This window comes from Stenella coeruleoalba (assembly GCF_951394435.1).
Source record: "Stenella coeruleoalba genome assembly, chromosome: 16".
NCBI classification, from domain to species: Eukaryota; Metazoa; Chordata; class Mammalia; order Artiodactyla; family Delphinidae; genus Stenella; species Stenella coeruleoalba.
In genome coordinates, this window is record NC_137162.1 from 36,566,740 (window position 1) to 36,855,097 (window position 288,358).

General features: G+C 41.8%; 6 protein-coding genes and 1 pseudogene across 10 annotated transcripts; 4 read left to right on the forward strand and 3 right to left on the reverse strand.

Moving 5' to 3' along the window:
• Nucleotides 1–17,307: 17,307 nt before the first annotated feature.
• On the forward strand, nucleotides 17,308–107,020 carry SLC16A12 (solute carrier family 16 member 12). Of its 3 annotated transcripts, XM_079899281.1 has the most exons (8): nucleotides 17,308–17,593; nucleotides 25,772–25,891; nucleotides 82,601–82,849; nucleotides 93,462–93,565; nucleotides 96,150–96,293; nucleotides 97,953–98,532; nucleotides 100,736–100,995; nucleotides 103,995–107,020. In XM_079899281.1, the coding sequence occupies exons 3-8, from the start codon at nucleotides 82,740–82,742 to the stop codon at nucleotides 104,255–104,257; spliced, it is 1,461 nt and encodes a 486-aa protein (XP_079755407.1). In that variant the 5' UTR covers nucleotides 17,308–17,593; nucleotides 25,772–25,891; nucleotides 82,601–82,739; the 3' UTR covers nucleotides 104,258–107,020. The 3 variants fall into 3 exon arrangements, with proteins under 3 accessions (XP_079755407.1, XP_079755408.1, XP_079755409.1); XM_079899282.1 differs by lacking the exon at nucleotides 96,150–96,293; XM_079899283.1 differs by lacking the exons at nucleotides 17,308–17,593; nucleotides 25,772–25,891; nucleotides 82,601–82,849 and having other exon boundaries at nucleotides 93,493–93,565; nucleotides 94,721–96,293.
• Nucleotides 68,814–70,765, forward strand: LOC307175394 (SNW domain-containing protein 1-like; annotated as a pseudogene). The gene has a single exon. The product of its transcript is annotated as an SNW domain-containing protein 1-like (transcript).
• An 8,633-nt stretch (nucleotides 107,021–115,653) lies between the features above and the next one.
• IFIT5 (interferon induced protein with tetratricopeptide repeats 5) lies at nucleotides 115,654–127,739 on the reverse strand. The gene is made up of 2 exons (XM_079900363.1): nucleotides 127,598–127,739; nucleotides 115,654–119,927 (listed from the first exon to the last, which is right to left on the reverse strand). Exons 1-2 carry the CDS (start codon nucleotides 127,600–127,602, stop codon nucleotides 118,484–118,486), a joined length of 1,449 nt encoding a protein of 482 aa, XP_079756489.1. The 5' UTR covers nucleotides 127,603–127,739; the 3' UTR covers nucleotides 115,654–118,483.
• Nucleotides 127,740–127,780: 41 nt separating this feature from the next.
• LIPA (lipase A, lysosomal acid type) lies at nucleotides 127,781–231,954 on the forward strand (the record flags this gene model as incomplete). Of its 2 annotated transcripts, none has more annotated exons than XM_079900366.1 (10): nucleotides 127,781–127,911; nucleotides 196,788–196,899; nucleotides 198,958–199,075; nucleotides 215,341–215,539; nucleotides 216,660–216,769; nucleotides 218,325–218,461; nucleotides 221,190–221,336; nucleotides 222,222–222,293; nucleotides 228,737–228,808; nucleotides 229,683–229,916. In XM_079900366.1, exons 2-10 carry the CDS (start codon nucleotides 196,789–196,791, stop codon nucleotides 229,914–229,916), a joined length of 1,200 nt encoding a protein of 399 aa, XP_079756492.1. In that variant the 5' UTR covers nucleotides 127,781–127,911; nucleotide 196,788. The 2 variants fall into 2 exon arrangements, with proteins under 2 accessions (XP_079756492.1, XP_079756491.1); XM_079900365.1 differs by lacking the exon at nucleotides 127,781–127,911 and adding an exon at nucleotides 193,188–194,070 and having other exon boundaries at nucleotides 229,683–231,954.
• On the reverse strand, nucleotides 134,164–158,393 carry LOC307175344 (interferon-induced protein with tetratricopeptide repeats 1-like). The gene is made up of 2 exons (XM_079900364.1): nucleotides 158,299–158,393; nucleotides 134,164–136,144 (listed from the first exon to the last, which is right to left on the reverse strand). The coding sequence occupies exons 1-2, from the start codon at nucleotides 158,301–158,303 to the stop codon at nucleotides 134,707–134,709; spliced, it is 1,443 nt and encodes a 480-aa protein (XP_079756490.1). The 5' UTR covers nucleotides 158,304–158,393; the 3' UTR covers nucleotides 134,164–134,706.
• On the reverse strand, nucleotides 165,109–168,784 carry LOC307175459 (interferon-induced protein with tetratricopeptide repeats 2-like; the record flags this gene model as incomplete). The annotated part of the gene is given in 4 exon segments (XM_079900571.1): nucleotides 165,109–165,313; nucleotides 165,317–165,762; nucleotides 165,765–166,519; nucleotides 168,738–168,784. Coding segments are annotated over 4 exon segments (1,428 nt in total). The 3' UTR covers nucleotides 165,109–165,133.
• Nucleotides 231,955–236,104: 4,150 nt separating the features above from the next.
• On the forward strand, nucleotides 236,105–239,560 carry CH25H (cholesterol 25-hydroxylase). The gene is made up of 2 exons (XM_079900367.1): nucleotides 236,105–236,199; nucleotides 236,607–239,560. Exon 2 carries the CDS (start codon nucleotides 236,725–236,727, stop codon nucleotides 237,535–237,537), a length of 813 nt encoding a protein of 270 aa, XP_079756493.1. The 5' UTR covers nucleotides 236,105–236,199; nucleotides 236,607–236,724; the 3' UTR covers nucleotides 237,538–239,560.
• Nucleotides 239,561–288,358: the final 48,798 nt, after the last annotated feature.

Below are 288,358 nucleotides of genomic sequence, written 5' to 3' on the forward strand. Positions count from 1 at the left end.
CTCCCGGACCGGGGCACGAACCCGTGTCCCCTGCATCGGCGGGCGGACTCTCAACCACTGCGCCACCAGGGAAGCCCAAAAGTGCTATTTTTTTTTATTGTTCACTACACGTGGCTAATTCTTGTGCCAAACTGACATTCCAAGAGGACAGCCAAGTGCTGACTGATGTCACCACCTGGTGTTACCAAGTCGTGTTCACCTCTCACTGGACCGTCTCCAGATTCTGTTAGGGCAGAGTGGATGTCTATATCGTTCACGGTCATGCTCCCAGCTCAGTTCCTGGCACTCAGAAGGTCCTCAATAACTGTTTAGTTAGGCTGAATTGGCTCAGCTGGAATTGAAGAATCAGAAGCAATTGGAAGGGAGCTTAGAGCTAGTTCTCAGCATCCTCATCCATTCCACCCCTCCCAGCACGATACCAGCCCCTCCTCTTCCACGTTCCCCTCCGTCAGTGATGGGAAATACGATGTGCTGTTAGCAAGCAGTCACATCTACTTCAATAATCCTGCCTTAGACCCTCTCCAGATGGTGCTAACGCCAAACTAGACAGTCGTAATGTTCTTGGCCAAAAGCCTATACTTTTAAAATGAGATTACATGAGATTCATATGAGTTTTTGTTTGTTTGTTTTTTGCGGTAAGCGGGCCTCTCACCGCTGTGGCCTCTCCGTTGCGGAGCACAGGCTCCGGACGTGCAGGCTCAGCGGCCATGGCTCATGGGCCCAGCCGCTCCGCAGCATGTGGGATCCTCCCGGATCGGGGCACGAACCCGTGTCCCCCGCATTGGCAGGCAGACTCCCAACCACTGCGCCACCAGGGAAGCCCCCATATGAGTTTTAATATAACCATAACAAGTATTAATAATGCATGCTGTATAATCAATTGGCATTCTCCCCCAAAGAGCTCAAATTCTTATTGTGATAAATTTGTACTTACAGATAAACAGGAATACATCTCTCTTCATAAGGGGCAAAATAACCTTTTAGCTTCATAGAAGTTTCCCAACAATAATGTGAGGTAGTTCCGCTAGGCTGGAAGAGCATGGGCTTGAGAATTCCAGATCACCGGTCACCAGTATAACTCTGGAACGGAATTTAATTTCTAAACGCACACTCTCACCCAACCAAAATGTCTAACTTGTCTATCTCAGGGACTCCACACCTTGAAAACTTGGAATCCTTTTAACCATTCATTCATCCAATAACTGAGTTCCTGATATATGCCAAGCTCCATGCTAGGTACCAGGGCACAGTGGTGAACACGATGGGCATGGTTCCTATCCTCATTGAGCTTTTAGTTTAGGGCCAAACAAAATGAAAGCAAACAGCAACAAAAACTCAAGTTGAGATAAAAATTATGAAGGAGAAAGAAAGTGCTAAGATGGAGAATAATGGAGGAGAGAGATTGAGTTTAAATAGAACGGTCTTAGAAGACCTCTGGGGAGGTGATATTTAAGTTGAGGTCTTTGCAATTAAAAAAAAAAAAAAAAGATTAAGAGCTTTCCAGGCAGGAGGAAGAACAGATGTAAAGACTCTACGTCCTTGGCTTGATGCTAAGAAAAAAAATAGACATGGGGAATGTGGCACAAGATGATGCAGGGATAGGCAGGGGCATGACACACTTATGGGCCATGGTCAGAGGAGCCCAGATTGGTGCTTTGGGATTCATAGAAATGTTATGAGCTGTGAGGCAATGTGATCTAATTTAAGTTTTGAGAAAAAAATTCTTGGTGTTCTCATGAGAATGGACTGGCAGAGGCTTAGAGCAAAAACAAGTAGGTGGGTTAGGATGCTATGACAGGAGTAGGCAAGAGAAGGCGGCAAGCAGTATTAGGGTGTTGGCAATGCAGATGGAGAAAAGTGAGGCAGATTTTGAGCTAGACTTTGATGAGTTCATTGACAGGACTTGCAGATGGATTGATGTGGGAGGTAAGGGACGACTCTTAGATTTCTGGCTTGATGAATGGAATGGATTGGAAACCCAACACAATAAAGTCAGAGAGGAGAACTGCTCTGCTTAAAGAAAGAGAAAAGGAAAAGGGGAGGTCTGGGTCCTGTCCACTGGGGCACCTTCCCAACTATCCTTGGGTCTCCCTAGGATACCTAGGTCATGATTCTTAAATTTTAGGGTGCTGAGCCGTTTGGAAAGCATATTAACATACCGGTTCCTACATGTAGTGTTTCTGGAACAGAGCACTTGGAGCAGATATAGACCAGAAGGTTAACGTTGATGTGTCTGCTTACCAGATACACTGCTTTCAACTAACCTTCAGATTGGTTGGAAACACTTAAAGCAACTGGCAAGCCGTTTGCTGGCAGACTTACGGCCCCTTTTTATAAATGTATAAAAACCAAGGTAGCCTTTTTTTTTACTTCGTGTTTTTCCACTCTTCACATTCTACTGAAATAAAATAGAACCAATGGCTATTATTTATATTGCTAGAAACTCTTTGAGTGGTTCTTCCAGTGGTTGGGAGGAATTGTATTTTCTTCACTTAATGATGCTATCGTGTCATCGACTATAATCACGAGAACTAATTCATATGAATGTATAAATGTGTCTCTGCTGAAAAAGACTGATACAATGGTACCCAGTATGTGTGAATTTGTGTAACAATTAAGATATACTTTAGCACAGAAACTGAAAGGGCATTTGGCCATTGTTCTTTTACCTTGATGCCTTCTTTATTTGGATTGGCTTTATCCTCATCAAATACTTGCTTCAATTTGCACTTTCTGAATTTATCAAAAATGAATAAAGGTGAAGCAGAAACTTGCTAATTAATCCATTAACAAGATCAACACAGAGAGTCAAAGAGGGTAAGTCAGCCCCAAACAAAGCTGGCTGATTTTTTTTTTTGCAAATAAAGTCTAATCGGCCTTCCCTGTGTTTCTGATGTTAGCAGATGAGCCATCTAGCTGGAACCATGCATCCCTTCAAATGACTTACAGAAGCGTCTGGTCCTGCTGTGAGCAGGTCCTGCTCATTATCACTCATTCTTCTCTTGAAAGAGAATGTTTCAGCTCTGCTGGTGTACACCTCTCTCCTGCCTCTGAATGGTTATCACACTTAGGCGACTCATGAGGCACTCGCTCCATCCCGCTTAGCAGGCAGCTGCGCATCTTGCCCATCTCCCCCACTAGACATTGTGAGCATTCCCCGAGGTCCAGGCCTTGTCCTTCTGCTCTGGTTTCATCTCAGCTCTCTTGCTCTGAAGATTTTCGAGCCTTATCTCTAACTTTGACCTTTTCCCTTGGCCCCTGACCTAAATTTCCAACAGTCTGCTGGGTATTTCACTCCCATCTCAAGCCCCACGTGTCATATATTGAATAGTTCACCGACTGCTACCTCTTAACTCCTCTCTCTGTTAATGATCACCATCCTCCCGGCTGGAGACACACATGCTTCTCGTGTCTCTTTCACTCCCTATCTAATCAGTCACTTTGTCCTATTGATTTTCCCTGTTCTCATCAAAATGACTTATTTACTCACCACCAAATACACCTTGCGCTTTCCCACTGCTAATATTATTACCTGCAGTTTCACCTACCATGAGAGCCTTCTTATCTGCTTATTGACATGCTCCAAGGAGTTCCAGGCTCACCTGTAAAGTCAGCCTTTGCCTTAAGCAGCATCTGTCCCAAGCATTTAGCTTCTCCTCTGAATTCTAGCAGGTGTTGACTTCCTTTATCAAAATGATCATGCACCTTTTCTTTTTGAAATGTTAGATTGTGGTGACGGTGTTTTTGAAATCCTTTATTGTTATTCAACTTCTCTCATTTGCATGGTTATTTCAACTAGTTTGTAAATTCCTTGAAGACAGGAACGCTGTCTTAAATACTACTGTACTGCACACAGGCTAGACACTCAGAAATACTGGTTGATTTGTTTGAGTTGGATTTGTCTGATGATAGAGATGGAGAGACACGCACTGTAGTTCAGTTTGCAATTCAGTGGCTCATTAAGTTGGCCCATTAAACACAAATAAGTTATTTTCTCTTCTAATATATTGCTCACAACACTTTTTTTTCCCCCTTAAGTCATTGAAAAGCACAATAAAAACGGGGCAAAAAAGACTTCTGATAGATGTGTTTGCAAAAACTTTTCTCTTATACTCTTCTAAAGTAAATGCAAGATCTGCAGACACTGAATTTATAGTAGTCGTCTCCTGGCTAAATAACGCTGCATGACAAAGCACAACAACCCTGCAGTGGCTACAACAAGAAGCCTTTATTTTTGTGCATGAGCGTGTAGGTTGGCTGGGTAGTTCTGCTGATCTGAGCTAGTCTAGGTGGGCTCACTCATGCCCCTGAAGCCTGCCATGCGGGTAGCAGCCGGCTCTGCTAATGTTGGTCTGGCTCTCCTGGTGTCTGGGGCCTCGGCTGGGGTGACTGAGCTGACTGAGCTTGGCCCCATGTGTTCGCTCATCTTCCAGCAGGCTAGCTCAGGCTCATTCTCATGGTGATGCAGGGTACTGAGAGAGAGCCAGTGGAGCCAGTGGTGGCCTAATATCTAGACTCAGCACTGGCCCACCACTGTTCCTCTTCCCCACTGATTCAAGGGGTGGGGAAACAGGCCCCACTTCCTGATGGGCAGAGCTAATTCACATTGCAAAGGATATGGAAACAGGGATGGTGCACCCCAGTTGTTCTTGCCATCAACCTATCCCAGAGTAGACACACCTGATTTCATATACCAGCACAGTTTTCTAGTTGTATAATATTGGGCAATTTATTTAACCACTCTGAGCCACTTTCCCTCAATTGGAAAATAGGTCCTGTGAGACTCAAAGGAAATCTATACACAGGGCCTGGGACATTATAGGAACTCATTAAATTCCTCACAGCTCTCCCAACAGCTGTTTAGAGAAGGGAAAGAGGTATACATCATCTCTTAACATGATGAAAATTAGATAATTTTATTTAAATTTGATTTGGAGAAACCAAACGCTAAACCCAAATGCATAATTTCGGGAAAAAATGACATAAAAGTTTGAGCAGTCATTTGAAAGATTTTGAAGAAATTAACTGGGAAACAAAGTTCAATGTTATTAAAATCAGTAGGACTTTTGAGCTGATCCTATGGGAGCAAGAAAGGGCAGGTCACAAAGTCTGTGGGGCAGACCATGGGGACTTTCTCATCGCTTTTTGGGTCATACTCCACATCTGGTTGGGTGATAAAACCAGCAGTTTCTCTATCTTTCCCATTCTCCACGTAAACTTTCTTATCCCCGATGTGTTCTCGGAAGGAGTCCTAGCTGGGTCAGAGAACTCTCAAACTGCACAGCAGCCCTGAACTAGGAAGAAAGTCATAGTGTGGGGCTACCTTGGTCCTGCCCATGGTTGCTGACTTAGCTCAGAATAAATGTCATAAATCCTAATCAAATGAATCTATAAGAGGAAGAATCACAGAGGTGACAACAAAGGTGATGAGTAGCTAACATTCACTCATTCCACAAAGATTTATTGAAGTTCCTACTCTGTCAGCATTGGGGGAACAGTAAATGAGATTGAGAAGTTTTCTGCCATCAAATAGCTTATATTCTATGGGGTCAAGGGAAGAGTATTTGTATTTGCTGTATTTTCAGCTAACACTTATTTTATTTTTAATTTTCCCCTCAACTTTATTGAGGCATAAGTGACAAATAAAAATTCAACATACTTAAAGTGTACAGTGTGATGATTTGATATATGTATACATTGCGAAATGATTACCACAACCAAGCTAATTGAAACACCCATCACCTAATAGAGTTACCTTTTTTGTGTGTGTGGTGAGAACACTTAAGTCTACTTACTTTGAAAATTTCAGTATACAATACAGTATTATTAACTATAGTCACCATGCTGTACATTAGATCCCCAGAATTTATGCATCTTATAAGTAAAAGTTTATATCCTTTGACCCCATTTCCCACAACACCCAGGCCCTGGCAACAACTGTTCTATTCTCTGCTTCTGTGAATTTAAATTTTTTAGATTCCACATATAAGTGAGATCATACAGTATTTGTTTTTTTGTGTCTGGCTTATTCACATAGCATTATGTCCTCCAGGTTCATCCATGTTGTCACAAATGGCAGATTCTTCTTGTTTTATGACTGAATAATATTCCATTGTGTGTATATATATATATACATATACACACATATATATATGTATATATATAGATCACATCTTCTTTATCGATTCATCGGTCAACAGACACGTAGGTTGTTTCCATGTCTTGGCTATTGTGAATCATTCTGCTAACGCTCAGTAAGTACTTACTGTGCGTGAGCTACTGTGCTAGGCACTTCACACATATACGTCTCATTTAACCTTCACAATAGCCCTGGAAGGACGGTGTTGTTATTTTGCTTGTTTCATAAGTGAAGAAACTGAAGTTTTGAGTTGTTATGTAACTTATCCAAGGTCACCCAGCTAGCAAGTTCCTGATAGGTTAACATTCGAAGTGATGGGGTGGGAAGGATTTAAGTGACAATATCCGCTGGGGGTCTGGTGATAAATGGAGTTCAGAGAGAGGTCAGAATTGGAAATGCACTGCTTCTGACAGGCAGGTGTTAGCCACAGTCATGACAAGAGGGGGATCGGGATTTGGGCAAAGAAGGGAAAGCAGAGAAATAGGGGCTACATTCTAAGAAAACCTTCATAAGAAAAGAAGTGATGAAAGAGGGACCAAGGAAGACAATAAAGAAAGTGGAATCTGAAAGGTGCCCATAGGATGTGATCTTGTTAAAGAAGTCAGAAGAACAGGAATTTGAGAAAAGCTTATTCAGAAGTCTGTTTCTTGGTGTCCTGGGAAGAATCACAATTTCCCATTCCACGTATTGCCCTCATTTGTATAACTGACAGCATAATATACTTGCATTTTTTTTATGCTGTTTGTAGTTATCCTTAGAATCTTTATTAGCCATGGAAATAAACTTTCAAATTCTATTTAGGCAAAAGCTTCACATTTCCATCCCCTACCCCCAACCTTCTGGTAGCTTCCAGTCTGACGTGGACACCCCAAATATCACTTATCTGGAGCCAATGTTCTCGTTTCTCTGCTGAGTCCACACATCCTTGTTTGACCAAGTAACAGGAACAAACAATTCCTTCTATAATGGATGTACCCTAAGGTGTTATGCTTCCGAGAATCTCATCTGAAAATTGATTCCCCTGAACCATGGCGCAGTGTGATTTTAGTTCACACACTTGTTATTTATTGGTTACAAATGGTAGGGATTTGACTAGGTTTGCTGTGTCTCTAGGCCAGAACAGTACAGGTAGTGTCCAACTCAGAGAGGGAAGGAAGAAGCTAGGGGAGGGGGTTGGAGCACAGCCATAAATGGTAGTTGAGGTACCAGAGTAGCTGACCACATTAGCAAAAGGTTATTTAACTAATAATGATCCAACTGTAGTACCATGTCCCCCCCAACTTTTAAAAATGTAAAATTAGTATTAATACTAATACTGGTTAAGACTTCTTGCACATTTACTATGTGCAGGGCATGGCATCCAGCACATTCTATGGACTATCCCATTTTGACTCTCACAAAAGGACTCAACGGCTTAGGTTTAATCATCAATTCCTCCACTTCCCTTAGGACAGATGAGGTTCTGAGTAGAATTAGGAAAAGCTGAAATATCTGGGCTCACCTCCTCGCCCAAATCCTGGCCTTTAGCCACTGCTGTCCAATAGAACTTCCTGTGATGAAGGGAATGTTTTATATGCTGTCCAGTATGGCAGCTACGAGCTGCACATCTATGTAGACCACTTGAAATGTGATTACTGCAAGAGACTCGCACTAAGAAACAAACACACAAAAAACCTGAATTTTAATTAAAATTTAAATGTAAATAGCCACATTTCATAGTCGTTTTGGACTGTGCCAATATAGAACAACTCCAACATTGCAGAAAATTCTATTGGATAGCACTGTTTAGGAGAAATGCTGCATTTCCCCCTTCCTCCCTGGTTGGATTCCGAGGCAAGCAAAGGGGTTTCTTCTCCCGTTCCCAGCTCCTCCAACCCTCCAGGCTTAGAGAAAGGCGATTCCTCATTCCGCCTTCTCCTGCTTCACCTCCACGCTGCCCACCCCGTGGCACCAGCTTGTTCAACAGCCTTGGGTTGTGGGAGCCCCAAAGGGGGGAGCAGATGGGAGTGACCTTCTCTATCAGCAGCAGCATCAACGATCCACAGTTACTCAGCTCTCAAAAGATGAAAATTATTCTTCCAGAGATAGAATCAGCCGAGCTAAACCTGCACAAACACACACACACACACACACACACACACACACACACACACACACACACAGCATTTAATGACATAAACAAAAGAATTGCTCTGTGCTTTGCTAGAGTCTCTATAACTGGTGACTTAGATGGAAGAAAGCCTGTGAGGTTTTCTTTCTCTTCTTCAAAACTTTAAAAAATAACTGGTTGGAAGAGAGACCTTCAAGATGGCAGAGGAGTAAGATGTGGAGATCACCTTCCTCCTTACAAATACATCAGAAATACATCTACATGTGGAACAACTCCTACAGAACACCTACTGAACGCTGGCAGAAGACCTCAGACTTCCCAAAAGGCAAGAAACTCCGCACGTACCTGGGTAGGGCAAAAGAAAAAAGAAAAAACAGAGACAAAAGAATAGGGGTGGGACCTGCACCAGTGGGAGGGAGCTGTGAAGGAGGAAAGGTTTCCACACACTAGGAAGCCTCTTCACTGACGGGGACAGGGGGTGGCAGGGGGAGAAGCTTCAGAGCCACGGAGGAGAGCACAGCAACAAGGGTGCAGAGGGCAAAGCAGAGAGATTCCCACCCAGAGGATCGGTGCCGACCAGCACTCACCAGCCTGAGAGGCTTGTCTGCTCACCCACCGGGGCAGGCGGGGGCTGGGAGCTGAGGCTCGGGCTTCGGAAGTCAGACCCCAGTGAGAGGACTATGGTTGGCTGTGTGAACCCAGCCTGAACGGGGCTAGTGCGCCACAGCTAGATGGGAGCGAGTCCGGGAAAAAGTCTGGACCTGCCTAAGAGGCAAGAGACCATTGTTTCGGGGTGCACGAGGAGAGGGGATTCAGAGCACTGCCTAAACAAGCTCTAGAGACGGGCGCGAGCCGCGGCTATCAGCACGGACCCCAGAGACGGGCATGAGACGCCAAGGCTGCTGCTGCCGCCACCAAGAAGCCTGTGTGCGAGCACAGGTCACTATCCACACCTCCCCTCCGGGGAGTCTGTGCAGCCCGCCACTGCCAGTGTCCCGTGATCCAGGGACAATTTCCCCGGGAGAACACTCGGCAGGTCTCAGGCTGGTGCAACGTCACGCCGGCCTCTGCCGCTGCAAGCTCACCCCGCATCCATGCCCCTCCCTCCCCCCGGCCTGAGTGAGCCAGAGCCCCTGAATCAGCCGCCCCTTTAACCCCATCCTGTCTGAGCGAAGAACAGACGCCCTCAGGCGACCTACATGCAGAGGCGGGTTCAAATCCAAAGCTGAACCCCAGGAGCTGTGCGAACAAAGAAGAGAAAGGGAAATTTCTCCCAGCAGCCTCAGGAGCAGCGGATTAAGTCTCCACAATCAATTTGATGTACCCTGCATCTCTGGAATACCTGGACAACGAATCATCCCAAAATTGAGGCGGTGGACTATGGGAGCAACTGTAGACTTGGGGTTTGCTTTCTGCATCTAATTTGTTTCTGTTTATCTTAGTTTGGTATTTAAAGTTTATTATCATTGGTAGATTTGTTTATTGATTTGGTTGCTCTCTTCCCTTTTTTTTATATATATATAGATATATTTTTCCTTTTTCTCTTTTTTGTGAGTGTGTATGTGTATGATTCTTAGTGTGACTTTGTCTGTATAGCTTTGCTTCTACCATTTGTCCTAGGGTTCTATCTGTCCATTTTTTTTTGTTGTTGTTGTTGTTGTTCTTTTAGTATAGTTTTCAGCACTTGTTATCATTGGTGGATTTGTTTTTTGGTTTGGTTGCTCTCTTCTTTGTTTCTTTCTTTTTTTTTCCTTTTTCTTAATTACTTTTTAATTTTTTATATTTAATAATTTTTATTTTAATAACTTTTAATTTAATTTAATTAATTAACTTATTTTTTTCTCCCTTTTCTTCTGAGCCATGTGGCTGACAGGGTCTTGGTGCTCCAGCCAGGTGTCAGGCCTGTGCCTCTGAGGCGGGAGAGCCGAGTTCAGGACACTGGTCCAACAGAGACCTCCTAGCTCCACATAGTATCAAATGGCAAAAGCTCTCCCAGAGACCTCCATCTCAACACTAAGACCCAGCTCCACTCAACGACCATCAAGGTACAGTGCTGGACACCCTATGCCAAACAACTAGCAAGACAGGAACACAATCACACCCATTAGCAGAGAGGCTGCCTAAAATCATAAGGTCACAGACACCCCAAAACACACCACTGGACATGGTCCTGCTCACCAGAAAGACAAGATCCAGCCTCATCCACCAGACCACAGGCACCAGTCCCCTCCACCAGAAAGCCTACACAACCCACTGAACCAACCTTAGCTACTGGGGGCAGACACCAAAAACAATGGGAGCTACGAACCTGCAACCTGCGAAAAGGAGACCCCAAACACAGTAAGATAAGCAAAATGAGAAGACAGAAAAACACACAGCAGATGAAGGAGCAAGATAAAACCCACCAGACCTAACAAATGAAGAGGAAATAGGCAGTCTACCTGAAAAAGAATTCAGAGTAATGACAGTAAACATGATCCAAAATCTTGGAAATAGAATGGAGAAAATACAATAAATGTTTAACAAGAACCTAGAAGAACTAAAGAGCAAACAAACAATAATGAACAACACAATAAATGAAATTAAAAGTTCTCTAGAAGGAATCAAGCAGAATAACTGAGGCAGAAGAACGGATAAGTGACCTGGAAGATAAAATAATAGAAATAACTACCACAGAGCAGAATAAAGCAAAAAGAATGAAAAGAATTGAGGACAGTCTCAGAGACCTCTGGGACAACATTAAACGCACCAACATTTGAATTATAGGGTTCCTAGAGGAAAAAGAGAAAAAGAAAGGGACTGGGAAAATATTTGAAGACATTATAGTTGAAAACTTCCCTAATATGGGAAAGGAAAGAGTCAATCAAGTCCAGGAAGTGCAGAGTCCCATACAGGATAAATACAAGGAGAAACATGCCAAGAAACTATCAAAAATTAAATACAAGGAAAAAATATTAAAAGCAGCAAGGGAAAAGCAACAAATAACATTCAAAGGAATCCCGATACGGTTAACAGCTAATCTTTCAGCAGAAACTCTGCAAGCCAGAAGGGAGTGGCAGGACATATTTAAATGATGAAAGGGAAAAACCTACAACCAAGATTACTCTACTCAGGAAGGATCTCATTCAGATTCGACGGAGAAATTAAAACCTTTACAGACAAGCAGAAGCTAAGAGAATTCAGCACCACCAAACCAGCTTTGCAACAAATGCTAAAGGAACTTCTCTAGGCAGGAAACACAACAGAAAGAAAAGGACCACAATAACAAACCCAAAACAATTAAGAAAATGGTAATAGGAACATAAATATCCATAACTACCTTAAATGTAAATGGATTAAATGTTTCAACCAAAAGACATAGACTGGCTGAATGGATACAAAACCAAGACTCATATATTTGCTGTCTACAAGAGACCCACTTCAGATGTAGGGACACATACAGACTGAAAGTGAGGGGATGGAAAAAGATAATCCATGTAAATGGAAATCAAAAGGAAGCTTCAGTAGCAATTCTCTTATCAGAAAAAATAGACTTTAAAATAAAGACTATTACAAGAGACAAAGAAGGACACTACATAATGATCAAGGGGTCGATCCAAGAAGAAGATATAACAATTGTAAGTATTTATGCACCCAAGATAGGAGCACCTCAATACATAAGGCAAATGCTAACAGCCATAAAAGGGGAAATCGACGGTAACACAATCATAGTAGGGGACTTTAACACCCCACTTTCACCAATGGACAGATCATCCAAAATGAAAATAAATAAGAAAACACAAGCTTTAAATGATACATTAAACAAGATGGACTTAATTGATATTTATAGGACATTCCATCCAAAAACAACAGAATACACTTTCTTCTCAACTGCTCATGGGACATTCTCCAGGATAGATCAGATCTTGGGTCAAAATCAAGCCTTGGTAAATTTAAGAAAAGTGAAATCATGTCAAGTATCTTTTCCAACCACAATGCTATGAGACTAGATATCAATTACAGGAAAAAATCTGTAAAAAATTCAAACACATAGAGGCTAAACAATACACTACTTAATAACCAAGAGATCACTGAAGAAATCAAAGAGGAAATCAAAAAATACCTAGAAACAAATGACAATGAAAACATGATGACCCAAAACCCATGGGATGCAGCAAAAGCAGTTCTAAGAGGGAAATTTATAGCAATACAATCCTACCTCAAGAAACAAGAAACATCTCAAATAAACAACCTAACCTACACCTAAAGCAATTAGAGGAATAAGAAAAAAAAACCCCAAAGTTAGCAGAAGGAAAGAAATCATAAAGATCAGATCAGCAATAAATGAAAAAGAAATGAAGGAAACAATAGCAAAGATCAATAAATCTAAAAGCGGGTTCTTTGAAAAGATAAACAAAATTGATAAACATTTAGCCAGACTGATCAAGAAAAAAAGGGAAAAGACTCAAATCAATAGAATTAGAAATGAAAAAGGAGAAGTAACAACTGACACTGCAGAAATACAAAGGATCATGAGTGATTACTACAAGCAACTCTATGCCAATAAAATGGACAACCTGGAAGAAATGGACAAATTCTTAGAAAAGTACAACCTTCCAAGTCTGAACCAGGAAGAAATAGAAAATATAAACAGACCAATCACAAGCACTGAAATTGAGACTGTGATTAAAAATCTTCCAACAAACAAAAGCCCAGGACCAGATGGCTTCACATGTGAATTCTATCAAACATTTAGAGAAGAGCTAACATCTATCCTTCTCAGACTCTTCCAAAATATAGCAGAGGGGGGAACACTCCCAAACTCATTCTACAAGGCCCCCATCACCCTGATACCAAAACCAGAAAAAGATGTCACAAAGAAAGAAAACTACAGGCCAATATCACTGATGAACATAGATGCAAAACTCCTCAACAAAATACTAGCAAACAGAATCCAACAGCACATTAAAAGGATCATACACGATGATCAAGTGGGGTTTATCCCAGGAATGCAAGGATTCTTCAATATATGCAAATCAATCAATATGATAAACCATATTAACAAATCGAAGTAGAAAACCATATGATCATCTTAATAGATGCAGAAAAAGCTTTTGACAAAATTCAACATCCATTTATGATAAAAACCCTCCACAAAGTAGGCATAGAGGGAACTTACATCAACATAATAAAGGCCATCTATGACACACCCACAGCCAACATGATTCTCACTGGTGAAAAACTGAAACCATTTCCTCTAAGATCAGGAACGTGACAAGGTTGCTGTCTTCTTCACTCTCACCACTATTATTCAACATAGTTTTGGAAGTTTTTGCCACAGCAATCAGAGAAGAAAAAGAAATAAAAGGAATCCAAATCAGAAAAGAAGAAATAAAGCTGTCACTGTTTGCAGATGACAAGATACTATACATAGAGAATCCTAAAGATGCTACCAGAAAACTACTAGAGCTAATCAATGAATTTGGTAAAGTAGCAGGATACAAAATCAATGCGCAGAAATCTCTGGCATTCCTATACACTAATGATGAAAAATATGAAAGACAAATTAAGGAAACACTCCCATTTACCATTGCAACAAAAAGAATAAAATATCTAGCAATAAATCTACCTAAGGAGACAAATGACCTGTATGCAGAAAACTATAAGACACTGATGAAAGAAATTAAAGATGATATAAACAGATGGAGAGATATACCATGTTCTTGGATTGGAACAATCAACATTGTGAAAATGACTATACTACCCAAAGCAATGTACAGATTCAATGCAATCCCTATCAAACTACCACTGGCATTTTTTTTTTTTTTTTTGTGGTACTTGGGCCTCTCACTGTTGTGGACTCTCCCATGTGGAGCACAGGCTCTGGACGTGCAGGCTCAGTGGCCATGGCTCACAGGTCTAGCCACTCCGCGGCATGTGGGATCTTCCTGGACTGGGGCACAAACCCGTGTCCCCTGCATCGGCAGGTGGACTCTCAACCACTGCACCACTGGGGAAGCCCACCACTGGCATTTTTCATAGAAGTAGAACAAAAAATTTCACAATTTGTATGGAAACACAAAAGACCCCGAATAGCCAAAGCAATACTGAGAAAGAAAAACTGAGCTGGGGGAATCAGGCTTCCAGACTTCAGAGTATACTACAAAGCTATGGTAATCAAGACAGTATGGTACTGGCACAAAAACAGAAATATAGATCAATGGAACAAGATAGAAAGCCCAGAGATAAACCCATGCACATATGGTCACCTTATTTTTGATAAAGGAGGCAAGAATATACAATGGAGAAAAGACAGCCTCTTCAATAAGTGGTGCTGGGAAAACTGGACAGCTACATGTAAAAGAATGAAATTAGAACACTCCCTAACACCATACACAAAAATAAACTCAAAATGGATTAAAGACCTAAATGTAAAGCCAGACACGATAAAACTCTTAGAGGAAACATAGGCAGAATGCTCTATGACATAAATCACATCAAGATCCTTTTGACCCATCTCCTAGAGAAATGGAAATAAAAATAAACAAATGGGACCTAATGAAACTTAAAAGCTTTTGCACAGCAAAGGAAACCATAAACAAGACAAGAAGACAACCCTCAGAATGGGAGAAAATATTTGCAAATGAAGCAACTGACAAAGGATTAATCTCCAAAATTTACAAGCAGCTCATGAGCTCAATATCAAAAAAACAAACAACCCAATCCAAAAATGGGCAGAAGATCTAAATAGGCATTTCTTCAAAGAAGATATACAGATTACCAACCATCACATGAAATGATGCTCAACATCAGTAATCATTAGAGAAATGCAAATCAAAACTACAATGAGGTATCACCTCACACCAGTCAGAATGGCCATAATCAAAAATCCTACAAACAATAAATGCTGAAGAGGGTGTGGAGAAAAGGGAACCCTCTTGCACTGTTGGTGGGAATGTAAATCGATACAGCCACTATGGAGAACAGTATGGAGGTTCTTTAAAAAACTAAAAGTAGAATTACCATATGACCCAGCAATCCCACTACTGGGCATATTCCCTGAGAAAACCATAATTCAAACATTGTCATCTACCATAATGTTCATTGCAGCTCTATTTACAATAGCCAGGACATGGAAGCAATGTAAGTGTCCATCAACAGATGGATGGATAAAGAAGATGTGGCACATATATACAATGGAATATTACTCAGCCATAAAAAGAAACGAAATTGAGTCATTTGTAGTGAGGTGGATGGGCCTAGAGACTGTCATACAGAGTGAAGTAAGTCAGAAAGAGAAAAACAAATACTGTATTCTAACACATATATATGGAATCTAAAAAAAAAAAAAAAAGGATATGAAGAACCTAGGGGCAGGACAGGAGTAAACAGGCAGACATAGAGAATGGACTTGAGGACACGAGGAGTGGGAAGGGTAAGCTGGGACGAAGTAGAGATTGGCATGGACATATATACACTACCAAATGTAGAATAGCTAGCTAACGGGAAGCAGACGCATAGCACAGGGAGATCAGCTCTGTGCTTTGTGACCACCTAGAGGGGTGGGATAGGGAGGGTGGGAGGGAGATGCAAGAGGGAGGAGATATGGGGATGTATGTATATGTATAGCTGATTCACTTTGTCATAAAGCAGGGACTAACACACCATTGTAAAGCAATTATACTCCAATAAAGATGTAAAAGAAAAAAAAACGAAGAAAAAAGAAATAACTGGTTGTCCTACATTAAGGTGGAAATTGGGTCTTCTTGACCACCCAAAGCAATGTTTAACTAAGAGAAGTATTTTTCTGAACTGCAAAAGTATTCAAGTCTTTAACCTAAAGACCTTCACAGATGAAAGCTCAGGACTTACAGCTGCTTCAACATTTTAAGTACATTTTCAATGCTAATGAATTCTTTTACAATTCGTATTTGCTAATTCTTCTGTGTGTTTTAGAGGTAGCTTCACTAATCATTACTTAGATGTAACCCAGAGCTTTCTGCAGGTGAAAAGAGGAGCTCAATCCAGATTTTATAGTTAAAGAGCAGGAAACTGGGGAGGGGGTAAAGAGACAAAATAGCGGGAGGGTAAAATGAGGAAGGTCTTTAGCAGTCTATTTTTAAAATACCCTAAGGTATTGTGTGGCCACCGAGCCATAACTTTCTAGTCCCCTTCTCAAATTTTCTAAAAAGCCTTACTCACTTTGAAACTTTGAAGTACAACCGACTAAATCACCTAGGGATTCTTGTTAAACGGTTCTGGGGTTGGGCCTGAGATTTTACATCTCTAGCAACGTCCCAGATGACGATGCTGTTGAGTAGCAAGGATGTAGAACCCAAGAAATTGGAATCAGACCTAGTCAGTTCGGAGACTTTGCTTCTGACGGGGAGCATAATTTACAGGAAGGTCCCTCGGGCAGCTCACTGGCACCTTAGGCCAGTGAGACAGCCGACTTTAGGGCGACGTTTGGAGAGTCGGGCGAACCTTAGCACAAGGAGCAGCCGTAACTTTTACTGGGGGTGTGTTACGTACGTACCGGACTCCTGTGCCTCATTCATTTTGTCCTCTTCAGCAAGCACAGGAAGTGGACACTATTATTATCGTCGTTTTATATGTGAAGAAAGGCTCGGAGATTTAAGTAACTTGGCTAAGGTCATGAGGTTTTCAGGAGAGTTGAATCTAGGTCCATCTAACAATAAGAAACAGTGTTTTAAACACTTTGGGGCCTCAGTTCCCTGTGCTGTGAAATGGGACGGGTTGTATGGCAGAGTCCAGATCCCTGCCGGATACACCCAAGAGAGTCCTTGGATTCCTTTTCCAGAGCTTGCTCTTTGAGCCTGCAGGGGAAAGTTCTTTCTGAGAACACCCGGCCCCCTCTGCTTGCCTAGGTCAGGGGCACGCACTGCAGTTGCCGGGGAGGGTCTGGACGTCCCAGAGCGAGCTGGCTCGGGTCACGGAGGGCCGATCCATTACATAACCGCGAGGCGGCCCTCCTCCCGCGCGCCCCTCACCCCTCGCCAAGCCGCGGCTCGTAGAGCGGATCTCAGGGATAAATCCCATTCACCCGCCGGCCAGAGAGTGCACGGCAGAGCTCGGGACGCTGAACTTGCTGGTGCATTTCAGAGGCCGAGCGCGGGGATTTTCCCCGCCACGCTCTCCGCCTCCCGCGCTGCTCGCGCTGCCCGCGGGGTACCGGCCCCAGCACCGCCGGCGCCCCCTCCCAGTCAGCTCCCCGCGCCTCGGACGCGCTGACCGCGGCGCCTGGGGCCCCGGAAGGGGCCACCGCGCGGGGACGCGGCACGGTGGGCGCGCCCCGGGGGTATGTCCGCGCGCGCGGCCGTCCGGGCTGCAGAGGACCACGCGAGGTGAGCACGCAGCGGGGCCCGGCGGGGGCAGGCGGAGAGGGGGGTCTGGGCGGGCTGCGGAGGGCTGGAGGCTGGCCTGCCGGGCTGCCGGGGCGCAGTCTCCCGCCGGTCGCTCTGGCGCCGGGAAACCGAGCGCTCGGGCCCGGGAACCACCTGGCTCACCTTCTGTGCTATCTCCCGCTCGGCCGTGCTGAGGACGCGGTGGCTCAGGTGACCCGGGCATCCTTCGCGGCGCGGCGGCGGGCTCTAGGGCTGGGCTGGGCGGAGGTGGCGGAGGGCTCTCCCTTGGCTCCCCGCCGCCCCAGCGCCTGGTGAGACGCGCGCGGGGAGCCCGCCACCGTAACCCGGTCCCTCGGAGCGCCCGTTGGTTTAGAGGAGGGACACGTGCCCACTTGCCCCGACGGTGCTGGGCAGGCGCTCGGGCAGTTTCTGGGCAGGTGGCTGGAAAGGGAGCGGCTTTGATCCCTATCTCCTGTGTTTTCCAAATGCAGACTTCTCGTGCAAGAGAGACCGCCTTTCTTCTGGATTCTGTTTCCAGTGTATCTTATTTATTTCTTTATTTTGAATCTCCCCTCACCCTCAGGTAATAGTACTCACAACCTTCAATTGACTTAATTTCTTAGTTGCTTCTTGTCCTCACAGAAAATCAGTGATACCTGTAGTACAGATTCAGGGGAAGGTGTTTGAAGCAAAATTTAAAAGCACGATTCCAGTAAGTCCTGGGGCTCTTTGGTTAGCCTTCGGCTTTCACAACTCAGCATTCTGAATCTCTTGTAACTTTTTTTTTCTTTTTTTTTTTAGTGTTGAGTTGGATGGGACCTGCCAGGGCACTGGTTCAACCCTTACATTCTTTTTTTCTTAAACATCTTTATTGGAGTATAATTGCTTTACAATGGTGTGTTGGTTTCTGCTGTATAACAAGGTGAATCACAACCAGGACCACTGCCCTGGGGTCAGGCTCACCACGGGTGTCCCTTGATCACTAGGCCACCTTCTTTAGCTCAAACCTCAGGTGCTAGGCTTGCCCACCTGATCTCACAGGCCTGGCTTGTCTCATCACTTCCTACCTCACATATTTCCAGGCCTGACATCCATGACCCCCACTTCCAGAACACACACACACACACACACACACACACACGCAAACACACACATAGTCTTCTATTTATGTCTTTTATGCTCTTGTACGAAATAAATCTTCTCTGCATTTTGGGAAAAAAAAGAAAAAAAGCAAATCAGCTATACATATACATACATCCCCATATCTCCTCTCTCGTCTCCCTACCCAACGCCTCTAGGTGGACACAAAGCACGGAGCTGATCTCCCTGTGCTATGTGGCTGCTTCCCACTAGCTATCTGTTTTACCCTTGGTAGTGTATATATGTCCATGCCAATCTCTACTTCGTCCCAGCTTACCCTTCCCACTCCCTGTGTCCTCAAGTCCATTCTCTATGTCTGCATCTTTATTCCTGTCCTGCCCCTAGGTTCTTCAGGACTTTTTTTTTTTTTTTTTTAGATTCCATATATATGTGTTAGCATACGGTATTTGTTTTTCTCTTTCTGACTTACTTCACTCTGTATGACAGTCTGTAGGTCCGTCCACCTCACTACAAATAACTCAATTTTGTTTCTTTTTACGGCTGAGTAATATTCCATTGTATATAAGTGCCACATCTTCTTTATCCATTCATCTGTCAATGGACACTTAGGTTGCTTCCATGTCCTGGCTATTGTACATAGTGCTGCAATGAACATTGTGGTACATGACTCTTTGAATTATGGTTTTCTCGGTATATGCCCAGTAGTGCAACCCTTCCATTCTTGAAGGGACTCTAATTAGTTTATCTTACCTTTTCTTTGCTGAGAGCTGGGCACTCTGGTGGCCCAGTCAGATTAACCCTGGAGGAAAGTCTTCAGAGCCTCCAAATTTAGAAACACACTATGTCCAAGGGTATCGAAGATCACTAGCTTTTTTTTTTGGCCGTGTTGGGTCTTCATTGCTGGCTGGTGTGAGCGGGGGCTACTCTTTGCAGTGTGTGGGCTTCTTGCAGTGGCTTCTCTTGTTGCGGAGCATGGGCTCTAGGCGCTTGGTCTTCAGTGGTTGTGGCACACAGGCTCAGTAGTTGTGGTGCACGGGCTTTGTTGCTCTGCAGCATGTGGGATCTTACTGGACCAGGGCTTGAACCCATGTCCCCTGCATTGGCAGGTGGATTCTTAACCACTGTGCCACCAGGGAAGTCCCCCGAGATCACTAGCTTTTAAAATCAACTGCCCCTGCATAGTTTGCTCCCCTCTCCCCCTATAAATGTCATGTCAAACTAAGCCAATGGTGTCTGACCCTCCCAGGGAGTAGTAATTAAGTGACTGAATTTGGTCACTTATAATCACAGGATCTTGGAAATTGTACAGGTTTTTAGAGGTCATCTTGTCAAACTCTTCACCTTACAGCCTGGGAAGCTCAGTTTCCTGTTAGCAGGGATTGGTTAAACTCTTTGGTGATGGAGCCAACACCAGAATCCAGGCCCTCTGCTTCCAACTCCATTCAATTTTCAAAGCATATTGCTTCCAGGCATTTTGAGCAAAAATGATGACTAGAATCACCTAATCATGTCATTTTCCTGTTCTTCTTATTTATTTATTTATTTAAACTGGTGGGATTCTGAAATAGATGAGAGGTTGATTTAGTCAAACCACCTTTGTAGTATAATTTTAAAAAATACAAACCCTTAATTTTTTTTTTTTTTTTTTTTTTTGCGGCCACAAAAAAAAGGCCACGTGGGCCTCTCACTGTTGTGGCCTCTCCCGTTGCGGAGCACAGGCTCCAGACGCGCAGGCTCAGCGGCCACAGCTCACGGGCCTAGCTGCTCCGCGGCATGTGGGATCTTCCTGGACCGGGGCATGAACCCATGTCCCCTGCATCGGCAGGCGGACTCTCAACCACTGCGCCACCAGGGAAGTCCCCAAACCCTTAATTTTAAATAACACATTCTTAAATACATGTCTTTAAATAATAATACAAAGATGAATATGCATATACATCCCAGATGAACTTCCAGGAGAAGAAAAGTAATCAAAATCAAAACATATGGATGAAGTTTACCCTCATCTCTCTTTGAAGTCTTTTCTGATTCTTACCTCCCTGTGGTGGTGATTGGTTAGAGTTAAAAGTGTGATTTGTGACTTTGGAGCCGGCTTGAGAAAAGTGGCTTATATGAGGACAATTTGTGTGTTATGATTAACACCATAACCTACACCAGAGCTGAGAAAGGAATTTTAAACAGACTTATTTAGCATTTTAGCATTACATCGCACATTTTTTATGTCTTTCAGTTTACTTTCATTTAATAGGTATTTATTGAGTGCCTACTATGTGCCCAGTGCTGTTCTGGGCACTTGAGGTATGTCAGTGAACAAAACAGAGAACTTTGATCCTGTGGACCTCAAGTTACAATTAATTCATTAGAATTCCAGGATTTTGTTTGGCAGATAGAAGAGAATTTCAGTTTTGCCTAAAGTAGGGAAATGGATGTAAATATTCCAAATTATCTTCCTTCCAATACTGTGATTCTGCTGATTTTATAATCAGTGAAAAACAAATTCAGTTAAAGTGACTTTAACTTTTATGAACTGACATACGTGAACTCTGTGTGAATAGAAATTCCCACACTTGGTTATTTTATGTATATTCATTCGGAGTCCCTGACATTACACTTCCTTTAATGCAAGGACATCATTGTGGTGACATTGAACTTAATGAAGCATGGGAGGATTAGTTTTCTCAATCGTGTTGGTGCCCCTGTGTCAGTGTTGCGGACTGTAATTGTATTAGTTTTAAGATGTAGCTTCTTATTTATTTATGAAGATGGTGTTCTGCTTTTATTTTGTCTCACTTTACATTTTGTCCCCTGCTCCGTATTAATAGGAGACACAGTGTTGTGACTTATTGGTAAATCCGTTACCACAGAGGTTTTCCTTTTTAATCAGACATCGCAGTTTTAAGCATTTTCTAATTTTCTCAATTGCCTTTTCTTCAGAACGGCATGGTTTGCAAGCTCAGGCATGTTTATTGTTTTTAACAAAGGCTTATCAAAATGAACTTGGCAGTTTTTCAGTCATATACGGCCAAAAAAAAGTATTCAGTGCCGCTTTGGGGGTTGTTTATGCATTCCTTACCTAACCCATGGCTTTGCTTTTAAAAATCGCCAATTTGGAAGCTATGTTCTTATGAGTAGTTTCTAGGATATCTAAAAACCCATTCAAGTGGTATAATAATTTAATTGAGAAAAACCAAATCCACACTTGAAGACAATGGGATGTTTTGAGTACAAAGATTTTTCTCTCTGTTTTTAATTTGTTCTACATCAGAGGACATCAGGAAGTGTCATTATCTAACAATGTCCTATTTGAAAGTGATCTCTGTTAGACACGTGGAGGAGAGTCATGATTTCTGATAGCTGCTAGGCACCCAGAGGAGTTGATTTTCTTCCTTTGCCTACCACTCTGCCCCATCAGATTCTCATCCCCCTTCCTTACTGCACGTTGAAGAAAGAGGTGCGTTGCTCTGTAGCCAGGTAGGAAGTTACACACCTTTACTTAATTATTTAATCAATGTGCTCATTCATTATTTACTTAATAAATATTTCTTGAACTTCTTATTACAGTTTGTGCAAAGATTGTGTCCCGTGCCCCTCTTTTCCTGTGCTGGTGGCTGTAGGAGATATAAAAACACAAGCAGCCTACAGCCTCATATGGAAGAAAATACATTGTGTAACTAGCTATGTAATACCAGTTATAAGCACTGTAAGAGATAGATAAGTATGTTGGAAATTGAAGGAGAGAGAGCACGTAGGCAGTCTGGGGAGTCAAGGTTTAGGGAAGAATTTATAGAGCAGGACACGTTTGAGCTGATTCTCGAAAGATGAGTAGGATGGTAAAGCTTTTATAAAGGCAGGAGGGTATACCTATCTTTATGGGAACACATCCTTGCCTCTTTTGAAGAAGTAGACATATGGAAGACTTCCTTTTGGGGACAGTTGAGGTTGTGTTGGGTTGTCTAATAGACACATCACCTCTACACCCTCTGCATGCATACCGCTCCGTCCTAGGTAATGGAGTATCCACCAACACTAAAACAGCTCATGGGCTTAACCGGTGCTCTCCTTTCCCTCTGAAACACGAACCCGTTGTTGCTCAGAGCTCAGAGACCACTGTGGCAAATAACTGTCATCATAATAAAGGGGTGTACTTTGCTTTTATCAGCTCAGGTGCACGCTTACCGTGGTGTTTGGTCACAGTCTTGTTTATTTTATTAATACTTGCTCTTGTAATTTTGCAATTTAATTAAATATTACATAAACTGATATAATGGGAGTGCCAAAAAGGAATGCTATTTCTATGAAAACAAAGTTGATTGCCATATAGACTCATAAAAATAAGCCATATTAAAAAACAATGTCAACAGCTACAACCTGGATGAACCATGAACACATGTTAAGTGAAAGAAACCAGACACAAAAACCACACACTGTGATTCCATTTATATGAAATATCCACAATAGGCGAACACAGAGACAAAACGTAGATTTGTGGTTGCCAGGGTATGGGGTGGGGGAATTGAGAGTGAATGGCAGTAGGTACAGCGTTTCTTTTTGAGGTGATGGCTGGGTTCTGGACTTAGACAGTAGTCTTGGTTTTACAACATTGTGACGGTACTAAAAACCACTGAATTATATACTTTAAAAGGCTAAATTTAAAAAAAAAATCAACAAACTACTGCTCCCCAGGTATGGAATACAGAGCTACCAAAGATTGGAAACTATAGTAAAAAAATCTACGGAGATTTTGCCCTCAGGTTTTTTCACAAGTGCCTTTGAGGTACCAGTGCATTTAAGAAATGGAAGGAGGAAATCTGGGGGAGGTTTAACCAACAAAGGCAACACAGAACTGCAGTCATGACCTGGCACCCAAAGATTAGTGAATGATTTTACTTTTATTTATGTGACTAAGATTGAAATAAAATGTTTGAAACATGATGTATCAACTTTTTGACTCTCTGCTTTTACTGACTTGGATTGCTTCAGTTAAGAGAGCTTTTAATGTTTCAACTTCTTAGGGTACCCTAGCAGATCTTGAAAATAGCTCATTTCTCTGGCTCTGGAGAGAAATTCCATGTTTATGAGCCTCTCTTATGGATGTAATGTTAGTCCCTTTTGATTATAGAGGAGGCCGGAACCTAGTTTTCAGTCTTCTAACTCACCATAAAAATCACAACCCATTTTTCCCCAAACTGTCTTATGGCTCCCTGGTTCATATATGTAAACAAAGTAGCAACATAAAATCTTAACTCTACCAATATGTCGTCACTTGTAGACTTTATAAATTTCAAAATATTTCTGAGCACATTTCACCATTTTCTGGTTTACTTAACATATTACAGATGAAGGCCACAATTACCTATTTTGTAATTCTACTTTTTTTTGATGAAATACTTTCCATGGAAGTAAGGTCATATTTATCTACCAAAACCAGTTGTATTTCTTGAAATAGCAATATCAGTTCTCTAAACCTGTATCAAAACAACGACATTCACAGCCCATGAAGGAACGACCAAAAAAAGAAAAAACCCCACACTCACAACAAAGTTAGATCTGCTTTAAAGGAGAAGGGAATGCAGCCTCTTCGGTCATATACGGGTCAACCAGACAACTAGCGGAAAGCAGCCTTACCCATCTTTATTAACTAGTCATGAGCCAGGGGAGCCCAGCTCACAGGCGTCACTGCTACCAAAAAGGAATGGTTTGTTCGTGTTGGTGTTTGACAACTGAGTTGATCAGTTGATGCAAGACTATATCAATGGCTCTCAAGCCTGGTGACACATTAGAATAAGCTGGGGAAGGAAAAGAAACTATTGGTGCCAAAAGCCACCCTCAGAAATTCTGATTCAGTAGCTCTGGGACAGATCCGGGGCATCAGGAATTTTTAAAGCTCCCCTGGTGAATCTCATGTGCAGCCAGGGTTGAGAGCCACCAATCTATATAATACTTAATCATGTTATGCTTTTTCAGAATAAATGTTATTGAAACAAATCGCTGTTATAGTGTCTTTTTATGATGAAAAAATTAAACATGATATTGGATTTTTGTAATTTCTCTATACAGTGTCCACTAAGTAAATGGGAAGATTTTCTAACGGTTAAGTGAATTTCCACTGATTTTTCGCCCCGTGAGATTCACTGAGCTTATGTGTGTACAGTGTCAAAGTAACCAAAGCAACCAAATTTGGTATCATGACAGTCAACCAACCCATCGGTTGCCCACCTTGTTGCATGTTTTTGGTGATTGTGGTGTCATATAGGTCTGTTACTCGAGGACAGTAAGTTGGGGTTTTCCTGTACAACAATGTGTTTCCTCTATAATAACTTACAGATATGTCCTTATTTATTATGTGTTTCCTTAAGTTGACTGACTTGTTAATCCTAATGCTCAAATTTGCCTCTTAAATCCTTAATTAAAAGGATACTTTTCCTTTTAATTGTACCAAATTGATTTCGAAAATATAGGAGTTTAGATAAGAAAGCTAGTATAAGAAAGATAGCAATTTAAACTTGGCCTTGTGTGACTTAAACAAAATATGACTAATTTTAGGGTTTTCCTTGTCATTGGGATTTACTGTCTTTGAGAAAATGTGGTGAAGTGGTTGACATAGGGCCTGAAAAAGACTGATCTAGCTCTTGCTACTCAGAACCAACTTTATTTTTAGTGACATTTGTTCTTTTATTTATTTATGTATTCATTTATTTATTATTGAAGTATAGTTAATTTACAATGTTGTGTTGTTGAATCAGCAAAGTGATTCAGTTATATATATATATATATATATATATATATACATACATACATACACACACACACACACACACACACACACACACACATTCTTTTTCAGATTCTTTTCCCTTATAGGTTATTACAAAATAGTGAGTATAGTTCCCTGTGCTGTACTGTAGGTCCTTGTTGGTTATCTCTTTTATATATAGTGTGCATCTGTTAATACTCATGGAAATTCTCATGCCTGGTTACCAGTTAGCTTTCCCAAACTGTGCTTACGCTGTTAATTTTTGTATTGAAAATAGCACCTTCATGGATCTTGACCAGTAGTTTTTGAACTATGTTTTGCAGATTTCTGAGAGTTTCAAGGAGCCTCGGGGGCTGTTCCAGGGCATGGGGACAATGTGGGCAGGAAGAGTCCAGCGTCCAGCTTAGGGTTCCTTTCGGTGGTTTTTTCTGCAACCCGAGCAGGTGGGCTATTCTTGATTTCACATTTTGGGTTTCCAAGCAAGATTTTATTTGAACAAAGGATTTCTTGGCAAAAACAAGTTTGTAAATACCTAGGTCACATGTTTCTAAGTTTCTGCTTTTCCTTCCCTGCCAAATTTGGTTTATGTGGTTCTGGTCGCTCCTAATTATTTCTAGCTGCTACTGTGCATCTGTGTTGAAAAAAGCATGGGAAGACTTGGGGTCTTATTAACTTTATATCCTTCATGCTTGTGGGGAGAGAGAGCCAAATGAGCAGTTAGATATTCTGGGCAAGAAATATAGATTGGGAGTCATCAGCATAGAGACTCAGTTTAAGTTGTGTGTGTGTGTGTGTGTGTGTGTGTGTGTGTGTGTGTGTAAGTGTAATTACCCATGGGGAGTGTTTATAGAGAGTGTAACAGGTCAAAGATAAAATGCCGAGGAGTAGCTGTGCTAGGTCAGGTACACTCTTCTGTACTCACGTTAACCCAATACATATTGGTCAGTGATGTTTCCTTTTTCTATTTTAATTTGCTGTTTCCCCACATATGCTCGTGCATAACTGTTGGAAGAGTTGGAACACGAGTGTATGTGTGGGTGGGGGAGGTAGCCTGGTAGGGTCAGAGCACAGGCTGTGGGAACCAGCCAAGGAAGTTCTCCCACTCTTCAAAAATCCTATATCCTGCTCAGAACTATAGGGCTTCTTCCATACACGTATTGAGGTGCAGAATGAGAAGATAAACTTGAGTGGTTAGCTAGTGGATTTGGCAGTGTAGACAGCCATTGTGGTATTTTTGGCATAAAATGATTTAAGAAGTATTGTGGTTTCTTGACTTTTAAAAGCCAGATATCTCCCCCATGTCTCTGTTCTCTCTTTTGTAATCAGAGCAGTGACTGCCAGGTTCTGGTTGTAATCCCAATGAACCCAGGGGTAAGGTCCATTCCACCTGGGTCCAAGCTTCATTTCGTTTCAGTGACACAGACCCTGCCCTCCATGCTTGCTAGCTGTTTGGCAACTTCAGTTACAAGGCTCACCAGGCAACAGTGAAGACTTAATTAAAAAATTCATAAACATTCTTAGAAAAAGTCAAAGTACGTGGGTAAAGAATACATAAATGGATATAAATAAGATACTGTCAAAAATATTTTACTTAATAGTAAGGGTGTTCCAATGATAAAGGGACTGGTCATTGTATCAAAAATTAAGCCCCACACATTTTCCTCTTCTTTTTAAAATTTTTTTCTTGAAATATAGTTGATTTACAATTTTGTATTAGTTTCAGATGTACAGCAAAGTGATTCAGTTATACATATTCATATAAATGTATATATTCTTTTTACATTATCTTCTACTATGGGTTATTCCTTTTTACTTCTTTAGGTTGACTTCTTTGATTATCTTCCACATTCAAATAAAATAAAATGTAGCCAACCGTATATTCTAATTTTTAAAAAAATATTTATTTGGCTGCACCACATCTTAGTTGTGGCACATGGGATCTTCGTTGCAGCATGCGAGATCTTTAGTTGTGGCATGAGGGATCTTTAGTTGCGGCATGTGGGATCTAGTTCCCTGACCAGGGATCGAACCCAGGCCCCCTGCATTGGGAGCACAGAGTCTTAACCACTAGACCACCAGGGAAGTCCCATATATTCTAATTTTATTAGAAATGAAGGTCTAACTAAAATTTCAAATGACATTGAGTCATTTGATCCCCCAAATTGACATCTCAGAAGTGTCCTGGAACATTCTGCTTTCTTTATAAATTCTCGCATAATAGTATACCTAATTGGTTCCAAAGACAGGTTACTGTATATTAAGGTAAAATTTCAGTTTAGCCTTTTATAGTTTTAATAATCTTAAATAGTCTCTTCTGGGGAAGAGACATTTGATGAAAGAGAATTAATTACCTTTAAAGTCCCTAATTAAAAGATACTGTGATTAAACAATGTTAAAATAACTCAGTGAGTTTACCTCTTCACCAGGCTGAGTACCCAGCACGTGCTAGCTGCTGCCCCGGATGCTGAAGGCCCACAGAGAAGAGGCAGGGTCCTTACTCAAAGGCTTACGCTATCCTAGGGGAGACAGGTGTATCAACAAAGAATCACTGCACTGTGATAAGTCCCACTAGTGACTGCTTTCTATGGGAGTTTAGAGCCAGAGGTACTTACCTCTGCCTAGATGGGTCAAGCAATTAAATGTAGAAATTCATGAGGTGAACAACCAGAGGAAGGGCGTTCTAGGCGGCAGGAACAATAGGTACAAAGGGAATGAGGTGGGAAAGGACACTGTGGATTGAAGGAACCACATGGTTTTTCAGGGTAGTTTGGGGTGGCTGACGTGCAGGGTACGTATGTGGCTGTGTAGATGACAGAAGAGCAGGCAGGAGCTAGATCATTTAGGGTCTTGTGTATCACACTAAGGTAGAAGGAGTTTCAATTTTGCTTTGGCCACTGAGAGTAATCCTTGAAAGCTTTTACACAGGGGATTTAGGTAGGACTGGGGGTTTGGTGATAAAATTAACTTGTGTTTCAAACAGCTAACTCTTAATGGGGCTTGAAGAAAAGTCCAAGAGGGTGATAAACCAGGGGGTCTGCTGAAGTGGTACAGATGGGAAATGATTAATGCCTCATGGTAAGACTTGTGCTTTATTTATATTTTTGGTGCCTTGGTGCCCTCTAGGGCGTGTGGTAGAGACGTTTGGTTGGCAATATGATATTCTGTGCAAATAATACAAGATTTGGGCATCATCGGCTACTAGGTTCAGTTAAAATCACATGATGGGATGTAATTACCTGGGGAGTGTGTGAAGAGTGAAGTGTGAAATGGATCAAAAAATTGTGGAGCGTAACTAGGGTGTGTTCACATTCTACCGCGGTCACTGTACCTTTCTTTTTGTCCTCTGATTGTCTAGTTACATGTTCTTTTTCACTATACCAAGTGTGAGGGCAGGGCCCGAGTCGTGTCACTGCCACACACGACTTCAGAAAAGACCACTCAGGTGTCTGAGTCGTTGTGTCTCACCATGAGTAGTAATGACCTCTGGAGTTGTGTTTCAGCTGCCCCTGCTTAGCTGGTTCCAGCAGCTGTCATGGTACCTGCCCTTCGGTAAGTGTTCAGTACATGTGTTGAATGAATGAATAAATGATGCAATATCTAATGAGTGGTCCGAGGAAGAAGGATCTAGCCAAAGAAGTAAGAAGCACAGGTCTCAGGGGAGGAAGGCTCAACAGGAGAGACTCCTGTCATGGAAATTCAGGGGAGAAATAGTTCAGGAATGAGAGAGAAGTCAGCAGTGCCAGATGCTACAGAGAGGTCAGTTAATTAAGGATGCAGAGCTACCACTGGCAATTAGGAGCCATTGGTGATAATGTCAAAAATAGCTTGCGTGGTGTGTATGGGGGGCAGGTGGCAAATTCCATTCCATGGTGGTGGGAATGAGGACGGGGTGAGGAGACAGGTTCTTAAGAGGCTGGGAGTGTAAAGGGAAGAAAGTAATTGGTGGTAGTTGGAAAGGGTGGCAAGGCTGAAGGGTAGTTTTTGCCCCTTCTCTCCCTTATGTCCCCTTCTTTCCTTTCTCCTGTTCTTTCCTTTCATCTGCTTCAAGATGAGAGACACTTGAGTAAATTTATAGGCTAAAGCAGACCCAGTGTAAATGTCTAGGTTCAAAATATAGAAAAGAGGAGGGGGATATTAACTAGAAAAATTAAATATAAATGGACACATCTTTCTTTGAGAAAGGCAGAAAAGAAATAAGGATGCACATGGATGTGAATAAACTGGAAGAATAACTGAAGGAACGGAAATAGAGAGAAATCCTATCCAGCGGCCCCAATTCTCTCTAAAATAGTAACTGGCACCAATAGTTTTGGACACTTTTTATGTTCTAAGCATTGTTAAAATTACATATATTTACTCACTAATTTCTTGCAACAACTCTGTAAAGATGGAATTATTATCCTAACTTTACAAATGAGACAACTAAAACACAGAGGGTTAAGCAACTTGCCTGAGGTTGTACAGCTACTAAGAGGCAGAACCAGGAACCAACGTGTGTATGGAATTGGTACAACACATTGATGCTGAGTCACTCCATGCACTTAGCCTGTGTTAGAAATCGTGATTGTGTCGCGCCATTAATCTGCAAGGTTGAAAGGTTTGCTCTAGCAGAACTTGCCTTACCGTTTATAGGAGTGGAAACGTTCGGATATTTGGATTGATGTGGAATTGGGGACTGGTGGCTTGGAAGGATTGGGGATGCCAGAAAGAGAGCAATTGATGTGATGGATCATGAGCTCTAGCCTTGAAGGAGAAGGATACGAGAGCAGGACAGGCTGATGGAATGGGAGAAAATGGAGGAACCAGGGGCCTGAGGGTTCAAGGAGGTTGAAAACCAGGTGCAGGGAGATCAGCTCGGTGCTTTGTGACCGTCTGGAGGGGTGGGATAGGGAGGGTGGGAGGGAGGGAGATGCAAGAGGGAAGAGATATGGGAACATATGTATATGTATAACTGATTCACTTTGTTATAAAGCAGAAACTAACACACCATTGTAAAGCAATTAGACCCCAATAAAGATGTTAAAAAAAAAAAGAAGTTGAGGAGCTGGAGACTTGGGGAGGTTGGAAAGTTGGGGTTAGAGAGGGATACTTAATTATCACAACAACGCTGCATTTCAGAAGTGAGGGTAGGCACAGGTGATGGTAGGTTGATGGTGTGGCTTTGGGAGGACATGACTCAAGTGGACTGGAGGTAAATCTCACGAGGTCAAGGTCAAGGCTGAGATCCGCAGAGATGTTGGGTAGATGATGTTGGCTAGACCCTGCTTCTCCTGGGAGGATGGTTCCAAGAAGCCCCACGGTCTGGTCTAGACTTTAGAAAGCTGCAACTCAACTGTGTTATGGTTTTAGGGAAAGATACAGAAGGTTAGCTGATACCTGGCATGCAATAAAAATCACTCAGTGGTCTCAGTAGCACATTGTCAAAGAACAGTTGAATAGCTTCTATTCTGCACTGTAATTTTTGAAAAAAGGATTTGAAGTGTTAATTGACAAGACAGTACATTTCACAAGCAATTTTGGGTGTTTTCGAAAATTGCCATTATCACCCTGGAAAGAAAAGACTACTTGCTCTGATGACATCTCCTCTTCCCCTTCCTTCTCCCTCCTCTTTTTTTCTCCTGGTCGTGTGCAGTACAACAGTCTCTGGGCAGAGAGAGGCAGCTGAAGATCATCGGGCTTCCAGATGTCGAGCTTTGTTGTGATATATGGGGGTGGGGGTCATGGGAGAGGGGCCATAAGCCTCAGTGAGACTCTTCAGTGGGACTCACTGTGGTGGTTTCTGCTTCTATAGTTAGCCGTGTGATGGGAACCAGCCGTATGTGTTCCCTTTGTACAGCTGTGCATACCTCTGTCTCCCTTTTTCTTCTGCCCATTTAGGATTTCAGGAAATCAAAAGTACATCTGATGGAAGCTTAGAAATCCCCACATGTGAAGTTGTGGAGCTACCGCATAGGGCAAAATAATTTGTGAGCTGGGTCTGATACAGAAGTGGCACATGTATCAGGTAGGATGTTTTGGGGTGTAAGGAACAGAAACTCTAACCTGGGCTGACTTTACTAGTAAGGAAAAGAATTCCTTTGTGTAGTAGAAAGTCCAGGAACAGAATGTCTGGCTCTGAGTTTGTTTCTTTGTGATTCTTTTGGTTTCGATCCTGCCCTGTGTTGGTTTCGTTCTCAGCCTGACTCCCCTCATGGTCCCAAGATGGGTAATAGTTTGAAGGGTCATATCGAGGTAGGAGACATCCAGTGGAAGGGGAGAAGCTGTGTCTTCGTATCTCCTCAGTAATGAGGAAACCTTTCCCAGGATCTCCCTAAAGACTTTTCCTCAAGTCATTGGCAAGGGTCGGGTCACTGCCCTTTCCTCGGGCTTTGTGACTGAGTAGTGGCAGCTGGCGGTGAGGCCCCTGACAATTTCTCTGTTATCTGCCACTGATTGTCTTTAGCTCACTAGTTCAGGGCACGGTCTGGAGATGTGCAAAACACTTGTGTGTATGTGTCCTTTTAGAACACGTGATGCTTTTCTTTCCACCGTTCCTTTCTTTCTCCAGATATAAGCTTTTTGCATATTTATGCTTTTGAAATAGTAAAGGGATTTACAAATGTTTCTCAGGTTCTTGTATATTTGTGCCATCTGAGCCTCATGAAGAGGTCAAGGCTGAATTTGTGTTGTATTGAGGCTTTGCGGTCCAGAGACCTATCAGGAAATGAAGTCAGTAAGTGTGGGGCATCATTTTTTTGATGTCGCACGTTGCCCTGCTTTGAACATCATTGTGGAGTGAACTTTTTCTGTATTTTGGTTTATATCGTTATGGTAGTTTCTTTGAAGGAGAAGAGCTGGGTGAGAGTTTGAAATTTTTGTATGAGTTGCCTGATCAGTTCATGGAAGGCTTTTGAGTGGTGAAGGTGCCACACTTGTAATGTTTTTGGGGATTATGTGTCTTTTCATTCTGCTGCTTTATATGCCTGGGATCATAAAATATTTCCGGAAAATCAGAACTGTTCTGCCTGATACCACATAACTTACTTTTTCCCAGGCCCCCTTTGCAATTATGATACAAATAGTGTTTGAATTGCTTAACCTATACTGGATTTTGAGGAAATCCAGCCTACGTCAATTCTTCCCCATTAGTTGTCAAGTCCAGGGGAGAAACTCAACTTGTGCATCTTGCTTCATTCTCCCCTTAGTGTGAGTTACGGCTCAGGAGGCCTCTTGATCTACTTGCAGATCGACTCCCTGAAGGCCTGTTTTTCAGACACATCTGCTTTTTATTCATGGTTCTGGCCCTCATGCTGGGCCCTCTGCTATACTCTTAGACATTCTGTGAGTAAATTGATGGGAAAGATGAAGTGAGAGATACTGTTTTTTTGTTGATGCAATATGAACGTGGAGTATTCGTTATCGGTTTTGAGGAGGAAGTAGAGAGACTCCTTCATATGACCCAGTGTAATTCTTTCAACAATTCCTAAAATACTTCTCCCCAGGTCTTGCCACCGCCCGCAAGATACGTTGATGAATGAAGCTACGTAGCAACAGAAAGTCAGAGGAAGGAACTGCCACTATTCTTAAACAGATTTTTAAAAGTCATAGTTGCGAGTAGAGCGTATATGATATAAATCGTGTTCTCTGCCTATATGTTTCCCCAGGTAATTTTAAACACTAATGTGTCATGTATGATATTAGGAAAAAGCAAAGAGTGGGACCACCCCTGCCCTGGAAGAACCCATTAACAGACTGACTACACAGTGTGACCAGGACTGTGGATGTGGGGACGGGGAGAGAGTCCAGTGGCAGCAACTAAATCGTTTGGAACAACGCTGTGAAGTGGGTAGACAGGGGAGACATGGTTACACAGCAAGTCAATGGGAGAGCCTGGATTTCAACCCAAACCTTTGTATGTCCAAATTGCACACTTTAGATTTGCTTTTCTTGGTTTCTTTTTCCAGATCTGCATTTTCAAAATCACCTCTGAAATAGTTTAGACTTTACAGTAGGAAATAAAGGGCATAGTGCTTCCCCACTGCACCCCCTCTTCTCCCACGCTCCAGGTTTACACTGCGAACAGTTTGGTGTGTGTGCTCCCTGGCCACCTTCTCTGCGTGTACAAATCACCTAAAGGAGCCAGGCATGCCTGTCTCCAGACAGACAGAACTGCTGAGAGGGCAGACGTGGGGCTCAGAAACGCATTGTCCTCTCCGGGACCTACCTGGGTGAGGCTGCTGGAGGGCTGGGCTCTGGGAACCAAGATACTCCCAGGTTTAGCAGCACTGGAGTGTCCTGGCAGCCAACTCTTCTGAGAAAGGAGAGCTATCTGTGCTGCTCTGTCCTGCCTTGCCCAAGCAGGGAGCAGAGCCCCTGACAGTAAGAGGTGGGGAGGACGGCCCGGGCTGCCTCTGCTCATCTCTGTTTTTCCAGCACTTGCATGTATTGGTGCTCAGCTACTGTTGCATGAAAGAAATGAAGATGCCCTAGCCCTGGTCCTGTAGGCAAATCATCGAGTGACTTTGGGCAAGTCACTGGAAGATCAGAAGATTCTAGTCTCAGTTTCCCCGAGTCTAAGGTACACTATTTTTCCTTCTCATTTTAATGTTTCTGAAATAACATGTGATCGGCAGTAGATGCAAATATTTAATCCTGGAGTTTCTTAATTTTTCCTTTTTCCTGAAAAGTTGTTTTTAAGTCCATGAGGTAACTTACAATTTCTGTTATTTTAGGGTTGTGGGAATGTGGTAATCAATCCCTTGAGGAGTGGTTTGGGGAATGCGTAATGCCTAATAACTTACTTTGTGAATGGTAGAGTTCTGTATAAATATGAAAGATCAGAAAACTGCCCAACTACCTCTGCAGGGTTATTTCTTAGAGACGCTCAGACAGGGACGTGAGAGTCTTCTGTTCAATAAAGTTGGTGTTCTAGGTTATGAGAATGTACATTTCTAATCTCCCCATTCTCCCAATAGAACTCAATAAGCTATTTTCATTTTGAATTAGAAAAAAAAAGAACATGGCTCTTAAACATTGGAATTTTTCTTGAATTAGGCCTCAGCAAGAACTGTTGGCCTGTCATGGATTTAGTGGATTCCTGGCCATTATTGGAAGTATCACATTGGCCACAGAACTGTTGAAACTTGAACAGAATGTTAATCCAAAAAAGTGCTGTGTTTCAAATGGGAAATTACAATGCCACTTAGTTCCTATGATATGCCGGGTAATGAGGGGATTAAAAACAATTACCCACACTGTTGACCTAAAACAAATAGACTGCCAGATATTTCTCTAGCAAAGATGGGTTTATCCAGGATCAGCAGAGAATTGCAGTTTGGGGTCTGCAACCATGGTGAGCCACGTGCAAGTCCCTTCACAGCCAGGGAAGGAGAACTCTTTTATAGAGGGGAAAAGGAAGTTGGCAGGGTTCTAGTAAACAGAGTCCATGGCCTTTCACTGGCTGAGCTGTTGCTAGGAAAGGAGTCTTCCTTCTTGCTGTTGAGCTCTGTTACCATCACAGGGCATAAGTGCTCCCCTTTCTGGTCTCCTGACTCTTTAATTGAGGTTTCTGTTTATCAGTTTTTTACAAGACTCTATTCCTCTCCAGGTGGAATTCAGTTTGGAGAGCCTTCAAATGGTGAAGGTTAGGCACTGAGCTAAAATTTCCCTTGCCAGCTCAATTCAACCAATTTGCCTCAATAACTAGTGTGAAGGAGTTTACGATCTGGTAGGAAACAAGGTGGACATTTGTTTTGGTAAAAACAAGGTGCTAAGCAAATAACCAGTGGAAACAAGATCACAGAGGGAATATTTTTATTCATACAAGAAATTGTATCAGTTGCTTAGAATATCCATTTACAAGCCAATGGCCTGTCATAGCACTTAAACCAGGGGTTGCAAAATCAAAGGTCTTTGGGGCTCAAGTGTGAAGTAGCTGAGTTGTGACATAATAGGGTGGGTCTGGGCTGTAAAATTGAGGAGAACATGTAAAGGTTCATTCTCTCACCATCCATCAGATACTTGAGTTCTGTTCTTGGTGTCAGGGATATATCAGTGAGCAAAACAGACAAAAATCCCTGCCCTGGAGTTTACATTCTAATTTGTTGCTGCCTTGAAAAACAAATAATTAGGCCAGTTAGAATTATCTCTAGAGTATAAATAAATGAATCAGATGCATGGATGTGTTCCTGTGAATAAATTGCACAGATTTCAATTTTGTTAGCTTTTAGCCCTTTGTCACATAGCTAGCTAATATGTCTGGATAAGCGAGATCGTTGTAATTATAAGTCAAGGTAGCTTCTTTTTGGCATTCTGCTTGGTCTTTTGCCTTAATTTGCCAAATAACCACAATTATAAAAAATTTTTGGCTCTACAAGGCAGCACCTGGTTTATTTAATTTTAATTTTAAGTGAAAGTAAAGCATTGTGGAAAATCCCATCTCTCATCGTATTGATTGTGATGACTTTCCGAGGTTAACTAATGATGGCTGAGTGCAGTTTATGACCGCCCTAGTCGGTGGATCCCATGGCCGGGGCCAGAGAGCTGTGAGCTGAGCTGGGAACTCCCCCAGGAAGCCATTCTATGGGGAGCAGGGCTCTTGCAGGCCTGGTTTTCTGCAGGGCTTTCTGCAGAGTGACTGATGAGGTCACTAGAATAACAAGCCTGGGAGCTTGGACCTGGGAAACCATGTGCCTTTTCTTTGAGCTTCTTGTGGGAATATGGGGATAAGAAGCATTTGTGACTGCACTTATTTTCAATTTCCACAAATAGAACTTCTGCTGGGCCTGTAAAGTAAAGCAAAATTGATAGTTTCAGAGAGAGAAAATGCAGGCTGCCGGCAGGGATTCGAGCCTTCTGACTCTGACTGTTCTGTTAAGTCTGTAGTGCCCAGGGGGACTGTTTTTAGCAAATTAATAGTTATTAGAGATGTGAACGTTTGTGGCCTAGACTCCTGTTTCAGGAGCTTCCTGGCACGTGCACCCAGGAGCTCCAGCCTTCTCCTCTATGTCGAGGGTGCTGCACTGAGCCGGGACACAGCAATTCTGCCAAGCCAGGGGCTCAGCGTTCTCAACCTGGGGGAGCCTGAGAGTGCTGACAGGTCATGAGTATTACAGCAGTGGTCTTGGGTTGTCATAATGAATCTGTGCCCTCCGTAATCACATCATCCAATGAGGTTGCTGCCAAACACCTACTGGGTATCTTTACATTTACACAAAGTCCAGGGGGCACTTTTTTTGTTGTTGTTTTGTTTTTTAGCGGTACGCGGGCCTCTCACTGTTGTGGCCTCTCCCATTGCGGAGCACAGGCTCCAGATGCGCAGGCTCAGCGGCCATGGCTCACAGGCCCAGCCACTCCACGGCATGTGGGATCTTCCCAGACCAAGGCATGAACCCGTGTCCCCTGCATTGGCAGGAGGACTCTCAACCACTGCGCCACCAGGGAGGCCCCAGTGGGCACTTTTAGGGATGCAATGTTTGTGTGCCCCCCCAATTCATATGTTGAAGCCCTAACCCCCAATGTGATAGTATTAGAAGGTAGGGCCGGGACTTCCCTGGTGGCACAGTTGTTAAGAATCCGCCTGCCAATGCAGGGGACACAGGTTCGAGCCCTGGTCCGGGAAGATCCCACACACTGTGGAGCAACTAAGCCCGCGAGCCACAACTACTGAGCCCACATGCCACAACTACTGAAGCCCGCACGCCTAGAGCTCATGCTCTGCAACAAGAGAAACCACAACAATGAGAAGCCGCGCACCACAACAAAGAGTTGCCCCCGCTCGCTGCAACTAGAGAAAGCCCGCTCACGGCAACGAAGACCCAACGCAGCCAAAAATAAATAAATAAATTAATTAATTAAAAAAAAAATAGAAGGTAGGGCCTTTGGGAGGTATTAGGTTTAGATGAGGTCATGAGGGTGGAACCCCGTGACAGGATTAGTTTCCTTTTAAGAAGAAGAAGAGAGAGAAATACCTCTCTCTCCATATACACACCAAGGAGAGGCCATGTGAGCGCATAGCAAGAAGGCAGCTCTCTGCAAGCCAGGCAGAGAGCTCTCACCAGAAACCGAGCAGGCTGGCACCCTGATCTTGGACTTCCAGACTCCAGAACTGTGGGAGAATAAATGTTTGCTGTTTCAGCCACCCAGTCTGTGGTATTTTGTTGTGACAACCCGAGTGGACTACGACAGGCTCAGTACCTCTTCAGCAGGGCTGCAGTATTTTTCCTTTCTTCTTTGACCTCAGTGACCCCAGGCTCTCTTGGACTTCTTTTTACCTTTCTCAATTTCGTTGCAGCCTCCTCTCCTAGAGATCAGGGTTCTTCGAAGTCCCCCTCTCTCTCCTTTTCTACCCACCCTCAGGACACCTTGTTTCTCATTTCGTAGTCTGGGGACCAGCATAGGCCTCACTCAGCAGCTTATCAGAAATGCGAATCTCCAGACGTGCTGAATTGACTCTGCCATTAACAGGGGACACCCACAGAGTCTGAAAGTCCTGCTTTTAAAGGTCTTTGTGATCAACTGTGTGCTCTGACCTCCAAGTGTATATTTGATCTGCACACCAGATCTCTCTCCTAGGCTCTAGACCAGTTTATCCGACAGAACCTCTGGGTCCACTTCCAGGTCCCATAGGGGTTTTGAACTTTACCAATCCAGAGTCTGGCTCCTCTTTTCCCAATTATGCTCTTTCTCCTTTGGGTGACCAACAAAAGATAGGGTCTGTTCAGAAACTTTTGCTTTAGAACTCCCGTATTACTCCATACTCCTGGTTAAATGGTTTCTTTGGGGTTAATCAGGGTTAACTGGTCTGGCTGACCGATTGTTCAGCTGGCCTCTCCTCTGAGTGATTGGCACCTTTATCCACCTCTTGTTAAGTATTTTGAATCTTGCCCATGGTGTCATGTTCAGTTAGTAACATTTCTAACTTTTGTCCTCCGTAGTAAGTTTGAAAGTGTACAAGTACTGGGACTTCCCTGGCGGTCCAGTGGTTAGGACTCCGCATTTCCACTGCAGGGGCCATGGGTTCAATCCCTGGTCAGGGAACTAAGATCCTGCGTGCCGTGCGATGCGGCCAAAAAAAAAAAAAAGTGTACAAGTACTGAATAAATATTTAAAATTAAGTATTAATCATTATCTTTGTTATTAATTATTAATATATTACAGGGTCAAGTAGTTAATAAATATTTTTTAATGATGTGGAAATTTTGCTGACTGAAGTGCAAGATTTTCAGAATATTTGTGAATGAGCTTAATGAGTCCAAAAGAAAGATCATCAGGAATGTAGTGTGACCTGATATGTCACATGATTGAATCATACAGCGTCTTTTGGGGAGAGAAAAATCAGAGGCAGCCTAACTGTCCAACAGTAGAGGATTGGTGAACTCAATTATGATACATTCATACAGTAAAATACTTTGCAATCATGTCTAAATGATCAGACAGAGTACCTTTATTAACAGCCATGGTATCAAATGAAGCGAAAACAGCAAATTACAGATAGGATCATCATGGTGTTTTTTTTTTAATTTTGGTAAAAAATACAAAATGTAAAATTTACCATTTTAGCCATTTTTAAGAGTATAGTTCTAAAGACTCTGAGAAAGAATATATATATGTATATATGTGTGTGTGTGTGTGTAAAACTGAATCACTTTGCTGTACACCCAAAACTAGCACAACTTTGTAAATCGACTATACTTCAGTAAACAAAGAAGAGTATAGTTCTGTGACATTAAAGTACATTCACACTGTTGTGCATCTATCATCACCATCTATCTCCAGGACATTTTTTTTATTAATTAATTAATTTATTTTTGGCTGCATCGGGTCTTCGTTGCGGTGCGTGGGCTTCTCGCCGCCGTGGCTTCTCTTATTGCAGAGCACGGGCTCTAGGCATGCGGGCTTCCATAGTTGTGGCATGCGTGCTCAGTAGTTGTGGCACACGGGCTTAGTTGCTCCATGGCATGTGGGATCTGCCCGGACCAGGGCTCGAACCTGTGTGCCCTGCATTGACAGGTGGACTCTTAACCACTGCGCCACCAGGGAAGTCCCTCCAGAACGTTTTTTATCATCTCAAACTGAAACTCCATACCCATTAAACAATAACTCCCCATTCTCCCTCCGCCAGCCCTTGGCAACCACTATTCTCATTTTGTCTCTATGAATTTGACCACTCTAGGTACCTCACATAAGTGGAATCACACAGTATTTGTACCTCTGTAACTGGCTTATCTCACTTCATATAATGTCTTCAAGGTTCATCTGACATGTACCATGGGTCAGAATTTCCTCTTTAAGGCTGAATAGTATTTCACTGTGTACATATGCCACATTTTGTTTATCCATTCATCTGGACACTTGGGTTGCTTCTATCTTTTGGCTATTGTGAATAATACTGCTATGAACGTGGATGTACAAATATCTGTTCAAGTCCCTGTTTTCATTTATTTTGGGTATATACCCAGAAGTGGAATTGCTGGATCATATGGTAATTCTATATATTTTTAATTTTTTGAGGAACCATCATCCTGTTTTCCATAGTTGCTGCGCTCTTGTACATTCCCACCAGCAATATACAAGGATTCCAGTTTCTCCACATCCTTACTAACACTTGCTAACTTTTTTGGTTTTGTTTTCAATAATAGCCGTGGTAATGGGTGTGAATTCTCAGTCTTGTTTTTTCAAAATGTATTTACATACATATATAATATAAAAAAACTCAAAGGATTTATTCCAAATAAAAACAGTGCCTATTAGTTGGCAGGATGTAGCTGATTTTTATTATTGTCTCTTGCTCTATTCTCTCCTTTTTCCACATTAAGCATGTATAATATGTGTAATTAAAAATGCTTGAGAGCTTCCCTGGTGGCGCAGTGGTTGAGAGTCTGCCTGCCGATGCAGGGGACATGGGTTCGTGCCCCGGTCCGGGAAGATCCCACATGCCGCGGAGCGGCTGGGCCCGTGAGCCATGGCCGCTGAGCCTGCGCGTCCGGAGCCTGTGCTCCGCAACGGGAGAGGCCACAACAGTGAGAGGCCCGCGTAGTGCAAAAAAAAAAAAAAAAAAAAAAGCTTGAAACTCAGAATCAAGCTGTATGAATTCAGAGGTTGACAGTACCTCCCGTTTGCCCTTGACTGTGAAGACTTCACGTGAGTCCCCCTACTTGCTGACTTTGGACCTGATGCTGCCCCTGTCGCATTGCCACTGTCCATGGGCGGAGGCCGTCCACAGATGCTCCAGTGCTGGAGGCCCGGCTGCCACACATTCCTCTGCCCAGTGAAGCAGAAACAGAGCTTCTTGGTAGTGGATTAGACTACAGACATTGTCATAACCAGGCCTCAGCATGTGGTTTTCTGGTGCCCAAGCGCATCTTCCTCCCTCATTTTGATTTTTAACACAAAGAAATCTCCTTTTTAGGTATGTTTACTCGGCAAGGTTTTGACTGGTCACCTGGGTGGATTACAAATGAAAGGGAAGGCTGCTTTCTTCCTGTTCTGTGAAATTATATATTTTATAATTTTCCAAAGAGCTTTATGGCTCATAGCAAGTGCCTATGTCAGCTTAAAACGCAGTAAAGATTGCATTATGTACCAATTCAGAAAGAGTTGAAAGGGATCCTTTCCTGGAGCAAATTACTACTACCTTTATGAAAATCAGGCTTGTCCAGTTTACAGTAATATAATTTATTGCTTTTTTTTTCCAGTTACTATATTTGATCACCTACAGGGTAAAAGCGTGGGTTAAAAGTATGTTTTTTGGGTTTTTTTTTTAGGGATAGAGAGAGTGATGAACCAGGGGACAGGTGATAAGGAAAGGCACTAGTTAAGGGCCTCTTTACACGTGATTGACTCTTTTAATCAATTATCAGTGACCTCTTATGGGAGATTTTTTAATTTTTGGTTTGTTTTCTCCTGACAAGATGATTCTGGCTGCCTAGCCTGAGGGCCAAGAATTTGCAGCAAAGTCAGAGAGACTGTTGGAATTGTCCCAACTTGAGCTGTTAGGACTTGTGCTGGTTTTGTGTGGATATAAGAAACAGTGGTAAGATGCGACGACTAAATTTGGGGCCTCATAGAGCTGGAAACAGGTGACACTGAGGACAGATTGTGTGTCTGGGAGGCACAAGAGTGATTCCACTTCTTAATCACACTACATCTGGATAAGACATCCTTGTTCATTTCATCTCAACATTTCTTGTGCTCGGTTTTCTCCCAAACTTCTCAAAAAAGAAGAAGTCAATGACTTTGGGGTTTGGCTTTCTGTTGCCTTCCTCCCTCCTTGCCACCCTTTGGGCACGTGGCCTCGTTTTCCTCCAAAGCCTCTTCCAAGGGCTGCCGTTCGCTTCCATCACCGAAGCCCCGGCCCAGCACAGGCCTTAGTGGTCCAAATCATATGAGGACAATTGCAAACTCCCCTGCAAGCCTCTTTCCATCTGACCTGGGGCTTGTCTTCTCCAGTGACTTTGCAGTGACACCTCCTCCAGCCCACATGGCCCCGTGGCCTTTACGGGTCACTGCCCATGACTCACCTGTTCGTGTCTCTACTTCTTTACACACATTTAGAAATGCGCATGCTCCAAGCACTTCCGGACGCGCCCTTCTCTGTCTACCCTCTGGGTGTGAAATCACTTCATGTTTCATCTACTTAATCACTCTGTGCTTCCACTTGGAGAAGGCACAGAGCCATGAAGAGAGGTTCTTCTCAGGTTAATGGGCGTTTACAGGGACCTTTTAGAATTCTAAGTGGGAATGAGATAACAACCATAGATTAGGTGGCACTACATTAATTGTTGGTGAGTTTTCTTTTTGTTGAAGCACATTTTGACCACCTTATTTTAAAACCTTTCTCAAATAAAACAAGGTTATGTTTATGTAATGAGGCTAGTCAAGGACCTACCACTTTAGTAAGGTATATTTAATGTCAAGGGAAAATAATATAAAAAAAAGGTATAAGTCAGTTATGTGAGAAACAAATCATTTGATAGGTTATCATTTTTTAAGATTTGTTATAGAAAGAGAGTGCGGCTTCATCCTCCTTCATGCCTGCTGTTTTGAATGACATGGGGCTGCTTTTGAGAACGTTCATCAGAGAGAAATGAACTAAGCACGTGTCTGTTTTGACAAGGTCCTTATTACCAAATAGGAACCCCCTGACCTGACCTCCACTTGTGGTTTTGATCTTGGGTAGAGCACGTGTTTCCTACAAGCTTTGCCCATCACTGTTGCTTCTTATCTTTTCAATCATCGATGAAGGGATAAGAGAAAGCTGACTGCTGGCTTCTTTGGACAGATGGAGGCCTAGTTGATACGAAGTCAGGGACTTCTTTGTCCTCTGCCAAATTAACACTTACAAGTGTTGTGTTGGTCTCAGTCTGCGGCAGCCAGTGTGATTTGGCAGCTGGAAACTTAAATGCACACTCCTTATGGGAGTGGTATCAACTGTATCAATGCCTGGCGGATGTATGGCCGAGATGACTGATGTTTATTTGCTTCTCTAATCCCAAGCGCTCCAGGCACTTGGCACATTTTGGATAGCTCTCCAGTGTGAGGCTCTGAAATGCTGCAAACTCCTGGGCAAGTGACTTAATTCTGCTCAGAAGCGTTGCCCACCAGCTGGTGAATGCAAGTGGCGTCTAGTTTGCAGCTGGACCAGGAATATTTCTGGGGGCATCACTCTGGCCCGAATTCCAGCATGAAATGGTGGTTGTGCAGGCTGTGTACTCCCTACACCGCCCTAACTGAAGCAGGGCTTTCAAGCCGTTGAGGATCTGGGCTGTGTGAGTAGCCAGCCTAAATAACTGAAATGAAAAGCAACACGGTAAGGATCACATTGTCTTCAATTAATTTTTCAATTTCAATAAATGTTTGTTTACTCAGGACCTGTTATATGTTAGGTATGTTCTAGGTGCTGAGAATCCAGCAGTAAATAAGATAAGCAAGATTCCCCCCCGCCACCCCGGTGCTTTGTGACCACCTAGAAGGGTGGGATAGGGAGGGTGGGAGGGAGAGAGACGCAAGAGGGAAGAGATATGGGGACATATGTATATGTATAGCTGATTCATTTTGTTATACAGCAGAAACTAATACACCATTGTAAAGCTATTATACTCCAATAGAGATGTTAAAAAAAAAAAAAAAGATTCCCTCCCTCATAGAGCTTATGGTTTTGTAGTGAAGACAAACAGTAAACAAATTAATGAATGAGACAGCTTCAGATAGTGATAACTGTGCTATGAAGAAATTGAAACAGTCTAATTTAGAGGTTGTGGGGACAGGGGGTATCATGCATTGTTATGGTGGGGAAAGGCTCTCTTAGAAAGAAACATTTGACCTGAGGTCTGAATGACAAGAAAGAGCCATTTTTGTAAAGACCATGGGGGTGGAGGGGTATTCCAGGGAAGCAAGAGCAAGTGCAAAGGCCCTGAGGCAGACATGAGTTTAGCATGTTCAGAGAATAGACAGAAGACGTGGGAAGCTGCTTCAGCATGACTGAGGGGAAGAGTGGTAAGAGGTGACATTTGAAGGTATGAAGATGGCCCTTCAAGGCCTTGTATGTTATAAGGAGGATAGGTGGTATTCTCAGGGCAATGGAGAAACCATTGGAGTGTTTTAAGGAGGGGAATGAGGTGGTCCAATAAATAGTGCCGCCTTCCATCCAACTGTGCATTTATGGTCCAATCTAAAAAGCCCTCCAAACTGTGGCACGGTGCCTGCTGTAAGAATGCTCTTGAGGGTGTTAGTCTTACATCACACGGTGTTCCCTATGAGGGATTGAGGAGAGATACTGTAGCAGCTATAAGTCGCTCTGTCTGAATTCCAGCCTCAAATGGAATTTGTGGGGACTCTGGAGCCAGCACTCCAGGCAGAGTTTAAACACCTGTGTGACCTTGGGTGAGTCATTCATTAATTTCTGTGTGCCTCCATTTCCCCATCTGTACAATGGCGCTAGCAGTTTTAGCCCTCACTTGGGTCATTGTAGAAAAGATTAAATGAATGGTGCCCAGGCATATGGTAGGCACTGTGTAAGCACACTATTATTACTGTTAGGAAAAATTGTCTGGCTTTAGTCCAGCTGTTTTGTCATTACCTTATGGACATTACAAATCATGTATCTGGCTGGGTTTTCCTTTATTGGTTATGTCTAGAAATTTTAAGGCCAACTTTTGTGGCCTTCACCATAGGAAGTGGATTGATTTTACCTGAATTAACATTCTCCTTTGTTCCATTTTATGCAATGTTCCAGATGTTTTGTAGATATTTTACGTATTATGTGTATTTGATAAAAATGTGGTAGATCATACATTGTTTTACAAATTGTTTTGTTCACGTAACTGTAACTGTGTATCTGGAACAACTCACCTTGTCAGGAATTATACTTCAGCCAGTCGTATGTAAATGAGAGCTCATAGCTAATGTAATTAATCTCAGTCAATTGAACTAGAAATATCACTATATTTTTACTGGGTGTAACAGTAGTACTTGTTTCTTATTAAATTTTCAAATAGTACAGAAGTAGATAAAATAAAAATTGTACTTACTTTTAGCTTTATCTTATGTAATCTGTGTGCCCTTATAATTTACAATTTGGGGAAAATAAATATGTAGTTTACATGCATACATAAAATATAATTCTGACCTCAATAGGAAAATGTTAGTTTATATCTTACTAGAAAGGGTCTTCTTCTTTTTTTTTTAATAAAGTTATTTAATTAATTAATTTATTTACTTCGGCTGCGTTGGGTCTTCGTTGCTGCGCGCAGGCTTTCTCTAGTTGCAGCAAGTGGGGGCTACTCCTTGTTGCAGTGTGCAGGCTTCTCATTGTGGTAGCTTCCCTTTGTTGCAGAGCACAGGCTCTAGGCACACGGGCTTCAGTAGCTGTGGCACATGGGCTCAGTAGCTGTGGCTCGTGGTCTCTAGAGCGCAGGCTCAGTGGTTGTGGCGCACAGGCTTCGTTGCTCCGTGGCATGTGGGATCTTCCCGGACCAGGGCTCGTACCCGTGTCCCCTGCATTGGATTCTTAACCACTGTGACACCAGGGAAGTCCCAAAAAGGTCTTCTTTAATTAAGAGAAACATGTTTTTAATGAAATCATTTTGGGTTTTCTTTCTGTTTCTCTCTCTGTTCTTTTTTTTTTTTTAAATCGGGGTACAGTTGTTTTACAATGTTGTGTTAGTTTCTACTGTGCAGTGAAGTGGAGTTCCCTGTGCTATACAGCAGTTTCTCATTAGTTATCTATTTTATACATATTAGTTAGTGTATATACGTCAACCCCAATCTCCCAATTCATCCCACCCCCCTTTCCCCCCTTGGTGCCCATACGTTTGTTCTCTACGTCTGTGTCTCTATTTCTGCCTTGCAAACAGGTTCATCTGTACCATTTTTCTAGATTCCATATATATGCATTAATATACAATATTGGTTTTTCTCTTTCTGACTTGCTTCACTCTGTATGACAGTCTCTAGGTCCATCCATGTCTCTGCAAATGACCCAGTTTCATTCCGTTTTATGGCTGAGTAATATTCCATTGTATATATGTACCACATCTTCTTTATCCATGCGTCTGTCGGTGGGTCTTTTCTTTCTGATGTCTACACACTGCTAATCCTTCAATCAGTAGCTGTACACAGGGTAGCAATAGCATGTAATAGGATGTGTGCTAGATTAGGAGTCAGGAGATCCAAATTTAACTCTATTCTGCCTCTAACCAGCTGTGTGCATGTAGAGGAACCTTGGTTCCTGAGACCCTAATTCAGTGCTCTTTTCCCTGCACCACGTGGAATTTTCCCCCTGTGCTTTTCAGTTACCCCTATTCACCTTTATACTTTTCTACCTCCGCTGAAAAGACCTGGTCTTTGAGTTTTCAGAAGATTTTTTAAAAATATTTATTTATTTAATTTATTTATTTTCCTTATTTTTTTTTTGGCTGCGTCGGGTCTTAGTTGTGGCATACGGGATCTTTGTTGAGGCATGCAGGATCTTTTCATTACAGCATGCGGTCTGCTCGGTTTCTCTCTAGTTGCAGCACACGGGCTTCTCTCTAGTTGTGGCTTGTGGGTTTTCTTTCTCTAGTCGTGACACATTGGCTCCAGAGTGTGTGGGCTCTGTAGTTTGTGGCACGCGGGCCCTCTCGTCGAGGCGGGCAAGCTCAGTAGTTGTGGTGCGTGGGCTTAGGTGCCCTGTGGCATGTGGGATCTTAGTTCCCCGACCAGGGATCCAACCTGCGTCCCCTGCATTGGAAGGCGGATTCTTTATCGCTGGACCACCAAGGAAGTCCCAGAGTTTTCAGAAGTTTGATACAAAAAAATGCAACATACTGTAGTTCGATATAAGAATAATATACATTTCTTATTGCTATGAATACTATATGTTAATACTATATGTTAACATATAGTATTATAACATAATACTATATGTTTTTTTTGTTTGTTTGTTTGTTTTGTTTTTTTTTTTTTTTGCGGTACGCGGGCCTCTCACTGTTGTGGCCTCTCCCGTTGCGGAGCACAGGCTCCGGACGCGCAGGCTCAGCGGCCATGGCTCACGGGCCCAGCCGCTCCGCGGCATGTGGGATCCTCCCGGACCGGGGCACGAACCCGCGTCCCCCGCATCGGCAGGCGGACTCTCAACCACTGCGCCACCAGGGAAGCCCCATAATACTATATGTTAACTTCTGTATTCTTCTTCTGTTTCTACGTGTATTCTTTAAGAATAAATAAATAAAACCAAAGAAGCTTGATATTTTCCTTGACCCATGGGGAAAGTGTTTATCAACAGGGCGCATGACCGAACGCATTAATTCTGAGCAGACACAGAGCGTGGATATTCTTCAACTAAAGCGCAGATTGGAGGTAGAGGCGCGCAAGCCTCCTCTCCCTTAGTTTCACTCCCTCCCCGGCTCACAAAGTGTCAGAACTTCCTGAGGATTCAGTGCTCAACCTCCCTGACATGCAGCTGCAACCATAAAAGGAGTTTACTTCCTGTCCAGCAGGTAGAGGGGAGTTGTAAGCTTAGAACCATGCCTTTCTCAGCTCTTTCTGAATCCCTGGGCTCCATGAAGGTGGGTCAGGCTGTAATTTATACTTTTTTTTTTGTTTCAGAACACTTTTTTCATTGTAATGGATTGATCATAACCCCTAGTTCCCAGTACAGTATCAAAGTGGACCTATGCACAGTCCCTGTTCTCTTGTATTTTATGTTATTTACTTATTTATATTATTTATTTATAATATTTTATTCCTTTTGCCCATTTATCTATGCTCAATGCCACTCTTTTTTTCTATATATACATTTTTTCTTTCAAATATCTTAATGCCACCAATCAGGTTAAAGACAGTTCCTAAATTTCTTGCCACTTGCGTAATAAATCCTGAAATCACTAAGAAAACTTTTGCTTAGAGTTGATCATATCCTTTTGCTTTTAACTGTCCGAGTCTTGTTGGTGTCAGAGTCTTGTTGGTGCCCTCATCATTGCCAGCTACCCTCACTTTACAAAGTTGGTTCAACCAGAGAGCTCTCTGAAGGACCCTCTATGACGGCGGAGGGAGAATAGAACAGTTCACAGAGTTCTATGAACGTATTTGAAGGAGCTAGTCCCTTCTTGCCCTAGAACTTTGCTTACTGATGTTCTGACTTGGCTGCTGTGAGAATGACTGATCTGGAGACCAGAAGTTAAAAAACCAGAGGGGCTAGTTACATTTTCAAAGTGTTTTGCTCTTTTTTTCTTTTTTTTCTTCTATGTAACTCCACCTAGATTAAGGAATAGAACATTGCCAATATCTTAGAAGACACTCTGCCTCCAGCCCAACTTCCTGTGCGCTGGATCTCTTTGATTACGTTTCCTTCCCCCCAACCTGATAACCACTGTCCTATGTATTGTGGACTTCGCTTTTGTATGTCTCTAAATAATACAATTTAGTTTTATAAAATTTTTGAGGATAGAATACCACTGTTCATATTACTTTGGGACTTGTTCCTTTCACTTATTATTAGGTTTCTGAGATTCATCTGTATAGGTGCATGTAGCTGTGGTTCTTTCATTTTAATTGCAACATGGTATTCCTTTGTTCGAATTACTAATATTGATAGACATTAGGGGTTTTCCAGTTTGGGGTTTTTACCAGAGATGCCTGCATAAACACTCTCATACATGTGCTCTCATACATTTGTATATGCATTTCTGTTGGTATATACTTAGGAGAGGTCATGTGGAAGTCCTCTCTTTAACTTTATTAGATAATGCCAAGTGGTTTTCAACAATATTTGTACCAATTTACACTTCCACCAATAGTGTACGAGAGTTCTCATTGCTCTGCATCTTTGCCAACACTTGGTATCGCCAAACTTTAATATTTTTTGTTAACGTGATGCATGTATGGTGGTATCTCATCATGTGGGGTGTGTGTGTGTGTGTGTGTGTGTGTGTGTGTTTAAGTAGTAGACTTTATTTCTTAGAGCAGTTTTAGGTTTACAAAAAAACTGAAGAGAAAGTATAGAGTTTCCATATACTCTTTCTCTGCCCCTCCATGATTTCCCCTATTAGTAACATCCTGCATTGGTGTGGAATATTTGATACAATTGATGAACTAGTATTGATACATTATTATGATGATTATGATTAACTAAAGTTCATAGCTTACGTTAGGGCTCACACCTATCTTGTGTTTTTAATTTGTATATCTGCTTGCAAATAAAGTTGAGCATCTTTCCATGTACTCATTGACCATTGGATTTCCATTTGCGTGGATTGCCTGTCCAGGTCCTTTTTCTATTGGATTGTCCTATTAATCATATTGATTAATAGGGGTGTCTTTTATATTCTTGATAGGAACCGTTTTAGGTTATATATGTTGTAGATATATTCTTCCACTTTCTGTCTTGTCTTTTTACTCTTTTAATCATATCTTTTGATAAACACAAGTTATTAATTTTAATGCAATCAAATGTATCAGGGTTCTTCCCATCATGATTAAGGGCTTTTTGAGCTCTGTTTTAGAATTCTTTCCCTACCTCCAGCTCATGAAGATATTATATTCTTAAAGCTTAATCATTTTGTTTCTCATATTTTGTTATATAATACACCTGAAATTGATTTTTGTAAATGGTGTGAGATTGGGAGCTGTGGGGTTTTTCATTAATTTTGTTGGACACTCAGATGTGGAACGTTTCTGTCGTGTTTCTTTCATCATGTATTTCTTTCTGTTTCCTCTGTTTGGGGGATACCTATTATTTGAATGTTTGATCTTCTGAACCAATGCAGTTTCTTATTCTTTCGCTCTAATATTCTATATTTTTGTGTTTTTTGTCTGCTTTCTGGGGTATTTCTTAAACATTATCTTCCAATCCTTCCATTAAATTTTAAATTTCCACTATCATGTTTTTAATTCCAAGAGTTCTTTTTTGGTTCCTGAATGTTTCTTTCTTATAGCCTCCATTTCTTGTTTGACTTGTGCACTATCTTTTCTCTATCTTTTTGAAGATATCAACTAAAGTTTAAAAAAAAAATTTTTCTTTCCTGACCTTGTCCTTCTCTTTCATGCCCTGAATTGTCTTTGTCCTTGTTTCCTCTGAGTTCATTTCCCCCCCGCCCTTCCCCTCCTGATTCCCTCTATCTGAGCTTTTATATTAGAGTCTTTTAATTATCTGGCGATCTGTGGTTGTCTATTCATTTAAGAGCGAGATGCTAAAAAGCTGATTGGATGGAAGAATTGGTGAATTGGCAAGCTGCATTATGAAGGAGGAGCTCTGGATCCAGCAGTTTTGTTAGATTAGTTCCTGCATCTCCCAAGGGTTAGCACCTTTGCCCTCAGTTTGGTCGGTTTCTCCAAAGATACATCTCGGTCTTTTGCCCTGAGGTCACAAGCTTGGCTGGTAGTGTTCTGGGAGTCCAGTGAGACCTGGGTTTGGGGACAGGGTATCTCACCTTTCAGTATGGTTTTCATTTAATCCCCTTGTTTTCATATGGCGCCTCGCCTTCCCCCTGCACCCCAACTGTATCTGCTGTTCCCAATAACATAGTGTGTAGCATTTCCACAGAGTACACACCATTCTCCCCCCAGTGGAGATGGGGAGGCTAATTGTCTCAGGATGTGGGGGGTGAATTATTTAAAAAATTTTATTGAAGTATGGTTGATTTACAACGTCGTCTTAATTTCTGCCGTACTGCAAAGTGATTCAGTTACCTATATGTGTGTGTCTACATATATATTCTTTTTCACATTCTTTTCCATTATGGTTTATCACAGGATAGTGAATGTAGTTCCCTGTGCTATACAGTAGGGCCTTGTTGTTTATCCATCCTATATATAAAATAGTTGGCATCTGCTCATCCCAAACTCCCAGTCCACCCCCCACCTCCCCCTTGGAAGCCACAAGTCTGTCCTCTGTGTCTGTGAGTCTGTTTCTGTTTCGTAGATAAGTTCATTTGTGTCATATTTTAGATTCCACATGTAAGTGATATCATATGGTGTTTGTCTTTCTCCTTCTGACCTACTTCACTTAGTATGATCATCTCTAGGTCCATCCATGTTGCTGCAAGTGGCATTATCTGATTCTGGGGCAGGTGCCGGGGGGAGGAGAACTTTTAAAGACTTTCCATCCATTCTATTTTTAACCACATTCGCTGCCTCTAGAAGTCCTCTGTTCCTCCATCCCTGAGTCTTTCTGCGATTCTACAGTCAGCTTACTCCTTATTGTATTCCTTCCCTGTCAGCTTAGGTTTCAGCGTTCTCCGTTTGGCTAAGTCCTATACCATCTGTTCATTTATTTCCCAGCTTCCAATATTTGGTTCACATTTCTTATCTGCTATCATCATCTTTCCTGCTCTCTTTATCTTTGTGGCTTATTTCTTTTTTATTCCTTTACCATCAGTGGCATTTTAGGAGACAGCAGAGATAAACGTGTGTGTTCAATCTGTAATAAATCGCAGTCTGAATGTACCACAATTTATCCAGCTGATTCCCTGCAAATAGAAACTTATTTCAGTTATAAATAATGCTAATGCACCCTTATCCAAACATATCTGAGCATATATGACAGATTCCTAAATAAATGTAGAAGTATTGGGTCAGAAGTTAAGTTCATTTAAACTTTTGATAGATGTTGCAAAATATCACTCCAGAAAATTGAACCAATTAATACTCTTATCAACAGTGTGAGCTAGAACATATGTCTTTGTTAATGAACTAGCTATATATCCTCTTTGATCCTTGGCTGATTGATTTCTTTGTTGGATTTAAAACATTTGCTTTATTTAATAATCCTGGCAGACTTCCATATTAGATAGCTGAAAAACTTGAACCTAAGTATCGCTGTATCACAGTTCTTCAAGAAAAGAGAAAATAGTGTGTGGGCGATTGAATCAGTCTACCAACAGGAATGGAGCCAGTACGGTTACTTGGATTTTCTTTATTTCTACTGTGTTCCTGTGGCTCACAATACTTCAATTTCCTAGGCTTCCAGAACTTTTAGCATTAGAGGAACTGGAGATTGATTTGGTACTAGTCTGCTTTGACAAAATTACTTTAGTGAGAACCCTTCATTTATCTGCTACATGTTACACACTCACTGTCCCAGTCCTACTGCTTCTGATTACTGCTGGCTCATCTGATTATTTGAGTATCTGTGCAAAAAGGGATAAAAATGTGTTTGTTTAGGCCTATAAAACACTGGTAGGATAACTTTAAGGGATGGGGAGCCAAACCGAGGAACTGAAAAGAGCTACGGATGGAGGATTTGACAGCTTTGAGTTCGCATCCTGGTTTAGCCACTTATTACTACATGATCTTGGACAATAACATAAGCTCTGAGCCATATGTATAAGACCAGAATAACAATGCTTCAAAAAATTAGTCAGGAGCTCGGGTGCAAGTGACAGAAATCAAATTCAACTTGGCAAAAAGCTAATTCATTTATTCACTGAACAGAGAGTTCCGAGGGTAAGATTTAGTTAAAGCTGATTCAGATGTTGATACAATTTCAGAACTATGTATTTCTCTCACTCCTTCTCTTTCCTGGGTTGACTTCGTTTTAGGTGGGGTCTCTCCCAGTGGAGACAGAAATGGCTACCAGCAGCTCTATGTATCCATTCTTCGGCTTGGAGTCCCATGCAAAGAAGGCGCTCCTTCCCAGTAGTTCCAGCAAATGCTGCAAGGCTGACTCTTACTGGTCTAGTTTGGTTCATAAGTCTCTGAATGAATCACTGTGCCTCTAACTAGCCAGGCCTTTCCAGAAGCACGTAGGTTTCCAAAGCACATGATCTGAGGATGGGTAAGGTGTCCAGCCTAAAGTTTCCTTTCGCCCAACTTGTTGTAAAAAAATTTTTTTAACTCCTCTAGGGCTTGCTGGCTCAGTAGGAGAGGAGATTAGGAAACTAGGGTACGATCTTACTTGGTATGTACACTCTTTATCTAGGGGATGATTTCATCTTTATTCTATTCTATTCTACATTTTATTCTATTCTATTCTATTCTATTCTATTACTTTATTTTTTCATTCATACTTTCTAGGCCCAGCCCCTGTGAGGCATGTAGTACTTCTCCTCTGGCTGGTTCCAACCCCCTCAGCTCTTGGTCCTCTGGTGGTTATGGACCCTTGCTGTTCCTTAGAGGACCATTTCCCCTGCCGGGAGGCCCTCTTGGGTGGGACTATAATGGCTCCAGGCAGCTCTTTCCATGGCAAAGTCTGCGACTGGCCTGTGGGAAACTTTCCTGCATCCCTGGAGACTCCATGGGGAAGGGGGCATGCAGTTACTATTACCAGGAGGGTGCAATTCTCCTTTGTGCCAGGGTCAATGCCATTTGCCAGCCTTTCTTCTGATCCCCTGGGCCTGGAGTCCCCTCCACTGAGTTTTCAAACAGAGTCCCAGCTAGGCCCTGATTTCCTCCTTTTTCTAAGCTTGAGGTGGGGTGGGGGCATCCCCCATCTCTAAAGAAATTGTCTTAAAATAATCCTCTTTTTAACTCCGTTCTCCCAGCCCTTTTCTATTTTCAAAGCTAGGCGAGGAGCCCAAGAGCTGTGAAATGAGATTTTTTGGTGTAAATTCTGAAGATGGTCATCTGGCGCATCACAATAGAATTTCGTATTCATTTTATCTCATTATTTCAGTTGAAAGTTGAACTGAACATTCCTGAGTTACAGTAAAAATATATATATATATTTGATCTTTGTCTATGGCTACTGGCAAGGCACCCTGAAAACCCTTGGGATTTCCTCAGTGACTGGAGTGTCTTTTGTTATTCATAAGCAGCACTTTTGGAGCACACCTGAGTTTATGCTAATGAAGTAATGGGGGGCGGGGCTTGATAGCCTCAGGGCGGGGCTGGTCTCCAGCAGGACTAAGTGATTAGAGGGGTGGAGCTTTCAGCCCTACTCCCTGATCTCCTGGGAGAGGAAAGAAGTGGGGCTGGAGATTTAGCTCTATAAAGGGGCTGCCACAACTAAGACCCGGTGCAACCAGATAAATAAATATTAATAAAAATAAAAACATAAAAGACAAACATTTAAAAAAAACGGTCTTGAACAAGAGCTTCAGAAATCTTCTAGGTTGGTAAACTTGACATCCACTTGCTGGGAGGGTGGCACACACTAACTCCACCAGCAGAAGCTCCCAACTCAGGACCCTTCCGGACCTCGCCCCACGTACCTTTCTATCTGGCTGTTCCTTTGTATCTTTTATAATAAACCAGTAAATGTAACTAAAGTGTTTTTGATTTCTGGAGTTCTGTGAGCCATTCTAGCAAATTTTATAGCCTGAGGAGGGGCTGGTGGAAAGCCCAGTTTCTAGTTGGTCGGCCAGAGGTACAGGTGCCCTAGGACCTGAGACTGGCGGGGGCAGTCTTGTGGGCTGAGCCCTGTAACTTGTGGGATTTGACGCCAACTCCAGGATGATAGTGTCAGAAATGAACTGAATCGTTGGACATGCAGGTGGTAGAGGATTGTTGGAATATCTGAGAATCAGAGAATACTGTTTTACGTATAAGTCAACCCAATCTCTTCCAGGCTTCAGGTGTTGCCAGCAAGTTCTGAGATTTGCTGCTAATCTAGGTTCACCAGACGTACTCATCAGGATCTTGTAATCTTCAAGCCCATCACCCTTTGATCAACTTCTCTGCCAATTGAAGAAACACCCTACTTTTTAATTCCTTTTCATATGAAGACACTTCATATCTTGAGACATATTAGTCATCTATTTCTGACTCTTCTGAGAGTGTTATATATGTATTTTTTATTTGCAAGTGAACAGAATTATATGTAGCATTATGGATACTGATGTTTGGTACAAGGGGAATTATATTTTTCAGTTTATTCCACTTTCTCTTTGATGATGACCAGCAATTATATTGACTTTTATGATCATAGAAAGACATGGGACTGATATCTTTAGGGATGAGTCAACAATAACTTTTACACCTTTTTTTCATCATATCTGAAATAACAGACCTTATTATATAGTCACAGGTATAAATACATGTAGTAGAATATTGTTTCAAAAATATAGTGTGAAATATATATCTAAATGATTTTACCCTTTTAAAAGTATCCTTAGGAATTTTTAAGGTCAAGCTATCCTTGTTCATGATATTTTAAAGCCTTATTTTTCAAAACTACTTTAAACTTTTAGCTTATTCTTTTGAATATCCTCAATAATGGCTGATCTCCAGGAAGGTGAATATAATTTTTGGAAACATCAAAGGTCACTGGGAACCAAGTCTGGTGTGCATTATTGATTATCAATTTAAGCAATACTTTTGGGGTCAAAATACTACGTCTGCAAAATGGTGAGCATGGATTCCTTATTTAAATAACCTGGCTTTGAAAACAATACCAGGGGTAATTTCAAAGGCTTTTTCGTTATATAATGCCATTAAAATATACCCACATTTTCTAGAGATGATTATTTAAAAGTAAAAAGTTCAATCACCCTTTCTTTCTTCTCAAAAGACACCTTTCAAGAGGCCATACAATAGCTTGTGCTAACAGGGATGTAAGCCACTCCCTAGTCACTTTCCTGACATGTCAGTTCCCATTTTGACTCTTGTCGCATCAGATCTTCTACTTATCCTAACATTGTGCAGAATAAGCGCAACCAGCTCTTGATATCTCTGGGTATAGTTTGTATCTTAGTTCACCACGAGCTTTCTGCGTCCTGGTCATCATTCCTCCCAACTTCTTTTACAGAGGGAGGTGGTCCTTTGAAAATCCCCCAAACTGCTGAGGGAAAAAGCATCTTTAGATGTCTAAAGCATCCTTTGGTGGGGAACTGTCCCTGTTGTTGGTTTGTTGCTACTGCTGCTATCCCAGGCGCAGGCATTGCAATGACCCAACTAATGAAAGCCAGCTTATTTTCAAAGCCTTACTGAACCTGTCCCATAGCCTGCCAATTTAGGGGTGAAGGTTTGGTTCCCAAGCCCTTGTAAGCACTTTTATAGACATAGCATTAATTCAGAAAGGAAAGTGCAATTCTGCTGTGCAAAATTGTGGTACCATGATGCCGAGCTGCACCGATGCTGAAGGGCAGATACCCAGATCCCTTTCTGAATGACTGTAATTAATGTGTGTAACTCCCTGAGCACAAGCCCTGGCCCACAGGTAAATGCTGAAAAAGTGGCTGCTGTTGTGATGATGACATTCACCTATGAAATTAAAATGTTGAGTAGTCTTTTTGCCACACCATCCTGGGCATTTCCTTTAAACACCCAATTGGTCAGTCAGATGTTATTTCCCGTTAGAGGAGCCTTGTTGCCTTTCCCCAGGATGGCTGTGCTCACTCAGAGGAATCTGACCCTTTGTACAGATCCCACAGCGCCCAGGCCTCCTTCCCAGCCAGCTGTGAAAAGGTTCCTGGTGGCCATCCACCAGTGTCTGAAGCACTTCCCGTTGGCAGTGAAAGGGTATACGTTTCATCCCATAGATCCAAATTTCATCTTTGAGTGTCTTTTGACCTGCAGGGGTCGATGCAGTAACAGGAAGCCACACACACCTCTTCTGGAACATTGTGTATACACTGTTTTCGGATCTAAGACCTTTGACCTGCTGACTACAAAAGCAGCTTTTCCTCAGGGAATCACATTATCCATGTTAGAAAGCAAGGAGGAAAAAAGAGAAACAAGGCATTGAGGAGGCCTCAGTTTTAATAACATTCATTTCCTTTTCTCTTTTTGTTGCTAGACTTATTTCTATTACATGTCACCGTTGCATAATCGACATGTGTGTTTCACTCTCTTGTTTGTTTTTTCTTCCCCAGAAAGACTTAGTGATGCTTTTATGAATCCTAAATCTCCTTCCTTGACTGAGGTGAAGGGGAAGGCCATTTCTCAGTCTTTGTGGACTTTAAAAAAAATTTTTTTTTAAAATAAGTAAACCATATGAGGCTTTTACATACAACCGCAGACCCTTCTCAGTTCCAGGCAGTGAGATCGCTGCCCACCCACCCTGCATCTTCCCTGGAGTACAGAATGGGGAACCGAGGAGCTTACTGATTAAAAACTCTTTTGGCTGATTGCCGTGAATGCTAGAGATTTCTGTCTCTGCTTTAGTTTATTTCATATATTGGGAAAATGCTCTCTGTTGCTTTTTTTTTTTCTTTTTACTGAGAGGGCAGTGTTTTTACCAAGTAGAGATGGCTTGCTAAGGGAGTATACATTCCCAAACGTGCTTTTCTTCTTTTATCCATTCAAAGGATGAATTAGGCCTAGAACAGTCACTGATATGCAGGCCTGTATTACAGTTGTATAGTCTGATGCCTCTTTCAAAGCTGTTTCCACTGAGATTAATTTCTTTCATTTCCCCAGCACACACCTGCTGATCTAGTCAGACCACTCTCCTTTCTGCATGGAAACACACCATGCTTGTGGCTGCTTCTGTGCCCTGACTCATGTTTTTCCTCTCACCTGCATTGTTCTTCATTTTTCCCTCTGTGTTTCTGCACCTGCCTTCTCAATCTCTGCGCCTTTACATATACTGTTCCTTCTGCCTGAAACACTGTTCCCACCATCCTGAGTTGCTCTCCCCCAAACCTGTCTCTGGTATCTTTGGTTGCAGGTAACATCAATTCATTAAACTGTTGCAAGGTAGAGGGGAACTTTTATGGAATGTTACATGGACGGGAAGAACACGGGCCATAAAGTAGTTCAGGGAAACTTGGGGCAGGAAGAGCCGTTAGGTTTTCTGAGCAGCTGCAATCAGGGCCTGGGGAGCCACTGGAGCTAAAGCAATTAACTCCTCTATCTCACCCTCTCTGTGTGCCACATGGTTGCTTGCTCTGAGTCTATACCAGCATTTTTCAGCCTTGTCATGATTGACTCTTTGGGCCAGATAATACTCTTTTTTTTTTTTTTTGCAGAGCTGTCCTGTGCACTGTAGGGTGAAGCAGCATCCTTGACCTTTGTCCACCAGATGCTTAAAAAAGCACTCTGGCTGTGACAGCAAAATATGTGTCTAGACATTGCCGAATGGCCCCTGGGGGACCAAATTGTCCCTGGTTGAGAACCACTGGTCTGCACAGAACTGCTACCTTCCTCTGCTGGTCCTCAGATCCTGTGGGTATGTACGTGGCAGAGAATGGCTCCCCAGCTTGCCTCCTAGCGCCTCCCAGCTCCAGCCTGACTCAGTCACTTCATTTTCCCATTCCCAGTTGCGAAGACGTAGAATCTCAGAGTTTGGTTCAGCCTGTGGTTGGCTCCTTGGGATCAGGTGTGGACTCCTGTTCGGTGAGCTGGGCCAGGGAGGTGCAGCTCTTACAGAACTGACATGGCTGCAGGCCCCCTCCCCCAGGGTCTGCTCTTGGATCATTCTGAATGATGGAGCTGAATTCCCTTGAAGCTGAGCTGGACAAAATTTCTAAAAATATTTTATTAAAACATTGCCTTTTACAAAATTTTATTTCATATTGGAGTATAGTTGATTTACAATGTCCTGTTAGTTTCAGGCGTACAGCACGGTGATTCAGTTATACATATACATATATCTATCTTTTTTCAGATTCTTTTCCCATTTAATATTGGGTATACTTCCCTGTGCTATAAAGTAGGTCCTTGCTGATTATCTATTTTGTATATAGTAGTGTGTATCTGTTAATCCCAAACTCCTAATTTATCCCTCCCTCCCACCTTCCCCCTTTGGTAACCCTAAGTTTGTTTTCTAAGTCTGTGGGTCTGTTTCTGTTTTATAAGTAAGTTTATTTATATCACTTTTTTAGATTCCACATATGTGATATCATATATTTGTCTTTCTCTGAGTTACTTCACTTAGTATGAAAATCTCTAGGTCCATCCATGTTGCTGCAAATGGCATTATTTCATTCTTTTTTACGGCTGAGTGATATTTCTTAAACACGGAACATTGAATATGACTGAACAGAAATGAAACATATGTAATTTGTAGAGAGGGTATAGTGCAGTGGTTAAGACCACAGTCTTAGGAGCCAGATTGTCTGGGTTCACTTTCAGCTGTGCCACGTGCTGGCTGTGGCTTGGACAGACTGCTTGATCTCTCTCTGCCCCAGTTTCTTCATCTAGAGAATGGCAGTAATAATAAGAACAACAGCAATAATAATTAATACTAGTATATCACTTACCACATGTGCCAGGCACTGTTCTAAGTATGTTAGTTAACTAAATTCTCACAGCTGTGAGTTGAAACCTTTTCAGAAATCCTTAGAACCAAGTGTTTTGTTGTGGTATATAGAATATATATATGTAACCCCCCAACAGGGCTGGGGAGAGCACCCTGTGATCAACCAACCACAAATGATTTTGCACTAAAACATAAGAATATCCCACTCGGAAAGATATATTAAAACTATGAGTGTTTGGGTCTAGCCACAAAATGAGTATGTCGCCAACCTATGGAAAAATTTTGGAAAAAAATTTCAGAACTTTTTGGAATTGTACACTTGTATATTCATCCCCATTTTATAGAAGAGGAAACAGGTTCAGAGAGCGTTAGTAACCTGACCAAGGTTACAGAGCTAAAAGTGCAGAAGCTGAGATGTGGACTCAGGCAGTCTGATGACAAAGGACTTTCTCTCGAGCCTGGTGTTACAATACTTCATATATCAGAGGGCTGTTGTGTTAAATGAGTTAATATGTGTAAAGAAACACGGAGAGCAGGTGTGGCACATAGTGAATGTTATTGAAGCATTAATTATTATTGTAATTTTTCTTCATTCTAAGGGGTCACTGAGATTTATTATCATAGTGGTCGTCAGTGCAGTGATGCATTCAGGGTCCATTAAAAGCAGTGCTTCCCAACCTCTCTCATGGAGCCAGACCTCAAAAATCATGATCTTTCTCAGCCAAATTGGGGTAAACCATGAGACTGTTCCTGGCCTGGGCTCTGGCCCACTCAAGGTTCTGCCCAGCTGAGGGATCCTGTTATGGGCTGAATGCTTGTGTCCCCCCTCAAATTCATATATGGAAGCCCTGACCACCAGTGTGGCTGTTACCCATTTGAAGATGGGGCTTCTAAGGAAGTGATTAAGGTTAAATGAAGTCATAAATGTGGGGCCCTTTCTGATAGGATTAGTGTCCTTATGAGGAGAGATACCAAAGAGCTCCCCCCACCTCTCTCTATTTCTGACCAACTCCCCCCCCCCCCACCCCCAATACACACATGGCAAGGAAAGGCCGTGTGAGGACACAGCAAGAAGGTAGCCATTTACAAGCCAGGAAGAAAGCTCTCACCAGAAACCAAATTTGTCAGAACCTTGATCATGGGCTTCTAGCCACCAGAACTATGAGAAATAAATGTCTGTTGTTTAAGCCACTCAGTCAGTGGTATTTTGTTATGCAGCCCAAGCTGACTAATACAGACCCAGATCACACCTGTAGCACTGTTCAGCAGTTGGGAAGCTCTGAATTAAGACACGTTGATGTATTTCCTTGTATACAAAATGACTCCAAGCCATTGAATTTTCTGGGTCTTTTCTTTTTCTCTTTTCTTTTTTTTCTTGGTTGATTCTATTGCCATTAGACTCTTAACAATGATCTCCTCACACTTGGTTACAGATTTGTCTGTGATACCTTTTTGCACTACACTGTGATTATAGCTTATCATTGGAGGGCTTGAAACCCATTGAAACAACCTTGTTAGCATAGAATACACAGTAAAAAATACACTGGCCTTTGGAATGTAGACTTCAGCCATTCATCAGCCTTTTTTGCTGTGTTCTTAATTGATTGCATTCTTGAGAAACAAGAAATCAAATAAATTTGTATTATTTGACATTCTCTTTTAAGTGAGGAGTATGGATTTAAGACTTGAATGGTTAATTACAGATGAAACTGTACTTTTCAATCTTATAGGCAATTAATTATTTTGTAGAAATCAAAATGTTTATTTTCTATTCTCATTCTAAGATCCTAAAATTATTTCAATATAAATCAAGCATTTATTTATTTTTACCCTGAAAATATTAAGGAACTCATTCTTCTACTAGCCCTCAGCAAAGACAGTTTTGTCATCATCAGCATTCTCTCAAGAAGTTTATCAAAGGAAAGGGAATGATATCTTTGCGTGAGCCTAAAATGCCACGAGAAAGAACATCACATTCTCATTCTGTCTAGTACAGTTGCCCTAAAGTGGACTTTTTCATTTCCTATTAGTTACTCATCAAATATTTCATCACTTTTTAAGAGAAAAACAATTTTGAAAATTATAGTGAAAGAGCATGCTGGAATAAATTTCTTTATTTTACACATACACAACACACACATTCACTTTTTTGGGAAAAAAAAAACAGAACTAAACTCTGCTAATTGGATTGTTTCCTTAGACAGCCTTAAAAAATGATTGTAAATTTTCTCTTTCCACAGATAGATTCTTGTTTTCAGCCTGTTAGGAAGAAAAGAAGTGAGGGGTGACCTTTGATCCAAGTATAAGAGTGTGGTCCCAAAGTAAAGCCCTCCTAAGTATTCCAAGAGGATAAAATTTTGACAAGTTTAAAAGAAGAGGGCAAACTCAACCATGGTAAAGATATAAAATGTCAAATGTCAACTCTGTCAAATATGCAAAAAAGCATATATGAATCGATGTTGAATGGGAAAGAAAGCAGTAAGAATACACTTAGATACAACTATGTAAAAGTGGTTTTATTACTTTTTATAAGAAGGGTATGAGATTATTCCAAGAAGTTCAGAAAATACAGGAAGAGACCATTTATAATCTTACTTTCCTCACACAACTATTTTCTTTCTCTCTGCATTCCCTTCTCATTTTGTCCTTGTGCACATGTATTTTCTGTAGTTGTACTCATAGCTTGTACATTTTGTGTTCTGACTATGAGTTAGCCCAACACAGGCATTTTTTGGGTGCTGCTACAGTCCTCATAACCATCATTCGTAAAGGCTTTATAATGATCCATGGTTGGGACATGTACTACTTAGGAAAAGTCACTAAAAAGGGAAGAGAACATGGACACAGATATTCGATATACAGATATTTGCCTGCAAAGAATTTCAGTGTGCAATTCAAAAGAAAGAACCAACTAAATACTGCAAAGAAGTAAAAATTAGTTTAAATGTTCAAAGAGCATAGTATTTCTTGGATTTATTGTTTTCCCCATCATTTTCTCTCTGCCACTCTCCCTCATTCAATTATTTAGTTCTTTTGTCTTGTCCCAATATCATAAGGGAAACTTGACATAGAAAGATAAAGTCTCTGGGTCTCTCCCTTTTTTCCTTTGGATACTCTAAGACAAGAAATATGGGTGCTTTCAGGTATGATAAAGATACTTATTTACTAATAATTTGCTAACCATGTCACTGTTTGAACTAGTAACTGGTATATGTTTAACTTAGGTAAGTATTTTTTGAGTGCCTCCTGTATGCTACTATATATCTTGTATAATTGCTTTGCTTTTTTTTTTTTTTGCTTCACGTTTTTTTTTTCATTTTCTTTTTGTGGTACGCAGGCTTCTCAATGTTGTGGCCTCTCCCGTTGCGGAGCACAGGCTCCGGACACGCAGGCTCAGCGGCCATGGCTCACGGGCCCAGCCGCTCCACGGCATGTGGGATCCTCCCGGACCGGGGCACCAACCCGTGTCCCCTGCATCGGCAGGCGGACTCTCAACCACTGCGCCACCAGGGAAGCCCTTGCTTCACTTTTTAATTTGGAAAATTATTGAAAGATACAAAAGAAGATGAAAAATGTATCAGCTGGTATAACAGGGAAGGGAGTTAATGTATGTTATTATGTGAGTATTTTCATAGGTGTCAGAGCTTTTACACATATTTGCCCTTTAATCCTCATTAACACCCTAATAAAGAGGAACTATTAACTTCAATATACAGAGCAGGAGACAGACTCAGGAAGCTAGGTCGCATGTCAGGTTCATACAGCTATTAGTTGTCAGCACTGGGTTTCAAAGGCAGGCATGTCTGACCCCAGGCCAAGTGCACTGGTTTATGTGCTTCAAAATGTAATGCAGCATTCATATTTGTAGCAATCTTAAAGGCCTCAAAGAGCAGTAGTATAACTGAGGGCAGGGGAAACCTCTGGAACTCTTTCAGAGAGGAGTATCCTGTCAGAGGAATGTGGGTTTCTTTTTTCTTCTTAAAACTTGTTTTTTCTGAGCTATGTTATGTTACTGTTTACAGCTGCATCGTGGCCTAAGGGCCTCTTGGAAGCCTCCTCAGAGAAATGTGCTTTCAGAACAGCTTTCACACCCAGCCTCAGAACACATGTGAATGCCTCCATGTGAAGTCTTTGGAGAGGAAATGGTGATAGCTTTTCTTCTGCTGTTTAGAAGGTTCTGCTTTATAACTATTATTTTACAAATTAAAGTTATATAATCGCTTTATAGCTGTTATTCTCCACACTATCTTGATATAAAGTATTATGATAATCACAGGATATTGAAATTTAAAATTCCTATCCCTTTCCTAAGACTCATGGAAGCAATCTATAACAACAGTAGCGACGACAGTAAGAAGAGCTAACATTTATTTGAATGCGTACTTCGGGCAGATCCTACGCTTTGTGATATAATATGGATTACCTCATTTCATTTTCTTAACAACTCCATGAGGTAGGAATTGGGATCAAAAGGATCAATAAAGGGCTTCCATGGTGGCGCAGTGGTTGAGAGTCCACCTGCCGATGCAGGGAACACGGGTTCGTGCCCCGATCCGGGAAGATTCCACATGCTGCGGAGCAGCTGGGCCCGTGAGCCATGGCCGCTGAGCCTGCGCGTCCGGAGCCTGTGCTCCGCAACGGGAGAGGCCACAACACTGAGAGGCCCGCGTACCGAAAAAAAAAAAAAAAAAAAAAAAAAATTGGATCAATAAAAACCACCTGTCTTCTCACAAGTTCAATACCAATTTAGAGGTAGAAACAGGAATCAAAGACTAAAATGCTGCCTTATGTGCTGATAATGCTGATAAGAGGGGAATGAGGCTTAGGAGTACCAGCCAGGAAGGGCTGCAGCACTCTGGGTACATAAAAGATGGACTTACCCAGTCACCGTCCTTGGAAGCCCTCAAACAACCACAGGCCTCCTTTGAAGGGCACGTACCCCTGTTTCATATACAGGGTGGAAGAGCTGAGAAGGATGAGCCCTCTCTACTCACAGGCAGATCCCAAGCAGAAAAGAAAAAAGAAAAACAAAAGGCTGAGCATGTGCATCTGTTTCTCCCAAACCTATGAATCAGATAACCAACTTCTCCTCCTGCAGAGAAAAGGAGGTGAGTAGGGAAACACCAGGGGTGCTAATAGCTCCACTGGGGTTTCTGCCCCGTGGAGTCAATGGAAAGGAGGTCTTTGTCCCCAGTTGTAGGTACTGTGCATGGCTCTACCCTACAGATGAGGAAACTGAGTCCCTGAGACACTAGATAAGAGTCATAATTAGTAAGCGCAGGAAAGTCTAAACAGAGCCACTAAGTGGTGGAGTCAGGATGAGCGAGGCCAGCTGGGACAGGCTCTGCCTTCGTTCAGGTACAAGGTCATGGGAAACTAAAAAGGGAGGGCAGGCGTGAGAGGGATACCAGAGGAAGTGGTACGAGTTGGACTCACTTATTCCGAGGGTTGGGGAGGAGAGTCAAAAGACTCAGAGTGTTCTAGCATACCTAGTTGGAAAATGGTGAAAGCATGAAAATAAAATGTGTTTCCAGGATAGACCAGCCAGTGCTTTGTAGGCACGTGACTTTGAGGTAACTTACAGGCTGTTGGAAATCGGAGTTTTCAACTCCGGAGGAAGATCGGCAGCAGAGATGCAGATTTTGGAGCTGTCCTTTTAAAGGTGATCGCTGGCTGAAACTAAGGGAGCATTTTAGTATGAGCAGCAAAAGAGGAGGTTGGTTCCACAAATTGAGTTTTGTGTTTGAAATACACCAGAAGATTTGAGTCGGTAACTTTGAGTGGCTTGATCTAATTTAAAGGCAAGGCTCAGCACTGATTGGCTCAGGAGTTGATCTCGTTTTTTTTTTTTTTTTTTTTTGCGGTACGCAGGCCTCTCACTGTTGTGGCCTCTCCCGTTGCGGAGCACAGGCTCTGGACGCGCAGGCTCAGCGGCCATGGCTCACGGGCCCAGCCGCTCCGCGGCATGTGGGATCTTCCCGGACCGGGGCACGAACCCGTGTTCCCGGCATCAGCAGGCGGACTCTCAACCACTGCGCCACCAGGGAAGCCCCTTGATCTCGTTTTTAACCATAGCCCTAGTGCACTACGGGCAAGCTTACAGGTTACCCTGGTGTGCAGGACAGTTTCCATTTGCACCTCCAAGTTCACTGTTCATCCCATTTCCACCCACTTCTCTGCCCTGGAAGGCTGACACTTATAGGCTACATCAACTTGGTTCCTGTTTGGTTCAGCCACTGATGGGACTTAGAAGGCAGGAAGAGTGTGAGGCTGGTGCATTTTTTTCCTTGGTTCTTTTACTGTCAGATCCTTATGGACTGGCTGCTTTCCTTTACCCAGTGACTCTGCAGAAGGTTCCAGTAACTGCTCTCTCCCTTTGCCTGTCAGGTCTAGAAGTGCTAGTGTTACTGGCCCCAGAGGACTCTACTGACCTTTGTTAGATTTTATGAACACTTGTTCACACCTTTATAAATAATATCTTTGTTGAAGTCTACCCAGTTTCCCAGTTCCTTCTGGGACCTTGAACAAATAATATGCCTCATAAACCAGAAGGAATTGATGTTCTTCAAGGCACTAGGCTTACCCTTAATAAACAGAGAGGGGCTTCTAATCTGGGGGTGTCAGACCTGGGAGGAGATGACAGAATTAGTACAAGGTGGGCAAATCCACACGTACATGACGGCATCCTGTCAGTGGACAGAAAAATATCTTACACAGTTACCACAATTTTTCAGCTGGTTGTAAATGTCTGAGTGATTCATCAAATAAAACAAAATGTATTTGAAAATGCCATGAAATTCATTTTAACTGTTGCCTTTACATATTTTATCGATCAACAGATAACTTATTCTAAAAACATGACTATTGCCTTGCTTGGCTAAGGAAATACTTTACGATGTATAGAGGGACCTCACATGCAAAAGGGTTGGAAACTACTTCCAAGGCCTTTGTTCATCAGACTTTTCTGTGGGTCCAAATCTAGAAGGAAGTGGGATGAACTGGTTCATTCCTAACTATTTCAATAAAGACAGAGACAAAGACAACCACCTACCTGTTAAAGGAACTTTTGTAAAAAGCGCTCCTAACTTTCATTTCTGGGGAGAAATTAAGGTCTTGGGTCTTTTTTTTTTTTTTTTTTTGCTGTACGCGGGCCTCTCACTGTTGTGGCCTCTCCCGTTGCGGAGCACAGGCTCCGGACGCGCAGGCTCAGCGGCCATGGCTCACGGGCCCAGCCGCTCCGCGGCATGCGGGATCCTTCCGGACCGGGGCACGAACCCGCGCCCACATTCTCAGCTTGGCAACACCTTGTCCTTTGTGTGACCTGCCGTGGCTCCAGCAGCGAGCAGAGTCTACAGAGTGCAAAAATAAACATCTCTAAGGGCCTGTGGAATTTGATGGCCTGTGCAGTATGGGGCAGACATGGGCCGAGGGCCAGGCCCTGTAGGTGAGCCTCTCAGCAGCCCACGTTTGTTTTTAGCCACTCGGTCAAAGCAAGAAGAGACAGCCAGCCTGGCAGTGAAGTTCTGTTTCCAGGTTTGGCCCTGTCTGGTGTCAGGACCTGGCCCTGCCCCCGTGTTCTCAGGGTATCTCATTGAGATATATTCACTTAGGCCTCTGTTACCCAGATAATGGGAAGGCTAGTTAATCTGATTTGACAGTGGCTAAAAAGAACAAAGAAAGAATGGATAATTTCTTGCCCCCATTCCTCAAGCTCCCTGGGCACCCTCCCCACGTGACTTGAGAAAACATCCATAACTCAAGATTTGGGGGTGTTCGTTTACTAAATATTTACTGAGTGCCATTTTTTTCCAGGAACCATCCTAGGCACTGAAGCATTAAGGGTCCCTGCTCACAGGGAGCTCACACTCTGAGTGCAGACCTGAGTTCTTCTGCTTGCACTCTCTTTTATATATATTTATTTATTTATTTATTTATTTATTTATTTATTAATTATCTTTCGCCACCCCACGCGGCTTGTGGGCTCTTAGTTCCCGGAGTAGGGATTGAGCCCAGGCCCCCAGCAGTGGAAGCACAGAGTCCTAACCTTTGGACTGCCAGGGAATCCCTGCCTGCACTCTCTTTGAAACACAAGTTCTCCAGAACACCCCGTGACTTGAGGGGTTAACTTCCAGCCAACTGAAATATTTCACTCGGTTCCCCTTCCATGTCAACAACATGGCGGGAGCAGTGATGACAGAGTAAGGAAAATGTTGTAGAGACAGGCAGCACTGTTCTTCCATAAAAGGTTCTCTGTCAACTAACAAAACGATTCTGTGAAATGCATCTCTAGCTCCAAGTTTCTCCTCTGTAGCCAAGAAGCCTCTGATGTAACGTCATCTGATTTAATGATTCCATATGCTGTTGAGTGTAAAATTAGAATTAAAGAGTTCTGCAAGGTCACTGAGTGAGACACAAAAATTTCTTCCTTGAACCCCACAAATATTGAGCACCAGTTTTATACCAGACATTGTGCTAAGTGCTGGAATATTCAACTACATGTTGTATTTTTTATCAAAGAGGGCTAGCTACAGCTCAGGCCTATCGCTGCTTTTACTTGTATTTCCAGATAGGAGAGAAAAGAACTGTATTTTTGCAGAAAATGGTTACTGGGGGCAAGCTCCTTGTTTTGAATTGCACTGTCAACAAACTATTGGACTCAGGAGTAAGCATTTTTCTGTTGTTGCCTAGAATCAGCAACTCTGGATTAGGAACTGACAGGGTGAGAAAGAAACTTGCTTTCTACTCTCTGCCTCTTGTGAATCAAAAATTGTACCTTTTCCTCCTTTTCTGTAGACCAAATGACATATAAATCACCCTGCTGCTTATTCTACGTCTTATGTAAAGTTTTCCTACCCTCAAAGTCTCACAGACAATGTAGAAACGTCGGCAGCTTTATTAGCAAAGGTTAGTGTTTCAATTTAGTGCCAAAAGGTCCTGACAGACATCCAAAAATTTCTGGTTGAAGTCGGTAATTATTTACTCCCCCGTTACCAGAATCTGTCTGAGGACTAAGCTGAGAGAAGCAGAAAGGAAAAGCAAAAAAAAAAAAAAAGCAAAGTATTTCTGCACTTAAGAACAATATATTAAAAAAAAAATTTTTTTTTAAATTTTGGCTGTGTTGGGTCTTTGTTGCTGCAGGTGGGCTTTCGCTAGTTGCAGAGAGCGGAGCGCAGGCTTCTCGTTGCGGTGGCTTCTCTTGTTGTGGAGCACCGGCTTTAGGCGCGCAGGCCCAGTAGTTGTGGTGCACGAACTTAGTTGCTCCGCAGCATGTGGGATCTTCCCGGACGAGGGATCGAACCCGTGCCTCTGCACTGGCAGGTGAATTCTTAACCACTGCGCCACCAGGGAAGTCCCAAGAACAATATATTTTTTTCACAACGTATGTGTAATATCATTGGGCAACAAAAATAAATAAGTCCATATGCATTAGAAGGCGTCCCTAAGACCCAGAGACTTCAAGTGGAAAAAAAGTTGGGTCCCTGAGCCAGAGACAATCTAAGCCCAAGCAGAGAGAGAAGGGGTTTCTTTAACTTCTTCCCGACTTTCAGTTGTTTTGGGGGCTTGAGTTTGCCCCTGGATAGAAGTCTGTAAGGCTCAGCTGGGATACTTTTCTCCACTGTTATAAAGGCCGTGCAGAAGTGTTGGAATTCCCTCATGGCAGACCTGGAAGATGGCCCTTCACTGCACATCCCCTAGGCCAGGGTGTTCAATGGGCCCTTGAGCCCCGGGTGGGTAGAAGCAGACATTTAATCATTGGTAAGAGGGTGTAATAAAATATCCAGGGGCTGGGAGGCAAGATATCTTTCTCTTTCCCGAGAGGTTTGTATTTCACCGTAGCATTTAGCAAATATATGCCAGGCACTGTTCTGGGTGCTGGAGACACAAGATCAAACATAATCATGGCTTCCACCAGGAGGGAGCTTGGAGGCCAGTGGAGAGCAATGGGATGCAGAGATTAAGACCACAAGCTTTGAACTCAGGCCGAGGCTAAATCTTGGATAGTTAGAGCATTCTTTATCTGTAAAACAGAAATTATAATACCTCCTCCACAGGGCTGGGATAAAGATAAAATGAGAAGAGGAGGCGGAAGAAGATGGTGCTCACCAGCTTTTTACCTGCGCCTACTCAGCTATCCCAGGACCAGCTTGAGGCTGAAGAAAAGGCAAGATCCCAGAGATCACGACAGACCTCACTGGTCTCCCCGCAAAGAGAACCTCCGCCATGCGGGTACCGGAAAGGCTGGATACCTCGGTTATTAGAGGACTTTGGAGATGGAGGTGCTTTTCCAGCGATCCATGTGGCCCAGTATCCCCTGAATATGGGACAAGAGAAAAAAAATGTCAAATGCACTGGCCACTCAGGTGCATGCTGAAGGAAAAATTAAGTATGATGCAACTGCTCGACAGGGACAGTCAAAAGACAAGGTCATTTATAGCAAGTACACTGACGTGGTTCCCAAAGAAGTCATGAATGCAGATGACCCAGACCTGCAAAGACCTGATGAAGAAGGCATTAAAGAGAAAAAAGACAAGGCTAACCTTAGAAAAATCCTTTATCACAGAAGGTTGCTGCAGCCATGCCAGTCCGAGCAGCAGCTGATAAACTGGCCGCTCCTCAGTATATCCAATACACACCGTCTCAACAAGGAGTGGCTTTCAACTCTGGGGCTAAACAGAGAGTTTTTCAAATGGTGGAAATGCAGAAAGATCCGATGGAGCCGCCAAGGTTCAAGATTAATAAGAAGATTCCCCGGGGACCACCTTCTCCTCCTGCACCTGTCATGCACTCTCCTAGCCGAAAGATGACCGTGAAGGAACAACAAGAGTGGAAGATTCCTCCCTGTATTTCAAACTGGAAAAATGCAAAGGGTTATACAGTTCCATTAGATAAACGTCTGGCGGCTGATGGAAGAGGACTGCAGACAGTTCACATCAATGAAAATTTTGCAAAACTGGCCGAAGCCCTCTATATTGCTGATTGGAAGGCTCGTGAAGCTGTGGAAATGCGAGCTCAAGTAGAGAGAAAGATGGCTCAAAAAAGAAAAGGAGAAACATGAAGAGAAACTTAGAGAAATGGCCCAGAAAGCCAGGGGGAGAGAAGAGCTGGGATCAAAACCCATGTGGAAAAAGAGAATGGGGAGGCATGTGAGAGGGATGAAATCCGGCGTGACAGGCGAAAAGAGAGACAGCACGACCGGAATCTTTCCAGCGCAGCTCCAGATAATAGGTTGAAACTGCAGATGAAAATCAAGATATCAGTGAAGTCATTGTTCTTGGTGTGCCCAATCCTCGGACTTCCAGTGAAGTTCAGTATGACCAAAGGCTCTTCAACCAATCCAAGGGTACGGAGAGTGGTTTTGCAGATGGGGAAGATGAAATTTACAATGTTTATGATCAAGCCTGGAGAGGTGGTAAAGATATGGCCCAGAATATTTACAGGCCCAGTCAAAATCTGGACAAGGACATGGTTAGTGATGACCTAGAAGCCAGAATAAAGACTCACAGATTTGTTCCCAATAAGGAGTTTTCTGGTTCAGACCGTAGACAGAGGCCGAGAAGGACCAGTCCAGTTTGAGGAGGATCCTTTTGGTTTGGACACATTTTTGGAAGAAGCCAAACAGCATGGTGGCCCTAAAAGACCCTCAGATAGCAGCCGCCCCAAGGAACATGAGCATGGAGGCGAGAAGAGGAGAAAGGAGTAGATACTTTCTTCAGAGTGAATGAACTATCATTCATAACCCTAATGATGCAAGTCATATGGGGGAACACTTTGTAAATGACCAGGATAAAAACCAAATCTGGGTGTCAGAGCCCAGCGCTACTTTTTATGACAGGAGAAAGGGGGGATGGAAAAATTCTACTTTGAATTATTTCGTTTTTTTAAAGAGTGGGTTGTGTTTGTGCTTCTCCCACCTTTGGGCATTTATAGGACATACTGCCCCACACATGAAATTAAGGCCACTTCCTTTTGAGTGACATTAACACTTTGGGGTTAATATTGTGTCTAAGAGTGACTGCTTACGAATAAAGTTACCCTAACCACAGTGAGTAGAAAGAAGGATGTCCACATATTGGAACCGTCCTGCCAAATGATGTTTGCCCCTATCGTGCTCTGTTTTAATTTGGAGTGGGGAAAGTAAGCTCTTGCTTGGTGCAACTGTTTGTTTCCAATAAAAACATTTAGACAAAAAAAAAAAAAGATAAAATGAGATAACATATGTATAATAGTGAATTCAGAGCCTCGTGGATTAAGTGCCCCCAAATAGTAACTGTCGTTACTGTTATTGCTGTGTGGCTTCACTGGCCCAGGACTCAGAGACTTGAGCTCTAAGTACTGGCTGGTTCCTCTGTGACAAGACTGCTTTGCTCCTGAGTGAGCGTCCTTTAGAGGGAAGCCGGTTGTGCTGAATATTCTTCATTTTCTAGCTGGAATGGTTGATTTTCTTGCCTGATGTCTGAAGATTAGACCTTTCTGACGAAGATGAAGTTCTTTTCCCGTTTCTTTCAATTGAATTACCATGTTAAAACTAGTGACTGTTATTAATGCTTTTAATTTATTTTTTATGACTCGCTGGGGTTCTTTCTGGTGAAGGCAGAGCTTATTTCATTCATTTATTAGACACTGATAGAGCTCTTACTCTGCATCAGACATTGTGTGTGTGTGTGTGTGTGTTGGGGTTTGGAGATGGTGGAGAGAATTGGGGGAAGAGACAAGGATGACTTAAGGTTGTTTCTGTTCTGTGGAGTTAAACAGGCCAGTGGTAGAGAGAGACGTTAAATAGATAACAAAAGTGCATCTGATAAGGGCCAAGAGGGGTAGGTACAGAGAGCTCCAAGAGTCTGTAACAGGAAGATAACTACTTTGAGGATGGAGATGGGGTGGAAGCAGTTGAAGCAGAAATGATAAGTCAGGTGGGAAAGTGGCGAAGGAAGGAATTTGAAGGTAAAGAAAACAGCATGTAAGAAGATACTAAAGCTCGATTTTTTCCGTGGATTGCAAGGAACATATAGTATCATGGGATAGGTGGGAGTGGGACGATGGGCTGGGAATGAGGCTGATATTTGGCTACAGATAACGGACATATATATGGGCTGAATATGGGCCCAGACGGTCCTCGGCCAACAGGTCGTAGCTGAGGACACTGAGTTTCCATTATCAGAAATAGTATCTCTCAGTTTCCCTCTTGTTTCTACGGAGACAGGAGTGAGTATCTCAATAAAGAGCTTCAAATGGGACACCCTAAGGGGTACAAACGGTGTATCGTTAAAGAGTACTTTCCCACTGTAGAGGCAATAGTAGAGTCCATTTGGAAATCTTCTCTAGTAAGTTGTGATAGGGTCGAGATTTGCTCATATGATGACACAGATGTGAAAAAAATAACAGCTTCTTTGTTGCTATAATAAATCTAAACCTCTTCAAAGCCTCTATGAAGGCAGGAGTGGGGAGTTCATTTTGCTTTTTATGTCCTGTCTAAAAAACCTTCGCCTGTCCCCCAATTATGAAGATTTTCTCCTATGTTTTCTTCCAGAAGTTTTTTTTTTTTAATAGTTTTTGCGTTTATGTTTAGATATGCTATTTCGAGTTAGGTTTTGTGTATGGTGTGAGGTGACACTAGAGAGTCGTTTTCTTCCCATACGAATAAATATGTGGGTCTATTTCTAAACTCCCTATTCTGTTCCACTAATCTAATATACTGATATCACTCTTGATTACTTTGGTTTTAGAACAAGTCTTTGAAATCGGTTAGTATAAGCCTTCAACTTTTGTTCTATCTTTTGAAAATGATTTTGGATTTTCTAGGTTCTTTGCATTTCCATATGAGTTTTAGAATCAGCTTGTCAGCTTCTATTTTAAAAAAAAGGCTGTTGGACTTTGTTTGGCATTTCACTGAAACAATCAACTTGGGTAGATATGACATCTTCTCAGTGTTCCATGGAATGAACATGCTTGCTCGCTCGCTCTCCCTCTCTCTCAAGCCTTTATAAATTTCTCTCAGCACTGTTTTGTAGTTTTGAATGTCCAAATAATGCACATATTATGTTAAAAGTATTCCTAGGCATCTCATGGCTTTTGATGAAATGCCTAATGTAAAGTGGTATTTTTAAATTCCACTTTCTATTTGTTCACTATGAAATTGTGTACAAGCCCCTGTGTCCTTGTCTTTTGAAGTAAAAGTCTGACTCAAAAGTTAATGATTGGGAAATGTGAAGATGTAGAAACAAAGAATAGCTGTTGGGCTGGGGAACTGTAGCTTTCCCTGAAAGCTACAGATAAGGCCTGACACACATTGCTAAGGTGTTTTTATAGGAAGCAGACCCCCACCAGATGAAAACTGCTGACCGCAAGAACATAGACCCTAGACTGGTTGAAACCAGAAGGTTGATGATGCTTGAAATTTCATCTTGACGCCAACCAATCCAAGAATTATCCACGTGCTGATCACGCCCTGCTCCTTGAACACTATAAGACTCCTCGCTACCTCCTCTAGGGCGGGACACCCAGTTTTGAGGGCATTAGTGCACTGTGGCCCCCTTTGCCTGGCAAAGCAATAAAAAGCTATTCTTTTCTGCTTCACCCAAAACTCTGTCTCCGCATTTCTGTTCGGCACCGGTGAACAGAGGCTGAGTTTCAGCAACAACTACTAATGTATAGAAATACAATTGACTAAAAAGGAAAAATAATAAATTTCAGTTCACCAAAATTAATAGTTTCTGCTCTTCAAGATGCACCATTGGGAAATGAATGGGCAAACCACAGAATAGGAGAAAATATTTGCAATACATATATCTACAAAAGACTTGTATCGAGGATATACAAAGAATTCTTGTATCTCAATAATAAGATAAACAACCCAATTAAAAATGGGCATGATATTTGAACAGAGCCTTCACAGAAGAAGATATATGAATAGCTAATAAAACATGAAAAAACGGTTAACATCATTAGTAGTAAGGAAAGTACAAATTAAAATTACAATGAGACTCCATTACACACTGGAGCTCTAATGTGTTACGGTAATATCATACAGCCATGTTGATCTTCTAAAGTTAAATATACACTTACAATATGACACAGTAATATCATTCCTAGGTATTTACTCAAGAAAGTGAAAACCTGTGTCCATAAAAGACTTGTATAGAGATATTCACATAAGCTTTATTCATAATGGTCAAAAATCGGAAACAATCCTAATGTCCATCAACAGATAAATAAATTGTAATATATCCATAAAACAGATTACTATTTAGCAGTAAAAAGGAATAGAGTACAGGTATGCACAGCAACCTGGATGAACCTCAAAACATCATCATAGGGGCTTCCTTGGTGGTGCAGTGGTTAAGAATCTGCCTGCCAATGCAGGGACACGGGTTCGAGCTCCGGTCCGGGAAGATCCCACGTGCCGCGGAACAACTAAGCCCGTGCGCTACAACTACTGAGCCTGCGTGCCACAACTACTCAGCCTGCGCACCTAGAGCCCGTGCCACAACTACTGAGCCCGTGTGCCACAACTACTGAGCCCGTGTGCCACAACTACTGAAGCCACCGCGGTGAGAAGGCCGAGCACCGCAACGAAGAGTAGCCCCCGCTCACTGCAAGTAGAGAAAACCCGTGTGTAGCAGCCAAGACCCAATGCAGCCAAAAATAAATAAATAAATTTATTTTAAAAAATTGTCAGAAGTGAAAGAAGCCAGAAGCAAAATAGTCCATATTGTGTGATTCTATATTTACGACATTCTCAACTGGCAAAACTCATCTACATCAACAGAAAGCAAACCAGTGGTAACGCAATGCTGAGGTTGGTGGAGATCGACTGCAAAGGAGCGTGAGGGAATGTTTGGGGTGATGAAAATGTTCTGTATCTTGATTGTGGTGGTTTTACATGAGTGTGTACATTTGTCAAAAGTCATCAAAATGTAGACTTAAAATGGGTGTGTTTTATTGTATGTAACTTATACCTCAATGTAAAAAGTTTGTAGCAGGTTTTGCAAGGTTAAAGTAATGTCTTTCATTTAGCTCAGTCTTTCTTGAATCAATAAGCAGCCAAATTGAAGGTTGATTTCTGTGTAAAGGTCATTTCTCCCCTGTATTGTGTTCATCCCTGCCTCTCCTGTATGAGTGGTTGGTTTAGGGGAGAATTCATGTGACCTCATGGTAACAGTGGCGGAGGTGGTTGGCATGCAGATCCATGAATTCTCATTGGCCTAAGCAGAACTGTCCCTAGTATTGGTCACTGGGCGTCCTGCTGATGAAACTCATCTTGGTGGTCTCTAGGTAGTGGCTTCTCTCCTCATTGTGCACTGTGATGACATATCTGCTGCTGGTGGAACTTGTAGTTTGTACTCTCTGACTGTCCAGCACATGGGGAAATTCCTCACCTTTTTTATTGTAGTTCTTGAGGATCAGCCACGATTTCCATTAGGCTCAGGTTATTGGCCACGGAGTCACTTTCCCCTTGGCCCCAGCTCTGCCTCTCATCTCTTAGCTGCCTTCTACTGAGAACATGAGAGAGCCTCAGATCACTCCTGCGCCAGATTGGTGGTGAGGGACAGTCGGTGGACACTGTCTTGGCTTTCTCTCTGCCCAGACACATCATAGGCCAAAGGCACCCAGTGAAGCAGTGTCTTCCCATTGTTATCCATGGGACACACAGCACAGGCCTTCTTACTGCAGCTTCCCCCTCAACTGCTCAGGTTCCTATGTCTTCTCTCTATCACATACCTACCCCTGGTCAAGGCTGTAGGGAGTGGGAGACGTGGTCCCTGAGATATCTGGGCAGCTCATCAACATTCCTTTAAAAAAAATGTCCCCTTCCTCTCTTGGTGTAGGCTTCTGCTCTCCCTTTCTGTGTGGTGAGAACTTCCTCTACAACACAATACTGTGACTTCTTACTTATAAATGGATTTATTCTGGATGGGACCCTTTTCCTTGTTCCACAGAGAAATAAACAATAAGCATAGTCTACCAGGTATCTTAGATATTGGGGAAGAGATACTTAGCAATCAGCCAGCTGGTTTAAAGTTTAGACATCAGTAATTTGATGCCCTGTTTTTACAGATTAGGAAATAGTGGCAGAGAGGAAGTGATTCACGCAGGATCAGACGACTAAGTAGTGTCACTTGGACCCAGTAGTCTTGAATCCCACTCTTGGTATCTTTCTGCCGCACACCTCTACTTCTCTTTTGTCTGCAAACCAATGTAAAAAGTAAGGATACTGCTAAAGGTTAAGGCACTGGAAATAAGCAGAAAGGATCAAGGAAGGAAAGAACAATGGAAAGACAGTGTTGGGAGCCCACCCAAATAAGTGCCTTTTCTCCAACTGCATACTAACTGTAAGAAGTGTGTAGATTTTCTGATAGAAGGGATCACTTCAGAAAACTATACTGAGGGCAATGTGAAAGATTTGCCCTACAAATGGAGTGCCTTACTGGAAGGTGATCGACTGTTAGCAAGAATTTTTTGCACATGATCAGATTTTTGAAAGCAAAGAGGACAAAGTGAAATTGAAAATATATCCCAAACTGTACTGTTTAAGGAGCAACCTTAGAGGAACATCCTAATATAGAGCCTCTTTTGTTTCAAAATTTTTTTTCTGAAGCCAAAATGAGATGCAGAATGCAATTATATTTTAGTGGTTGGATGTCAAAATAAAATAAATGGAAGGCTGCTTACTAAAATGAAGAATTGCACGATGGAAACGTACTTTCTTTGCTTATAGTTGTAGGTATTCTCTTAACTCAGTGAAGACTTTTCCATTATATTTGTGTCATATCAGGTGGGTTAATTATTTACAAGAGGCTCAGGCTGATATTCTAAGGGGACCACAGGCTGCTCCAAAGTCTCCGGGAAACTAGGTTAGCCTTGTTTAACCTGTGCATCTCCTCTGAATACATATAAATCTATTACATGACCTGTTTTGAAAGAAACTCACATGTTTTGTGAGCAGCCATACACGCTTGAGTTAACCTGGTGGTTAAACCTCCCCTGCTACCCCACCCCACCCCCTGCTTCCTTTGGTCGTGGTCACTCACATGAATGAGTGCTTAAGCTTTACCATGGCTTGTTGACAGAAATGCCCAACGACAATTTTGAAATCTGGAGGGCAGATGGGCAAGTATACTGTCCAAAATCCACCAGAGCTACTTATCCCTATTTTGCCTCAGATACAGTGTTGCCAGGCGAGTCCCTTTACTTCTGAGAGCTTCAGCTTCATCATCGTGGAAAGGGGGGAAATCGTGCCCATCTCTGAGGCTTGTGAGGCTCAAGGGCGACTATTCATGAGGAATTATTAGTAACAGTCTCGCATACTGATGCTTTCAGAGAAGTCCTTTCTCCCCACCCTGGAACCGTGTGAGGATGTTCCTTGTTCTGTGGTTTACCCAGCTTGACTCTAACTTACAACATACCTTTGCTCACTATGCTATTACTTAACAATTTTTATTTGGATTTATGCAATTATGTTTTTTTGAGAGACCCTCACCAATCAGTTCTGAACTTATAAGTTGTGGGAATGCCAAAGGAGGTTGTCTAACTGAAACAAATAAAAATGGAATCATCTGGGGATAGCAGAGGCAAGGTAAAAATTAATGATGTTAAATATCTTTTAAAGAAACAGAACATTTTATTTTGCCAAAGGCTTGTTACCTTCCCTGTGTCTTCTATGGGATAATCACCTAATTTTCTTTTTTTTTTTTTTTTTTTGCCGTACGCGGGCCTCTCACTGTTGTGGCCTCTCCCGCTGCGGAGCACAGGCTCCGGACGCGCAGGCTCAGCGGCCATGGCTCACGGGCCCAGCCCCTCCGCGGCATGTGGGATCCTCCCGGACCGGGGCACGAACCCGTGTCCCCTGCATCGGCAGGCGGACTCTCAACCACTGCGCCACCAGGGAAGCCCCACCTAATTTTCAATGTGCAGCGTCAGTAAATAATATGGTTATTTTTAGTCCTGGAGAAACCATACAAAAGAGATTTTTGTGCTCATTATTTACACTGCAGGAGTAACCTGAAATATTTATTTCAGAAAATTATATATAAAATGGTATTGAATGCGATTTTATTTTATTTTATTTTAATTAATGGACTTTATTTTTTAAAGAAATTTTAGGTTTACAGAAAAATTGAGCAGAAAGTACAAAGAGTTCCTGTGTACCCTTTCTCCTTCCCCCACCAATTTCCTCTGTCATTAACATCTTAGCTTAGTGTGGTACATTTGTTACAATTGATGAACAAATATTGATACATTATTAACTAAAGTCCATAGTTTGCATTTGGGTTCACTTTTTGTGTTCTACAGTTCTGAGCTTTGACAAATGTATAATGTCATGTATCCACCATTGTAGTATTCTTCAGAATAGAATGCAATTTTGAAAATGAATTTTTTTTTTTTTTTTTTTCGGTACTCGGGCCTCTCACTGCTGTGGCCCCTCCCGTTGCGGAGCACAGGCTCCGGACGCGCAGGCTCAGCGGCCATGGCTCACGGGCCCAGCCGCTCCGCGGCACATGGGATCCGCCGGGACGGGGGCACGAACCCGCGTCCCCTGCATCGGCAAGCGGACTCTCAACCACTGTGCCACCAGGGAAGCCCGAAAATGAATCTTAATTATACCATCCCACCTAAATTTCTTTTTGCATATTCTCCCCATTCTTTATGAGTTACAAGTATACATCTTTTACAGAAGTTTTACATAGCTTCCCTCACATTGTACACACAATTTTAGAGTCCCCTTTTTGCTTTAGCATTGCATCATAAATGTTTTCCCATATTACAGTATTTTCTTCTTCTTTATAATTTTAAAGGATTGTCTATTATCCCATTTGTTTGACGTATCATAATTCTCTAGACATTTCCCAGTTGTTGAGCATTTACGTTGTTTCAGTTTTACGTTATTCATAGCACAGCTATTGTTTATTTTGCCAGTAGTGTTCAGCTTCTCTTAAATTGTTTTCTTAGGATAACTTCCCAGAACTGAGATTACTCTTCAAAGAATATGAATAACTTTCTAATCCTTGATCCGTTGCCCTGTGTTGCTTTCCAAAGGGCTGTTGCATAGCACTGGCCTGTCTCAGAATTTTTCAACAGCACTGGGCAGCACAGACCGAGGACGGTCTCACACTGTCCACGTATGGGTAGATGGCTTTATAATCTTACATTGAAGACAATTTAACCTTGGGGACTATTTTAACAGAAAAAACTCTGAAGAGGCTAGGACTATAGTCAGCTTTCTAAGCTTTGGCTTTTTCACTTGTACAACCGATCCTATCATTTCGTGACACATGTTTGTGTCCAATCGGTGAGTTATGACATTGTGTGTGTTTGTCCGCGGGCGCTGGTAGAATCACCAGTGCTAGTCCTGTTGAAATCGCCAGAGTGCTAGGCGTCAAGCATGCCATAAACATGACTCACGTATGGCTGTTCAAGAAACTTTGATTTATGGCAACACAGTATAGGCAGAAGTGGAAGATCTTATTGCCTAAAGGAGTCAGGCAGGTGTTGTACATGAGTGAAACAGCACAGGGATTGGACAGTACAGGAGGTCAGGGGCAGGCTGAAGGGGCTGTACAGGCGTTATCCAAAGGAAGGGTGTCATACTTGACTCCAGCTGATGGCTGCCAAGAAGGAATGCCAGACCAGTATCTTTAGCGCTCTCAGTTTTTCAAGACGACTTGGAAATCTGTAGTTTTAGATATCTTAGCTGGTACAGGCTGCTATAACGAAAATCTCACAGCCTGGGTGGCTTAAACAGACCTTTAGTTCTCTTAGTTCTAGAGGCTGGGAAGTCCAAGATCAAGGAGCTGGCACATTCAGTGTCTGGTGGGAGCCCACTGCCTGGTTCATAGATGCCATGCTTTTACTGTGACATCGTACAGCAGAAGGGGCAAAGTAGCTCTCTGGGGTCTCTTTTATTTTTTTAATTTTTTCAACTTTGCATCCCTTGTTGTATTTCTAATATTTATCTATTTATCCATTCATTCATTCATGCTGCGCTGGGTCTTAGTTGCGGCACACAGGAGCCATTTTCTTGAGAAAGTCATGGTTTTAAAGTAAATTTTTCTTTATTAGACAGTTTGGTTTGTCCATGATTTACCAGGTGGTGCGTGGTCTGTGGTCACCAAACAATGCATGCTTAGTCATATTTGAAATGATGTTTTATTTATTTATTTATAAAGAGCAGATCTTTATTTTTTCTTTAATATTCATTTTATTTATTTATTTATTTGGCTGCGCTGGGTCTTAGTTGCAGCATGCAAACTCTTAGTTGCAGCATGCGGGATCTAGTTCCCTGGCCAGGGATCAAACCTGGGCCCCCTGCATTGGGAGCACAGAGTCTTAGCCACTGGACCACCAGGGAAGTCCCTGATGTTTCGTTTAATCAATATTATTTAAAATTTCTTCTGGTGATCATTATAAAATTGTACCCCAAATTGGGTGATTGGCTCAATCCAGTGGAAAAATCACCTGTTAAAACTCTGATTTAGTCTCTTAAAAAATTCATCCCTAACTGTAATTAAGAAGCTTGATTGACATGCCAAAGTATACCGTAAGAAACACTTGATCTCACAGTTCTTGTGGGACCACATTCAGGCCGCGCTTAGTTGGGCCTGGCTGGCTTGGCTCAGGGTCTCACAAAGCTGCAATCAAAGTGTCAGCCAGAGTGTGTTCTCAACTGGAGGCTCAACTAGGGAAGAAGTCTGCTTCCAAGCTCACTTGGCATGTTGGCAGAATTCATTTCCTTCTGTTGTAGGACTGAGAGCTTTAGCTTTTTGCTGTCACTTTAGCTTTTGAGGCTGTCCTCAGCTCCTACTGGCTACCCATAGTTCCCTGCCACATGGCCTTCTCCATGGCAGTGTGCAACACGGCAGCCTGCTTCTTCAAGGCCAGCGGGAGAGTGAGTCGACTAGCAAGGCTGAGTCTTATTCAGTATGACCTAATCATGGGAATCATGTGTCATCACTTGTGCCATATTCTGGTTAGAAGCAAGTCACAGGTCCCACCCACACTCCATGGAAGGGATTACACAAGGACAAGAACAACAGGATGTGAGACCGTAGGGGTAGCTTAGAAACTGTCTACCACAAGGAGCCCTGTGTGTCTTGCTTATCACTGAATCCTCGGTGTCCAGAATAATGCCTAACACACATTAGATCCTCCATAAGTGTTGGTAGTTGAATGAACTAATGTTGCAGATGTTACTTCTCTGAATCATGTGTTGCTGTTTTTTTCCCCCCAAGTCTATGGTTTACCTTTTGGTCTTATTTATTACATGTTTTGGTGTATAGACGTGTTAAATTTTAATTTAGACAAATCAACAAAATTTTCCCTTGGTTTGTTAACATTACTTTACATCTCAGGGAGTCCTTTTCCCATCCAGAGGTTAGATAATTATTTGCATATGTTTTCTCCTAGATTCTAAATGACTTCTTTTTTACATTTAACTCTGATCTATCTAGAAGGTTAAGAAATAAATGGAGGGACTTCCCTGGTGGCGCAGTGGTTGAGAGTCCACCTGCCAATGCAGGGGACATGGGTTCGAGTCCTGGTCCAGGAAGATCCCACATGCCATGGATCAGCTAAGCCCGCGAGCCACAACTACTGAGCCCATGCACCACAACTACTGAAGCCCACGTGCCCTGGAGCGCATGCTCCACTGCAATGAGAAGCGCACGCACCGCAACGAAGAGTAGCCCCCGCTCACTGCAACTAGAGAAAGCCCGCACACAGCAAAGAAGACCCAGTGCAGCCAAAAATAAATAAGTTTATTTTTTTAAAAAAGGAATTAAATGGAGAGTTGTAATGGGAGGTAGCAAATAATCCTTTTTTTCCCCATCCCTCTTTGCTTCCTTATTTAGTTGTATTGAATTATTATGTGCTAGCTTCTGGACTTTCTATTCTGTTTCACTTATTTTTCATTCTCTTCTTGCTTCAATTTTTTCCATCTAAGAATTACAGCATTCTTGGTCAGAAAGGCCAACGCAGTTACTGTCAGAATCATTCAGTATAATAATTAAGACATAGCCTAAGCTGTTGTAACAGAAAGACTCCAGAATGGAGAGCCTCAAATAAAGCTGAGGCTTATTTAACTTTGGTGTAACAGTGAGGGGTGTGTGAAGTCGGGAGCTGGAGAGGCACCTCTTCCCCACAGAGTCATTTGAGGACCCAGACTCCTTCTGTCCTGTAGCTCTGCCAGCCCCTTGGGCGATGTCTGGGCCTGTGTGGTTGGAACTGTCTCATCCCCACATCCACATTCCAGTCTATGGGAAAGGAGGTGGCGGAAGTCTTAAGAAAGTGCCTTTGCCTTTGAGCTGAGGAACCCGCAGTGGCATGTAATATTTTGCTCATATCCCTTTAGTCTAGACTAAACCACGTTGCCACATCTACCTTCAAGGTATGGTATCCAAACTGTCATCATGGATTTGGCTAAAAGTTGAGAAGATCTGTTATTAAAAAAAGAAGAAGGGGGAGAGGTTCCAAGGACAACTAATGGTCTTTGCACTAGGCCAGTAATCACAGTTAACAAATAATCATATTTAACAGGAAAGTAATAATCATTTTTACCAAGTGAAAAACTGTCTTTGGATATGGCAATAAAATGCAACTATGTCCTGATTTTTGGTTTTAGATGGCCAGTAACCCATGTTCCAGGTAGCATTCTATACCAGTCTTGAATGCCAACAGGAAATCACTGGACAGCAGACCCTTCCAAGATCATAACTGGGCTGTTGGAGTAACTTGGAAAAGAAGAAAAAAGAACTGAAACCATGGCAAAAGTAAATAGAGCTCGGTCTACCTCCCCACCGGATGGAGGATGGGGTTGGATGATTGTGGCTGGCTGTTTCCTTGTTACCATCTGCACCCGGGCAGTAACCAGGTAGGTGGGACTTTCTTCTCGATTTATTATCAGATGACCTGGCTTGTCTTTTTTTCTAAGTCGGCTTCGTTCTAGTTCTGAACCTGTCATTGTGAAAATATATGTGTAAATATATGTTTTGTGCATGTGTGTGTGTTTCCTTTGACTGATCGGATATCTTTTTCTTTGCAAGGAATGTGATTTCCTGACACTTAAAAGTCCTGGGTAGTGGTCTCCTATAATCTCTGCCACATAAACCTGGAGGGTTAGGACATTTTTCAGCTAAATATTATGGCTCTGCCAGACATTTATTTTCATAAGCAGCTCATCCCACGAAGGACAAATATATAAGCTCAAAATAGTCCTTGAAAACATCTCGGCTCACCAGAATACTGAGCCGTTGGAAGCTTAAAGCCTAGAGTTTAACTTCTTTTGCTTCATTTTGCACTTGGCTCTGGTAGTGGAGGCTGATTTCTAGGTTGAAGGACAGAAAGAGCATAAATACAGGGATTCTCTCATCTCATTTGGTCATGTTTCCTCTTTTCCTTTTACCCAAGGGCATAGCCTTGACTGTACTTAAGTGAAACGTGTGTACACTGAGATGATTCATCTCATTTACATTTGGAATAAAGCCACACTTGAAATCTGCATGTGCTCGCTCTCTCCTCTAGAGGTGCCTTCATTCAAATTGAACTCTGTTGCTCTTCTCTGGCAACACTCCCTTGGCAGCCAAAGAAACTGATTTGCACTACATATCTTCACTTGATAGCATCATCAATAAAAGCATCGGGCTTCGCTGGTGGCACAGTGGTTGAGAGTCCGCCAGCCGATGCAGGGGACACGGGTTCGTGCCCCGGTCCGGGAAGATCCCACATGCCGTGGAGCGGCTGGGCCCGTGAGCCATGGCCGCTGAGCCTGCGCGTCTGGAGCCTGTGCTCCACGACGGGAGAGGCCACAACAGTTGAGAGGCCCGAGTACCACAAAAATAAAAAATAAAAATAAATAAAAGCATCGATGTACCCCCCATAACAAATAGATAATGCAGGAAAGAAGCAGGATGTTTGTTTTTGCTACAATAAGGATTCGTTGATTATGTGTCAAAATAAACTGTAGATTTGTTTAAAATAATACGGTGGTTGAGTCTGATTTTTCTCCCATCTGGATTATGGATCTTGTGTTCTGGGAGTGAGGAGGTCATAGAGTTAAAAGGCATCTCTTTCATCTTTGTTCTTACATGTGGAAGCTTTCATCATTCCCATGAGAGGAAAGTTCTGGAAGTGAGCTTAGTGCTTCTATAAGAAGGGCAGCTGGGAACCAGAAAAGAGGATTGTGGCTGGCAGCAAAGGCCTGTTTTCAGAGGTTCCTGGGAGAGGCTGAGAGGAGGATACCTGAGCACTATAGGCTCAGAGGAGAAAAGGGTGGCACACCAGGAAGCAACCAAGAGAACTGGAGACAGAGACGAGGAAAGCAGCCTGCACGGTGACTTGTCAATTCAGAGGATCAGTGCCTATTGGGCAGTTAATTCTTTTTCCAGTTTTATGGAGAACTAATTGACATTCATCGCTATATAATTTTAAGGCATACAGCATGATTTTTTTAATTGAAGTATAGTTGATTTACAGTGTTGTGTTAGTTTCTGGTGTACAGCAAAGTGATTCAATTTTTTATATGTGTATGTGTGTGTGTGTGTATATATATATATATATATATATATATATATATATATATATATATATAACTGAATATATATATTCTTTTCCATTATGGTTTATTACAGAATATTGAATTTAGTTCCATGTGCTATACATTAGGACCTTGTTGTCTATCTATTTTATATATAATAGTTTGTAAGCATGATGATTTGATTTACATATACTATAGGTTCAGCTAACATCCGTCTTCTCATATAACTACAATAAAAAGGAAAGAAAAGAAAAAAGATAAAAACTTTTCTCTTCATGATGAGAACTCCTAGGATTTATTCTCTTAACTTTCCTATATATCATACAACATTGTTAGCTGTAGTCATCATATTGTTCATGACATCCCTAGTACTTATTTATCTTATAACTGGAAGTTTGTATTTTTTGACCACCTTCCTCCAATTCCCTTCCCCTCCCCACCCCCCACCTTGGTAACCATAAGTCTGATCTCTTTTTATATGTGCTTGGTTGTTGCTTTAGATTCCACATATATTTAAGATTATACAGTATTTGTCTTTCTCTCTCTAACTTATTTCACTTAGCAGAATGCCTTCAAAGTCTGTTCGTATTGTTGCAAATGGTAGGATTTCCTCGTTTTTTTTCTGGCTGAATAATATTCCATTGTATATACATACCACACCTTCTTTATCCATTCATCCATCCACGTCTTGGCTATTAAAAATCATGCTGCTATGAGCATGGGGGTGCAGATATCTTTTCTAGTTAGTGCTTTCATTGTCTTTGGATCTATTCCCAACAGTGGAATTTCTGGATCACATGGTAGTTCTATTTTTATCCCTACTGTTTTCTATGGTGGCTGTACCAATTTACAATCTCATCAACAGTGCACAAGGGTTCCCTTTTCTCTGCATCCATACCAGCATTTGTTATCTCTTATCTTTTTGATGATGACTATTTTAACACGTGTGAGGTAATAGCTCATTGTGGTTTTAACTTGCATTTCCCTAACAACTAGTGATGTTGAGCATCTTTTCATGTACCTGTTGGTCTTTAGTATATCTTCTTTGAAGAAATGTCTATTTAGGTCCTTTGCTCATTTTTTTTTTTTTTTATTTTGCGGTATGCGGGCCTCTCACTGTTGTGGCCTCTCCCTTGCAGAGCGCAATCTCCGGACACGCAGGCTCATGGGCCATGGCTCATGGGCCCAGCCACTCCGCGGCATGTGGGATCTTCCCGGACCGGGGCACGAACCCGTGTCCCCTGCATCGGCAGGCAGACTCTCAATCACTGCGCCACCAGGGAAGCCCCTTTGCTCATTTTTTAAATTGGGTTATTTGTTTTTTTACTATTGAGTTGTGTGCATTCTTTGTATGTTTGGGATATTAACCCTTTATCAGATACGTGGTTTGCAAATATTTTTTCCCATTCTTTTCACTTTGTTGATGATTTCTTTTGCTGTGCAGAAGCTTTTTAGTTTGATGTAGTCCTGCTTGTTTATTTTTTATTTTGTCGCTTGTGTTTTAGGTGACATATCCAAAAAACCATTACCAAGACCCATGTTGAGGAACTTTATTCCTATGTTTTCTTCTAGTAGTTTCATAGTTTTGGGTCTTATATTTAATCCTTAAATCCATTTCAAGGTAATTTTTGTGAGTGGTCTAAAATATGGGTCTAGTTTTATTCTTTTACATGTGAATATCCAATTATCTCAGCACTATTTACTGAAGAGACTGTCTTTTCTCCATTGAATATTCTTGGCTCCCTTTTCAAACATTAGTTGATGCTTAGGTTTATTTCTGGGTTCTCAGTTCTGTTCCACTGGTTTATGTGTCTGTTTTTATGCCAGTACCAAACTGTTTTGATGAGTACAGCTTTATATTATAGTTAGAAATCAGGAAGTGTGATACCTCTTTCTTAGGATTTCTTTGGCTATTTAGGGTCATTTGTGGTTCCTTATAAATTTTAAGAGTGTTTTATCTACATCTGTAAAAAATGCCATTGGATTCTTGATAGGAATTGCATTGAATATATAGATGGCTTTTGATAGTGTTGACATTTTAATAATGTTAATTCTTCCAGTCTACAAACATGGGATATCTTTCCACTTATTTGTGTCTTCTTCAGTTTCTTTCACTGATGTCTTGTAGTTTTCAGCATAGAGATCTTGCATGCCCTTAGTTAAACTTACTGTATTTGAGGCTATTGTAAATGGGATCAATTTCTTTATTTCTTTTTTGGAAATTTTATTGTTAGTGTATACAAACACTACTGATTTTTGTATGTTAGTTTTATATCCGGCAACTTACTGAGTTCATTGATTAGATCTAAGAGCCTTTTGGTTGTGTCTTTAGGATTTTCTATATATAAAATCATATCATCTGCAAATAGAGACAATTTTACTTCTTCCTTTCCAATTCTAATACCTTTTATTAATTTTTCTTGCCTGATTGCCAAGGCTAGGACTTCTAGGACTATGTTGAATAGGAGTGATGAGAGTGGCCACCCTTGTCTTGTTCCTCATTTTAGAAGAAAGCTTTCAGCCTTTTACCATTGAGCATGATATTAGCTGTGGGCTTGTGACTTATGGCTTTATTATGCTGAGATATGTTCCTTCCATGCCCAATTTGTTAAGAGTTTTTATCATAAATGGATGTTGAATTTTGTCAAATGCTTTTTCTGTGTCTATTGAGATGATCATACAATTCATTTCTTTCATTCTATTAATATGATGTGTCACATTGATTGATTTGTGTATGTTGAACCATCCTTGCATCCCAGGAATAAATTCCACTTGAACCTGGTGAATGATCCTCTTAATATGCTGCCAATTCAGTTTGCTAGTATTTTATTCAGAATTTTTGCATCTATACTCATCAGGAATATTGGCCTGTAGTTTTCTTTTCTAGTAATGTTCTTTTCTGGTTTTGGTATTAGGATAATGCTAGTCTCATAAAATGAGTTTGGGAGTGTTCCCTTCTCTTTGATTTAAATAATATGCTTAAAGGTTAAACCATACATCTGGAAGGTAAAAATTCAAACAATACAGAAACATATAAGATAAAGCCTTTTTCTCCTCACTTCCTGAATCCCTGTTTCACTGCCTAAAGTTAATCTCATAAAATAGTTTCTTGAGATCTGTCCAGAAAATTTTTTAAAAACCTTATGTCCATATATAAAGCATGTTCTTTTCATTTACACCAATGGGATCATATTATACACACTGTTTTGAACTTTTTTTTTGCTTAATAATATCTTTTGGAAATATTTCCATATCAGCACATATGGCTCTACCTCACTGAAAGGTAGGTGCTTAAAATTTCACCATATGGATGTTTCCATAATTTATTTAAAACATTTTTATTGATGGACGTTTATATTGCTTGCTGGTTTTTGCTTTACAGACAATGCTACCATTTATAATCCAGGGCATTTAAAAATCATATTTCACTCTTACCTTGTAACTGATGATGCTTCCTTACACATAAAATTTATATAAGCTTAAAGGTGTGCAGGCTATTAAAGTAGTCGTTCTTATTTATTTACTCCCTCTGTTCGTTAATGTGCATTGCTTACATATTTTTTCTTCAAGACATCTTGTTACCAAACACAATATCTATGTTAAGAATCATATTTCAGGACTTTCCTGGTGGCACAGTGGTTAAGAATCCACCTGCCAGTGCAAGGGATACAGGTTGGAGCCCTGGTCTGGGATGATCCCACATGCCGCGGAGCCACTAAGCCCATGCTCCACAACTAGTGAGCCTTTGCTCTAGAGCCGATGAGCCACAACTACTGAGCCCACATGCCACAACTACTGAAGCCCGTGCACCTAGAGCCCGTGCTCCACAACAACAGAAGCCACTGCAATGAGAAGCCCGCGCACCGCAATGAAGAGTAGCCCCTGCTCACTGCAACTAGAGAAAGCATACACGCAGCAACGAAGACCCAACACAGCCAAAAATAAAAAAATAAATAAATTTATATATTAAAAAAAGAAGCATATGTATGTGGTTATTAAATTTTACCTCTGACAAGCCTACTCACATGTGTGGGCAAGAATCTCAGGTGTTACTTTTGAATTTTACATACCTACAGTTTGATATGACTATTCAGATCAGTTGGAAAAAACCCATCAAACAGAAAACAAAATAACAGAACAAGGTAAAAAAGTCACAAGAAATAAACATAGTCCCACAAATGTTAAACCCCCCAAAACAATTTAGTGGAGAGAAGAGATTATGATTTACAACACCAAAATATCTTATTATCATTTGGGGTGCTTTCCTCTTAGTTGTCCTATGTTCTTCCACATTTCCAACTTCTTCATCTCTCTTTTACTAATTCTTTCTCTCAGCTTATAAGCTCAGATTCTTCACACCTCTACTGTACCGTATCTAGCCACGTGCTCCTACATAGATGCCATCTGTTCTTCTTCCTTTCTCATTCACGTTCTTGAAGTTGCTACTCAACCATTTCACTTCTTTATCTTCCAATGACTTCTCTAGCAACTCTCAGCCTGCCTTCCCTCCTAATTTCCTTCCTTTCGTACCTTGAACCTTGAACAATGTTTAATGAGCACCGCATACATGGAAGCTATGGTACTAGATATTTGGGATTCAATGCAAGATAAGACAGACATGGTCTTTGCTGTCACAGAGCAAGAGTCTAGTGGAAAATACAAACAAATGCAAAGAACATTGCCACACAGTGTGGTAAGGGTCCAGCATGTAGTGGAAATACTTAAGAAAGGTATCAAGCCCAGACTCAGGTAGTCAAGGAAGCCTTCCTGGAGGAGTTGACTATTATCTTGAGACTAAAAGAATGAGGGAGGCTTGCACCAGATGGGAAGAAAGGAGAGATGCTAAGAAGGACCAACTTATGCAGGGTCTCATAAGTCATGTTAAAAAGTTTGAAGTGAGCTTCCCTGGTGGCGCAGTGGTTGAGAGTTCGCCTGCCGATGCAGGGGACACGGGTTCGTGCCCCGGTCCGGGAAGATCCCACATGCTGTGGAGCAGCTGGGCCCATGAGCCATGGCCGCTGGGCCTGCGCGTCTGGAGCCTGTGCTCCGCAACGGGAAAAAAAAAAGTTTGAAGCATCAGGATCTGATTTGTGTTCTAGTGAGGAGGACACTTGGACCATGGAGTGTAGAATATACTGAAGGCAGCCAAGTGTGAATTCAGGAAAATCAGTTAGGAGGGTTTTGGCTGCAGTCCAGGAGAGAAGTGTTGTCATGAATGATAAATGATAAAGGCAGTGGAGCTCCGTGGCAGCGTTTGAAAGATATGTATAAGGTAGGATAGCAGAATTTGATGGTTGATTAGATCAGTGGTCCTAAACAGGCTGACTTTGCTCTCCGGGGGCACCTTTGGCAGCGTCTGGAGACATTCTGAGCAGGGGCCAGTGACGCTGCTTAACATCCTGCAACGCACAGGACAGCCCCCAGGACAAAGAATTATCAGGTCAGAAATGTCAATAGTGCTTCGACTGAGAAACCCTGGGCTAAGGATAACTTAACTATTTTGATACTGAGGCTATATCCAAGAAATCATTATTCACTTAAATCGAAGGCCTAGTGGTTAGGAGAAAATAATAGACTTTTTGTACTAGTCTAGCAATCTTTAGGATGTTAAGAAACATCGTAGAGTTTCCTGTTATTGTTGTACCGAATTAAAACTAGTCTAAGTCTGTTGCAGTTAGCTCATGCTTTAGAAAAAGTTCTGCAATATTTTAATTAAAGTTAAATTTATACACTCAGCCGGGTAGTTTATGTTATCGTTCTCTGCATTTTCGTTGTGACTATGTTTCAGTACTCCAAACTCTGATATAATTATTAACCTAGCATCGGATCTACTATAGCACGTTGTCTGGTTTCTTAAATCAGTGAAAGGGGAAGGACAACTTTTGATGTCCCTTTGATAGATATCATCCCATACAGTGCTCAGTGTGGAGGACAAGAACGGGACTCTGGTGAATACGGAGGTGTGCCATCTGGAGGGCCTCAGCTGCAGGGTGAACATCAGCTGTCAGTGTCCGCAGGGTCCCCCTCACCTGCGCAGAGCTGCCTCTCACGAGAGCTCGCCCCTCCAGCGGTGCCCATATCCAATGATTGACGGAGGGAGGTGCGTAAAGGCCCGCCTATTTCCCTGGGGATTGGCTGAGGCCTGTCAGGCCTATATCTGTTTGCCCAGCTCACTCTGCCTAATCCTGCCCACAAGGGTTGATCCCTCTCTGTACTCTGCACATCAAACTCCATCCCAGTACCTTCTGGGACTTAGAATTTAGCACCCTATACCAGGGGTCTCCAACCCCCGGGCTGCGGACACAAGCCCGCGGCCTGTTAGGAACAGGGCCACCCAGCACGAGGTGAGCAGGGCGAGAGTGAGCGAAGCTTCATCGGCAGCTCCCCATCGCCCGCATTGCCTCCTGAGCCATCCCCCACCTCACCCCACCCCGCCCCGCTTCGTGGAAAAATTGTCTTCACGAAACCGGCCCCTGGTCCCTGGTGCCGAGAAGGTTGGTGATCGCTGCCCTATACCGTCCCTTTTCTCTTTCCTATCACCAGGACTAGCAACATTATTACAGGGCCTGGTGCAAGATGAAAATGCAGGACCCCTTGTTCAAAAGGCAGGGAAAAAAGGGCCGGTAAACGTACTAAAATGGGAAGCTTTTCCTTTTTTCAGCGGTCTCGGTTTTTCACGGTGTTTTAAATTTACTATTTAGTGTTGTTCTGAGTAAAGAAAATGGAAATGTTAAATTAGTAGCACAAATCTGCCGTTCATCTTTATATTACCGGTAGCCCTACCTTTTACTTTCCTTCTGTGTCATCATTTTAAGCATTAAGTGATCAGCTAATCCAGAGAAGCAACACGAGTAAGAAAGGATCTGATAGGAATACTCGGCCCTTTGTCTTTCTTAAAACACCATTGCCTTCTTCTGCATTTGAAGCAAGTTTTGGTTTGAAAGGAAAGCATGGTCTTTCTCTCTCACTCCCCTGTGCACGTGCTCACTCAGTTGTAGGTGTAACACACTTACCTGGTACTCAGTCTGAGTCTTACTGGACTCCCACACAAGAGTCTACTGGAATTCTGTGTCCTGGGGCATCTCTAAGACTATGTGCAAATGGAAACGCACAGAATTGCAGACTGAAGAATCCGTAGCTCTCTGCTCACATGCATGCTTCATTGTCCCATTGGACTTCACTTACAATATGCAAATTCAAAGATAAAATTATTAGGAATTTTAAGACAGTGACAGCTGAGTTGAACCAAGTTTAATGCTTCTGAGTGCCAGATTCTGTGCGACTGTATAGGTTGTATGCCCATGAAGCTTGACCATCATAACACAGCAGTCCTGATTCTCTTCCCCCTTCTTTAACTTTTCCATCACTCACTTTTACATCCAGCAGCAACTGGAGAGGAAAGAGAGAGTAAAATAACAGGTTATTAGGGGCTGCTGAAGCATAATGAGTTGGAATGTGGTCCTATCCAAGGAGACTGATATCCTCCTATCTCATCTCCAAGCTGCAAGGCCTGATTTCTTTCCCTGCTATCACGGAGCTCTAAAAGCTTCCTGTCTTGAATTATCTGTGTGCGGTTCATTCCAAACTATTGCTTCTGGATCACTTATGTCTTGTTTTTCTTGAGTAATTAGGTATTTTTCAGCATAAAAATTTTTCTGTCTCTGTTTCTGTCTCTGTCTCTGTATATACACCCCCATACGTATGTATATACACACACACAGATAAATTTCTGATTGTATAAGAAATCAGGTTCGCTGTAAAATAATTCAGAATGCAGAATAAAGACAAAAAATCATTTATAACCTCACCATGCACATATAATGACCGGATACATTTTGGTTAATATGCTTTCAGTCTTTTTCTAGTTACATGAAGTACATTTTTATAAAAATAAGCCCTTACTATATGAGCTACTTTGTAACTTACTTTTTTACTTAGCATTATATTGTGAATTTATTTCCAAATCAATAAATACAAAGCAAATCATTTTTAATACCTAATAATATTTCATTTTATTGATGTGCTATAAGTTACTTAACCGGTCCCTTACTGACGGACATATATGCTGTTTACAATATTTGACTATTATAAATAGTTCTCCGGAGTATATCCTTTATGTGTATCTATTATTATTATCATCACCATCTGTTTATTAACTTTGCTTAAAACCTAGAAGTGAAATTGCTGGGTGATGTATAATACTTTATTGTCAAGTCTTAACTTGTATAACAACCTCTTAGAAGTTTCAGATGTTAGTGAAACAGTATGATGAGTAACAATCCATGTGTCTGACCTGTCGTCTTTTCCATAAGACCTTCCCTACAGCAGTGATCTTCGCAACCACTTGGTTTCAGCAGCCACTCTAGTGGGTGAACACTTGTTTCTTTTTTTCTTTAATTAATTAATTTATTTATTTTTGGCTGTGTTGGGTCTTCGTTGCTGTGCACGGGCTTTCTCTAGTTGCGGCGAGCAGGGGCTACTCTTGGTTGCAGTGCGTGGGCTTCTCACTGCGGTGGCTTCTCTTGTTGCAGAGCACGGGCTCTAGGCGTGTGGGATTCAGTAGTTGTGGCACACGGGCTCAGTAGTTGTGGCTCAAGGGCTCTAGAGCACAGGCTCAGTAGTTGTGGCTCACGCGCTTAGTTGCTCCTCAGCGTGTGGGATCTTCCTGGACCAGGGATCGAACCCGTGTCCTGTGCATTGGCAGGTGGATTCTTAACCACTGTGCCACCAGGGAAGTCCTAAATACTTGTTCTCATCCCTTAGAACATCTCAATGGTTAGCTTCTGATTTCCCACTTATTACAGGCCAGCAACGTACCATTGAAAATCAATTAAAAGCCCTGGAGACTGGAACAGATGATTGAACCAAAACTTGAAACTCTCAATCGAATACATGTTCATTCTTTTTTTTTTTTTTTTTGGTATAAAATGTTTGCACTTTTTTTTTTCAGATGTATTTCAATTTTTTTTGTGGACTTCCAGACATACTTTTCTCAGGATTATGCACAGACAGCCTGGATCCATTCCATTGTAGACTGTGTGACCATGCTCTGCGGTGAGTATCTCCAGGGATAGATAACTACTGGCTACCCTTGAACTATACATGACAGTGACCTTCCACTGCCTTTGATGACCAGTTTTTCTGAGTAGAAGGGCTATGATTAAAAATTGGCTAAAACCATCTAAAAAGAAAAGTACGATCCTGCATTTAGCCAAACTCCCCCAGATGTGCTTTTGCAGTTAACATTCTTGGCTGATGTCAGATGGACCAGGTAGTGAATACAGTCAATTAGACACATACCTATAGAGATAGGGAACTGGGCAATCACAGTACTTGTCCTGATTTTGGATGCAGTTAACCGTACAGTATATGCTTGCTTTCTTCTGAATGCTGCGGTCCCCTCATTCTCCAGTCACATAAACAGCCACTGGAAAGTACCATGAGCCATTTCAATGTGATCTCCTTATATGAGTGCCAACAATGTGTGCATCACGTCTCAAGTCTTGTTTTCATTCTCATCCCTTCCCAGAGGGTTCAAAATTTGGCTCGTTTTTCATGCATCAATCTTCATTCTTAGGGAAGTATTGTAGAAGGATAGAATGGTGCAATCATGAGATAAGCACATTCACTACGGCTGTAGTTTTCATCGAGAGCCACACAGGTGCTACGTACGGTGTACAGAGTGTTCTCAAGATTCATGGAATCTCTCATCGATCTAAGGAAAAACTAACCTTGAGAGTTTTCTTCTTAAAACTTTCCAACCAAAGTTATTAAATGAGTGCCATAGAAATTTTCTGCAATTGGGTCAAATCAAAATGATCTATTTGCAGACGAGACCTATTTAATCCTTTCGTTTAGGTGACTCCTGAGTATTTTAGAAAACTGTTATCTCTTCAGGCCATGTCTTAATGGCAAAAGAGAAATATTATATTATTTGGTATCATAAATAATGTCATCTATGCCATTCTAGGTACTGATTCATATTTATTTTTAGAAAAATGTACATAATCAGGAATTGGTTGATTTGTGCTGAAATGTATTTCCTTGGTTGGGAGGAATTTGAGTGCAATTCTAGGTTTCATGAGATGGCTAAGTAGACGCTACTGATAACGCAGGAAGGTCATAAGGGATCAAGAAATCATATTTTCAGGTTTTATTTGTAGCCTGTCTTTTTTGTTTTAACCAGTAAGATGATCACTTGGTTTTCAGGGTCAGATGACTAAGCACAGCCTTTGTGTGAGCATGCCAAGACAGCCATGTTTATCTTTCATGGAGGATACAGGTGATTCATTTCTCTCACTGTTATCTTTTGGAGAATATTTATAATCCCTCAAAGAGGAATAAATGGCCTTCAGTGACCACAGTGGTCACAATGACCATGTGAGGCATTGAGCTAAGAGCGGGGTCATGTTAGATGCAGAATATTTAAATTCTGCAGAGTCACATCTGGGACACCCATTGGGGTCATATCTGTCCTATGATGAACAGGGAAGTGAACATTTTTCATTGAGTTTAGTATACATTTTGTCAGTTTCCAATAGCCATAGCAGCATCAGACTGAAGAATTAGATATATTTTCAGGAGATTTGCTCATTCCTATTCTCCAGAGGTTATATATGCAGCCAGCCACTATTCTAACTAGATGGGATATTAAGCTGATGACTGATTCTATCGTGTACATTTGTGTCACACCCAATTTTAACCTGATCGATATAAAAATTATACTCCACAGATACCTAGAGAATTGGCTCTTCTGATCTTGTTACTAGGAGTACTGGTGTCAGCATGAATTATTCTTCAGAAAGAAATTCACATGCATTCCTCACCCATCATCTCTGCCATCAGTCTGAGAGACCCAAGGAGCCAGAATAACAGGGTGAAATAACCCTGCACTCGGTGTAAGGTTCCCTGAACTGTATAGTTCTTGGTGATCTTGGGTATGTCATATTCCCCTAAGCTTCAATTTCCGTTTGGCCTCTTCCAGCTTTAATTATTAGTCTATAAGCCTGGAAGTTGGCACAATTCTGACACATTGTTAAACCACCAATAGAGTGAGGCCAACCAAAATGTCATCATCTCATTTCCTAGATTTTCTGGGCTTTGATTTCTCATCCACAGGGTTTCCAAAAGCCTGGAAACAGTGCCAGATTGTGAAATTTGTCTATGATCTCTCTGCCTGGCCTTTTCCTGCATAACACTGCTGGCCATGCCATGTTGCCCACTTTCCTTTTCTAACGTTTACCTGTCATAATTATTGTTAATTGTGTATGATCAACACTATATGAAACATACAAGGCACATCGCTGTGCAAGTGACATGTAGTTTAAAGGAGCTGATTCACTGTTTAAAAAACACCACATAATCCTGGGATTATGGCTGTCATAGAATGGAGATGTGGAATGAGCCGTCAAACGCCAGTCAGGAGATGTGATCCTAATTCCAGCTTTGCTACTTATTCTCTGTGGGACCATGGACAAGTCACTTCCTCTCTCCTTGGTTTCCGAATCTGTAGAATGAGTGGGGCGGGCTCGAGGCTTTGAAGATGGATCGTTCTCTGCTCTGCCAACGCAGCACCCACAGCCTTTCCACAGTGCCCTCAAGGCCTTTGTGTTGAACCTATTTATTATTGTTTTTGAAGCTCCACTTGGGAGTGTTGTCAGTAACCATTTTTCCTGTCAAGTGGGAATCATGCTGGGTGGCTTGCTTGCATCTACTGGTCTCATCCTGGGCTCATTTGCCACCAGTCTGAAGCATCTCTACCTCACTCTGGGAGTTCTTACAGGTAAGGGCACTTCGTACCACCCTTCTCACCCCACCCTATCCAGGGGTTTTCAAGCCCACCAACAGATCAGTAATTCATAAAATATTCATTTCGTAAGATGCATAATTTATCTTAATGTCTGCCTACCTAGCAGTTAAACAAAAGGGCTAGAAATGCAATGGACTGTCATACTGTAGTGAAAATGTGTCACCACTTTAATTCAGCCACTTGACAACGGTGACTGCTGGCTTTCCCTTGGGCAGCCGTGTATGGCTGAGATTCTCCACTCAGAAGCAATGTGACATTAGCCAGAGCAACATAAATTTTCGGCAATGATCATTCTCCCAACATCTTTTCCAAGACATTGAAATACTGTCTGTGGTTGACCTGAGTTGCCCCTACTTTATAGCGAGTACCATTGTCCAATAAATGGGGTTTTACCATTTTAAAAAGAAAGCCCCTGTGAATATTCTTACATTGCACATTTTCTTTCGATGTTACGGAAGTATCTTTAGAAAAATGAAGCCCATAGAAAGAGAAGCAACTGATGTGCATTCCATAAATCACACTTACAGGGACTGCATAGGATCAAGGTGGGCTTGGTTGGTGGGACTAGAGTAGCAGTTTTCTGCCCCATCACTTAGAGGGGAGGGTGACACTAACTCTTGTCTGGGCCACAGGGGTAGCATGATCAGGCCAATAAAGGATATAATCTCGTAGTAAGGTTATAAATCTAGCTCTGTCAGCTAAAAAAGGTATCTGTCCCCGGTCATCCAAAGGGCCTGACTGCTAGGGTGTCCCATCATCCCAGTTTACCAGGAACTATCCTGGTCTTGGTGCTGAAAGCCTCACATCTGGGAAACCCCTCAGTGCAGGCAAATTGGGATCATTGCTCACTCTGCTCTGCAGATGGGAACAGGAGCTGAAGGTAGTTCTCCTTTTCCTTCCTTGACATTTAAATTCCAGGTTTAAAGCCCTTCAAGTTTTCTTGACTTAAAAGGAATAGAAATGGAAAATCTTGAAGAGGCGTTCTGCTGACTTTAAGGGATATTTTCAGGTGGCTACGTGTACATGCTACGTTCGTGTATAAAATTGGCACAATGTTTCCCAATATGTGAGATTACTCTGAGCTTTCACGGGGTCACAAATGCTATTTAGACCCAAATTCCAGTGCGGTCCAGATTATCAGAGTTGTGTCTTCAGGGGCAGTGAAGAGTTGAAGTAATTCTCTGGATAATTTAAAAATAGTTAAATTATCCAGAGATAATTTAAAAATACTTAAATTATCCAGAGATAATTTAATTTATTAAAATTAATTTTAATTTATTAAAAAAGAAGTGGTGGGGAGAATAAATTTCTTAGGTCAGTGTTATCCTGATTTTCTAGTTAATTCAAATTGAGCTTGTATAATAGTTTTTAAGTTCTTCCTTTTATTTTGCTTAAGTCATATTCCCTTAAGGCTTTTCTTCCCAAGAAGAAAGTCATATATATGCTATACTTCGCAAATTGTGGAAGACTGGTGAGGGGAGACTCATTTTCAGCTTGGTGTAGAAAGCAGTTTTAAAAGGGCTTATTTGATTCAGATTCTCTTTATTCCAAATAGTATGATTCTGAGAAATGTTCTTTCACGGGCTGTTCGTGCCGTGCCACCAGCACTCATAGAGTTCTCTTTATCCCCAGGTCTTGGATTTGCACTTTGTTACTCTCCAGCTATTGCCATGGTTGGAAAGTATTTCAGCAGACGGAAAGCCCTTGCTTATGGGATCTCCATGTCGGGAAGCGGCATTGGCATCTTCATCCTGGCTCCTGTGGTTCAGCTCCTTATTGAACAATTTTCCTGGAGGGGAGCATTACTCATCCTTGGGGGTTTCGTTCTGAATCTCTGTGTTTGCGGCGCCTTGATGCGGCCAATTACTCTTAAAGATGACCAAACAACTTCAGAGCAGAACCATGTCTGTAGAACTGAGACACAAGGCTTTCAGCGGGCGTCTCCCTCTTCGACTTGGACTAAAGAATGGGTGCAGACCTGCCTCTGTGGCTCTTTGCAGCAGGAATACAATTTTTTACTGATGTCAGACTTCGTTGTATTGGCCATCTCTGTTCTATTTATGGCTTATGGCTGCAGCCCTCTCTTTGTATACATGGTGCCTTATGCTCTGAGTATTGGAGTGAGTCACCAGCAAGCTGCTTTCCTCATGTCCATACTTGGGGTGATTGACATTATTGGCAATATCACGTTCGGATGGCTAACTGACAGAAGGTAAATCCATGAAACCGCCATTGGTTCCCCACCAGGGACTTTAAACTTTGAGTTTCCCCTCATCACCTTACCCTCTAGAATACCTAGGTCTGAATAATGTTAACAGGTTTTTGATATCTGAAGGCAACTCCCTTGTTGGTTCTTCTAGTCAGAGGTCAGCAAACTTTTCTGTAAAGGGACAGACATTAAGCAGACGAAGTCACCTTGGCTTTGTGGGTCATATGATTCCAACTCTCCAACTCTGCTGTTGTAACACAAAAGCAGCCATAGACAATATGTGACCAAGAGAGTGGCCATGTTCCAATAAGACTTTATTTAATCTTAAATTAAAATTTTAATTTCTCATACAATTTTTCCCTCACAAAATTTTATTGTTGTTTTGATTTTTTCCAAACATTCAAAATTGGAAAAACCATTCTTAGTTCACAGTCCAAAAAACAAGTAGTGGGCTGGATTTGGCCATAGTTTGCTGACACCTGTTCTAGATTTTTTAGGATGTTGGGTATGTATAAATGGCAGAAGCGAAGTTCTGGTGACAGATTTAATTCCATTCTAAGTCAAATCAGTCCTCCGGTGAGACAACTTCTGTCTGGGCATTGTGGTTTTAGTTTCTTTTGAACCACCCCAGAGAGTGGCTGGCAATAGAGAGAGGAACAGACTCCAGTCCAGGCAGGAGGATCAGGTCAATAATAACACATTATCTGTAGCCACGTATTTATTGATTGATTGATTGATTTTTTAATTTATTTTTATTTTTTATTTTTTTGCGGTACACCGGCCTCTCACTGTTGTGGCCTCTCCCGTTGCGGAGCACAGGCTCTGGATGCGCAAGCTCAGTGGCCATGGTTCACGAGCCCAGCCGCTCCGCGGCATGTGGGATCTTCCCGGACCGGGGCACGAACCCGTGTCCCCTGCATCGGCAGGCGGACTCTCAACCACTGCGCCACCAGGGAAGCCCTGTAGCCATGTATTTACATTTGACAGTGCGAAGAGCAAATAGTTTCATTATGATTTTAGGCTTAGAAACCAAAGTTATAAGAAATCTACTGAGTAGTTTCTTCAGCTAATGCTAATCTGTTTGGATTGAAGAGAGCGAACTACTCATATTCTCCTAAATGATGGAATCTTCACACTTGAGCTATGACCCGGAAGAGCTATCATCCTATGGCTTCTCACACGCTATGTCTTTGGGAACTAATCAGGATCCAACTGCCATTATCCAGTATCATGAATATAATATTTAGTATTAAACCCACATTTTTAATGGTTAATGAGTTGGTGGGAGAGCAAAGGGTAACCATCCTTACAATCAAATAACTCAACAAGAAGCAGCCTGGTATAAGTCTGAGAGAGGGATCTCTAGCCTGAGATATCCAAGACCTAAGTTCTTGTGCTGGCTCTGCCCCTTCTTATCCCTGTGACCTAGAGAAAATCACCTAACCCTCAGATCCTCAAGGGTCTTCATCTGTAAAATGGGCCAGTTCAATATTTGCCTATGGACATTATAGCATTTTGTGAGGCTTAAATGAGATTGTGGGCAGAAAAACATTTGTAAAGCATAAATTGCTGGTGCTGATATTATACAGAATCTTTAAAATAATTGGTATCATAGATGGGTTTGGATCTACAAAGGGAAGTGTTCATGGAAGTACCACTGGGGAGGTCTTGAAATACGACTTAGTCCTAATACAAGACCTTCATAATCTCTGGCAAATCACCTTCGTTTCTTCATATTATGGCTTCCTCTTTGTATAACCACTTGGGTTACTGAGCATATATGATGTGCTGGAGACTAACGGATGACACATCTGAAAGCATCTAGAAAATATTAGTCTCCTGACACTCTATGTGTTATTTCACAACTATCCTTGAATAACACTATGAGAAAGACAGCCTCCCCATTTTATAGCTAAAGGAATTGAGGTTAGAGTTAGGCAGTTAGTAGGTGGTAGAATTGGATTCAAACTTCTACCTTTCTAATTTTAGAGCACAGGTTATTTTCTACCATACCATGCTTCCTGGGAAGATACATTCTTGCATTTGCATATACCAAAAGAAAGACAGGAAGACAACGTAGAAAACACACAGTGCGGAGGCCATCTCTATAAATAATTGTAGTGCTTACTGCTACCTGGGCATGGCTCTAGAGCTCTTTGATGGAACCTGTGCTTACTGCACTCATTCTTGGTCTTCACCTCCACAGGTGTCTGAAGAATTACCAGTATATTTGCTACCTCTTTGCCATCGGAATGGATGGGCTCTGCTACCTCTGCCTCCCAATGCTTCAAAGTCTCCCCCTGCTCGTGCCTTTCGCTTGTACTTTTGGCTACTTTGATGGTGCCTATGTGACTCTGATCCCAGTAGTGACTGCAGAGATCGTGGGGACCACCTCTTTGTCATCAGCGCTTGGCGTGGTGTACTTCCTCCATGCAGTGCCGTATTTGGTGAGCCCACCCATCGCAGGTAAGTTTGCAGAGAGAACCCTCAGTCACCTCTTCTCTGTCATATTGATGTAAAAACAGTGAACTCACACACACCCATGAGGATTGGAAGTAAGTTGGGAAGCGTGAAAGAGAAAGGGATGCCAGAGCCACCAAAACATCATGGTCTCACCTACATCCTTGTTTTATAATCTTCTTCCCACTAACTGGGGGACCTTAGCATACTTGGAAAGAAAAAATCCCAAATTAGGATCTTGATTCCATTCCATACTAATGATAGAAGCAATGGAATGAAGCAGCTGTTCAGACTTATAAATAAGTTGGGCACGTTCAGAGGGAAGGCTGGCAGGAGAACAGGATTCCAGTAGGGGGGGCGGTAGGCGGTGAGGCTGAAATGATGAAGTGCGGGTGTCATAGTGGAATGTCTTGAGTGCCAGCCGAAGGAGTGGGGCCCTATACGCTTCAGAGAATATTGCTAGTATTACAGCTTTTGTGCAAAGGGGTAGTATAGTAAAGAGTATATTTTAGAAAACGTGGTCTAGCAATTGATCTGGTAACTTAGGGGAGAAACAGGATTTTATCCTAATAGTTCAAGAGCCATCTGATAAAGGCCTGAACTAGGGCTGCTGCAGCAGAAATGAGAATGAGCTCTGGGGCGAGGGGGAAATTTGGGGGAAAAAAATCAACTGGATTTAGCATGTGGTGATGACAGAGGGAAAGAAGTCCAAGATAACTTAGGAGATAATGGCATAGTTGAAAGAAATAAGGAAGCTGGAGAGAGTAGCTTTGCCAGAAAAATACTAAAAATTTAATGTTTAGACATATTCAGATATCAGAAATACCCAATAAAATGCTCAGTAGTGCTGTTTAAGGATGAAATCTGAGAATTTGAGGGAGGCCAGACTTGGATATACAGATTTGGGATTCAGGATAAAGCATCTAGAATGTTTTGTAAACTGTAAAAATGATATAAAAATTAAAAACATAAATAAGTAATTCAACAACTATTCATTGCATGCATTAAATAATTCAACAAATATTTATTGCATACATTAAACAAGTAATTCAACAAATCTTTATTGCCTGTGTACACCAGCACTGTGTTTGGCACTGTCGGTATAGCAGCAGACAGGTCAGAACCCATGCCTTCTTGCTGGGGTGTGTGGTCTAGACCAGTGTCTATCAGAATGAGGTCTTGGGACCACCTGCATCAGAATCCCCTGGGGCCCTTGTTAGAATGCAGACTCCTTGACCCTCCCTCTGTGATCTGGACCTTTGGGGGTGAGTTCCAGGAATCTACACTCTCAGCCAGTTTTCTTGTGATGCTCCTGTACACTAAAGATTGAGAATAATTGGTCCAGATTATTACCTGCCTAAATTAAAAACGAGAGTGAAGAAGTTCTCTGAAGATAGGCAGAAGAGATATGAGTCAAGCATTTGCTTAGAAGGAAGGGAGGGAATTTTTTGAAGAACGCAGGATTTCTGCTTTAGCTGCTATTATGAATACAAAGTTCGGCTTATTTCTAAACTCCAGCAATTGCTAAAGCATCAAACCAAGGGAAACTGACTGCTTGACAGCTGCTGATGAAAGTTCCTCGTCAGTTTAAACTCCATGATAAAGGACTACATGTTTAGTGCTTCATTTTTGGAAAATGCCCCCAAAATGTTCCCACATCCTCCCTCCACAGCCACTTTTTTGTATTTACCAACCTTTAGGGACAGTGTAACTCTGTTAAAAAGTCATAGGACATAAATTGGGATTCCTGGATCCTTTTTTCAAACCATGGCCTTCATTTGGCAAATCAGACATTATACTCATTGCCAGGTACTAGAGGATTAGCATGTGAGTTCCTATTTAATACTTCTCGTATTTAATTACTTTTAAGATAACTCTCTACTCAATCTCTTCTGTTTTCTGCTACAAAAATGTACAAGCAAATCACATGATAACTAAAATATTTGAGAGTAGTTTGGATTGCAGGAAACTTAGGGCTTCTTACAATTTTTGCATGCCTCTTTAGACTAATCGTTTTGAAGTAGGTGAGAGGAGAAATCATACACTTCTCTGGTGGATTTTCTTGGCATATAAGTAAAGTTTGGAGGAATTTTAAAAAACCTTTTTAGAATTTGAAAAAGAATAGACACGTGTATATGTATAACTGAATCACTTTGCTGTACACCTGAAACTAACACAACATTGTTAATCAACCATACTCCAATATAAAATAAAAATTTTTTAAACTTTTTTAATCACAAAATAATTTCCTGCCAAGGTCTAATTTTACCCCACTGAGTCTCTGATTATTGTGACCTATATTTTGCATATCATATACTCTGGTTCTCCTCAAAATTTAGAGCCGGAAGAGATATTGTGGTTAATTTGTTGCAATAAGAGATAAAGAAAATTTATCTTTTCTTTAAAGATAAAGAAAAAAAGAGATAAAAAAAATTCCGTGATTACAGAATTCTGCTTTCTGAAGTTTGCATTTTAAACTGTAAGATGGTCCAACGTTCTAATTTTCAAACTGGATGGGGTACGATGACTGGATCCAACAGAAAATTTGGATTCTGCTTTATCTAGAAGCGTGTTCTATTACTCAGGATAGTCAGTATATGGCTGCTGGGAATACTACTACTAGCATTCTGTACAATTACATTCTCTTAACACCCTAGATAAAGAAAGAATCCCATCATCAGTAATTTGAATGATGCTGTTTTTATCTTTTTTACCGTATTTCATGGGATTAATAATAATAACTAATATTTATTGTGTCAATACTAAGAGTGTGACACTTCCAAGCACTTTACATAATAACAACAACCCATTTTAGAAGTTTCCCTAGAAAATAGAATGCATTTTTCAGTTGCTGCACAATACTTTTAGGACATCTGCTTTTTATGTCAAAATAATAGCAGCGTTGCTAGCCATCTATTGTTATTATCCTGACAAATTATTAGATTTGAAAATGGGTAAATAATTGAATTTTCAACTCAATATCATTTTTCTGTTGCTTGTTACAGGATGGCTCGTAGACACGACTGGCAGCTACACTGCAGCGTTTCTTCTCTGTGGGTTTTCAATGATATTTAGTTCTGTGTTGCTTGGCTTTGCTAGACTTGTAAAGAAGATGAGAAAAACCCAGCTGCAGTTCCTTGCCAAAGAGTCAGATCCCAAGCTGCAGCTATGGACCAATGGATCGGTGGCTTATTCTGTAGCAAGAGAATTAGATCAGAAAGATGGGGAGTCTGTGGCTATAGCAATGCTTGGTTCCAACCCCGCATGATCAATGGCCTTGAGCCTGAATCTTCAGGGCTGAAAGAGGTGGGACCACTGTATTGTACATGTTTCTGAAGGATTTTATTTTGGCAGAAGTATTGCCTTCTAAGGAAATTTATCGTTTTATTAATATGTTTGTAATGGAAAAATAGCAAATAACAAAGCAAGCTGGACTGGCTCAGAGTATCCCCTTTTGGGATTTGTACTCACAATTGAACTCGCATCTTTTGGGCAGTGAGCATCACACTATGGAGAATGTTAGGACCTAGCTGATATAATTCACTGTAAATAGAGGTAATTTCAAGGCACGACCAAAGCAGATGACACTGGACGCAGCTTTGTTTCAAATTCTCTGCCCTTCCATCTTCCCTCCTCAGTTAGAAGGTAAACAGAAACATTGACATGTAGGTTTCTTTATGCTGTTCAGAGAAGGGGGTCCTGTATTAATCATTGCCTTTTGAAGAACCTAAAGTACTCTTCAACAACCTGTTTCAAATGCTAATGAGAAACTCCACTAGGAAGAAGGTTTGTCATCCTCACCTTCCACCACCACTGAAAGCTCTTTTCCTAAAACGAGGCACTTAACCTCCAACCAGACGCTCACCTCTGTTGCTATCACATATAATATTTGCTCTAAATTGAGTAGAACATACCAAGACACATGGGCGATTTCTAAATCTTACCAGAAATGTTAACTCTAATGCTTCCCTTTTTTTTTCCTTTAGAAATAAAGCATTTATTTAAACTGTAGACAATTCCTGTTAGGAATGGAAAAATGTTGGCAGCATTCCAACTGGGCAGGAATTGAATTCTTGAATCAGCAGGTCTCTGGTGAAAGTTTTCTTTTCAGATCAGATATTTAGGTTCATTACCCAAAACAGGACTTGGGAATTTGGCCTGAAAAATATTATTCTAGAGATACTCTGAAGCTGAGATTCCTTTCTCCCTGTGTTAATTTTTGTTCCAATGTCCACTGCTCTTCATCTCTTTATAGATAATCATTAGTGGACCTTTTCAGCTGAATGAGAAGACTTCAGGGGTTAACCTCAGCATCACAGCCCTCCCACAAATTGTAGCTTTGGTCAGGGGAGAGGGAGGACAAAGTTAAGAAGGCTAGTGGTGTGTTGTTTTACAGTTTATAATCACATACCTTAACTCATTGGATTATAGTTTGCTCATTCCCAAGTACCCTACTTTCCTGTGGTGTGGGATAAAGTCTTCAGATTGAAGAGGGAGGGCATAGGGAGAGAAGAGAAAGGCCAGATCCCCCAGCCTGTCTCCGACCATTTTAAGTCCTCTGAATTATAATCCTGAATCCCAAATCATGTTGCACTTGTAACACAGGGGCAAGTTATACAATTGAAAGGGGATTTTAATTATTCAAAAATTTAAAATCTGAACCTCAGGGAACTATTTTGACCCTGAAGGCCATTCAATCCACTGTCCCCCAACAGATCTCACAAATGCCTTGCCAGGGGTGCTGAGAGAAAAAACACAGCCATGAGGAAGATCCAGGGTTGACTAAGCACATTCAGCAAGAGTCTTTGCCTATAACTGGATTTTAAATATATATATATAAAATTATATATTAGTACATTGCTTTCCGAATGAAATGCTGACTTGATTTGATGGCAGAAAACTAATATCTCATAGGTGTTTTCCAAAGAGAAAACAGGAATGTTTCCTGTTATCTTTATACTTAGTTTGAGAATTTAGTTGTGAAACACTTCCTTTGTCATTTGCAATTTTAAAACAATATTTGGAAAATATCTGTAAACAGTCAAAGTTAAAATGAAGTTTTATGTGTTTGGAATAGCACTTTACACTAAATGTCATTTCTTGAATCTTCAAGCCTAAAGATTTTTTGAAATATAAAGAGTTATAAATATTCTTATACATATTTTTTCCTAGTGATGATCACAGTAAAATTTTGTTTATCTGGTTCTGTGATGTAATTTCTCTAAAGCATTATAAGTACTCATGAAAAATGAGCATAGAGATCAGAGCTTTTAAAAATTTGTATAAAATATTTGTGATATTCTGCCTTTATACATGCATACATTTGTATTTTACTTTTCTTTTTGGAGTGGCATTTTTAGGAAACCAGTAAGGAAAATGTAGATCTTAGAGGTTACCATTGTCATCGACACAAAATTTTACTGTTATGTTCCATTTGTCTATACTGTTTATTTCAAAATGGAGCAATTCATGGGAATGATGTGTTTGTTTTGTGGAATCAAGAACAAAATTGTGGTGGGATGATTTTACATCTTAAATATTTCTTTATATCACTGCAAGTTCTACTTTGAAATTGAATGAGTAGAAAAGCAAACGAAATGTCTAACTTCTGTAGATACACTGTACCATTTGGCCTTTTGTTCAGATTGTGATTTCGCTAACAGATTGGCTATTGATGATAATATTTTCTTATTTCAAAAGCATAATAAAATGAGTTGATAGTCATGTTTGGAAAAACATTTTTCCCCTGCACAAAGGGTTTGGATTGTATTGTGAGTGGCTCTGTCTGGATTATGCCAGGATGTAACTGGCATATAAAGATGTGGTAAGCGATCAAATAATTTACAAAAAGCAGAACCATTTATTGAGAACTTCCAATGTGTTAGCTACCGTGTTAAGCACTTCCTATGCATTGTCTTATTTAATCCCCGTAACAGTCTGTATTATCACCATTTAATAGACATGGAAACTGAGGCATTAGGTCCCACGTCTTCTGACTCTGCAGTCACTGCACTCTAGTGCCTGTAGTGAATTCCTGTAAAACTAGGAAGCCGTCTGATGCTGGAGTCTGCCTCCCTCCCTTTGCACCTGCTCAGATCTTCTCATGTGGGTTCAAGAAACCATTTGGAAATAAGCCCTTCCTTGGGCAGATGAAATCCTCTGGGTTATGCTGCAGTCTTCCAATCAGTATAGATGGGAGGATCCTGGATTGGAAATTTCCAAGAATCTTTCCAAGAGTCTGGTTCTATCAAGACCACTACTTCCAGGCTAAGTGGCTTAATTTGCTGTCTATTGATCCAGGCTCCTCTTTGGGAGTATTTGTCGGGGCGGGGGGTGGGGGGATGGGAGGATGTGGAGAAGGCTGGGCAGCACGCTTTGTCCCACCTTCCGCATTACCAAAGTCACGCTTTCTCAGTCAAGAGGTGAGTTCTTTCTGAAGTGCCTATACCATTGCCCAGTGATGATGAAGATGGTAATATCTATTTGGCACTCATCTTCCTGGTCCCAATAGGTCTAATTTGGAAATTGTTTATTGAAATGAAATAGTGTGAATTCAAGGTAGATATGAGTTTTTCTTCTCATGCTTCAAAGTTTGTCTTTTTTTTTTAAACTCCACTGAACCATACATTTTTATACATGTTGCCAGAGCAGCTACCAGTAAGAGATGACTGGGATTTTGTCCCATTAGCACAGAGAAATATTTGGTGGGAGGATTGGGAAAAATATTAAATAATGATAAAAAGATTGATGTTTAAAACATTTTATTGTGAAAATTTCCAAACATATACAAAACCAGAAAGAAAAGTACAATGAACTTGATGTACCCATCCCCCAGCATTTATCTACCCCTTTCCCTACACCCCTGATGAAGCTGTTTGAAATATGTTGACAGAACAAGGAATAACTAAACTTGGCAAGAACATGCTAGCGGAGGGTATGGGTGGTCAGTATCACCTATTCAAGAGCCACATCATTACCTACAAAGCTGATGGGGACCCCTTGCTTGCCGCAGTCTTCCTTTGGGCGTCTGAATTGCAGGCTAAAACTCTTCCTGCTTCGTTCCCAGCCCCGATGTGGTCTATCTACCTGAAGCTTAAGGAGGTGTCAAATAAGTGAAAAGTGCTTCTGAATTCTGGGAGAGAGTGATCACTATTACTTGCATTATTCCTCGTAATTATTTAAGTGTCAGAGCCCTCTTTGAGGGGTCCAGGACCTAGGATTGGTCTAAAATTAAATACAAAGCACTTTTTTTTTTTTTTTTTGCTGTACGCGGGCCTCTCACTGTTATGGCCTCTCCCGTTGCGGAGCACAGGCTCCGGACGCGCAGGCTCAGCGGCCATGGCTCACGGGCCCAGCCGCTCCGCGGCATGTGGAATCCTCCCAGACCGGGGCACTTACCACTGAGTCCAGTGCCTAATTCATAGTCACTCAATAAACACTTGGTGAATGAGTGAAAACAATAAGTGAGCAAATGAAAAAAAGAACGAAGGAAGAAACGGCTAAAGAGCATTATAATGCAGCAAGGGTAGGGCTGACTGAAGGTCAGGTTTGCTTGAAGTAGCTCTTGCACCCAGAATGCATAGGAAATGTTAGATGTTCCCAATTCAGTGGCCCTAAATAGGACACCTGGTAAGAAGTGTCACGTAAATAGCAGGAGCTCCAGAGCACTGAGTATCATGGGGCAGGTTTGGGAAAGGGAATAAAGGTGGCAAAGAGAAGAGTTGGTAGAAATATATTAATTAAAACTTTAGATTAAGGCCTGAATGTAAAAATGATACAACTGTGTTGAACCCAGACAGACGTAATTAAATAGCTCTGTTGTGATCAAATTGAGTGGGAGGCCTGGGCAAGAGGCACTGCCCGTGCAAAGGAGCCCTGGAATATTGGGAAAAGGTGGAGCGCAGGAGTCTCATCGTGAAAAGATGGGGTTTCAGTTACAGGGACCACACAAGCTGCTTTTACTTTACATGAAAACCCTGCTCCAGGATTTGGCCGGGAGCAGAAGCCCCTGACTGGCGTCTTGCCCGGTACTGTGGCTGGCCTCTAACTCACAGGGCATGACTGAAAATCAGACGGCGTACTGGCTAACTTTTTTAAGAGTTGGTGAGAGGAGTTAATCAACCAAAACTATTTATTAAGCACCTCCTTGGAATCTGGCACCATGTTATATATCGTGGGGAATTCAAACTACACGTACCACCCCTTCCATGATCTCAGGTGTACTTCCTAATTGGTAAATTGAAACTAACTCAGGTGAGAATAATCCCAAGAGGTGTTTAAACGCTGACTGAGGCTAAGGGCGTTGGTTCTCTGGGCGTCAGGAGAGGAAGAATTCGTGCTCTGCCAGAGAAATTTGAGATGATTCCGAGGAACTCAGGTATGGAATTGAGTGGGTTGGAAACAGCCTCTACTCTTTTCAGGGGAAGAAGCTGGGGAGTAAGGGAAGAGGATGTGGGGAAGCCTCTTTATGTGGCTACCTGAAGTTCTAGTCGATTCCTAAGGCCAATGCAAAATCAAACACAAGCTGACACTAATAAATGTTCTGGTGAGGGGATCCACAAAGGTGTCTGGAACTTTGGGGACTGCTGGGATTTTGGGCTGCATTTGGCTAAATTAAAAACAGGGATTTTCAGGGCCTGGGGTTATACTTTAACAATTACCTCTCAACTCTAAAAAGGAATCATTTAGGGCTTCCCTGGTGGCGCAGTGGTTGAGAGTCCGCCTGCTGATGCAGGGGACACGGGTTCGTGCCGCGGTCCGGGAAGATCCCACATGCCGCGGAGCGGCTGGGCCCGTGAGCCATGGCCGCTGAGCCTGCGTGTCCGGAGCCTGTGCTCCGCAACGGGAGAGGCCACAACAGTGAGAGGCCCGCGTACCGGAAAAAAAAAAAAAAGGAATTATTTGTAAGTTTTTTCTTCTTAAATAGTCCAGAGATTCAAGAAAGTTTTTGTTTTGGTTTGTTTTGTTTGTTTTGTTTTGTTTTTCAAATAACTACATGTTATGCAGCGCTGCCATCTGCTGGAATTAGACCACTTCCCAAAAGTTGGTGATGCCTCCAATTACAGTTTAATTGGACAAGGCCAGCCTTAGAACAAAGTTTGTTGTTCCCTTCTCTTCCCTCCCCTAGTCCCTGCTCACTACCCATCCCACATGTATCCTCTTCCTCTTGCAAGTACAAATATAGGGATAAAGATGCTGTGTTGTATTTTTCAGGATATATTTTCATTGCCTAGGTCACTTCTCTATGTAGAATATCAAAGTTAATATGAGTGATAATTTTAATTGACTTAACTAGGGCTAACCATAGGTAAAATTTAATGTGAAAAAAAATATTTTGAGCCCTCTGTGGCCTTCTTTGGGAATTCAGATTGCCATCCTGGGTCCCATTCTTGGTTCCCTACTATTGTGTTAATTGATTTGATATGAGTTGAAAAAGGATTAAGTTAAAGTGTAAGATGAAATCTCAAACACATACCAGAAGTCAAATTTTGAGAAATGTTGAAACCAAATGACATAGGCGAGTGTATTCTGTATAATTTGGAAACATAAAATGTCATGCTGGTTATACTGTATACTAATTATGACAGATTTAGTGATTGAATTTACTTTTAAATGTGTACTTCCCATGAAATTGTGAAGGGATGCTATTTATAGCAACAATTGCCTTCAAAGAGAGTGTATCATGTTAAAATGAAAGACTCTTGTTGAACTAAGCAACTAAATGAATTTGGTTATGCATAAGTGTGTCTGTGGCTGTATATGAGGATAAGAGAAAACTGAATTACTCTGTTTCAGGAAAACAGTGGAATTGGTTTTTTTTCAGGAGAAGAGTAGAGATAGGGAAGGAGATAAGGCCCAGAATTATGGCAAGAGGCAGGAATATCAAGAAATGGTTGAGGGTGTTTCCTTCTTTCTTTCTCTTTTCCCTTCAATCCATCTCTCTCTTTTCTTTCTTTCCTTCTTTCTTTCTCCCCATCTCCTCTCCTCTCCTTCCTTCTATGCTTTCTCCTGCTCTCTTCCTTAAAAAAGTGATTATATAATATTAAATTACTAAGTTGTGGATTCTCCTCTCCTAAACTTTATCAATAAAGGGTTTTTATATACAAATGGCCTGTAAATGGCTTTCATTTTTGGTGTTTGTTTGGTTTTTATGTTTGTTGTTTGTTTTGGTGAGATTGAGGTGTAAGGTTACCGGTGTTAAGGTGGTATGGAAAAGGGAAATCATGTGAAGAGGTGAAGTGCCTCTTAAACTAAATTAGTATTCAGTGGAATTAGGGGCTCAGAGCTACTTTCCAAAGTCCATGGCTTGGAGGCTCAAGGCAAACTCAGGGGATATTAAGGGGCAGGTGATCCCAGCCTACTTCTTGTCGTTTCATGAGTTACAGCACCCTCCTTCCTTGCCTTCTTGTGTTGTTCTCCACACTGGGTAAAGTTCTGATTCTGGTTGGTATGTGCATGGGAGATATATCCTACTTCCCAAGGGCAAAGAATGGGATATTCTGGCTTCTAATTGTTTACTGGTTTTTCAACCTTCCAAAGTAGGTTTGCTTCCTTTTTCGAGGAATTTATTCCAAATCTCTGATTTCTAACATCCAACTCTTAAGCCCCTCCCTTAGACTGAGTCCCTTGATTTCTCAGGCCATTCTCTCCAGGGGTTTCAGAGCAGCTTTTTTTTTTTTTTTTTTTTTTTCGGTATGCGGGCCTCTCACTGTTGTGGCCTCTCCCGTTGCGGGGCACAGGCTCCGGACGTGCAGGCTCAGCAGCCACGGCTCACGGGCCCATCCGCTCCGCGGCATGTGGGATCTTCCCGGACCAGGGCACGAACCCGTGTCCCCTGCATCAGCAGGTGGACTCTCAACCACTGCGCCACCAGGGAAGCCCTCGGAGCAGCTTTTAATCCCTTTCACAATTCCTTCCAGGGAGTTCTGGGACTCTGTGAAAGTGTTGGGTGACCTATGATTGTAGAATGTCTGTGCTTTGTGTGATTCTCTGTAGCATTCTCCTACAGTTTCTGTAAAGATTGGTCCTATCGTCCCATATCCTTCATTACAAATTTTAAAGCTATTTAGAAAATATTGATTAGTGGTTAAATGTTAGATTCTAGAACCAGATACCCAGGGTTTGAATCTCTTTCTACCTCTTATTAGCTACGTGACCTTGGGCTTACTTAATCTCTCTCAATTTCAGTGTACTCATATGCAAAAGGAAATAACAAAAATGCTTATCTATAGAGATTTTGTGAGGATTTTATAAGTTTAATACATGTAATGCACTTAAAACAGCACCTAGTACATATTATATTCTATGTAGCTATGAGTTAGCTATGGCTATTCACATGACACTATAGTCTATATATGTGGCTGAACTAGGATTCCCTCCTTCCTAGGGCTTTGCTCCAATCTGGTGGTGAGTTAGGGACATGTTTGGAGGAAGTTGACCTATAGGCTCACTTTTGAACTCTTGGGTATTCATCTCTTTCTTCCTCACCCCATTTTACCCTTTATCAAATTGGAATGGAAGAAGTTTCAACAGGAATGGCTTTTCCTGAAGAATAGGAAAGGCCAGTGTGTTCAGTGTCTTTGGTGTTAAATCCAAGTGACATCAATCCATGCTTGTCCTTCAGAGTTTATCCACGAGGCATCTGTGTGCTCCCATGAGATTTGGCTTTCCCAAAGCTTACACATCTCACCTTCATTATTTTGTTGTTTTCTCTTCCTAGAGCCCATCATGAAAGGAGATATTGAGAATTCTAGTTCATCACTTATAAAGGACCCCTAGGTTCTGAGCAGATAGAATATATACATGGCATTTCTGTGCATGTTCCTAGTAATTAGATCTGTTTTTTAATTCACTTAAAGTGAAGTACAACGAAACACTTAACAAATTTATCTTAGCAAATAAGACACTGCCAGAGAAGGTGGGAGTTTTGTTTGGGGTGGGATAGGTATGTGTGGCTTGATACAGGAAAAGAGGAAGCTAAGGCAGAAAAGAAACCACATCTCAGTGATCCAGAGAACTTTGGCTAAGAAGAGAATTGCAGAGGAATGGGAGGCTGTGGTCCTGGGAGAGAAGTGGGAGAGAAGAGTGGAGAGGTAAGATCCTCCCCAAACCTCTGATTCTACATTATTCTTGCTTATTCCTTGTTATTTCCCCTAACCTTTTTATTCAGAGAGCTTCCACATAACAGGGTAAAAGTTGTATCTAAACTTGGGCTGTTGTTAACTTTAACCTAACATATGTAGTTTCCCTTAGGATTTCTACTTACAAATGGAATGCATAGGATGTAGAGCAGACAAGGCCATCCCCCCCAAAGTTATTACAGTCGTTTCCTTACCTAGATGATCCTCAGAATCCCTTTGGGTGCTTTACAAATATATAGGCCCCACCCCTGGAGGTTCTAGTTTAGTAGGTCTTTCATGGGACCTGGGAATTTGATATTTAAAAAACTTCACCAGTGGTTCTGATTTAGGGTTAGGTTTATGAACCACTGATACAATGCAGAGAGAGTGGACTGTAAATGAGGTCAGATCTGGTCCTAGCGCTACCACTTAGTAACTAAGTAGCTTGTGTGATTCTGATAATGTTAACTAACTTCTGAGCGTTGCTCTATTTATTTGCAGTGTTGAAATAGTTAAATAAGGTATAATATTAAAGTATCTTATAATTAATGCAAAGCAGTTATTTTTATATGGGACTTTACCATTACATATATATATACACACACACACACACACACATATATAGCTGTACATATATATGTACAAGCTGACCACGTGGGTAATCTGGCTGTCCTTTGATGTCTAGGTCATCCCATACTCACTTTTATCATCTACCTTTTTCACTTTGAATTTGGACAAGTCCAGTTCAAGGCCTGTAGACCTCACGGCAGCTGTGAATAAGCTGGTGATGGCTTCTTCAGCCTCTGCTCAGCTTTATTGGATATAAGTCATTATTTCAGTCAACACAGCCATCTTTGGTACTTCAGATACATTCACAGCCATAATTCTACCTATTTCTAAAAATTTTATTTATTTATTTATTTATAGCTGCGTTGCGTCTTCGTTGCTGCGCGCCGGCTTTCTCTAGTTGCAGTGAGCGGGGGCTACTCTTCATTGCAGTGCGTGGGCTTCTCATTGCGGTGGCTTCTTTTGTTGCAGAGCACAGGCTCTAGGCACGCAGGCTTCAGTAGTTTTGGCTCGTGGGCTCTAGAGCGCAGGCTCAGTAGTTGTGGCGCACGGGCTTAGTTGCTCCGCGACATGTGGGATCTTCCTGGACCAAGGCTCAAACCTGTGTCCCCTACATTGGCAGGCGGGTTCTTAACCACTGCGCCACCGGGGAAGCCCATAATTCTACCTATTTTTTGAAGTTGTCTGAATTACAGTTGGTAGCAGTTGCTACAATGTGAGTATAACTTCTTCCCTTGCTCCACTTTCCGTACCCCATTCCCCCTACCCATGATGCTGAGAACAGATCTGTAGGAATAAAGAGGAATAAGAGAACCAGACTGAAATCTCAACAGAAATAGTTTACTGGGGGCTTCAGTAATGACTAGAGCTAGAATGACTACCTCCTTTTTGAAATACTTCACTTGCTATAGACATGTATGGAATGGGGAAGAAGACAAAATTTGAATCTACATGACTTTGGTATTTTTGGCTGCCAGTATCCAATCCCGATTTTCTCGATAATTCCATCCCTGCACCTTGCAGTCCATGCTTCTAAGGAAGTTAACTTTCTCCTCATTCCCGTCTTTCTGTGCCAGCTATGTCTCAGGCCTAACTAATGAACATGGTCTCTTCCTCTCTGGCCATGATGACTTATTTGAAAATGGTTCCATAACCTATGACAGTCCTATCACACTGCAAACCTGGACTTCTCAGATGGTTCAGGGAAGAGATGTGCTCTTTTCCACTGCATAGAGACAAGAGTGCATGTGGCAGCCATCTTAGGATCACAAAGGTAGTTTTCTCAGAATGGAGCCAAATTTGATAAATCAGTGCTGAGAAGTAGAGACAGTGATTGTGTCTTGGCCACAGTGCTTTGAAAAGACTAAGCCTTGTTTGAAAACACGATTTACTTTTGTTTCTTACTGGTTTAAAGACAGATTATGCCAGGTTTTCTATTTTCTGTCATTTACAGTGGATAGCATCTTATATACAAATATTTATACAATTTCTTTAAGAGATGTGGGTCATCTGAATTGAAGTACTGAATGCTACCAAGGATCATGAAACACTTTCAAAAGCCAAATGGTCAGGTATAGGATATGTAAGGCATGCCTTAAGACGGCATGTGTGGAAAAACCTACACATAAGTAGATAGGAAGTGGATGTTATTATTTTGGCTACATTAATATACATATAGTTCATAGAAAAGATAAGGGATAATTCTACCAGAGTCCTAAAACCTCACTTTAGGTATGAAGTTAAACCCTGTGCACAAACCCTTGCCAAAGGATAAAGACAATTTGGAGAGAATTCAAAATAACCATGATGGGGAGGAGACTGCAATATGTCTCATGGCAGTGGGTGAAAGGAAATGGAATGTTTAACTCAAGTTTCAGGGGACACAGGGCAATTGTCTTCAATTACTTTAAGATATGTGTAGTAGACATTTGGTTTTTGGCAACTCAGTGTCACGACTTCACATAACAGCCATATGTATTTGGTGATTCATTTGTTCCTTCAAATTTATCTGAAATTAGTGCTGCCCCTGGACTATTAAATTACATCATTCATTATATTTTCATTTTTGCTTAAGTCAGTTTAGCTAAGTTTTTTGATTTGCAATTAAGAGTTTTAACTAATACAAAATGTCATCTCTAAAAAGCATTAGATCTTTGAAGTCCCTAAGGACAGACCAAAATGTGTAAACTACACGCTAGAAGTCTTCAGTTAAATGGCAGAAACAAATTTTATTTTTTTAATAAATTTATTTTTGGCTGCATTGGGTCTTCGTCGCTGCGCGCGGGCTTTTTCTGGCTGTGGCAAGCGGGGGCTACTCTTCGCTGTGGTACGCAGGTTTCTCATTGCGGTGGCTTCTCTTGTTGCAGAGCTCAGGCTCTAGGCGTGCGGGCTTCCGTAGTTGTGGCTCACGGGCTCTGGAGTACAGGCTCAGTAGTCGTGGCGCACAGGCTTAGTTGCTCCGCGGCATGTGGGATCTTTCTGGACCAGGGATCTAACCCGTGTCCCCTGCATTGGCAGGTGGATTCTTAACCACTGCACCACTAGGGAAGTCCCAAATTTCTAAGAATAAGGACTATCTGAAGACAAAAATTATCGTTTAGGAAGATAATTCAACCTTCAAATTTTGATGGTTAATTAATAAAGGTGAATTTTGAGGTCTTTTTTAAACTGAAGAGTCTATGAAAGTATCTCTAAATAAAGTTTAGGAAGGCAAGCACAATACTGACAAAATTTAAAGTTATTATAAATATTAATTTTAGTTCAACTTATATAGTTGTATTATTCATATGCTGATTTTATACTTTCTTAGTGTTATGCTTCTTATATATTTCAATATTTTAATATCTAGTGGATTTTAAAATCACTTAATAGACCTTAAAGTCTAATGTTTAAATAGAGAGGCTTGTATAGTTGTATCTTTGTTTTGATATCACAACTGTAATTTTATTGCATATGAAGTCTCTACTTGGGAACATAACCTTAATCGTAACATTATTCCCAATGGGAGAAAATGACTTGCTGCAAAATAAGCTATTTGCTGCAAAACAGGACAAATGCTTCTACTGATAGGTTAGGACTTCGGTCCTGAATTACTGAAATACTTAAAGACCATTCCCTTGCCTGTTCTTAATTCTTGAATAAACAAGTGAAATCAGCGAAATAAATAAAACCAGCAGGGAGATAAGTAAAACGAACCTTAAAAAAAATTTAATTCATGAGATACACTGCAGTATTTATGTATGTTTGAATATGCTGAGAAAAAAATATCTGGAGGGATACCTATCAAATTATTAACAGTTTACCTTGGGCATGTGGAACTGGGGTAGGGCGAAGGAAGTGCTCTTTTAAATTCATATACTTTAGTATTGTTTGAAATTTTACAATGAGAGTTCACTACTTCTGTAATAATCAAAACTATAATAGAAATTTAAAAAATAAAAATAGTAACAAAAAGTAAAAAACACAGTAGTTTTAGGAGGTATGGAGAATATATACAGTATATATTACAGTAGTTTTAAGAGCTACATTGAAGGTATGGATCATATGGCATATTTTTCCACTAACACTGTGGTGGTAAATATAATTGTGTAGTCTATAATCAAGGAAACAACATTAAAGAAGCCACTTTTAGCAACATCCCGATTTAAAAAGTCCTCTGGGGTAAAAGCCCTTAAGCAGTGACCCTTCAAAGTGGATATTAAAACTGAAAACAGGGCTTAACTATTCCTAGAGGATCTACAGGAAAACATGTCAATCTGAAAACTTCAGACAAAAGGAAAAGCTTCATAGAAGTAACTTTGGAATACTAAAACAGTTAACCAAAGGCCAGAAATTGTGTGGATGAGAATTCCAACCAGTCCAGACCCAAAACTAAATCACTGAAATCTTGGTAATCTGGGGATGTAGGTTAGGGGCATCTACTTTACCCATTTGTTTATCATTTCTCCCAACTTCTCAATTGGTCCGCTTTTTATCTCAATGATTTTAACCTAAAAATACTGCAATTTTAATTGGAAGGAATAAAATTAATTCCATCTAGATTAACTTTAGGTTTATTCTTCTAGTTAAAAGAACTAGAAAAATTTGAAACTAATGATTTTCCATTATCCATTTTTTTCCTCATCACTATTTCTAGCTACTTAATGAATATTTTGGGAGGTAATACTTTGGATTTCTCATGGGTCCCTGAAGTTCTGTATATGGGGAAATCTTTTTTCTCATGTTCTAGTATTTTCTCCTTTTATTGAAGTCATCAGGGATGACAAACTTCTATTATAAACTTTTTTCTTCCAACAAAGAGGATTCTTTAGGTAACTATCATGTTGATGGTTAAATATCCTCAAAGTTGGAACATCTGTAACTAGAGGTTTCCGTCTTTTGCAAGCTACATAGTTAAGTGCTTAACTAATATAATTTTGCACTCCTTAAAAGACTGTTCCTGATGTAGGTGTCAAAGGCATGTGTAGGATTATACTCGCAGCATAAGGAAGTGATATGGAAAACTTCACAAAATCTGATCAGAAAATTATTATAAATAGCAGAGATAAAGGATATAAAGTCATAATGACCATACTTTATAAAGTTACAACAGCTGGAATTTTGCTGTTTCTCAATGGATTACTGTATTTTAATTAAAAAAAAGATTCATCATAACTAAATATATAAAGTATTTAGCATGATGCCAGATACAAAATAACAATTCAATAAAACTTAGCTCTATAATGAACAATGGATTAAAACAATAAAGAAAAATATAAGAAACCAAAATGGAGGAAAAAAGCTTAGAACTAATTTCCTGGAGTATGTATTTAAATGGAAAGTCGAAGCTCACAGAGAGCAGTAAGAAATTCTGCATTTTCTGGATCTATCTTTTGGGCCCTTTCATAGTACTCAGCAGCTTGCCTCTTTTCTCCCTCCAGCTTGTAAACAAACCCTAGGGCACTTAAACTCTGCACATCTGAATCATTGTGACCAAGTCTCTTGGAAGCCAATTTCTTTAGAGCACTTGTCAGTTTAGTACGCAGAGATGACCTGTCTTTGACCTTTAAGGCTTCTAAATAATGGTGGATGGCAGTATTTTCTGATTTACAGTGAAATTCCTGAAAGCGGCCATAGTGGTAGTGGATCTGATGTTTGTGGTCATCAGTTATGTTCTCCAGACGAAGAGCTTTCTGAAAAATGTCTTCAGCGTTGCCATACTGGCCTCCCTCAGCATACATGTTGGCCAGGTCCGTGTAGGCAAATGCAAACATAGAATCTCGCTCCACAGCTTCTTTGAAATGAAATATAGCTGATGTAATCAGCTCATCAACTTTCAGTTTATCCTTTCCTTTAGGTCTGTTGCGAGTGGCCTTCTTGATTTGGATCATTTGTGCCCTATAGCAAAGTCCCATTTGGTGATGCAGGAAAGAAGAGGTTGGTGTTGCCTCTAAGGCCTTTTTCAAAAGTTCAAGAGCTTTGTCCCAGGAATTTTTTCTCCTATAGAATTTGGCTGCATAACGAAGAACGTAAGGTTGGGATGATATTTGGTCCAGGATTTCTTCAATATACTTTTCCCCTTCGGCTTCTGCATGTACATCTTGAAGCTTCAGCGCCAGAAAAACCTTAATATAGGAATTATCTGGGTTCAGGGTAACAGCTTTCCGCAGGGGGCCCAGAGAAAAGCTCTTTATAGACCCTTCTCTGTCAGAATCATCCAGCCGATACACTGTGATGGCATAGCCGATGTTAAATTCTGGATTGTCGGGTTCTGCTTCCAGAGCCTTCTCAAAAGCTGCTTTAGCCTTTTGGTAATACTTTCCTCCAAATTTCAAGAGTGCCCACCCTTTCTCACAGTCAATCTCTGGACGCTCCAACTTGTAGTCAGAAGGACTGGACAATTTCTTGCAGACGTTCCCTACCTTGTCTATATACTTCTGAGCTTCTTTAAGCTGGTCCATGTGATAATAAACCCAGGCGTAGTTTCCCCAAGTGACCAGACTTTGTACTTCTTCTTTGTCCGAGTGTTCTCGCTGTATTATTTCTTCTGCTTGTTTCAAGCACTCTAGAGCATCTTTATTTTGGCCCTTCAGGTGTTTCACATAGGCCAACAGGTTATAAAGAGTGAGTCTGGATTTTGTGGTAAGAAATTCAAGCTGTTGCCCAATTGTATCTTCTACATCAAACAGATCAATGTCTTCCTTAAGTAAGTTCCATGTGAAGTGACATTCTAACTCCAACAGAATGGCCTTCAATGAGTCCTTAGGAATTTCACTGTCAAAGATAAAATCCTTTTTAATTTTTGAAGAAATAAAGGAAATAATAAATTTTTAAAGCTTAAACAGGTTGTTAAGCAAAGAACTGTATTTTATCTATTTGATCTTACAGTTAAAGCACTAGGTTTCTATAACTCTATACACAGAGGAAACTAGTATAGTTATGTCCTAAAATATTTCATTAAATTCACATTATTTATTGCAAAACCAATTCTGGAGAGATGACAGCATTTTCTATGTTATAGGGTATCTATTTCCTTTTGGCAGTCACTAACCCACAAGGACCACCTATTTTTAGAGAGGGGAATTTAAAATATCATATTTACTAGTTCTGAAAATTAATAATAATAGATATATACACAGTTAATAAACAACATAAAAATTTCTTTTCTGTATTATGAGTAGTGAAGGGAAAGAGGAGAAGGTGAGAAATAAGAAAAATAAGTACACTGAAGGAGAGAGAAGCCACATGAATATATAATTTTTGCAGAGAAATAAAGAAACAAACAAAGGAAACCCCACAGAGAAAAAAAAGACACAGAGTCAGAAAGGAACAGGAACAGGAACACCAAGAGACGGGAAGAAGTATTATAAGTTTGAGATATAACAAAGATTTAGAGAAAATGGGGAAAAAGCAAAGGGAGGGTTAGTAGGTTTTGATGTTATGTGGAATATCCTTCTGACCTTTAGGATTGTGGGCATAAATAAAGGCTACCACCTATTATTAACTTAACATTACCCTTAATGTTCACTTCACAAATATTTGTTGAACTCCCTTTGTGTGAAGCACAGTGTTATCTCTGCAGGGCCTAGTTTCATCTCTGAAGCTAGGAAGCTGAAGGGGAAAGGAAGGGACAGGAAGTATTTATTCATTACCGAAAGACTTTTATGTGCAAGATGTTCTGAATAACCCTGGGGATGTAACTGTGAATAAGACACAGCCCTGCTTATACAGAGCTTATAAGTACACTAAGTACACAGTCAATTACAACTCAGCATTCCAGTAAAGTTCCATGGAAGTGACTCAGGAAGGGCACATAGTCCAGTGTTGTGGACATCTGGGGCCTTCATTTGGTGGAACATCTCCCCCTACTCTCAGTCCATGTGATCTGAGACAGGCTGTCTACACTTTCTTCCAGTCTGTAGGAAAGCACACATATTCCAGCCATTCCTTGGACCCAGTGATATATTCAGAGATAATCCAATTAAAATATAATTTTGCTGAAATGGGGCTTTGCTGGAACTCTCTTCCAAAAATTTTAAGCTTGTAGAATATAAGCTGGAGTTGCTGGTGGCCATCTTTCCAAACTCTTGGGGACAGCCTGCCTGAGAAAGAATCAAGCATAGAGGAAAGCAGGGCTTAGACAGGAATAAAGACAGATTGCTTGTGGTGCTGATTAAATACCTGGATCACCCTATCCATCCCTGGACTTCTACTTTTTTAAGGAAATAATCTCTCTTTTTGCTTAAGCCAGTTGGAACTGGGTTTCTCCTGTCTGCAACTGACAAAATCCTGATTAATATACCTAGTTTTGCTGATGGTAGTGGCGAGGCAGTCAGGAAAGACTTTCTAAATCTACAATCGGCCACAATTAAGGGTTGAAAGAAATTTACAGAAAAAAAAAAAGCTACTTAAGGCTTCTCTCAAAGAGGGAAATATTCTAATTATCGGATGAATAATGTACAGTGTGTGTATTTCCCTTTATGCTGTGCACAGGACTCTCCTCCTTATATGTATGTATGCATATTTGTATAAATGTTTACGGGAACTATAGTATTTCTATCAAGAAACATTTATTGGGGACTTTCCTGGTGGTCCAGTGGTTAATAATCCGCCTTCCAATGCAGGGGATGCGGGTTCGATCCCTGGTTGGGGAACTAAGATCTCACATGCCACGGGGCAACTAAGCCCGCACGCCGCAGCTACTGAGCCCGCACACTCTGGAGCCCACGCACCACAACCAGAGAGAAACCCGCACGCCGCAATAAAGAGCCCACGTGCCACAACGAAAGATCCCGCATGCTGCAGCGAGGATCCCGTGTGCCGCAACTAAGACCCAATGCAGCCAAATAAATGAAAAAAAGAAGGAAACATTTATTGATCACCTCATGTCATACGTGCCAGGCAATATGCTGGTTGTAGTGAATACAGTAATGAGCAAGATAGAAAAAGGCCTTTTCTTCATGGTAATTCTATTATAGGAGAGGAGGGAACAAAAGGGGTTGACAGAAAATAAACATGTAAACAAATCAACAGACAACGTAATTCCAGACAGTAATAAGTGTTAAGAAAAAAAAAAATCAGAGTAATGGGATTATGTGGTGGTGGTGGTAGTGGTGGTGTACTTTAGTTATGATTGTCGAGGAATTCTTTTAGTTGGGGCTGACCTGTGCATTGCAGGATATTTAGTAGCATCCCTGGCCTTGACCCAGTAGATGTAACTAGCATCCCTCCGGTGGTGACAACCGAAACTGTCTCCAGACATCACCAAATGTCCCCTGGGGGAGCAAAAATCACCCTGGTTGAGAAGCACTGGCTTAGACCATTCTGCCCTCAGATCTTTTATGACTTCCTCCTTTTCATTGTTGAGATCTTACTTCAACTCAATTGCCCCTTTCTAATCTTAATAATCAGTAGGGGAGCAGATAAACCAAGAAATCTCGTGTCATGAAAGCCTAAAGAAGAAAATGTTGATTTTGAAAAAAGAGAAATGTTTAATGTGCACAATGATCCTAAGAGGTTGAGAAAATGAGGACAGAGATCACTGTTTGGGGAGGAGTAAAGTTGTGGGGGAACTTGTTGTTTTAACAGAACGGTAGGGATGAAAATATTACTGGAGTGGGTTGAGGAGATAATGGGAAGAGGAGAAGAAGTGGATATGGTCACTCCTTCAAGGAATTTTACTATGAAGGGAGTAGAGGAACAGAGGCAAATCTGAGGAAATTGTCAGCATTCACTCAATGTATGCAGAAATGTATTAAAAGTGAAACAGAGGCAAATCTGAGGAAATTGTCAAAAATTTTTTCATATTTTTAATGACTTAATGATATGTCAAAGGGAAATGATCCAGTATTAAGGGAGAAAATGATTCTTGTGGGAGAGATGGGGATACTTGTGAGAAGGACGGAATATGAAGCAGAGTGAAACTATACACTGTTAATACTACTCAAATCTTTATCTCCAGCCCCAAACTCCTAACCATGGTTACTATGCCCTTTACCATCTGGCCCATGTCTACTTCTCTAACCTCATTTTGTACCACTTTCCTCATGCTCACTGCACTCCAGTCTTACAAGCCTTTACAAAATTTTATTGTTTATTATTTCTTATGCCAAGTATGCACCTACGTCAGGGCATTTGTACCTGCTTTTTATTCCCTCACTCTGTGAATTCTTCCTAAGAGAGTACTAGGGTTTACTTATTCTCATAATTCTGGGCTTGGTTCAAATCTCAGCTCTTCAAAGAAGGCTACCCCTGACCACTTTAGCTCAAGCTGCATCTCCACCTTGCCTGCCATCCTACAGTCTAGTCTATCACATTTTCCTATTCTTCACAGCACCTTTATCAATATTTTCTGGGAGTTGGGAAGGAAGAGAAGAGTGCTTTGAATCAAATATGAGATTGAGGTTTTAAAATGAATTGGGCTGAGTCTTCAGGAACTGGAAAGAGGCTGTCCTAATAGCCAAAAGTGGCAGAAGAGTCAGAGAACTGGACTAAGTACACAATTAGCAGTAGTGACTAGAAAAATAAAACCACTTCATATTTATAATCTAATCATATACTTCATGACATGTTTTCTAATTTTATAAATACTAAATTTAAACATTAATAGCTAACTTAGTATTATATTTAGTAGACATTTACATTCACTTATAATTACTAATTTTAATTTTATAAATTTTTCATATTTATTCTCTTGTGTGGTCTGTATATACATGTAAACACATATATACAGGTCCCACATTTTAGTGATTGCAGGTTCTAGACCAGAGCTTTCTAACAGAACTTCCTGCCACGATGGGAATGTTCTTATCTGTGCTGCACAATGTGATAGACACTACACACGTGACCACTGATCACATGAAATGTGGCTAGGATGACCACTGAACTGCTTTTTATATTTTATTTACTTTTATTAATTTGAATAGTCACGTATGACTAGTGGTTACTGCATGGGACAGGACAGTTGAAGACACTGGGCCTATAGAGCTTAATGTATAAAAAAGCCTCAAGCCCAACAGGCTAGACCTCTACTCTAACTTGAAATTTTCCCTATTTTATTGACAGTGAGGGCTAAATTAAATGGCAAACAAGGATATATATGAGAAAACAACTTTATGCATAAGACCTAGGTTCACTACAGATTCAGCTCAATAGTATAAATGTTACACTTGTACAATATATTTCTAGAATCAGATGAGAGGTCAAAAAAAACACCCCCCAAAACCATTCACTTGCCACACTGCACATGTCAGGCAGTCTGCCAAGCACTTTACACAAATTACATTTAATTTTTATAACAGTGTCTTATTATTTTCACAATTTTATGGATGAGGGCTGGGAAACAGAGTTTAAATTACATGTCCAAGGTTACACAGCTATAAAGTGTCCAAGCACAGATTCAAACCTAGTTCTGCCTGACTTAAACAAAAGGTTATGCCTTTTAACCATAATGCTATACTACCCCTTTCACATAAAAATTGGAGTTGTTTTTAAGAATAGTTTGCTTTAAAATATAGGATATGTCTAATGTATGTAAAATTCACTTTGCCTGGGAAGGACTTAAAAGAAAACAAGAGATTTTAGAGCAGCTTAAAGAGCAGGTAAGAGGTTGTGTAACTGCCCATTGGAAAGGACATGTCAGACAGTTAAAGGTCTCAGGATAAGAAAACAATGGTTTCAAATACGAGCCCTCAATCTAAAGTCATAGCATTCTGCATTGTTGGAGCTGTTTTGAGATGGAGCTGCTTCTCACTAGGACACGCTGTGGAGGGGCAGAGAGGGTGATTAATGATTCTTTCAAATAACAAAAGAGCTGGGTGGAAATGTATTAAAAGTGATCTGAAGGAAGGACAAAAATCTTAGTTATCAAAGATATAATTATCATCATTATTCATGTAAGGGAATTAAAATACCTTTTTTTCCATAATCCAAAGATATGCTGATGATCTTCCAAGGTATTTCTTCTATCTCTGATCTCTCCCCTGAATTCCAGACTTATCTAACTTTTAGTTTACACCTTCAATTAGAAGTTCAGTTGGCATCTCAAGTAAATATAGAAATTATAGAAATCTGGGTTCCTTGAGCCTGTTCCTCCCTTGGTTTTCCCCACCTTGTTCGGTACCTCTTAGTTCCACAGGCCAAATAACCTAGGAGTCATCTTTGATTCCTATTCTTCAATAGGAAGTCCTGTTAATTCTATCACCCAAATACATCTCAAATCCATCCACTTTTTTCCATTTCCACTGCTAGTCTAGGAAAATAGGAAAGACTATTACCTTTCCTTTGAGCTGTGGCAAAAATCTGGTCTCTGTTTCCACTCTTGGTCCCCATACAGTATTAGTAAACTTTTAAAAATGTAAACCAGATTACGTCAGTCTTCTGGTTTAAAATCTCCCAATAGCTTCCCAACACCCTTAGATTTTAATCTAGCCTTTGCCATGTCTTACAAGTCCCTAAAGGAGCTGGACTTGTCTACCCACCCAACCTTGTCTTCTCCTACTCTCCTCCTCATTAACTGTGTTTTAGACATACTGACCTTCTTCCTATCTTGAACATATCAAGTTCAAGGCCTTTTACACCTGTTGTTTTTACTCTACTTAAAAAGCTCTGCTCCTAAATCTTTGTATGACTAGCTCCTTCCTTTAACTCAGCTCAAATATTCCTTACCCAAGAGGCCGCCTGTGGTAGAGCTATCTAAAATCACCCCCTCCATTCTAGGTCACTCTCTTAGCACTATTTTATTTTCCTTATAGCTGTTATCACTTTCTGAATTATGTTGATTATTTACTCATTCATTCTTGGTTGTCTATTTCCCCCATTTAAATGAGAATAAGGACCTTACTCCAGTTTTATGTTTTTCACCTCTGTGTCCCCAGCATCTGTGATTTCAGGCATATAAGAGAAACTCAATAATAAATATTTGTTGAGTGAATGCAATTATATACTGGTAGCTTCTGGCATTTCCAGCCCAGAGGCATGAGCCTAGCATTAAAAAAAAAAAAGCACCTGAATTTCAGATGAGGGAATTCCTGCTAGCTCTTCCCATCTTGCTAATGGCTCCAAACTTTCTGCCACTTCAGTCTCCCCTATGCAACATGGGCTTACCAGCCCTCTGCCCAACCACAGAGTAAAATGAACATCTGCCTCTGCACAAGGACGATGAGGACGGAGGGCTGCCCCAGGCATTATGATGTGGCTGTGAGATCTCCAAGGGACATTCAGTTAGCCGTGTAAGTGCTCTGCCCACACTCTGGAATTTATGCACAACTGGACACTTATGACAAGTTTTACTTTTTCAACTATGTCTACTTAATTTTTAAACTTTGTCTCTGGGAAGCTGGCAGAGAGAGGCTATTGTGTCTCAAGAGGCAACATCTATCTTCAGGTAATTTTGTGTGTGGGGGGGGTGTTTTTTGTTTTTGTTTTTTGCCAGGAAGGAGTAGTCTTTCATTTTTCTTGGGAGACAGTTAGTGCCCAATGGGGTCCACCCCTCTTCCACACCAACCTGCATCTACATACTGTGCACCCGCCTTTCCTTCCCTATTTCTTCAGGCTCCTTCCTGATACTTCCCACCTCCCTCCCTTCTTACAAGTGGTAGAAGTGAGGCATTTATTAAATATTTTTAGTCAACATTTGCAAATATTATGTGCCCCCTTCTACAGTCCTAAGAGATGGATGCTATCAATTTCTACAGGTAAGAAACAGACCCACCGAACTGAAGAAACTTTGCTTTGGGTCACCCAACTCGTAGGTGGTCAAAGTCAGGATTTAGAACAAAGGGCTCTACGGGCTTCAGGGGCCCAAGGTCGGAATCTCTCACTCCTCAGCTTCCCGATGGAGAGCGTTAACTACCCACGTGCAGGGCAGGGGACCGGATTACATGGGTCAGCCTAGGGCCACCCACCACACGCCAGCCAAGGAGACGAGAAAGAAAGCCTCATAAAACGGTGGATGGGGTGGAACTAGAGCAATCTGTCCATGGTACAAAGGAGGGGGAGAAGTCAGACCCAGGAATCAGAAGGCAAAATGGCAGGAACGGACGCGTGTGACGCCGGGCGCTGAGGCCTGCGGGGACCGGCCACGCAGAAGCCGCCCGCACCGGTCCGGGGCCGGCGACGACCAAAGCCGCAGGGAGGTGACAGGCCCGCGGGACGCGTCGCCCGGCACCCCCAGCCCCGCCGCCCCCCGGCCCGACAGTCCCGACCGCGGACGCCCGGGGCTCCAAAGAAGGGTCCGCTCGGCCACCCTCCCCAGCAGGCCCGCCTTCAGCCGTCCCGGGCCCGGACGGGGCTCCCGGGGAGCGCCGCCAACGCAGATGCCTGGCGGCCGGGCTCGGCCCCTTCAAAGGCCGCAGCGCTGCGCTGGAAATGGAATACGCGAGAAACGCGGGTGTGCCACAAAGGCCCCACGGAGTTGGGGAGAAGAAGCGGGCAGAAGCCCTCACCTCATGGTGGCTGGGCTCTGAGTCCGTCTTGGGAGGCGCCGGTCCTCTCCGCTTCTCCCCTCAGCGCTCGGCTGCTGCGCGGACTGAGCGGCCCCGTGCGTGTGCGCGCGCGCGCGAGCAAGATGACCGCAGCGCTAGTCCGCGCGCCCGCGCGCGGGGGCGTCCGCTTTGTTCAAGGCAGGACCCGAGCGGGAAGAGGAAACTAGAAAGTGAATCTGATCCCCGACTAGGCGGAGTCCAGCCCCGGAAAACAGAAACTTCTGGAAGAGCTAGTTGAGTGGGCCCCGGAGCCGGCTGAGGAGTCTCAGTGAGAGGTTTGCGCAGCGCGGGGTCGTTCGGGGTGGAATTTACAGCTGGGCCTCGAGACTTCGGTATTGGCTCTCACCTATCTCGCTGAGGCCACTTGCCTCAAGATTAGCTTTCTTGGGGGTGGTTGTTTGTTGTTGTTGTTGTTTTAACTAAAATGACAGGAGATTGCTCAGCGTTATTTTGGTTGGGTGGAGGCGATGCTCTTTACAGCTTTCTGCGTCCTAGGCTGGAACTCAAGTCTTGATTCAGCCAACACAGGTGCAGTGCCGTGCACTTGTGCCATGATTTCCATTGGGTAAATCTAGAGAAACTTGGGGGCCAAAATGTGTATACATTCAACATTTTGGTAGCTATTGCCGAATAGCTTTGAAAAGATGTTTATACACCCCCCACCCACAATTGTATGAAAGTTCCCTTGCCTTCCATGCCCTTGCCAACCGAGCTTCCTATAATAAGGTCCCAATAAAGATGAGGTGGTATTAGGAATCTAAGCAGAAAATAGCGAACGCCAATACACTAAAAATTTTGTCCCCTTCGAATTCAATCATTCATTTCTTCAACAAGTTTTATTAAATAACTCCTAAGAGCCAGACATTGCTGAAGGCCCTGTCAAGATAGCTGGGAATAAAAGAGGCAAGGGGCAAGCCCTACCCCGTTCACCGTCTTCTGCATTTTGTTCCTGGTTGTGCACAGAGAGGGGAGATAATTCTCAAACTTTGAGAAAACGTGTTCATCATCGAAACGTTTCAAAGGCACCAGCTTATCACTTTTATACCATCCTAGTCACTTTGCTTTCAAATGAATGGGCAGTGATGTACAGTTTTTACTATGTGGTCACTAGTTTTAAAAGTGCTGACTTTTTCATTCAGTTTTGCTGGAAAAAGGGGCCTGTAGATAAACTCAGTTCTTGCTTCCCCAGAATCACGGCAAACATGGCTAACAGTGTAGGCACAGAAGTGTAGTTAGTTGTGCGTTTGTGATTTTATTGCTCTCCTATTTGTTTGGAGATAATTTTTAGTGTGAGAGGTAAAGATAAAGAACATATAAAACATTTTTTGTTAGGTGGTGCTATGGAGAAAAAGCAGAGAGAAGGTTGGAGTGCAAAGTGTTTTGCTGTTATAAATACCTTGGTGAGGGAAGGTTTCACTGAGAACGTGACAGTTGAGCAAAGATCTGAAGGGGGTGAACGAATGAGCACTGTAGATATGGGGCTAAGGAAGAGTGTTCCAGGCTGGGGGAACGGTAAGTGCAAGGCCTGGAGGTGCAAGCATACTTGGCAAGCGCAGATGGTGTGGTTGGAGTGCAGAGAGTAGGGAAAACGTCCTAAGAAATGAGGCCGGAGCGGTAATGTGGATGCAGTGGGTGTGTAGTCTGTTGTAATGTTTAAGTGGGAAGCCACATTTTAGAAAAAGTACTGAATGGTTTATTTGGAGGTAGAAAAATAAGCCCAGAATTTCCTCCTTCCTAAGGATGTAGAACATTTAATAGAGCTCTGTTTGAAAAAATTTCCAGTGCGTAGGTAGTGTTTTTTCTTCCTTGTTCGTACTCCTTTCCTTTCCTTTCTTTTAGCTGTATCTGGGCCAAGAGATAGTCTTTGCTTATTAAGGTTTGCGTGGACAGCAACTAAACAATCAATGATAAAAACCAAAAGGGAAAAAAGGATCCTGGTTATCATCTTATATTGTTTAGGAATTCAAATTCAGAAAGACAAAAACCATCTATAAAAATTTTAAAGGAATATACACTTTCACGATTGGGAAGAAGCAAAGACCCGACTGTTGAGTAGGTGTTGAACATGCTGAAAGTACTGGATGGAATTTGAATCTCAGTCTTTTTTTCACAGACTGTTGGATTGGGTGGATTCTTGGGAAAATTAATCGTGTATTACCTTCTGAATTTATTCTCATCAACCTGTGAAACACAGCAACTAGAGAAAAAGAGAAATAGAACATGAAACATGGCAGCTGATCAAAAATCTGCTTGGGAAACTGAAACTTAAGTAATAACTCTTCCAAGAAATAGATATAAGCCAGAGTTTCTCAACCTTGACACTATTGACAGTTTAGGATGTTTAAGCAGCAATCTTACATCTCTCCACTAGATGTCAGTAGCACCCTGCAGTTGTGACAAATGAAATTGTCTCCATATAATGCCAAATCCAACTTTTTTTGTTTTTTGTTTTTGTCCCGAGGGGCAAAATCCTCCTCTTCCCTCTTCCTCACAGTTGAGAATCATGTAAGTAATACCCTCATGTATATACCTAATTTATTTGAATTAGTCTTCCAGCACAGCCCGAAAGAAAGAGGAGGTGGACTTTAGGTAGGAGAGGGAAAGTGGATACAGATGAAGGGAAGTTGGGGGTGATACTGGAGTTCAAGAGATGGCCTGGGTGAGAGGATTGATATCCAGGGGAATGGCAGTAAAGGCCTACTCCCTTCAGCATGAGCTTCAAAGTGGAGGTGCCTGTATCACATTTGGTCTGGCTGGGGACAAGATACAGAGCTATGGACACAGACTGAGGGTGGGCAGTTCAAGCTGGGGCAGGCTGTAGGGTAGAGGCTTTTAGTCCCAATGCAGTTCCAGCTCTAGCAGCATCGTGAGAATGGAGACATTGGTGGCCAGGATGATCCTCAAGGAGGCAGAGCCAGTGGTGGTGGGTAGACAGCAGTTAGCAAGGACTTGGGCTGGGGCACCTATAATAGTAGTGAATGGCAGGAGGTATGGCTTGGCTTGATTCAGGGTACATGAGAGACCCCCGCTGGGCACCTGGGGGGAACTCTAAATAAGGACACCGACTGAGGTTCTGTCAGTCATTTCCATGGGAGTAACAAGCTCCTGAAATTCAGCTGTCAATCTAAAGCCATCAGTTACCGCTTGGTAATCCCTGGATATATTCATTTGTAAGCTTGGCAATAGTATCTTTAGTACCAAAGAGCATCTGTTTTCCTGGATTTGCTGCTTGTTGTTTTCCTCTGCAAACATCCAGGCTGTCACACATTTTAGTTTTACTGAGCTCCGGGAAGTGCAGAGATCTCTTCCAGAGTTGGGAAGGATGGGAGAGAGAGGTGGTATTAGGTTATAAGTTATACACACTTAAGTAAATGTGATCTCTGAAGGTTGTCAAACACATCTCACACAAACACCTTACATAATCCAGAGATTTATTTTACTTTATTTATTTTATTTTATTTTATTTATTTTACTTTATTTTATTTTAATTTATTTTATTTTATTTTTAATTTATTATTTAATTTTTAATTTATTTATTTTATTTTTAATTTATTTAATTATTTATTTTAATTTATTTTATTTTAATTTATTTTAATGAGCTCTGCTTTCTGGGTACAAACGATGTATAACAATACCTGGGAAAAACTGCCTAGTTGAGAATTGACCACTTATCCAATAATTATTTACTTTTAATATTTCTGACTCGGGGAGTTGGCAGTGAGTCAGACTTATTCTAGTACCTTACAGCCTCCTCCCACCAACACAAGCACTTTAAGTTATGTTTTTGTTAATCTAATAAATCTCTTGTTTTAGTGATAAGGAAATTGTGAAGATTGCTATGTAACTTCTATGTAACTCTGATGCCTGCCCCTCAATGATATAAATTTTGCTCACTTCATTTCCTATAGAATTTCAGTAGAAATCCAAAGCCTTGCCCAATATTTCTGGGAATCCCCTGGGGACTTGTATTTTCTGTGGATTAGGGGTCCGCACCAGGAAATACAGGCAGCCTCCAGAATCTGGAAAAGGTACCAAAAGAATTGTCCCCTAGAGCCTCTGGAGGGAATTTGTGCCAACACCTTGATTTCAGGCCAATGAAACCAATTTCAGACTTCTCATCTCTAGAACCGTAAGATAATAAATTAGTGTGGTTTTAAGCCACCAAGTTTGTGGTAATTTATTAGAGCCATGACAGGAAATTAATACATCCTCCCCCCCAGACACACACAAGAATGAAAAAACAATAACATTGCTTCCTTAATTTTCCTTTTAAAAACATTATTTGTTGTGCATTGTCTATCAATAAAATGTCATAATCAAAGATGATTGCTACAGACGGTCTCTTAGATCCTTTAGCATCCTTTTAATATTTCTTTTTTCTTTTTTTTAACATCTTTATTGTTAAAGAGTATAATTGCTTATTGCTTATTGTTAAAGAGTATAATTGCTTTACAATGGTGTGTTAGTTTCTGCTTTATAACAAAGTGAATCAGCTATACATATACATATATCCCCATATCTCTTCCCTCTTGTGTCTCCCTCACTCCCACCCGCCCTCCCTATCCCACCCCTCTAGGTGGTCACAAAGCACCGAGCTGATCTCCCTGTGCCATGCAACTGCTTCCCACTAGCTATCTGTTTTACATTTGGTAGTGTATATATGTCAGTGCTACTCTCTCACTTCGTCCCAGCTTACCCTTCCCCCTCCCCATGTCCTCAGGTCCATTCTCTACATCTGAGTCTTTATTCCTGTCCTGCCCCTAGGTTCTTCAGAACCATTTTTTTGTTTTAGATTCCATATATATGTGTTAGAATTGGTATTTGTTTTTCTCTTTCTGACTTACTTCACTCTGTATGACAGACTCTAGGTCCATCCGCCTCACTACAAATAACTCAATTTCATTTCTTTTTATGGCTTAGTAATATTCCATTGTGTATATGTGCCACATCTTCTTTATCCATTCATCTGTCGACGGACACTTAGGTTGCTTGCATGTCCTGGCGCTTGTAAATAGACCTGCAATGAACATTGGGGTGCATGTGTCTTTGAATTACGGTTTTCTCTGAGTATATGCCCAGTAGTGTGATTCCTGGGTCATATGGTAGTTCTATTTTTAGTTTTTTAAGGAAACTCCACACTGTTCTCCATAGTGGCTGTATCAATTTACATTCCCACCAACAGTGCAAGAGGGTTCCCCTTTCTCCACACCCTCTCCAGCATTTATTGTTTGTAGATTTTTTGATGATGGCCATTCTGACGGGCGTGAGGTGATACCTTACTGCAGTTTTGATTTGCATTTCTCTAATGATCAGTGATGTTGAGCATCCTTTCATGTGTTTGTTGGTAATCTGTATATCTTCTTTGGAGAAAGGTCAATACCAGCAAATGACTGAATCAATAACACTTCAAACAAAATGGCATAAAACAAGAGAAACTACTTGGCACAGTTTGACAATGAATTAAATTTCAAACATCTTCATGGGGAAAGCTGACCTTTAATTGACTGTGTATTTGTTTTACTGTCTTTCTCACTAGATTGTAAGCTGCATGAGGTTTGGGGAAAATGTCTGCTTTGTTTCACTGAAGGGTAGCAGAATATGCCACCCCCAAATATGCCACCTTGCCATAGGATTATTTTGAGCTAAAGGCAGTTGAAAAGAAGCAGATATAAGGAAAGCTCTCTGCTCTCCCCCGTCTTCCTGAAAAAAATGTCTCTCCTCCTCTACCGGGAAGGAGAGAAGTTGATCACCTGAGACAACTCTAGTCCCTAATCAACCCAGAGACACAAACAGAAAAATATACATAACAAACCTTATAAGCAGGCTATTATCTTCCATTAGTTTCCCTCGTATATTTGCCTTCCTATAATTTGCCACTTAGAAACTAAAGTTCTTTGCCTTTGCCTTATCACTTCTCTAAAAATGTATTGTTTGTTTGTTAGGATGCTATGTAAACCCACCCCTTTGAATTACTCATCACTGGGTACTCCCCTGGGTATGCCCAATGCGTGTGTTAATAAACTTGTTTGTTTTTCTCTTGTTAATCTGTCTTTTTTCAGTTTAAGGCCCAAGCCAATGAACTTAAGATGGGTACAGGAAAAAGAATTTTCCCTCCCCTACATCACCATAGTATTTTTGGTATCTAGCACTGAAAACTATTTATTGATAAAATGAATGAATTGAACATTTTATTTTACGTAAGTCCAGTGGGTTTTTTTTTAATAGATCTTTATTGGAGTATAATTGCTTCACAATACTGTGTTAGTTTCTGTTGTACACCAAAGTGAATCAGCCATATGCATACACATGTCCCCATATCCCCTCCCTCTTGAGCCTCCCTCCCATCCTCTGTATCCCACCCCTCTAGGTCATCACAAAGCACCGAGCTGATCTTCCTGTTCTCTGCAGCTGCTTCCCACTAGCTATTTTACAATCAGTGGTGTATATATGTCGATGCTACTCTCACTTTACCCCAGCTTCCCCCTCCCACCCCATGTCCTCAAGTCCATTCTCTATGTCTACATCTTTATTCCTGCCCTGCAACTAGGTTCATCAGTATCATTTTTTTGTTTTAGAGTCCATATATAGTTAGAATACAGTATTTGTTTTTCTCTTTCTTACTTACTTCACTCTATATGACAGACTCTAGGTCCATCCACCTCACTACAGATAACACAATTTCATTTCTTTTTATGGCTGAGTAATATTCCATTGTTTATATGTGCCACATCTTCTTTATCCATTCATCTGTCGATGGACATTTAGGTTGGTTCCATGTCAAGGCCAGTGTTTTACTTGCTACAAATCTACTCAACAAACTTTTTTTTTCTACTATATAACATTCACAGAGAAATGGTTCTTCTCTCTCTTCCTCTCTCTCTTTCACACACAGAGACCTGTATAGTCTGTTTCACTATTTTCCCAATACAACCAATGTTTTATCAGGTTTGAGTAACTGTTCAAAGATTACATCATTGCAGTGAATTACATGTTTCTGAAAGCAGCAAGCAGAAAAGATGATTAGTATATGTTGATGTAAAATCAAATGATATGTAAGAGTGGTCCATATTTCAGTGCGTACAGGTCACAAACACAGAGTTCTTCAAGACAGGATCCAGCCTCAGGGCCTGCTCGTAGTACTCCAGGGCTTCATTCATTTCTCCTCGTACTTTGTGGATGAACCCAAGGATGCACAAGCTTTCTATATCGGATGCATCTCTCTGAAGTTTCTTTAAAGCAAATTTCTTCAAAGAACTGATACTTTTATTCCTTGCTAATGATTCCATTTCTATTTTTACTGCTTTTAAATAATGGCTGATTGCATCAACTTCAGATTTTTTGTGAAATTCCAGAAATTGGCCATAGTGGAAATGTATCTGTTGCAGCATATATGTGTTGAGTGATTCCATGCATAACACCTGTTGATAAGCATCTTCAGCTTTTTTGTGGTCACCTGCTGCTGTGTACATTTCTGCCAGGTCTATGTAAGCAAACTCAAATGTGGGCTTCTGTTGCACAGCAAATGCAAAATGAGATATGGCTGATTGTATTATTCTGTTGATGTTTTCTTTATCCTGTCCTTTAGGCTGCCAGTTTGTAGCTCTCTTTATTTGGATCATTTGTGACTTGTAGCAAAGCCCCATCTGGTGATGCAGCGTGACAGAGGAGGGTGTTGCTTTCAAGGCCAGTTTTAAGAACTGAAGAGCTTCATCCAGAGAGCCTTTTCTTCGGTAAAACGTGGCAGCATATCGGAAGACATAGATCTTTGAGGACCCGTTGGTCAGTGCTTCTTTAATGTATTTTTCTCCTTCAGCTTCTCGTCCTGCACCTTGAAGCTCCAGGGCAAGGAGAGCCTTAATATATGCATCTTTTGGGTTTAGCCTGACAGCCTGTTGTAGGGTATTCAGACAAAATTCCCCAGTACGCTTTGCTCCTTTGTTAAAGCTCTCCAGGCGATAGACGGTGATTGCATACCCAGCGCTGAATTCAGGGTTTTCAGGGTCCACTTCCAGAGCCTTTTCAAAGCAGACCTTGGCCCGTTCATAATTCTTTCCTCCACATTTCAGCAAGGCCCATCCTTCCTCACAGTCCATATAAGGACACTCCATTCTATAGCTGGAGGAATTTGCAAGCTTCCTGCGAGTGTTCTTCACCTTGTCCAGGTAAATCTGGGCTTCTGCATGTCGGCCCATGTGGTAATGCAGCCAGGCATAGTCGCCCCAGGTAACCAGACTTCTCATGTCTGAGTGGTTGGCATGTTCTTGCTGGGTTAAGTCTTCAGCTTCTTTCAAACTCTTCAAGGCTTCCTCATTCTGGCCTCTCAGGTGTTTCACATAGGCCAGTAAGTTGTATATTCCCACTTTGTATGTGCTGTCTAGGAACTCAATCTCCTCCAAGACCCTGTTTTCTAATTCAGGTATTTCAGTGTCGTCAATGACCAACTCCCATGTAAAGTGACATCTCAACTGTTCCAGTTTATCCTTGATCTGATCTTCATCAGCATTAGTACTATAAAAACAAAAGCAGATTTTCTTTGTTAGGTGACAAACAGCCAATAGAAATAAGCTAGACAAAACACTGCGTATTTAGAGCTTAGCCTTGAAAAGGGCACGCCTGCTTTGATCTTCCTTTGAGTTCCTGTATTTCTAAGATCCCTGTGGCCTTTAAATGCAGTTTGCTTGGCTTCATACACTGGCCCCAGCACTTTCTACCCATGCAGCCTCTCTGTGCTTCAGAGTCTCTTTTGTAAAGTGGGGAAAATAATAGACTTATCACACAGGATTTGGTGAGAATTAATAAGCCTATCTATGGAAAGCACTTAGAGCATACAGATTTCATGCTATGTAAGAGTTTCCTAGGAGACTGGTTCAAGATGGCAGAGTAGAAGGACATGCGCTCACTCCCTCTTGCAAGAGCACCGGAATCACAACTAACTGCTGAACAATCATCGACAGGAGGACACTGGAACTCACCAAAAAAGACACCCCACACCCAAAGACAAAGGGGAAGCCACAGTGAGACGGTAGGAGGGCCACAATCACAATAAAGTAAAATCCCATAACCGCGGGGTGGGTGACTCAGAATCTGGAGAACAATTATACCACCGAAGTCCACCCACTGGAGTGAAGGTTCTGAGCCTCACGTCAGGCTTCCCAACCTGGGGGTCCGACAAGGGAGGAGGAATTCCCAGAGAATCAGACTTTGAAAGCTAGCAGGATTTGATTGCAGGACCTTGACAGGACTGGGGGAAACAGAGACTCCACTCTTGGAGGGCACACACAAAGTAGTGTGTGCATCAGGACCCAGGGGAAGGAGCAGTGACCCCATAGGAGACTGAACCAGACCTACCTGCTAGTGTTGGAGGGTCTCCTGAAGAGCCCAGGGACAGCTGTGGCTCACCGCGGGGACAAGAACACTGACAGCAGAAGTTCTGGGAAGTACTCCTTGGCGTGAGCCCTCCCAGAGTCTGCCATTAGCCCCACCAAACAGCCGGTAGGCTCCAGTGCTGGGTCACCTCAGGCCAAACAACCAACTGGGAGGGAACTCAGCCCCATTCATCAGCAGACAAGTAGATTAAAGTTTTACTGAGCTCTGCCCACCAGAGCAACACCCAGCTCTACCCCCCACCAGTCCCTCCCATCAGGAAACTTGCACAAGCCTCTTAGATAGCCTCATCCACCAGAGGACAGTCAGCAGAAGCAGGAAGAACTACAATCCTGCAACCTGTGAAAGGAAAACCACATTCACAGAAAGATAGACAAAATGAAAGGCAGAGGACTATGTACCAGATGAAGGAACAAGATAAAATCCCAGAAAAACAACTAAATGAAGTGGAGATAGGCAACTTTCCAGAAAAAGAATTCAGAATAATGATAGTGAAGGTGATCCAGGACCTTGGAAAAAGAATGGAGGCAAAGATCGAGAAGATGCAACAAATGTTTAACAAAGACCTAGACGAATTAACCAACCACTAGAAGAATTAAAGAACAAACAAACAGAGACGAACAATACAATAACTGAAATGAAAAATATACTAGAAGGAATCAGTAGCAGAATAACTGAGGCAGAAGAACGGATAAGTGACCTAGAAGACAGGTTGGTGGAATTCACTGCCATGGAACAGAATAAAGAAAAAAGAATGAAAAGAAATGAAGACAGCCTAAGAGACGTCTGGGACAACATTAAATGCACCAACATTCACATTATAGGGGTTGCAGAAGGAGAAGACAGAAAGGACCCAAGAAAATATTTGAAGAGATTATAGTCAGAAACTTCCCTAACATGGGAAAGGAAACAGCCACCCAAGTCCAGGAAGCGCAGAGAGTCCCAGGCAGGATAAACCCAAGGAGAAACACTCCGAGACACATAGTAATCAAATTGACAAAAATTAAAGACAAAGAAAAATTATTGAAAGCAACAAGGGAAAAACAACAAATAACATACAAGGGAACTCCCATAAGGTTAACAGCTGATTTCTCAGCAGAAACTCTACAGGCCAGAAGGGAGTGGCACAGTATATTTAAAATAATGAAAGGGAAGAACCTACAACCAAGATTACTCTACCCAGCAAGGATCTCATTCAGATTTCATGGAGAAATCAAAAGCTTTACAGACAAGCAAAAGCTAAGAGAATTCAGCACCACCAAACCAGCTCTACAACAAATGCTAAAGGAACTTCTCTAAGTGGGAAACACAAGAGAAGGAAAGGACCTACAAAAACAAGCCCATAACAATTAAGAAAATGGTAATAGGAACATACATATTGATAATTACCTTAAACATGAATGGATTAAAGGCTCCAATCAAAAGACACAGACTCGGTGAATGGATACTAAAACAAGACCCATATACATGCTGTCTACAAGAGACCCACTTCAAGCCTAGGGACACATACAGACTCAAACTGAGGGGATGGAAAAAGATATTCCATGCAAATGGAAATCAAGAGAAAGCTGGAGTAGCAATACTCATATCAGATAAAATAGACTTTAAAATAAAGAATGTTACAAGAGACAAGGAAGGACACTATATAATGACCAAGGGATCAATCCAAGAAGAAGATACAACAATTATAAATATATACACACCCGACATAGGAGCACCTCAATACATAAGGCAACTTCTAACAGCTATAAAAGAGGAAATCAACAGAAACACAATAATAGTGAGGGACTTTAATACCTCACTTACACCAATGGACAGACCATCCACACAGAAAATTAATAAGGAAACAGAAGCTTTAAATGACACAGTAAACCAGATAGATTTAATTGATATTTATAGGACATTCCATCCCAAAACAGCAGATTACACTTTCTTCTCAAGTGCACACGGAACATTCTTCAGGATAGATCACAACTTGGGTCACAAATCAAGCCTTAGTAAATTTAAGGAAATTGAAATCATATCAAGCAATTTTTCCGACCACAACGCTATGAGATTAGAAATCAATTACAGGGAAAAAAAACGTAAAAAACACAAACACATGGAGGCTAAACAATAGGTTACTAAATAACCAAGAGATCACTGAAGAAATCAAAGAGGAAATCAAAAAATACCTAGAGACAAGTGACAACGAGAACACGACAATCCAAAACCTATGGGATGCAGTGAAACCAGTCCTAAGAGGGAAGCTTACAGCAATACAATCCTAACTCAAGAAACAACAAATATCTCAAATAAAGAATCTAACTTTACACCTAAACGAACTAGAGAAAGAACAAACAAAACCCAAAGTTAGTAGACCTACGGACCTATGGACAAATTTAGTAGAAGGAAAGAAATCATAAAGATCAGAGCAGAAATAAATGAAATAGAAACAAAGGAAACAATAGCAAAGATCAATAAAACTAAACGCTGGTTCTTTGAGAAGATAAACAAAATTGATAAACCATTAGCCAGACTCATCAAGTAAAAGAGGGAGAGGACTCAAATCAATAAAATTGAAATGAAAAAGGAGAAGTTACAACAGACACTGCAGAAATACAAAGCATCCTAAGAAACTACTACAAGCAACTCTATGCCAATAAAATGGACAACCTGGAAGAAATGGACATATTCTTAGATGGGTATAACTTTCCAAGACTGAACCAGGAAGAAATAGAAAATATGAACAGACCAATCACAAGTAATGAAATTGAAACTGTGATTTAAAATCTTCCAACAAACAAAAGTCCAGGACCAGATGGCTTCACAGGTGAATTCTATCAAACATTTAGAGAAGAGCTAACACCCATCCTTCTCAAACTCTTCCAAAAAATTGCAGAGGAAGGAACACTCCCAAACTCATTCTATGAGGCCCCCATCACCCTGATTAGAAAAACTGCACAAAGATACTACAAAAAAAGAAAATTACAGACCAATATCACTGATGAATGTAGATGTAAAAATCCTCAACAAGATACTAGCAAACAGAATCCAACAGCACATTAAAAGGATCATACACCGTGATCAAGTGGGATTTATCCCAGGGATGCAAGGATTCTTCCATATATGCAAATCAATCAATGTGATACACCATATTAACAAACTGAAGAAGAAAAACCATATCATCATCTCAATAGATGCATAAAAATCTTTTGACAAAATTCAACACCCATTTAGGATAAAAACTCTCCAGAAAGTGGGCATAGAGGGAACCTACCTCAACATAATAAAGGCCATATATGACAAACCCACAGCAAACATCATTCTCAATGGTGAAGAACTGAAAGCATTTCCTCAAAGATGAGGAAAAAGACAAGGATGTCCACGCTCACCACTATTATTCAACACAGTTTTGGAAGTCCTAGCCATGGCAATCAGAAAAGAAGAAAGAAATAAAAGGAATACAAATTGGAAAAGAAGAAGTAAAACTGTCACTGTTTGCAGATGACATGATACTATATATAGAGAATCCTAAAGATGCCACCAGAAGACTACTAGAGCTAATCAATGAATTTGGTAAAGTTGCAGGATACAAAATTAATGCACAGAAATTTCTTGCATTCCTGTACACTAACAACAAAAGATCAGAAAGAGAAATTAAGGTAACAATCCCATTCACCATTACAACAAAAAGAATAAAATACCTAGGAATAAACCTACCTAAGTAGGTGAAAGACTTGTACCCAGAAAACTATAAGACACTGATGAAAGAAATCAGAGATGACACAAACAGATGGAGATATATACCATGTTCTTGGATTGGAAGAATCAATATTGTGAAAATGACTGTACTACCCAAAGCAATCTACAGATTCAATGCAATCCCTATCAAACTACCAATGGCATTTTTTTCAGAACTAGAAAAAAAATCTTAAAATTTGTATGGAGACACAAAAGACCCCAAATAGGCAAAGCAATCTTGAGGGAAAAAAACGGAGCTGGAGGAATCAGACTCCCTGACTTCAGACTATACTACAAAGCTACAGTAATCAAGACAATATGGTACTGGCACAAAAACAGAAATATAGATCAATGGAACAGAATAGAAAGCCCAGAGATAAACCCACACACCTATGGTCAACTAATCTATGACAAAGGGGACAAAGATATACAATGGAGAGAAGACAGTCTCTTCAATAAGTGGTGCTGGGAAAACTGGACAGCTACATGTAAAAGAATGAAATTAGAACGTTCCATAACACTATACACAAAAATAAACTCAAAATGGATTAAAAACCTAAATGTAAGACTGGACACTATAAAACTCTTAGAGGAAAATTTAGGAAGAACACTCTTTGACATAAATCACAGCAAGATCTTTTTTGATCCACCTCCTAGAGTAATGGAAAGAAAAACAAAAATAAACAAATGGGACCTAATGAAACTTAAAAGCTTTTGCACAGCAGAGGAAACTACAAACAAGACAAAAAGACAACCCTCAGAATGGGAGAAAATATTTGCAAATGAATCAACGGACAAAGGATTAATCTCCAAAATATATAAACAGCTCATACAGCTCAATATCAAAAAGCAAACAAACCAGGCTTCCCTGGTGGCACAGTGGTCGAGAGTCCGCCTGCCAATGCAGGGGACACGGGTTCGTGACCCGGTCCAGGAAGATCCCACATGCCGCGGAGCGGCTAGGCCTGTGAGCCATGGCCGCCGAACCTGTGTCCATAGCCTGTGCTCTGCAATGGGAGAGGCCACAACAGTGAGAGGCCTGCGTACCGCAAAAAAAAAAAAGCAAACAACCCAATCAAAAAATGGGCAGAAGACCTAAATAGACATTTCTCCACAGAAGACATACAGATGGCCAAGAGGCACATGAAAAGTTGCTCAACATCACTAATTATCAGAGAAATGCAAATTAAAACTACAATGAGGTATCACCTCACACCAGTTAGAATGGGCATCATCAGAAAATCTACAAACAACAAATGCTGGAGAGGGTGTGGAGAAAATGGAACCCTCTTGCACTGTTGGTGGGAATGTAAATTGATACAGCCACTATGGAGAACAGTATGGATGTTCCTTAAAAAACTAAAAATAGAATTACCGTATGACCCAGCAATCCCACTACTGGGCATATATACCCAGAGGAAACCATAATTCAAAAAGTCTCATGCACCCCCATGTTCACTGCAGCACTATTTACAATAACCAAGTCATGGAAGCAACCTAAATGCCCATCGACAGATGAATGGATAAAGAAGATGTGGTACATATTACTCAGCCATAGAAAGGAACGAAATTGGGTCATTTGTAGAGACGTGAATGGACCTAGAGATTGTCATACAGAGTGAAGTAAGTCAGAAGGAGAAAAACAAATATTGTATATTAACGCATATATGTGGAATCTAGTAAAATGGTACAGCTGAACCGGTTTGCAAGGCAGAAATAGAGACACAGATCTAGAGAGCAAACGTATGGACACCAAGGGGGGAAAGTGGGGGTGGGGGGGGTGGCGGGGTGGGATGAATTGGGAGATTGGGATTGACATGCATATACTAATATGTATAAAAATAGGTAACTAATAAGAACCTGCTGTATAAAAAATAAAGTCAAAGCACAGGTTCCTGAGATCACACAGCTGCATGAGTGGCAAAATCAGGACTCAGGCCATTAAAAAAAAAAAAAAATGTTTCCTATTTTTGTAATTAGGATAGAGACCAGTAAGAAATGCAGAGCCTTAGGAAACATTATTGACCTTAGGAACTTAGTCTGCAGATTATGCAACAAATTAAGACCACCTAAAAGCAATAATATTTGGCCCATTTATTTGGAAATAATAATGGAGTCACAGAAATTTGCAAAGATTGTACATAGGTCCAGTGTATCCTTCACCCAGTTTCTCCCAAAGATTATATCTTATCTAACTATGTCAAAACTAGGAAATTGGCAGTGGTACAATATGCATACAGTTCTGTCATTCTATCACATGTGTAAATCCATGGAACCATCATTTGATCAAGTTAGAGAACTACTCCATCATCACAAACATCTCTCTCATGCTGTTTCTTTAGAGTCAAAACTGTTGCCTCCCTCCATTTCCAAACATTTCTAGCCTCTGGTAACTACTAACATGCTTTTCATCTCTATAATTTTGTCATTTCATGAGTGTCATATACATGGAGTCATATATTATGTAATCTTTGGAGATTGCCCTTTTCACTCATCATAATGCCCTTGACATACATCCAAGTTGTTGAGTTTTATCAACAGTTCATTCCTTTCTACTGGGGGGTCATTTGCCATGGTATGGGAGTATCACAGTTAACTATTCATCTGTTGTAGGACATTTCAATTGTTTCTGGTTTTGGCTTATTACAAATAAAAGTGCTATGAAGAGTTGTATACAGGCCTTTACATGGACATACGTTTTCATTTCTCTGGGATAAATGTTGAGGAGTGCAATTGCTAGGTCATGTGGTAAGTGTATGCTTATGTTTTTAAGAAGCTGCCACACTGTTTTCCAGATGAATAGTATCATTTTTCATTCCTACTAGTAATGTATGAATGATCTAGTTCTTTGCATTCTTACCAGAATTTGGTATTTTCACTTTTTTTTTTAATGTTAGCCCTTTTAATAGACATGTAGTGGTATCTCCTTGTGGTCTTCATTTGCATTTCCCTAATGGCTAGTGGTGTTGAACATATTTTTATGTGCTTATTTGCCATCTACATATCCTCTTTCATGAAATATCTCTTCATATCCTTTGCCTATTTTCTAATTAGGTTTTTTTTATTGTTGGGTTTCAATAACTCTTTATAGATTCTAGATATGAGTGCTTTGTGATGTTTTCAAATATTTTCTCTCAGTGTGTGGCTTGTCTTATTATCCTTTAATAAGGTCTTTTGAAGAGCAAAAGTTTTTACTTTTGATGAAGTATAATTTATTGATTTTTTTTCTCTTATGGGTCATGTGTTTGGTATCATGTCCAGGAACTCTTCACCAGGCCCTAAGTCCTGAAGATTTTCTCCTGTATTTTCTTCTACAAGTTTTATAATTTTACATTTAAATCTGTGATCCATTTTGAGTTAATTTTTGCATAATGTATGAAGATTAGGTCAGTGTCTCATTTTTCAGCCTATGGATATCCAGTTGCTCCAGCGGCATTTGTTGAAGACTGTTCATCCTCTATTGAATTACTTTTGCACCTTTGTCAAAAATCAGTTGGCTGTGCTCGTGTGGGATTATTTCTGGGTTCCTTATTCTGTTCCACTGATCTGTGTGTTTATCCTTCCACCAATACCATACAATCTTGTTTACTGTGTGTAATCAATCTTAAAACTGGGTAGGGTGATTCCTTTCTGTTTTTCTTTTCCAAAATTGTTATTCTAGTTCCTTTGCTTTTCCATATAAATTTTAGATTAATATTTTCTATATCTATAAAAAATCTTGCTGGAGTTTTGATAGGAATTTTATATCAGTTGGGGGAGAATTGACATTGTTGCTATGCTGAGTCTTCTAATCCATGAACATTCTGTATCTGTTTATTTAGATATTCTTTAATTTCTTTCATTAGCATTTTAATAGTTTATAGGCATTGAAGTCCTATGCATGTTATGTTAGATTTACACTTAAGTACACTTATGTGTTTCTTTTTGTGCAATTTAAAATTATATTGTGTTTTTAACTTAATTTTTACATGTTCCTTGCTAGTATATAGAAATACAATTGACTTTTGTATGTAAATCTTGTATTCTGTAACCTCGATGAACCCACTTTTTAGTTCTAGGAATTGTTTTATAGATACCTTGGGATTTTCTATGTAGACCATCATGGCATCTATAAATAGGGACAGTTTTATTTTTTCTTTCTGATCTGTATACCTTTTATTTCCTTTTTTGCTCACTGGAAAAATTTCTTTAGCTATTCCTTAAGGGTAGGTCTGTTGGTGCCAAATTCTCTTAGCTTTCCTTCATTTGAGAATGTCTTAATTTCCTATTTATTCCAGAAGGATATTTTTGCTGGATATAGGATTCTAGGTTGAAAATTCTTTTCTTTCAGCACTTGAAAAATGTTATGCCCCTTTCTTCTCAACTCCATGGTTTCTAACGAGAAATAACTTGCCATTAGACTTGTGTGTATGTTTTTCCCTTCCTTATAGCTGAGGTGTCATTTCTCTCTACTGCTTTCATGGGTTTTCTTTTTGTCTTTAGTCTTCAGAATTTTAACTGTGACGTGTCTTGGATTTCTTTGGGTTTATCATCTTTGGACTTTGGTCAGCTACTTGAAATTAGAATCACATTGGATAATTTCTATCATTCTGTCTTCAAGTTCATGAATTCTTTCCTCTGTCCTCTCCATCCTGTTTTTGAGCCCACCCACTGGGTTTTCATTTTGGTTATTGTACTTTTCAATTCTAAAATTCCCATTTGGTTCTTCTTTATATCTCCTTTTCTTTGCTGAGACTTTTTATATTTTCATTTGTTTCAAGTGTGTTTGCAATTGCCCATTGAACCATTTTTACGATGGCAGCTTTAAAATCCTGGTTAGACAATGCTAATATCTGTGTCATCTCAGTGTTGTTGTCTGATGATTATTCTTTCTCATTCAAGTTGAGATTTTCCTGGTTCTTGGCATGATAAGCAATTTTTAATGAAAACCTGGGCATTTGGGTATTATTATATATTATAGGACTCTGAGTTACATATAAATCTGTTTTAGCAGGCCTCCTCTAATACTGTTGTTCTAGGGAAAGGGGAAGGACACCTCATTCCACACTGCCAGATCAAGGTGGAATCCTGTTTACTCACTTGTCTTTCATTAACACTTTATGGGGAGCCTGGGCTCCTCATTACTGCTGGATGGGGGTGGGAGTTCAGGATCCCCCAGGCCTCTGCTGATACCACCCTGGCTTGAAGGGGTAGGTGTGCCTTGTTACTCTTCTCCATGTGGCCTTTACTGATGCTGGGAAGGGAGGTGAGTGGGGAAGAGTGACCTTATTACCTCTGGATGGTGGTGAAAGTCCTGAACTCCACTAGGCCTCTCTGATACCACCTCAGTGGGGAGTGGGAGGATACCTCATTACCACTAGGTGGGGGCTGATGTCCACACCTCCTTTGTGGTCTTCACTCCCTCACTGCAGAGAGAGGGACTCTTGTTACCACCCTGGTGGGGATGGAAGTCTTTGCATTCCACTTGCCCTTCTCTGGCATCATCCATGGGGGTAGGGGGAGGGTGAGAGTTGGGATGCCTAGCTATAGCCTGGTGAGGGTAGAAGTCTAGGCTACCCACTCAGCCTTTGCTGGCAAAGTTCGGAATGGGGCTTTAGTTTTTATTTGATTTTTTCCTGTGTATTTGGCTGGAGTAGAATGGTTGTTCATAAATTTTTTGTCTTGCTAGGCTGTCCCCTCCTTGGTCCTTTGGCTAGAGATAGCAGGCTTTTCATGGGACTTTTCTGTCTATGCCTGCTGGCATTTCTAGGTTGCTGGCTTCTCCAGCACTCAGTCTGGGATATATGCAGAAAAGAGGAATATCCATATACAAGAGAATGAAGTTGGACCCCTACCTTATACCGTATACAAAAAATGAAATCAAAATGCATCAAAGATCTAAATGTAAGACCTAAAACTATAAAAATCTTGAAAGAAACAGGGAAGAAACTCCATGACATTGGATTTGGCAACAATTTCTTGGATATGACACCAAAAGCACAAGTAACAAAAGTAAGAATAAATAAGTTGAACTTCATCAAAATTAAAAACTTTTGTGCCTCAAAGGGCACTATCAATAGAATGAAGAGACAACCCACAGAATGGGAGAAAATATTTGCAAATCATGTACCCGATAAGGGATTAATATCTAGACTATATAAGCAATTCCTACAACTCAACAGCAAGAAAAAAACAACTGATTAAAAAATGGGTAAAGGACTTGAATAGATATTTCCCCCCAAAAAATATACAAATGGCCGGTAAGCAGATGAAAAGATGTTCAACATCACCAATGTTAGTGAAATGCAAATCAAAACCATAAGATATCTCTTCACACCAATTGTGATAGCTGTTATCAAAAACACAGAAAATAACAAGTGTCGCTGAGGATGTGGAGAAATTAGAACCCTTGTGCACTTCTAGTGAGAATGTCAAATGGGGCAGCTGCTGAGGAAAATGGTGGTGATTCCTCAAAAAATTAAACATAGAATTACCATATTATTCAGCAATTCCACTTTTGGGTATATACCTAAAATAAATGAAAGCACAGACTTGAGTAGATATTCATAGCATTATTCACAATAGTCAAAAGGTGGAAGCAACCCAAGTGTCCATCAGTGGAAGAATGGATAAACAAAATGTGATCTATACATACAATGATATATTATTCAGCCTTAAAATGGAAGGACGTTCTGACACATGCTTCAAAATGGATGAACCTCGAAGACATTATGAAAAGTGAAATAAGCCAGTCACAAAAGGCCATGTGTTGTATGCTTCCATTTATATGAAATATCAATGATAGGCAAATCCATAGAGACAAAAAGCAGATTAATGGTTGCCAGGCCTAGGGTGAAGGATGCGTGGGGAATGGCTGCTCAGAGTGACAAAAATGTTCTTGAAGTAGATAGTGGTGATGGTTGCACAACACTGTGGTTGTATTAAATACCACAAAATTGTATACTTAAAAATAGTTAAAATGGTAAATTTTGTCTTACGTGTATTTTATCACACAAAAAATCATATTACTAACTTGAATAGAAATTCTACAAATTATATATGTCTGTGTGTGTATATATATATATATTTCTAGTACATGTTGAAATAAACACAAAAGCATTAAAACATAAAAGCTAATTACCATGCCATCTGAAATGAGCTCATGAACCTCCACTGGTACCCTTTAAGAAACATTTGTTTAAAGGTTAAATAAGATATCATTGAATAGAGACTCTGGTTCATGTCTCAGCTCTATCACTTATTATCTGTGTAGCCTCAACATTTCTTAATTTAAAATTCGTATTGCAAAATAAGTATAATAGGAGTACCTGCCTCATAGGTTTCTTTTGTAAATGTAGTAATTTACGTAATACTTTGGAAGCCAGGTTGGCCCTTGATAAGCATTCAGGAAGTGATATCTACTTTATCATTATTATTACTATTTTCTTAATTATCAGTGATAGTCCACTCTTATCTGTCTGTGGACCAAAGGAGGGGAGAAGGGTTGATAATAGGCCCATAATTATATGCATTTTCTGAAGCTGTTGCCCCTTCAAAATTTTGCCCACTGGAGCATTGAGGGGGAATTTGCAGGTTGATACAAATTAATGTTTTTTTGATCTGCTGATATCAAGAGTTATTTGAATGAAGATTCAGTTTGGGTAATATAGAAATGTTCACATTAGGCCCTTTACCTAAGGAAGATGAGGGAGTTCCCAAGCACAGAACTCTAGCCAAGCCAGGAGGCTGTCAAACATCTGCAGACCACATGGCTTCCCCAGAGGACACGTAATCTGCTAATCTTAAATCCAGTCAGGTTGAGAAGGCCCAACATAGGAACCCAGCAGTGCAGATAGTGAGACCAGAAGCCAACAGAGAAAGGTCTTATTCTCTAAGCAGTGAGCTTCTCCTACTCTTCCCACACAATATTTCCCTCAAGACATCTGAGCCATGACTATGGCTCACACAGCTGTGTGGGTCCTACTTTTTTCCCTGTTGTGGAGCCAGAGAGCAATATTTCTATCCAGACAAACTGTCCATTCCCTCCCTAGGTCAGACAGAAGTGAGGTTGGTGAAAAATTACTTCAGAGATTGGGATCATTTTCTCCTTTCCTCCCTTCCCATTTCCCTCCCCTTCTTTGGGTTTTAACATCTTCCTCAGGGAGTTGCTAAGAAAAATAAAGATGTCTGAACTAATAAAACAGTTTATGTGTGTGTATGAATGTGCATGTGTGTGAGCACACACGTGTGCGCGTGCGCACGCGCGCACACACACACACACACACACACACACACATTCAGTCCAAAGCAGATGATCAGATAGAAGAATAAGGGAATGTCATCACTGAAACTAAGTTTGTTGAGATAGTATGATTAACATTTTTTCCAGAAACTTTACGCAGAAAGTAGAAAGTGAAATTAAAGTAGGCAGAGTGGTAGAAAACGAAACTTAAACAGTTATTGCTTCCTTTGTTCTGTATTGAAAACGGATTGAGAAAAGGCTGGTGGAAAGCAGTTTTATTGATGTGCTAATTCCTCTCTCAGACTCCATAAGGCCTTATAGAAACCCAGGAACCAAGAGATGCCAGTAATGTAGAGTCCACTGAACCTACAGCCAGGGAGACCTGTGAAAATTGGCTCTGTGAACTTGCCAAGGTCATGCCCCCAATCTGTGCCTTGTTTGCTCATCTGGAAACAGAAATTCTTCTTTTATGGTATAAAATTCTGCAAATCACTAAACTAGAGCCTTAACTCAAATTTGTTCCAATTCTCTGAGAGGTTGTATCTTACTAATTATTTTGTGCCTTTGCATACCCTTCTTTCTGGAGAATGGTCAAGGATAAAAAGAGTTCTATAACTTCTTCTTTATTCATAGGAACAAAGAAAGTGTAAGTGCTAGCATCTTGAGACATCAAACAAAACATGTTGGGCCTTAACGAAAACATTTCCTTATTCTTAATGCTCTCTCTTGTAGTCATCTAAAGTGTTCTCATTAACCAGACATGATTACCATACCTGTGCAAGAGAGTATCCTCTTGGTGCCCGTGGCATCCAGTTCTACCCCATCCTGACCCATACAGTCTTCTGTAGTCGTGGTGCTTGTGTTAAGAGGTTGGGAAGAATAAGCGCTGAGACTATGGTCCTGGGTACAGATTACGCTCCTATTACTGGTGTTCTCTGAGCTCTTGTTTTCCCTACTTTGTATTGGAAATTGCCCTACTCTCCTGATACGTGTAGTAAAGTGGTGATTCCAGCAGATTTTGCAAAGCAAATTTCTCCCCAATCACAGTTAATTTAATCACTGGAAGGCCCCTTATTGAGAGGAGACAATTAGACTTGCTTCCCTGAGAAGCTGAATCTGTTGAGCTTGACATATATATATTTGGCTACCATTGTTAGCTATGTTTTTCCATGGCACCTGACAATAATAAAAACAGAGGAAGTTTATTCACAGAGAAGAATATCAAGTGGTTGAGAGGAGTGAAACAGAATTTGAGATAAGCGATGGAAGGTTTTGATGACGCCTTCTGTCCATAGCTTCACCGTGAAGAGTCAAGGGGCAAGGAGTATCTTATGGGATTTCAGGGTGTGTACCGAGTTGTATGAACCCAGATTACCAACGACTGTGGACCTGGGACCATATTGAGGGTTGTTCCTAGTGCTGCAAAAACCCAGGGACTGGCAAGGGTTTGGAACCAGATCTGCCTCCTACCCTAAAGGAGAGCGTCAGCCCATTGTTACCTATCATGAAGGTTGGTGGCTAGGTTCTCGATGACTGCATAGAAAAGGGAGAGTTGAGGGAGGTAGCCTCATTTTTAGTTACTCTCCTGTATATAGAAGGCTATGAAATATAAAAACCTACTCCTAATGAAGTGGCCAGGATTCTGGTCATTACTTTTGGTTTCAGATTGACAGAAATAAACAATCCACCTAGTTCAGAAACGAAGGAAATATGCCAGATACCAAGAAAGCCTCCTGATCTTTGATCACTTGAGCAGAAGGTAAAAGTAAGATGCTCTGGAATAGAGAGCTCTCTGATGCTGCAGAATGACACCTCAGTCAAATTCCAACTCAACTGTAGTTCATGGAACTTGAATTTAAATACTTAGCAACTACCTGGCACATAGAAGCATGCAAATAAAAGGTGACTATTGGGAGATTGGGATTGACACATATATACTAATATGTATGAAATGGATAACTAATAAGAACCTTCTGTATAAAAGATAAAAAAAATAAAATTCAAAAATTTTAAAAAAAGGTGACTGTTGGTGGTAGCAGTAGCAGCAGCAGCAGCTGCAGCAGTATTTTCAGTCATCAAGTTTAAATAGTGCTTTCTTTAAAAAAAAAAAGCTTCCTATACTTTTTCTTTTAAAATAAGAAACAGAAAAGGAGCAGCTGCAAGAACGTTTTCCTCTTAGAAACACTTCATCAGACACCCTGTCAGATCCAAAAAGTTTCTGCTCAGCCCCTCCTGCCCAGCTCATCTCCCATGCCAGCCCTCACCAATGCTATAAGCTTCCACTGAGACATCCTGAACTGGTTAGAAAGTTCTACACAAATAAAAATTTCTGAATAAATAATACAGGTTTATCTGTGTATTCTGATAAATGTTCAGGCTATAAGCAAACGCTGAAATAAATGAATTAGAAAAGCTCTCTTTTTGGGGAGCAGGGTGTCTTTGGAATCCTTGTGGAGAAAAGTAGTTGGGTTTGTAATTTTCCAATGTACTAGATAGAATGTAGAGAAGCAGACGAAGTGTTTGTCTTGTCATTGCCATGAACTTGCCAGCAGTTCTGGTTCTATGGGGCTCTGGCTTGGGCTGATTAGGTATTCAGAATCTTGCCTACTGTCTCTGTGGATTAAACAGAGCTGTGAGCAATACAAGACAGAGCAGTAGAGAGGAAACAGCCAAGAGTGTGTGTGTGTGTGTGTGTGTGTGTGTGTGTGTGTGTGTGTCCCCAAACATGTGCTTACAGTTAGGAAAACAAAACAAGAACTGGAGAAAATGATGCTTATAGAAAATGAAATTTCAGCACTATGCTGTAAGTCCATCCCCAGGAGTCTAGGACCAGCTAGCTCCCTGAGTGATTGGCCAACTATGATAAGCTACTTCACCTCTATAAGCCTCAATTTCCTCAACTGATACATAAGTGATTTGGAATAGATTATCGAATCTCTACCCTCACTGCACACTAGAATCATCTAGGGAGGCTCCAAGAATAATGCCAATCAGGCCCTGTCCCAGACCAATTGAATACACCCCTGGGAATGGGCCCCGCGTCTCAGTATTAAAACGGAATGCTCAGGTGATTTTGATGTGCAGCTGGGCTAGAACCAGGACCTTGATGACCCCTGGTGTCTGTTGTTTGACAGAAATTCTCTGACTGAGTGATCTGGGACTCAGTCCCTGGACCTACTTCCCTTTCTGTGAGTCCCGGGTTCAGTCTCTTCATTACTCTGCGCCTTGTTTCCCCACCTGCACGGTGGGCAATGAGCTCCTCAGTCTCTTCCTGATCCACAGGATGGATGGAAAAAGAATGGGATTCTGAGTGCTTTGGCCACTACCAGAGGGGAAGGGGGATCGGGGGAGGGCAAAATGGGTAAGGGGGGAACTCTGTGGTGACAGATGGAAACTAAACATTTGGTGGTGAGTACACTGTAGTATGTACAGAAGTTGAAATATAATATTGTACATATAAAACTTATATAATGTTATAAACCAACAACAAAAAAATGTGTGTTCCTTTTGAGATTATTTCTAAATACTTCTGATCACATCCATGGAGAAGAACTCAGAGACAACAGAAGTCCTTTGTAGTGAATGGTCTGATGATTTTCACATTTTCTCATGGGTTTTCAAGGGTCCACTCAGCCCACCTTAACCCACAGTTTGGCCTATTGCAACACAGTCAAGTACTGAGTTTTTATCATTTCCTCCTTTACATTTCAGGCTTATTTTGAAATAATTACAGACTCACAGGAAGTTGCAGGAAGAGTCTTGTGCAGCCAACCCCTGACCCCCCCAGTAGCAACATCTTGTGTAACTGTAGTACAATATCAAAACCAGGAAAATGACATTGGTACTGTGTGTATATTTTAAAGATAAAATATATTATGATTTCATCTTACAAATTCAAATTTACAGGATTTTTACTTAACCTAATTGATCCTACATCTGTGTATTTTTTCCTCCCAAATTGAATATCTCTTTTCTATGTGATACCAGCGTACATATGATCTATTCCACAATACACTGCCAACAGTCTCAGAATAACAAACGCAGAACACCTTCAAAATGATTGCTGAGTAGAGTTTAGCGGTTTTGTTTTTGTTTTTGTTTTTTGCTGTTCTTTCATCGTAAGATATAACCTTCTAAAGAGGTAGAGTCGAATTACAATGTATTAAAAAAACCACTTGGAATACTTCTCTGTGCGGTTTTATCCTTTATCTCACATATATTTTGGTTCATTTGCCTCATTTTGATTTACTTCTAGAATACTTCTTTTTTTTTACTTTTTTATCCTAACATTTTATTATGAACATTGTTAAACATAGAGTTCAGAGAATTTTCCAACAAACACTAATACACTCACCACCTAGATTCTACAGTTAACATTTTACCATATTTGCTTTATTACGTATCTATTCAGCCATCAATTTCTCTATCCACCCATGAATTTATCTTATTTTTTTGTTGTGTAAGAAGGTAATCAGTGCAATTAATTGATAAAACATTTCAGCATGCATATTGTTGTAACTTTAGTCAGACCTTGTTTACAAGGAAAAGACGATATTCCTGCTCTAGTAGTTTTCTTCTGGTTAAATCTAATAAATCTGCTCTTAGTTTAGTATCAAAGTTGAAATGGGTGTTACTTGTGTGTTCCCCAGGTATCATCTGAATGACCCCACTCAAAACTCCCTTACCCTCTGCCATTGGTCAATTCCAGCTCTCAGGGATCAGGTAGCATAAGTCAACCTTTTAATTCCATGGCCTGTAGAAGTAAATCCACCCCCACTCCCAATATTTAAAAAAATTCTTGGTAGGGTTTATATTCCCATGGCTTCCTTGCCTCAGGTCTTCTACTGCTATGTAAGTTGCCTCTGTGTTTTTCTACTTCCACCCAAACAAAGAATATACAAAAAGCATACAATCTTTTTAAAATCTCACCAGTAAAATACATGCAGAGACTTTATTAGCTTATTGAGTTGTTAACTTTATTGAATGTTTTTGGAGAAAATATTTTAGGGAGAGAAAGGAGAAGATTATATCACATACCACAAAGCAAACACTTAAAAGATACATGAAGGTATTTGTGTCATTTTTAGCTCGCACATCCTAAACAGGTTTTTCCCTTACTTTGCCTTTCCACAGTACTTTTTAACTTTGCTTAGGTGTGAATAAATGTCCAGCCAAGTGTTTGGAGCACATAGGTCTCTCATGATTGCCAGTAGCTGGACAAATGTAAATTTTAAAGTTTGAATTTATTTTGAGGTTATAGACTTGGCTCACTAACCAGCAAATCTGGGAACTCAATCACATCTGAACCCTGTTTTCTAAATCAGATATTTATGTCTTCAATTAGCAACTCCCATGTAAAGTGACATCTCAATTGACCCAGGCTATGTTCCATGAGATTTCCATTTGATTCATCACTGTATTTGTATTTTTTAGGAGGATTCAGTCTAATGGAAATGAAGCCAGTACTTTGAATACTCAAATATTATCCGTCCCCCGTGTCCTTGCCTTCTTTATCTGTTGCCTCCCAGGATTCTATGGTCACGTCATTAGGACAAAGAGCACGTTGGTGTAAAAACCCTGAGGAAATGCTAATTACTTCATGGTGCCAACAGGCAGGTAATATGAAGTCTAAAAGGCAGCTGGAAAGAAATTAATTCTGCTAATGTTAAAATAATTTCAGCATCACCCTCAACACTGCAAACCCCTTCTTTCCTTCTGCCCCCTCTCAGCATTGTAGTACACCGCTAATGCTGTCAGAAGAAATGTGGAGAGAGGGTTCACAGAAGTGTAGATTCCTAACTCATCTTTTCCATATTCCCAACACATAAACATGTTTTGGTTTTCTCACTTCCCAGGAAGGGTTCTGAGTGAAACATGAGAGCCAAATATGCAGGGCCTAGTAATTTGCGTTCTAATAGAGCACTCAGGTCGGGTGTGGTACAGGGAATATGCCACGCAGTTTGAGAGACTCTGTGACACTTACTCCCTGTTTATAGTTCACACGGGAAGTCTAGCAGGTCGGTAAGAAGACGGTTCACGTAGACATATCCCCCAGTCCTGTCAGAGCATATTTCAAGGCAAAAGCGACTTCATTATGAAGTTTCATAGTGCTGAACTAATCCTTAGCACGTTTGCTGAGAAGTAAGCGTGCTTTTAAAATAACCACAGCAACCATAACAAAACACACAAAGCTCTGATTTTGTCCTTTCAAATATAAGAAACAAAAGGGGGACCGGGACCTGCAGCAACTTTCCTCCAGGCCCCAGCTCTCATTGACCAGATTTTGCCTGAAAGGATCTGAGCATGCCCTCCTAGGCGCTCTCAACATCCCTTCCCAGCTGCCAGCTGCCAGCTCTGCTGGGAGCACCTCCCTCAGCGCCTGACTCTGTAAATCAGGAAGAGCCACAGAAATAAAAGTGCATGAATTGGTAACATAGATCAGATAGATGATTAGTGAAATGCATATTTAATCTACTAGCAAAAACTGACTCAGCATAATTCAGGAAGTTGCACTCAAGAACAAGATTTGGGAGAGATTCTCAACTTCCTATCAGAGAACCAGGGAACATTTACCTCATGATGGCTGTTTCCCTGCAATTCTGAAAAGCTGGGGTTCAGGCAGATTTTATTTTCTGCTGTGGGTTGCAAGCAAATGCAGAGGAGGTTTCCACTCAGGATGCTAGCTGTTAGGTCTGTGCTTTTATAAAATAGAAAAGGAAAACAAAACTGAGGGAATGCTATCAAGATTCCTGCTGAGGAGAAACTGCAACTGAACATGCAGAGCTGAGCTCAGTTCTCCACTGGGAGTACCATTCTACACAGATTCTGCAACTGTGCTTGAGAATTTGAAAGAAGGCATTGTCGATGCCATGCACATTATAGGCCCTCCTCCCAGAGATTCAGATGCAACCTAGGGGCGGGCTTGGGCTCCGGACTCTGCATTTTAACAAGCACCCTGGAAATTCTGTTGCAGAAGTCCCTGTATTGTGTTTTGAGAAGCATAGTCCTGGAGGTATTTTGTTTTCTGTTTTGTTTTGTTTTTTTTGGCAGTACAGTATGCGAGATCTTAGTTCCCCCACCAGGGGATTGGACTCATGCCCGCTGCAATGGAAGTGAAGAGTATTAACCACTGGACTGCCAGGGAAGTCCCTGGAGGTATTTTGAAAAGCAGTTTCCCATTTACTTGTAGGAGATCATGTAAGTATCAAACAGTGAGTCAGACATCTAGAAGAAAGGAAAATAACCACAGAAAGCCTGGACTTCGGTTTTCTCTTTGACCAGCTCTGGGGTATTTCTTGAATCACATCACAGCCTCATTTCCTCACTTCTAAAATGGCCTGGAATAAATTTCCTTTTTTCTTCCATCCAAATGATAGGAAACTGTGCTGTAGGGAGATGCACTTTTACCTTCATCTCAGGTGTGGCTCTGGGCACTCTAAGGACTGATCTTCCCTCTCCAAATAGGGACCCGAGGGTCCAGACCTCCCAGTCCCTGCCCCTCCTCTCTAATGTGAGCATAATTAAAAGCATTAATACATTTCACCCGTTTGGCCTTTGTACCCAGAAGAAGCCCAGCCCTGGAGTTTGGCACCTTAGTAACCACCCTGCTCTGACACACTTTCTATATGACTTCTTGGCCAAGTAATTTGCCCTCTGAGGCCCATTTTTCTCATCTAGAAAGTGAAACTAATAAAAAATAATAGCGTTCCCTTCCTAGGGCTACTGGGAGGATGATGATAGATAATGCGTGTAGAGCCCTGGACAGAGTGCACTTCCAACTGCAAGGAAACTGTTACTGCCATGATAACTGGTATATCAGTGTTATCATTTTAAGTGAATTCTGAGTGTGCAAAGGGGCCAACAGATTTCCTCAGTGGATGGGGCAGAGGAGGGCACTCATTAGCCAGCCAGCAGGTATGAGGTGTCTCCCCAGGTGGCTTCCCCGTTTGGAAATTTTTAGCACAGCCGAGAAGGAACAGCCTAACTTGCCCCTGTCCCTACAGCCTCTGGGAACAGGGCACCTTGATGTGGGCCTCAGTCCAGCATAGTCCAGAGAGCCTCCCTCAGAATTCCTCAGGTCCGTGGCTCTGGACACACCCAAGCACAGATCACTGCCAAACTTCTTAGGCAGACTGGCTACCAAGGCACTGGGCAGGGCTAGGTTTTTCTGGTCAACTCACTCATGCAGACATGATTCACATCACTCATGCCTGGGAGCCCATCACATAGGGGAAGTGACCTGAGGCATTTAGCAGTGAATTCCTCATATCCACCCCATCCCCAGATACAAGCCTGCAGAGCATTTGGGAGCCCTTGGGTCGCCCTGTCCTCATTCCCTGAATGGTCACTAGGGTGCTCCCTCCCCAGCCAGTCAACCCCTCGATCCCTTCCCAGGTGTTTGATGGGAAAGTTTTCCTTTTCTCTCAGCTGTTTTTTTCCTGAGGCTCTAACTGATGTTAGAACTCAAGCAGGTCTATATGAATCTTTGAAAATCAAATTTACTAAGATTATGCTTTACATTTAATAAAATGAACCCATTTAAAGTGTAGTTTGATGAATTTTGACAAACATATATACCCATGTAACCACCACCACTATCTCTCTATAGACTATTTGCATCATCCCCTGTGTACCCTCCTCATCAAGCCCAGTCTCACCCTCCACCAACCCCAGGCAACCGTTGCTCTGCTTTCCTTCATTAGAAATTAGATCAGTATTAGGAAAGAGATTAGGTCATTATGTTTTGAAGAGAAATTATTTTCTGCTGCTCACAAGTTCTCATTACAGCAATAAAAATAAACTCCCAGCTTCCGGTTTGTTTTCCTATAAGAAATGGAAAAAATGTCCATCTGTAAGGATTGTTTTTTCCACTTCTCACCTTGAAGTGATCAAACTTTCAGGGCAAAATTCCCAACATGAGTTGCCTTTTTACTACCAATTTCATCTTTAATAACATCTGCTGAAAAGAAATGCTTCCTTTTAAAATGACAAGAAGAAAGCCTCTTAGTTCTTTCCAAGAAAACAACAGAAAAAACCTCAAAAGAGTAATTTGCTTAGCTCTGACTTTGAACCGCAAACTTTGTAGCTGATTGGATCTAACCACTCCTGCCAAGCCTCCCTCACATCCGGCTCCTGGCTCCCAGCTCCACCCGTGAAGCTTAGGGAGTCGGAGTGCACACACCAGAAAAAGTCACAGAAATAAAAAGTACCCATATTGGTAAAGGCATGTTTAGTCCACAAGCAACAGGACAACTCTGGAACTTGCCTGCACCCAAGAAGCTCAGCTTACAATTTGGTTTCAAGATCGAGGGTGCTTGCAAGGTATCTCACTGACCTCATGATGGTGATCTGTTCTCTGCTGTTCTGAAAAGCTGGGGTCCAAGCTGATTTGCTCTTCAGAAATCTTTCACGTCTGCCTCAAGTAAATACTGAAGGGGCTATAAAAGAGGGATGTGGGGTAGGGAGAATGCATCAGCTGATATTTTCTCCCAATCTCTGAGTGACTGCCTTTATGAAACCGAAGAGGATCTGGAAAGTGAAACTGATTTAAAATCAAGAGGAGGAAAAAGAAACTTAAGAATCTGTCATGACCCAGTAGAAGTAAATCGTTTAAAAATCATGACTGGGCACTTCCCTGGTGGTCCAGTTCTCCCAATCTCTGAGTGACTGCCTTTATGAAACGGAAGAGGATTTGGAAAGTGAAACTGATTTAATATCAAGAGGAGGAAAAAGAAACTTAAGAATCTGTCATGACTCAGTAGAAGGAAGTCGTTTAAAAATCATGACTGGGGACTTCCAGTGGCGGTCCAGTGGTTAAGACTCTGTGCTTCCACTGCAGGGGGCGTGGGTTCCATCCCTGGTGGGGGAACTAAGATCCCACAAGCCTCGGGGCACAGCAAAAAAAAAAAAAAAAAAATCGCACTCCCAGGAATCTGACCCTAACTCTAGGGTGGGTCCCAGGAAATTGCTTTTTTAATGAAGTCTGTAGGAGATTCTGGTGTAGGGGTTTCTGGGAGCACATATTGTGAAAGACTGCTCCAGAAATACGTTGTAAAAAGTAACTTCGTCAAGTCAATTTACTTGTGGGAGACAATTTGCACCTTGAGACCTGGATTTAATTCTGTGTGTTATTTACTAGCTCTGGGATTATCCATGAGTCAAATCACTGAGCCTGATTTTTTTTCCCCCATGCTAAATGTAAGAAGCCAAGCCCTAGAGTAAACCCTGAGCACTTTCAATCTCTGAGGTCTAAGGCAATCGTTCAGTTCTTCGAGCTATAAAATGGGAAATAGTAACACATATAATATTGTTGGCAAGCTGCCTAGCTGATAAATTTACATATTTATGCTTTAAGCTCTGAAGGAGTGATAATACCCTGAGAGATTTTTTTAAATAAAATTTTCTATGATGTAAATATCCGTGAAAATATAGGGAATATAGTTCTCATGGCTGATTTGAAGATGCAAGAATTGTCAGTTGCGTAGGAGAAAGGCTCCCTCCATTCTGAAGCTGCAGAAGGTGAGAGAGAGAGATGCTTGTGTAACAAAACTGACACCTGTTTGTTTTTTCCCAACAATGGGAGCACCATAAGATACTTCGAGTTCAGAGACTGTGTTATGTCCAGCCAAAGTAACCTGCAACTGGGAAGGTCTGTAATTCTGTTGGTTGTCTGACTTAACAGTTTGTTATCCTGGTAGTGATAAAGTGACATCCCTTTATATCTTTTATAGTGTCACCCAGGTAAGAGGGGCCCCTGCTTTTGGCCCTGTGCTTTAGAGCGCCCACATACCACAGACACACAAGATGTAAATTTGTGAAGGAATACATGGCATCTCTGTTGCTGAGAATCCAGTGCTTAATCCTGGCATAGCGAGACTTGAAACCTTAAACGTCCCACATGCCACAGACATACAAAATGTAAATTTTTTAAGGAACACATGGCATCTCTGTTACTGAGAAACTGGTGCTTAATCCTGGCATAGCGAGACCTGAAACCTTAAACATCCAGCCCAGGGAAAATGTGTCTCTATCTCTTGCCTTCTTTGCTCAAAGAGAAAGGAAATTGTGTCATAAAAATGTCTGTGTGGTGAGGGTGCTGATTTTAGGGATAGACACTGCTTTGAAGTGCGGAAATGATCGGAAGTGATTAGATCAGAGAAAAGGCAAAGTTACTGAACTGGCCAAAGCCTTCCCCTCAGCCTGAATGCAGTAGATCTTACATTATGAAGTTGTTTTCCAGTACAGTTGCACCAGCTGCCCATTTCTTGCTGCTTTTCTTGTTCTAATTCCTGGCTTATGCAGCACTCATGAGTTAGCATGGTATTTGCAACAGCTGCCTATGGTAGTTGAATAACATTCTGTGTGTGAAGAAATTCGTAGTGTGCTTAAATTTGTACACATGTACATTTAGACTTACACGGTGAATCACATTTTCTTCTGCTTTTAAACTCTTCCTTTGTGCCAATTTGCTGATGAATGGTTCCTGAGAATGGGTATTTAAAAATAAAACAAGTGGGACCAGATTTTCATACCCACACCCTACTCAGAAAATAGAATATAGAATTTCTCCAGCATGTCTCTTGGGTGCAAAAGTAATGATGGTACTTAAAATGTTAGTAATAAGAAGGGCACAACACAGTGCCAACAAATTTAGAGGTTAAAAATAGAAGGTGATGAAAGGAAAGCTTGCTTTCTTTATATACATTTATAACAAGAGTAGTCATTCTTTTTTTAAATAGCCATATTGAAATATAATCCACATACTGTACAGTTCACCCATTTAAACTATACAGTTCAATAGTTTCAGCATTTCACAGAGCTGTGCAACCGTCACCACAGTCAATTTTAGAATATTCTCATTACCCCAAAAAGAAGCCCTACCCCCCTTTGCTGTCACCTCCAGTCCTTCCATCCCTCCCAGGCCTAGGCAACCACCAATCTACTTTCTGTCTCTTATAGATTCACCTACTTTGGACATTTCGTATAAATAGAATCATACAATATGTGACCTTTTGTGACTGGCTTCTTTCATTTAGCATAATATTTTCAAATTTCATCCATGTTGTAGCATGTATCAGTAAGGACTTTATTTTTATTGCTGAATAATATTCCACTGTACGGAGATACTTTATTTAATACATCAGTTCATCAGTGGACGGATCCACCTTTCGGCTACTGTGAATACTACTATAAACATTCATGTACAGATTTATGTGAATGTGCATTTCCATTTCTCTTGGGTATATACCTAGGAATAAAATGGCTGGGTCCTGTGGTAATTTTCTGTGTCTAACCATTTGAGGAGCTGCCAAACTGTTTTTCCAATGGCACTGTACCATTTTTACAGAGAAGATTTTAGTCAGTTTCCCTCTTTGTGGCCTCCCAAGAAGGTATAGATTACCTTCTTGGGAGGCAACTATGCTGTAAATCATAAGGAAATTTTGTAATTAGTCAAAGCAAGTTACTTCTCCCCAAAAGAGCTGATGGGGGAAATGGTGGAGGAAGGGAGGGAACAGGAGTACATGGTCTCTAGTTGGAACCCACATTTTCCACACTGGCATCCAGGGTTGACCCTGCACATGGTAGGGACCCTATCTGTGTTTATCTTCAGGATTCTCACACGTCCATGCTTCCAGTCGCCCTGGACACACATTGTGCAAGTCAGCTGACATGAAGTGGAAAGAAAGATGAAAGTTCTGTGGAAAAGGGGGCTGGGGGCAGAGGCTGATGAATCTTTTGCTGAGGACTCTGAGGCTGAGGAATAATTAGTATCACTTAGAACCCAAGCAGGATGAGAGAAATTCTCCTCATGCCTTCATGGGCATCAACACACTTGAGAACGTCTTTGGCAGGGCTATCAGTACTCCCCAGGTGACAATCAATTACAGAGAATGACGAGCTGTATTGAAGCAGTTTTGTGGGCAGAGGACATTGTGGGTGCTGGAGCCATGCAAGAAGCAGGTGTTATCAGATAAGTCTGACAGACTTGTTCATCCACACTTAGGAGACACCTGTTGGGGGCTTGTTATTTATCTGGTGAGTATCTGAGGGGAGGGAAATGCACTGAGAGATATGGTTAAGAGCCAGGGAATTACAAGGCATTCCAATTAATGTGGCTCCATTTGTTATTTCTGGGTAGTGAGATTTCAGGAAGCAAGAGCTACATACATAATTGTTTTGATTGTTTTCGAATCATGTCTCTTAGCTTTAAGTCCTCGAATAAATATTAAGTGTAATGTGACATACATCTCTTCCCTACCCTTTCTACCTTTTTTCGTTTCGGGCTCCTGTTCCAGCTAGGGTTTTGGTGGCATGACATGCAAGGACAAGGTCACGTACACCTGGGGTACCTTCTTTAGCACTCTGCAGGCACCGATGGTCCTCTCTCAAGGTCAGCATGCCTGCCCATCTTACCCTCCACTCAGGACACTCGCAGTTTTTCTCCCCAGGCACCAGATCCGATAATAAGTTACTCAGGCCAAGTTAGCTAAATCTTCGCCTGCAACGGACACTTGTCCAAGTCAGTGCCATTGAATAAGTTTACCTTTGCGGCTGGTGTGAATTGTATTTTCCACCGGAGGCCTCTTGAGAAACAAGAGAGACTTCACGGCTTCCTGTCTCTCTCTGTTCTTCACTTAACAGAAAAAATTCTCCCACGTGTGTTTAGATTGCCTCCAGGATGGGACCTACCACAGAATTGGAGATACTCCTCCTTTCTCGTAATGGACATCAGAAGAGGAGAGAGAATGTGGGTGGAAGCACAAGATGTTAACAAGATCTAGCAGAGAGAAGGGCAGCAGGCCACCTGCTTCCCTATGGGGGCAGGGTGTTTATGTACACGGGGTGCTTGGTGGTGGTGTCAGGGTGTAAGCTGAAGCCCTGGACTCTTAAAGCTGTAGAAGAAATGGTGGTTCTATTCAGTGGTCATGAAGTTAGACCAGTCCGTGTTACATGGAGCCAGTTCATGCTCAGTGTAACATTGTATTTATCAGTAGTTGAGTCTGGAAGATTTAAGGTACAGTAAAATTTCAGAAAAAACAGAACACGCCTTTATGTCCCATCGCACCTAAGTTATTTATTAATTAAATCGATGACTTTTTCAGGCATTCACACTATGTATACTGATGATCTCAAGTGCACACCACGCTGTTTTTAAAACAAAAAATATTCACTATACTGTGCATTAAACCTCCAGGTCTTATTTATCTACCAGTTGGAAGCTTATACCCTTAAACTACATCTCTCCTATGCCCCCCCACACCCCAGCCCCTGACAACCACCATGTAAATTTAAATTAATTCCAACAGGCAATCATTTTGCAACCCAGAGGGTGACGGGTGGTCTCATGCTGGGTCAGCTGACTGTTTTGATTCACACCAACCTTGATGTCTGTCCCTGGCCATTCAATATTTACCCAGAAAATCCCAACTGCCCCAGGCGTACCATGACTTTTGTGGTTTCCCTCAAGATTTTCAGGGTTAAATGACGTTTTATATCACCTAATATACAATATTTCTAATAGGGGAAAAAAACCTCCATTATTATTTCCTAAGACCTTTCACTAGGTCCTTAACCACCAAATAATTCCTCTGTCCAGCCGCTTTCCTATCATCTTGAACCTGCGCTCATCAAAGCATTTTTGAATAAAGCAAGTCTTCATGTTATAAAGAAATTTTCCCAATAGTGGCTAAGAAAATGAAATTCTCTCCATATGATTATAATGTACAATGATAACCCAGCATTCTTCTCTCCTTCTCTTTTGCCTACTCTTTCCCCATTCCTACTGGTAAGACATTTTTCCATATAAGTTTTAAAGAAAAGTATTATTTTGGTTTCTAGCATATTGTACAGAATCTACTTTTTAATCCTTCACATGCTGTGTTATGATTACGGGGCGGGGGGCAGAAAGAAGGTGAAATCTCCCCACATGCCTCCTGAAACTCTTGTATTGTGGTTGCCTGACCCCATTTCTTTTAGATATGCTCCTTCTAGATTTGACCTGTTCTCTGCTCTCTTTTTCTAAAAACTCTCCTCCCCCTTCAGTTAATGGGACAGTTGAACTCATGTTGTTTGTAGAGTTTGTAGAGACAATCCTAGATGGAGGCTTTTCTGAGGAGATGGGGGGAAAAGGCAGAAGGTAGAGAGAGAGGACAGCCAGCCCTCTCTAGGCTTTGGTCCCCCAGCCTTTGGATGGACACAACACATTCGTGTCTATTCGTGTCTTTGGTCCCCCAGCCTTTGGATGGACACAACACATTCGTGTCGGGGAGGGGAAATTTCGCCTTACCCTTTGGGGTTCCTTTGGCTGATCTAATAATTAAATTGACACAAGACAAATGAACAGGAGAAAATCTAAGTTAATTTCATACATATGGAGGTCTCATAGATACAGCCTAAGAAGTGACCAAAGCAAGCAGCTTTTATATCTTTTAGGCAAAGAAATAATAAATTTGTGAGGAATTGACAAGGCAAAGAAACTTGGGCTTGGGGACTAATTAGTGGAGAATCTAAGCAGAACTGGTTTACACAGCCTTCTCAGCCCTCAATTCCCTATCTCTGGCGACAAGGATGTCTCGCTACCTCCTGCTACACTGAGGGTACCTTTCACGTGGGAGATTTATTTCCTGCTTTCAGAGGAGGGTCAGAGTGTTCTTCTTGCACTGGCTGTTTTCTCGAGCAACAAATTCAAAATAATCAATATGCCACTGGCATATTTTGGGGCAGCCTGCGTTGAACTGTATCACAGGGCCAATCTGTACAGGATCTAAAATGACTCCAAGGATGGAAAAAACATTGCTAAAAAGGACCACAGTGTTACAGGTGTGAGGTATCTGACTGCTTTATAGAAACATAGAAAAAAACCCCAAGACATCACCCCACAGAGGGAATGTCACAGTGCCAACTGCTCCCAAGAGGTCAATCGGGAAATAGCCCCTTTACTGAGCCCCAGGACCTGCCCCCAGTCTAGTCCCCCTCCCAGAACTCCCTGAGCAATTCAAGTGTTAACACTTGCCTAGCAGAGTTTCTCCTTAACCCTGATCCAGTACTGTGGCCAGGGTCCAAGTCCATGCCTAGGCCATACCAGTTGTTAAATATTTTGAATACCAACTTGGTGGAAGGGTGTCAGCTCCCTTCCAGCAGTAGCCCTATGGGTACCACATTCCGATTCCTTATTCCTCAACTAAAGATGCTAAAGGGATGAGGTTTCCAGAGTCCAAACCCCTCTCAGAGTTTTTCTCTGCTGGCTGCATTTCTCCATTCAGTTCCTGAAGAAACGCCAAGAGATGCAAAGCCTTGGGATCTGCTCCGTTTTTTGAGAGCTTGATTTTGGCAAATTTTTGCAGTCTGTTTTACATTTTTTCTCTCTCCTTTGACTCCTGGTTTATTTTCACACCCGTCGTAAAATGGTGGATGGCCTTGTCTTCACACTTCATTTGATACAGCTGAAAGTTGCCATATCGCAGATGGAGCGCTTGTTTGGCTACAGGAGGAAGCTCTTTGCTGAATTCTTTTTGAAAGTAATACTCTGCTTCTTCATACCGACCGGCTTGTGAAGAGAGGCAGGCGAGATAGAAGCAGATGTGGAAGAAATTTCCACCGCTCTCATCAGCTCTCTTTAAATGACCTAGAGCGTGTCCTATTAGTTCCTGTAACTTCTCCCTTTTCCCACCCATTTTCTGTATTTCAGGGACTTTGGCCCTATAGTAGCACCCAATGTGGCGATGCAGGTAGGTGTTGTTTGGCACGCATTTTAGAGCCTTTCTCAGGAGTTCTATAGCTTGGTCCAGGTCACCTTTTCTTCAATACAGCTTTGCTGCCCACGAAGCACATGTGTTGCCAATGGGGCTTTCTCCAAAGCTTCTTTGACTAACCTCTCTCCTTCACCTTCTTTATTAATCTTTTGAAGTTTCAGGGCCAGGAGGACTTTGACATACTGGTTGTCAGGATTCAGCTGAATGGCTTGCCTCAAAGGGTCAACGGGATTCTGAGACGGTGGCCAGTTATCCAGACGGTAGCTCGCGATGGCCAGTCCAGAGGAGAATTCTGGGTTCTTGGGTTTCTTTTCCAGAGCCTTCTCAAAACACACCTTGGCCCTTTCATTTTGGTTTCCTCCACACCTTAACCGTGTCCACCCTCCCTCACAATCCATCTCAGGACTCTCAGTTCTGTAGGGGCTGAAATACTTCCGGCATACTTGTTGCACCTCGTCTACATAAACCTGAGCTTCTGAGAATCTTCCCAGGTGGTAGTAGACCCAGGCGTAGTTCCCCCGGGTGACCAGGCTTCTGATCTCTGCCTGGTCAGCGTGCTCTCGCTGGATGAACTCTTCAGCCTGCTGTGAGCATCCCAGGGCTGCCTTGTGCTGGCCTCTGCAGTGTTTTGTGTAGGCCAATGTGTTGCACATTGTGGCTTGGAATTCGCTGTTCGGAAACTCAATCAGGTTACACACTCTGTCTTCAAAATCATCCAAGGAATTTTCTCCCTCTACCAAGTTCCAGGTGAAATGGCATTTTAGTTGCCGTAGGCTGCTGTCCAAGGAGTTCTTTGTGGTCTCTCTGTGGGGGGAAAAAACAGAAAGATGAACACTCTGGGACATAGCACAGATTCACCAGACAAGAAATGGGGAGCCTGACAAATAGCATTCTCCTTCTTCTAAAGGGTGTCAACCCCAATCAAAAAAGAATATTCTATTGGAAGACTGGGATTGAAACATATACACTATTGATACTATGTATAAGATAGACTACTGATGGGAACACAGTGTATAGCACAGGGAACTCTACATAATGCACTGTGGTAACCTAAGTGGGAGGGAAGCCCAAAAGGGAGGGGATATCTGTATGTGTCTGGCTGATTTATTTTGTTGTGCAGTAGAGGCTAACACAACGTTGTAAAGCAACCATACTCCAATAAAAGTTAATTTAAAAATTTTTTTTTAAGGAATATCCTTTCCAGGCTTCCCTGGTGGCGCAGTGGTTGAGAGTCCGCCTGCCGATGCAGGGGACATGGGTTCGTGCCCCGGTCCGGGAAGATCCCACATGCCGCGGAGCGGCTGGGCCCGTGAGCCATGGCCGCTGAGCCTGCGCGTCCGGAGCCTGTGCCCCGCAACGGGAGAGGCCACAACAGTGAGAGGCCCGCGTACCACAAACAAACAAACAAAAGTGATGAAGTAAATGCTCCTTTGGGATGAGTTGAGAAAACAAGAAGTGAGGAGATAGTTCCTCTGAGAAGTTTCGCTGCAAAGGCAGGAAGTAGGGTGGCTATGGCTGGAGATGGCTGAGGGGAGATTATTTTTGAAAGTGGGTGATATTAGTGAATGTTTATGTGCTGATGAGAGTGATGCAGTAGGGATGGAAAAACTGATACCAAAGAGCTGATAATTGCTGTAGAGAAGTCTTTAACGAGGTGAAATGGGATGTGAACTAGAACAAAATTATGATGCTCAACCATTTTTTTTAAAACACTAGGGATAATTCATCCAAACTATGGAGGGGAAGGCAGGCTGAAGGCATAGATTTAGGCAGGTAGAAGATTTGATAGTGACATGTGAGTGTGGTTCTCTAAGTTTGCCTCTTAGGGAAGGTATACACCAAAATGTTAGCAATACTTTTTATCTTTATTTATTTCTCTGTGTTTCCTTCTCCTCTACCTCTAAGTTTTTGCTTTTGAGCATGCATTTTGTAAACCAAGAAATGTAAGCATTATGACTCCATGGAGTCAGGACTCGATAGTTTCCACTTGCCCCTTCAGATCCACTCTGCAACCTTCCCCACCAGACTGTCACCGTCAGAGAGGGAGCTCCATGGTCTCTGGCTTCCCAGTGGGTTTGGCCAAAGGGAGACACAAGAGCTCAGAGGGAGGGAGTGGTATCCTCGAGTATTCACTTCTGGGGCTTCCACCCTGCAGAACGTTCCTCTCCTGAAGCCCACAGGTGCTGTCAGTTGGCCTTCTGTTTACAATTCTTTTTTCAGGTTCCTATAACTTCTTTCTCTTGCGGCTTGGGAACCTAGTGTGTTATTAGCCCCAGTGTATTACATCATCTCTTCTTATCTCTGAACCCAAACCACTTCTTATTCAACTTTCTTTAATTACTCAGCTTGAGTTCAACATCAGTTTCCTGCCAGGAACCTGATTTACACAGAAAAAGAAAGGAAACCTTAAAAACCAGGACTCAGGACCTGAGAACTAATTGGCAGATGAAATTAGCACATTCTTTCTGTGACCTTGTGCAAGTTGTTTAGCCTTTCTGAGCTTAGATTTCTTATATCTTTTGTGAGGATTAAATGAGATACATATAAAGTGCCTGTAACATTGCCTGGCACATGGAAAGCATCTGAAAATGTTATTTGTTACTACTGTTATCATTATGGGCAACAACAAGCTACATTAATCAAGTGAGGCCATTCACAGGGATCATCTTATTTGATATTCACAACAGGCCCAGGAGGTAGGTGGTCAATAACCCCATTTTCAGATGAGGAACTGAAAGAGCTAGTTTCTTACACAGTACCACACAGCAAATACACTGCCATTTCAGCCAACCAAATGTGTGTGTGTGTGTGTGTGTGTACAGGAAAAGAAACGTCATTGTTGAGCAATGCATTCTTGATTTCTGGGATGATGACAGAAGTCGTAGCACCAGAAGCCTCTGCTAATAATAGCAGCAGCACCAAGAAATGAAACCATTCTGCATCGATCCTCAGGGAAGTCACCTCCCTTCCATCAGACATAGAAATGACAGTTCTTGCTGGGAGCCCCAGACCCCATCCTTACCCGTAGTCTCTTGTCACGGTCCAAGGATCAGGGGAAATTTTCTTCATCTTGCCAGATTTCAGTAGCATAAACAGTATTGTTGTTTGAGTCAATGAATACAAGATCCAGGATGCTAAGGGACAGACATCAGTCAAAAATGATTTTTTAAAAAAAAATCCCTTTATTGCCTAATTAAGAATCTATGAAGACATGATCTGCCCTGGTTAGCTGTCCAACACAGAGGTCTCTCTTTTTAACTTGTGGGCTGCTTCTGGGGACTGAGCAGAGCAGAGACTTGAGCATCCCCCCTTTTAAGAGGACCCACACCAAAGGCTGCCTGGAATCAGGCACTGTGGACCTATCCTATGTCCGTGGATATGGTCCTTTCCCTCAAGATCATCTGTCTCCTTCTCTAATTATCCCCAAATGACTGGCAATGACGACATCCATATATGTCTCTCATTTTCACTTGGGTTTCCATTCTCTCTTCTCTAACAAAGACAGTTCAAAGCAACAAGTGTGCAAATATTCTTACAGCAGAATGCAAGACCAGAGGCAATCCTTTGCTCTATTTTAGATTCTTGTTATTATTTAATTAAAGTATGTCTCATAGGAAGCATTGAAACATTTCAAATAACCAAAAAATACCCCAGAGGGTGTCTGCACTTTTGTCCAGGGGTCCCTGGCACACCATCAGCAGTTTCTACCATCTGGTGAGTCTCAAGGATCCCAGGAATGGTAATCACAGCTATAATAATGTTCTCTAGCAGAGATTGCTAACATTTTTAAAGGGCCAGATAGTAACTATTTTCAGCATTGTGGGCAACACAGTCTCTGTCTCAACCCCTTAACTCTGCTGTTACACTACAAAAGCAGTCATAGACAATACATGTTCCAGTAAGACATATTTATGAAAGCAACTGGCAGTAGGGTGTTAGTCCTTGCTCTATGGCCCAATACATTCTTCATATTCACAGAGCATCTTGAGGAAATGGCACATAGTGTTATTCACTCTACCTCCTTTTACTTCAAATTTCTGTTATTTTTTTTTAATTTATTATTATTATTATTGTGGTATTTTTTGGCTGCGCTGCACGACATACAGGATGGTTCCCTGACCAGGGATCGAACCTGGGCCTCTGCAGTGAAAGCGCCACATCCTCACCACTAGGCCACCAGGGAACTCCCAAATTCCTGTAATTACAACAAATGACCTACAGGAATATCTCATTGAACATCCCAAACATACCATCTCCGTCTATACATTGGCTAAATCTTTTGACTAAGTGATCGATAAAGTCCTGACAATTGTGGCCTGGTCCTCTCCTTAGCAGGCTCCTCGCTGCTCCCCACTTTACAGTATTTTTCCTAGCAGACTTCTTTCCTGACTGTCAAAAATGTGATCTGATTGATACTTAGGTAAATTGGGGCACACTTGGTTTCTTAAACAGGAAACAAAAAGCAGTAACCATGGAAGAAGTCTTGGTGGCAAAACACTTGCTAGGGTTTTACTAAAAGGTGCAGAGTGCTGTGAAGATTTAAATGAAGAAGTGATCACATAAAATTCTCTGAGGCATAAATGGTTAGAAGATTTGCTGCAGAAGCAGCTCTTGGATGCTTGCTGAGGGATGCTGGAATGTTATTGAGGTGGGAGCACTGCTGGAGACTTCCAAAGACTTACCAAGTAATACAAGAACAGTGAAGGCTTTATTGGGCAACAGAGAGCATTCCATTTGATGGCATGTCGTTGTTTAGAGCTAGAGAGAAAAGTTGGAGGCAAATGTGGGAAGCCTTGAATCAAAGGCATTATAAGAGGATTGTCCTCTCTAGAATGGGTATTATGGTTACGCCAAGATGAGCAGAAAGTTTCTTCTTGAGTATCAGCTCCCAGGAATTGGTAGCTGATGTCGCCCGTGGTCACTGGAAGGAGTAGTGGTGTATTGATACGTACATATATATATAATAACAGCATGATTCCAGTGGTATATTTCTAGCATGACACAAGAACCCAGCCAGATGTTTTCCTTTCCCCAGATTTCCAGGTATAGCTGACTCACCCCTGTCAATCCACCACAGACTGTCGAAGTCCAAATGCCTGAAGTCCAAAGCTCCAGATTTCTGCAGCTTCACGTGGGTTTCTGTGTTCAGGGCCTCCTGAGTTCCCTCTTCCCAGACTCCATGTTTATGGTGTTTGTTTTGACCTAGATGTGAAATTAACACCTCCGCACAGCACCCCTAAAATACCCATTCACACAGTGCAACAAACGATTTTGCATTTGTTGCCCAAAAAAAGCCAGGTCACCCAGCTTCCTCCCAGCTCTGAATCCCTTTTGTCAGAGGACACCCGGTCCCCATACCCCATCTCTTACCTTCCTGTATCCAGGGACAAGATGTCCTCCCACTCTGAACACAGAAAATGAACCAGTTTATTTTTCTCAAAAAAAGAAAAAAAAACATGAAGAAAGAAAATAGAACCCCCCACACACAAAAGGAATTGAGATGCCAGTTGCTACTTTAAAAAGGAAAAGTCAACTCATTCCACACTAAAATGCTAGTGGAATCCCAGTGTTCTGAGACTGTGGATAAATTTTCTTTGTGGTTTTCTGTATTTTCTTAATTTTATGAGTAGTCCTTTTCAAGAACTACAAAAGAAAAATGGTGTTTTTCAAGCACTCACTTCTGAAGGGGCTGTGGAAACCTTTGCGGGGAAAGAAGATGGACAGGCCACCACCGCCCAGCTCACGAGGGGCCGGTGAGGTGGCCAAGCCCGCCCCCTAGTGGGGAAACCTGACAGCGCTCTCCACCCCTCCAGGGTCCGTTAAAATTGTCCTTGCAGAGAAAGCTCCTTGACATCCGTCTTGACAATGATTTTTTTGGATATGACACCAGAAGCACAAGCACTAAAAGCAAAAGTAAACAAATGAGACTACATCAGGACATGAACACTACATGACACTGTCCTTCTGTTGCTTTCTTCTCTCTTCCTTTTCTAATTTCAGTGTGTTCACTCTCCCCAAACACTCCTAAGGGTGAAGGCGGTGTGTGGAGCCCTGCAGATTTCCCCACTCTGCCTAACACAGCGCCTTGCCCATGGTAACCACAGTACTTGATTGAAAAGCAGAACACTTCACCACAATTAAAGGTGACCCAGTGGGAGTCCCTATCCCCAGGATTCCTAGCTGCTCTTCCGGGAGAAGCTGCTGGGTGAGTGGAGACCTGAGTGTAGATGCTGAGATGCTCCCAGATACTGGACACCTCCTGATTGACAGGCCTGACATGGCTAAGAGAGACTGAGGGGAGAGAGGAGGACCATACGACCACAAGTTTTTGATGCAAATAGGATATGATAGCCTTAATAGGTTCTAATCTTGGAGATTTTTTTCATTTGTTTGTTATCCACATCTATGCAGAGTAAATTCTTTTTATTGATCAATTTCACTAAATTATAACAAGTCTTACAAGTTCTTGTCATTGGCTTTGTAAAATAAGCTTGTTTTCAATGAGTTCCAGCAAAGACAGGCTTTCAATAAGTGTAACTGGTTTCATACCCCTACTGTCACCAGTGATTCCCAGGTCATTCCAGCCTGGAGTCAAAACCGGCATCTCCATGAGAGAAACAGAAGAGAGAAGTAAAACCCTGTTTCTCTGGCTCCATTTCCACCCACAAGAGCAGAATCCAGCCCTGCCCTAGTCTACCCCCCACTCCCAAATATGTCTGGGAGCTCCATGGAATCTCCATGGTGCTTCTCCTCCCTGCTTCCCATGCCACTCCTGTCACTGCTCTCTCCAAAGCCCAAGCTGAGCCTGGTGTCCTTGGCCAGGCCACGTGCTCCCCAGTGAACTGGCAGATGGGTTTGCCTTGACTCCCTGCATGTAGCTGGGTTACCACATATGGAAACTGTAGTGACAGAAGAGCTTTAATGTTCTTTTACCTACACAAGTAAGAGCCTAGGCTGGGCAGGAAGGGAAGGCAGATCTAGAATGAAAAATACTCCCCAAACCTCCCCTCCCTTTCACACTGAGTCACGTTCCTCACACCAAATCTGTGTTCCCATTTTCTCTTCCGTTACCTTAAAATCTATCCAAGACACTCCTAGTCATTTCTGCAAATGGCCCCCAGAAGGGCACCACCCCATACAGTGACACACCAGTAACAATTAACCCCTGAATGCCCCCAGTGGCATGGTGGGGTCAGACTCAGCTTAGTACCACTTAAGTTTTTAAGCCACGATCCTGCTTCTCTTGCCTGGATGCACACACACTAATCATACACATCAGCCCACACACATACACACACGAGCACATACACATGTACACACACTGATTTGTCTCCTATTTGAAATATTTCTATCTCCAATCACTCTTTTTTTTTAGTTTTTATTTTATGTTTTTATACAGCAGGTTCTTATTAGTTATCCATTTAATACATATTAGTGTATACATGTCAATCCCAATCTGCCAGTTCATCTCACCACCACCCCCACCTCCCCCACCACCACTTTCCCCCCTTGCTGTCCGTATGTTTGTTCTCTACATCTGTGTCTCAATTTCTGCCCTGCACACTGGTTCATCTGTACCATTTTCCTAGGTTCCACATATATGCGTTAATGAACGATATTTGTTTTTCTCTTTCTGACTTACTTCACTCTGTATGACAATCTCTAGATCCATCCGCGTCTCTACAGATGACCCAATTTCGTTACTTTTTAATGGCTGAGTAATATTCCATTGTATATATGTACCATTTCTTCTTTATCCATTTGTCTGTCGATGGGCATTTAGGTTGCTTCCATGAACTGGCTATTGTAAATAGTGCTGCAATGAACATGGGGGTGCATGTGACTTTTTTTGTTTGTTTGTTTTTTTGTGGTACATGGGCCTCTCACTGTTGTGGCCTCTCCCGTTGCGGAGCACAGGCTCCGGACGCGCAGGCTCAGTGGCCATGGCTCACGGGCCCAGCCGCTCCGCGGCATATGGGATCTTCCTGGGACACGAACCCGTGTCCCCTGCATCGGCAGGTGGACTCTCAACCACTGCGCCACCAGGGAAGCCCTGCATGTGTCTTTTTGAATTAGGGTTTTCTCTGGGTATGTGCCCAGTAGTGGGATTGCTGGGTCATATGGTAATTCTATTTTTAGCTTTTTAAGGAACCTCCATACTGTTCTCCATAGTGGCTGTATCAATTTACATTCCCACCAACAGTGCAAGAGGGTTGCCTTTTCTCCACACCCTCTCCAGCATTTGTCGTTTGTAGATTTTCTGTTGATGCCCATTCTGACTGGTGTGAGGTGATACCTCATTCTAGTTTTGATTTGCATTTCTGATAATTAGTGATGTTGAGCAGCTTTTCATGTGCTTCTTGGCCATCTGTATGTCTTCTTTGGAGAAATGTCTATTTAGGTCTTCTGCCCATTTTTGGATTGTGTTGTTTGTATTTTTAATATTGAGCTGCATGAGCTGTTTATATATTTTGGAGATTAATCCTTTGTCCATTAATTCATTTGCAAATATTTTCTCCCATTCTGAGGGTTGTCTTTTCATCTTGTTTGTAGTTTCCTTTGCTGTGCAAAAACTTTTAAGTTTCATTAGGTCCCATTTGTTTATTTTTGTTTTTCTTTCCATTACTCTAGGAGGTGGATCAAAAAAGATCTTGCTGTGATTTATGTCAAAGAGTGTTCTTCCTATGTTTTCTTCTAAGAGTTTTATAGTGTCCGGTCTTACATTTAGGTTTTTAATCCATTTTGAGTTTATTTTTGTGTATAGTGTTATGGAACGTTCTAATTTCATTCTTTTACATGTAGCTGTCCAGTTTTCCCAGCACCACTTATTGAAGAGACTGTCTTGTCTCCATTGTATATCCTTGCCTCCTTTGTTATAGATCAGTTGACCATAGGTGTGTGGGTTTATCCCTGGGCTTTCTATCCTGTTCCATTGATCTATATTTCTGTTTTTGTGCCAGTACCATATTGTCTTGATTACTGTAGCTTCGTAGTATAGTTTGAAGTCAGGGAGTCTGATTCCTCCAGCTCCGTTTTTTTTCCTCAAGACTGCTTTGTCTATTCAGGGTCTTTTGTGTCTCCATACAAATCTTAAGATTTTTTGTTCTAGTTCTGTAAAAAATGCCATTGGTAATTTGATAGGGATTGCATTGAATCTGTAGATTGCTTTGGGTAGTATAGTCATTTTCACAATATTGATTCTTCCAATCCAAGAACATGGTATATCTCTCCATCTGTTTGTATCATCTTTAATTTCTTTCATCAGTGTCTTATAGTTTTCTGCATACAGGTCTTTTGTCTCCCTAGGTAGGATTATTCCTAGGTATTTTATTCTTTTTGTTGCAGTGGTAAATGAGAGCGTTTCCTTAATTTCTCTTTCAGATTTTTCATCATTCTTGTATAGGAATGCAAGAGATTTCTGTGCATTAATTTTGTAACCTGCAACTTTACCAAATTCATCGATTAGCTCTAGTAGTTTTCTGGTGGCATCTTTAGGATTCTCTAGGTATAGTATCATGTCATCTGCAAACAGTGACAGTTTTATTTCTTCTTTTCCAATTTGTATTCCTTTTATTTATTTTTCTTCTCTGATTGCCATGGCTAGGGGTTCCAAAACTATGTTGAATAATAGTGGTGAGAGTGGACAACCTTGTCTTGTTCCTGATCTTAGGAATGCTTTCAGTTTTTCACTATTGAGAATGATGTTTGCTGTGGGTTTGTCATATATGGCCTTTATTGTGTTGAGGTAGGTTCCCTTTATGCCCACATTCTGGAAAGCTTTTATCCTAAATGGGTGTTGAATTTTGTCAAAAGCTTTTTCTGCATCTATTGAGATGATGATATGGTTTTTCTTCTTCAGTTTGTTAATATGGTGTATCACATTGATTGATTTGCATATATTGAAGAATCCTTTCATCCCTGGGATAAATCCCACTTGATTGTGGTGTATGATCCTTTTAATGTGTTGTTGGATTCTGTTTGCTAGTATTTTGTTGAGAATTTTTGCATCTACATTCATCAGTGATATTGGTCTGTAATTTTCTTTTTTTGTAGTATCTTTGTCTGGTTTTGGTATCAGAGTGATGGTGGCCTCATAGAATGAGTTTGGGAGTCCTTCCTCTGCAATTTTTTGGAAGAGTTCGAGAAGGATGGGTGTTAGCTCTTCTCTAAATGTTTGATAGAATTCACCTGTGAAACTATCTGGTCCTGGACTTTTGTTTGCTGGAAGATTTTTAATCACAGTTTCAATTTCATTACTTGTGATTGGTCTGTTCATATTTTCTATTTCTTCCTGGTTCAGTCTCGGAAGGTTATACCTTTCTAAGAATTTGTCAGTTTCTTCCAGGTTGTCCATTTTATTGGCATAGAGTTGCTTGTAGTAGTCTCTTAGGATGTTTTGTATTTCTGCGGTGTCCACTGTAACTTCTTTTTCATTTCTAATTTTATTGATTTGAGTCCTCTCCCTCTTTTTCTTGATGAGTCTGGCTAATGGTTTATCAATTTTGTTTATCTTCTCAAAGAACCAGCTTTTAGTTTTATTGATCTTTGCTATTGTTTTCTTTGTTTCTATTTCATTTATTTCTGCTCTGATCTTTATGATTTATTTCCTTCTACTAACTTTGGGGTTTTTTTGTTCTTCTTTCTCTAGTTCGTTTAGGTGTAAAGTTAGATTGTTTATTTGAGATGTTTGTTGTTTCTTTAGGTAGGATTGTATTTCTGTAAACTTCCCTCTTAGAACTGCTTTTGCTGCATCCCATAGGTTTTGAATCGTCGTGTTTTGTCCTTTGTCTCTAGGTATTTTTTGATTTACTCTTTGATTTCTTCAGTGATCTCTTGGTTATTTAGTAATATACTGTTTAGCCTCCATGTGCTTGTGTTTTTTATGTTTTTTTCCCCTGTAATTGATTTCTAATCTCATAGCATTGTGGTCAGAAAAGATACTTGATATGATTTCAATTTTCTTAAATTTACTGAGGCTTGATTTGTGACCCAAGATGTGATCTATCCTGGAGAATATTCTGTGTGCACTTGAGAAGAAAGTGTAATCTGCTGTTCTGGTATGGAATGTCCTATTAATATCAATAAATCTATCTGGTCTACTGTGTCATTTAAAGCTTCTGTTTCCTTATTAATTTTCTGTTTGGATGATCTGTCCATTGTTGTAAGTGAGGTGTTAAAGTCCCCCGTTATTATTGTGTTACTGTCGATTTCCTCTTTTATAGCTGTTAGCATTTGCCTTATGTATTGAGGTGCTCCTATGTTGGGTGCATATATATTTACAATTTTTATATCTTCTTCTTGGATTGATCCCTTGATCATTATGTAGTGTCCTTCCTGTCTGTTGTAACATTCTTTATTTTAAAGTCTATTTTATCTGATATGAGTATTGCTACCCCAGCTTTCTTCTGATTTCCATTTGCTTGGAATATCTTTTTCCATCCCCTCACTTTCAGTCTCTGTGTGTCCCTAGGTCTGAACTGGGTCCCTTGTAGGCAGCATATATATGAGTCTTGTTTTGGTATCCATTCAGTGAGCCTGTGTCTTTTGGTTGGAGCATTTAATCCATTCACGTTTAAGGTAATTATAGATATGTATGATCCTATTACCATTTTCTTAATTGTTTGGGGTTTGTTTTTGTAGGTCCTTTTCTTTTCTTGTGTTTCCCACTTAGAGAAGTTCCTTTAGCATTTGTTGTAGAGCTGGTTTGGTGGTGCCTAATTCTCTCAGCTTTTGCTTGTCTGTAAAGCTTTTGATTTTTCTGTCAAATCTGAATTAGATCCTTGCCAGGTAGAGTAATCTCGGTTGTAGATTCTTCCCTTTCATTACTTTAAATATATTGTGCCACTCCCTTCTGGCCTGTAGAGTTTCTGCTGAGAAATCAGCTGTTAACCTTATGGGAGTTCCCTTGTATGTTATTTGTCATTTTTCCGTTGTTGCTTTCAATAATTTTTCCTTGTCTTTAATTTTTGCCAATTTGATTACTATGTGTCTGGGCATATTTCTCCTTGGGTTTATCCTGCCTGGGACTCTTTGTGCTTCCTGGACTTGGGTGGCTATTTCCTTTCCCATGTTAGGGAAGTTTTCAACTATAATCTCTTCAAATATTTTCTCTGGTCCTTTCTCTCACTCTTCTCCTTCTGGGACCCCTATAATGTGAATGTTGTTGTACTTAATGTTGTCTCAGAGGTTTCTTAGGCTGTCTTCATTTTCATTCTTTTTTCTTTATTCTGTTCCATGGCAGTGAATTCCACCATTCTGTCTTCCAGGTCACTTATCCATTTTTCTGCCTCAGTTATTCTCCTGTTGATTCCTTCTAGTGTATTTTTCATTTCAGTTATTGTACTGTTCATCTCTGTTTGTTTGTTCTTTAATTCTTCTAGGTCTTTGTTAAGCACTTGTTGCATCTTCTAGATCTTTGCCTCCATTCTTTTTCCAAGGTCCCTGATCATCTTCACTATCATTATTCTGAATTCTTTTTCTGGAAGGTTGTCTATCTCCACTTCATTTAGTTGTTTTTCTGGGGGTTTATCTTGTTTCTTCATCTGGTACATAGCCCTCTGCCTTTTCATCTTGTCTGTCTTTCTGTGAATGTGGTTTTCGTTCCACAGGCTGCACGGTTGTAGTTCTTCGTGCTTCTGCTGTCTGCCCTTTCCTTATGCCTTTGTTAAATCATCCTCCAAACTCCAGAACTCCATACTCCAGAGGCCTTCCTTTCCACATGCTGCCTCTCCCATTCTGTGCAGGCCCTCTCCAATCACTCTTGATGTTTCTATTTGTCCCACCTTCCTGACCTTTCGTAGGATGATGGAAAATGTATTTGTACAGCATCAGATCACATAAGTAGAGACCCTCCAGTTGATATTTGTCCCATTGTCACAACTCTCTGAACAAGCCAGAAATAAATCATTAGATCTTTTGGTGCCTCTGAGTTCATCATAAAAGTAGGAGAGTGGAGGTGGGAGTTGGGGGAGATATATTGAGAATAGTGACAGAGAGAGAGAGAGAGAGAGAGATAAATGAAGACTGAGAACCAGTTTGGCCTGAACTTCAAATCCGTTGAAAATATGGTGAACATGCTCCAAACCATTGGATTGGTTGAGCCCAGGCACAGTACTCCCAAACTTGGTGTAAGACAGAAATCCCCAAACAACAGAAATTTGTTCTCCACTGTTCTGGAGGCTAGAAATCCAAAATCAACGTGTTGGCAGGGCCACACTCCCTCTGAAGGCTGTAGGGGAGAATCCATTCTTGCCTCTTCTAGCTTCTGATGGGTCCTGTGTTACTTGGTTTGTGGCTGCATTACTCTAGTCTCTGCTTCTGTCTTCATATGTCTTCTTACCTGTGTGTCCCTGTGTCTTCTTTTCTGTCATAAGGACACTGTCATAGGATTTAGGGCTAATCCTAATCCAGGATGATCTCATCTCAAGATCTGTAACTTAATGAAAGATATAAATAGTAGCCTCATTGAGGGGGTACTACATGCCAGGCACTGTACGCATATTTTCCTTGTTTCTCACAAGACTGCAGCCCTGCAATCAGTTCTGCAAAGTGGGTGTTATTAGTCCCACTTTACAGATGGGAAAACCAAGGCTCAGAAAAGTTGCTCAAAGTTTTAGAGATAGAAACTAACAGATCTGACGAGGTTTAGACAGCATACGCCTCGATTGTCACATCCTTGTTGCCAATTCCATTCATTCATTCATTCCACAAACATTTATTGAACGCCTACTGCATGTGAAAGCCATTCTAGGGGCTGAAGATACCTAGAACAAAGGACAAAACAAAAATCTCTGTTTGTTCAAAGTTGAAATTCTAATGGGAGATACAGACAGGAAGCAGATATGTAAAATATGTAGTATTTTAAGTGGTGACATAGCTATGGAAAAATTATAAAGCAATATATGTACCTTGTCAAACATATCAACTGTAACAAGACATCTTTGAGATAACCGGGAGACTTGAATATATACTGGTATATGATAATGTTAGTTTCTTAGATTTGATAATGGCATGGTAGCAGTGTCTCTAAAATACATTTATTTAAAGATGCAGACTGAAGTGTTTATGTATAAACTAAGATTGCAAAAATGTTGCAAATTATTGATATTGGATGATAGATACATGAGGAAGATACTTTAAAAATTTTTTGTATGTTTAAAAAATTTCCATGACACATAGTTTGGAATAGGGGTGGCAGATAAGACATGCAATGGGTTTTGTAAGACCAAATAGGTAAATCAGGGAAGGTCGCACTGAGAAGGTGACATTGGAGCGAAGACTTGAATGAGGTTGGGGAGGAAACCATATGGATCTCTGAGAATGGTCCAGGCAGAAGTAGGAGTTAGTACAGAGCCCTGAGGAAAGAGAGAAAGAGAGAAAGAGTGTGGAAAGAGAAATGTACTCCAAAGAAACTGGGCAGAACTGTGAATAAGAAATCAAACTATGATACCTGCTAGTTTCCCTTCAGCTTTAGAGTTATTAATAATGTTCTTTACTGTGTCTTATACAACAGAACATTTCAGACAGTATCATAATGCCAATTAAGTTGTGACATTATTTTGAGCCGAATCATTCAGGTTTTAAAGGATATTGAATATTTTAAGTGTAGACATTATGAGGTTTTCAAAAGCCAGAAATGATCACACCTTTCCAAACTAGAAAAGCCCACTGAAGCATACTACAGGTTTCCATTTCTAATAAGGTAATGTCACTTGCTATAACCCATACAAAAAGCTCTCTGAGGCCCTTAATATTTTTTTTAAAAGAGTAAGGGGGTTTTGAGATCAAAAAGTGAGACAATCACAATGGATTATCCCCAGCCTTGTTGGTAGATTCATTTCTTCCCATGACCTCATGCAAAACTATTGCTTTGGAGTTCCTAGCACTTATCCAAGTCCCTGGCTGGGCCTAAATTGTCAGTCCTTCTGGCTCAGGAAGCTGCTTTTCAGTTACCTGAGAGACTTTGACCAAAGGTACCCTGTTTCCTCCTTGGCATTTTTGTGTATTTCATTTGTTACTTTCTTTTTCTCACTTTTTTCTTTTTCTCATTTTTACTTTTTATTCTTTTTTTTTCTTTATTCTTTTTATCGCTCCTTTTTCAATTTTTCTTATTAGTTTAGTTTATTTTCATTTTTGCCTGGCATTGTGTTTTGATTCAGTCATAAAGACCAGTTCATGGGGTGAACTTTTAACTGGTTTTCTTTTGATTTGGACCAAGCTTCTCACCAGCTCTTCCCAGATGTAAGCCGACCTTAGGACGCCTCGACTCCAAGCGCAGCAGTGAGTTCAGCGTGCTGCGGGGCCTCTGAGCCGTCTCTGTTGAGGAGAGACCCAGATTCACATGTTGTCCTCTAGACCCTCGAGACAGTTGGCAAGGAAGACTGGGCTACGGTGAAGTTGGCCAGCACATCCTAGATGGGAAAGCGAGAGCCGTGAAGATCATTGATGAGACTCAGCAGAACTCCTCCAGCCTCCGGAGACTGTCCTGCAAAGCAGGAATCATGAAGGTTTGGATCATCTCAACATAGTGAAGTATTTGAAGTGACAGAGGCTGAGGAAACTCTCCGCCTTGTTAGGAGGATGCTAGTGGAGGAGAGGTGTTTGAGTACCTCGTGGCTCATGGCAGTAGGAAAGCAAAGCAGCTGAGAGCAGAGTCCACCAGGAGGGTATTGTCCACAGAGATTTAAAGGCAGAAAACCTGCTCTTGGATGTGAACATCACACTTTGGCTTCAGCAACAAATGCACCTTTTACAACAAGCTGGACACCTTCTGGGGTGGTCCCCCTCATGCTGCCAGGAACTCTTCCAGGGAAGAACCACAGGAAGTCACCCTGTCTACACTGGCCGATGGATTCCTGCCTCTTGATGGACAGAACTTCAAGAACTGCCAGAGGGGTACTAGGACAGAATATATTATATTCTCTTCTGCATGTTTATGGAATGAAAATCTGTTTAAGAAATCTCTGATTCTCAGTAAGAAGTAAGAGCAAATCATGAAGGATCCGTGGATTACTGTGGGTCATGGATATGAGGAACTAAAGCTCTACATGGAGCCGCTCTCTGACTACCAGAAACCCCCAGCTGACTTAATTCATGGCGTCCATGGTTACACGTGGAGACAGAGATCCAGGACTCACTGACAGGCCGGAAAGACAAGGTAATGTTCCAATATCTGCTCCTGGGTTATAAGAGATCTGAGCCAGAGGGCTACCGGGTCACCCTGAAGCCTCAGCCTTCAGCGGATCTAACCGTAGCGCTCCTTCCCCGCCCCCAGGAACGGCACAGGGTCCCCGCCAGCTGCAAGCAGCACATTCCCACCTCTAACTGCTGCTCTGAGAACACTCTGCCGGGGAGGAACGCAGATGTGGCGGAGGATCAGGGCGCAGGGCGGCGGCCACAGCACAGCCCTCGAGCGGCAGGGGAAGAAGACCGCCGCTGCCGCCCACCCCCAGCGCCCTCTCCACCGGCACAAATCAGAGCAGGAATCCCCCGCGCTGGGAAAGCGCCAGCCTCGGCCAGTCTCCGTGCGGAACGGCCAAGGCAGCCTAACCGTGCGGGTCCGGGGCCCCCTTGGCTTCGGCTTCGGCCACAGTCTAACCCGGCCCCGCCTGCACCAGTAATCCAAGTGCAGCCCACAGGGGCCTCCGGGCCCCGCCCCGCGGAGAGTACCTGTGAGGAGCCCAAGCCCAGCACAGCCCCCACCTGTCCCCGAGTCCACCCGTCTACCTGCAGTGTCAGTAGGGAGTGGAGCCCCGGCTCTGTCCAAAGGGAACTTTGCCCACAGGGGCAGCCCGACAGGTGCCAGACCCAGACATTCTGCCCTGAGGTGAGACCCCAGCCTCCGCCAGCGGCAAAAGCCACGATCAGCTCCACCGGGAGCTTCTTCAGGAAGTTCAAGTCCAAACCGACCGGAAGAAATCGAGGTTTGCCGGAGGAACCTGAATGAAGCTGAAAGCCAAGACAGAGGGATGACACTCCTCACTCACGTGGTGAGCAGCCGAGGCAGGGATGAAACGTGAGCCGCGCTCACTACACTTGAGATGGACGATGGAGACCACGAGCTCCGTGGAGCGGGAGGAGAGGATGCGGGGGCAGGAGAGGATGCGGGGGCAGGAGAGGATGCGGGGACAGGAGACGATGCGGAGGCAGGAGACGATGCGGGGGCGGGCGGCGCTCCAAGCGAGCAGCTGCAGGTGCGGCCAAAGCAGGAACCGCAGCTGTGCGAGCAGCCGGGACTCGCGAGCAGGGAGGGCGGCCTCCCGACCTAGGGGATTGAAACGCGGACCCCCATCTCCACGCCTCCAGAAGCATCGCCTCCAGAACCCCCGCCCGGGGACTAGAGGAGGCCCTGTTCCAAGTTGAGGCCGCGCTCCCCCACCTGGAGCCAAACCGCAGCCAGGCCCGACGCCTCCCTGGAACCCTGCTCTTCTTCTTTTCTACCTGCTGGGGAGGCGCGATGCCCTGTAAGATAAACACAGGCGACTCCAGTGAGAACACACAGCTGTTTACTCAGAGGTGCCCAGAGGAGTCGCCACCATCACTTGCATTTGGCGGGGACCCCAGGCAGACAGAGCAGTGGGAAGCTCCCAGGTGGAAAGGGAAGGCTCCAGGAGCCCAGACTGGGGGCTGCTGGCACCGGGAAGCTGGAGGAGGACTAACTAGAGATGGACATCTTATGTGATTGGTTTAAGAAACGTATTTGGCTTTCTCTGCTTGGACCTGAGTTGGAAGGGGAGTATAGATGTGGGGAGGAAAAAAAAAAAAGGAAGCTGGCAATCATTGACCCAAGTTCTGATGCCTGTTGCATTACTGGAATAAGGAGCCCAAAGTGGTGACTTAGGTATTTCAGCTTCCAGGTTAAAGGAGCCACAGTCAACGTAGATCCATTAATTCTGGACATCTTTCCTTCTTGGAAAGATTAACATATGCAGGTTAACTGTTCAAAGCTCTTCCACTGGGGGAAATTCCCATAACCACTGTCCTTTGGAACCACCCCTAAATGGGGCTAGAGTGCTACAGCTGTCTACTTTGGGGAGGTACCAAGCATATCATACAGAACCATGTATAAACTGGTCCAAATAATCTCTTCCTCAGTCAGCTAGTCACATGGAACTCCCCATGAGGCCACAGGTGAGGACTGAGAGAGAAAAGGCAATGTAGAAAGAGTACGGGTCATGGGAATCTTGCTTGTGGGACTTCCTTGCGTCTTTAGGTCCTACATGGGCTCAGTTTCATCTACAGAACTTCTTGATGATGGAGAGCTCCTGTGCACACCCAACTTTATAGTTTGATTGGTCAGGCTACACCCAATTCATCATGGGTAGTCAACCACATATAGCTTGATGGCCTATCGTCAAGTATTCATTCAGTCTCTACTAAGAGTCCTGAACAAGCCAGACACTGTTCCTCAAAGGAGAATAGTAATTCACAGAGGATGACATAGCTATGCTCCAAGATCCTAAAGGTGTGTTCTGTGATTCACCTGACAAAGGCTCCATAGAGCATCACTATCTGTCACAGGCACTTTGGGCCTCTCAAATCTGTTGGGTCATGTGGCACAAGTAGCAGAGCAGCTTGCCTGCAGCTCAGACCTGTTGCAGACCCTTCTCTTGCTCTGTGGGCACTCAAAACTGGCAGCCTTTAGGATAATTCAGAAAATGGGTCAAAGTAGCAGGCTCAAACGGGGTACACATTGTCTCAGACTCCAAGGAGGTCCACTAGGCTTGGTACCTCTTTATCAGTAGGAGAAGGGAGCAGATGCAACAACTTGTATTCCACATTGGAAAGTACATGTCAACATGCCCCAGACACTGGACTCCTAGAAACGTCATTAAGGTGGCCCACCTCTGAAATGTTAAGGGGCTTATTTCCACCCACTGATATACATGAGTCTTACCAAGGTGTCTAGAATGGTTGCAACTTCCTGCTTACCATGTCCAAATCAGCAGCATACCATCAGCATCACAGTGGACCAGCATGATGTCTTGGGAAATGAAGAAATATCAGTCTCTGTGAAGGAAACAGTGACAGAGGGCTGTATCCCTGAGATAAGACAGGGAAGGTGAATTTCCGGTCTGGCCAGCTGGAAGCAAACTGCTTCTATTGGTCTTTACTAACACGAATAGATAATACAGCATTTACCAGTTGCATAGCTGCATACCACCTGCCCCAGAAAGGGTCAATTTTCTCCAACAATGAAAAGCAGGAACAGCAGCTAAACTGAAGTGACCATCTCATTAAGTTGACTAAAATCCACTGTCCCCAAGATCCACCTGCCCTTTGCATAGACATAGTTAAGCAATCCTTTAAAGAGAAAGAAATTGGCACTGAGACCACACAACGAACAGATGACAGACCAAGAATTCTGACTCCAAAGTCTAAGCCCAGGTCCTCACATCTTAACACCTCAGCGACTCTGTAATCACATCCAGTCGCCATCACAAATTGGACCTGCAGATTCATTACTAGGACTTAGTCTCAATTTTTGGTAAAGAAATTTTTTAAAATTCATCCTCTCTCAGATATGAAATAGATTGCAAAATAGGTGCCCCAAATATGATCCAATCCTGCAATAACTGATCTCTGATGGAAGTTTAACTCGTGACTGGCTTTCTAGATGGCGGTTTTGTAATGAATCAACATCCTTTTTTTTTTAACATCTTTATTGGAGTATAATTGCTTTACAATGGTGTGTTAGTTTCTGCTTTATAACAAAGTGAATCAGTTATACATATACATATGTCCCCATATCTCTTCCCTCTTGCGTCTCCCTCCCTCCCACCCTCCCTATCCCAACCCCTCTAGGTGGTCACAAAGCACCGAGCTGATCTCCCTGTGCTATGCAGCTGCTTCTCACTAGCTATCGATTTTACGTTTGGTAGTGTATACATGTCCATGCCACTCTCTCACCCCGTCACAGCTTACCCTTCCCTCCCCATATCCTCAAGTCCATTCTCTAGTAGGTCTGTGTCTTTATTCCCGTCTTACCCCTAGGTTCTTCATGACATTTTTTTTTCCTTAGATTCCATATATATGTGTTAGCATACGGTATTTGTCTTTCTCGGCAGCGATGGGCGCGAGCGGCGGGACTGCCGGGGGACCGAGTAGTACGTCGCCCTCCAGCCTCGCGCCCGTGTACCCGCTTGGAGCCCCAGCTCCTGGGACTCGGGCCGCCGAGTCCGGCAGAGCTCTGGGAGGCGCTGAAGCGCTAGGCGAGGCTTTGACAACGACAAGGTCACTTGCAAACTGCCCGCCGAGAGTGAAAAGGGCTTCAACTCTGTGGCCAAATTGCACAACGTGAGGAGCTTGGAGGAAACACGAACTGTTTCATCCCGTAGACCGTGCACCAAGGCGAAAAGCCACTGCGGGAAAGGATGGGGACCCGGCTAAGGCCCAGAATTCTGACAGTGATTCGCGACATTTTATGACCCGTTCCTGGCTGTTCCTCCGCAGATAACAGCCGGTCATCTAAAGCAACCTCACACAAACAGGGACCACTCGTCCCCTTCACGAACGGTGGAGAGACTTCAAAAGCGAGTCCTCAGCGGGAGAGAGCCGGCCTTCCAGCTGCAGGGCCTGCGCGTCTTCCTCTTCCGAAGCTAGTGAGTACCTCCCTCAGCATCGACATTCAAGTGAAGCAGAAGATACTCCAGCTCTGACAACCTGTTTATTGATAGGTTACAAAGGATCACAAGGTAAAAATCACTCAGAGGAAAACACAAGTACTGTACCTGTGGCTAGGCCTTCACAGTGGAACTCAGAAGGAGCCTCATTCATGGAAGTGCTAGGAATTTGGGCGAAAAACCCAGCGCCCTCACCACGAAAACTTAAAACAAATGTATTCCCTTTTGTCATTATGCGAGAAGAGGGCCTCCTGTTTCCTCTGAAGAAGGAGGCCCAAGGATAAGAAGCATCTTAATGGCATCACAGCAGCTGGACATCTACCATGTCACTGTACACCTACACGGCTGCTTTCCTAGAAGGATATTTGGCACTTCAGAAAGAGCAGAAACAGTTGTGAGGAGATGCAAGCCAAGATCCCAGGACAAAGATTAGCTGAAAGACCGAACATTAAAATGCATACCTATAATCCAGAGGGTAGACTTTGGGGGAAATACCAAGGAGTAAGGGATGAAGATGGTGATCAGTTCTCTGATGATGTATTCTGAAGACGGGCATTAGGATGTTCTCCTAAATCTCTCACTGTTGAGATGTGGTTGTCTTATATCAGACTTTTGAACAAGTATCAAGACACCAGACACTTTTGAAGGCAAGAATTTTATAAAGTTACACTAAGGAAACTATTGAAAAAATGCCCAGTTCATCTGTCAGACGATGACCTTCATGTGCTTGAATATTGTGTTTAACCACATTGTATTAAAATTTTGCACTGTATCATGCATTGGTCTGAGTATTGCTTATAATAGAGTGCTTTCTTTTTTTTCTTTAAGCCAAATGAAAGCAAGTGAGTCCTTTTTGTCTTATTCTCATCTCTATCAGATATTACTTATTACCTGTCTTTCAGGGAGATACTTAGTTGTGCCAGGAGTCACCTAAAATGAATTAGAAAGCTATAACATCCTTCTTTTTTGGATAAAGAAGTGAGCAGTCTAGAGAATTTTATGCATATTTGCAAGGGGTTATTGAGATATTGGATGTGAAGTACTTAGGAAGACACTTACAGGAAATGCTTAACAAATGTGATTCCTCCTTCTGCCTTCCCTTAGGAAGAATGTTATCTTTCATCTTGTTCGGAATAAGGAGTACTTTTAGCATGAGCTAGAGGTGAAGGGTCTTTCTAGGTGACCAGAATTTCCTGGAGCAGCCTGGGGTCTAAGAAAGGTCTAAGATGATGCACGGAGGTGAAGGGAGTACCCATGCTTGTGCTTTTCCTGTGTTGAGTTCTTTGATCTAACAGGGGATATGTTCATTTACCGGATGTTAACGTTTGGAAAGGAAATATTTTCAAAAGCTACGGTTGAGGGACTTCCCTGGTGATCCAGTGGGTAAGACTCTGCGCTACCAATGCAGGGGGCCGGGGTTCAGTCCCTGGTCAGGGAACTAGATCTGCATGCATGCTGCAGCTAAGAGTTCGCATACTGCAACTAAAGATCCCGCGTGCTGCAACTGAGACCCAGCACAGCCAAAATAAATAAATAAAGTGCTTACCCATTAAAAAAAAAAAAAGCTACAGTTGAATTATTGTCTTGCCAATATGTCACTTTAAATTTACCCCCAAAGAGAGGGAAACCTCTAGGCTGCAGAAACCTCAGTCTCACTTATACACACTTTCATGTCATCTTAAAGGATTGTATGGTTGTCTCCAGAGAAGTTAACACTTACATTACCAAAGATTTGTTTGTCTAATATGTTGGCATCTCTTCTTTTCTGAATTAATTTATTTTTATTTATTTATTTTTGGCTGCGTTGAGTCTTCGTTGCTGTGCGCGGGCTTTCTCTAGTTGCGGTGAGTGGGGGCTACTCTTCGTTGCAGTGCACGGGCTTCTCATTGTGGTGGCTTCTCTTGTTGCGGAGCACGGGCTCTAGGCGCACGGGCATCAGTAGTTGTGGCTCACAGGCTCTAGAGCGCAGGCTCAGTAGTTGTGGCGCACGGGCTTAGTTGCTCCATGGCATGTGGGATCTCCCTGGACCAGGGATCGAACCTGTGTCCCTGGCATTGGCAGGTGGATTCTTAACCACTGTGCCATCAGGGAAGTCCCTATGTTGGCATCTTTAAACAATGTTGAAAGAAGAATAAAATATTAGAACAAATAAGAAAAATCCTTAAAGGAGAACCTTTGTTAGACCTATAAATTTTATTTCAAAGACTTTATCCTAATGGAATTACCATGCATAATAGCTGATATTGTTTTTTTTATAAAGTTATTTATTTATTTGGCTGCGTTGGGTCTTCGTTGCTGCACGCGGGCTTTCTCTAGTTGCGGTGAGCGGGGGCTACTCTTCGCTGTGGTGCACAGGCTTCTCATTGCGGTGACTTCTCTTGTTGTGGAGGCTTCTCTTGTTGCGGAGCATGGGCTCTAGGCATGTGGGCTTCAGTAGTTGTGGCTTGTGGGCTCTCTAGTGCAGGCTCAGTTGTTGTGGTGCACGAGCTTAGTTGCTCCGTGGCATGTGGGATCTTCCCTGACCAGGGATCGAACCCGTGTCCCCGGCATTGGCAGGTGGATTCTTAACCACTGCGCCACCAGGGAAGTCCCTGATATTGGTTTTTAAAAATGGAAATAACTTAAACATCCAACAAAGGAGATTTGTTAGTAAATTATTGTACCTCCAAATGACAAAATCATACATGCAACCATTAAAAATGATTTTTAAAATGTTGAATGACATAGAAAGATTTCCAATATTAAGTGGGAATAAAGTAGACAACTAAATAATACGTATAGTATGAGGCCATTTTTGTAAAATTAGGTATGCAGAGGAGAATTGTGTTAGATATATACACACCAAAGTGGGAATTATATTGAACCTATATGATAACGAAAAGCCATTAATAATAAGCAAATAAACTGAATTTATAGAAAGGAATTTGCTGTAAGGAAAAATGTTAAAAAAAAAAAAAAAACAATTAACCAACATTTATCGAGTGCTATATGCCAGACCTATTATAAGTGCTTTTTTTTTTAACATCTTTATTGGAGTATAATTGCTTTACAATGGTGTGTTAGTTTCTGCTTTATAACGAAGTGAATCAGCTATACATATACATATATCCCCATATATCTTCCCTCTTGTGTCTCCCTCCCTCCCACCCTCCCTATCCCACCCCTCTAGGTGGTCACAAAGCACCGAGCTGATCTCCCTGTGCTATGCGGCTGCTTCCCACTAGCTATCGATTTTATGTTTGGTAGTGTATATATGTCCATGCCACTCTCTCACTTCGTCCCAGCTTACCCTTCCCCCTCCCCATATCCTCAAGTCCATTCTCTAGTAGGTCTGCATCTTTATTCCCATCCTGCCCCTAGGTTCTTCATGACCAATTTTTTTTTTTTTAGATTCCGTATATATGTGTTAGCATACGGTATTTGTTTTTCTCTTTCTGACTTACTTCACTCTGTATGACAGACTCTAGGTCCATCCACCTCACTACAAATAACTCTTAAGTGCTTTTACACATTTTATCTTGTCTAAACTTTGAAATGGTATTAGACACTACTAATTTTATTTTACAGATGAGGAAACAGGCAGAAAGAAGTTAAAAATCTTCCCCAAGTTTGCATAGCTAACAAGTTGTAGATACTGGCTTGAACTTGGGAGGTCTGATCCCTGAGTCCGCATTGTTAACCACAATTCTGGCCTTCCTCCTACTTCCCTCTGCCAGCATAGAGTGTAGAAAGATCATGTGAACATTATCTTGAATTTCCCCAATCTAGCTCCATTTTTCATCTTTTTCCATCCTGCCCTGTGAAGTGGAAGGATTATGGAATAGACTATATTAACAGGCTCCTGTGTCCTCCAGCTACTGATTGAGTTTTGTCAATGGGGAGCATTTTGGAGAAGAAGGGAGAGAGACAGTGACGGTAGAGGGTTTATTTCTCTGGTTCTCTCCCTGCTGAGAGGCTAAGTGCTATGTCAGTCTACTGAAGGGTACTGTTCCTTTCAAGGGGCCTTCTATGAGACTCTTTCCTTCCGTTTTCCAGTAGCCATCTCATCTCTTTGGGCCTAGTGATGGCTAACTGCTGTGCTGTCTTGTGATTCCCCTACCCAACAACTGTTAAATAGTCCCTTTGTAAGTCAGCTCTCTCAATCATCCCATTTTAAGTGTCCTAGTTAGAATCCAAACTGATACAAGTCGTGATACCTGTTTTCAAAAAGCTGACATTGAGCATTTCGGGTATACACCACATGAACAGGAAGGTTGAAGCTAGTATAAGAATAGATCCTCTGTAGGAGTAAGGTTGATGGTTACAAACTAAGATATTTTAAGTTGCATGTTCATGGCCACCTGCACATTATTCTATTCTCCATTCCTTATTTTCCTCTTTTAGACAGATTAGCTGTAGAGATATCTGTAAAGCATGCTGCAGGGTGATCAAAATGCTCTCTGAAGTTTTGCAATCTTGCTGTCATAAGTAATTATATCAAAGTAATTCTCACAGCAGTTTTCAGAGCAATTTACAGACCTTGTGACACACATGGTCATCGAATCATAGAGCATTTTATAGACAGCTCTTCATCTGGAACAGATTTATGAGGTCATTAGATAGGCCCTCTATAGAAACTGAGAAACAGGAAATAGAATCTGAGACAGACTTGAGTCAAAACATTTGTATAAGGCTTCCCTGGTGGTGCAGTGGTTGAGAGTCTGCCTGCCGATGCAGGGGACATGGGTTCGTGCCCAGGTCCGGGAAGATCCCACATGCCGCAGAGCGGCTGGGCCCGTGAGCCATGGCCGCTGAGCCTGCACGTCCAGAGCCTGTGCTCCGCAACGGGAGAGGCCACAACAGTGAGAGGCCCGCATCCCGCAAAAACAAAAAAAACAAAAACAAACAAACAAAAGTTTGTATAGACTCCTTATCTTCCACTCAAGATAACATAAAGCATAATATAATAACACAGTTCTTTCCCTGCTTTCTCAGTCCTCTAATATTGAGGCCCTTCTCGTTAACTGTTGAACTATTTCACAAGTCTGAGCAGAACAGACATTTTAGGACTTGCAGAAAAGGTGTGTCTACAGTCAAGCATCACAAGTCATGACCGGGTCACTCTTCCACTCCCTTGAGGCAGCTGCCTTCTTCTTTTGTACCCAACATGATTGATGGTGATAACATATAAAAGTTTCATAAAAACAAAAAATAAATATATATTTTTCTAAATTTGAGGCAAGGAGAGAGGCTTTCATTTTCTGCTCTGACAGCTCAGTTCTGACTCACACAGGAAGGGAAAGGGTTGGAGGAGGAGGTAGAGAATAAGGAGAAATTCTAGAAAGTTGCCTACACATAAAAGGAACAAGCCAGCAGATATAAAGGTACAGAACATCTTTTAAAGCTAATGCTGCATCTGCTAGTTCTGTCTATAGTTGCTTCCTTAACTACATTCAGATCTGTGCTTTCTATAAAATGCAAATAAATTCTGCAATACTTGGAAAGACTGATCTTATGAGAGTAATTGTGAGACTGGCCTGGCTGTCTACAATTGGTTGGCACTTAGTATTGACACTGATTTCCATATTCCTAGGGTTTACAGGGTAACCAGGATCTTGTGGGAGAACCCAGCACTGCTGACCACTGTGGCCTTTACTCAGGTCTCAGTCTGCTCCCTTTCAGCCCTTCTTTTCTCCTAAAGATCCCAGGGATTTAGCCTGGTTCTTCTCTTCTTTGGAAGATTCCTTCTCTGTAATGAAATGAATGGTACAGACAAAAAGTGTAATTGTCCTCTCTCTCTCTACTTTAATAGCTCCTCTGAGTTTTTTTGGTTTGTTTGTTTTTTCATTTGTCTGGTTTTTGTTTTGTTTTGAACCATGAATCATTTTTAAAATGATAATATGTTATAGAACTCCAACAGAAATTTGTGGATTATAATGTTACAAGGGGTATAGAAGTCACTGCAAACAAATTGTTTAAAGACATAAGCACAATTTCATTGTTTTAAAATATCATGTAAGTGTATCACAGAACAACCACAAACTCAATAATAAGCAATGTTAAAATAAAACAACAAAAGCATTTTCAAATCAGTAAAAGCCAAAGTTCTTGCAAGGATTTATGTAGCCATACATGATGGACTTCCCCATCCTTACCTCTACCCCTGCCACCCTCTGAATCTTCACCTGGAAGCCTCCCCTGCCCCAATATTGACAGGGCAAGCTCCCCCATTTCCTTCAGGACTCAATTGGCCCCTTCTTTGTGACAAAGTGAAAAATGGCCTGCTGGCAGTTAAACTATTAAGAGGGAATGGAATAGAGAGCCCAGAAATAAACCCACGCACCTATGGCCAATTAATCTATGACAAAGGAAGCAAAAATATACAATGGAGAAAAGACACTTCAACAAGTGGTGCTGGGAAAACTGGACAGCTATATGCAAAACAATGAGATTAGAACATTTCCTCACACCATATACAAAAATAAACTCAAAATGGATTGAAGACCTAAATGTAAGACCTGAAACCATAAAACTCCTAGAAGAGAACATAGGCAGAACATTCTTTGACATAAATCATAGTAATATATACATATATTTTTAGATCTGTCTCCAAAGGCAAAGGAAACAAAAGCAAAAAAAGGGGAGGGGGAATCTAGTTACACTTAAAAGCTTTTGCACAGCAAAGGACATCACTGACAAAATAAAAAGACAACCTATGGAATGGGGAAAAATATTTACAAGTGATATGACTGGCAAGGTTTTGTTGCCTTTCTCCTGAAAACCTTCCAATGGCTTCTTATCTTGGTCAGAAGAAATAGCAGAGTCGTTACAATTGGCCCCCAAGGCACCTCTAGGACTTCATGTTCTACCACTCTCCACCACGTGCATTCTGTTCCAGCCACGCTGACCGAATTTCGCTTATTAGAACCTACTAAGAATATTCCTGCCTCAGGACCTTTGCATTTGCTATTCTCTCATCTCAGAATGCTCCTTCCCCAGTATCCACATGGCTCTGAGTCACCTCCTTTTTGTTTGTGCTCCGGTGTCACTTCATCAGAGAGTCCTTTCCTGATTACCTTGTGCATAACATAGCACCCACCTTCATTATCCCTTTAGTTTTTTATTGCTCTTCATAGCACTTTCCATTACCTCATTTTTTAATTTATTCATGGTGTTTCTTCCCATTAGAATGTAAGCAGGAGAAGAGGGCTCTTGTTTGGCTACTATACCCCTAGTGTCTTAATAATGCTAGGCATCTTAGCAATAAAAATAAAATGTACAGTAAGATTACTCTGCAGCAGGCACACCGCTAAGGGCTTTATCCGTAGCATATAATTTCTTTTCATCCGTAGAGCCTATGTTTTCCGTGCTAGGCGCAGAGAGCGGCGGCCCTGCAAGAGCCCCTGGGGCAGAGCCGGGGGCAGCCGCTAGGAGACCGGGCGGGTGCGGCCTGCAGGTGTAGCTGGTAATCGACTCCGCCGGGGAGGAGGCCGCAGGGCGCCGCACCTCTTGGTCCATGGCGCATGCTCCGCTTCAGCGGCGGACCCTCTCAGAAGCGGCGGCGGCGCTAGGCCTGGGCGGTGTCTCCGCGGCACTTCCCGGCGGCCGGCTGCTCTGATTGGGGGCGCTGGTAGCCGGAGGCGGGAGCGGGCCCTGGCGTCCAGCCGTCACCGCCCCCTCCAGGTCCCAGCCGGGGACCCAGCCCCGCGAGCTGGCACTGCGGCTGTGGACAGCGGCCCGGGAGGATTGCTCCAGGTGAGTGCCGGCCCCGTTGCGCTGCCAGGTGCGGGTGCCGCAGCTTCGGCTTCCCCCGACGGGCTCTGAGGCCAGGGCCCCGCACCGCTTCCAAGGCTCATTCCAGCCGGCCCTGAGCCTCCGCACGCCGGCAGGACTCTCTGCGCTGGTCTCCGGCGCGTCTTACCTGGAGCACCTGTGGATGCCTCTTCTGCAGGTGGTCGCCCGAGGCATCTCGCGGTGACCCAGGAATTGAGGGCTGTCTTGAATTTGCCTGCTGTTTCCCAGGTGCCCTCGGGTTTCCTGGGCAGGCGCGGTCACCTCTGGGCTGCAGCGACACCCAGGATTTCTGATTCCCAGCTTCCCTCACCTCCTTCCTCCTTGTTCTTTACTCCTATTAACTCCCCCAGGCAGCCTGCAGACCACTCTAACTTGTTAGTCAAGGTGTGGTCGATAACGGTTTGACATCGGTCCTGGTGAATATCTTGGCGATACTATTTAACCAGTTGGCATTTTGCTTCCAGTACTTAACTTGGGTGAGGCTCAGTTTCCTGGAAAAAGGACCTAACGGTACTGCAGAGAGTTGTCGGAGGCATAATTAACATAGTAGGTCGGAAGCGCTGCCTGCGGAAGCCTGGAGCATAGCAGGAGATTAAATGGGAGCGGAAATTACTAGTGGTGTTGTTATTATTAGAAAGCTGAATGACAAGCTGCTTTGGAGCTTTTCTTCAGCCACTGAACTCTGGACTGCCCCGATCCCATTTTTCAAAATCTGTCTTGTGCATCTACACTTTGCTAGGTCCTGGGGGTTCAGAGTTGACTCAGATGCTGGCTCTGCCCTTGGGCTGGGGTAAAATGAAGACAGACAAGTACTTAATTGGATTGTTACAGTATAAAAAGGGTTGAGATAAAAGTTGCTAAGAGAGCCCAGCAAAGCACATTGCATGCATCCTGGAGGAGGCTTTTTCTCTTTTGAACTTCTCAATCCTCATCCTTATGACAATTACTGGACTAGTAGGTTGAAAAACTAGTGTTTTGTTGGAAGGAAAAATCAGCTGGGTGACATTTCCAGTTGAGTGGCTTCAGCTGTTATATTCCTGGAGCTTCCATTGTGGACAGCTGGCCCAGGTCCCGGAGGATAGGCCTGAGTGGAAACGCAGATACTGCCAGAGGCTTCACTGTTTCAAATTGTGGTTACAGACTTTCACTTTTCTTTTCAATATACTCCTTATTCCCGAGTAATAATGGGGTTTTGGAAGGTTATATTTATAATAAAAGGTAGCCCGGAACTGTACAGCCCTTCGCAACCACTGTAGAGAAACACAAACTTATGAGTAAGCACAGTGGGCTTGCTTTGCCAGTAGAGACTCAAGATAACATCCCCTCCTGTCTAGAATTTCCAGGTTCACCACTGCTGGGAGAAATCACTGTAGCACCATCAAGAGATGCACCGACAGAAGGGAGTCAGTTCACTTTTGCAATCTTCTGAGAACCAATTTCTTAAGACTTGTGGAATACTCAGTTTAAGCCCAAGACTTAAAAACAGCTGTATTGTATTACTGACGTACAATAGCAGGGCATATTTAGAATGTACAACTTTATGTTTTGATATGTATACACATGTGAAACTGTGATACATTCAACATCATTAACCTGTTCATCACCCCCAAAAGATTTCCCTTTGCAATGCTTAGCTCCTGGCCCTCGTCTCCCCAGGCAGCCATTGATCTGCTTTACGTCAATAGAGATAAGGTTGCATTTTCTAGAGTTTTATAGAAATGAAATCATACATATTTATTTATATGGTCTGGCTTCTTTCACTCACCATAATTGTTTTGAGATTCATCCATGTTATTTTACGTGCATTCCTTTTTATTGCTGAGTAGTGTGTATATATCACAATATGTTGACCCATTCACCCATTAGGGGCATTTGGGTTTTTCCAGTGTTTGGCTGTTGCACAAGTCTTTGTATGGGTATACACTCATGCATCTTTTTGAATGATTATATTTATTTTGAAAAATGTGGGAGGCCTGGGCTGTTGTCCCAGCTTTGCCTCTAACCATCTGGGCGTCCTTGGAAGAGTCACTTCATTTTGCCTTTAACATCCATCTTCAAGGTCTTTGCTACACTATGATTTTGTGCCATCACTGCCAGAAACTAGATGGTCTTTGGTGATGGCTGGAGGGTCTCAGAAGCAAAGAGGGGTGGTCTTCTTTCCCTCTATTTCTCTTGCAAGCTCTCTTTTCTTTCATGACACTTTTCCCTTTGGGTGTAATTTTATGCACGGAGGGAAGTGAATAGCCAGTGGGAGCAAGAACTCGCATCGCTGAACTTAAAAGTGTTTAAATTACAATTAGGAAAAGGTGGGAGGTTAACAGGCTCTGGAATTTGGGGGATCTTCCTTTTTCTCAACCTATTCTCTTCTGAGTCCTTCTTTCTGCTATTTCTCTGGGAACATTATGTTTAACCACCTGGTGAGGAGGTGAGTGGGTGTTCTGGGCTCCAAATGTCACATATTAACTGGGGGTGGCAGGTGGGAGGTTTCCCAGTAAAAGAGAATTCCTCAATTTTTGCTTCGAGGTATGGCTTGAGTCATTTGTTCTATATTTGCCCTTTACCTAACTTTTACCTGACCTAAACCTGGTTCAGAACTTTGTATGGGAGCATTATTTACCAACATAATTTTGTGTAGTAAAACTTTGTGTAGACAAGTAACAACAGACTGTTTTATACAGAATGAAAATGTGGCTCTGGTGTTTGGTGGTCTGTTTGGTCCTTGGGACCCTGCATTCCGAGGTATCCAGAGGGAAGCTGACACCTGTGGATCCTGAAACAAACATGAATGTGGTAAGTTTCTCAAAGTCATCTGTTTTTAAAAGCGCATCTGTGATCAATGTTAATTATTTTCTGAAATCCAGTTATGTAGCTACATGAAGCCACAAACTCTATTCTCTTTATATCACATTATGTTTTTCCTGTTCTCCGAATCTTAGATTCAGCTAGCTGGACTTTACCTAAAAGGTAATGTGTATTTTACAAACCTCATTTGCTGTTAAAACATATACTTCTTAGTAAGATAAGTGATATTTTTATACATTCATTTCATTTTTAAGTCTCACTGAATTTGTTTAAACAACAATTAAAAAAAGTGTCAAAACTTTGAAAGAATGTTAATACTCAATGTGCTGAACAAGGACAGATTACCAATGTCCATAGTTCAATATAAAAATCAAAGTATCTGAAAAAAAATTTGTTAGAACAAATAAGCAAAAATAGTCCCTCGAAATGAAAACATTTCAAAGTTATTAATCTTAAGTAAACAATTAAATCTGGCGATACCTTATTTAGGCATAAAATATCAGGAAAGTACATGTTGCTACAGAAAACAGCAGCTTTAAAACAGATGATGCAGTGACGCAACTGAAGAATCAGGCAACCTTGGAGATGGAGATAAATTTATAGTCAGCCAAGAGAGTATGACCTGATATCTGGGTCTTAAGGTTACATTTTATTTCTTGTCCCAGATCTTTTCTTTTTAAGTTTTTTTAAAATTGAAAGCATTTTTATTTTAAAATTTTTTTCCTGTAAGAATGATAAACTTAAATCCTTTCAAGTGTTTGTGGTAGAGAGAATAATGAGTACTTATTTACACTAAGTCTTCTGGATAATTGAGTTATCCATATGCCACTGAGCTCCAAATTAACAATTGCCCCATGGATTAATTGGTACAAACTGTTATGTATAAAATAGATAAACGAGGATATGTTGTACAACACAGGGAATGTAGCCAATATTTTATAATAACTATAAATGGAATTTAACCTTTAAAAATTGTGAATCACTGTGTTGCACACCTGAAACATATAATATTGTACATCAGCTATAACCTCAGTTTAAAAAAAAAGAAAACAAAAAACAATTAATTGCCCCACGGATCTTTCCTTATGGAGTAGTGAATTTGATCATAATTCCTTACTTTTCCTCTTTTCCCTCCAGTTTTATTGAGATATAATTGACATATAACATTGTATTAGTTTAAGGTGTACAACATAATGATTTGCACTATGTATATATTGTAAAATGATTACCACAATCATTTAATTTATTTATTTATTTAACATCTTTATTGGAATATAATTGCTTTACAATGGTGTGTTCGTTTCTGCTTTATAACAAAGTGAATCAGCTATACATATACATATATCCCCATATCTCCTCCCTCTTGTGTCTCCCTCCCACCCTCCCTATCCCACCCCTATTTACAATAGCCAGGACATGGAAGCAACCTAAGCGTCCATCGACAGATGAATGGATAAAGAAGATGTGGCACATATATACAATGGAACATTACTCAGCCATAAAAAGAAACGCAGTTGAGTTATTTGTAGTGAGGTGGATGGACCTAGAGTCTGTCATACAGAGTGAAGTAAGTCAGAAGGAGAAAAACAAATAGCGTATGCTATCACAATCATTTTTTCTTTTCTTGTTCAACTCTACCTTGACATTCTAGTGTAGTTTTATTGGTCCATTGGTTAAAAACAGATTAATACTTTTTATGCTTCATTTCCCAGGATGGGGTCTCTTAAAACAAGGAAAATGGTAGATTACAGTATTACCTGGCATATTTAGAAAAGAAAGAAAGAAGTGTTTATTTGTACCTGGGAGCCAGGATGGAAACAAAGAAGCCCAAAGCTATGGTAAAATAAGACACACTTGGTGTAGAACATGTTAAAATGGTTTAGCTGAACATCTGTGAGTAGAACACAGAGGTAAAACAAGGGGAGGATTTACTTTTGCGATGGGATGTTGGCTACTAGATTGAGCAGACTGCAATTTCAGTAACAATTCATTTCTTAAGGAAAACCTGGAGAATGTCATTGACACTTTGTCTTCTTTGCTCCACAGAGTGAAATTATCTCTCACTGGGGATTCCCTAGTGAGGAACACCTAGTTGTGACAGAAGATGGATATATTCTTTGCCTTAACCGAATCCCCCACGGGAGGAAGAACCATTCTGACAGAGGTATGGGTGTTTTCTGTGGTGAGAAAGGAAAGCTCTGAAAATTTAACAGCATTGCTGGAATTTGTTTCTTTTTTTAGGTCAGTAACCAAGTTCAGATTTAACTTGAAAACATTGAAATGGGATTATTTTTTAGACCGAAGTACTCAACATGTTACATTTATGCAAGGTGTATAAAAAACACTTCTTCGGGCTTCCCTGGTGACGCAATGGTTGAGAATCTGCCTGCCAATGCAGGGGACACGGGTTCGAGCCCTGGTCTGGGAGGATCCCACATGCCGCGGAGCAACTAGCCCCGTGAGCCACAGTTACTGAGCCTGCGCATCTGGAGCCTGTGCTCTGCAACAAGAGAGGCCGCGATAGTGAGAGGCCCGTGCACCGCGTTGAGGAGTGGCCCCCACTTGCTGCAACTAGAGAAAGCCCTCGCACAGAAACGAAGAGCCAACACAGCCATAAATAAATAAATAAAAATTTTTAAAAAAAGGCAAAATTCCTTCCTTTTAAAAAAAAAAAACACTTCTTCTTTTAAAGAAATAAGGACAAGAGTCATCTAATTTCATATTTCGCTTAAAGGTTCGAAGGTCAGGTTTGTTTGAGGATATGCTAAAATCTCTGCTTTCTTTGTTATAAGGAAGCATTTCATTTAATAAAATGGTTTGAGCATTAAGTAGATAGCTCTTGCTGTTTGAAAATTACTTAATTTTTTGAATAGGTAATGTATTCCCATAGTTCAAAAATCAAAGAGAACAAAAAGATACACAGCGAAATACCTCCCTCCCATCTCATTCTCCACCTCCCTAGTTTTTTATGTATCTTTCCAAAATCTCTTTATTTTAAATTTCTTTATCTCTAAAAAAATCTCTTTAGAAGCAAACATAAATTATTATTTTTCCTTGCTTCCCTTTTAATATAAAATGTGGCTTATCATGCACATTCTTTTGTTCCTTGAATTTTTTACTTAAGATTTTGGAGATTTTTCCATACAATACAGAGAGCACTTCATCATTTATCTCTGCTGATACATAGTATTCCACTGTATAACTGTACCATGATTTATTTAACAAGTGTCCTATTAATGGGCATTTAGACTATTTCTAGTCTTCGATTAACAAATATTGCTGCTGTAAGTAACCTTGTATGTGTGCAAGTTTATTTATAAGATACATTTTCAGAAATAGAATTTTTGGGTCAGAGGATATATGGATTTGTGATTTTGATAGATATTGTTAAATTGCTTTTCATGTGGTCTTGTTCTGGTAATTACTCTCATAAGCAATATATGAAAGTTCTTATAGTTTTGGCTTAAAATATATACATATTTTTTCTTATAACTCAAGCAAAACTGTGGTTTCCAATGCGGATTGAGGAATTTCTATATAGATTACTTGAAATTGTTAGATATCAGAATAAGGATCTGATCCTTAGTCAATCATCTCTCCAGATGTAGCTTATTTTTTTTCTTTTAACATTTTCTGATTTTAGAAACTTAGGAAATTAAGGTGAGATTAAGGTAATTGGATAACTATCTCTTCTTCAATTAAAATTTTATGTGAGTAGAAAATTTTTATTCAAAGCAAACTTAAAAGCCCTCTGTGTTAATGTGAGCTTTGTAATCTGTTTTTCTCTTAATATAATCTGATTTATCCATGTTGTTCTGGCATAAATTCTAGCTATAATGAGCCTTTCAGTAATGTTACCTGGTCAAGACAGCCAATGCTGTTTTTGAAATTTAATTTCTAACTCTTGAGAGTTTTATGATTTACAGATCCTCTTAAAAGCATGTTACAAAATGAGCAATGAGTTACAGCAAGGGCTTCTATTTTTTCTTCTGCTCAAGACACACAAAACATATTTTATTTCAGAGTGAACATATGATCTTGATTTCCTTCCCTTTTTTTAAAAGAAGTAAACCCTGTATACAGATTTCGGATCCCATATAAAGAAAAATAGGTATTGATATTATTTCTCTTAAAAGTGGTTAGTTGACTAATAATTAGTAGTGTGAGCCATTGTTAAAAAATGCAGGGAACCACAGTAAAAACATGCTTAGAGAATGTGCCTCCTCTTCTTTTTCTATATCCACCTCTAGGCTTCTCTTTCCTACAGCAATTAAAGCATATAGTGCCAGATGCCCTATGGTATGTATCTCAGCCACTGCAGGTGAAGGTGCTATGCCCTGGGAAGTGAGCATCCTTTTTTTTTTTTTTTGCGGTACGCGGGCCTCTCACTGTTGTGGCCTCTCCCGTTGCGGAGCACAGGCTCCGGACGCGCAGGCTCAGCGGCCATGGCTCACGGGGCCCAGCCGCTCCGCGGCATGTGGGATCTTCCCGGACCGGGGCACGAACCCGTGTCCCCTGCATCGGCAGGCGGACTCTCAACCACTGCGCCACCAGGGAAGCCCAAGCATCCTTTTTGATTTGCTCTCAGGTGGTAGGAAGAAGAATCAGGAGAATTCCGCCTGCCCCTAAATACTTCTGTGCTTTCTCCTCTGTGGGCCTTGGATTCTTCATCTGTCAAAACAGTCGATTGGCTGGGATGATCTCAAAGTTCCCCATTAGTCTTTATCACTCTCTGGTTCTACGGGTTATATTCTATATTCAGTCATTTATTGGCAGGGGTGTGTGGATTGGGGCAGTGGATACCCTTGGTTTTCAGAATGGGGAACAGACTGAATGCACTCTGAACCAAGTCTGGTGATAGCATTAAGTCCCCACCCTTTTCCTCTGTTCTGCGAGGCCTCCCTGTAGAGGATCAGTGGTATGTATATAACACCTGCTGTGAACTAAGCTCAGAGGCGAGTTTTGGAGGAAATCTGTGACAAGTGACTTAGTTATCTAAAGGAATTTGTGATTCTCCTGAAAACTGCATAGGTGTTTCTCTGATGGTTTGCATTTCCATGGTCCAAGGCAGAGCACGGAGCTGAGGCTCTCGCTGTCCTTCACTCCCATTCAGGAGCAGTGTTGTCAGTGGTACTAATTTGGCTTATTTAAGCCAGATAGACAAAAAGAATACACACAATCCTTCACACCCAACATGGAACCCAGCTCATCCATGCCCCTTCCTCTCCTGACTCCCCCTCTATTAATCACACCCTTGTCCTCCTGGACCTAGACCAGAAACTGCATAGTCACTCTTGACTCCCATCCTGGAGGAGCTGTCAGGTCCTCTCTAGCCTCCCCTGTTATATGGCTTCAGTTCAGCCCTTTCTTCTCTTCGCCAGGCCACCATCGTACCTTATGCTCTTGTGACCATTTACTTGGCCATCTGAAATTAAGCTTAGAACCTGAGAGAGAGAAAGAATTTCAAAACAGGAATAGGGAAATTCAGTCTGCTTATCTTTTAAGAAATTAATGCTTTTAAGAAAATAATGCCGTACATCTGTACTATTTATAAGTCATTACAAGATATGTTAAAACATTATTCATTTATCAAGGATGAAGTGAAGCTATTCCTCTTACCCTTCTTAATGTAGTTTTTCTCAGTTTTTGTGTTCTTCTGTGATGCTGTAACCTTACCCCTGGGTTCAGGGGTGCTAACAAAGGCATTCTTGTCTGTGGATAGTTGCTAAGTTGGAGTTTCTGTGCGGGGGCTAGAGCTGGGGATCTCCTATTCTGCCATCTTGCCGATGTCACCTCCATTATTTATTTATAGGTACCACATTCCTTGTGGAACCTTAGTTTAAAGCTGTGTGGTGAGGGCTTCCCTGGTGGCGCAGTGGTTGAGAGTCCGCCTGCCGATGCAGGGGACACAGGTTCGTGCCCCGGTCCAGGAAGATCCCACATGCTGCCAAGCGGCTGGGCCCGTGAGCCATGGCTGCTGAGCCTGCGCGTCCAGAGCCTGTGCTCCGCAACGGGAGAGGCCACAGCGGTGAGAGGCCCGCGTACCGCAGGAAAAAAAAAAAAAAAAAAGCTGTGTGGTGAGCATCTTTCAGTCCTGTCTCAGTGACCCCCTCTGATTGTATGTTGAGCCTCACTTGGGGATCACTGGAAGTTTTTTATGATCACAGAACTTGGCCACATGGCTCCTCTACCCATGCCAACTGCTCTCCTTTCTGCCAACCTCCCTGTTCTCACCCGTCTTACGTAGTTTTGCAGGATTCAGCTTCGTAGCGCGCAGGTATAATTATATGATATGGCCACTCAGCAATCTTCATGAGCCTCATAAATGAAGGTAACACCATTCCTTAATATTTTGTCCTAGCTGTTGTCTGTACTGTTCACCCTCATTTTATACAGCAGTGGACCTTTGAAGTTCACCATGGATATGTGCAAGAACTTCATGATTCCTCAAACTAGTGTTATAGGCTATGATGTCTACGGTGACTTCCTCTGTAGAATGGGATAGAATACCTCTCTCACAAGGTTTATGAGGAGTGCTTGAGAACCACTGGTTGCCAGCTGTGTTTACCCATCATCTAAGAAACATTTATCATTTATCAACTGCACAGGTTTAAATTGGCACCATAGCCAAATTGCAAATGGTATAACTGAAGTTGTATCTGTGATAAGTATCCAAGAACTGCTCTCTCACATGCTGAAATCCAGATGAGTTATTTCCCTTTTGCTAAATTCTCCCTGGGCCTCAGCTGGTGACACAACCCTCTGGATTGGTGTTCACTCTGCCCACCATCTTTATTTCTATGCATTCCTGAAAACATTTTTTTTTTTCTGTCCTTCCAGCCCCACCCAGCTTAACATGCTGCTTGAGCATGAAGGAGACACACTTCCTCCAAACTCCCAGATGCCTTGCTAACACCCCTCCTGAGGTGTTTTTCTTCTTCTGCTTCGGGGTTAACTCACGTGTGTACTTCTCTCTCCCCGCCATCCCTCCCTGCAACCACTCTTTGAAGGCAGAGGCTGTGTGTTTGTCACCTCTGTGTTCCTCACAGCAACCAGCAGCACCAGGGTGCCTGCGTGGGTGGCCTAATTAAGAGATATATCGGGCAGTCTTCAGAATTGGGATTCTGAAGTGCATGAAGGCAATGGATCCTCTCTCTAGTAAAATAAAATAGACATTTGTGCACACACAGATTTTATATTAAGATGCAGAGGTTGTGTGGACTCAGTAAAGAATCCCCTGATTTATTTTTATTTAAAAATATTTTCTTTATTGAAGTAGAGTTGATTTACAGTGTTGTGCCAGTCTCTGCTGTACAGCACAGTGACTCAGTTATACACATATAGACATTCTTTTTTCATATTCTTCTCCATATGGTTTATCACAAGATACTGAATATAGTTCCCTGTGCTCTACAGTAGGTCCTTGTTGTTTATCCATTCTAAACGTGATAGTTTGCATCTGCCAGCCCCAAAGTCCCAGTCCATCCCTCTCCCTTCCCTTCTCGCCCTTGGCAACCACAAGTCTGTTCTCTATGTCTATGAGTCTGTTTCTGTTTTGTAGACAGGTTCATTTGTGCCATATTTTAGATTCCACATATAAGTGATATCATATGGTATTTGTCTTCCTCTTTCTGACTTACTTCACTTAGTATGATAATCTCTAGTTGCATCCATGTTGCTGCAAATGGCATTATTTCATTCTTTTTTATTCCATTGTATATATGTACCACATCTTCTTTATCCATTCATCTGTCGATGGACATTTAGGTGGTTTCCACGTTTTGGCTATTGTGAACAGTGCCGCTATGAACATAGGGGTGCATGTATCTTTTTGAATTATAGTTTTGTCCGGGTATATTCCCAGGAGTGGGATTGCTGGGTCATATGGTAATTCTATTTTTAGTTTTCTGAGGAACCTCCATACTGTTCTCCATAGTGGCTCTACCAATTTACACTCCCACCAAGAGTGTAGGAGGGTTCCCTTTTCTCCACACCCTCTCCAGCACTTGTTATTTGTAGACTTTTTAATGATGGGCATTCTGACCGGTGTGAGGTGGTACCTCATTGTGGTTTTGATTTGCATTTCTCTAATAATTAGCGATGTTGAGCATCTTTTCATGTGCCTACTGGCCATCTGTATGTCTTCTTTGGAGAAATGTCTTATTAAGGTCTTCTGCCCATTTTTCAATTGGGTTGTTTTTTTTGTTGTTGTTGAGCTGTGTGAGCTGTTTGTATATTTTGGAGATTAAGCCTTTGTCTATTGAATCATTTGCAAATATTCTCTCCCATTCCGTAGGTTGTCTTTTCATTTTTTTATGGTTTCCTTTGCTGTGCAAAAGCTTGTAAGTTTGATTAGGTCCCATTTGTTTATTTTTGTTTTTAATTCTATTGCCTTGGGAGACTGACGTAAGAAAACAGTGGTACAATTTATGTCAGAGAATGTTTTGCCTATGCTCTCTTCTAGGAGTTTTATGGTGTCATGTCTTGTGTTTAAGTCTTTAAGCCATTTTGAGTTTATTTTTGTGTATGATGTGAGGATGTGTTCTAACTTCATCGATTTACATGCAGCTGTCCAGCTTTCCCAATATTACTTGCTGAAGAGACTTTTTCCCATTTTATAATCTTGCCTCCTTTGTCAAAGATTAATTAACCATAGGTGTGTGGGTTTATTTTTGGGCTCTCTATTCTGTTCCATTGATCCATATGCCTGTTTTTGTACCAATTCCACACTGTTTTAAAGAATCCCCTGATTTAGGCAATCCTTTGTCTGTCTGGTCAGACCTCTACTAATTAGGAAGCTTGAAATGTGTATTTAGAAAACGGTTAGTGACCTGTGGAGTGTATGTGGGCTGTTTCTCAATGTTAAGCAAACTTCTCTATCAAGTGTTGAGCTACCCCTACTTTGCACTAACTCCAATAAGGGAATTGAAATTCAGAAATCCATCCTTTATAGGGAAGTGGTTATATTTTAATCTGCTCAGCCTTATTTCAGAAAGTCACGGGATGCTGGCACTAGAAGGATCTCAGAGTCCTGCCTGGGCCGGCAGTTTGGAGAACTTGCATTTTTTTTTTTGCGGTACGCGGGCCTCTCACTGTTGTGGCCTCTCCCGTTGCGGAGCACAGGCTCCGGACACTCAGGCTCAGCGGCCATGGCTCACGGGCCCAGCCGCTCCGCGGCATGTGGGATCTTCCCAGACCAGGGCACGAACCCGTGTCCCCTGCATCGGCAGGCGGACTCTCAACCACTACGCCACCAGAGAAGCCCGAACTTGCATTTTTAACATAACTCTCTAGTGGATTCCAAGGGAAAATCCTTGGGTTTGGGAACCCAGGCTCTAGAGCAACACTCTCATTTTACTGGGCGTGACTGTTAGGTTCAAAGAGGGAAGGGGATTTGCTTTAGGTCAAAAGTTAGTGGCCCAGCCAGTTTGACTCCGGGTTCAGTGTCCTTTGAACTGGAGTGTGCGGCCTTTTGTAGTAAGTATTGAGCAACTTGATCCTATGATAGCGTATTTATTTGTTGGTTAAAACAAAGAAATAGAGAAAGGCCTTGCCTAAAACACATAAAATAGCAACAGTAACAGCGAGGCCGACTTACTTCTGCCTAACTAGGAAATAAACTGTAAAATAAAGCAATCATCAAAAAAAGCACCAACCGTGGAACATTTATGTCTGAAAAGCAGTATGTGTCTGATGGCCTGGTGAGTGAGTTCATTCTGGAGTGTGAGTAATTGCCTTCGTGCACAAACAGGGTTTTTGAACTTTGCCGTGGGGTTGCCCATTGAACTTTTTGAGTCATAATTGAAAATTCACAACGTGGCTTGTGAGTTAGGTTTCGGGGGGAAAGAGCATCAGGCTATGGTTTAAAACAAAAACCTTGGTTTTGACTATACGTTTTAGGTTTCTGACCAATTTCTGGGTTTTCTGTTCTTCCCTTGTACGTGGTTCCTAAGGAAACCATTTCCTAAACGCAGTGCTCTAACAAGCTAAACAGAAGCCTTGATCAGCTGGGATGTAATTCCTCGCCTCCCAGTGGCACTGGACAGACGTAGGGCCATTAATTAGTGCCCGGGCTTGTTGACTCTAGCTCCCTGAGCTCACTCCCAGGCTCACTTGGACCTTGATGGTACACGGGGCAGGGGGCTGTATTCAGACCCTCTGCGTAACGGAGCATCACGAGGCAGCGTCAGCTGCACAGCACAGCTTGTCTCATATTGGCCGGTGGGAGCTGGGGCTAAGAGTCAGAGTGGAAGGGAAGAGAGCGCTGTGCCCGGCACCCCTCCCTCCTCCAGTACTCCCTCCCTGCCTGCTGCCTAACCTCGATGTCGCTTCAGGGAGGAGTTCCCCAGCTCTCACACCTGCTCAGGCTGACCCCTGGCCACGTATTCTCATCGCTCTTTGTGTGTTTCCTTCATAGCACTTAAGACAGGTAGGACAATAAATAATAGCGTATTCTGTCAGGGGTGATGCTTATAACCTCGATCCTCCCCACTAGACCATGAGCTCTCGGAGAGCCCAAACCTTTTCTGATTACTCGATGATCTCTCCGGCCCAAGGCTTCAGTCTACCTGCTTCTACAGTCCTGGTCCTCCTGGGGACCGGGTTGACCAAAGCATCTGCACTTTCTAGTGTTCCTTGCCCAAGAGCACGTTGAATTAAGGATCCCCCTGAGCTCAGAGGCACCGTACCTCTGTTTGAAGGCAGGCTGTGGTAGCAGAGAAGGGCAGGGGAAGCAGAAAGGCAGTTTGGCATGGAGATAACAAGCACTTTGGTGTCACGTAATCACATGGTTCCCGGTTCCACCATATACTAATTGTATTTACATCCTTGGGCAAATCATTTCTTTTTTCTATGCCTCAGAGTCCCTGTCTGTAACGTAGGAAGGATAACTTAAATGGCGTAGTGCCATCCTGGGTACACAGTAAACTCTAATTAAGGCAGTGCCCTGGAAAGCACACATGGTATATGTGGGGTGGGTATCTCTGTGTGTGTGAATATGCGCTGTTGGGTGTTTTTTTATTTCTTTCCTTCCTTTATTCCTTCATTATTGCTTTTATTCATCAAATTTGCCTGGAGCGAGCACCACGTGGCAGACTCAGCATTGGGCGCCACGGAGGCTGCAGTGAATGAGACAGACCAATTGCTGCCTTCTGGTTGCTTAGCGATCAAAGTGACCACCACTGTGGCTGGTGGGGCGAATGGCATCCCGAGGATGGGGTGTTTTTCTTCCCTGCTCTGTGATCCCGGCACTATTGTGTTTCCTTCTGCCGAGGGTCACCCCCTTTCCAGCAGGGTGACTGTGAAATGTGAGTGCAGTGATCTGGGCAGTGGCAAGGTCTGCGTGCCTTTCTGAACGCTTCCTGTGGTTGGGCCGTGTGCTGCACTCTGTGTGAACTGTCACATGACTTGTCACACAGCTCTGGGATGTAAGGGCTCTTATTACCCCCTGTTACAGAGGAGGAAACCAAGGTTACAGAGGTTAATTAACTTGCTTATTATAAAGTAGCTGGTGGTTGGTAGTAGAGGCAGGATTCCCATGGCTTGTGATGGCATGTCTGCCCCTTGGGCTCTTAGCACTGCAGCAATGTCTCTGATCAAGGGACAGCGTGCAAAGTGCTTGATTTAGATAACCTGCGTACCAGCTTCCATTGCTTACGTTCCTGGTGATGAGTGCTTTGCAGATAAGCCTCTCCTTATTTCTCCCTCCAGTGAGTATAAGGTGTTGTGGCCGAGCCTTCCCACTAATGTTATTTGTTGACAGTGTTTTGGGCTGTCTTTGAGGCCCATTCTTCACATTAGAATCAGACTACAAAAATTCACCCAGTCGTCCCCTGTTGTGGATAAATAAAAGTCCACTCTTGATTATTCTGGAGTCGGAGGCCCTAGAGCTACCTTCAGGGGCCTCTTGGGTGCTGGACCCGGGATCTTCGCGTCTGGTTGGCCTCCTCTCTGGGCCAGCCTGGTGCAGCAGAGGACTGGACATGCTCCCCTTTCAATGAAGCCACTTTGAGCACAGCTATGGATGGGCTACGTCAGAAGAGCTGAGGGAGCTTGCCGAAAATAAATATTTCCAGGCTCCGTCTCTGGACTTCCTGATTCCCTAAATCAGGACCAAGGGCAGAAATGTGCGTGGAGCGCCCCCAGATGATTTTGAGATGTAGCCACTTCTAGCAAATAGTGCTTGGCTTGATTTGAAGTGGCCACGTACACACGGAGTATTTATAAGCGCTCCCCCCGTCCCCTACCTCTTTATTTATTTATTTATTTTTTTCCCAGTACGGGGCCTCTCACTGTTGTGGCCTCTCCCGCTGCGGAGCACAGGCTCCAGACACGCGGGCTCAGCGGCCGTGGCTCACGGGCCCAGCCGCTCCGCGGCATGTGGGATCTTCCCGGACTGGGGCACGAACCCGTGTCCCCTGCATCGGCAGGCGGACTCTCAACCACTGCGCCACCTGGGAAGCCCTACCTCTTTATTTTTGAATGACGTTTTCTTTAGAGTAGTGGTTACAGGCAAGGACTTTAGAATGGGGCTGACTTGGGTTTCAATTCTGGCTCACTGCTTAGGTGATTGTTTCAGAGCAGGTTACCTATCCTCTCTCTCCGGGCATCAGTTACCTCATCTGTACCATGGGGGTGGATCTTAACAGCTCTCTTGGCAACAGTGTAATCCATGTGGAACGTGGTGCATGATAGGTAGCTGTTACTGATGAATAGTAATAATAACAACAAATCCACCAGGTGCCACAGTGCTGGCTAGAGTTTGTCTTAAGTAGTCGGGGCAGATTCAGGAAGCCCCCTGGGCCCTGGCTCTTTGGGTGATCGACAGCCTATCTTTGGCGTGGTTGAACCAGCCCTTGGACTTTGGCTTTGTCCAGTCCCATGGATGGCTGCAGGGAGGTCTAAAGTGAGGGGTGATCCCGACTTTGCATTACTCAGTATGGGGTGCCAGGGATGCGTGTGCGCCATAAGCCAGGTCCTTGTTGCCATTTTGTCTAGAACCTGCCTTTGCAGAAGGAGATGGGGGGCCCTTATGCCACTTACAGCCCGTCTTCTAAGCTTTTCTAGAAGATTTTAGGTCATGCAGGCTCCTGCCAAACTAGCAAGCAGCCAGGTCTCTCTCTTCTTCAGGCCCAGGAGACATCCTGCCCGCCTCTGAGTCCTGGTTTGGGATTGGTGGCTGTGCAACTCTGCACAGGTTACTTAGCCACACTGCCTCAGAGTCCTTATCTGAAAAATGGGGGTGAAAACTCGTCCCCAAATGTATTAGTTTCCTACTGCTGCTGTAACAAACTACCACGAACTTAGTGGCTGAAAACAGCATAAATTTATTACCTTACTCTCCTGGAGGCCAGAAGTCCTAAGATCAAGGTGTTCGTAGGGCTGCCTTTTGGAGGCACTTGGGGAAGATCCATTCACTTGCCTTTTCCAGCATCTGGACGCTGCCCACATTCCTCGGCTTCTGGCCCCATCCTCCATCTTCAAAGCCAGTAGGGTAGCATTTTCCAGTCTCTCTCTGATTCTGACCCTCTTAGAAGGAGCCTTGTGATTACGCTGGGCCCACCGGATAATCTCGGATGCTACCCCATCTCAAGATCCTTAATCCCGTCTGCCAAGTTCCTTTTGCCATTAGCCTTTTCTCGGCTAAAGAATGCCACTTCATGTTGTCTTTCTTCACAGAGCTTGCGTTCTAGTAATGATTTATTACATTTGTACATTTATTATTATTGTGAGTCACTATTATTTATCAGCCATTGTACCATCCCCACTTTAGAAAAGGACATCGATACTCCAGAGAGATTGAGTAAATTCTAAAGGGTTACATATCCAGTAAGAACCAAAGTCTATTTCATGCCAACGCGCTGATCTTTGTGATCTCCTCCTCTCTTCCTCCTTCTTTTGGTTCTTTGTTGGACCTCAGCTGATGTCTCACACCATTTTTGAGCAAGGTGGAGGCCTGTCCAGACACCGCCCTGGTAGAGAAGGCCAGTGCTTGGGAGGCAGGAGGAACTTGCCCGTGCACCCAGTCATCTTCCTCTTGTGAGGCTGTGGGCTCAGCAGATTCATTTTTGGAGGCTGAGTAATCCCCTCCTGGCTTCCACCCACGTTTGGCCCCATCAGGCAGGCAGCGCCGTGGCGGCCTGTCACCGGGCTGCATTTCTTTGCTGGCTCTGTGCTAACTACGTGGGTGACTGTGAAGAATTCACTTGCCCTCTCTGGGCCAAGGTACTTTTAGGCCTTTCCCTCAGCCCCCAGCCCTCGTACAGCCAGTTTGGACAAGCTAATTGCAGGGCACAGCAGGAAAGGCAGCCCTTGTCCTGACCTGTTGGTTTGTTGCTCAAAGACAGACCAGGCTGCAGGTGCTGGAGTGTGTGGGCTAGGCTGGTCCTTGGAAGAATTGCCTGAGCGGGCAAGGTTGCATATCGTGGCCTGGCCTCCTGTTCTCTGTCTCCTCCATCCATCTACTAGAGATTCCTTTCTTCCAAGCACTTGGTCCAACTCCCTCCAAAATAGCGTTCTGTCTTTGGCTTGTCATTCCCTGAGGGCCTCTGTATGTTGTGGAATGACTCTCTGTTGTTAGCCTTTCCCATAGCTGTACATTGTAGAATGACTCTGTTGTTAGCCTTTCCCGTAGCAAAACCGCTAAGAGCATGGACCCTGGCATTAGCCTTATGTAGATTCGAACCCCAGCTCCCCCACTTTTTAGCTCTTATCCAATCTTGTGCAAATTACTTGACTTCTGTTAGCCACAATTTCTTGTTCTGTTAAATGGAGATAGTACTAACTTCATAGGCTTTTCAGCACAGTGCCTTAGAGCACAGGGGTGCATAATAATATAGCTAGCTGTTAATTCAATCGGCTTCTCTCAGCAGGATGAAAAGAAATCTGATTAAAGTAATTCACTGGCTCTCTCTCGCCCTGTCACAGAGAGAGTCATGGACATATACACACTAACAAACGTAGTAAAATAGATAGCTAGTGGGAAGCAGCCGCATAGCACAGGGATATCGGCTCAGTGCTTTGTGACAGCCTGGAGGGGTGGGATAGGGAGGGTGGGAGGGAGGGAGACGCAAGAGGGAAGACATATGGGAACATATGTATATGTATAACTGATTCACTTTGTTATAAAGCAGAAACTAACACACCATTGTAAAGCAATTATACCCCAATAAAGATGTTAAAAAAAAAAAAAGTAATTCACTGGAAGGTGTGAATGGCAGTAGGTTTAACCCTCCTAGAGAGAAACTTCTTTTTCCTGCAAATCCTTAAATCCTTGATTGGTGGCGGGATGGGAAAGATGACATAATGCCTTCCTTTCTCCCCACTCGCCCCCTCTTAGGAGCAGGTGGGAGAAGCTGGCAGACATGTGGGTAGGCCCGTCACAGTGCCCTTGTCTATTCTGCTGCCCTTTTGCATTCGCTAAATGCCAGAGGGAAGGGACAAGCAGTTTAGCACCCATTTTCCATCCCAGGACGGGATTTGTTAATATTTTCTCTTTGTTGGTGGCCCATCGTGTCTAATGGAATCACGGGCATGGGAAGCCCAGTGGGTTGTATCCTCTGCAGCTTCCTCCTTAGAGGCCCCTTTTGTTCTGGGAGGAAAGGGAGCTGGCCACACCTGCAAGGATGTGCAGCCCTGAAGGAAGTCCTTCATATCCCCTCTATGCGCAGGTCAGACAAGGCACCATGCCCTCCCAGCGGTTCCCCAAGCTGCCTGTGCATCAGACTCCTGTAGGGAGCGTTTACATTTTACAGTACACTCTGGGGTCCCATCGGGCTGAGGCCTGGGATGCGGTGCCAGTTCTCTGCCAATCCAGGCTGCCGTTTCTTCACCCGAACCCTTTGTGGGGCAGTCTGTCTCTTACTTAAGAACCGGCTCGAATATTACTCCCCTGGCTGAGTACTTTTCTCTTTCCTCTGGGCTTTCCTGCGTGGTGGTCTGACCTTTTCCACACTGGGCTAGAAGGTAATCGTGTGTCTGTCTCCTTCACTAGAATGGAGCTCCGTGGGGGAGGGAGCATGGCTTACCCACTTTCGTGTCCCTGAATCTAACACAGTGACTAACACATAGTAGGTACCAGGACAGGTTTATACAAGATGTAACGTGTGTTCTGAATCACTCGATTTCTTTTGACTTCTAGTGCACTGCTTATTATACAGTAGAATTCTCAGTAAAAACTCTTCCGATGAATGAGTAGGACGCAGCTGAGAGGCTCAGGTTGCTGAGATGCCGTTTCTCAGCATGTGCCTTTCCATGCCAGCCCCTTTCCTCCCCTGCTGGCATTTCCCACGAGAAAGCCGTGGGGTCTGCCATATGCTTTGAGTTCTTGGCCCGGATCCTCCAGATTTGGAAACACCTGGCTTTCCAAGAACAGATTCACTGTTTTCTTCCTGGGTGCCACCTCTTCTGTCTGTTCATTGAGCTTTTCATATTCAGCTTGAAGTGAGGGATGGGGGAATCCCAACACACAAGAAGAGAATTAGAAAAACAAGCGACTTCGATCCGCTCCCTTCCCCTGTGACAGGTGTCTTAACAAATCACTGAGTTTTCTCCACCACCCCTCCCCCGACACACACTGGATGGCTTTGCTGTCACCCTGGGGTCTGCATGGTCTGGTTGTGCGCGCGCGCGCGCGCGTGTGTGTGTGTAGGTGTGTTCTCTTTGTCCTTGTGCAGTTACTTTCATTTTGTAGGTACCCAGCTGATTGTGGCATAGAGTTAATGGATGTCCACAGATTACCCTTTAATGTAAACAGTTTATTTAAATTCCAAAGTAATTAAACATATTTTCTTTGTTTCTTTTTCTATTAAACAGAGACTCTTTATAACCTGGATTGCAGTAGTGGTTGTTTTAGGCAAAGCCAAGTCCATGGAAGTTCAATGTACAGGGAGAATATAGGAACTTTGGGAAACCCTTCCATGGAGTGTAGGGCGAGGGGTCTGGGAATGTTTTAAGCCTCGTGCAGGGGTGAATGGTAGGTACGGGCTGCAGTGGGGGTATTTGCAGGTATTGTTGGGAGCCCCTCAGCCACCATAATTGGCACACGTGCATGGTGGGCACACGTGCATGGTGGGCACATGCCTGAGTTGGCCGCCTGCACTTTCCTGGGCTTCACGCTCACCTCCTGGGAAAGTGTTAGTGGCTCCTAATTGCCTGTGGGAATCCAGAAGTTATTTGTTGGTGATGCTTAAAGAGTTTCCTGGTATATCTTCAACTTGCCAACTCCTAAATTTCTCCCTTGAAGCCTTCTGTGGGGTTAGGGAGGGAAGTGCAGAGAGATTTCAGGGGAATTTGACATATTCCCCATCTAGAAAAGGTAGGCAGAGAAAAACAAATACCGTGTGCTGACACATATGTATGGCATCTAAAAAAAAATGGTTCTGAAGAACCTAGGGGTAGGACAGGAATAAAGACGCAGATGTAGAGAATGGACTTGAGGACATGGGGAGGGGGAAGGGTAAGCTGGGACGAAGTGAGAGAGTGGCACGGACATATATACACTCCCAAATGTAAAACAGATAGCTAGTGGGAAGCAGCCACCTAGCACAGGGAGATCAGCTCCGTGCTTTGTGACCACCTAGATGGGTGGGATAGGGAGGGTGGGAGGGAGATGCAAGAGGGAGGGGATGTGGGGATATATGTATACATATGGCTGAAACTAACTTTGTGATACAGCAGAAAGTAACACGACATTGTAAAGCAATTATACTCCAATAAAGATGTTAAAGAAAAAAAAAGAAAGAAAAGGTAGGCAGCTGACTCCTGGTCCCTGAAAACTGGCACCTGACCCCCCTTCCAGCTCAGTCCTGGCCTGGCTGCCCCACTCTCTATCCTGCTCTCCCCTCCTCGGTTCTCCCACCCCCACTGAAACCCGTCCTTCTTTCTCAGGACTCTGCCCTGTGAAGTTGGCTGCACAGCCTCAGGTTTCACTAAGTGTCTGAAGAGGCACAGGTTGGAACCAGCACAAGGAATCTGGCCCCCATCGTGCTCTCCTTCTGCCTCGCTCTAACTCTCCTTTCCCCAGCAGGGGCCACCGCAGTGCCCACGCTCCTTCTCTCTGACTGTTGACCAGCAGCAGCACCTCTTGGAACAAGGCAGTCCTGCCCCACTGCTCCCCATATGTTGCCAAGGTCTTTTCTTGCTTAGCCTGACTTCCTGGTCTTTTAAGGTCCAGTCTTCTTCCTCATGGCCCAGCCCCAGAGCACCTTGGGTGTGTGAGAAGTGTCTTAATGTGCCCAAGGAAAGCATACAGCTCCCAAGCGCCCTTCACACAAGTACATATAGTACAGTTACCACGGAATGATAATGCTACCTCAGTCTTGTTTGTTTCCTTATTTGCTTTGTGATCTTTTGTGACTTTTCTGATTAGCAAGATATCATGTTTGTTTTGACGCTTAGTGCTGCTAACTCCTAAACATGATTGCTTTCCAGGTCCCAAACCAGTTGTGTTCCTGCAGCATGGCTTGCTGGCAGATTCCAGTAACTGGGTCACAAACCTGCCCAACAGCAGCCTGGGCTTCATTCTGGCAGACGCGGGTTTTGATGTGTGGATGGGGAACAGCAGGGGAAACACCTGGTCTCGGAAACACAAGACCCTCTCCATAGACCAAGATGAGTTCTGGGCCTTCAGGTATCTTTGAATTGATTATGACGGGGGGTCTTTTTCCTTGGTACCCTCAACATAGACACTGGGGAGGCAAATAGACAGGAAACTCAAGATCATATGATGGGAAACTAATGGTTTATGAAAGGTTTTATGCCTTGTTAGGAATTTAATAAATAGCAGTAAGGTAAATTATAAATAAATGATTACATTTATGGGTTACATTCAATAAGGGATTTTTAGTTATTTTGACATTCCTGGTGGTGCGGGTGTCGCTGTGTAAATTGTGTACCATACCCTCTCCCTTCCTCCATAAACACGTCCTGCAAGTATTCACTCCTCTTATTTCTAGAAGTTCTCCTCTTCTCTCTCTTACTTCTGGCTCTACCAGTTGATCACTGCATGATATTAGACATGTGGCATAAGCCCTGTGTCTGTTGCCTTTTTGTAAAGTGGGGATAATAAATACCTTTCTCATAAGGTCACTGGGGGCTTAAAGGAGAGGATACAAGGAAAGAGGCTGGCACAGAGCCTGGCACAGCACAAGTGGTGGTTACAGTCAGTACACATGCGTACAGATTCAGGGCTGTGTCTCTGTACCAGGCATTAGAGAAAGTCAGCACCATGACTCCTTCAGGCTTGCTTCCCCATTTGTAAAACCAGAACCTACCCGAGGCCGTGAAACACAGGAATGAGAGCTTCTACCAAAGGCATCTCCAAGAATATACTCGTTGTTACACTGTTTGTAATAGCGAGAAATTGGAAACTACCAAATGCCCATCAGCAGTGAGTGAACAAATAAAGTGTCATGTATTTACACAATGACCAGCCGACAGCTGTATGTGACGGCAAAGATGAAGTCGGATGCAGAATGATACACGCTGTTTGATCCCATTCATAGAAAAGTTCCCAAATGGATCAAACTAATTTAGGGTTTAAGAAAGGAGGATAGTGGTTATTTGGGGGAGGCGTGGTTAGCAAGGAGCCCAGGGAGGCTTCTGCAGCGCTGGTAACGTTCAGTTCCCTGTGCTCAGGGCTGGTTTACCCAGCTGTGTTCAGTTTGTGATAACTCGTCAAGCAGCACACTTGTATGCTGTCGTGGTTGCATGCAATGTCTCAATGAAAAATTTCCTTGTTTGGATTACAGTTACGATGAGATGGCAAATTATGACCTACCAGCTTCAATTAACTTCATTCTGAATAAAACTGGCCAAGAACAAGTGTATTATGTGGGCCATTCTCAAGGCACCACGATAGGTATGTATAAAATAAAGATGGGAGGTTGATATAATGTTTTATTACAGTTTGTTCCTTCTTAAAAGTGAAATATAAAAAAAAAAATGTTCAGATAGAGTTTTGTGTTTGTTTTTTAATGCCAGGCAGAAATAATGAATAGGGCAAAGAATTTTGGTAATATTGAGTCTTCTCTGGAAATTCAGACAAACATAAATAGATGAACATGGTGTATGGTTCCCTTGATTGAAGGAATCAATGTAAACCACAGCCTATTACATATTTTCCTAGTTAAGTGATACGGGGATGTGAGAGAGTGGAAAACAGGAAGTTGTATAAGTGCAGAGACTTTTATAAAGAAAACAAGGAAATACACGGATTTTTTAAAATGAAGTGGAATAAAGCTAGCTCCAAGGATGCCATAGTACACTTTATTTACAAATAATTTTTTAAAGTCATATATATGTTTAATTTATGCTGATGATAAAAGTATTATGTGTTCATTGTAAATAGAAACAAAAAATTTAGCAAAGTTTTAAAAAAATAAAAATTGCCAGGAGTTCTCTGGTGGCCTAGTGGTTAGGACTTTGAGCTTTCACTGCCTCGCCCTGGGTTCAATCCCTGGTCAGGCAACTGAGATCCTTCAAGCCACGTGTCGTGGCCTAACCCACCCCCCCCCCCCCCCGCCAAAAAAAAAATGCTTGTAATTCGAGCAAACAAGAGCTCCTCTGATTAGGGACTAGAGACCTGTCCCGTAATTTATTTAATTCCCCTGTTAGTGTTTCCTATGACTCATATCTTTGTGTTCCTATCACACAATCTTCTTAGAATACATTCCTAGAAGACAGCTATGATGTGAAAGGTAGGAATGCTTTGAAGTGTCTCCTTATGCGTGGTTAAGCTGCCTTGTCCTCACTACCACTCCCCTTGGTCACCTTGAGAGCCTTCAAGCAACAAGTAACATGGACGTAATTGCCCTCCTTACTGATGGACTTAAGCATTTCTTGCATCTATATTCGTTCTTCCATGACTTGTCCATTGGTGTCCTTTGCCCCACTGCTTTCAAAATTGACATTCTGGGGCCAAGTTTAAGGCAAGAAGTGACCTGAGAGGAAGCTAAAAGATATTTTAAAGCTAGAGGATTCTAAATGTGTAAGTTCCTTTCGAGTCCTTGGCGACTGCGTTGAGCACCTTCGTACATCACTCTTGGTGATGGGGGGGGGCAGTAGGGGATGGACACAGTGGGGTGGAGCTGTTAGGAATAGTCTTCGATTCCCTGGCTTACATCATTAAAGGAACGGGAAACATCTTCTGGTTCTAGCAACCCGGATTTCTTCCAGTGCATATGTAGGCTGAAAATCAAAACAAGCACTTAGCAAAACTTGATTTACTGGTTTAACCAAATTCAGTGTTTTTGCACGTAGGAGTTCAGAGGCCCTTGTTTCAGGAGTTCTGCCTCCTGGCATTGCTTGCACAGGTCTCAGATTGCCACTAGAAGGCGACACGCATGCCTGCCCTTGCCTTTTCAGAGAAGAGTCCCAGAAGATGGAATTCTCTTATTTTCCTTTTGTTCCCACAGGTTTCATAGCATTTTCACGGATCCCGGAGCTGGCCAAAAAGATTAAAATGTTTTTTGCCCTGGCTCCCGTGACCTCAGCCCAGTTCGCTACTAGCCCTCTAGTTAAATTAGGACGATTTTCAGATCTTCTCATTAAGGTACTTGGATTCCCCCCACCTCCACTCCCTTCCCTCACAGATTTCCTTTCTGGTTCTGAAGAATTGGCCTTTAGAGGAAGAAGGTGTGTCTTCCTCCCCTGTGTTTTGCTATCAATGGAACAGTGGGTTTTCCTCTCTCTGTGGTTTTTCTTTCCCCTTTCACCCCTACTTCCAGATCCGGGGGAGCCAGGGAAGGTGTCCTTAACTCCACACTGGAGCTCCCTGTTCTCATGGCTAACACGTCAGTGCAAATCCCCACCCACCTTACCAAGAGAGCATAGCTTAAACCTTAAACCTCCCTGAAGTTGCCCTTTATTCCATAGGGTGGGTCTGTGCCTAGGAGTAGGCAGCAGATGGGAGACAGGCGATGTGCTATTCCACATGCCCGACCCTGACCACACTGAGGGTGATCTATTATATTTTATTATATGGCCCCTAAGCAGAGGCCAGTAACTTCATCGGAGCCCAATGTGTGAACCCTCCAGGATTTGCTCAAGGAGGAAGCAGGTTCTTTTTGTTTTCTTTGTTTTTTTGCGGTACGCGGGCCTCTCACTGTTGTGGCCTGTCCCGTTGCGGAGCACAGGCTCCGGACGCGCAGGCTCAGCGGCCATGGCTCATGGGCCCAGCTGCACCGCGGCATGTGGGATCTTCCCAGACCGGGGCACGAACCTGTGTCCCCTGCATCAGCAGGCAGACTCTCAACCACTGCGCCACCAGGGAAGCCCAGGAAGCAGTTTTTATGAGGAGTTGAGAGCCAGCTGAGGCCAGATGGTCCGTTACGCACGCACTATCTATGTTTTACGTATGATAGGTGTGTACACACACATACGAAATCCTATACAGAAATATATACTTATACATATCTCTTGGCCATTTAAGAAATACGTTCACAGGACATATAGACTATACTCTGACCTCAGAGTCTGACTCTCACCTAAGATGGGATTCTCTGTACCAGTGATCAGACAGGCAGGTAAGATGTGGGCCCCTCTAACCACATTTATTTTAAATACCTTGGATAACAGAACCTTCGATTTTCATTATAAACAATTCAGAGATTACAAATAAAGTACCCTTCAACTACCAAGCCTTCTCCTAGCGCCTTCCTCAGAATTAAGCACCGTGCTCAGCCTGGGGTCTTTTCCTATAGACCTTGTGTGTGAATTTGTATACCTGTATAGGTCCAGAGAGAAATGTATTGTTCTGTTTCACTGTAGACAGTATCCAACTATGTAACTTGAGTACCTTGATAAAGACCCTATTTCCAAATAATGTCACATGCTGAGATACAGGGAATTAGGACTTCCACATATCTTTTTCAGGAGGGACACAATTCAACCCATAAAACTGCCTTTGTAGGCATTTGAATTTTTCAGTCTGCTTGTCCCTCCAGAGGGTAGGCATCAGCGAAAGTGTAAATTGTAAGGAGACAAATTTGGGTTCACTATAAAGAAGATCTTTTTCCTATTTCCTATTACGCATGTACACGACGATCTGCCTTGAGGGCATAGTGATTGCCCCAGAAATACTTGAGCACAGGTCCAGGGGCCATTGGTCAGGTCTGATGTACACCAGGAGTCAGCAGATGTTTTCTGTTAAAGGTCCAGATAATAAATATTTTTGGCTTTGTGGGTCATATGGTTTCTGTTTCAACTACTGAACTCTGCCTTTGTCTTCTTTTTTTTTGGCTGCGTTGGGTCTCCGTTGCTGTGCGTGGGCTTTCTCTAGTTGCGGTGAGCGGGGACTACTCTTCGTTGCGGTGCCCGGGCTTTTCATCACGGTGGCTTCTCTTGTTGCGGAGCACGGGCTGTAGGCACGTGGCTTCAGTAGTTGTGGCACATCTGCTCAGTAGTTGTGGCTCGCGGGCCCTAGAGCACGTGGGCTTCAGTAGTTGTGGTGCACCGGCTTAGTTGCTCCGTGGCATGTGGGATCTTCCCGGACTAGGGCTCGAACCCATGTCCCCTGCATTGGCAGGTGGATTCTTAACCACTGCGCCACCAGGGAAGTCCTCTGCCTTTGTCTTATGAAAACAGCCAGAGACAATGTGTATAGAGAAAAGCATGGCCGTGTTCCAATAAACTTTATAAAAACAGGCAGTGCTGGCAGAGAAGGCATGGGGAGTTATTGTTTAAATGGGTACAGAGTTTCAGTCTCAGATGTTGAAAGAGTTCTGGAGGTGGATGGATAGTAGTGATGGTTGCACAACAATGTGAATGTACTAATGCTGCTGACCTGAACACTTAAAAATGGTTAAAATGGTAAATTTTGTATTAAGTATTAAAAAACCCCAAAAGGCAGTGGGCAGGATTTGGCCCACTGGCCAGTAGCATCGGATCAGATGTATGTGTCCTAAGCAGACACATTGCTGACCAACCACAGTTTCAACTCTTTCTCAGAAGTCACTAGCAATCCTTCAAAGTCAGATGAAACTTTGGGGATGGCCCTGGGATCAGGGATCATTCAGGCCCCCTCCCACTGTAAAAGTCTTCTGTGGACCTATGTGATTTTTTGCCTTCTTTTTTTCGTTTGAGACTTTAAATACACATCTGTAACATCTGCTATTGCCTTAGTAAACGTATCACACAGGTGTCCTAGTTTGAACGCCCACTGGTTGCCATTTCTCTTCTGAGGCCATCCGTGGACACGGTTGGCATGTGTCTGCTTGTGAGGTGGGACGTGGAGGCCATACACCAGAAGCAAATGCTGAGATATTCTTTTTATTTTGCAGGACTTATTTGGGGTTAAAGAATTTCTTCCCCAGAGTATGTTTGTGAAGTGGCTGAGTACACATGTTTGTACTCATGTCATTCTGAAGGAGCTTTGCGGAAATGTCTTTTTTGTTATGTGTGGATTTAATGAGAGAAATTTAAATATGGTATGTATGTTTACAATAACACTTGCTTTAAACTGTCAGTGATTTTATTTTATCTGTGAATGTGCTTCTTTGTGTTGGAGGGTGTGGGAGAGGCAGGAATGGCCTCATTAGAGCTCTAAAGGCTCTTTCATTTAACGGGTATAAGAATCAACCTTGGCAGGTACCTGGAACACCACTTGCGGCTAACCTCAGGCCAGCCATTGTCAGCTTCCTACATTGTACCTATGTGGAAACTATGGAATGAGGGAGATCGGTCATCATTTAAATTGCAATATTTATATTTATTATAGTGATCTTTTTCTTCAAAATAATTACTATAAATGTGTTTAAATTTGGAATGGCCATTTACACACACACACAGGCACATACCCACCCATGTATATATACATTTATTTATTTATTTTATAAAATGTAAACCCTTGGCCAGCAATGTGCTGGTGTTTCTAAATACATTCGTAGTTTGTCATGTTGTATTTTGAAAACAGGTCTTAAAATTCTGGAATGAAGGCTCTAGGGAATTTTTAAGGGATGTTAATTTTTCTTGTTTCTGATGAATAAAAGCAAGGTATGATTGTTATATAAAATTTTGGAAATTCAGAAAAATATGAAGAAGAAAATAGAAATGAGCAGTAATCTCAACCAATACAGCCCCACGGTTACCATGTTGCCGTATATCCTTCATGTGTATTCTGTGTGTGTATGTGTGGTTATTCATATTTTTACAGGACGTATTTGTAGTCAAAGAATTTTTTTTCCTGCTCTTAATCTCACGTATTTGAGATTGTGGCTCTGTAGTTTTTAATGCTTCAAGGTGCAAACTATGTTTTTTATCAATGCCTCCTTCAGGCTGTTTTCATTCTTTATTTCCATGTGTTTATTTTGCAGTCTAGAGTGGCTGTGTATGCCACACACTGTCCTGCCGGAACTTCTGTACAAAATATGTTACACTGGAGCCAGGTACGCATTCCAGGAGTACAGTGGGGGGTTTGTGGAACATCGGCCTTAGAAAGTTCTGTGCATTCCATGAAGCAAATAGAAAGGTAGTCTGCTTACACATCTGAGCTGCTTTCCTTCCTGAGTCCTGGGCTCCTGTCACTATGTTTATCTCGCTTGTGTTATCCTCCCTGGGGCAGACTGTACTACGGTATGAGTTCACCAAACAGCTATTGGGGTTGACTTGTTTGTTCTTTTCTTCCCCCTCCCCTCTGTCAGTTTTTCATTGAGTCCCAGATTTATTTTATTTCTGTGTTGCTCCAGAAAGCAAGATTTTAGAGCAGCTTTGGAGATAGAAGCTGCTATTTCAGCATTAACCTATGAACACTGTATGCCTCAAACATCAGTGGAGAAACAGAGCTAAATCAGTCAAGGATATAAGTAAGAGACACTAAATTTTAAAATAGAGTTTTGATTGTATGATCACACATCACGAAAGTATGCATGTTCATTCTAGAAAATGTATAAATTACATACGAGTATAATAATAAAAATTCTCATAAGGTGAAAAATAAAATTGTTCTGTAATCCCACACAGAGATAGAGAATGTGTACCAGGGATATAAAATGTCTCTGCATTCTACTCCATATCTCTTGCTGCGTATCATTTCAGAAAGAAGTGGTTAAAGATACAGATAGAAATCATAATTGTAGAAATAGATTGTTTACTTTTCTTCTCACTCTTTTATAGCTGTTTTTTTTCACCTGACAATATGTCAGGGACTTTTTCTACCTCAGGACATGTTTTTGTATAATTTTTCCCCCAAAATTCTTTTTAAATATGAAATAACTCACCATTTAAGCATCAGACCAAGATGCAGTGAGTGCCTTGGGTAGCAATCTTCAAACAACTGGCAGTCACTGCCTGTATCAGAATCATGTGAGTTGCTTTTAAAAGTACACTTTTTAATATAATATTATTTTTAAAAAGTAAGGGACATTGGGTTTGTGGTAGAGCTGTTGGATTAGCTACAATCCAGGCTTTTAAACACTAAGACTCCTGTGTCCCATCCCTAGAGATTCTAATTCATTCGGACTGCAGTGTGTATACCTTTACTTTTTTTAAACATCTTTGCCGAGGTATAAGTGACATACAATATTTGAAGTGTACAATGTAGTATGTTTTGCCATAGATATACACCTGCAAAGCCATCACCACAATCAAACCAGTGAACGTATCTGTCACCCCCAGAAGCCCCCTTGAGTACCCCCTCCACCCTCTCCCATCTGCAGCGACCCATCTGCTTTCTGTCACTATAGGTTACTTTGAATTTTCCAGAGTTTGGTCTAAATATAATCATACAGTATATATTTGTTTTTGTCTGGCTTCTCTCAGCATCATTATTTTGAGATTCACCCAAGTTGTCATGTGCATCAGTACTTCATTTCTTTCTGGTGCTGAGTGGTGAGAATTTATATTTTTTAAAAATTCTGCCCATTAGACTCTTCTGCCCAACTGGATTTGGGAACCTCTGATCCGGGACATCACTGGTGCTTTGGTATCCTTCCTCAGTTGTCCCAGGAACGCTGTCAGTTGCGAGTGCTATTGGTTACCTCTCCTTGGGCTTATCCCTATGGAACCAGGCAGGACCCGGCCTGAGGCTTTTAGCCCCGTAGTGACTGTAGGGCCTAGTGTTAAGCGTCAGGGACTCAGTACCAGAGTTTGGCCTAGAAGAGGGGCATCTGGAAGGCAGGTAGCTCATGACATGCTGAGGAGCACACCTTTACCTCTGAAGGGATGTCCCGAAACCTTCAGAAGTCCTCAGATGTTCACCCCCAAGCGTCCACCCAGTCCCCTACTTTTCTCCCCAGACACTTCTCCATCTAGAGCCGCTTGTTTTCTCTGTGTGCCCTGGCATCAGAAGAGGCTTATCTTTCTGAGCATTTTTACCCTCTTACCTATTGGACATTTTCCAGTAAGGTCCAGTTTCTGTCACCTCAGGAGTCAGTGCTCCCCTGTGTGGAGGACGACTGAGCCGGGCTGGAGGCAGATGCTGAGCGGCCCACGCTGGCACCCCCATGCCTCAGCAGAGCACAGGGGACCGCCAGCCCTAGCCTTTCAGGTACCCTTGGGAATGTGGTGCATGTCACAGCATGGTAGTCCTCCAGCCTTCTGCGCTGCAGGCCCCCACTGGCGTTGGGTTTGCCTAGAGCTCTTGGATTGCCTGCAATCCAGGCTCCTGCTCTTGTTCCAGCGCTTTTTTTTGCGGTACGCGGGCCTCTCACTGTTGTGGCCTCTCCCGCTGCGGAGCACAGGCTCTGGGCGTGCAGGCTCAGCGGCCACGGCTCACGGGCCCAGCCGCTCCGTGGCATGTGGGATCTTCCCGGACCGGGGCACGAACCCGCGTCCCCTGCATCGGCAGGCGGACTCTCAACCACTGCGCCACCAGGGAAGCCCATTCCAGCCCTTTTGTCAAGCAGCTGACTGGGGTCAGGGGCTGCTGGCTGTGGATCAGAGCACCGCTCTCAGGCCCAGTGGTGACCACGTGGTTTTAGGTCCTCACTGCATTGCAATGTGCACCACGAACGTTTCTGAAGGCCAGATTCCCTGCAGCAGTCAGCCCTGCCCTTTGTTCTTCTGCTCCCTGTGTCATCCCTTTGTTAAGAAAATGGTTGCTTTGTGCAGCTGTTTCATAGGATCTTCTTGACTCTCCCTCCTCTGGGCTGTTGGCCAAGGGCTGCCGGCCAGGGACTGCCACTCTCTGCCTACCCAGGACGTGCTGGGGCAGCAGCCCTGGTCCCTGCTGGGAGAGGCTTCCACTGAGGGTGTGCGGGGCCTGGATCCTGGCAGGCTTGAGGGCTACAATTCAGATGTGAAGTTGGGAGGTTTCCGTGGCAGGAGTTTGGGGGTGCCCTTAAAGGCCATTCTATTCATAGTAAATTTTGAAATGGATCTTTTGTATAAGTAATTAGCATTCAGTTCTCGAAGTTCTAAACCCTAGTTCTTCACTGGTTTTTTTAATTTAGCTTAGAAATCTTCTCCTTCTCTTATAAGCCTCACACGTTTCAGAGACCCTCCGGAATCTCTAGCCCCCTTGCCAGCTATGCCCAGAGCCCAGCTACTTGCTCCTGTTTGAAGAAGGCTGGTCCTAACATATCTTTACAGCGCTGTTCAGAATTACTTAGGGTGCTATAAAAAAAATACAGTTTCTTGGGTCTACCCAAGACTTGTTGAGAATCAGAATTCCTGAGGGTATGGCTCTGGGATCTGCATTTTAATAAGCACCTTGTAAGATCTGATGTTCTCTATTGTTTGAAACCTGCTGCTTAAAAAAAAAATGCAAAATATACATTAGCTAGGCTCTTCAAAACACTGTAAGAGACATTTAGTAAAATTTTTGTTATACATATATGTTCATTATGAAATTTTAAAAATATGTGAGTACAAGAAGAAAATACATTACCTGTATGTCTACCACCAGGGATAACTACGATTAGTATTTGCGTATTCTAGGGGAGGTAAAATTTTTCCTTTACTCTCTTCGGGTTTCTGACTGGGACTGACATAGGACAAATTAACTGGAGAAAAGCATATGGATTTCATTTATGTGTACATGGGAGCCCTCACAAAAATGAAGACCCAAAGAAGTAACTAGGCCTAAGTGCTTATATACTAGGTTGAACAAAGGGTAGCAGTTTTAGAAAAGTAACTAAAATATATGGGGAGACTTACAAGACATGAGAGTTATTTTCACAAGGTCTTTTTGTATAGATTTCTGTCAGCCTCCTCTTTTAGACTCTGGTGATGAGCACGCTTCTTCCTCCTGGTATAGGGAGGGCTTCTTTCACATGGGAGTTTTGTGTTCTCCTTTTAGAAAGAAAAAGGAAGGTCAGCGTCCTCTTCACATCTTCTGTTTTTCAAGTGCCTTTAACTCAAAATAATCATTATGCCAAAGCGGCATATTTTGGGGTGGCATGTCCTGAACTCTTACACTGTAATCTTATAATTTTTTTGGGTATAATTGTTTCCATTACAGAAGGAGGATTATACTACGTGCACTTTTTAATAATTTTATTTTTTATTTGATTAAACAGCATTGTATTTCTGAGGTACAGGCTAAGTTGCTGTATCCAAGACCCTAAAATACAGCATCTAAATAAATAGTTTCCTTCCTCAGAATCCAGTCCAGACATCAGTGGCACACAGTTGTGGAGGAGTTGTGACCGCTTTGGGAAGTCATGCAGTGACCCAGTCCCCTCTGCACTATAGCTTGGCCATCTCTGGGGCGCTGGCCTCTTCTGCCTGGTTGAAACTGGGTCACGTTCATGGCAGTTCCAGCCCCCAGGAAGAAGGCACATGAGGGATATGGTTCCTACCCTGGCAGCCATGTGCTTAGCAAAAACTTTAGAAATTTTATTACTGAAAGGAAGAAGGCAGGAATGGGTACTGGGGGGCAGATAGCAGCCTCTGCCATGATCAGAAATGCTTTTCCAGGTCAATAACTACACTTAAAAATATTTGTAACTGAGGACAACTTTTTATTGTTCGAATTTATTATTATTACTATGATAGGTTTTTTGGCAATAAAACATTCTGGGATAAATATTCTTGAATTAGAGATCTGTCCTTATACATTAGGCAGATGACTTCCTTAGGATACAGTCTTAGTAGACTTAGTGATCAGAGGGTAGGCATCTCTTTAAGACTTCCAAATACGTTTGGTACTTTAGAAAGGTTGAACCTATTTACATTTTCATTACCAACAAGATGTTAAAATAATTTTTTAAATAGTTTAAAATTAACTTAAAATATTCATATGTGGATAAGGTCAGGTGGAAATGCTTATAATATTAGGAGAGACTAAAAACTCTCTCCTAGTATTATAAGCATTTTCACCTGACCTTTATCCACACAAGATTACCACTTAAGTATAGCCATAGTGCATGTTCAATTTTACTTTCTGACTTTTCTCCACTTAGTATTATTTATAAACAGTTTTTCTTTCTATTGTATTATATTTGTATTTATGACAGTGGCATACCATGTGTATATTGATGTAATATAATGTATTTAACCAAGTATCTGTCATTGGATGTTAGCTTATTCGCAGGTTTTTGTTACTATGAATAGTCTTCTTCACATTTCCCTCCTTCTGAGATGCCCTTTCAAGGGCGTAGTTTGAAGTCCTATGACGCTGAGCACAAAAGTCAAATCTGAAGTTTAGCCTGAACTCTCGGCACGTCTTTCCTTTGTTTCTATACTCACTCTGGGTGCTTTATATAAAAGCCAAAGACATATGTGAGAAAGTGACAAGCTGGTGTCTGTCTATGGGGGCAGAACAACTTGCATTGATATATTTTCACTGGCATTTAGAGCTAGGGAAGAGATGCACTGACAGGTGCTGTAAATTCATATCTTATTCTGCTTGTTAAATGTGCTGCAGGTATTAATATGTGTCATTTGCAATGGCAAATGCAGATGCTAAACATTCCCCCTGTAGTACCTCATCTCACACTGTTGTTTATTGTATAAACCAGTAGAATTTTATGCAATTGATAAGAACTGAAGCCAAAGGCAGTTCTGACAAAGAATGCCTAGGTTTTTCCTGTTTACCAGACGCCACCCTCTGGCCAAAGCTTATTAAACAGTTTCCAATTCATTTGGTTCGCCAATTTTGGATTTAATTCTTGACATATTTTTAATTGGGGGATATAGAGGAGGTATGGATTTGCATTATTTAAAAATTTATGAATAAGTGACTTTTTGTTCATATTTTTCTATCATGCTATCCTAAATAAGCATACATTTAAATTTCATATACAATATCATTTCATGGCTCTAGTATCCTCAACTGATTAGAATTGTTCAGTGTACAGTACAATTTGGTGATTTTACTGGTACTGGTACTCAAGAAAAAGTGTTAAATGAATTAAATTCGTAAAATATTAAATAATATAACTAGTCAAATCGGATGGATATATAGGAAATATGATGGAGATTATATGTAATATAATTACATATACAATTAATGTATTTACATAATAATATAAATACACATTAATATATTAATCCATTGTTATATGTAATATGTATTTCTTTCCCAAGTGAGATAGTGAACTCTTTGGAAAAGTTTAAGATTCAAATTCCAATAAAAAAACATCAGCGTAAAGTTTATCCAACGGGTGCAATGCTGATCCAGGATCATTTACAGCACATATGTGTAGCTGCTTTATTGTGTCATGTAATAGCTACTTTCCAATCATACAGTGAGAAATTGAGTCATTTAGGAAAGGAGAGCAAAATTATGCCGTTTTATTTTAAATTGCAGTTTGGAAATTAAGAGTGAATCTGGGTATCGGTGGAAACTTGGTATCTGAGGGGGTGGCTTAACTCTTGCAACCTGTGATGCTATATCAGATTTCTGTGTTAGATAACTTTATTTCTCCCCCAATTATCTTCTGTCTAGCTTGTTAAATTGCAGAAGTTTCAAGCCTTCGACTGGGGAAGTAGTGCCAAGAATTATTTTCATTACAACCAGGTAAAGTCTTCAGAGTCTTTAGAATTAAAATGGGCCCTGAAAACTCATCAAGGAAGCCAGCCTGAGTTATGAGGATTCTGGCTGGGTTCAGGTGCCAGGGGAAATGGTCGGGAGGGTTGACTAGGTAGCCTTTGTTTCCCCCCAGTCAGTTCTAGAACAACCTAAGCATCCTGGTTCGTGCTTTGGACCTTGTCCTTTCCCTGGCTCTGTATAGTCATCTCTGTCATCGGTCATGGATAGTGATCAGGCAGGCACACAGACCTTAAGAGTCAGACAAGCCTATAGGGCTGTTATCTGGTGGTTGGGGGGCCTTGGACAAATTACGTTGCCTAAACCTTTTCTTCCATATACACATGAATTGACCACTTTTTGGGTGCTAAGGGCTCTAAAATGGGAGGCACTCTGCTCATGTTTTTCTTATTTAATTCTCAGAATATCCCTGTGACATAGATGTGATGATGATTAAAGAGGAAGAAACAGAGGCTTAGGGAATTTCTATGACTTGGGTCACACCCCAGAGGGAAGGGAGGTGTGGATATGACTCCAAAGCCCCTTCCCAACCACTTGGTTTGGTTCTACAGCTTGGCATCAACTACCTGGGAGAATGACACCTTCCTCCCAGGGGATGAAACTCGTTACCTTGCCCAACACAGGGTAACAACTCGATAGCTAGCAGTGGTAACGGCTAGCATTCTTTTCTTGTGGGTTAGGCTTCTTTTTGTTCTGGTAATAGCAACCTGAAAAGTAACTAGAGTGATTTTCAAACTTTAATCTTTGATTCTCAGATCAGATTGACTAATCAGTGTTTACTGGGGATTGTATTTTTGTCAATTAAAACAACAAAGACAAAGCTTTCTATGGGTTTTCATTACAGAGTTACCCTCCCTCTTACAATGTGAGAGACATGCTGGTGCGGACCGCTGTCTGGAGTGGGGGGCAGGACTGGCTCGCGGACGTCAGCGACGTCAGTGTCTTACTGACCCAGATCTCCAACTTGGTGTACCACAAGCACATTCCTGAGTGGGAGCATCTCGACTTCATCTGGGGCTTGGATGCCCCGTGGCGGCTCTATAATGAAATAATAAGTCTAATGAGGAAGTATCAGTGAACGCCAGGCTGGAGACATTTACTGTCAAGTCATGTTAAATCTGTTTGCTTAATTTCTCTAAATATACTTGTTTTCCTTTCCCAGGTGTTTCGTATTTTTATATTCAAGAAAATGATGCCGTTGAAGATGCCCAGTTCTCTCCAGTTAGGATAAGAAACGCTTTTGCTTTTTTTGTTTAATCAAACAAACTGCCCGCCCACCTTTGATCCTCTCCCATGGGGAGGAGAGTGGTCTTAAACCTGAGGAGGGGTGGGTGGTGGTTTGGAAATCCGCAGTTTCCACTGAGCGAGGCTGTGAGTGGTGTCTGAGCCCTGATTAACCCCATTTGCAGGTAGTGGCTGCAGGTGCGACCCTGGATTCAAGGACTGTCCATCCAATGCTCTCCTTGGACAAATGAAGCAACCAAAGCTGGCAGAGACAATGCCATAGGGCTCCCAAAACATAGATTTAGGAGTCTAATGTGATCTCTCCCACTACTCTGTAAGCTTGAAGATATATCTTACTTATCTCTGTATGCCCAGAATCTAACACAATAACCTGGAATATTAGTGAGTTAATAAACATATGCGGACTGACAGAATGTGTGACAAGCGATGGACTTTGTCATTTAGCTATATGAAATTAGATGCACAAGTAACATCTGGGCGGGTCTGAAGTGGAATCTGATTTTTCATGGCAACTAAAGTGAAATCGTAAAGAAAAGAGTAAAATTGTACTAGATGCGAAGGATCTACGTCCCCAGGAGGATGCCACTCTCCCCACTGGCCTTATGTCCCCCTCAAGAAAGAACAATGCTTTCTCCTTTGACGAAGGCAAACTGGTTTGGCCAACCAGGTACAAGATTCTTGGGTCAGGGCCAGAAAGAACAGGACAGTGAGTGGCTGTTTTTGTTTGTTGTTTTCCAGCAGCAGTGGGAGAGAGCTCGTCAGAGAATGGCTTCTGTGTCCTGGGTGACTTGGTTTCCCTTCTTTGGTTGCTGCCGTGGAGTCTCCTTCAGATGCCCTTGAGAACTTGTGGTCAGTCAATCTGCCACTCAGACCACGGGAATGAATGAGCGGGGGCTACATTCTATAGAGTCCACCTGTTGGAGTGTTTTTCTCTTCACCTCCTTCCCAAACTGTTCTTTGGGGATTTTTCTTCAGTATGTGGGCCAGTCCAGAGGTGGAGATGTTGCATGGTGGTTTTTACTACAGTTGGGCTACACGGTGCATTTGCCTTTGTTGCTGGCCTCTTGCTCCTGATGCAGCTGTGTAGGCTCTTATATCCTTACAACCCTAGCTGCATTCATGTAGCTTTATTTTACCGTTGGCTGACAGTACAGAACAAGATTGGACCTTGTACCTTGAGAAGTCCTGTAACAGGTTGGGAGGAGTTCTGACTCTCTTCTTTTCCACTGGGTTTGCTATATATTCTTTTGAGCAGAGCACAGAGATCTCCACAGACCTCTAGGGCAAGGAGAAGACTAGTTAATATTCCATCAACTTGGAACTCCAAGATCTTGTGTTTACTTGGGTAAAGCCACTGCATGAAGTCACAATTGAGAATGAAGTCATTTTTTTCATTCGCCATAAGGGGGCGCTCTTGGCTCTGCTTCTTAACCTTTTCTGGGCTAGGCAGAGAACTTTGCTGATTTAGGAGGCAACTGGTAATTTGAGGACTGATAAGACCAACCATGTCTGTGGTCATTTCTGTCCAGGATTATAACTAATTCTTGCCTAATTCGTAATATCTGAAAAATGTTCTCAAAGAATAACTGTGCCCCAAATGGGACATGAAAATAAAAACTTGCCTAATAGCTAAGAGTGGTCAGAACCTCAGACATGGGGAGGAAGTGGGGAATGCTTTAACCAAGGCTTCACACTTATTAAGACTGTTGATATTATCTCCAAACAATGATTATTTTGTGTTTGTGGGTATGAAATGTGTTAATTTGTTAAATGTATGCCTTTAAAGTATCCTGTAATTTTAACTCGTCATTTTTTTTTTGATATATGGAGAGATTTTCAAAATGTGACCCCTGAAAGACAACATCAGGTTATCATAATTCTGATTTTAAAAAGTTTGTCAGTGATTCATTCAAGAGTATTTATTGAGTATTTATTGTACTGTGCAAGGTACAGATTTCAAGATCAATTCCAAACTAAACAAGTAAAACCTTCTCTACCAACTTGGTTTAGTAGTACTAAAACAAATACTTTGCATTTTTACACTGTGCCTTCCGGGGTTTTAACGCCTTCTCATAAGGCTTTGATCTTTACAGCACCCCTTTGACGGGTAAGGTGAGTATTTTCTCTGCTTTACAGGCAACGGTATGCCTTTTAATGGGGATGATTTTATATGCTTTAAGTATTTTAAGCAGGTTGTTGAGAGTTCCAACAATGTCAGTAGAAGCACCCACTTACATGTGACACAGATGGATCAAAATATAAAGAGAACACTTTTAAAAACAAGTATGTCTCAGCATCTGTGTCAAATAAGGCCATCAAGGACTCTCTTGGGGGAGCTTATACCCTCCCCCCGCCAAGTTCTTCATCAGCATCCCCTACTGTTTTGGTGTTGATAATTATTGTTTTCTGAGTCTCTTGTAAACTGCCCTATAAGTGGAACGTCGGTGCCGCACTCCAACACCAAACTCCTCCTGTAGAGGTACCTACCTTGAAATTGACACTGACCAAGTTCTGCTCTCAGTCTGGCTCTTACTTCCTATTGAACCCTAGCTAGTCTTGACTTTTCTGAGACTGAGTCTTCATGTTTCCAAGGAGGGATTAGATTTTGATCTTTGAGTTTGCTCCACCCTCTATGAGTTTTACGTGTTACAACTGTAAAACGTTAAAACACTTCTCATCTCTGATACCCAGGAATAATCGTTTCGGTTAGATAGATGCCAACACAGTCTCACCTAATTATGGAAAGAAAAAATAATCGTAAAGGCCATGCAAGAAAAGAAATTGTGTCATTGGTAAAGGGTTTTTCCAACTACATCTTCTATTTTGTTCTTGTGGGGAGGTGGGGGCATTACACGTTGTCTTTTGGTGAGTTGGTACCAAAGAGCTTTGAGATTGTGTTAAACAGGCACAGACCCGATTGGTGTACTCTCAGAAGAGTGATTGGATCTCTGTCAGAAAGACCACGCCAAGATAAAAATACACAGAAGTCGAAACCAACTGGAGAAGCACAAGAAATAGTGTGGCCAAAATCCTAATACCATCACAAGTCAGTAAACACCCCCTTCTATGGAAAACCATCCCAGTAATCCCAGTAAGTAAATAGACTTAAATGATATCAACCAGTGCCCCAGAAAAAATTCCTTTTTAAGCCTCTATTTAAAGCCAATATCTTCTAAAATGAGCATTGAGTTCACAGATATCTTTTGAACCTCATATGATGCTTGACACTGTGGGAAAAAAATCCTAGACGATACTCTGTGCCCTAAAAAGACCTATTCATCTAGCAAGCCATTAACTAAATTTTGTGTAAGTTTAAAGTGTTTAAAGGTGCATGTTTGCCAGTGCAGGAAGTGGCATTACTTAAGGCTAAATAGGGCTCAATTTTATTTGGGTCCATTAAGTGGGGTGCTGGTTTTGATCGGTCAAAATGTTGTGCCTACTGTTTCAGCATCCTCCGTGAGAGAGAGTGGACAACTGATGAGATTTTAACTGATCACTTTCCCCGAGACAATTGCATTTGTAGATAGGAGGACACAGACTTCTGTCCTGGTGTGGGGGGTGCTTCATGGGCTGGAAAGGCAGAGAAGCTGGTGGCTATTCTTCAAAGTGCTGCTGCAAGTAAGAGGGGAGAGCCTGGGCCAAGCAGGCCGAAGCTGTGGCTTCAGGTCTTGCTGCTCAGGGTTTTATGGAGCATATTCTAACAGGCTTAGGGATAGAGGATGGAAGAACCAAGTAAGAAAAAGAACGTGATGGTTGAGGCTGGGGTCTCAGAGGAGGCAGTCCTGATAGCAATCTATTAGCTAAATCCAAATTAAGCAAATGAAGCCACCCGCTTAAATCTGAGAGATTCCAAAGCATTCAAGCATGAGAGCTGAAGCCAAGGAAAAGAACAGCATGTGCTGAACGGAAATTTGAAGGTTGACTTAATGTCTGTGGAGGGCAAATCTGAGTGACATCGTACTTCTGAGCAGAATTCATTTGGAAGTGTGAGAAAGTGAGCTTTGATGGTCCCTCTGGAGCACTGAGGAGCCCAAGAGTGAAGGCTTAGTAAATGGCCTAAGAGACATTCAATAGTGTGGTGTAATTCTCAAACTACTTCTTAAAAATCACCCCCCCACACACACCCCCAAAAAAGTAAAGGAGAAAAAGCCCTCCTCTTCTCTCTGAGTTGCTGCATGAGTTATACAAAATTCAAAGGTAGGGTGATGTCTGCCAGGAATGGGAAAGAAGTGGTGCCTGGGTTGTCCTAAAGGTGAACTGCAAAGAGCAGTGGAGGAGGGGGAAGATTGAAGAGGAGCCTAGAAAGGACAGGCTGTCTAACTGGGAGAAACCCCCCCAGCAGGGAAGCCAAGGGCCTGCATGGTACCTGTCTCTGCTACCATCCAGATATCCAAGCAACATTAGAAAATTCACCCCCTTTCCTTTTTCGCATTGGCTGTCAAGAAGCTCAAAGCTGCTTCTGAACATTTATCTGATCAAGACACAAGCAGAATATCATAATATTCTTATGGCCAACTGAGTTTAAAAAAAATAAAAAAGGCTGCAGTAGGGCCAGATGCTGGGGGTTCCAGAGAATGGGCATCTGAGGAATATCCATATTCCATTAGTGGCAGTTCAAGGAGGTTCTGAATTATGAATTGACCTATCATAGGGGTGTGTGTGTATACATACACATAAAACATCCCATATATATCTTATATATTAATATATATGTTATGAATTGGACTATTACACATCATCTATTTTAGGCCCATATATTGGTCTATATTTTTGTTGTACTTATTTCCTCATAGTACATGGCTTTTTATCTTTATTTCTCTTTACATAACTTTATTTGATGTTAAATGAAAACTTCCTCAATTATTCTTTAGGTAAAATGTGGAGTACACATTTAAAATAATATGTCTTATTCTGTAACTCTGTTCCAGGCACTATACTTTTCCTTCTGTAAGACCATGGCAATAATAATCTTGGCCGTGTGGCAAACCCTGCTCTTCTAAGGACTGGATGAAATCACTTCAAGTAAAACACTTAGGTAATGCCTGGCAGACGTTACATAGTAACTTTAACATTATTGTTATTGTTTTCTCATTTAATGCTTGCAGTAGCCTCATGCGGCGGCTACTATTGTTATTTCCCTTTGGAAAGGAAGGGGTGATAAGAATACGCAAAGCTTCATGGAGAGAGACGCTGGCCCCATCCTCATTGTCTGTGAGGCAAGAAGAGGCAAAGCTAGGGTTAGGAGCGATCCCTGGCTTCGAAGTTTCCGTCCCAAACTTCTATCCTCTAGGCGCCCCTTGTGTCTGGCCCCCGGGTCAAACGCGGAGGTTGCTTTTCATGCAAGTTCTGGGGTCACCCCCTGCCCCCGCCCCGACCCAGCACAGCTCTCTTAGTACCGACTTCCTCAGGCTCAGTCCAGGCCAGTCGACTCCAGCTGATGGTGGAGAAACGCAGAGGTGAGCGTGGCCTCGCCGGTGGGCTCTCTGAGCCTGGGATGGTTTGGGGGAATAGGCGTCAAGGACGTGGGGCAAGTTGGCTTCGCGAAGCCAGCAAGGGAAAGGTAGGGAGGGCGTGACATCATCTGTTCAATCAACAGCCTCCCCTGAGGCTTCCAGAATGCAAAAATACTCCCTTGATTCTCAAAGTGGGTGGTTTACTGATTTCACTGCTTCCACCCCAAATTGAGATGCAGCGGCTTTTAGCCAGATCTGGGCAAGCTCTGGATGTTAAATCCAGCCCTTGACTTACTTTTTTCTCTTTTTTTTGTAAAGTGAAGGATAACAGTCGCGGTCCCCTCTCATTCCCTCCGTGCCTCCAGGTTCACGTCGCTGGTCTGGGCGACCCCGGCGCGCCGCGAAGGGACGACCCGCCCGCCAGGTTTGGGGGCTCCTCCGGGGGAGTCTGCGTGAGGTGGGATCCGGAGCAGTCCGCGAGCTGGCGGGCATAGCTCCTCACCGGAGACACTGAAACTGGAGGAGGTTCCCGTCCCGCCAATCTGATTTCCTGCGCTGCGCGCCGCTGAAGACCCGCGGTTAACTGCAAAAGGGTAGTTTGCTGATCACTGCTGGTTAGATCAATACGGCGAGAGCAGAAAGAAAAGATCCGAAATACGAAAGGTACGTGGCTTTTAAAAGTTTTTTGTTTTTTAATGCAGTTACACTTGTATCTTTATTAAAACACATAGACGCAATTTTACGTATGCATGAAAAAACACAAGTAATTCTGCACTGGTTGCAAAGGAGCTCTTTCCGGTGATGATGGAAATATTCTTCATCTTGTTTGGGAATGGTGATGATCCATGAATTGAGTTGTCAGAACTCGTAGAAACTCTACACTGAAGATCTGTGCATGGTATCGTGTGTAAATTGTACGTCAATTAGAAAATCAGAACGTAATTTTGCATGCATAAGAAAGTACTGCGTGCCGTTGCGTAACTGCATACGTGAATGCCGATTAAATGCAGCTGTAGATGAGTATTTATAGCAACTAAGCGCAACTCTGTTGGATTATTTAATTATGCAAGCTCCCCGAAGCCGGGAAGGGGAGAAAAACGGCGGCTGACATCACTCGGGGCGGGGCCGAAAGCCCTAAGAAAAGTCGGTAGGACCCGAGCGGCAGCCGCAGCCAGACACCAGCTCATCATGAGCAGCCGCAACGGCTCCGAGCTCCACGTCCTCTGCAGCTCCGGCCAGCTGTTCTTGCAGCCCCTCTGGGACCGCCTCAGGACCTGGGAGGCCCTCATCCAGTCGCCCTTCTTCCCCGTCTTCTTCTCCATCACCACCTACGTGGGCTTCTGCCTGCCCTTCGTGGTGCTGGACGTCCTGTGCCCCTGGGTGCCCGCGCTACGGCGCTACAAGATCCACCCGGACTTCTCGCCGTCGGCTTGGCAGCAGCTGCCCTGTCTGGGGCAGACGCTCTACCAGCACGTGGTGTTCGTGTTCCCCATGACACTGCTGCACTGGGCGGCCAGCCCCGCCCTCCTGCCCCCCGAAGCCCCCGAGCTGCTCCAGCTGGTCCGCCACGTCGTGCTCTGCCTGCTGCTCTTCGACACCGAGTTCTTCGTGTGGCACGTGCTGCACCACAAGGTGCCCTGGCTGTACCGGACCTTCCACAAGATGCACCACCAGAACTCGGCCCCGTTCGCGCTGGCCACGCAATACATGAGCGTCGGGGAGCTGTTTTCCTTGGGTTTCTTTGACATGATGAACGTCTTGCTGCTCCAGTGCCACCCGCTCACTGTCCTGACCTTCCACGTGGTCAACATCTGGCTGTCGGTGGAGGACCACTCAGGCTACGACTTCCCCTGGTCCACGCACAAACTGGTACCTTTCGGGTGGTATGGGGGCGTGGAACACCACGACCTGCATCACTCCCAGTTTACCTGCAACTTCGCCCCTTACTTCACACACTGGGACAAAATACTGGGAACTCTGCGGTCTGCTCGCACCAAGTGACATGCAGGCACCCCTCCCGGCGTAGTAGTGTGTGCTGTGGTGAGGGGTGGGTGTACCTCAGACGTTGTGCATTTCACCCTTGAATCGGGAGAGACGCCCTTGAGGTTGCTTTTTTGTTTTATTTGCTGGAAACTTACAGAGAAAATCTGATGTATTTTTCACAATCTAGTAATTTATGTAATGTTTGTATATCAACAATTATATTCTTGATGTGGAATTTCAGCTCACTTCAATAGCCTTGATATCTGGGTACAAAGTATCCAAAATCACTGGCGTATTTAAATAATCTCTGAAAGGGTTTGTTTGAAGAACAAGGAGTTTTACTCTGTTTGAAGGTGTCCTAGAACTAGGCTAAAATAATATATTTTTATGGAGAATCTGATCTGTGACTCTGTAAACAATGCAACATGTTCCTGCTGGACAGTGACTAAGATTATTGTGCCTTTTTTCTTTGTTTTCATAGAGCTGTATATTTATATCGAAGGAAACGTTATTTATGTTTGAAAAAAAGTTAAAAAAGGACATAAACCAAACAAGTACTGGCTTCTGGCATTTTCACTGGCATTTTGACTGATAGAAACTGGAATGAGAACAGGGAGCTGGGATGGCAGGTGCTCTTCAGAGTCTGTGTCAGCCCAGCTGTGGAAAGAGGAATCTGGTGGTGGCAGGTTTGGGGGAGGGGAAGCTTGTAGGAAAGGAGGTCAGAGAAGGGATCTGTTTGTTGGTTTGGGTCTAGAGATTTCACAGAGGGAAAAACACTGTTGTTCTGGATGTGTTTTAGTTGATTTCTGTGTAACAGAAAACTGATAAAACTTACTCTGTAAAGTTTTACAGAGAGATTAACACTGGGCCACCATTGCATTATTTGGGGGGGAAAGGGCGGTGTTGGGGGATGAGTAGAATTAGTGAAGTGCCTTGCTTTGCAAAACGGGTAAGTCAAGTGTGTGCTTTAAAGGGGCTGATAGGTAGGGGAGGGATTATGAGTGAGTCCCCCATAAAGCCATCTAATACAAATGACCATCACACATTGTCTGCAATCTGAGATTTTTGTATGTTCACTTTTCTTTATGAAGACTTACATGCAAACTGCATACTCGTTTCTCAAAGAAAGAAAAAAGTGAAATTTGGCCCTAGATCCCTAGTTCCTCACCTGCAAAAGGAGATTGATTGTGTCCCAGATGTTCTCATAGATTACTTGTGACAGTAAATGTGCCTATAACTGACTGCACACCTGTCACCCATCATGTACCCCATTCTGCTGCTGCATAATTGTTTTAATTTTATCTTTGGAACACCATTTAGACAGATAGGGTAAAGGTAAAAAATCAAGACACTTTAGACAAAAGATCTAAAGAGAGGCAGCTTTGCATGGAATTCTAGGCTCATAATATATGCACCAAACTATCTTGTTTAAAGATGAAAAAAAATCCATCTAAAGACTTGATATCCATACTCTGCCAAATGAACCTCCCTAGAAATACGTTGCGGTGCTCCAAACCTTTGCAAGATGCAATCAGAGTGCCTGGCTGCCCCTCTGATTTTCTCACATTCCCTCCCAATGGGCGTGCCCTCTTGGCTTCTGCTGAAGTCACCTCCTCCTCTGTCCGCAGCAGGACCATGCTGGGACTTAAAGATTATATCAAGAATAAAAAGTGAAATTCGCAAGCTCAGGTAGTGAGGGGAAAATGCCTCACTGGAGGTAGTGTGTTATTATCATGAGCCAAACGGTGAGCAGAGAAAGAAAAGGGGGATGAACAGGCTGGGGTAGAATATATACTATTAGTTGCTTTGAGCAGCTTTAGGCATGCAAAAGCAGTCTGCAAATCTTGGAAAATGACAATTTGTTACAGCTCCCTCCCCGAGAATTTTTGAAATGGGTCATAATGCCTCACTGTGTAAGGGAATTTCCCATTTAGGACAAATTGTACACGTGGAAATTACTTGGGTTCAGAACACTTTCTCAGAGTTGGATGTCTTAGCAGTTTCTGATACCTTGCGGGGTGGAACTAGGGGGGTGAAGAGGATGAGCAATTTCTTGGATAGTTTTGAGAGAAGAAGAACAATGATAATAACGAAATAATGCACATTTGCATGAATTTTCTCACATTGTTTCACTTGTTCCTTACACTCTAAGGGATGTAGAATAGTTATTATTTTTTAAATTTTAATTATTATAATTAAAATAATATAAAAATATAATATATTTTAATATAATATAATATATATAATAATATAATATAAAATATATATAATAATATAATATAAAAAATAATTATCATTATTTTTTCATGATATGGATGGAGACTTGGTATCTGCACCGGTCAAGTGACTTGCTCCAGATGATAAAGTACTAGGATTTGGAGCTGGTTCTTGAACTTAGGTCTTGTAGTGTATACTGTACCTGTCTTTGGGTGGCGCTTATGGTAATCTTCACAACTGCCAGTGAGCTACAAACCCTGCAACACCAACAAATGGCCTCCCTCTGCTATTCCTCCCCTGTCAAACACAGCGTCCGCCATGAATTCAAAGCCTCTGCTTGGCAGGGGAGAAAGCCAGATTAATCTCAGCAGGGCTTGGGAAAGCATGAAGCAGGTCAGAGGCTCTGTTTTCTGTACCCTTGTTGCACATCAGGGAAGAGTACACATGCTGAAGCCAGATTGCCCCGGGAGGGGTGTGGGGGGAAACTTGACTTGGGACTTAACAAACTGAGTGACTCTGGACAAGTTACTTAACCTCTCTGTGCTTGGCTTCCTCATCTGTAAAATGTAGTTAATTATAGAACCTACCTCCTAGAGCTGTTGTGAGAGATTTTGAGCTACTCTGTGTGAGTGCTAGGTGGGTTGGAGGTCTGGACTGTATTTGTGTTTGCTACAAATGATGCTTCACGATGTGAGCTCCAGGACTGTACCAGGATCGTAATCTTCTGTCCACACAGATGTTTGAGCTCTCCTGTCTACAGGGAACCAAAAAAAGTGTTGGAAAGAGCCAGAGGTCTGTGTTTGTCTGATTCTGTTTCCTCACCTCTGAGTCATCCCACTCCCACCTCTTCCTGAGACTTTCACTCCCTATTCACTGCTATCTTCCTAATGATCAAATCCAACGATTTCCCACCCTTGATTTTCCATCTCCTTGGCTTTTTTTTTTTTTTTTTTTTTTTGCAGTACGCGGGCCTCTCACTGTTGTGGCCTCTCCCGTTGCGGAGCACAGGCTCCGGACGCGCAGGCCCAGCGGCCACGGCTCACGGGCCCAGCTTCTCCACAGCATGTGGGATCTTCCCGGACCGGGGCACGAACCCGTGACCCCTGCATCGGCAGGCGGACTCTCAACCACTGCGCCACCAGGGAAGCCCCTTGGCTTTGCTTTTAAGGTATTTGTTTCTGCTCACCAGCCTCTTAGAATGTGGTTCTTGCCTGGTTTTAGTGACGCTTCTCTGTTGTTTTCCTTCCCAATTCTCCAGCTGTTTCTCCTTCCTTCAGTGGCTGCACGCTCTCCTCAGCAGGGAGGCCAGCCTCAAGGTGCTTCTCATTTTATTAAAAAGTATCTATGTTGTGTGTAATGACGATCCTTCCTACCATCTTCTGGTGCACCCTCTAAATCTCTGCTTGCATTGCATTCCAGTGCACACGTGGGCACTTCTACGTGCACAGGCCATGTGAATGTGTATAAGTGCACGACATATGTATACACACTGTCTATGTACCTACCACGTACAAACTATATGTCCACACACTGTTATACGGACACAGACATGCATTTGCCCAGTATATATATATGTGTATGTGAACATACACAGTATATGTATGAACACTATATATGTACAAACATACTTTATACACCCTATACATGTATATATGTACCCATAATATATATACACCATATATATACATGTTCAAACGTGACATATATGTGTACATATATAGAGACATTATATACGTACATCTACCATATATTATATATGTGTATGTAATATGCATATGTATATGTATATATACAGATATATGTGTATATGTATATATATACACACATGTATATTCAGGTATATGTGTATATATACGGATATGTATATATATATATATATATACTCCTCTCTCTAACTACACACACACACTACTATTTCGGTCCTGTTTAACATTCATCTGTGCCCCTAGTACTATGCCTCGTTCTTGATAAATACTGGTTCAGTGTTGTGTGAATCCTGGAAGCAGCAGAAACACAGATTTGCCATTAATCCTGTTTTTCTTCATTTATTCCATCTTCCATCACTAGTCCATCCTAGCTTCCTAACTAAGGCCATGCCCACAACCCATAATCTCTGTTCTAGAGAAGTTCACAGTCTACTGGGAAGGAACATCAGGCAAGCAAATGCATCTAATCTAATGTAGTTAGTGCCACACTGGGGGTGTGTTAACAGGTTGTTAAGGGAGCTCAAAGAAAGACAGGTCCTTTGAACACCAGAAATCATGAAAAATTTGTATGCATTCACTGGGCGGGGTAAAGGGCATACCTGGAAGAAGAAACAGCACGTAAATCAGAGAGGGATGAAATAACAGGATATGCCAGAAACATGGTGGGAAGCGCCAAGCACTGGGTGACCAAGGAAGGAACGTCAAGGCATGTTGTCTCACCACTTGACAAGCTATTGAAGCTGCTTCGAACCGCTTGCTCGTTTGCCTATGTCACAGGGATTTGGGAGATGGTGTGGAAAATTGCTTTGAAATGAACATTAGGCCTTGCTATTATTTGTTGATTTATAATGAGGATGAATTGAAAACTGGACTTGGAAATGACATGCTAATAAGCTTAGGTTGTATTCTTTAGGCAATGGTGGGGGACAGGGGTGAGAGTTCCACAGACCTTAAGCAAAGGGGTGATGTGATCAGATCTGATGGAAGAAGATAAGTGGCAGCAGAGAATGGTAGTGGTGATTCCAGTTAGGACCGTTGCAAGTTCTGCCTGGATTCTAATCCTGCCTCCACCATTGATGAACTTTGTGTGTTTGAGCAGATTACTTCATCTAAGGCTCAGATTCTTCATCTGGAAAAACAGGGTGATAATACCTACTTGTAGAATTATGGTGAGGAATAAGGAGGATATTTAGAGAATTTAGCACTCTGCCCCACATAGAGCAAAAACTGTAAATAGTAGCTCTTTTGTTAGAAGTTGTTACAAAAGGGTAATAATTGCAAGTGTGAGATGATAAGCCTGCAGCAAAACAAGCTGAGAGAGAGGTGGAGACTAAGACATAGATTTCTCTTTTAACATAAAAGTAACACATGGTCATGGAAAAATTTCAAACCTAGAGAACAGTGTAAGGTAAAAAGTAACAACCATCCCCATTCAATGAATTTACTTCCCCCACAGATATAATCAAAGTTAACCCTCTTTTGGATGCCAAACAGAAAGTCAGTCATTCAGTGTCTTTTTCTCTCTTTCTCCCTTTCAGCTGGGATGCATTAAGTGGTTTGCATTGAATGAATGCATTAAAATAAAAGGAAGTTAGTGTGAACAGAAGTTCTCTGGACAAAGGCCCAAGAGCATTTCCTCCTTCTAAATATCTTTTGCTTATTTCTTTTTTCTATTCCTTTTGATCACTACTCAAAACAAGAAGAGAAACTCAAGTTGTCTCTCTTCACAGCGCACAGAACTGCCCGGGGCCAGAGGAAAAGCTAGGTTTTCCTTGCTTCCCCTTCTCACGCCTAGAGCGTTTCTTTGGTGCCTCTTACCGTGACTTTACTTTCTGCCTTCCAGCGAAGCAGTTGCCTTCTCTGCCGGGGAGAGAGGTCTCTGAAAGAAGAGGTCATGTCTTACAGATCTTTGATTCCTTCAAGGATCTTGCACTTGAACAATGCTCAATAAATGTCTCTGGAGGGGAGGCTCCAGGGCTTGGAGGCCGAAGAGCCTGAGGTTGAGCTGCCTGATTTTCTGTTTGGGGAGAAATCATTGAATCATGTTGAACATCAGTTTCTCTCTCTGTGAAATGGGTGGAGGTTGGAGTGATAATAACTGGCATTGCCTACTTCCTCAGGCTGCTGGGATGCCCCAATGAGACAGAGCAGCGAGTGGCTGAGTGGGTGTGGGACGATGTGGACCTTCGGCAGCTGGGGGGCACCAAGCTGCTATGGCTGCCATCTCCCTCCATCTCTGCCACAACCACACTCCTCCATGGATGGAGGGCTTCCTCCATCCAGCCCCTGCCTCTTGCGCTCCATACCTTCTGTTACTTGTATTCCCGTCCTCTGCATGCCCTGGCTCTTGCTGCCCTGCTGAATCTCAGGAGAATATAGGAAGAGAGGCGGGCTTTAGAGGGACCAGGAGTGGAGGAAGCTGGCCCCAGGGTAGCGCAGTTTGCAGAAGTAGCCGGAGCGGTAGTATTTGTGCCGGAGTCAGAAGTCGTGTCAATCTGAGACACGCCAGGAGAGGGCTCTTCTTTCTGTACCAAGGACCGGCTCCAAGCCAGGAGCTGCAGCCTGCTGGATAAGTGGAATTTGGCCGCAAAAGGCTTTTGAAAGAAGAAGCCCCTTGGAGTTGGACAGTAACTGAAAAGAAGTCACCCTTCACTAGGCAGTTTGAGTTCCTTGTCATGAGGTGAAAAGGAAGAGTGACCCACGCTTGGCAGTGGGTTTGATCTGCCTGAGATCCAGCATCGCCTAGGGAGGATAGCTCACATGCTGACACTGTCAAGCTCGGAGATTCTACAAATGCTAAGGCTGAGACACCACTGTCCAGTTTCCCTATTTTATGAATAAGGAAACTGAGGCTCAGAGATGGGAAGTAACTTTCCCGGGGTCACACAGCTGGGTTAGAACTCAAAGACCCGTGCTCTTCCTGCTTTTCCCTTCTGCTTCCCTCCCACCCTCTGGGTCCTCAGAGCCACTGGGAGCTGTCTCCTGCTGAGTAGCAGAAATGCAGTTAGGGGACACTGCTTAGGAATTGTTGTGATCCATATTCTTCATTAATCATTTGGATAAACACAACATAAACAGCTCTGCTGATTTGTAGGAACTTGAGTGAAGCATTTATTTCAAATTTTGCTGAGGTCTATTTTGCATACCTTCATGCAGAGCTGGTGTGAACTTTTCTTTCATTCCTGTGAACTCTGAAAATCTTGTTTTAGAAAATGTTTAAGAAAGCCTCCCTGCAATGGACTACAACTCAGCAATAAGCAAAAATGAACTCCATGCATACAACAACAAAGATGAATCTTAAAATAATTATGCTGAGTAAAGGAAGCCAGACCAAAAAAATGTGTACTATATGGTTCCATGTATATAAAATTCCAGGAAATGTAAATGAATTCATATGACAGAAATTCATATGACTACAGTTGTTTGGGGGAGGAAGAGTGGCTGCAAAGATGGATCACTAAGGGGCACGAGAAAACTTTTAGGAATGATGAATATGTTCAGTACCTTTGGTTGTGGGACTGGTTTCATAGGTGTATACATATGTCAAAATTTATTGAATTTTATACTTTAAATATGTGTAGTTTATTGGATATCAGTTATACTAGATGATGACGATGATGGTGATAAGTTAATCCAGGACCTCATGTTTTTTTGTTGGTTTTGGGTTTTTTTGGTTTTGTTTTTTGCAGTATGCGGGCCTCTCACTGTTGTGGCCTCTCCCGTTGCGAAGCACAGGCTCCGGACGCGCAGGCTCAGCGGCCATGGCTCACGGGCCCAGCCGCTCCGCGGCATGTGGGTTCCTCCTGGACCGGGGCACGAACCCGTGTCCCCTGCATCGGCATGCGGACTCTCAACCACTGCGCCACCAGGGAAGCCCTCAGTGTAGTTTTAATATACTATTCTTTTATTATGAGTGAGGTTATGTATTCTTTCATAGGCTTGAAAGTTATTTGTATCTTTATTCCCATAAACTGTTTGTATTCTTTATCCATTTTCTCTTGTGTTGTTGTTCTCTTTCTTAAACATTTCTGGGGATTATATATTTTAGAGTGATTAGTCTTTTGCTGGGATGAATTGTTAATAGTTTTCCCAGCTTGTTAATTTATTTTTTGATTTGTTTATGGTGAGTTTTACCCAAGTAAAGTCATTAATTTTTTTTTAAAGAATTGAACTTAGTTTTTTAATGGTTTTTTGATTTTGAGTCAAATAATAAAGGCCTTCTCCACTACCCTAAGGTTATAAAGAATTCTTGTTTCTTGAGGCCATTTGTGGTTTAATATTTTATACATATATACATACAATATACACTGACATTTTGTGAGAGGTGAAGCCAATTATAGTTTTTTCCCAATAGCAATGCAGTTATCTGGACTCCACTTACTGAATTCATTATTTCTTTTATTTGCCTGTCAGCCTATTTAGTACCTGTTAGTTATTGGAGCTTCATAATATGTTTTATTATCTGGTAGGGCTAGTCACCTCTCATTGCTACTTTTTTTTTTTCCCCCAAAGAATTTTTAACCAGTCTTGTTTGTTTATCTTTCTTTATAAACTTTCAAATGATTTGTTCTGGGTCCCTTCAGTCTCCCCCAAACCCCGTTGGTTTTATTTACTGCTACTAAAATAAATTTATAAATTAGCTTAATTAGAACCGATATCTTTATTATGTTGGACCTTTCTATTAAGAACATGGTGTAGGAGGACAAAATTTGCCACCCCAAAATGTCTCTTTGGCATGTGGATTATTTGAGCTGAAAACAATCAAGGCCCAAAAGACTCAGGAAGAAACTTCAGGCTTCTAGTTCACTCTATGTCCTACTGTCTCTGCAGGCCCAGCAAACACTTGTTTACCAAACTTTTCTTCTTCCCTCTCCATGTGAATTACCTTCCTCCTCTGTGATGTCCTAAACCACTGCCCCCAAGGTTCCCTTTTGTCTTTAGCTGAAGATGGTATATTTCAGGTGAGGGTTTCAGCCATTTTGGTGAGTTACTCCATTTTACTGGGTCTTTTGTTTGATTTTCTCCTGTTAATCTGTCTCTCATCAGTTTAATTCTTAGACCAGCCAGAAGAACCTAGAAGGGTAGAGGAATGTTTCTTCCTGCCCAACAATGGTATGTCTTTCCAGTGTTTTACATCTCTCTTTACATAGAATTGATGAAATAAAAATCCACATTTTAAGGCAAGACAAGAAACATTTAAACATAAAGCTTTTTTCTCTACCTTTTGGCCTCTTCCTTCCCCTCTAGTGTGCATATCATGCATCTGCATTATGTGTTAACCAGACCTCCCCAATGGCAGAAATACCGACTCAACCATAAAGGTCAATTTTTCTTCTTCTGGCGCCGACCATGTAACTCCTTAGAAGATAACATTCCTTTCTCAGTCTTTTAAGGCAGGATGACCCAGTCCTCATCTACATAAAGTTCACCAAAGATGTATGTGCAGACATCTTCAGTGAACTTTGTGCACAATGCCAGTACATCATTCCCCTTAAAGATAACAACTGGGGGCTTCCCTGGTGGCGCAGTGGTTGAGAGTCCGCCTGCCGATGCAGGGGACACGGGTTTGTGCCCCGGTCCGGGAGAATCCCACATGCAGCGGAGCGGCTGGGCCCGTGAGCCATGGCCGCTAGGCCTGCGCGTCTGGAGCCTGTGCTCCACAATGGGAGAGGCCACAGCAGTGAGAGGCCCGTGTACCGCAAAAAAAAAAAAAAAAAAAAAGCAATTGGTGCAGAACAGATGGGTCAGACTACCTGGGAAGAAACTGTGCAGCACCTAATGGAAGTTCTTAGCTTAAATACTTACTTGTGACCTTATAAATGCACTCTGCCTATTTTATAAGATTATTGTTTCTTGCATTACCAAGTGTGTGACTGAGCCTCAGATAAAATCAGTGATGACTTGATACAATTGATCAAAAATATAGTTCTATAAGATTAATGATTATAATACTGTAACTCTAAATATGGGAAGAAGCAACAAGAGGAAACCGTTTCCTGGACCGTAACAGACTAGTAAGACGGGTGGCCCAGAGGCATTTGGTTGCTGTTAACAGGGTCTAGACCAGAGTGCACAGTGAGTGGCCTATCAACGAAATCCTCACCTGACCTGGGAATGAGCATTCCTAGCTCCGTGGGACAAATTGGTTACAAAATGCCTCTCAAACTTTGGTTGAAATTAAGACAGAAAGAGAAGGGATCGTAGAATAAAGAATGTTTGCCACTGTCCAGTTCTACAAGATGATTCATTAGCCACTGAGTTGCTGACCTACCACATACCCTAACAGGAATTCAGGGCAAAGATCAGGATGAGGTACTTTGTTGTCTGGGAAAACTGACAGAACTGTTACTTAGATAATTAGATATTTCTAGAAGAAGATTTTGTAAACCCAGTTTCTTGCATCTTCCCATGCTCAGAAAAGCACTAAAACCATTAACCAAGGTATCTGTTCCTTGAGAAGAGCAGTAACTTTCCACCGAGATGTGTGCTTGACTCATGCATGCCTTCACTAAAATCACATATTTACTGGCCCGCCTTTTACCTCTTCAGAACATTCTCAGAGCTCTCTGAGAGACTGTCTCCTGGCTTATAATCCTCAGGTTGGCTCAAATCAAATGTTTCATTTCTTTCTTAGATTGACGACTGATGAATTATTTTGTTGACAAGATCATACACAATTTTTGTAATCTTATTCCTGTTTTACCGTTTCTTTTGCTACTTTTAATGTTTTTTCCGCCTCTCTTTATATCTTTCTATGAGTCTTGTTTGTATTGGTGAAAGATACTGATTTTTAAACAAATGCATCCCCATCGCTGTACCAAATTCTTATTTCTTATTCTTTTAGTTTTTTAATTTTTATTTATTTATTTACTTATTTATGGCCGCGTTGGGTCTTCGTCGCTGTGCGCGGGCTTTCTCTAGTTGTGGCGAGCGGGGGCTATTCTTCACTGCAGTGCGCAGGCTTCTCATTGCGGTGGCTTCTCTTGTTCCGAAGCACAGGCTCTAGGGCACGCAGGCTTCTGTAGTTGTGGCATGCGAGCTCAGTAATTGTGGCTTGCGGGCTCTAGAGCGCAGGCTCAGTAGTTGTGGCACGTGGGCTTAGTTGCTCCGTGACATGTGGGATCTTCCGGGACCAGGGCTCGAACCTGTGTCCCCTGTATTGGCAGGCAGATTCTTAACCACTGTGCCACCAGGGAAGTCCCTTATTTCTTATTCTTAAGCATGCATTTGCTTTTCAATTTATTCTCTTAGGTTTTTAAATATTTACAATGATATTATCTGCAAGTGACTATAGTTTTACCTCCTGCTTTCTAAACTGTCTGTAATTTTTCCTTGTATCATGGATTTACTGGTACCTCTAGTAAAATATTGAATAATAGTGGTGAAGGAAGACATTCTTGTCCACTTGCTGACTCTTGTAGGAAGTTCTCCAGTTTTCCTTACAATAAGCATGATACTAGTTGGCCTGAGATAGATTTTCTTTTATCGTATTGAGGAATGATTCATCTTTTCCCATTATTATTTTTAATAAAGAAAGGTTATTGAATTTGTCAAATGCCCTTTAGTGTCTACAGAGATGATATGACCTATTAATGCGATCTATTAAAAACCCTTCATTAGTGTGATCTCATAGTCTGATAAATTAAATTAATAGATTTCATCATCAAACTATTCTTACATCGCTGGAATAAAAACTATTTGGTACTCTTGGTATTATTCTTGCAGTATGCTGCTGGATTTGCTTTGCCAACATTTTTTTTTAGAATTTTCCCCCAATATTCATTACTGAGTTTGAATATTGTGGTGTGGATGCATGTCAGAATGGGGGAGGGGGGAGCAAGAGGAAAGAGAGAGAGACGGGAGGGAGAAAGGCAGAAGAAGGAGGAGACAGAGGAGGAGGTCAGTCAGGAGGTGTTTGTCAAGTTTTTGTATTGAGGTTGCATTCACTTTATAAAAAGAATATGAGAGCTTCCCTTCTCTCTCTGTGCTCTGAGACAAGTAACATTGAAATACCCTGCTCTTTAAAATCATTGTACCCTGTGAAATGTCTGATCCTGGTGTATTTTGGGATGGAAGGTAGAGCAGTTCTTCTCTGCTTGCTGTATGCATACCTATCAATTTCCTAAATTATATTTTAAATTATATTTAAATTTTCCTAGAAAAATACTCATTTCAGCCATGTTTGCAAATTTATTTGTATTAAGTTCAGCAAAAAAAATTTTTTTATGATTGTCTTATTGTTTCTGTACTTATTCTTTCTTATTTTGTATGTCAAACACCCCTTCTTATTTGGAAGGAAAGTTTGAATGGTTATAAAAATTTTGGTTCCCATTTTCTTAAACATCTTGCCATCTTGCTCTACCCTATCCTGGAGTTGAATGTCGCTATGGACAAATTTAAGGCCAAACTGATTTTTTTCTCTCTTAGGAACTTGAGGCTGGGATGTCTGAAGTGATGTTTATCTTTCAAGTACAATAACTTTATTAGGATATGTCTTCACATCCAAATAAATTCTGAGTCATTTTCCAGGGCATATGGTATTCTTTCAATATGAAGATTTGGAACTTCTTTTATTTCAGGAATTTTTTTAATTATAATTTTTATAATATATCTTTGTAAATATTTGTTCTGATCCATTGTTCCTGTCTTCTTTGGATTTCCTTCTCCTATTTCTGTATCTGTTTATCCCTCAAATCTTGTTGAAGACAAGGGATATAGCTTCTGCCTTTCAAAGTGAACTCTTCTCTTTTAGAAAATTTATTTGCTGGCACATTCTAAGATCTGCCACTGATCAGCCTTCCTACAATTCTTTATGCTTCCTTTTGTGTGACTTCTTACCGACCTCATGTATATTTCAAGACCCTACACATATGGAGTGTTTTAAAATCTCTTAGTTCTACTGAAAAGATACTTTTGTTGTTGTTATTCTTGTTGTCCTTTCTCCTCCTCCTCTTTTCTCTGTGTGATTTCAGGAGTAGAAGAAAATGCTGCCCTAACAATTCATTTTCATGTGGCAAAATTATATTAATTAAAAATACAATAGACATACAATAATCTTCAAAACTGTCAAATATGGTTTTACTTTTCCATTTTAATCTTCTAGGGACATTTGTTGATAATGATGTGTCTCATATTGTGGCCTCTAACTTCACAAATTTCTCTTTTCTCTGCTTTCCTCCTTCTCCTCCTTCTTCTTCTTCTAAATCTTGTGTTCTGTTCACACCCTTCAGCCACATAGCCACTGAGATCTTGACTTTGGAGTAAGACAGACCTGGGTAAAAGGGCAAGTGCTTGCAGCCCTGACCCCTTACTGTCTCTGCTCTTCTTAGCCCCTTTCTCCTCTCTCCATCATCAAAGGCACCACAGTAGACATGCTATGTGGTTACCACTGTTGTTTGGTCCGCCCAACAGTCATTCCCATTCCTTTTGGTTCCATGCGTACCTCTCACTATGAGGTTAAAAAAATTCTAGATGTTCACCTCTCTCTCTCTTTCTCTCTCAGCTGCTGCAAGTTGTTTTTCTAATAAGCTGATCATGCCAGAGATGGGAACTCTCTGACCTTTCCAGTAGTTGTTTTAACTTACATCCAAATTTTAAGAAAATACACAACCCATATATGATTTCAATTTGCCTTACTCTTTTGATCCTTGTTTTTTATTGGCAAATAAAGGGTGTTATTCCTCTTCTTTTTGTGCAGTAATTACTCGAGAAACTCTGTTCTAGTCAGTGGTGAGTTCAAGAAGAGAAGGATATGAGCCCTAGGATTTAAAAAATCAGAGTTAACCCATTTCCTTTGGAATCACCCACCAGCAACCCTTCAGTAACTCATCAATAACCATGAGGGCTTTGTTTTCAAACCCTCAAAGAGAAAGGGTGGGGAGAGGCGGGGTTTTAAAACACCAGAACTGGGTGCCTGCAGCGAGTATGGTGGATTCCTGAAGCCATTTAGTTACATCCGTTTTCTTCACCTTCTCACCCCAGATGGGCTTGTGCTCTGCTGTGGTGATTTTATTTCCAAAGGCTCCTGCATCCATGCTCTTGCCATTGTTGCAGATTTCTGCAGAGAGGAATCCCACAGGCAATGATTGTCCTAAGATGATGGAGGGGGAAAGGCAAGAGCAGAACTTACTCTGCTTTTCTCCAACTGATCTTTTCACAGTGCCAGCCACCCTCCACCGAGGCTGTAGCCATTACTCAGTGCATTGGCCAAAACACACACACACACACACACACACACACACACACGCACGCGCACACACACCAGTTCAAAATAGTCTTCCATCTCCCAAGGGGTTTCTTCTCTTCTGCTCTGCTCCTCCCCCTTTCTTCCTCCTCTACTCCCCTCCCCTCTCTTCCTCCTTTTTCTTCATCTCCTCTTCCTTTTTAGCCTCCTTCTTTCTCCTCTTTAATTCCTAAAGTCTATATATTCTTCTATAGAAGAATATATAGTTTCTTTGGGTCTGATTTTGCTGAAGGAGCCAGCATCCTGTGAAAATTCACCATCTTTGCTGGCATCCTGCCTATTATGGTGACAGCAATAATTAGGCTGTCTGGAGTGTTGTTTACTTCAGTGAATATCACGCAATCAATCCTTTGAAGATCAGTAGAGTTTTGAGCAGTGTCTCTGCAAACAGTAAAAACATAACTTTTGTTCTGTTTCTTTTTTCTGGCTAACTTCACTTGTTACATTTTACTGAAAAAGTCCCTGAGGGATATTTGACTTTGTTTGGAACTACTGCTGAAAAATGTAAAACAATAATGTAACCAAAGACTTCAGTTAAGTCACACAGAAAGCTCTGGCTACTTAAGAGGTTGTGATAGTTAATTTTATAAGCCAATGGTGATAGTTAATTTTATAAGCCAATGGCTATGGTGCCCAGTTGTTTGGTCGAGCTGTTGCTGTCAAGGTGTTTCGCAGATGTGATTACTACCATCAGTTGACTTCAGGTAAAGGAGATTTCCCTCCATAGTGTGGGTGGGCCTCATCCAATCAGCTGAAGAACTCAAGAGCAAAAACAGATTTCTCAGAGAAGGAATTCTGCTTCACGACTGTAACATAGAAATCTTGCCTGAGTTTCCAGACAGCCAGCTTGCCTTACAGGTTTAAAACTTGGTAGTGTCTACAATCACATGAACCAATTCCTTAAAACAAAGCTCTCTCTATAAATACCTACATACAGGTAGCTCCTGCTTTTCAAAAGTTTGCTTGATGCCACTTTGCTCTTGTGGAAGACCTACATTAGAACCTGTAGGTTCAAACGAAATCCAAAAATTTTTGCTTTTCAGAAAAAAGGCAAAAAGTAAAAATAGTGTTCAGCGTTTGTTTTCCAGTTATTTTGGCGAGGCAGTGCACGGGCAGGGCAGTGGGAGTGGTGTCACCAAGCTCCTTTCCCAGGAACTACACTCAGCATCTCAGCATACAGCCACCATAGCTTTGAACTCTGTGAGCATCTGTGCTTTATCTCGATTTATTCTGTGCATCTGTTAACAAGATGTGTCCTAAGGTAATTGCTTCTTCACTGTATGCCATTTTGACTCACAAAAGGTTTCACAGGAATGCTCTGCTTTCAGAGAGCAGGGGAAACCTGTATCCTGTTGGTTCTGTTTCTCTGGAGAACCCTGACTGATGCAGAGGTCATATCACATGTTTTCTTGAAAGTGAAAAAGGCTTTTAAATCAAAGTTGGTTAGATAATTTCTCAGGTGTCAGTTTACCGGGGGGTAAGTAGAAGCAGGTGGTAACTGCTGCTTGATTAGACCTGCCCCATTAGACAGAGGCATGATAGAATAGCTTCCTTTGGAGCAGAACTCAAAACCAAATTTACCCGAGGTAAATGGACACTTAGATGGGAAATAATGAGGTAATCAAATGCTTTTTCCCAGAAATATATATATATATATATATATGTTTGTTTGTTTGTTTTTGCCAAAGTGCACATCTCTTGAACCAGAGCCAGCAGCCCTTTAGGCCCTGCACGTCTTTAGCTGTATTCATTAATTCTTACATTCATTCATTCCTGCTTGAAACATTTACTGAATAGGGCAGGGACTCTCTCTGTCCTGTTCACCACTGTATCGCCAGCATGTAACACAGTGCCTGGGATGTGGCAAACATTCATGGAGTTTTTGTTGACTGAATGATAGACATCTTTTTTTTTTAACATATTTACTGGTGTATAATTGCTTTACATTGTCGTGTTAGTTTCTGCTGTATAACAGAGTGAATCAGCTATACATATACATATATCCCCTCCCTCTTGCGTCTCCCTCCCACCCTCCCTATCCCACCCCTCTAGGTGGTCACAAAGCACCGAGCTGATCTCCCTGTGCTATGCGGCTGCTTCCCACTAGCTATCTATTTTACATTTGGTAGTGTATATATGTCCACGCCACTCTCTCACTTCGTCCCAGCTTACCCTTCCCCCTCCCCATGTCTCCAAGTCCATTCTCTACGTCTGCGTCTTTATTCCTGTCCTGCCCCTAGGTTACGTGTCAACTGAATGAATAATTAAGCTGGAATATCTGTAGAGGGTTTTCAGCTTCTTTGCTCCAAGTCGCCTTCTGTTGTTAAGTATTCAGGATGACCCGCCTTGTTCCCCCGCAGTAGAAACCCTTCAAGTCGAAGGCCCTGGGGTCGCATCTGCTGCCTAATACTGACGCCAGGTTTGGGTCCAGGTTTGAAAGGCGGTGCTGAAGAAGGTTTAATTCAGCAGCTTGTTCCTGTGCATGCCCTGTCCTTGGACTTCTGTGCCTGTAAGAGGGCATTTGAAGTCCACTTGGTTAGGGTGTGCTTCCTCTCTTTACCACGGATGATTAAGGCCATGGTACAAAGGCAGGGGTGGTGCAGTATAATGTCCTGAGCTTTGGGCTGCCTTGGATGTGGGTTCAAATTGAAGTCCTGCCTTGAGCCTTGGTTTCCTCATCTGAAGAAACGCATGTGATAAGACCCCTCTTGCAGAGTTGTTGTTCTAAGTGTGCTTTAACACTAAAAAGCACATAGGGGACACTCAGTACATGTTGATTCCTTCCTCATTCTGGGATCTAGGTCTATCTTGCTTTTCCTTGTGCTTACAGTGAATGCCATGACTTGGCAAGCCAGTGTACATCTGCGGGGAAACATTTTCTCACTATCCAAGAAAATGTTGAAACTGGGTATTATATTCCAAACATGCAACAAGAGATGTTGTTTCAACAATTTATTCACAAGCACTTACTGAGTGTTAAATTTGCACCAGACACTTCAATGCACTAGGGATTCAATGATGAACAGGAAGAAAAGTTCATGCTTGCATGGAGCTTATGTAATATAAGGAAAATTAAAATGTGTCATTAAAATATGATAGAGAGGGCTGATGGCTGGTTTAAATTTGGTGGTCAGGAAAGTTTCTCTGAAAAAGCTTCATTTAACCTGAGATCCTAGGAACAAGAAGGAGGCAATCATGTGATGATTAGAAGCAAGAAGATTCTAGGCAGAAGGAATCACTCCTTCAACAACCTAAGATATGTTGGTGTGGTTAAAGAACAGAACGAAGGCCATTGTGAGTCAAGAGTAGTAATTGAAGGAAGAGCCTTAATGCACTCCTGTGCAATGTGAATGTTCAAAAGGGGTGATTTTGTTTGCAATGTTTCTCAAGTTTATTGGACCAGAAAACCGTTTTTGCATAGGGTATCTATTAACATTTCTTGGCAAATAATGTTCCTACACCAGTTTCTGATTTATTTCTGCTTCTAGACTTCCCTGCCCTTGATCCAGTTACAATTCCGACTAAACATTATTTGGAGAGAAGTTGTTAGACCTGCGCGGTCTCCTAGGAGTTTCGACTCGCCCAGGAAACAACAAGAGTCGGAAGTCGATGCAAAACGCAAGAGGTTTATTGAAGGCCGGTGCACCGGGGTTCCTTGGTCCTCACGCAGGAGGTCGAAGAAGGAACCCTTTTGGGCGCGAATATGTCAGTTTTATAGGTTCCCACTTCCCCGTATGTAAATTATAGATTTGGTTGTGTTCTCCTGCTGATTGGTCCCGGCTTAGGCTCGGACCAGAGAGGGAACTTGTCCCCAGCTGCCTGATTGGTCTTTGACAGACACCTTTTTTACATTTTGTTATCTCCCTCCTTCTCGGAAGGGGGCCGGACATCCTGGAAATTCACCCATTGTCTAAGAAGCCCCTATTGTCTGGAGAGTTCTTAATCATTAGCTGGAACAATGTCCCTCGAGTCCCACAAAGTCATGCGATGCCAGGTGTTGAACAGATTTCTTGTCTCTCCCTATGGCGGGTGCTAGTCCCAGTTTTCCTAGTTGAGTGTTCTGAGGCTCTGGTCTGGTCCAGTCAGGAGTCATTACAGGCTCCTTCCACAAGTGCACTGAGAAGGCATCTTTTCTTCAGTAACAGCAGCCTCTAAGGCTTTCTTTCCAAGTATAGATTGCTGTTCATGTTTGACTCCTGTGATTAATTTGAGGGATGCCGTGGGGAAAGTCTTTGAATTGAAAGAGTTTTGCTTGAGGCCATGGTAATCTACCTCTCTCCTTCTCTCAACCCCATGCAACTGTCCAGACTCATTCTCACAGTAATTGTCCTAACAGAGAAGAAGATTTACTGTTATTCTTGTGTAAGTAAAATGGCTATTTAAGTTTAAGTACAAGGTATTTGCAGATGAAGAAATACATCCTCCACAAAAGCTATAATGCCACAGTTAATAATGTTGTACCTGGATCTTAAGCCAGGACTTTTAATTCCAAAGTTTATTTCCCTTTACACTGTACTCTGCTACCTTCCTAAAACTTAAGAGTTCTGTTACCAGTGAGACTCATGGTCTATCCCTAGTTTGCAAACTCTTTTTTTATGCCTCCACATTCTTTATATGTCCAATACATCCACAAGCAGTAACTTCTATTTATTTTTATTTTACTATTTTCATTACACAAAATAAAGGATGATGGCATGCTTTCATGCCGATTTTATTTGTGAAAATAAATGTTTATTTCAAGTATGAAAAGTAATGTTTAAACATTATCCAAAAATTCTGTTCAGTTCAACAAGTATAAAACAAGACTTCTGACAAAATTTCTGATACAATCTCACCAGGAAAGCATGCCGTCATCTTTTATTTTGTGTGAAATGTGAGTAAGCCCCTATTGACAATCCCTGGTGTATCCAGTCCCATATTCCATTTCTCTGCATTAAGAGATGTGGCACGTGGGATCTTAGTTCCCTAACCAGGGATCAAACCCGCTCCCCCTGCAGTGGAAGCACAGAGTCTTAACCTCTGGACCACCAGGGAAGTCCCAAGAGATGTTTAAAGAGAAGATACACTGTGTTTCTTGAAATCAACCACCAAAGGAAGCTGCTGTTTCTCCCTCAACCCCCATCCCACCTCACCGCAGGAGCTTCTTGTAGACTCATCAACTGGGATCAGGGCTAATACATTTATTTCCTCCAATCTCTTCTCGAAGGAAGTTATCTTTTTTCTTGTGCCAGTGGCTTAAGGCTATAAAATACCATACACTTACCACCTGCCATATAAAAGAGCTGTGAAGTAGGAGAGTGTAATCTGGCTTCTTATGACTGACCTCTAATGGGTTGTCAGTGCCCTGGGAATTTTAAACACACTTAACACTTTTGGGGGGTCTGAAAGATGTTTGGTGTATCAAGGTTGTTTGGGGAGGCAACTGGCTGCCTACGAAGAAATCCTACAGGATAACATTGAATTGCAGGCTCCATGAGAACAGGATCTTTGTCTTGTCCATCACTGTTCTCAGAACCTGCCATGATGCTGGAAATACAATACTTGTATTTGCCAAGTCAAATTTTTGCCAAGTCAAAGTGAGTCACCATCTCATGGCATCCAATATGCAGCCCAGACTCTGGTCTTAAACTGTATACCCAGACTCTTAGCTTTACTGACAACCCCCATGGATTAAGTAGCCAACTTTTTATTTAACAAGCGGGGGACATCCCTTGCCCAGGATGCAGTTTCCAGTATTTTGGTATCTAGGGAGCTGACCTAGGTGCCAGGTGGTTGCTTGTTTAATTCTGAGCCCCCTTAGCTACATTGACCCTAATGAGCCTCCTTGCCTCATCTGTGCTTCTCCAAACTGCACTTCTCTAAATTTTCCAGCCCATTAGTTGTTACATTCTTGCTTTACTTGAATTGTAATCCCTCCTTCATCAAGATAGCCGTTCCCACAGAAGTAGTTATTTTTACGACTTAGAATATTGTTTTTCCTTCATCTTAAAAGTGAAGTTCATCCTCAAAGGGCAACTGAATTTCCCTTATTTCCTAGTCCTTGGGGAGAATGGAATTTTTGCATTCACGTATCTCTAAAATCACCCTGAAGAAACCACCAATGTTCTTCATTTTTGGCATTAAGCAGAGACCTTTACTTATATGGTTTGTTTCTTGGCTCTATCATAGCAAAAATGCTAATTGCTTCCTCATTTATTATAATTGTTCTCAGGTTTTTTTTTTTTCAGGATTTCAAGTCTTGATTCTTAGTATCTTTCATGCTTATAAGAAAGCCTTTCTCAGGAATATGAGATTCACGTAGGAGAATAGGACATGCTGCTCTATCCTCTGAGTCATGTTGGCCATGTTGTGTTAGAACAGCCTGAAGACATTTGGAGAAAATGAAAAGAGTCTATTTCATCTATCTGAGTCATTCAAGCACAGACTTTTTTCCCATAAATTTAAACTCAAGCTAAGGTGCCAAAGTTCATAGAGTTTTACTTGCCTAAGGGTTCATGTTACATACAAATTAGGCTAAACCATATTAAAAATACAATTTTCAACTTAAACTCAGCAAACATGAATGTAAAGCTCTTTCTGTATGTAAATGGAGGACCAGAAAAGGACCTTAGAAGTATGTTCTCCTTAGGTGCAGAATAGAGTGATAGGTTAGTCTCTTCCATTGAAGTATGATGTTTGTCTTTACACACTTGAGTTGTTGGAACCAAGTGTGGGAGCGAGCTTACACTTACTCTTTTATATTATATCCCTTAAATTTGACCTTTTCCTCCAGTGGACTAGGATCTTTTTGGATTCTACTCAACTTGGCTTTTTGTCTCCTGTACATTTTGATAGGCAGGTTCTCTCTGACTGCATATTAGTCACTGGAGAAGAAGTGTAAAACAGGATAGCAAGGAGGACAGGTCCCAGTAATGGACAAGTGTCAGTGATAGGGCTCCTCAATTCTCCTACATCTGTAGAGAAACTGTTCCCTCCCAGTTCGTTCTTCTTGATTCCCAGCTGTCTGAAAAAAAAAATAAGAAAAATAAACCCTCTGTGCAACCAAGAGGGAGAAAGCGAACAGATGTTTGTTGAGTGACTGCTACATGCTAGGAGCCTACTGGTCTGGAAGCTTTATGCTAATTGATGTTATCTAATAGCATCTTCGTTACAACCTAAAGAAAAATGTGTTATTATGACTACTTTATAGGCAGGGAAACTGAGGCTACAGGAAATGCAATAATTTGCTAAAGCCCACTTGGCATGTAAGTGAGGGAGCTAGGATTCCAACCTAGGTCACCAGGTGCCATATTGGTCCTCTAGCTCCTTAAGTTTCCTCCCTTCAAACCTCATTGTCCCTCAAACTCTTCTGAGGGTGTGATCTGCTCAATTTCAAATTCAACATTGAGTTTTTAGAATTTACCTTGCCCATCCTCCATTCTTGTAGCACTTCTTCCATTCTCCATAATTTCTCAATAGTGTATAAACACCAGTTCAATAGTTACATCTATACTTTCTTTTAGCATCCTGGGACCTATTTCAACTCCGTTAGAAAACTTGGCTCATTTTGAATATTTATATGCTTTCTAAAGGCCTTAAACCTCTCTTTAGCCATTTTTCTTCTATTTTCCTTGCCTAAAAATCCTTCTCTTTGAAAGAGATAAGTAAAATCAGTGTCAGTAGTTTCATGGTCACTTTATAATCTTTTCCCATTTGCCATGTGTCTCCAGCTGAGAGGCTTACACTTTTTTTTTTAGTATCTTCTTGTTCTAAATACAACTTTAAAGGCTCATTTGAGGACAGAAACTTTCTGGAATATATTTTGGCACTTCAAGTGTGATATACCCTTTGATCAAACAATATCACTTCAAATGTTGGTCAATGAGATAATCACACATGTGACAAGCTTTCACTTCAAGGATGTTCATTGCAGCGTTACGTATAATATTAAAAAATTACAAACAATTCAAAAGTTCAATAGTATGATATTTGTTAATTAATATGGTAAAGCCATAACATAATAATGATCAGTAATTTAAATTCACTTTGATACTTGATGACAAAAGGTAAGATATACAATGTGTTACTGGATGAAAAAGAACTTGAAAAGCTATTTAGAATAAAATTACATTATTTGTAAAAACGTACATAGAGGGCTTCCCTGGTGGCGCAGTGGTTGAGAGTCCGCCTACCGATGCAGGGGACACGGGTTCGTGCCCCGGTTCGGGAGGATCCCACATGCCGCGGAGCGGCTGGGCCCCTGAGCCATGGCCGCTGAGCCTGCGCGTCCGGAGCCTGTGCTCCACAACGGGAGAGGCCACAGCAGTGAGAGGCCCGCGTACCGCAAAAAACAAACAAACAAACAAAAAAGTACATAGAAAGAAAACTTGTAGGAGAGACATCAAAATGTTCACTGTGATTATTGATGGGCTATAGGAGTGTGAGATAATTTTGTTTTCCATTTTGCTTATATGCATATTCAAAATTTTCTATGAAGAACTTGTATTACTTTACAATTAATAAAATTTGTTTTAAAATTTATTTTTAAAAAGAAATTTCTTTTTTTTTCCTGAGCTTTAGCTTTTTGAGACTCTTCTTAAGAAGTCCATTATGTACCTTTGACATGCATTTTCCTTTCATATTTTCTACCTGCCCTCTAAAATAAGAACATAGTAAAGAGCTTCCTATCTAACCCCAGAGCTTTCTTTAGCTGCCTTCTCCGTTATTTCTCACATGACTTTATTGTCTGAATTCCCTTAAGAATGTTCCGTCTTGCTAGAACAGCTTACATTTCAGAGTCTCAGGTCATGAGATTTCCCTATCTTTCTTTCCCACTTTATTTTTTGGCTTTTTAAAAAAACACACTTTATCTTTTAGAACAGTTTTAGTTCACAGCACAACTGAGAGAAAAGTACAAGAGCATTCCCATATACTCCCTGCCCCCTCACCCAGTCTCCCCGTCCATCAACATCCCACGCCAGAGTGGTGCATTTGTTACAATCAGTGATCTACGCTGACACATCATGATCACCCAAATTCCTAGTTTGCATTACGTGCACTCTTGGTGTTGTACATTCTATGGGTTTTGACAACTGTATAATGACATGCATCCACCATTATAGTATCATACAGAGTAGTTTCATTGGTCTAAAAATCCTCTCTGCTCTGCCTATTCATCCTTCCCTCCCCCCACACCCCATGGTAATCCCTGATCCTTTAATGGTCTCCATAATTTTGGCTTTTCCAGAATGTAATAGAGTTGGAAACATAAAATATGTAGCCTTTCAGATTGGTTTCTCTCACTTAGAAATATGAAATTGAGGTTCCTCCATGTTTTTTCATGGCTTTCTAGCTCATTTCTTTCTAGTGCTGAATAGTATTCTGTTGTCTGAATGTACCACAGTTTATTTATCCATTCACTTACTGAAGGATATCTTCATACTTCCAAGTTTTGGTAATTATGAATAAAGCTGCTGTAAGCGTCCAGTTTAGGTTTTTGTGTGGACATAAGTTTTCAGCTTATTTGGGTAAACATCAAGGGGCATGAGTATGTTTAGTTTTGTAAGAAACAGCCAAACTATCTTCCCAAGTGGCTGTACCATTTTGCATTCTCACTAGCAATTAGTTCTTGTTGCTCTACATCCCCATCAGCATTTGGTGTTGTCAGTGTTTTGGATTTTGACCATTTTAAAAGGTGTGTAGTGGTATCTCATTATTATTATATTTGCAATTCCCTAATGAAATATGGTGTTGAGCATCTTTTCATGTACTTAATTGCCATCTGTATAAATTCTTTGGTGGAGTGTCTATTCAGGTCTTTTGTTCATTCTTTAATCAGGTTGTTTGTTCTCTTATTGTTGAGTTTTATGAGTTTTGGGTATATTTAGGTAACAGTCCTTTATCAGATATGTCTTCTGCAAATATTTTCTTCCAGTGTCTATGACTTGTCTTCCCATTCTCTGGATAGGGTTTTTGCAGAGCAGAAGTTTTAAAATTTTAATGAAGTCCATCTTACCAATGATTTCTTTCATGGATTGTGCCTTTGGTGTTGTACTGAAATACCATCACCATCCCCAAGATTATCTAGATTTCTCCTCTAAAACCTAGGGGTTTTATATTTTTACATTTGACATTTAGATCTATGATCTATTTGGAATTAAAATTTGTGAAGCGTGTAAAGTCTGTATACGGATTCACTGTTTTTTGCTAGGTGGATGTCCAATTGTTCTAGCACCAATTGTTGAAAAGACCATCTTTTCTTTATTGTATTACTTTTGTTCCCTTGTCAAAGGTTAGTTAACTATATTTATGTGGGTCTGTTTCCCCTTTGTGGATAATTCAACCTGGAAACAGCTTTCACTTTCTTTAGTTTTACTTTCTTTGAAGCTGAAACTAAGCTTCAAAACTAAGGTCACAAATGTATTCAGTTCTCTAATTTTGGCTAATTTAATCAGATATCCAGATAGGAGAGGTTTTCTGTTGCTACTATATTTCATTCTGTGCTGATTTAGTTATCTTTGTCAGGAATACACTTTTATGTCCTTTGTCTAGTAAGTGGGAATTCTAGAACTTATTCACTAATCATTATTTCTATACTTTCCCATTTTCTCTAATTCCCCACCATCAGATTTATGCATTTCTTCTAGGTCTACAAACATTTATAATTTACCATCTTTATATCAGCACCAACATCTTTCAGAGATTGAGAGAGGCCCAAGCCATTAAAGTATTTTTGAAGTTAACCGATTATTTAAAAATGATAAAAAATAAGAATACAGTGTTAAAAATCACGGTATATTTTAGTTATATATTTTTAAATACAGTTTTTCATAGAGAAAAAAATTCAATTTAATTACTAAATAATAATTATAAGATTTTATTTAAAATGTTAATTCCTATCATGATACTCAGTTTGTCTGCCTAGTCGCGAGGATTGTGGGATCTTAGTTCCCCGAGCAGGGATCCAACCCGGGCCCCCTGCAGTGGAAGCGCAGAGTCCTAACTGCTGGACTGCCAGGGAATTCCCCTCCTTGTCCTCCTTTACTAAGATAATAATTTTTTTTTTCAGAGCTGAAATGAGACCAGCTGAACAATTAGATTTCTTGGCAGTAAGGGGTGGTCTATGACAGTGTCCTATTCAGTGGAGATAGCAGCCAGCCCTGGGGGAAGGAGTCCCCTTCTAAATAAAACAAGCAGCAACCTTTGCAACCGGCCTGCAACAATCCTCATCAGACCAATGCTTTTGAAAGAGGAATATTCTCCTTCTATTATTGCATTTTGAGTGTGAATTCCATTTAATAAAATAGTACTGATTATTGATATTTATCGTATTAGGCTTGCGTCTTTATGTTAAGAACTCAAATGCACTGTCTTTATGTCCCTTGTTCTGTGCCTTAGCAGACGGACATCTGCAGCGGGAGGATGTTTCTAACTCTACTCGTTTTCATTCGATAAATGCTTCCTAGTGATTTCTTTCTGTGGTGACTTCCTAGAGTTTCTTCCACTGATAACCTCCTTCTCCGTGAGTGACCCTTCAAGTTCTCCACACCACCATCCTCAGCCTAGATTATATAGCCCCTTCTTTATCCTGTAACACAGAAGATATAATGACCAGAATCTTCTTTCTCTCCTTTTTTTCCCCCTTCTCTCCTTTGCTTTTAAAACTCTTCTCCTGCATTTCCCTGTTAAATTTTTTTTTCCATTCTTCTTCTATTTCTGGTATTCATTTATAGGAGTCACCAATCCCTGGCATAATCCAGGGAAAACTATCCTAGGCTCAGATGGCTCAACCCAGCCCCCAACTCCCATCTGTTATGCGCTGGCTGCAATAGCTCTTAACAGTTAGTTCTTCTCTCCACCAGGTTCTACTTGGCTGGTGCCCACACCTGTCCTCTGCCTCCTGTACTTTCTGGGATGCCTCCTTGAGAGTCACGGACAGCCCTCTGCCCCTTCTAATAACCTTGAGTAGCCATGATGCCTCCTTTCCACCATACCCTTCCCTCTCACATAGACAAAATTTATTTTTTCCTTAAACTCTCTTTAAGGTTGGCTTTGCAGACGTATTATTCCCAGAGAAGTTAAAAGACTCCTAATACCACAAAGTTACTGGAAAAACCACAGGTAGAATTTCCAATCTAGAACGTTTGAATAGGTGACATGAAACCAAACTTAACATTGCTACTGATTCAAATTCATGTCTGTGCAAAGCTAGGCAATTACGTATGTTGGGAAGCTGACAGAGCAACGTTGGGACATGCTATCTGGTGAGCAGCCTCTCTTGTTTGGTTGCAAGTTTCCACTTCCTGACAAGTCTTGTTTTGCTGCCCAGCTGGTACAAATGCACAGCAGGGAGCCAGGATAAGCAGAAAGCCAGAACACACAGGAAAATATAACTCATCTTGCAGGTGGTGTTAGTTTTTCAGACACCTACTCACTTTTTCCTTTCTGCACCTAGGTTAGAACCTATTTGTCAACCTATTGGAGAGTGGACCACCAGCCAGATTGCAATTCCGATCCAATTTGCAGAGAGTCAGTCTTGATTACTTGCACAGAGGGAAGACGAGTGTCGATTTTAGCTTCTCAAGGCCACACATAGTTTGTTGTCTAATTTATGTAAAGGAAACCACTAAGATTGGACTTACTAGAAAGCATCCTGGGTGGTTGCCCCCGAGTAGTGCCAAGCTGTGACCCTCACTTCCTACATATACCTCTCCCAGGGCCAGTCATGCATCTGCTACCAGCACTAAAGATATCAAGGCTCTGGTTTAGGTCATGCATATCTTCAGTCTTCAGTTCATCAACTCTGGACTCAATTTCTTCATCTTTGAAATGAGAATATTACCACTTATCTTGCAAGATTGTGCTAAAAATTAAATTATTTCAAAGTATACGTTAGATGTACAACAGAAATTCTATTCATTATTTATGGACTATTTATTGAGCATCTACAGTGAGCCAGACACTATACTAGGGATGGAGTCTCTGTCCTTAGAATGCTTATAGTTAATCTAGTGGAAGAGACAAAAATTTTACAGATAATCTTACAAATAATGCTATAATTACAATAAAAACTAAGAAAATAAACAGGACGCTATGTTAGTTCCTGCCATCACTTAACCCTACGTGTGGTACAATACTGGAAATCAGCAGTTTTTAATATAAGCAAGAAAGAAAACATTTTAGCATCCATTTCTTAGTAGAAAATTGGAGCTATTACATAATGGGTTTTATGATATATACCAGAAAAGTTGAAAGAGTTGTCCCATAGATAATAATTTGTTTTGCCTTAATCTTCTCAAAAAGGAAATGAAAATCAATCCAATTCAAACCAAACAAGCAAAGCAACTAACTCAACAGCAAATCCATCAACCAACAAACATAAAATAATTAAACAGCAAGAGGTTTCTAACATTACAGAAATTGATTGCAGTGACACATTTCAAAATAAAATAATAATAATGAGAGTAGCTGATATTTATTCAGTTCTTCTCATGTCCCAGTCCTGTGCTAACTGCTTTCCTGGATGCCCTCATTTATTCTTCATAACTCTTCCAGGTATGCAGTGGAATATTCACATTTTACAGATGGAAGAATTAAGAGTTAGAAAATAACCAGCCAGGAGTCTCACTGTACCAGAAAGACTGAGTTGGGTCTCCAGTAAAGATCCTTGTGACCAAAAATCCTTGTGCTATTAACCATCACACAATAAAGCATTTATCTAAAAATAAAATGATTGATGAACCAATTTTGGAAAGAATTAGACTCTCAGACCATTCACGAATAAATTCCAGGTAGGTAAAATATCTAAATAAAAAATACAAAACTCCATGAAAAGATAAAATGTAGAAAGTATTTTCATATTATTAAGGGTGGAGAAGGCTTTGCTAAGTACGGCATCAGCCCATAATTTATAAAAGAAAGACTGATAGGACTAATTTAAAATGTTGTTAGGGCAAAAGAAAACACAAACAAAGTTAAAAAGGAAATAACAACTGAGAAAAAAATTTGTAATCTAGGTAACAAAGAGTAGAGGTCTATAAAGAAATCAATAAACCAAATAAAGAAAACAAGTGGAAAAATAAATAGATTAATAATATGAATATAACTGTCACGGTAAGATTAACTTTACTGATCATTAAATAGCAAATCAAAACTGTAATTATTATTTCTTAAATATTTTCAAATTAAAAAAATTCAATCAAATGTCAAACACAAATAAATACCAACAATTTGTCAAATATTAAAAAGCTATTATAATTTTAACTGTTTCATCTCTTGATCTCTTTTAGTTCTAAGATGTATCCTAACAAATATTTCCACATCTGTGCAAAAATTCAGGTATGAAACTTAAATATTACATTTCATGAAATAGAGAAAAATAGAAAAAACTAACTACTGTCCATGTAATTTAGTGGAAACACGTCCTTCAGGAAGAATGCAGGTGTTACCATATGATGGACTTTGCAGTTATTAAAAGAATGTTGACCTATATATTCTGATAAGAAGGGTGTGATTTGTTACAAAATAGGAAAGCACATTGTTGAACAGTATTATTTCATTTGTTTTATAAAACTGTATCTCTGTATACACAGAAAAATAGCTGAGACGTAAGTACTCAAATATTAGTAATAGTTACCTCTAGGAGATAGAAAGAAGAAGCTTCAGTATCTACTTTTGTATTGTTTAAATTTTCAACACACACACACACACACACACACACACACACGTATTTCTTCAAAAGTTTGAGACAAGTCAGAAATAAAACATTTAGTCATCTCATAAAGTACAAAAAGAGATTATTTATTTAAGATCCAACTGACCAAAATGTGATTTTATTCTAAGGATGATGGTTGGATGGTCACTTTCATTCTGCTGTAGCTATTTTGGGGAATCTCTCAAGATTGTTTTCTTTTTCTTTCTGAGGATTTCAGTGGTTCTTTCTGGATTTTTTCCCCCTGGAGGAAAGAAAAAGACTGTTCTATCTAAGTGGTGCTGTGGACCTGTCTATTGGCTTGGAGAGGTAACCAAGTGTAAGCAGCACCTCTGTTCTCACTGCACACACAGCCGCCACCCTCAGTGCTGAGGCTGCTGTTTGCACATAGGACCACATCTCTAATTCTTCACCTTCATTAACTCCCAAAGGAAATCCCAGTTCTTGTGAGCAGCTCCCAAGTTTTAACTGCCAAGCCTGAGACAGAAGAGTTGTGCCTTTTTAAGTAGATAATGTTGTTCATTAAAAGACAACAGAATTCGATCAACTTTGGGCTGGATGGTCATCAGCTGGGATAGGAGGTTCTGATAACAGCGGGGCTATCATTCACACTGGCCACAGGGGCACTCATGGGATTCCTAAATGGAAGTCATTAAAAACTATCTCATCATTAAGTTCAAGATGTTAAAAGTAGCCTATGAAATGGAAAAAGTTAATGGAATTTGGTTGGAATGAATGCTGAAGGGAGATGATTAATAAGTGAATCCTTCCTTCCTTCCTTCCTTCCTTTCTTTCTTATCAATTGAACAAAATTTAAATACTTGCTTAATCTTGCAAGAAAATATCTGAGGTGTGCTCGGACACACGAATGATCAGGCGATATTTCCTTAAAGTTTTCTTGAGTCATCCCTCGCACCCTCAAAGTCTGTTTTCAGAAGTCTCCTTTTACTTACTTTCCATTGCTCTCCAGTTGTTCTGGCCTCCAGCATGTTTTCCTTCCTCCCTGCCTGTCTTCTTTCCTTGCTTTATTACTAAATGTAAATTTCACCTTACTGTTAATTATATAAGTAATTCCTATAGAATTTACATGATATAAATTCAAATAATTCAGATAATCAGAAGGTCCCTTTGGAAAAAAAATAAGTCCCCTTGAGCACTGATCCCTAGTCTCACTCCCATTCCCAGAGGTAACCATTGTTATTAGTTGATATGTATCCTTCCATATCTTTTCTTCTACAATTACTAGGTTGGATCATATGAAATTGTTTTTTTGTTTTTGTTTTGTAGAACACAGATGGTTGAATATCAGCAATTTTATATGATGTACCCTTCTCTCTCTCTCTCTCTTTCTCTAGATATATGTATATATACACACACACATAGACACACACGGAGGCGTAGAGTAATATTTTGTGGATTAAAAAAACATTAATAGAATCATTTCATACTATACATATTTTATTGCAATTTTTCACATAGATCCTGGAGATCTTCTAGGTCCATGCATGTAGCGCTACCCTATTCTTTTTAACTGCAAGTAAAATTCTTTAGTATAGATCATTTATTTACCTTTTCCATTCCTCTCTCTCTCTAACTTATCTATTTATTTCTTGCTATTATAAATCCTGTAATACCTGCACATGCCTCTTTGCTTATGTGAGAATATTAAACATTTTATTTTTGAAAGCAAATGTTTATGTAAGGAAACGAGTTAGAAATAAGTTAGGTATTATTCCAATAGAATCAGTGCATAGCATGGGGTTAGAGTAGTCAATATTGGGTCCACTCTTTTATTTTTCCAACTGGAAAATTGGAGATTTAAGCTTGAGATAGTGGGGGTAAGGTGAGTGATACTTTGAAATTCTCTTTGTCTAACAGTGTCCTATATGGGTTCAACATTTTTCAGTCTGGCTTTGAGGGTCTTCCAGTTCTGTGTGTCTCCTCTGCTATTTGGCCCTTAGGAAGTTCTCCTTGAGGTCGCAAGTGGGTCATCCTTTTTATTGTAAACACAGAAACAGAATTTCAACAGCCAGATTCTGTGCTTCTTAATTTACTAATCTGTTCCATGGTACCATGGGGTTTAAAAGATGTAACCGTATGGCTCCAAACTTGTTTACCACCAATGTGCTTCCTAACTATGGACCTCAGAACTTAAAAGATTTCCTTTTGGCCCCCAAATAGCATTTATTAATCAATACATTTTATTTTGTAAGTATTTACCACAGATAGAGAAATATATCCGTCATTTGAGCCGCATGAGGGTACAAGTGTGGTTGCACTGAGTTACTATGATTCAAAGTGAGGATATCTAATATTTGAATCTGTCTCAGACCCTTTTTGAAGGTTGATGTATCATTTCATTAGGCTATTCGAGAGACTGAAAAAAGATTTGGGCCTCGTTACTACTCATATAAAATGAATAAAAGCCAGGGACGGGGCTTCCCTGATGGCGCAGTGGTTGAGGGTCCGCCTGCCGATGCAGGGCACACGGGTTCGTGCCCCGGTCCGGGAGGATCCCACATGCCGCGGAGCGGCTGGGCCCGTGAGCCATGGCCGCTGAGCCTGCGCGTCTGGAGCCTGTGCTCCGCAACGGGAGAGGCCACAACAGTGAGAGGCCCGCGTACCGCAAAACAAAAACAAAAACAAAAAAAAAGCTAGGGAGGGGCAGGGGGGGGAGGATTCACAATGTCTAGTATAGAATCTCACTCAAAGACATAGTCTGCCAAATGAAAGTGATTCGAAGCATTTCAAATGTTTATTGGAACTTCCTGTAGAACATCTATGAGGACTCAATTTATATCCTGTGGTAAGATTCTCATTTCCCATTCCTTCATAAAATTCTTGTTTCTCATCTCTCTTGCTCTCAAGATCTCTGTCAACCTATCACTACCATGGAGATTCTCTGTTTACCTTTCAATTTCACTTCAATAAAAACTTCCTCCAAACCCAGCCTTGCATGGTTCTTGACTTCCTGCCCTGCATCTCTCTCTTTCATTTATTTTTTACCCTAAAAGTTGCCCTCCTTCCCCTGTTACCTGATCATCTCAGACTTCTAAGTTAAGACATCCTTGATTTAGAAGATTCTCAGGGTGGAAGAGAGGAAGATGTAGGAAGCAGAGAGAAAGATGGCTCCTCCGTCTCTCCTGGAGGTTGTAGTTTTAGGAGAAGAAGCTGGGGCATGTGAGGCTGTAGTGATTCTTTAATTTTTAGTACCTGAAAATAACATGTGTGTAATAAACTTTTTGACTATTTTCTTGGCGCTTTGGAGGAAACAAACAGAATTCTATGTGTATTCTCTGGAAGGTACCTAACCATTTCCTCCTTCTTGATCTGCCAAAGAAATACTGTGTGTTTCCTAGGAGGGCAGGGCCAACCTACTTCTGCAGAGGACTTCGGGTTCCTTATTGGGGGCAAGAAGAAGAGAATGAAAGGACTAGTGACTGTGGAAGCTTAAGCTTCTGGGCACAGATTGATGAGAAACTGAATGATGGTTTGGGGTCACTGCTGGTATTTCTCTTACCCTTGCCTCTGCTCTGTCTGAAGTCCTAGGAGAGAACTGTTGGAACATGAGAAAACAATATTAAAACTTTTATTCTTAGTAGCTTTTTCATCTCAGTCTTTTTAGTTTCTGTTTTGGTGTGTGTTTTCTAGTGTACATAATATATAGTAATAAAATGGTTTACAAATATAATAACTAAATATGTTCATGTATATATACTAGGGGTGCTTGCTCAAATGTTTTTACCCATAGAAGCACACTGTCAAAAAGTGCGTTTGTCCATTTATTCATTATTGAATTCCTGCTGTGTGTCAGTATTTCCTAGGTGATGGGGATGCAACAGTGAACAAAGTTTAAGAATTATTGCTTTGTAGGGATGGTCCAACCACCCTTCCATCAGTAATACTGATTAATAGTTCAAGCAATAACTAATGAGACTCTTGCTTTCAACTACTTTTGATAGATGGATTAGAAACAGAGTCAACCCCAAACTGCATGAAAACTGTTAGAAAATGTGAGTGAAATCTCCATGAGAGAAAGCATCTAAGTCTAAACATTTGGATTTGAACAGTGTGAATAGAGGATCACTTCCCTTCCCAGAAGAAAGAGAAACCTAAGAGTAAAGGGAGGGAAAATGCTCAGAGATGTTCAGAAGGCTGTAAGCTTTTGGACTGCAGAGTGGGGAGAAATCTTCCTTCTAAATCTCCTTTGGCATCTGTATCAAAGCACAAAGCAAATTTATATAAATTATTCTGTCAAATCACACTTGGTGCAGGCATACTAAGTGAGAGAAACAGGATTAAGCTACTTCCATCCTTCATCTCAATACCAGGTCGCTATTATTATTCCAGTTCTCTAGAAGAGAGCCCTGAGATTCAGTTAAACAAATTTCCCAAGACCCCGGCAACTAATTAGGGAAGATGCATTTACACCCAAGTCTGATGCCAAATCCATCTCTTCCCCATTATGCCGTTATCACCCAAGGCACAGGGAAGAGCTGGAGGGATTAGAACAGAGATGGAGAAGGAAATTCAGAAGAGGCAAAGTCAAGGAGCATTGTGATTCCTGATCCTTTTCCTCCTGAGATGTCCTCTTCTTTTCTTGTTTTGGTCCTTCTTGTTTTCGGTCCTTACATAAGAATAGACTTCAAAGAATGCCAGGAATATTCACAGTTAAGTTTGTGGTTAGCATGCCATAAAATTCATAAGGATACTGTATGGTGAGGGGAGGGTCTTGGGGGGCCTGTGGATGTGCTGTTCTGGTACAAATGATGGGCTTTTTGGAGTCGGACCTGCATTGGAATCCTCATTCTGCTGCTTACTGATTATACAAGTCAGAGCCTTTCCTTTACCATCTCTGAACCTGAGTTTCCGCATCTCTGAGATGGAGCTAATTTCACTTACCTTACAGAGTCACTGATAATGTGTGCCACTTGGCCCACATCAGAGCTGTTTTCTTCTTCCCCAGGGGAGCCAATCCATCTGCTTTACTACTGGAGTGAATAAGCCGCCATAGTCCTGCAAAGAAGGTTTCTTTTACCGCAGTCAGAAACAAGTAGCCTGTCATAAAGGCTTGTAAGCTGTGCCCTAAGCACCCCGGTGTATTATCGCTAATACTGGCAGGAGCCCTCTCAATTAGTGCTGTTATTTCTGTTTTAGAGATAAGAAAAGTGAAACTCAGAGAAGTTCTGATTGAACACTGGAAAATGGCAGAGCTAAGAGTAATACTTTTGCATAAATTCCGCTCCCGTTCACCAGCCCTAGTCCTGTGGCTACAGTGACGGGAGAGGCAAGGACATTGACTTCTAACTGTCTAGTCAGAGAAAAGAATCAAGCGTGTTTCCTGATATTCTAAACCAGACCTTATTTTTTAGGGGAGCCATGGAACGTGATAAGGCTTTACTTCCTATGCTTGTCCCGTGGGAAGATTGTCCTCAAACTGTGGAGGCAGAGGAAGGAGGGGGTGGCAGGAAGGAATGAAGCAGAAGCAGTACACATTTCCCTTTTAGCTCTGAATCAAATTCTCTGAAACAGGACCACTTGGAAGCACGACGCCTCACGCAAGATGTCATCCTGACACTTCCTTATTGTTTGACTACGTTTTAACATACCTTGGTAGAGAATGCAGTCCTGTTCAGGAGGAGAGCACTGAGTCCCCCCAGACACATCAATTACCAAAATGAAAGCTGAAGAATTAAAGCGATCATATAAAACTCTTTCAAAAAGAAGCAGTCTATGACACTGATTAATAGTAAGAGAAATCTCTTACCATTGGTAAGAGATAGTGTTGGATAGACTAGCATTCCGCACAGCTTTGCAGTTTACTAGCTCTGTGACCATGGGAACTTGTGTTCCTGAATTCCTGTTCCTTCAACTAGAAAATGGTAGCAGACATTCATTCAGTGATTATTGAGCAACAACTATATGCTATGCACTATTTTAGACATGAGGGATATAGTAGAGAACAAAGCAAACAGAAACACTTGCCTCTCAGAGCTTACCTTCAAGGCAAGGGAGGGAAATAATAAGTAAGATTTATAAATAAAGATACATTAGAGGGTCTTCCCTGGTGGCACAGTGGTTGGGAGTCTGCCTGCCGATGCAGGAGACACGGGTTCGTGTCCCGGTCCGGGAAGATCCCACATGCCGCGGAGCAGCTGGGCCCGTGAGCCATGGCCGCTGGGCCTGCGCGTCCGGAGCCTGTGCTCCGCAACAGGAGAGGCCACAACAGTGAGAGGCCCGCGTACCGCAAAGGAAAAAAAAAATAAAAAAGATCCACTAATGAGGTTTTCAATTTTGGCTGCACATTTATGTCACCCAAAGAGCTTTCAGAAATACTGATGCCTGGGTGGCACTCCCAAAGATTCTGATAAAAATGCTCTGGCTTGTGGCCTGGGAATCTGTGTTATTAAAAATTCCTCAGGTGATTTGATCCAGCCAAGGCTGAGAACTATTCTCCCAGACAGAGCCACAACTTTCTAGCCCTGTTCTCTGTATGCCTGGCCTGCATTCCATGGCCAATGGACATGTTAACAATGGGCTATGGTCATCAAATAATAGGATGAAATAAACATTTTGCCTTGCGTGGAGCAAAGGGAAACTGTTCCTTAATATGGTCCCTATGGAATAAGACTAATTATTGGAATTTTAGGCATCTAACTGGCTTGAGGCAACCAAAACAAAACTACTCATTATTATTTTCTTCAAAATGGAAGAACTAATTATTCTTTTAAAGCCAACCTTCTTATATCTGCAACTTCTGAGATCCATTGATTACTGAAATGATGCTCTATTTGCTTTCCTAAACTTCCTGAGTCTATGTTATGATTAGGATTCTCAAATTTGCTTCAGACTTGGGAGTTTATTCTTGAATCTTCCACCCACCATTTTTATGAGTTTGGGCAAACACTTAACCTCCTTCTTTAAAAAAAAATGTTGCTTTTAAAAAAAAGTTTCCAGGCTTCCCTGGTGGCACAGTGGTTGAGAGTCCGCCTGCTGATGCAGGGGACATGGGTTCGTGCCCCGGTCCGGGAAGACCCCACATGCCGCGGAGCGGCGGGGCCTGTGAGCCATGGCCGCTGAGCCTGCGCATCCGGAGCCTGTGCTCCGCAACGGGAGAGGCCACAGCAGTGAGAGGCCCGCTACCGCAAAAAAAAAAAAAAAAGTTTCCATTTTTTTTAAATCGGGAGAATTATTTTAATCATTTCTGCCTTACTGCTCTCCTAGTATTGTTGGATGAGACTTTTAAATTATAACAAAACATGAAACTGGTTACAGGACACCCAACCCTCTCAGAAGCTCCCTAATTCAATTTCATGCTGCCAGGTGGTGTACCTTTATGGAACATTGACTACGCCTCAGCCATTACTTTATTTTATTTTATTTATTTATTTATTTTAACATCTTTATTGGAGTATAATTGCTTTACAATGGTGTGTTAGTTTCTGCTGTATAACAAAGTGAATCAGCTATACATATACATATGTTCCCATATCTCCTTCCTCTTGTGTCTCCCTCCTTCCCACCCTCCCTATCCCACCCCTCCAGGCGGTCACAAAGCACCGAGCTGATCTCCCTGTGCTATGCGGCTGCTTCCCACTAGCTATTGATTTTACATTTGGCATCGACATATATACACTATCAGCCACTATTTTAGAAACTGGATTACAAAGATAAATAGGTCCCCACCCTTACTGCCAAGTTGTTCACAAATGGAACAATAGACAGGAAAACAATGGCAATACAAGATGGTATCTGCCAGACCAGCGTCTTTTTCTGACACAGTGGAGCGACGGGAATGTACCCTGAGTTTCTTTGGCAGCGTCACTGAAGTTTCCCATGGACGCCTGTTCAGAGGTGGTAAAGATTGATCTGATCACACTGATCTCACCCCACACGCTAATTTGAGTGCTGAAGCTGAGCTGCAGTCAGTATACTTTTCTTTTTTCCTATTACCTACCTTATCTGGAGGGGATTTTTCTTCCACCACTGTGTTTTCATCAGAACCACATTGCAGTTCTAAACCATTATCTAATTTTTTAATCTTAGATACTTTAAACAAACTAGCAATGTCTTTTCTGGCAGGGATAATGACTTCTTAAAGCAGAGGAGGAGGGTATGTGACCAAATGCTCTTTCTCCTTTTCTAGGCCATCTCATTCCAGGATGTTGTCTTTTGGCTTTCAACCCACTCTACGAGTGGAGTTTAATCAAGCCAGTTGTGCTTCCACATAATAAAAGATAACTGTATTAAGTATAACAGACCAAACAGTAATAAAACTTGTCTAGAAGGACTTTATTTAAAGACAAGCTATTACATAAACAATTTATAATTCTCCACAGAATTTAGTTTAACTCTCCTTGGAGTATCTGTATGAGGTATAAGGTTGCTTTCATAAAACTTGTTTTTCAGATATTGATTTGAGATTGGGGCCCGTGGGATGTCATTTGACTAGAAGACTCAGATATAACTAAAGCCTAGCTTCTAAGTAACAGAGATTGAATTACAGTTGAGGACCAAGGGCATAGCACTTCTACGTACAAACATTTATTATAAATCTTAGTGATATAAAGGATATGTAGCACACAATTTACAAATAACAATAAAATATACAACACCCTTTTTTTCGGGTGTACAGCAAAGTGATTCAGTTACATATTTTTTTCAGATTATATTCCATTGTCAATTCTACATAAGCAATTGATTCTCAAAGAATGCCTTCAATGATTTTGGCTGAAACCTCGTAACTCTAGTCCAACTATAGTTACAACTGACAAAGTAATGTAGTTCTGATAGGGATGCTTATTGATACTTTCATAGGTGTTAACGAGTAAGGTGAAAATGAAGCAGCAAAGACAAACATTGGAACCTCACTCATTCATCAGTTACGTGATTGATTTCATTGCTGAATTGGATAATAGTTTTAGAACGCTAGAAGAATAATCCTCAAATTTTGATACTACGCATAATATAACCGTTATGATGCTGTTTAAACTTTTAAGTTGAATTTGCAATGTTAACATTTCTCCATTGTTTTCCTAAGTCTAGACCAAGCAACCAAATCTACTCCACCATCCCCAAACACCTTGATTTTACTTAAAAGAATATTTTATTGGAACACAAGCATACTCATTTGTTTCCATGTTGTGTACGGCTGCTTTTAAGCTGTAGCCTGAGTTGATTAGTTGTGACTGCGATGGCTCGTAAAGTCTAAAGTATTTATAATCTGGCTCTTCACAGAAAAGGGTCACTGACCTCTAGTCTAGACAATCAGCAAAACAGCAAATCACACACTGTTCTGTAGTGTTTGCCAATTTCCATGTTGTAACACTCGAAGGCTCATTTCAAGCTTCCAACGTGACATCACTGAACGTGGAGCTGGGAAGAGATGCACAGTAGTGGCACATGATTATATAATACTTGTACTGTACAGTTAAAATTGACATAAAGAATTTCAAGGGCATGGATAATCAAAACATACAGTAAAATAATTAGGAAGTGATGAGTTTCAAGTTTATTATCTTTATTTTTAATATAATTTATTTAATTTCAAGTTTATGTAATTTACTCAAGTTTAACAGCTGACTTGCTAAGTTCCTGAACATTTTGTAATGGGCTTTCAGGATCTTGTATGAGATGACTCCAGCACACCATTGTAAATAGCACCCTTGTGCACGGTGCGGAGGGTAGGGGTGTGTGCTACATTTGTCTGGCTAGTGAATAGGAAAGACTTCAAAAGGGGGAAAAGGTGGAAGTGTAGCATGGGAGATCCTTGAAGAATGAGTAGGAGTTTGACTGAATAAATCATATTTATAAACATTTACTGAAAACCTACAAGTATTGGTTCAGAGTTGCAGCTACAGGGCTGAGGAAGACACAGCCTCGGCCACAGACTCCACAGCTAATGAGAGAGGTAGTCATTCAGTCAGTTAATCAATAGTTTCTCCTACTGTGAGCCCTGTGCCACAGATTTAATAGTCAATAAGGTATCGCAAACATATAATTATGATGCAAAGTTAAAGGCTAAAACAGAAATATGGAAAAAATATCCGGAAAGAGGGAGAAGAGGTTTCATAGAACCTTTAGGGTGGCTTCCACATTTGCATAACGCTCTTTCTTTCCAAATTAGTTGTCTCACTGCCTCAGAAAACGCTACGGGCTTCTTATCTTTCATGTTTTTTACCCTTCCTTTGACCTGGCTTCTCTTACCCTATCTGCCTTTCCAAATCCAGCCATCCCTTAAGACTCGGTTTAAATCTGACCTCCTTCAGACCATGGTTCTATCTGCCCTCTCTGAGCTTCTATAACATTTACTACCTGTAACTTCTCTTGCATATTTTTTAAAATTTATTTATTTTTGGCTGCGTTGGGTCTTTGTTGCTGTGCGTGGGCTTTCTCTAGTTGCGGTGAGTGGGGGCAACTCTTTGTTGCAGTGAGCGAGCTTCTCATTGCAGTGGCTTCTCTTGTTGCAGAGCACGGGCTCTAGGTGCACAGGCTTCAGTAGTTGGGGCACGGGGGCTCCAGTAGTTGTGGCTCACGGGCTCAGTAGTTGTGGCTCACGGGCTCTAGAGCGCAGGCTCAGTAGTTGTGGTACACAGGCTTAGTTGCTCCGCGGCATATGGGACCTTCCCAGACCAGGGATTGATCCCATGTCCCCTGCATTGGCAGGCGGATTCTTAACCACTGCACCACCAGCGAAGTCCCTCTTGCATATTTTTAAAATTGTTAACTATATGCATCAGTGTAAGGTGGAAAGAGCACACCACAACCACAATTGACAGGAGAGTCAGTGAATTTCAGAATTACAGGGCCATATTACCTAAGACGGATGGAAATAACAAACGTGTAAATTTTTGCAGTCATGAGCCCTTTTTATTTTAGTGAATATAAAATCTGATAGAATATGAACAAAAAATGGCAAGATATAAAGTATTTTTTATAAAAGTGTTTGAGTCCAGAGGAAAGCCACATAGTGGAAAGAAAATAGGTCTTACCCTTAGATGGATGTGCATTCAAATGCCTGCCCTGTCGTTTCTTAGCTGAATGACTTGGGATGAGTTATTCAACCTTTTTGAGACTTTATTCTTTTACCTAAAAGTTGGTAAGGGTCCATCTAACTCACATAATTATTGTGAAGATTACTTGACCACGACATCCTTGACACTATGGATTAAATGTCATTTTTCTGTCCTTAGCACCTGGCACGAAGTTGGTCTGCAATATCTATTTTTTGAAAGAATGATTGAGTCAGCCATTATGAAGTAATTTAAAAATATCATTACTTCTCACTGCAATGAAATATATCCATAGACATTTTCTTCATCCATGTGACCAAACTGACAAATTACATTGAGAATTTATGAAGGAAATTAAAAAAACCCACTCATGTAAAAGGAGAAGTGAAATTAAGTACTCAGTGCATTTGTTAACATGATCCAGTTCCTTCTGTGGTCACTTACTGTAGATATGTCTGTACCATTTCCTAAAGTCTCAGTTTTCCATTCTGAACAAAGTATTTCAGTTTTCCATTCACTGGCAATCCTACCCCTTCCAGGTTATTTACACCTGCAGAATTTCTAAGTGCTAGACCAGTCTGAATTGCCTTTGGTGGGCCCATGGTATTCTCTTCTAGGTTGCTGGTTTCTAGAGTTGATATGTGTATCAGAAACACAGAGATGTACCAAAAGCAGTCATTATGAGGAATGAAGCCTGTTATATTTTCCTGTTTAACATCTTTACTTTATCATCAAATTTTAAAAGCTGACAGTGATTTACTGATTCAGGGCTAGGATTAAGTCACTGTTCCATATGTGGTAGGCAGACTAATGCTCCCCCCAAAGTGTTCACATCCTATCCACAGAACCTACAAGTATGCTACCTTTCATGGTAAAAGGGGCTGTGCATATGTGATGAAGTTAAGGGTCTTAAAATAGGGAAAGTATTCTGGATTATCCAGATGAGCCCAGGATACAGTAAGTCCCCTACATACGAACCTTCAAGTTGTGAGGTTTCAAAGGTGTGAACATGTGTTCACATGTCCAATCACGTAAGTCCACATGTCTGGCGTACATTGTCACTTGCCTGCATCCTCTACAAGTGGTTGTGCTTCTGTGTGCTTTACTGTATAGTACTGTATAGAGTACAGTAGTACAGTATCTTTATTTCCAGCTAGATCTTCAAGAGAATGACTTCATTGAACTCCTTGCTATGCAACATGAGGAGCTTACTAATGAAGACCTGATGGAATTGGAGGCCCAGAGGAAGGACGAAGAGAGACAAGAGGAAGAAGAAGTAACTGAAGTACCAAAGAGATTCACAATGCAGGAAATGGCAAGGGATTTTCTTTATCTGAGGAGGCACTGTTAGTTTTTGAGGCACAGAACCTGAATGTAGAACAGTACATGAAGGATGCAGTAGCCTTTCAAAACGCAATCCTGTGCTACCATGTTATCTATGATGAGAAAAAAAGAGACTACCCGGACATCACTGGATTGGTTTTCCAAAGGGTAGATAGAATTGAATCCGGCCAGGAACCAGAACCTGTGCCATCCACGTCAGGCGTGAGTGAAATTGCAGCTCGTCCTCCGTCTCCCACTGCCGACAATCCTTCAGCTCTACCACCTCCCGTCTCCTCTCCCCACTCTAGTCAGTAACTCTTCTTGCCTGTTCACTTGATGCCAGCCCCTGTATGCCACCTGTTGTACTGTACTATTGTATTTTTCAAGGTACTGTACTGTACAATTAAAAATGTTTTCTTTATTTTTGTGTTTGTTTTTTATGTGTTATTTGTGTGAAAAGTATTATAAACCCATTACAGTACAGTACTATATAGCCAATTGTTTTAGTTGAGTACCTAGTCTAACGTTGTTGGGCTTAACGAACAAACTGGACTTATAAACAGTCTCTCGGAATGGAACCCATTTGTATGTGGGGGACTTACTGTAATCACACAGACCTTTAAAAGGTGGAAGATAAAGGCAGAAGAGTCAGAGAAGGAGATGTAGGGGTGGAAGTAGAGGTTGGAGTGATATGATTGCTGGTTTTGAAGATGGAAGAAGGGGCAACAAGCCAAGGAATGTAGGCAGCCTCTAGAAGCTGGAGAAGGCAAAGAAATGGATTCTTTCCTAGAGCCTCCAGAAAGAATACAGCACTGTGTAAACCTTGATTTTAGCCCAGTATGCCCCATTTGGGATTAGTAATTTCTAGAGCTGTAAGATCATAAAGTTGTGTTGTTTTAAAGCCACTGTGTTTGTGGTAATTTGTTACAGCAGCCATCAGAAGGTAACACATCATATCTTTCTCCTACCCAGTGAACTATACTGACTCATTGCTCCCTCCCTTACCAAGTGCCGAACCTTCTGCCTTGTCTCCCAGGGCCTCTTTCATTTGAACCTACCTCTCTATAAAAACCTGAGCACTATTTATTTCTTCTAGTCAAATCAGTGCCATTATGGTACCTCTAAAACCCATAGAACACAATACATGAAAACACACCACACACACACACACACACAGAGAGAGAGAGAGAGAGAGAGAGAGAGAGAGAGAGAGAGAGAGAGAGCCCGTTCCCGAATAGTTTCCTTCTCTTTACACATCCAAATAACCAAATTCTACCAGTTCTTCCAGCCTCATATCTGTTCCAAAAAGCCTTTCCTATTTCACCCTCTGTTACTGATCACTTATAACTGTTCTATGCAGTTTGATATTTGATAACCAAAACTATGTGAGAGGAAAAAAAAAAAAAAACTATGTGAGAGGGATAGGACACAGGCCTTATTATTCTCTTACAACTCCTTTGCTACAGAGCTAGATAAACAATCAAACTCAAAAAAACACTTGTTGCCCTAATCATTCTTCTGAGTGAGCTGAGCTGTCAAACCTTGGTTTTGGGGTCCTTGTTGAGCCTTAGATCCTATCAAATTGTTAAAACTTCAAATGTCATAAAACTAAGTATTGTGCTTTCTAAATCCATCACGTCACAAAAGTAAGTATATGGTTTTAAAGAATTTTGATTCTTGTATATGATTCTGAGTGGTGGCCCAGGCTGTGAGTTTCTGGCTAGCTTGATAACATGGGAAGTCCAAAGTCATGCACCAATTCTGTACACACTGTGCCACCAAAAATACTTGTTCTCTATTCTGTCTGAATTGATTGCATCAGGCTTGTTATCTCCCTAAAACTGAGTGGTAATCCTAATCTGGTTTAGTGTTGACTTGCAAAATAGCGCCAACTGATTTTGCTTCTGTAAGTAGCATTTTCCTTATTTGGAATGATGTTCTGAATATACTTGCATAACTATTTCTCTCTCTCTCTTTCTCTCTCCCTCTTTATCTCTGTTTCTCAGGAAAGTCAAGTATCATGTTCCGCATTCTTTATTTATATCTCATCAGTATTTTCCTTGAAATCCGACGTTTGCAGATGTGAGGCATGAACCTAATACTTTACTGTTGACGGATGAATCCTTATAATAGAATTATTTTTCAACAGAGTAAAAATAAATGAAGTGGAGGCGTTGGTAACAGTCCCTGCTGACTACCTCAAAATTCTTACACGAAACACTTCCTCTATGTGACTTACCGAATGTCTTTGCTCAACTTCAGCTATCACCATTTGGGATCCTACTGTCTCTTAAAAGAGGAATAACTGCAGAAATTTGCCTCTTATGATGAAACAAAACTCTCCAGTTCTGACCTGATTGGATCAGTCATCTTCAAAAAGCATATACAAAGGAAGCCAAAGGTTTTAATTAGTTAAAATGATTCTGACTTCTTTAGAAGGCAACAAATGTTGCATTTGATTCAAAACAATTCCTGTGTTTAAAGAGCAAATGAGAAGATGAACAGTCTAGCCATTCGGAGATGGAATGACGAAAGGCAGCCCAATCTCAAGGGGCCCCTTTACTCACCTACAGAGGGACTGCTCTCACGGAGAGCTGAGCGGGTGTGTCTGTGTCACTGGATTTGAGGATGGAAGGAAGGGACAGAGGGAGTTCCAGAGTTTTGCATGTGGACCTCTGTTAAGCCTCTTGCTTATAAGTGACAGAAACTCAATTTAAACTAGGCTCGAGAAAAACAATTTTGTAAGGGTTTATTGGATATCTTAGTCAAAAAAGTCAGCGGTAAGATGGATCAGACCAGCCTGAATACACTCAAAGGTATATTAAAAGGTATGTCAAAACAAGGTATGCATGCTTGCCAAGTCCTGGAATACATAGTCTTGGGATACACACGTATTTCATTTGATTGGGCTCTTTCTAGCTTTCTGGATACTAATCGTTTCATTGTCTGGATCCCAGGGCTTCTCTTTTATTTTTAAGTGCTACTCTTGTCAAAACAAGACTCACCCCATATTCTTTCAATACTATTTTCTGACTCATTTTCCTTCTCCTCTCACTCCAGACATTTGAGTTCCTTTGCCCGTCACCCCTATTGTTCTCTATTCTAGATTTAAAAATTTTTATTTTAATCTTGAAGATTAATAGATTCTTTGGGGAGGGTCATTAAAAAATCATTTCCTTTCAGACTTGACATGGCTTTTTATTCCCAAGTCCAGAAAATTTCAAATTGTGCTATTGTGTGTGTGATTAGCAACATATTTACTTATCTGTCTTCCCCAGTAACTAAACCAGTTTCCTTGAGGACAGGCGGTAGGCTTTCATCTCCCTGTTTCTAGAGGCTGGCACAGTTCCCAACACAAAGTAGGAAGAGTTAACTGAATGAATAAATTTCATAAACATTCAGACACATTCGGTAGAGATCTATCTGTTACATTTGTTAAAAAATTGGCGGAATAAATTGGTGAAAAAATAGTGAAATTTTAATATGGGCATATTAGGGTTCAGTTAAGTCTTGGTACTTATTTACGGAAAGACCTTTGTTTGCGTTATCCCTTAAAGCCTGGATTTTCATTCCGATAGCTCCTCTACAAATAGTAGAAATTTCTTCAATGTGCAGCTCAAGTGCACCTAGATTCTTCCTTGATCACTCCAAATATAGGTGGTCTCTCTTCCTTCTTTGAACTCCTATCGCTCCTTGTACTCCTTTTGTGACTATTACCAACACATCAATGAACCTACCATACTGCCCTGGATTCCTGTCATCGGTGAACTCACTTTATTATAAATTTAAGATTGTAAACTTCTTGTGTAGCACACAGATCTGTTTAATTTACCTTTGTAGCCTGTCTCTCCCCAAACACAGAGCTTTGATCTGTGTTAGTGATGAGTAGATGTTTGATGAATATATAACATCTAGTTAGATTTGTTCTGTTACCCAACTGCACCCTAGGCAACTGCACATATAATACTGCTTCCAGATGAAAAGCGGTGTTGAATTTGAGGAGGGCTTAAGTTTACTCTTACCCTTTCATCTTCTGAAGATGATAGTGTATGCTAAATAGGGTTCTTTATCCCTTGAAAAGTCTATGTTATTTTCTCAGGTACAGCTTCTGTCAGAGTCAGATGGAGATCCATTAGCCAAGGTTTTATACTCCAGTTTGGAAACTTAGGCAATGTCTATCCAATGCTTAGCAGTATAAAGACTGAGTTTCTGGCAGGAAGCTGGATGTCTTCCAACAAGGCTTACTCGTTGAGTTTTCTGATGTTCAAACCAATGTTTTGGTGTAGCCATAGGCTTGGTGGACACACCTAACTTATGCTCTTCCTCTTCCAGAAGCTTTTACCTCTCTAATTAGCTGGAGTAATAACATGGGGGTTAGGAGACATAATATATAGATTAAGAGCACACATTCTGGAGCTAGACAGACTTGAGTTCAAAATTTTACTCTGCCACTCACTAATTGTGTGACTAAGGATAAATTACAAATCTCTACATGCTTCAGTTTTCACATCTCTAAAATAGAAATAACCTAGTACTAATTTCATGGAGTTCTGGTAAGGATTTAATGAGATTATTTATGTAAAGAGCATAGGACAATGCCTGGCACTGTGTAAATACCCCAAAATTATTTACCATTATCTTAGTCAAATTTAGGCAGAGCAGAGGGTTAGAAATGAAAGTTTATTGAATGTCTATCACATTCCAGCCTCTACACAACGCTTGTGCGTAGAATACTTCATTTGAATTTTCATTACCAGAGGAAAAAATTTTCATTTCCTGTAGGTTTTCATAAAAGTTATCCTTCTGGAGAATTAAACATCCTGTGCCATTGGAATTACATTTTTTTTTTAGACAAAAGTACTTTCCTCCATTAAACATTAAACATATCCTTTTAGTATCCTCAATTTACTTTCTGCTTTAAAAATTACTTTAAATTAAAGAATTAAATTTAAATTCGAATACATTGGCGCTAATAAAAGAATTTTTTCCACTTTCTATAACTGAAATACATGAAAAGGAATTCTCTCTTAGGGCAGAGGCACATGACTCATAGCCAGATTTCCCTTTTGAATTTCTAGATGAAGTTTCATATGTATGGTATTAATTAGTTATATTTAGAATTATTTTTGAAGTTTCACACTTTTACATCTTGGGAGTTTAAAGACTTGAAGGGCTTTGTCCAGGACTAGCAGAAGACCTATTATATTAGGAATGGGTTCATGTCAGGAAAAGGAACTGGTAGAAACAAATCATGACTCTTTCTTTATAGGAAAGAAAGGACAGTTTGTTGTGAGACTAATTCTAAGGAATTAGGTGTGGAAAGGCAGAAGGGAAATAGGGGTGATATCCTAATCTGATGAACAATCTACCACATCAATTAAATGAATGCAAGGTATAGTAGGGAACCCTTTAATGATGATAACTATCCTACATGAACCAATTTGTGTATGTGTGTGTATGTTGGGAATAAAACAAAAAATTCTAGGAATACTAGAACTACAGAGACTTAAATCCGATGATTTTTTTTTTTTTTTTTTTTTTTTTTTTTTTTTTTTTTGCGGTATGCGGGCCTCTCAGCGCTGCTGCCTCTCCCGTCGCGAAGCACAGGCTCCGGACGCGCAGGCCCAGCGGCCATGGCCCACGGGCCCAGCCGCTCCGCGGCACGTGGGATCCTCCCGGACCGGGGCACGAACCCGCGTCCCCTGCATCGGCAGGCGGACTCCCAACCACTGCGCCACCAGGGAAGCCCTAAATCCAATGATTTTTGTATTCAATATTATTTTTCTGATTATTTTCAATTCAATAAAAACAAACAAATAAACAACAACAAAAGCAATTATTGGGCATGATCTTATGGCAGACATTACTGCAAGGTTGAGGATATAAAATTGAATAAGACATAGATAGACATCACTTTAAGAAAGCTTGCAGTCTGGTGGTATGAGGGTAATTCTCCCCCCAAGTTCAGTGGGACAATTATTTTTGTAAGATATTAATAAAGAGTTATACCCTAGAGATATAAACAAAATGCTATATGACTACAGGGACAACTTTCAGGGAAAGAACTTGAAGTCCCTCAGTGACAGAATGGTTGTGTTATTCATCTTCATATCCTAAGACCAGACATGAAGAAGGCCTTCAAAAATGATCATTGAACTGAAGAGAGCATTGGCAGTGAAGAATGGATAGATAGAGATTTAGGGGCTAGAGATTAAGGTTAAAGTAAGATTTGGATGAATCCTTCCACTTAGCATTCTTCCTCATGGGACACTTGATAGCTAAATGGAATAAAAGGGCTACTATATTAATTGCTTGGTAAACATCTTCTCAATAATTCTGTGAATACATGTTTTAAGCTCTGTTTTACAGAATAGGAATATGAGGCCCAGAGAAGGAAATGACATGATTATTAAGATCAGAATTTCGGGCTTCCCTGGTGGCCAATGCAGGGGACATGGGTTCATGCCCTGGTCCGGGAAGATCCCACATGCCAGGAAGCAGCTGGACCCGTGAGCCACGGCCGCTGAACCTGCACGTCCGGAGCCTGTGCTCCACAATGGGAGAGGTCACAGCAGTGAAAGGCCCGCGTACCACAAAACAAAACAAAACAAAACAAAAACAACAAAAACACTAAAGGCTAAGGAGTTCTTGGGTGATCCCAGGGTTGTCTTTTGGAATCATGGCTTTGATATTTAAACAGAGGTGCATTTCCTTGCCACATCTCTGGTGACAACATTTCATCACACAGAATCCAGCCAGATGTATGCCTTCACCATGACAGCCAAAGTGTTGGACCTGAGGGTCCAACATGGGCTGTGATGGTCTGCAGATTGTTATAGAGCGTCTAGCTGTCAAGGTGGTCACTTAGGGCAAAGAACCAAACTGAAAGTGACAATCAAGGCTTTAGACACTTACTGTGGTAGCACAAGCAAGAGGCCCAAAAGAGAAGCACTGGCTTCCCAGTTTTTCTTTTTTTTCCCTGGAACGGTACTGGGCACGGATCAGGTGACATGACATGTAGTACAGATGAGAAGAGTTGTCTCACTGCTAAAGGACCCTAAACTAAGGGGTTCTTCTCTTCATGAACCTGGGGGTCAGGGGTAGGAAAATGGGGAAGAGATAGGAGTGGAAAAATTACTGGATCAGAGTGGAGAAAAGTGCCCGGATAAGGAAGGCACCTAGGAAGTGCCTCGGCTGAGGCCCCAGTAAGGAGACGTCTGGGCTGGGGATGCAGATGTGAGTATAAACGTGGTTGCCCTGGGGGTAAGGGGCGAGGCCTGAGTCCTTGACTGCAGCTCCCTTCAGAAAACTGCAGTGCGTTTGCTGAGCACCTCATCTAGTGTGGGGAGGACGGCTACCCCCAGGAGGCCTGCCGTGCAGAGCTTCATCGTCATCTGAGGTTTAGGGCCTGAAGGACCACACGTGGGATTATCGTCTCTGGCTGGACTCCCCAAACACTGCATCAGTGATGGACAGAAGTTGTGGAAGGTACTCTGCAATAGGCAGTACAGCCCTTGAGGGAAGCATCAGAGTAAGGTAAATGCAGCCTCACATGAGAATAAGAAGAATGTCCAAGAAACTCGTGAGAGAAAAGGCCAGAAGTGGGCATTCTTTCCAGCCTTCGTGTACGAACCTTTTATTAAGGACCTGGAAGCTTTCTTGGTTGAAGGCAGGTACGCTTGTGCTGGTTCATGGTCTTTTTGTTTTGCCTGACAAAATAGGAATTACTGGTGATCAGGTGAACCACTGGTATAGAGAGTGCTCTCAGTCATTCACTGGAAACCCTAGTCAAGGCTACATGCTGCCAGAAACCATAGACTGCTGGGTATTGTAGTTCCTGATCCTAAGGAGAATGATTTGGGTTGTGGTTAGGACAGGTCCCAGACTTGCCTGGGATGTGTCTTCGTTTGAGTACTCTTTAGAGCAAACCCAGAGATAAGGATTTCAGTGTAAATTTATTTTGAAGGTGATCCCAGAAAGCATGCCAACAACATGAGGAAGGCAGACAGGGTAAGGAGAAAAACCAGGGAAGGGTGAGTTCATCATCAGGTGATGGCTAAGGGTCACTGGGGTTCAATCCCACAGAGGACCCTCTGAGAAACTGTGCAGAACACACTTCAGAAATGTCCAAAGAGGGACAAGGAATCTTTCCTTCCACAATAGGCAAGAATCCTTCCTGACACCTTACTATTTGACATTTCCTGCCTGTTCTAAGCACAGGCTGAATATAAGTTGAACAGATGCTCTAAGGTATAAAGCTTCAGGAAACCATTGCTCTGAATGGAAACTGTCTGCAGGGATCCTTCATGAGGAGCAATGTACAGATAGCATCTGCCATAGGGTACCTGGCCTTGGAGATCGAGAAACAAAGGCTGTCAATTACTCCATGACTTTCCCGGTCCAGCCTTAAGAATTATATATAAGTCGTCGTGACAGTGTAAATGACTGTGCCTTTTGGGGATAAAACCTGGTAGCACTGCAAAGGTTATTGGTGGTTGGTGATGTATATAGTTACTGGGATTTGTATGCTGGCCACATATGCAGAGGAAAGGGAAAGCCTTACACAATTGTTAAGACTTCTGTGAAGAAACATACCACGAAATGCTATGAGGTGCAGTTTGGGAAATCAGACCCAACTGGCACTTGAAAGGATCATATGGTTACTTCTCCCTTCAACTTGCCAGTGATTTGGCTATAAATAAAAATACTTCAAGAGGAAGAAGAGAGAAAAAATGAAGCAATGTTAAAGAACAAGACCAAAGAGGGAAGTCAGGTTCGGAGATGCCTATTTCAATCCGGTGACCGGAGGCTCCTGTGAGTGCGACTCAACTCTTCAAGTTGGGGCATTCCCAAATAGGATCCTAGGGATGGGGGATGGAGACCCCAATTTCGGTCACGGGCACCAAAATAAGTCAGAACTCATGCCTTTTAATTTGCTTCCAAATTCAAAGGGATAAACAGGAACAGTGCGCTCTCTAGCACAGTAAAGCCCAGTATGTTTGGTGTGGAAACAGCAGACAGTTAAAAAAAAAAAAAAAAGAGCACTGAATGAGGTAGAAACATTTACCCAACTGTTCTGGTTGTTAAAAGGAATAGCATCTTGTGGCAGGTTGTATATGTGAAAGAAACTATTTTGTCCCTCAAAAAAAGACCATGAAATGCTGCAGGGGGTGGGAGTAACTGCATCCCCACGAGAGAGGAGCTGAGGTAGGGAAGGCCACCCCTAAACGATGCTTCTTCCAGATACGAGGGTCAGTGGCCCGCAGCAGGGCCTTGGCTGTGAGGATATAAATGTGGCAGAAGAAATTCAACCTGCCTTTAGGTCACTTGGGAACCTCTTCTACCTCAATTGATGAAATAACAACTCCCCACTCCTCAGCCTCTGAGGGGCCCCACTAACATGCACTGGTGCCGTCAGCCCCATGTGTGGCTAGGTTAGAGTGGTGGTGACCCACTTCAGGAAGCCGAGGAGATACTGTCCCCCCGTCCAAGCCACAAGGCTGAGTGAGAGAATGGCCCTTCCAAATGTTCTACAGTTGTAGAAACCCCAGAGGATGTCTAAGTTTTAAATTAATAATTATTTTCAGAGATGGGTAGCCTGGGAGCTTATGTCCTTAGCATCCCCCCAATTTATGGTTGATGGTCTTTT

Excerpts from the sequence above, each read along its gene's own strand:
- CH25H (XM_079900367.1), top strand. The coding sequence starts at position 236,725 with ATGAGCAGCCGCAACGGCTCCGAGCTCCACGTCCTCTGCAGCTCCGGC.
- SLC16A12 (XM_079899281.1), top strand. The coding sequence starts at position 82,740 with ATGGCAAAAGTAAATAGAGCTCGGTCTACCTCCCCACCGGATGGAGGA. Across the intron at positions 82,850-93,461 it reads TGCACCCGGGCAGTAACCAG|ATGTATTTCAATTTTTTTTG; the intron begins GTAGGTGGGACT and ends TTTTTTTTTCAG. Across the intron at positions 96,294-97,952 it reads CACTCTGGGAGTTCTTACAG|GTCTTGGATTTGCACTTTGT; the intron begins GTAAGGGCACTT and ends CTTTATCCCCAG.